At 39.2% G+C, this 242,096-nt stretch overlaps 5 protein-coding genes across 5 annotated transcripts; 2 read left to right on the plus strand and 3 right to left on the minus strand.

Annotated features, from left to right (window-relative positions):
• Positions 1-5,363: 5,363 nt before the first annotated feature.
• On the plus strand, positions 5,364-7,026 carry MAP1LC3C (microtubule associated protein 1 light chain 3 gamma; the record flags this gene model as incomplete). The annotated part of the gene is made up of 4 exons (XM_082305993.1): positions 5,364-5,421; positions 5,505-5,560; positions 5,697-5,803; positions 6,816-7,026. 4 exons carry the CDS (start codon positions 5,364-5,366, stop codon positions 7,024-7,026), a joined length of 432 nt encoding a protein of 143 aa, XP_082162119.1.
• A 34,322-nt stretch (positions 7,027-41,348) lies between these two features.
• Positions 41,349-60,017, minus strand: EXO1 (exonuclease 1; the record flags this gene model as incomplete). Its single annotated transcript, XM_082307348.1, has 13 exons — positions 41,349-41,490; positions 43,348-43,541; positions 47,707-47,808; positions 48,356-48,845; positions 50,113-50,368; positions 51,394-51,610; positions 52,228-52,324; positions 53,180-53,367; positions 55,133-55,345; positions 55,566-55,703; positions 56,491-56,614; positions 57,533-57,652; positions 59,857-60,017. 13 exons carry the CDS (start codon positions 60,015-60,017, stop codon positions 41,349-41,351), a joined length of 2,442 nt encoding a protein of 813 aa, XP_082163474.1.
• Positions 60,018-74,331: 14,314 nt separating this feature from the next.
• On the minus strand, positions 74,332-156,730 carry WDR64 (WD repeat domain 64; the record flags this gene model as incomplete). Its single annotated transcript, XM_082305459.1, has 27 exons — positions 74,332-74,352; positions 76,843-76,923; positions 80,208-80,307; positions 82,547-82,732; positions 83,519-83,628; positions 84,049-84,110; positions 85,807-85,912; positions 87,299-87,432; positions 88,722-88,761; positions 90,142-90,229; positions 91,935-92,027; positions 93,314-93,444; positions 94,935-95,111; positions 97,427-97,596; positions 98,862-98,985; positions 100,937-101,085; positions 103,283-103,409; positions 120,972-121,111; positions 128,011-128,090; positions 131,263-131,397; positions 131,910-132,124; positions 133,771-133,878; positions 142,048-142,077; positions 145,665-145,768; positions 146,281-146,383; positions 155,736-155,866; positions 156,580-156,730. 27 exons carry the CDS (start codon positions 156,728-156,730, stop codon positions 74,332-74,334), a joined length of 3,096 nt encoding a protein of 1,031 aa, XP_082161585.1.
• A 10,646-nt stretch (positions 156,731-167,376) lies between these two features.
• OPN3 (opsin 3) lies at positions 167,377-188,899 on the plus strand (the record flags this gene model as incomplete). The annotated part of the gene is made up of 4 exons (XM_082305672.1): positions 167,377-167,728; positions 183,419-183,738; positions 184,856-185,107; positions 188,636-188,899. The coding sequence occupies 4 exons, from the start codon at positions 167,377-167,379 to the stop codon at positions 188,897-188,899; spliced, it is 1,188 nt and encodes a 395-aa protein (XP_082161798.1).
• Positions 188,900-235,599: 46,700 nt separating this feature from the next.
• PIGM (phosphatidylinositol glycan anchor biosynthesis class M) lies at positions 235,600-236,865 on the minus strand (the record flags this gene model as incomplete). Its single annotated transcript, XM_082305246.1, has 1 exon — positions 235,600-236,865. The coding sequence occupies one exon, from the start codon at positions 236,863-236,865 to the stop codon at positions 235,600-235,602; it is 1,266 nt and encodes a 421-aa protein (XP_082161372.1).
• Between the last annotated feature and the right edge of the window lie 5,231 nt (positions 236,866-242,096).

A 242,096-nucleotide genomic window follows, 5' to 3' on the forward strand; every position in this document is an offset into this window, starting at 1 on the left:
CACAACAAATAAGCCTTCATTTTGCCAAGTCACATTTTTTCCCTAGAACATCATGCTGCAGTTTCTCTTCGTATTCAGTTAGGCTGCTTAAATAAATAAATCACAGTCCCTCTAGCGCTGTATCATTCATATTTAAATTGTTAGTCTACACATAACTGTTTTGTGCCTTCTGCACTTAATCCCTTAGCCTCTTTTGCTTACATATTCACTTGTGTTCAGGATTATTAAGGGCTGGTTGGAATTTACAGCCAGAGTGAAGCCCTGTTTGTCATCCAAGTTTTGCTACACTGCAATGAACTCAGTAGCACCTGCATACTGATTTACAAAGAAAAGCTAATCTCAGTTTATGGCATACTAGAGTGCTTTTCACCATGTAGCAGTGGAGCAAATCTCTTCTACTGGACCACGAATTGCTCCTAATACTGTTCACATTTTTACCTTTGTTGAGTTTTTCTCTTGACTGAGTCTGAACCTTGGGTTTGCCTTCCCTAGGCGTTACACCATTCAGCTAGCTTGGCAGAACAGACTAACAAGCTTCAGTCCGGCTTCAGGCTGGGAGCCCTGCCTGCTGAGCTCTGGCAGATAAAGCTTTGGCCATTTAAAACGTCCCCACCCTACCGATGCGCTGGATGTTACTGCCCTGGTGGCAGGAGTGGCAGGCGTGGACGGGCACTGAAGCTTTGCTTGCTCTTGGCCACCGTACTGCGCATTAACCAAGCAGGGGATTAGCTCTTGGGTGCTGGCACAAGCTGCGCCTGCTGGGGAGGCAGCCTCCAGCTATGAGGAGGGGCAGGCAGGCGGGTGGTTAGTTTTAAACTACCACAGCTTAAATTCCCTAGCCTCGGGAGCCGGAGCGCTCTGATCACTCCTGTTCCTTAAACCTCACAGGGCTTTTAACCATGAGGGTACGGGAGCACCAGAGAGCACCAGGGAGGCTTCTGAAGGCAGAATGCAGTGCAGTTACCGGATTTTAGCTGTATGCTTCCTACAACAAACAAAATCTTGGATAGACCCTCATAGTACTCGCACATGTTACTTGAGCAGTCTGATCAGAGCATCTTGATCCTCTGGTTAACGTAGGCAGCTCTTGATCCTCAGCTCCACAATAGCTCACCGATCCACCTGAAAGCAGTGCTGTTCATCTCACAGCCCTTGGACAAAAGTAGACGCCTGCTTTTGAGTATGTCATTGTGCCTCAGCGACACATCTGAGTGTTCAAAAGCCCTTGCGGAGGGGAGGAAGAGACTCTAATACACTGATGCAAAAACCTCATTGTCTTTTACACCTTGTTCTTGCTGTTGTTGTTACAGAGCTTACTATAACCAGCCTAAGCCATAGCAGAGCACAGATAATGTCATTCAAACTTTCATACATGCTACACAATTGTAATTCAAAACTTCTGTGTAGAGCAGGAAAGAACAGAGGAGAATTCACAAAGCTCAAGGAGAATTCGCCATTCAAAGAGGTGTTTAGCATTTCTCTCTAAGGAAATACTAAGTTACAGATCCACAAGATGGCAACTGGACATACATTCACAGCCGCACCTGACAGGTTAACGTTATGGAGTTATCCTGTCTTTGTGATGTGTCAGGGCTAGACCCTTTCAGAAGCAACTTGTCCCTCTCTGCTCAAGCACTCTGTGCACTTCATATCTCTTTTTTCTTCTTGTAGCAGTTACTGGAATGCTTTGGAAGTGTGATTTTAGCATGCAGCATTCAGCTGTGTAAAGGCAGCTAGTCAGGGATTCTATAGTTTTTAAATACAATCACATATAAAATATTGATGTTTATTTGTCAGTTTGTTTTTTTTTTTTTAAATTCTGTAAGAGGCAGAGTGGTCCTGTGATCAGCTCAATGCATTTGTGCTCCAAAAATGTGGAACCAGTTATCATTTGTACTATAGCCTTCCTCATGAAATTGTGTTCAAAATGATGCACACACTCTTTGCATCTTGGATTGTTGCAGCTGCTGTAATTATTTCTGCCTCATTTTATCTTGCCTGGGAAATTCAGATTTCAAGTTCTTCAGAGCAGATTTGTTTTTTTCTGAGCTGCTTATATTTTGCTTAGCACAGGGAGACTTGCATATCCAACAGATCTATATGATTTGAATGACGAATAACTACCAAACAAGAACAATTTGAGGAAATGTACTTTTTCTAACTCTTCAGGCCTTTTCTCCAACATCAATAAAGACCTTTTTCTGAGCAACATGAGCATGAAGGAAACAGAACAGTCTAAGAAAAAGGCCTTACATTAGAGCCCATTCATCACTCTCCCCCTGCTTCCCTACCCAGCTTCCAAAAAATGCAGGAATTTGGGATGAAAAAGTACAAGAAACAAGGTAAGCAGTGAAAACTCCTGAAAGCGTAAAATGAACTGGCAGGCAAAGCAGTCAAATTCTAGGATGGACAACTCACATATGCTAGAAAGTCTATGAAAGAAGCACGCCCTCACTTGGTCAGGAAGCAAAGCCCTCAGTCCTTTGATCAGTCATTAGCTGACTCACTTCTCTCCTGTCCTGCAGCAGTATCATGTATTCAGACTTAAGCCATACTTCTGGGACAAACCAGTTTGTCCTTTCCCAAAAAGCTCCTACCAGCTTATTTCAGACTCTCTTCATGTACTGTAATTCTGTCTTTCACAGGAGCTCCCTCATTTCTGCTGAAACTAAAACTCTACACTATTCTCAAATTTTGGACACCCTGCACCCTCCTGTACAGGGAAAATAATTTCCTGACTAAAACACCTTGAGGCTATGAGACAAGTTTTTTAATGTCTTCAGGTGGAATGGGCCAATGTGAAGGACATGCTGTTTCTCTGCTGCTTTTATGCTAACTTCATTTGAGCCAGACTCTGTACATGATTAGGTCCACAAAGCTGGGATCACTTCAGCATAGAGACTACGGATCTATCAGAGTTCAGCTACACAGCTGCAAACCTGGGACTGTGGGAGAAGCTATGAGCGTGACAATGAAACTGGACTAGATAAGATATGCAACTCCAAGCTGGTGCATTAATGTTCAGGGACTTACAGGACTCCTATGAGGGTTGTCTTTGGACATTCAGGCAGGTAAAAATAGAGTAATGATTCCCTTTGGTCCTTCTGTGTCTGTTTCAGTAGGGTCCTCCGAGTACTCCATTCTCTACACAAAATTGCTCTAACAGTTCATTAATTGTGTGTACGCAAGAAAAACATACAAGGAAAAGGAGAGAAGAAGGGATAAATGCCACATTTGGGTCTGAAACTGGGTATTTCAATGCAAGAGTGAGTGCAGGTGCCATGTAGTCACATGCTAGACCTCCCATTCTCTCTGCCTGCAGATAGTGAAACATATTACATTATCAGTTAGCATGTGTTAACTGAAGCCTGGGTCTGTGCCTACTCTTAACTCTCACAAAAGTTCGAGCTGTAAGTGATCACCAGGGAATTCTTCTTCTCTGGCTCCCCTTCTTACCAGGTATTCAGTTTTTTTACTAGCAGCTGCTGTAGGAGCTTACGGTTATGAAAAGGAATCACCTGTCTCTGGAAGGTGGGCCGCTGTTTTCTGTACAGAGCCACACTTTCGTACTTTGTATGCAGTGAGAGGTGACGTAGAAAGCAGAGCCCTGGTGTGGCAGGTTCCCTCTTGTCTGCACACAGTGGATCATCGATCTTTCTACTGAATCTACTGGGCAGAAACCAGCAGGGGTGTGTGGAAGAACTGGTCCACTTCCTGAACAGCTTTGGGAAGCCCCACAGTGACCACAACTCCAAAGACACACTCTGTTATCTCCACACATCCTTCTGCCTCCCACAGGCTTTGTTCCTGTGCTCTATGTAGGTCTATGCTGTTTCTTTACCCTTCTAGTTATTCTTCTGTTCCTTCATCTTCTTAAATACATGTATCACCAGACTGATTTATGGCATCGTGACACTTCTGTGGCACACGTCCTCCTCCACTCACGCTTCCCCAGTCTGTCACCCCCCCTTTACTCAAAAGAAGTGAAGTTAGACCCAGCTCTGTAAGCAAACCCCTGAGCTTACCTGCCCTGATGCAGAGCTCTGCTCATGAGGAGGAGCTGTATCCAAACCATTCCAGCATAGGCTCAAGTCCTCTCTCCGAGCTCTTGCTCATGAACTCCTCAAAGCAAAAATCTTTTCTCTGAGCAATTAAATTCGTAGTGCCACATGGGGGAGCTTGTGCTGTGACTAAAGCTGATCACTTCCAGATCAAAAGGACAGCTCAGCAGCACTAAGGACTTCAGCCACTGGAAACTGTGTTCTGGAAAGGCTGGTTGAAAATCGTGACATATGCATACCTGGTGCACACACACTATAATAAAGGTGTTCCTTTTCAAAATTGTCTTAGGTGACAGTCATTGATTTTGCTTTGAAAAAGCAGCCAAACCCATAACTCATAAACCGTAACTCATAAACCTTAGAAACTTCCAATTGCCCTTAGCCTGGTAGATCAAATAAAATGAAAATGACTATATTTTAAAGGCATAAGCAAAGCAAATGAGTAATGGGGATCAATTCCAGCCATCCATTAAGATGACTTTTATGCATAACAACCAGCCTTGAGTTAACTTTACTCCTTGCTGAGCCATGTCTGGCTGTGAAGCCATCTTGACAGCTGAAGTAAAAGCCGGTGAACAAGCAATCCAAAAGGCAGGGAATCTGTCTCATCCTATTTGGCAAATAGATGGACCTGAAGTCTGCTTGGAAACCCTTAAAATCACGACCATGCCTTAGAGACAAAAACAGGGTTAAAACTCACCTCCCAAGTCATTCAGAAAATAAGCAATCTGGTAGGCTGAGGATATGAAAAATGTCAGTTGTTTTTTTTTTTTCCTAAAACCAAAGAAATGGTTTGATAGCATTTTGTAAGTACGAAGAAGGTAACTGACTTTCTGGACTGGCCATCTGGAAAGGGAAGACAGATGGAGACAGTCCAGCCTTGAGCTGCACCCTTCAACCACCCCATAGGGTAGTCAAAGACCTCGCACGGTGTTCTGTTGCCTTGTACGCAGCATATCTGGCAGTTTGGGTAGCTTACACCACAGGAAGCAAAGAAGAGAAAGGATGCTGCCAGGGCAGGCGAGCGAGGCGGGCTCACCCGCGGCACATCTCACGTCCCCTTTGCGCCCCCTCGGCGGCGGGGCGGGGAGAGGAAGACGTGCGAGGGGGGACAGGGCCGCCCGGGAGCGCCGGGGGGGGCCGCCGCTCGGCCGCCGGGCGGGGCGGGCTCTGCCCGCAGCTGCGGGCACGCCGGGGCGGGGCGGGGCGGGGCCTGCGCCGGCCCCCATAAGAGGCGCGGGGCGGCAGCGGCAGCATCAGGAGCGGGGCCGGGGCCGGGATTGCGATCGGGGCGGCGGGAGGATGCAGGCGATGCCCGGGGCGCAGGCGGCCAGGCCGTTCAAGCTGAGGAAGAGCTTCGGTAGGGGCGGCGGGTGCGCGGCGGGGCTGCGCGGCGGCGGCGGGCTGCGCGCGCGCGTAACGCTTCTCCTCTCTCCCGCGCAGCCACCCGGCTGGAAGAAGTGGCAGGAATCCGGGCGAAGTTCCCAACAAAAATCCCGGTAAATCTCTGTTTTGTTATCGGAGGTTATTGCTGCTATTCAAAAGGAAGTGTTGGGGACCTCTCTCTACGGTGTGGGATGGGGGAAGGGACCTGGATGTTCTGGCTTTTGCTAAGTGTGGCTCCAATTGAAACAGGTAATTGTTGAGAGATACCATAAAGAGAAATACCTTCCTCTCCTGGACAAAACCAAGTTTCTTGTTCCCGAGGAGCTGACCATGACACAGTTCATTACCATCATCAGGTAGGTAGCAAGCACCTGTGGGTCTGTGCTGCAGCTGGGGCTTGCTGCTGCTCTCTGAGCAGGTATCTTCTAGTGCTGGCCTGGAACCTCTTGCTTGCTCTGGTGGGGAGGAGGATGAAGGTCTTAGCAATGGCTTCGCCCTCTTGCAAGTGTTTAAAGAAAATCAATAGATGTTTTCTCAGGTGCATTTGGGGAAAAAAAATGTGGTCTATGCTTTTCAGAGTCATAAAGTCTTTTCTTTCCCCCCTAACTGTAGTGGGTAAGGATTATATCAGACTCCTGTTCTGCTCGTTTCTTGCTTGATGAACTTGGTACTGGGGCTCTGTGATTCTGTTCTGCTTGTAGCTGTTACTGCCTTGCTCTCTTACTACACCTTGCTGAATTTGCTCAAGTTCAAAGCAACTCTTAGGCGTGAGTGGCATGAAATGTGCTTTTAAATTATTCTTTATAAAACACTACAGGGAAGAAGTCTCCCAAGGTATTTAGTGATGTTCTCTGACAAAGTATGAAAGCTATGTGCTTTGCAGCACACTTTTAATGTATGGAAAAGATCTTTCTAGATGTTAACATCTGTAAAAGATGCTTTTGGCTCTTGGACAGCTTAGGTCCTGATCCTTATAGGTAATGCCTCTGAGAAGGACTCGTCTTTTGAAGGTAGACTTTAAAATAAGTGTAACAGACCATGCTGGAATCCTTTACTACAGCTGTACTGCAGAAGCTTTTGGTTTCTACTCAGCACTTCTCTCTGGTAATTGGGGACTCAAAGCCCAGGCTCAGGAGCACTCATGGTCTAACAATGTAAGCCTTTCCTCAGAGCACAAGCCTTTCGGCTTCTGAGCATACGGTTAACTTCCTGCTGATGAAGACGTTAAACCACATAATGACTTTACACAGCATTTCTTGTACATAGTTCATGCAACTGCTCTGCTTAATGTATTTCATAGGCTAAAGTTGAAACCTTCTTACATTTGCTAATGCTTAATCCTCTATTCTTCCTCCCTTCTTCAATTAGAAGCAGGATGGCTCTAACTGCTACACAAGCTTTCTACCTGCTGGTGAACAACAAAAGCCTAGCCAGTATGTCCTTGACAATGGCAGAAGTGTACAGGGACTACAAAGATGAAGACGGCTTTGTGTATATGACATATGCTTCCCAGGAGATGTTTGGATGCTTTTTACCCACCGGTCAAGGGAAAGCTATGGAATGTCTTCAAAAAACTTAAGGTTGGGTCCAGCCCAAGTGCTGCAGCAAAGCGGTTTGCTATGAATCATGCCTGTGACATGAACCTTGGAGATGCTCCTTCCAATATGAGCTCTTGAGCTCTGGAGTGGGGAGTTATGACCCAAAAGCTGGCAGGACCAGCTTAAGGCAGAAATGGTGGCACACTTTTCTTAGATAATAATTTGGATATATATTTTTATATTTGAAGGCACTGGGGTTTTTTGGAACTGCACCTCTACTTTTTTGCAATATCAATCTTCATGTAACCGATTTTTAAGGTGTCCTTAAAGCCTAAGTCTAAGAGTAAAATAAAGAAGCTTTTAAATATTGAGTTGAATGTTAGTTTTAATGTGGGGAAAGACTAAAAGTCTGTCTAGGAGAAGGTCCTAGAATAATTCTGGGAATTTGAGCTCAATGCCTCTTAAATGAAGCATTGCTTGCACAGCCACTTTGAATTTTTGAATGGAATAAAAAAGCCTAAGTCAGGTCACACAGGAGCAAAACTGTACCTAAAATGGTTCATAAGCTAGATATCTGAGCTGCAAGATTAAGCAGACTGTACTAGTGCTAGAGCAGGGTTCAAATGCAGTGTTAACACCTGGATAAACTGCTGTCAGCTGTTACAGAAAACACTGTATCTGCTATAGAGTACTTGTTTAAATAAGCAAAATTGATTGCTAGTCAGCATAACCTAAATGCAGATAGCATGACTTGAACTGTGGTTTAATCAAGTGTTGAAGAGTCTGTTCTTACTACTGAATTCTGCTAGTCTGGTCTCTGTAGATAGACAGTCATAGCCATCCACTACAGGCACCTGCTTGTCTGTTCCCCTCAAGGATGCCAGTGTGCCCTCTTTCAAGTGTGGATAGAGCTATGTGATGTACCTTGCGATTAAGAGGTATACCGATGTCTCTAGAAAATGTCAAAACTGTCATATAGTGAGATGCTGATTCATCTAGCACACAGACTTGGTTCCTAAACATGTATTAAAGGAACACTTGACATGAGGCTTAGTCTAAAGTTTAGCTCAAGCTAGCTTTCCTGGTCCTCTCATATGTGAGGAATGTATTGGAAAGTTGTAAATGTTCTGATCGTGCATAATCAACCTAAAACACCAGGTCATTTAAAAATCTGTCACAATGTGCAGTTAATTAATCATTCTGCAAATCAGTTTGGTACTGAACAGAAGAATTGCATCATATTGTAACAATTTGACCATCCTAAGCTGAGGCTGCCAGAGGTTGATTAATGTAGGACCTACTAGACTGCAAAGAAAGTGTTGACAGTATTTAAATTATGCATAAGGAAGGAATGTGTGTGTAAGCTTTTTGCAGTGGTTCTTTTGCACTAATAATGTCTTGAACTTAAAGCTCTGAGCAGACCTGGGTTCAGGCCTCTAAACCAGGGGGGTTAGAGGTGTACCTGCCTTATTGAAGGTGGTGTTTGCCAACTCATGTTTCATGAGCTGAGGAACAAAGAAATCATTGACCTGACCAACTCGGTGGAAAGGCTAAGGCTATGTCAGTATAGGTTATGAAAACATGCGGGCTTTGGGATCCCAGAATCTGTTGCTTGGGTAGATTTCACTTATGCTTGTAATGGAAACAGTTTCCATTGCACAAATTGAACTCAAACAGTCATTTGTTACCAGCCCTCAGGGAGGCAGAGACACCTGTTTGGCAGGAGCACCACACAGCAATGTTGAACAGCTGTGGGAACCTTGGGGTGCGGGCAGCAAGGGGAAGTCTTGCTATGTTCAAGCTCTCTAAGAGCTGGGCTAATATTTTGCTTCTTTGGCTCCTCTGTTTGTCTTCCTGTCTTGTGTGATACTTGGTACATGAAGAGAAAAGCACTACAGATTCTTGGCTGGAGCAATTTTATGTCTGACAGCCAACTTTCTTTGGTTTTTAATGTAGTGGCTGAGGTATGAGTGTTGATCCCTCCAGCATTTATTGACATTAAGCTATGGTGTATAACAGGCTGAGTCACAGGTCCAGCCAAAAGTTACACAAGGAGAAGGTCAGTTGCAGGTAAAGAATATCATTATAAACCTGTTTAAACTGGCCTGCTGAATCTAGAGAGAAGTCCTGTGAGCTGGGAAAGATGCTTCATTGGGTGATAGTAATAGACTTGCCCTTCTACCAGGTGTTAAAGCAGATAGGATTAACCATCAAAGACAGTCTTCAAAAAGTCTTAAAATAATAAACTAGGAGTTAAATGCCCAAATAAATCAGTCATCCTGCTGGTGGAGTTGCTTTGGTGTGACTAGAAGCTTTGGATTCAACCTATTGTCTCTTGAGGTGCAAGGAACAAGGATTAGAAAAGAAGCAAACAGAAAAACTTTGCTCTGACATAAGCAACTGAGATAACTGCAGCTGCTTCCAATGTAGCTGCTGTTTGAAGAGCTAATATTTGCTTGAGCAAATACCTATTGATCAGACACAGGTACTTTTTTTTTTTTTTTTTGCAATGGAGGACACCATGCTGTGGTAAGTAAATTTTATGGTTCTTTCCAATGTACCCCCAATGTAAAAAGGGAAGGTGGAGATGCCACTTTTTTGTAAAAGTATCTTCATTTCTGAATTACAATATGGACTTCTGTTCTTTAATATCCAAAATATCCACCAGAGAAAAGAAAATATTCTGAGGATACTTCTGTTTCTGCCATAGACTACCAACTAAATCTTAGAATCTTGGGAGGTGCTTGGAGCTCTGGCTTCAAAGCATTTATGTATGTGCGTGCTCTGCTGAAGTAACTTGTTAGGTTAGCTTCGCAGCACTTGGCCCCTTGTGAGATCAAGCACTGTGTCCCATCTTCAAACACAAAACCAATCAAACTGAAAGGACATTGAATGTACGTGTGGGATGAGGGCCAAAATTGCCCTTGCTGTTGAGGTCCTTTTTTTGAGTACTGTGCAAAATAGAGTACCTGGGGAGTTGTGACTTTAACATAGCCAAGTGGAATCATACAGGAAAAAAACCCATTAAGCTCTGTTTTTAATAACTTCACCAAGGTACTAAAAAAGCTCTCATGTTAATAACCACAGATACTGATGAAGGTATTGAAAGGGAAATAAAGCAGCTAAAATCTGAGGCTGAAACCTTGCTGCACAAAAATGATATTTTAATGAAACATGCCATTCATGTCTGTAATGTCTGCCTGCACAGTGACTGCTCTGGCAACAGGATAGTTTTCTTGTTTTCAGAAGACTTAAGCAAACTGCGCTCCTGAGGTGCATGCTGTGGGCTGCGTGCACTCTGAATGCTCATAAGGGCAACTGGAGAAGAACACAGTAGCAATTCAAAAAAACCCTCACCCATAAGCTCTTGGGTTTGGTCAAAAGAAAAAAAAAAAGTCTTACCGATGCATTTGAATTTCAAGTGGGTAGAAATCAATTTTTTTTCTGTGCCTGCTAAGACTGGAGATTCAGCTGTCTGTACTTTCCTTGCCACAGCTGATGTCCTACAGCCATCTACAAACACAGCTACAAACTGTGTACAATGCTTTATGGAGTGCAAATTGTCATTTGTTGCTGCAAGGCAAACATGATAACCTCAACTTGGGCTTTAGCACATAAGCAACAGCAGGAGCTTTCCAAACTGTTTGGATTTAAAAATTACTTAACATTGTGTGTGGGTAGAATAAATAAATGAATGAATGGGAATGCTAATCTTCTCGCTCAAGTACTACAGGCAACAAGTCTTGTGAACTTAGATGGGGTTTTTTATTGTTTTCCTCTGCTAACTACTTCCAGATGGTGGTAGCTTCAGGGTAAAAATATTAAAGATACACTGTTAAACACACTAAATGACAGACTGTATCTTCCCCTTCAAATGAGGTTTTTCGTTTTGTTTATGTAAGATACAGTAAATTAAGATGGTCAAATCAATTAATAGGACAGAATATAAACTTCAGTGTCAAATTGCACTGTTGTATTCCCCTTTCAAGAAAACACCTATAGAAACTATGAGGAGGAAACAAAAAAGACCTAATCAGGAGAGAAACTATTTTTAGAACACTGGTTTTTAACTTGTGGACTATGAAGTGGAGGTGGAGAGAGGGAGGGTTTCTGTGGAAAACTTCCAAAGGATTCCTGAAAGGTGGTTGCAAAATGCAATTTCATATATGTTACAGTACAACCTATGTACAAAAAACTTCTAATGGCACGCATGCTTCCCTTAAGGTTCAATGTTCCAGAAAGATTTCTAGACAACTTTCCTGAATTTTAAAATATCCCATTCTTTTTTGTACAGTTTTGAATCTCTGTCAAATTTTAGAAATAAAAAAAAAGAATTCTCCCTATGGATATGTACATAGTTTCTTTAGCTTTCCTAAGATGCTTTGTAATGGTAGCAGTACCCACTTTTTTTTCCCTGATGTTTTTAGGTTGCTTCTTAAGAGCACAGGTTTCTTAGGTATCTGTTACTTGTTCCTATACAGTCTACAACATGCAAAGGCAGTTAGGTCCTATAATAAATAACAGTCTGACCCTAGTTTAGAGGAACATGAATGTAATTTTAATTAAGGTGGCTGATGCCATTAAGGCTCCTCTCCAGAAAGTCATAATCATATCACTCCCTGCTGCTTATTTTCTGCCTGATGCCTCTCTTGTGACTGTAATGTTCCTATGGCACACAACTGTAGCAGCATAGTCCAGGTGGGTTTTGAAGAACACACGGCAAGTATTGATGCCAGAGTTTGAAAAGCAGCGCTGTCCCTTCCCCCTGCCAGCAACAGACCCTGGGGAGGGAGGGAGTGTGCCCGACTGGGTGCACATGGAGTTTCCAGAGCAGGCAAGGACTGATGAGAGGCTGCTCAGGCCACTCAACACTTACATCATGTCCAGCAGGGACTGTAAAGCGCCTTTATGAGAGGCTGCTTATGATTTGTTGCAGGGTGGGCTTGGCTGTTGGTGTTTATTTTTGCAAATGCTCCAAGATCCTGGCTTCACTTTCTTTCTGTGTGTAACAGCATGGTCTGGATCCTAATCAGACCTTCAGCCCAAGCCTGTTATATGTCGGAAAGATGAGAAGGCTATCAATTGCATGGTCGTTGAGATGATGCAAAAAGAACCAGGTTTATCTGCCACTGATCAAGAGATTCCTGGTAGACCCAAAGCTTATCTCCCATTCTCAAGAACAGAGCCAAGACCTTATAGCCTGCCAGATGGATTTGCAGGGAAATCTTTAGGTCAGCCAACCAGTGGGTGAGGAGAGGGGATGGAGTGGGGCAGGGGGTTAAGCATGTGTATCAGTGCTTCCACCCAAAGCAGCTGCAGCCATGTATTCTTCACAAGCCTGCCTGTGGCTGACTGGAAAGCCTGAGCCTCAGTATGACCTCACTAAGGCAACTTTTACACCCATTAGCTCACAAAGAGAAGTTATGAGAAAGAAAACATGCACACACATGTTCACAGATGGAGGGTGGATATATCCGTTTCCTGAATAAAAAGCGAACTCTGTCAATGGAAAAAAACACACAGGAGGGTGCTGAAAGGAAGACATGGCAGTAAAGAAATTCTGTTCTTGGAGCTGGCACTACTTCACAAGGCAACTTGGCCCTTACTCTGAGAACTTAAAAACTTAATGTCAAGTGATAGATATGGTCTGTGTCTGACCCTCCTCCCCTAAAATGCTGCATCTGTGGTCAAAAATTAAAAGTCAGATAGTGATAGGAGCTGCATATTTGAATGCTGACTGGCTGATGAAGAGTAACTCATTTTCCAGCAGCTTGATGCATTAGTCATCAACAAAATAAAGGAGCCATCAATAGGAAAAACAGCTGCTGTGCTACAGGTGAGGGCAGGATCACCAGCATAGTGCAGACACATCTGTGCTGTCTAGACTGTCAGGGTAACCCAAGCATTGCAGGGGTTATGAAGATAATTTTGCTGTTCAAAACTATATTGGCTCTGTTATAAACCTGTCAAAATTGTCAAGAGAGGCCACGGGAGAAATACCGCATTTTCCTAGGAGGCAGCTGGATTTGGTTTAACCCTCAGCTCTTCCCAGGAATCCTCATGCTCACTGACTTTTGTTCCCATTCTTTTTTTGGAAAGGGACCAGGCCTTCTGTGTTTGCAGAACCTGGGTACAGATTCCAAGATTGCTGAAAACTATAAATAATATGCCCTTAGTTGCCATGTAACAAACTTGTATGAGAATTCACAGCTGTTCTGTTATTGTAATTCAGCCTATGTTGGAGCCACAAAATTTGGCTATGCCTTGGTCTCTCTCAGGCTTCTAAGCCTCTGTCAGGTCTGGAGCAGCAGTTTAAACGGGATGGCTGAGGCTGTTACTGCTGTTTAGGTAGCTCCCCCCTTCCAGTGAATTTGGTTGAGACAGAAAAGGTGTCACATCCCTCCTTGAAACAGCTGAAGAACAGCCACGTGTTTTAGCCTTCCACATCAGTGTGAATTATTTTTGCTATAGGCACAAGGTAGGTTAATGTAGCAGCTTCATTTTGTGCCCCAGCTCATCCAGCTGATTTTGCCACGAAAGGGGGAAGATGCCTCACATGACCTCTTCCAGTGGCAGGCTGGTGAGAGGTGACAATCTCCAGGAAGGGGCTGGTGCAGAGCGGGGTTGGTACAAGAAACTGAGGGTGGGTATAGGTATAGATATAGGTAGATCTTGAGGATTGTATGGATCTGCAGGCTAGGCCATGTCAGGACCTTAAAGGAAGGTTTCCTTTGGCTCCGACATCCAAGGCAGCTGGCCCATTAGGCAAGTGTTGAGCAAGAGTACTGTCATGTGCTTCACAGAGGAGCATCCTTTATAACTCAGTGGATAAAGAGTGGGGGAGACCCTTTTCTCCCTGAAGAGGCTGAGCCACACACTCCACACTGTGCACTCCCAGTAGCTCCTGTTTCCCTGGACCCAGCATAGTAATATAACTTTCTGCAGCTAGAAGCTAGGGCCTTTGTAGGTAAAGCCCAGAGTGACAGCGGAGGTGTGTGACTAAGGGGCTTGAACCCAGCTCCTGGTCTAGACCCCCAGCCCACCTTTCCTTTCTGAAAATAACTATCCAACTGCAAGATCCGTGAGAGGCTTCAGTTTTACTAGTGGAAAATTTAGGCAAAACCCTATAAAGTAAATGAGGCAATTCCAGTAGAAGCTGGAGCATGCACTAAAATTACTGCCTGGAGCCATAAAGGCTGCAGAGCTAAAGCTACCATGTTACAGTTCATGGGAGGAAGCACTTATCCACAGGAGGTGGAAAGAAGAAGGAAAGGTCAAGCACTGTAGCAGACATGAAAGGTTTTATGTTTAATTTTCTGGAAAGTTTTTCTTCAAAATATGGTTTTGCCAAGTATCTTGTTTCCCAATTCAAACTGCTGCATTTTTTTCCCATCAAATTAATTTTACTTATGCTAGTTTGTCAGGAGGGAAAATCCAAATCTCAACTTATTTTTATATGAAGGAAAAGATGAATTAAAGAAAATGCTTGTTGACTATACAGTTACACCTGTGTGACTGCCATGAAAATTTGCAATAGGTATGGAAACGGGCACTCGGGTAACACCGAAAACCAAAACAGGGGTTATTCTATTCTAGATATGTCTCCTCATTTTAAAATGAGATGGAGCTTTCTGCTAATTCTCAGCATAGGAAGTTTTGTGCTTTGTGCGGTTTTTTGGATGTGTTTTGGTTACATATAAATGAGATCCACACACTTTTGGTCAGGCTATGTTTTATGATCTTTTACTAGTGAATGATTTGTTAACTGCAGTACCGCATAACAAGCTATAGTGGAGTACCTATACGTCATGTTACAAAAAACAGTGCATGGAGGTGCAGCAGGGAGCAGTTTGCCAGCACATGGAGGAAATAAATCTATAATAATTCATAATATTTTGCATGCATAAGATCCAGAGCTGGCCAGCAGTAATTTGCAGAGTGGACACCCTACATGTATTTTCATCAAAGAGAACAAGAAAAGAGAAACTGAAGAAGGTGAGCAGTTAGAAAAGATGTATTTTATCAAAATGTCTCTCCAAAAGTGCTATAAACAAGTCAGCAGAGTTCCTGCAGGCTGAGGCTGTGATGCCTTTTTTAGAGCTTTCTCTACCCATAAAGCATGTCTTGAAACAGTAGTGGCTTTAGGATTGTGGCTTAGTACTCACACAGAGCTGAAGAAATATGTTTGGGTTCTCATTTGGAGGAATAAGCCCATCTTAAAGTTAGTCTTGACTTCCTGCATTTCCTGTCTCACTTGTCTATTGAGTGATTAGAGGACTACCTCCTTTGGTGATTCAGGAAAAACTCTGGAAGGAGATTCTAGTGGTAAGCTCCCCTGCTCCTTCCATAACTGTTTCCAAAGCACTTAGTTTATGAAACACACGAAACCTACACACACACACACACACACACACACACACACACACACACACTATATACTGCTGAAACACAGCCTCAGGTGAGGAGGGGAATAGCCAAAAGTACAGAGTTTCTAAAACAAAGGGAGAAAAAGGGAAGAATGTTATACATGGCAATGGAGTGAAGCTCTTGTTATCGAAAGTGCCACGAGACTGCGCTTCAAGGTATCCTTCAACACTTATCACGAGGTGGGACAAAGGAGAATGAGGATGAACGGTTGAAACACAGTTACAGGAAAAATCCATCCCAATGTCTGTGTGCAGCAGAAACCACACATCCTGACTGCTTGTTGATAATTTTCTTGATGCAGCAGTCCACTGTTTGGTAGCTAAATCGAATACTTCTTTAATAAGTAATTACCTCTTAGGTCTCCTTGTATTTATACAGAGAAACAGAAACTGTATCCTGCTCCATTTTTTCTATGTAACTAGAGCCAATGCTTAAATTGCAGTATTAGGGAAGATTTGAATAGTTTCTTTGAAAGCACTTTGACAAATGCAAACTAGGAAAAGCCACAGCACCAAGCAATTAGCCAATTTTGTAGATTCACAAAAAATAGTTTTGAGAATTACTTTGCCCATCAGCAGATTTATCTATGAATCTCAGCAGAATTTTACTGACATAAGAAAACACTAAATCAAGGTTGCCTTCAATATGTTTGTAAACAGAGGAGCAAGAGTACAACATAACTTGTCTATGCATGGACTGTGAAGCTCAATACATTATTGTTGGTAAACTCTTTGGAGGATGATTACAGTTAAATTGAAGTTGAGAAAGACAGTCATGCTGCAAATTGAATCTTTTAGGCTGCATGTGTATATCTTCTCATTTCGATGTAGGGCCTACACTCCTGGAAATCTATTAACAAACCTTTGGGTTTTGTGAATTTAATACTATAAGGAGTACAGATAGCAGGGGCAGCACCTATGTTCAGGACATTTGAAAATAAAATCCTTTGGACAGGCCAGAATTTTTCTCTGCACTTGTATTTTCCGACCCTTCGACTAGGCCCAAGAGTACTGTTTGTTGTATTTGTGTAGTTATCAAAGTTAATGCCACACTGAAGTCTGCAACACAACCTTAATCAATAACTGTTTGAGATTTTTTGAGCAATGCTAGATTATGCAAACAATAAAAACAGGTGCTTCAAAGTTATTCTTGGTCTAGTTCTGGGACACTAGAGGAAATAAATCAGATGATTAACAAAAAAACATCTACAGCAGGCCAGAATTCAAGGCTCAGACAGATCTCAGTGCTCAAAATATAAGTGTCTTTCCAATTAATGAATCTGGCCCAGTTTCTGTTTTACTAATTTTAAACAGAGAATAGTTGAACAGCGATTCCAAAACTGTAGAAGTGAGGTCAGAACAAATCCTGGTGCTTTGTGGGGTTTGAGGCAAACATGCTAAATTTAATCAGCTTAGCATCTTATATCATAGTTGCTACTACACCTGAATACTTATATCTACCAGTAAAAGAATTAGTGATATAAAAAAATGTGCTCAGAATCACACTTAATTATACTTTTATTTATATACATTTTCTTATTTCTGTCATATTCTCAGCAGTGTTCAGCACCAGTTTTGCCTTCAGAATAAATTGCTGAAGATCTGTTTATTTAATTTTGATTATTAAGTGTGAGCTAAGCACTTTATAAAGACCTATTTTTACAAAATATTGGAAAGAGATGTTTTCTTTGTAACTAACTCCTTGATTACTTTGCACCAGAAGTCATGATTGCGTTGCAAGAGAACACAAAGGAAATCTATACATGCTGGAGATCTTTCTCCTGACTAAAATTTTAATCATCTGCTTGACGTCACGGAACTTTACAAAGGTTTAATCAATGTCAGCTCCTGCCTTTTCCTTCTTAAAGTTGTTTGCTTCACATCTGGGTTTAATCTCTGGTTAAACAAATCAGAATTTATGGAGTTTACCACACAAATTGAGAAGTTTCTTCTCTTATCTCATTGTCCGCATATGAAGTATTTGCTAATAGAGTTGGTGCTCATCTAACACCTTTATTCCCTATGCCTTCTAAACAAATAAAGACATAAATCAAAAGGCAAAAAAATTCCATGTAGTAGCTAGTCCTGTGTATCATCTTGTGGGTTTTGCACTAAGAAACATAGAAAAATGTTGGCAAAGATTTTACAGGAGGAGTGAAGAGGGGTCTCACCACTGCCTGGGCACTGTTCAAGAGCAATAAATGCAGAATACTACATTTGGACAGGAATAATCAGCTGCACAAATACAGGATGGAAAACAAGTGGCTGATGGCATTTCTTCTTAAAAGAGTCCATGGGATATACTGAATCACAAGCTAAGCATGAGTTAACACTATCATGCTGTTGTGAAAAAGGCAAACACCGCACTGGGGTTTCTAAACAGGAGTAGAGCCTGCAAGACGTGTTTAATAAGCCTTCTGCTGTACTCAACAATGGTAGGGATTTAGCTGAAATGTGTGTAGTTTAGGCACTGCACTCCAAGAAGAATATGAACTACCTGAGAATTCAGAGTAATGATGATGAGCAGAGATTTAGACTGTGTCCTATAACGAAAGATGCAGGAACAGAGGTGGTTTAGCCTCAAGAAGAAAAGGCTGGAAAAGGGACGTGATATTCCTCACAAATAAAAGGCTTTTTGAAAAGGATGGGGAAGAATCTTTTTCTCTTGTTTACATTGGCTATTACAAGAGGTAATGGGTTTAAACTGCAGCAAGGAAATCTAGGAAAGGTTCATAATTAAAAAGGTGGTGAAATGCTATGATGACTTGCATGGAAAGTCGTGGAGTGTCCATCTCTGGAAGATGAATCTAAATTAATCCTGCCATGAGGCAAGGGGAGGATTTCTGGAGGCCTTTTCCCAGTCCTTGTTTCCTTTGATTCTATGTTTTCTATTAAAACATCCTTGTTCCTTAGACATGAAAACATTTTTCTTGGTAGTGAAAGTTCTTAGATTATACTGCTGAACGACACACACTTATTTAATCACAATGAAGGGGATGCAGAGCTGTGGAGGGCATATGGGATCTTCTTATACTGTTTTTTTCTCTGAAGAAAAAGATAAGCTCATCAGATCACTGTAGCACAAGGGAAAATTTGTTCCCGGAGAGCTTCTTGAATACTGACAGGCATCAATCAAGCCCCACCACGTTGAGGACAGAGGGGCTTAGCTGCCCTAGCCCCACTGTTTCTCCCTTCCTTCCTCTGTGTTACGCTTTCTATTTCACTGGCATGACCGTGTGCAGTGACACTATATTTTTCATTTGCAGCAGTGCCCCAATCAAGGTTGCCACTCAAATACTTCTGCATGTGTGTATGAGTGGAGCAAAGGTCGAGAGGGGTGCCTGAGGAAAGGCTTGTGACATCATGAACTCAACTCCTACTGTCATGTCCAGTCCTTCTATGCCAAACTGACAAAACATCTTTAAAACAGTATGTTAATGCCCATGTGCCACAGATTACTTACATATTAGAAAGGGGCTTTCTAGACCCTGCCCACCTCCCCATACTGTGCTTCATCTGAAATATGGAACCTCTCTATCTGGATTCTAAAAATATTTAGAAAGAAACAAAACAACACAACTGCAGAGTAACAATGGTTGAGATGAACCAGACTGTTAATATTTTACAGGGCAACAGACAGGGAGTGAATTAATGAGCCGTGCAGATTATCTAAATGGTTTTCAGCAGTTTCATCAGGAAAGCAACCTCCCTCACTGTCCCCCTAGACCTCTACAACTCTTTCTCTGGTCTCTGGTTTGGTATCAACTCAGTACCTCAACTACATTATATATCATTGTAACATTTTTTCACCACTTTTCTGTTTCTAAGAGGAATTTCATCCTCTGTCACTTGTCATAAAGTAGAGACACTGTGAGTCAAGTTTTATTGCCATGTGTATTTGCCTGTGTGTGCATCTCTCTGATGCCTAAAATCTCTTTACAATCACTAGACTGAAAACACATAGGTTAACCAAAACCAGTTTTTCTTTACACACCACCTACTTACCACACACAAAAGATGTACAGGCTACATTACTTTCATGCAGTTACTTTTATAGGTCTCCTTTCAAAAAGTTTATACTGATGCAAGTGTATTAGTGTGGGTTCAAAACAGTATGAGGTGATTTAAATCCATGCTGCAGCTTTAAGTGTTAATGCTTGAAACTAACCTGACAAACTCCAGGTCCATGATCCAGCTGTCCTCATGAGGTCAGCAGAGCCCCTACAACTGGGGAAACGTCTTTGATCACTTGGCCACTCATGCAAGTGGATCCTACGATTAAGGCAAGTATTATATCCCTATTAAAGAAGTAAAGTTGAAGAATGAAGTCTGACTCTGACTTTCCAAGAGTCAAATGGCAATTACAATTGCTGGACCATAAAAGAGTCGATATCACTTAAGACACTTGAAAACTCAGACTAACTGAAAGCTAATATTGTGGCAGTATTTTGAAAGAGTAAATGAATTAGCAAAGGTAAAAACACACCTTCCAGCCTGACATCAGTAATGGTAGGGCATATCAAGGACTTGATTAACTGAGAGTTTAAAAGGAGATGAATATTGATGTGCTTACTGGAAGTATATCTTGTCTGTCAGAGTATTCAATAAGATTACAGTTTAGGATTAAACAAGTGTTAGTATTGACATGTTAAGACTTCCACTTAATCTGTCAGATGCCTGCCTTGGTATTACGCAGAATTTTGACTAAAGGAGCTAGAAAAATGCACTAGCTTATAAGCAGATCTCAAAAAGCTCTTGAAAATTGGGAAATCATCACCAAGTGATCGTACTTCTAATTCAGTTCTGTATAGCCATGTTTCAAGGCCTGTGCTGTTTTTAGCACAGCATTTTAACCAATAATCCAGAAGAAAACCAAATCAATCTTCCCCACCATAAATTTATCACTGATAAAGCCTGCAGATGTCTCAAAGAATAGTGATAAAAAGTGAAGGGCAGGTCACTGCTACTGGGTGATGTGAAGGTGAGCACATATAGTGGTAACAGAACAGCCACATAAAAAGTCCAACTAGAGCTATAATTACAGGAGATGATACTGGGCCTTGTCTTGTAGAAGTACATGAGAATAATCATGTTATGTGATCATATTATATTATCAACCATGTGTTGCCAATCATCAAAAAAGGCTAATACAATCATTGGACATGTGTACAAGGAAAAGAATTTTAATCTTACTTCTGCACCTGGCACTGGAATGATTGCTGCTACATCCAGTCTAATGCGTGCAATTCAGGACTGATGTTACAACTTGGAGAAAGTTCAAAGAATTGCCAAGAGAATGATTCAAGTGTTGGGAAAAAACAAAACAAAACATAAACAGAGGGAGATTCCAAGAACTCAGCTTATTTACCTTACCTGGGACATCGATAATAGATGGCTAAACTATTCTTTTTAAATCGTTAATGATTTAGGCAGGAAGCATTGATAATGGGTTCTTCAGTCCAGCAGATAAACATATGACAAAGCCCAGTTGGTAGGCATTGGAACTAACTAACTGAAGGAAGACTATACGCAGAGAGACTTTTTTGTTTGGTGAAGGTAATGAACACAGGAACAATCTATTAAAAGTATCAGTGGATTTTCTCTCTCTAGGAATTTTTAAATCAAGATTGGATGTTTCTTGAAAAATGATCTTTAGTTCAAACCCTCAGTGTTAATGAAGTCTTACAGCTGTTCTATGGTAAGATAACATGACTGTTGAAGACCTTGTATTATGTTTACATCTATGTGAAAACTAGCAAGAAGAAAATGGAAGTAGGAGATGGAAGAAGGGAGAAAAAAATGGAAAAATGAAAATAAATACAGAGTTTTGTTGCATTTTATTTAGATTCTTTAAGTTGAATCTTGAATGCTTGTTTTGATAAAAGTCTCTCTATCCACTACAGTTTTAATGGTATTTTTCATTCCCTTTCTTGAGCCAACATGCAACATTATTATACGATGTCAAAGAGCAGAAAGGGTTCAAGCACACAGCTAGCTGCATCAGGTGGGTCCACCACTTATGTCCTGTTGGTATATTCTGAGGTATGACTTGGCATTCTCTTCCAGTCATGGCCCCAGAGGGAGACTGTCACTCTCCTACTATCCAGATACACCCACATCTGAAAGCTAAGAGAGGAAATACAGAATGGTTTGCCCTCGTGTGTTAAGATGACCTTGGGGTCATCCAGAACTGGGCATATGTCATTTGACACTTCTGTTTTCCCATGCCAGCTCCAGAGACCGGGACTGACATGGCATGGAGAAATACATGGGTTGGACAGACAAATTGAAGGCAGATGTTCTATGTTTTTCCTACTTAATAGCCTGTGGCTACTCAAATGTGAAAGGTGGTACAAGTGTTGATTTCATACAAAAAGCAAAACATGTTACTTTTGTGTAAGAGTTCTCTTTCAGACAAAACCAGCAAATATAAACTGTTCAAGGGAAAAAGTAGTCTTTTTCCATTCATGACAATCCTGTCTCCATGGTCTTATCACTGCCATGCTCATTATCACCTTTTAAACATACAAGTCCACACATAGCCACAGCCACATGCTCTGTTCCTTTTTCTCTGACAGTTTCAGTGTGGCTGAGTCTTAGAGCTGCATTGTGTGAACTCCTCAGAAGCCACAGTACCGTCAGCTGAAATAGAGAAGCATTAACCTCATCCTTTCACAGAAGGAAGACTAAGAAAGGGATTAAAAGACAGGTACTATGCTTTGATGCTCATGATGCAAGAGTGTCTCTTGCATCCCTAGAAAAGTCCACTCAACTAGGCTGGTTATTTCACAGATTCTATCATTTAGAAGATACACAAAATGGAATAATATAGTGAGAATTTTCACCTTAAGCAAGTGGAACCAGAAAAAAAAATTGCCTCTGAAACAGCTTTTCCCTTGAATATCTGGTCCATCATGCTCAGATATAAACTCTCTTCAACTAAATCTGTAATCCCTCACATGTTCACCTTAACATCTGTTTTTTTCCTACCTACAGATTTGTCTTTATAATATTCCTGCTACTTTCAAACACATACCCCTCCCTGATGGCACTGGATTCCCCAAAGTGGAGTGAGGGGCACAAAAACTTGGAGTAGCTAGAGTGGAACAAACACAAGTCTCGCCTGCTCTGACTTCCAACCTAAGCCCCAGCAATGAATTAGCAGAACCCCCTCTGCCCCTCTGAGTCCTGAAGCTGATCTGCTGTCACACACCTCAGCTCCTCCCTGCCAGCTTTCCTCTTTTCTGAATCTTCCAGATAATTCCCAGATGTCTCTGCCTGCCTACACACAGAAACTTTGCCCTACTTAGAAAGCAAAATGTTTTAATGGAGCCATGGTAGAAAAGACAAGTCACTTTTAACCTAAAAGTAGTATATGCTTTGTAGCCCTGAATTTTTTAAGTAGTCTGTAAACTCAAAGATTCTTGGAGATTAAAGTTTGCTTTGGTTTGCCCTCTATGAGACATCACATCTCACTATACTGTATTAGCGACAGCTGCTATTCCTGGCCTTATTCCACTCTCAAAATGTTTTCTGTCTCGAACCATATGTTTCACATATAGTTATTTAAAGAGTTTCACTAGCTAAGCCTGTTGAGATGAACCATCCCTCCTGCAAAGGTGTCGTGGGATATGCAGCAGAGTAACAAGAACATTAACTTGGATACATAGCATAAATAAAATCATACATGTCAGTTGTGCGTTGCTGCGATAGAAAAAGTGACTCAAATTAAAAGAAATCCTAACTGATGTGGAATGAGCTTTCCCAGCCTAGATTACCTAAGAGGCAGGGAAGACATATCTTTATAACAGAATTAAGCTGGGTTTGTGCATATTAATTGCAGGGGCAGCGTCAAACACCTCTCTGGATTTAACTGTTGATGTCTACAAGATTTTGACCTATTGTTGTTTTGCTTCATGCTCCAATGCCAATTTTGCTGTTGTAGAAGGGAATTATGATAAAAACATCTGTCCCTCATCCCACATTCAAGATGGCTGTCTGTTTTTCCTTAAGTTATCTTATTGAGTTTAAATGTTATCTACAAAGGATTTTAGAATGTTTCAGGTGCAGTTTGCAGTGAGAAAGCTTTTATGCACACTTGGCCTTTGGCAGTATGAACTTAAACAGGTTTCTATTATTTTCTTCAGCTCTACTGTTTACTCTTGCTCTCACCACATCCTATTTACTATGAAGCATGTAAACTTTATGCCACAGCAGAACTCCAGCCTCTCTTCCCAGGTAAGCATCCAAATTAGCTGACAAGAGCATCATGCTACTTCTCACACCCAGGTCTGTCCCAGGCAATCTGGAATGCTTTCCTTCATGGGGTTATTGCACCTTCAGCCACAATGGAAGGACTTCCCTACATCAACGGCAGGACGGTCTCTTGGCTGGTGGCAAAAGCATTTTCAACAAAGATGGCAGATGTGTATCCTGATCTTTTTTTATTGGCTCTGGTTACTGATGTACCATATATGGTAGGTATCCATCTCCACCTTGAACTGTGAAATGTTGAAAGAGAGATCATAAGTGATCTTCATGCAGAACTTGGGATTTATGATAGCTCCTCCCATTTCCTGATAAGCTGGTCTCTCTTCAGCTCTAGGTGCTATTTTCTCTTGTATCCCTGAGAGTGCGGTTATGTGGTCACTTCAGTTCGGTATAGGTCTACAATGCTCCATAAAGGGGCAGTCCTACCGGCCTTTGCACCCTTGGACATTCCTGCTTCCTTGTAAGAGCACTGACTTTTTTTTTGTTTCCTTGATATTAGTTTTCAGACAGATAATGTTCTTTGGCCTGATTCAAAGAGTTGCTCTGTGCACACTAGAGGTAGGACATGGAAAGCAGCAGAGAAAAGGCAGTGCAGTTATTGGAGAGGAGGAGAAGAGACAAGACCAATCTTTTCTGGCAGCAGTGCAGACCTCTGCTTAATTAAAGTAACCACATAACAATGGTCTAGGATACCTTCTTATGCAATATAGGGAGTTTAGAACAAAGGCTAACCTAGCATTCTGGATTAATGAGGCCAGACATTTACAATCTGGTCAAGCTGAGGCAAAAGATCCTCTTCTAGATCTCTCCTTCATATGTCATGAGTGCTAGATAACATTGCTAGAATGCATTGGTTTGAGCATTTACCTGCCTTGTTATCCAAGAGATGTCACCTTTCCTGAATATTTTTTAAATGTCCAGCTTTAATATTACTTGTTCAAAGCAAATTTTCTTATGAATTTCAAACATGGAACAATTAAAAATAATAAGGTTTTGTTTGAAAAAATGCAGTGACTAAGGGGAAAAAAAAAAAAAAAAGATATATTTCTGACTGAAAACAAAACTGCCAGATTTAACCATTTTCTAACCCCCAAAGTGGGTCCACTTTCAGTGGGCCACATGCATGCAAATAAAAAAGACACCCCACCCCCCCACCCCCCCACCCAATAATCTATCATTCTTACCATGCTTTTCATGGATTGTTTTGCCTCACACTAGCTGTAACAGACACTTCATGAGCCAGAATCTCTGGTCCAGTCGAGCCAGGTTCTAGGCAAGCCTGATGGGTAGAGCTAAGGTAGGTTTGAACGATATTCAAAGTCCCCAGGTGCTGCAACTGCTCAGGATACAGGCCAATCCCAGGATTAAAGAACAGCTGGCTGCTCTAACTGATGCCTGTTTTCCCACAGTCCTGAAGTCCAAACATTTAATCTGTCCAGAAGAAAAAAAAAAAAAGTGTGTTTTTTCAGAAGAGATGTATGATAAGTAATGGCTTCTCCTGCAGCACAACTGGAATAGACCTCTTAATGCACAAGTCCACATTTATTTTTGGAAAAGCACAAATAGAGCCAATTGAATGATCTCACTGGCTAGTAATTTCTTTGAAATAGTTTATCACATACATGAAAATACACTGCATTACATCACTTCAGAAGTCATCTTTGTTTTCTTTTTAATTAAGTTATAGTATTTTCCTTGATGTTTCAAATTCAGTATGTGCAACTTCAGTGGCATTATAGAAACCACTGGAAATCAACTTTTTTTGTACCTACATACCCATGTAGTTGTCCAGGAATGCAGAACTGGAGAAGTTAATTATACATATGCAATATTTAGAGGTTGACCTACAGGTATTTAAGAATTATAGAAGACTCCTAAGGCTATTTCAGCCTCTTCATCTCCAACACACAGACAGACATACACACATTCACATCTGAAATCCGTATCACATATGGGAGACCAAAGTTTTCCAAACTTAAATTAGTGGCATTTAAATAAGAAACCCACAAAACCAAATCAAGTATTAATGCTGATTGCTAGAGCGTGCCAGCATTTCATAACAGATATAAATGTGGGAGATTTAACATTTTTGTGCTCATTCTCCTGCAGGCGCAGCTGAGGAATGTTCAGACAATCTCAACCACAGCCATATTAGGATAGCATTAGGTACGCATCTTGAGTGCAGAAGCAGTTTTGTAAGTTATACTCCAGACAGTGGAGGCTTAGACATATAACTCACTGGACTGATGCATTCTTGTGTGTCGTCCATTCATTTAGCATTGTGCAGAATAAACATGTATCTTTGGCCTCCTGCTGAAATGCAACTGTTTTCCAAGAATATTGTTTCATCACCCAAAGTTACATGCTAGCAGAACTTTCAGGGCCTGGAGACAGGGGTCATGAGATGAATGTTTGCTCCTGGTATCAGGGCTGGGGTGAGTTCTAATTGGTTGGACATCCCTCCTGCTTGCTTTTACACATCTCTATTATTCAATCCCTCTCTTTTTTTAGAGTTTCTGGTGCAGAACCTAAAACACATCAAGAGAGGCAATGGTGTTCCCAGACCTCCTGAATGGTGAGTAATGTTGAGTTTATAGTCATCCTTATGAATCAAAGTTTTTGAGCTTATATGTTTATACCATCGCTTTCTGACCATCTGTGACCCACTGCAGAGGGTCCCATTAATAGTCCTATAGCCACATTTCTTCGCTGATATAATTTTCAAGGTGTTTTCAGGTGATTTCAGGAATGCTGTCTCCTTGTTACAGTGCAGGATTGGGATTCAACGTACCTAAGTGCTATTTTTAACTCTGTCACTGGTTAACAGGAGAACAGTGGCTAATCCTCCCAGCCCTAATCTTAGAGTTTCTGTTTTGTTTTTTTTTTTTTTTTTTAAATGAGGACAGTACTGCTGACCTCTGTTGCTTTGAGATCTGCTGCTGAAAACTATAAAAGCTAGAACTGACTGCAAGTCAGAAGTTACTCTTGCTACAATTGTATGTGCCACAGTTATATTCTGTCAAGCAGGTAAATACTCCAGAAAACTTGCATCCTTAAGGAGATAAGAAGCTATGGCACAATATAACATAATAGGTAAAATACGATTGTGACGGAGTAGCTTCATCTACCTGCCACGTCTGATGATTTCTAGTAGCACTCTGAGTAGGGAAGCCCAGATTGTTCATCTTTTCTGACTAAGTGTATTTGTGAATCACTGGTAAATGGTCTCTTCCTAGATATCAGGTCTCTAGAAGCACAAAGTGAATGTGAGTAATACAAATACTATGAACTCCTTTCCATGTGGGAAATTTAAAGTTCCAAGCTTCAGTTCAGAAGGATATAAGTCTAAAATGTCCTTTAATTTTTATGCACTTTTAATGTGCATAGCTACACATAATGTCCTGGATTGCTTATAGCTTGTTTGTAGCTACAGTGGGTACTCTTCAGTGAATTTATTATTTAGATCTCTAGAAAGGAGTAGGAATGGAGCAGGAAGATGGGGCTTAAAATTCAGCTTCAAAACATTCAAAATTACTTAAAGAAGATTGATATAAAAAGGAAAAATCAGTTTCCTCATTAAGCATAGAAAGATTCAGAACAACTGGTTTGAAAGTCTCTAAAGCCACATTTCAATTCTGGAAATATTAATAGACTAGGAATAGAAAGACACCCAGATTTTACACAGAATTAACAACTTCGACTGTGAGCAAAACTCATGCTTCTGTTCAGTGGCCCACAAAAAGACAAAATTCAATGAAAAATTGGGATTGAACAATTACCACCCTATGAGATTTTCTTGCCGGTCTGAAAAATGAAAATGAAATGAAAATAGAGTGCTGCTTCTTATAATGTTGACACTAATTATGTTCAGCTTCAACTCAGTTGCATTCAGCAGCTAGCATCCTATCATGCCAAGTGAGCATGACCTACTGCAGACATTTGTTTAATATAAAATCAAGATATCTTACAGAATTTATTGTTTTCAGAATGAGCCTAGAAATTACAACCTATATACAGAGTTCACTTGCGCTTCACATCTTTGCCAGATATTGGCATTTAATTTTTAAACTGAAAATGAAATTTAGCCAGAAAACTTTACTAAGCCCTTAACCAAGCTATTCAAGGAAAGTTACTTTTAGCAATGATAATGAATCTTCCCTGCTGCAGTTTTTTTATTACTTCTTTCCCCACCTATAGTTCATATTTTCTTCTTTGCAGAAACATTGTTCATGGTTATGGGCTGACATCCCATCTTTCCTTAGTCTTCTCTTCTCTAGACTAAACAATGCCAATTCCTTCCACCCTCGCTCATGCTCCCTCTAGACTGTTGCTCATTCTTTTTACTCCTTTCTGGATTGTCTCCAGTGTGTCTACATTTTTCTTGAGGTATAGTGCCCAAAACAGTACTCCTTCACACTCTCCAGTGTCAAGGAGAGTGGAAGAATTGCTTCACATAGCTTGCATAGAACATTTGTACTCCAGGATCACTTTATTTTGCTTAAATTTGGTAATACTTGGTAGGTGCAGAGAGCTTCTTTATTTATTGATCTGAAAATGTATGTTTGGAGAGAATCTTTCCCTGTGAAAGCTGGGTTCAGGTATAGTTTTGTGATCAGTGTCTTAAGGCCAGAAAGTCGTAAACATTTGTTTTACTTTATTACAGGGAATACCAGTAAACCAGGAGTTAGGTCTGATTTACTGTACAAAATGGTCCCTATTTACAGATCCTCTGGCAGGCACACATGGTTTTCAGAGATGGATGGCAACTGTCCTATTTTGTGTTTTATTAAAATAGAAACAAATATTACCTAGCTTTCTAGACACAGTTGAATTTGAGAAGAGCTTTGCCTACAAGGAACATCAGAGCACTCATACCTTCCGAGATATGCGCACTTGTTACAAAGTATAAAGCCTTGTTACCTTTATGTACTCTTAAGCTGAAACACTGTTTCACTAAAGTAAATTGCGTTATTGTTAACTTGGATTTCACCATTACCTCTAAGACTCTATAGGTAGCAATTTGTTGTTTACTGTTTATAATTGGTCTGCCAAAATAGTCTTAGTTAACGCTCTATAGAGACTAATGTAACGTAAATATCTGTTCTGATAATTGATACCCACCTCCATCACCACTATTACTTCATTGTGTTGCCTTAAATTGCATAATATTTTATAAAGAAGATTTGGGACAGATCTTAGTAGGATTTGCTACTATTTGAGGATTAAGGTAGGAAGGATATAGAACAGTGATAAAAATGTCCTAATCATAAATAACTTACTCCTTATTCTTCCACAGATTTCTTGCATGGCATGAGCAAGTGACTTACTTAAACTATCATGTGTCTCCTTGTCTCTCATGAGCTATTTCAGAAAAACATTCTTATATTCTTTCCAAAGCAAATAATATCTTATTTTTTTCCATTTATTGTTAGACAAATTTCTGTCCTACAAAAGAGAAAAACCAAGAGACTTTGTCAGTTATCTTCATGTTAGAGTGGATTATAGCCACTTTGATTTCAAGACATTATTAACTTCAGGAGTGCGATAGCATTACGCTCCTATGTTCTGTTCAGTATTTTTAAGCCAAATTTCAATTTGCTTTAAAGAAGAAGAAAAAACAATTAAAATAAAAGCACACCCACTGTCAGTGCTTAGCTGAATCAACAAAAACCACAGGTAAATACCACCATATTTGTATCAATACAACTTTTGCATACTCTCAGTTTCTTTTTTTAAACCATCATTTAAAACACATAAAAGCATCAGGTAACAGATAAATTATGGTGGTCAAAGTTTTCAGACAAGTATAGATACATTTTTTTGATTTGGTTGCCATTCTAGTATTTTCTCAGCACAAATAACAGGGAATGTTTCCCTTCTTTGCCCTGGCCCCTATTTTAATTTATTTATATATTAAAACATCAAAATTTCTTTTGCTTCTTATCTGCTTTTTAAGCCAGCAGTGACAAGTGGAGAGAAGGAATTTTGTGAATTTTCTGGAGAAGTTACAATAGTCTGCGGTAGCAATTGCCCTGAAATGAATGATTGTTTGGTATGTCTTCAATACAGTCCACAGAAGATTTCTGTATTTCCTAGGGTATAGGTTATTATTATAATCTTATTTACCCAACCTTGAAGTTAGTTCACTGATGTCATTGTTTGTCTTCAAGGCAAAAACCACTGCCTATTGAACCTTGCAGCTATTAATTTCTGTTTTCATTCACTCTTTTCTTTCAAGTTGTAGACTTGCTTAGTAGTGCTGGTATAAAAGTGGAATAATAATTTCAAATATACTTATTCTAGCTTTCCCCTGCTATAGCAAAGAACAAGATTTGACCTGCAGTCCCACTTTTATTTTCCCATGCAAAGTCATACAGCTATAATAAGCACTAAGAGACTGTGAGACTAAATGCCTGAGAAAGTTCCATTTTACTCAAGACTCACTGACTTCTGTGAATCAACATAGGTGTTTAAAAACACCAGCCCAACTTGCTGAATTTTTTTCTCGTTTGCCCAGTACCAAGTGTAATAGATCTTTGACCTCTGGATAATATTTGAGCAACAGCAATAAATATTATTAACTATTCTGTGTTAAATGTGACATGCAACCTTTCAAGAACAGAAAAGTTAACAATAAAAGTTTTTATTCACATCTATTTCCTTATTTGTATTTGAAACACTTTAGACTTGTGCATTTGAATACCACAGAGCTAGAGGCAATCAGTGGAAGTCACTCGGAATACGTCTATATCTGCTAACAGCTTCTGGAGGATGCTCACCGAGAAAGCTCGTGGATTCTCAAACATCTTTTTCTATTGCCTAATGCAAATTCCTCTTGTTGCAGCTTAAAACCATTGCTTTTTATTTTATGCCCATGGACATCAGCAATAGGTTATTCCCTACTTTGTTGCTAACCTTTATGCACCTGAATAGGACAAGGGATAGAGGGCCTTAGTCCTCAACAGACATGGCTGGCCAGACAGGATTTCCATTAAGCCAGCCTCCTATGTCCCCACAAATCCATTTGCAGGTATGGAGTCTTAATGTGGACTTAGGTTAATTTTTTTTTTTTTCATTTAACTCCAACTATTTTCTGTTATATAATAAGATAATATTGGGCTGCTGCAAAAAATAATGTAGTTTTAGGCAAATTGAGACCATCTGTCATTAAAGTACAAAAAATGGGACTAAACCTCAAGAAACTCAATGTAGTAAGCATTAGATAATGTGAGGAGTATGGAGTGCTGTAAAGGTCTGACACAATCTTTGTGAAGAACCCTATTTATTCACAGGGTAAAAATTAGCTTCAGATCCACAGACATTCGGTTTTCTAAAATTGTAGGTAGAACTTTTCCATTTTCTGCCATGGAACAGTCTCTTCACAATGGTGCTGTTTATTGCTTTCTTTCACCTATTTCCCAACCTGCCTCATCCTCGACTAGATAAGGGCAGCCCAGAAGAAAATGAGTCATGATACCATTGCAAGGATTGCATGATTTGATCCACTGAAGTTACCCCTGGCCTCCTCTTCCTTCCTGCATCTTGACAGTGCTTAAAAATTTGGGGGAAAAACCTACTGAGTTGCTGGTGATAAGGTGGCCTGATCAGAAAGACTGAAGAGGACAGACAGTCTTAATGGAGGAGCCAGACCCATGTCACCATCTGCCATCTTATGGTTTGAGAATATAAAACATTTTTTAAAAAAAACTTTTTCTTAATGTGGTCATTGTACAGTGGATTGGTGGCAGAGGAGCAGAGTATAAGAATCAGATTTTACTTCCCCTCTCAACACACCCTGGTGGCAGGCAGCTCTGATAGTCCCTGAAAGACAGAAGCTATGATTCTGAATTTTTTTTTTTTTTTTTTTTTTTTTCCCCTAGCCATACCCCAGTTTTATCTGTTACTATACTGAAATTAATGTAAATGTTACTTAGTTGCAATGTACACTGGTGGATGTAAATGTACTTAACTGCAATCCAAGAATCCATAAACCTGGAACATTCCCTTACTGGCATATTTCTGAAAGACTGAAAACATCCTCTGCTTTAAATTCCAGTTTAATATAAGCCTCTCTCTCTCTCTCTCTCTCTCTCTCTCTCTCTCTGTCTTAAAAACAGAAGTTGCAATTGTCCCACCAAGAACACGTTCTGCTCTTAGATCTGCAAGAAGTCTGTCAGAAAGTGGCAACAGAGAAGACAGAGTTCAGCTTCCTGTGAGCACACATCTTCCGGTGGTAAGTTATGGGTGGTATCATTTCAGGACTCTGGCATTGGCAAAATGTGCGTGCCAGACACAGGAAACCAAGAAAAATAAGACAAATCACAGAAGCCTCCAAAATGGTATCATTTTTATAGTTTTGTGAGAAGATGGATGTTCTCACTGTGACTGACCTCCAAGAACTAGGTTTTTAAGCCAATACAAATATTAGCTTATTTTTTTAAGTCTCTGAACATTCATGTAATATTAGACACAGGACAATCCAGCTTAGTTTTGATCAGCTTTTTAGACTATTAACCAGTCTCTACTTTGCTTAGCAACTCCAGATCAGGAGAACAGTTTTTTTTTTTTTAATTTATTTTTTTTATACTGATTGCCTTGTAAAAAAACCAAACCAAACCAAAAAAATGTTCAATGGTTTCTTATACTTAGCAACCATAATCTCAGAAGTCAGTATTCTCTATATTTACTCTAGAAGTGATTTATAAATCAATACTTATGTTATTTAGTTCTAGCTAAAAAGTTTTTTAAAATGTCCATTGTAATTCAGGTGAACATTGAAGGTCATTGTATTTGCTAATAAAAACCAGTTTTAATATCCTAAAGTTAGCATTAACTAATTTTAAATGGTCTTGATCGGAGAAAAAAGTTGAGAGGTCAACTAACTGAAATTGTTTTTAGTTTAGCCAAATTAGCTAATTGTTAAAAAAAATTATGCTAATGATGTAAACATGACTGCTAATTGACCTCAAAACATCCACATTCACATGCATTCACTGAATGCCTTGAATGAACAATTATCTGCTGAAAGCCTGTTTGCCAACTATTCTACTTAAAACTATTTACATTTGTGTCACATGAATGGTTTCTGTGACAGGCATTTTTCCCAGTTTGGTCACAAATTCTAAACAAGAGAATAATGAACAAGACGGCTATGGTCTGAATTTTCACTAACATTACCTTCTGTACCAGAATTTAATATTGTTTTTAGCCAGTATTACTAGCCCCTATATAGCAACAACTGTTTCAGCACTTCCAGGTGTGACAACAATGCCAATTAACCAAATTAAGAAGTCAGTTCTGCATTCACAATTCCCAGAATCTTCCCATGTCAAGGTACTACAACTCTACACAGAACAAGTGTATTTATTCAGGTTGAGAGGTTACCTCTTTTTCTGATGAGTATAAATACAAATATGATAAAAATATCTGGGTTTTTTTCCTTGACTATAAAGAATCACAATCACTAATTAAATTATTATTACACAATAAATGTATGTGCAATTTTCAACTGAATGAATTGTGGGGAATCAATACTAGAAGATGCTGAACCTCCCCAAGATGCCGGTTCTTGGCTTTCTGAGTAGCAGTATTCCAAATTCCTTATGCCTGAGCACTTGCATGCAGAAATGAGCAGGAGAATTAAGTGTCAATCCAAGTACAATAGAGCAGAATCTCCCCTGTCTACCATTTGACTTTGCACCAACTAGGAAATACTAAACAAGTATTTAAGCAAGTCCTTAAGTATTGTAAAAATACAATGGTATCAAAAGGCTCCATATATCAGCCTTTTTTCTTTTAAAGAAGAGAATAATCAGTTTACTACAAGTGGGGTCTCAACTCATGAGCTGATGAGAAGGCAAAAATAGTGAGAGAAGTGAATCATCCCTGTCCTGAGATTTGTGGTGAACCATAACAGGACCTCTTGAAATGTGGGCCTCTCCATTAAGTGACCACAATGAGTTGTCTCGTGTGTTCTGCTGTATCCTATATGAATTTAGATGTATTAATTCTCTTCATATACTTCAACATAACTCACAGCAACATAAAATCATGCCACTAAATGTATAATTTTAAATTTTTCTTTGTTTTTTTTTTAAGTCTGGAACTAGTACTCTGCCAGTTGCATGATTGTATTTCAGTAAATTTCATATGTATTTATCTTAATCCTTGCAGCTTCTCTTTGAGCTGGATACATCAGAAAGATCACGTGGACAACGACAATTTCAATTCTGTTTTTTGCATCCCTTCAACTCAATTGCTTGTAGTAATAAACAAGGATAACTCACCTATCAGAATAACACTTCATTGCAGTTTAAAACTGGGTCACTTTTGGATAAAAAGTTTAGGCTCCATATATAAAAAGTTACAAACAAGTAACTAAGTAATCAGGCTAGGATTTGGAATATGCCTCAAAACCTTTCTCTCTGCCTCTAGACACAAACACTCTTCAAATCTCTGCAAACTTATCCTTAGAGAGTAGGACTGGAACAGTTCTTATTCTCATTACACAAACTGCAAAGTGAAGCGTGGGAAATTAAGAAGTTTGCCCAAGGTGACTTAGGTGATGGCAGCAAAGCAGGGATTCAATGGACTTCTACAGACATGAGCAACTTAAATAGGCTGGTATACAAAACTGTTCCAATTTATCCAGCTTGAAGAGAAGCAGTAAACAGCTGGAGTAAACATCTGAAAAATGCCCTAGCCAATGCTATTATTGATAACAGTATTTCATAGTTAGTTAACTAAGTTAAGATGTAATTTATTTTGTTTACTACTTGCAATTCCCTCACTTTAGAGTATAAGAAAAAAACCCCACTTTTGCATACCTCCTCTAAAAGCAAGATTAAACAAGAAGACTTTTCAAATACAGGGGGCAGGAAGGGTAATTGTTTCTTAAAAATACTACCATAATTTTATAACAGTTAACTGCAAGCACTGCAAGAATTAAAAATGTATCATCTGGATTTTTAAGTTTCTAGGAAGCAGTCTTATTAGGCTTAAGTTTAAAAGCTCTGTTAAACAAAATAACGCATCACATGCATTTTCAAGTGCAATCCAACTCCTTGTTTTCCTCTCACTTGACAGCACTTTAAAATTATTGTTTGGAGAGTGCTAATTAGTAAGAATGTGGTAACATTTTTTTTTTAATTATTTGAAAGTTTAGTTTAAAAACGAGAAAGTAGGAAACTTCTCTGCTGTTGACAGCCAAAAAGTTTAGTGGTCTGTGTAAAATTAATTGATTCATTAATCTCATTTGTAACCAGCTCTGAATTGGCATAAATATGTTCACAGTGGGAGTAGGGGGCAAGCTGCACAGTTTTTTTTGTTACTACCGAGATAAGTAGCTTATTTTAAAGAAACAAATACCAACCAATTAAAACTAACACCACCACCACCCCCCAAATATTTTAAGATCTAAGCCATGTTTCTTTCCTTTGCTACTACGGAGGTACTGACACCTTCTGGCAGTGAGCAAGGTGGCCAGACAAGAGCTTCTGGTCCACTTCCAGCTGTAAAGAGCTGACAAAAATAAAATTCATTTGGCTTCAAAAAGTGGTAAGCACCACTATATTTCCGGAAGCTCTCTCACTCAGAGTTTAATAGTGAGTGCTGCTGAATACTAACAGAAATTGCTAATGAGGAAAGAAAATAATCATTTCAGAGAAATCAATAACATAATTAAATCCAACTAGTATGAGCTTAGAAGAAATACATTTGGTCACTCCCTTGATTTGTTTTTCTAAAATGAGGTAACTAACAGATAAATGTTGTTGAACTGACCTCCTTTAACACAGCAGCCAAAAGTAACACAAGCCAATGGATGAAACTAAAAAGCAAATCCATCATTTTACTGCTTGTGCTATTACAAGTGTTGCAATGATTTCTCCTTCACTGCAAGTACTTAAACAAGATGTTTTCTAAAAAAAAAAAAAAAAACAAAACCACAAAACAAAAAAACCACAAACCCAAAACTTGGTGCTCCCTGAGATACTGAACTTGAAACAAGCTAAACAAAATCCTAAAGTCCTGTTTGACACAGGCTCTGGAGTAGTTCATATTAACTGTTGTTTTTAAAGTAATGCAAAGAATAAAACTTGTAATCTTGCCAAACTCAGTCTTGTCTGTCTTATTGGTATGCCCTCTATGTACCTCAAACATTTATAGAGTGCCTTGCTGCAGGTCATATGTACATTTGTAACACTAAACACAGTTACTTCGAAGTCATTAAAGAATCCCTCCCAAAACAGGACCTCACACAGGTATATGCCATGTTCCAAATCCAGAATTTTACATCTGTTAAAAGTAAGATTTTGCCTGGAGCACAGGAGTCTGGGGAGAATGAGAGCTATTGGAACAGAAACCAATCCTTCACACAAGGCAAGTCTCCCTGACAAGCATTTTAGTCCTACTGACCTAATGTTTCCTACAAACTTCTATAAGAAAGAAGAAAATGTGTAGTCCCACTTTCCACAGAGAAGAACTGGAGATCAACAGTACTCTCGGATGGTGCATTTTGGGATGCATAAGCTGAACTCAGCAATGAAAACAAGGAAGAAGGTCCTACTCCAGATGGGGCAGTAACGCATGTAATTTACCACAGACCATTGCTCTTCAGTCTAAAGTGAAGGTGAATATTTAGTTTTAAGAAGTGATCACAGATGATAAAAAAAAATAGAATTAATTTAGATGCAGCATATACATAAAGCATCAGATTTTAAACTGATGAAATGGTATATTTTATTGCATTACATAAGCTATACAGGACACAGTAGAGGTGTCCCTATCTGTTTCTTACAGAAGTCATTAATTGTACCTCAATTTAAACTTATGTTCTTGTAAAATCTGACAAAATTCACTGCATACCTAGAATACTCATTCTGCAGACACAAAGAGGATGTAAACAGTTTTAAATACATGCTTTAAACATGGAGCTTCTTAGTCTCTACTAGAATGTTCTTGAATTGAAAAGACTGTTATACAGGATTTGCAGTATGAAGAAAAATACCTACTTACTACCTCTCCTGCAGTAGTACCAGAGGAATCTCCCCTATACTTAATACTTTGCTGTGCAAATACATCAGCAGAGGCAACCTTTTCTCAAGTTTGTCTTTCATTCAAAGCAAATATTACCACATCAGCCAAAAAGAATCATCTTAAACCTCTGAATACTTCTGAAAAGTTGCTTTTCTACCTGAGCTTGAAGGAGACAAGTTTTAAATGTCTATAGAGATATGCAGAGATATATATGCGCATTTCTCCAGCACAGTTACCTCCTGCTGCAAGTATTCTCCACCTCTTCTGATTTCCAACACCCCCTCAATCCTGTTCCCTAGAAGGGTTGTTTTGTTATTAACTCTCCCTGCTCTTTTTCATTTTTATGCTAAATTTTGTTATACCATTTTTCCTTACCTCTTCCCTGGCACCTTTAAGTTTTCATCATCCAGTACAACTTTTTCTTGTGTGCAGAATTCATTCTATTTCTGGCACAGTGCAGACACATAGTCTCTGTAGAGTCATAGTCTCTCTGTCTTGTACTCTCTCTGCCTGCTCTATTTTATGTATTCAAATGGCTCTTTGCCATATGGGCTATCCTGAGGATATGGAAGCTGGTGTGACTTACCAAATACCACCAAAAAAGTAGATGAAGGCCTCACCAGTCCCAGCGCCTCATCATCTAGAGCCCTTTCTAATATTCTTGATATGATTTGCTTTTGCCATCCGTAATTCCTTAGATACGTCATCAGTATTTTACAACAGAGAGGCTTGAAGCCTGTATTTGTGACAGTTATTCTTTAAGGGTACTTGAATCTATGCACTCCAGTGAGAAATAATAATTTGACAGTAGCTCATCCTATAACTATAGCTGTATAGCACTTTTGAGCTAATGAATTCAGGAATTGTTTTTAGTCTTGCCTTTTCCTCCCCATACCTTCTCTCTCCTGTCCTCTTGCTATCAGCTTAAAGGTCTTCCTGACTCTGCTCTTGAAACTACATTGCCTGGTTTCTGCATTACCTACCCAGCTGGCATAAATATTCAGACAACCTGTCATTTCACCGCCAAACTCAAAGGTATGTAATAGCACAAGAAAGCCATAGGAGCAACAAGTATATTCATTTCTAGACTGTTACAACCAAATCCTGCATTGCTGCGGCCAGATTCAGGCCTGTTATCAGTATAAAATGACCTCTACTGTTCAGAAAGTAATTCCTCCCTTTTTCTTCCCTCCCATGTTGATAATTTTAGTTTGGTACCACATACTTCCTAGACTAAGACGTTGCTGAAACAATCAGCTGGTAGTTATTTTTTGATGCAAGCAGTAAAAGCAAAGAATTGTCTCTTAGCTTCACCACCTCAGAATTGTAACCTTTTTTGTTACCAACAAAATTAACATACACTAATTGATACATAGAATCTGAATACTGTGAGCTTCTAGTACTTAATAAAGTAACAGTATGTCAATAATATACAAAAAATGCCACAGTGTTGCAAATTGTATTAAAGTACTATTATTTAAATGTAACAATGGTTTTTACAATGTGTTTGCAAAGCCCTATGGTCTTTCAATATTCTTCAGTCCTATAAAAATGACTAACTACTGTATTGATCTATGTGAGAGAGAACATGTGGTTAATACCAACTGTTGTAATTAGAAGAAAAAGATTTAAGCAGAAAGACTCAGCTGAATTTGGACAAGTCACTTACCTACAGTTTCAAAACCATTACTTGATTTGGATGACCACAGACTCTCATATTAATTCTCTGTGATACTGAATATTTGCAGTTCATATGACCATCCTGCTGAAGGAATGGCTAGTCAGCACTTTCAAGAGTGAAGCTTGATTAGACCACCATTCGTAAATTTAGTTTTTCTGGGCCAGATTCACCCTTTTAATAGGATATAGCAATGCCATCCACTTTGTAAGAATACTTTGAAGTTCTGCTGGTAAAATTAGAGAACATTAGTTATAGAAACTGAAAAAGTAAAAAGAATATTAGATTAAAAAGCAAACAACACACAAAGACATATGCCTCCAAATTGCCATCTGCTTTCATTTCTTCCTACTCATTTCTTGTTTTCCAACCACCCTCATATCCTCCAATTTTCAAATGCCTGCTTTCTAAAACAACCAAACTCTCCCTCCTCCTCCTCTCCAAGTTTTTCTTTTCTTTCTTATTTTTTCATTAGGGCATGTTTTATTTTATCTCCCCCCTCATCATAACCTGTAACAGTTTCTCCTATTTTGATACTGAATAATTTTTACTATGGAGTATTACCCAACCCAGGGTAAATTTTAATTCAGGAATAAAGTCTTGCACAAATTCATTTGCATATATGTTATCGTATCTTTCATAACACAAACACCAACCCAAGAACTCCGCACTTAACTATAAAACTTACATGCTATTATATGCTTACATGAATTATATACTTACATGCAATGTAATAGAGGCCTCTACTCTAGTAGCTGCTTTCTGAAAAGAATCCCCTATAATGTGAAGTCAGAACCCAAGACCTCCAAAGCACAAACCAGAAATTAAACGGAAGTATTTTTAAGAAATCTACTTTAAGACCATACGATGGAATGCAATCAAGAAGCACTTTTGCATGAATAATTCCTCTAGCACCTACCATTGAAATAGCACTGCAGCAAGTTATTACATGCCCTATGCCTTTTAAGGCATCATCAATTATATTTTTACTCTTCTGTCCATACAGGATGATAAAGGAAAAAAAAAAAAATCAGGGCACCCATTTGTGACAAAATAGTGTCAATGTGGATGTATGTATCACACTTGCTTTATTTCCTCTGATTCTTCCTTCAAAGAAGCTAGAGTAAAACAAGTGATAGTATTTTCAATAAATGAACTACAAGAACAGGTAAGGCAGTATTTGCAAGCAACAGAATTAAGAGTCGGCACTGCTTTCACACATGTAGCTTGCAGGTAAGATGTCCTATACTACCTTAAAGTTACCTGTCCTTGAAAATACAAACACAAGTAGTTTGTCTCTTCTGATGATCCACTAAAGCAGGAACAAGTGGCTCTTTGACTGAAGAGGCAGGCAACAGGCAAGGATGGACTGTACACAGTAACCTTGCAACTCCCACACTGATAAATAAGCAATGGAAGAAAACAAATTATTTTTGTTTTCCCTTCAAAAATTCATTCTGTCATTATTAATATATCAGTAGCAACACATAAAAATTCGTTCTAGGCAATAGTTCTACGACTGAAAACACAAAACCAGTTATCCCTGGCCTTTATTTGTCACATCATACCAGAGAGACAAATTCTTGTTGAAGATCAATGTTAAAAACCTCTGCTTTTCAGGAGTAGGGATTTTCTAGTGGTGCACATATGAAAAGTCTGTCCTAGAGCATCATTGCTTCAATTCCTTATATCCCATACCTTCAACACAAATGTGGAAATAAGAGGACTGCTCCCACAAACGTACACATAACGTACTCTTGTAAGCAGCTTCTTTGTAATTTAATGCAGCTGGTGATCTTAGCTACATAGATGCAGATTCTCTTTAAGAGAAAAAAGTACAGTGCAATTAAAAAAAAAAAACACCTGCCTCTCATAGGTCAATTTCAAACTTTAAATTTTTGTGAAAAGCTCAAAGATGGAGAGAAAGTATTCATCTCAGGAATGGAAAGGATACATTTCACAGGTTAAGATATCCTTTTCTACCTTTATCTGCTGCAGAGATACTATCCTTTCCTAAAAAAAGAAAAAAAAAAAATTTAGACATATCTTTACATTGATTCAAATTCCGATTTTAAAGGTAGAAATCCCACCGTATTATTTCATGATAATTCAGTCATCCAAAGCAAGGACCCTAGTCTCCTAGATTCTTTCCCTTTAGTTGATTGGTTGTTGAAGACTGAAGTTTGGTTTGTTGTGAGGACAATGCTTTTTTGTAACCCTTAGCTCTGAGGACCGATATTTTGTGTGTCTGTTGTTGGATAAGACTACAAACGTGGAAAGAGCAGGTAAAACAGAGGAACACACTGTATTTCTTCAGAGATCATTCTATTAATCTGAGAATTTGGGGACCAAGTATTTGTGATATTCCTTTCTGCAGTCCCCAAGTTATTCCCACCAATAACATGACTGTATCAAAGAAAAAGCTAACTGTTGAGAGAGCAGATTTTACCTTACAGGGAAAAGAATTAGTTATCAGTGTTGGAAGTATAGTGAAGGCTGTTATGAACACTGAACAGCAGTTTTACTCCTGTCTTGGAGCCAGATTAGGCTCAAGAGGAAAGATGGAAGAGGCAAAAAAAAATTATCAACTATGAAAAATTAAGACACAAACTTGTTCTGTTGCTGTTGTGCAAAGGCAAAGCCATAGCTGTTGTAGAAACTTGGATTGCATATGTGACCTACATAAAATGCCCAGGGGCAGCTGAAAAAGGTTTGGAGAAGAGTTTAGTGTGGGACTTTAAATAAGAGAACACAGGCATCTGAAGGATTTTATTCCAGTCAGTACAGAACTGTACCTTTCAATTCACGCTTTTATAAAAAAAAGATGACAAATCACTAGTCAGACTAAAATATATAGTTGGTGTTCAAAGCATCTTTTCTATATTGATGAAATATCCAGAAGGTAAATGTTGACAATGATTAAAAATGCATCTTATTGTGCACAGCATACAGTTCATGGGAATATAGCTCTCTGAACATGACTACGGTCCAGATGATTAAAGATTTCTTCTTCTGTTTCTGGAGTAAGCTGTATATTATCTTTGATTGGAGACAATGGATCTGACTTTTTACAAGAAGGAAGTTTTTCGTACTCTCTGCACAAAAAGAAGATGAAACAAGACCCAAGAATGTTATGATAGTATATGTTTCTAACCACAGGCCTGTAAGAACATGCGGGTTAAAACAAAGCAAGACCCCTCAACTAACTACCCACACATCTGTGAATAAGCCCAAAATAAAAAGTTATGAGGGAAAGTTTTAATTTCAATTTCACTACAACCGAACAACTTCACTAAAAGTGATTTCAACTGTTCCAGTTATCCTGTGACAGAATGATAGCTATTAGCTTTATATCTGAAAGACTGTATGTACCCCATCCTACTCGGTGTTGTACATGCTTCCTTAACATTTAAGTCTTCTGAATAACTGTAGTTTCATATATATATATATCCCATGAGTCTTGACATTAGGACAGAACAGATTAGTGTCCCACATGATTTATTTGCCATCAGACAATATAATTCTTAAGACATAAGGCTAAATTAGAAACATTTTAAAATCTAAAACCAATAAACAATGCTCAGAGCTAAGTAAGTCCTGGCAGTGAAAAAACCCACCTTTTTGTTAAATAAATTAAGAAAAGAATCCCCTAAAAGCTAATAAAGAAGTACTTTATGTACATAGAAGTAAGTAATATATACAAAAATATATATCCCCAGTATATACCCAGAAGGTACAGATCAACCAGAACTGGATGGATAAAATGTGGATATTGGGAGCTAAGTCTTGCAACCATCAGCAGAGAAAAGGAATGGAGTGCCATCTAGGTTCACTCTGTTCTATCTGCCTGTATTCTGATAAATCAAAATATATGAATTTTCTCCCTGTGAACAAGCCTGGTCAGACACTCCCAATTAGAGGTCAAGCAATACATACACACATTTTCACTTCCTCTTTGAAACTGTCATTCTTAATCCGCATCAAGAGGATAATAAAAAGTAATATTTCTAAAAATGTTAATACCGTAATTTTTTTTTAAACAGAAATTAGTCGTATGTTTATAATAGCCTACCATAAGGCCCAAACTTACTAAAATATATTCATCTGACTTAACACATGGTCACCAATGTCACATTTATTACTCAGTGCAAAGAGAATACTTTTGTCCTACTCACATTTTGTTTCAGGTTAATGAGAATAATAATTTTATTTAAATAAGACTTATTTATTCTAAGCTGAGATTGCTACTTGGAGCTGGGAAAGCTTTGCTACCAGGAGTTTTTACCTGAGCCCATGGAAATAGTGGAAGTTAGGATACCTACACTTTTTTTTTTTTTTAAATAATCATTATCCTTCAAGTTCAAACCTTGAAGATATTTGCAGAAACTTCAAGTTAGCCAAGTCATCTGCACAAGGGAAAACAATAGCATTTTATAATGTACAAAAATGTCTCTTGTAACCAGAGACTTTAGCTAACAGAAATATTCCACGAATTCACCATCATCTTGAAAGCAGAACAGTCCTGACAATCAGCCATCTCAAAATGTGAAAGGCACAAAGTTAAATAGAAACAACCTTGAATTCAATTAAGTTCAGCAAGTTTTATGCAGCTTTTGCATTTAGACTAAGAAATGCCTTTTTGGTATTTGATGTCAAACAATGGTAATGATTTTCATATAAATTATGTTAAACTAAATGTACTACTTCAATAAATGAATTTTAGGTGAGAGTTTTTCCTGGTTAGAAAGAAAAAAGTAATTAAAAGAGCATATTTACCACAATTCATGGTTATATCAAGCTTAGGACATTAAAAAAAAGTATGTAGAAAATATCTATCTTAAGCTATTATCTTTATTGAATTGTGTGGAGGACACATTTAGAGTATGCTTTGAAAATTGTTTCTTTGGAAAAAAAGTATACAGGGTGCTAAGTAAAGAGTTAAAGCAACTCACCTTTTAAATTGGAAATTTTTCCGGAGTTCACTAATGGTGGCTTGCAGTCCCAGCTTATTTTCAGCATCACAGTGATTTCTCTTCTGCACAGGTGACAGTTTCCTGCTTAATCCGCTGACTTTAGCTGGTATCAATGGCTTGAGCTTTGTTACAATACGCGATCCTATACAACTGGATTTATGTAAACCAGGAACCTGTGAGATTTTAAAATTACAGCACAAATTATTAAAATGACAACTTGTAAGCAACAGATATTATGCTGCAAAGCTTATAATCAAAAATAAAGTGCTTTACATTGTGTTGAGATAATGCAATCTGAATTGCCACAACAAGGTATATTTCGATAGCTTCTATAATCTAAAAAACGGCATCTGAAATACATTAGATGGAACGCAGCCGTAAGAACTGGCAAACCAGTTTCCATAGGTCTTTGTATTCTAAGAGGTTGCAAATACACATTTGTTTTGAATGCAGTTTTAAAAGTCTATTGAACATTTATTTTCTCATCCGTTTACATGAGAGCACAACAAAAACTCTTCAATGTCAACTTTCAGAATTTTAAGAGAACCTACTCTGGTATCACTCTATGTGATATCTATGACTCCATTTTTCACAAAAATCTAAGCAGGGCACAGATATCAGTATGATTACCCCAAGGATCATTAGACCTCTAGTCAGACCTTCTTATCCAGTTTCTGTACCTGGAACTCAAAAGAGCTGTGCTTGGCCAGAATATCTCTCTCAAATGCAACCAGTTCTAAGTTTGAACACATCAATTAAAAGAAAAATACATGGCTTCATTATATAATTTATTCTAGCTATTCACCACCCATATCATTAAAAAATGTGTGCCTCATTTTCAATTCACTTACCAGTTTCCAAACACTTAATCTGTTTTTTCACATTTACAAGTACATGAAACTCATTTTGACATGACCTAATTCCTATAATTATGTCAGTTAGTGTGATTTTTACATTTCATATTCTCATCCCTTACCACTATCTCTTATATTCTTGTCATTTTTTCTGGGGTTAATACCAGGCTAACTGGCTGATAGCTACTCAGACTGCTGCTATCACACTTTCTAATACTGATACAACATTGTTGATAATTTTTGCCTTCTGGAACTTCATGCACAAAAAGTAACGAGTTTATTTTAACAATAGAAGAAACACACTAAAGCCTGATCTGCAGGACTTCTTTTTCTGTGAGTAGCTTACCACATTTCGTAAATTAAAAGTTATACCTATTGCTATCTATTTAATCACTCTGCCCTTTTGTACTATACATGCATAATCATACATGTAATGTACTTTTAGACAAAGTTAAAACTTTCTTTGCCAAATAAGTTCACAAGTGGCAAAAGGTCACAAATAGCTTATTCACATTTTCCATCATTTTTGTCTGCCTTACATATGCTTATCGTTTTCCCCAATTTTTTTGGAAATCACCATTTAGAAGCACTGGAACTTTTTACTGTTTGAGCCATTCTGCCATTTTGTTGTAGAATACGAACTACTCACAATTACTAGCTTCTAAGTGATCACTCAGTTCCAGCCTGCTAGTTTAGCTTTTGTCTGTCATTATGAGAATCAAAACATAATTATCAAAATATAATACCTACAAAAGAGATGGTGACTGTCTACAGTTGTAAGAAGCTCTTTTTTACAGTTGGGTACATAAGATTAGTTTAGGACACCTAGGTTGTAAACAATGCTCATATTTCCCATTTGGATAATGTTAAGAATAAAGCATTTTGCTCTAAATGAATCATCTTTTCTGTTTTGCTGGATCATCTTTAGAAGATGGCACAGCTCTGCCTACTTCAGGTGCTTCACTTAACTAATGCAAATAGCTCTTCCTCATCCATGTATATGCTATTGATCACCTAACTTTTTTTTTCTTAAAATAAAAGGTGTTGGTTGGCAGCCTTTTCTTCGAAGAGAACTCATACCCCATTTCTTTCCAAAATGACACTGCATTTTGTCATCCCCACCACCACACACACTTGTTATATAGGTTTTTTTATTGAAATGTTTCTACTTGAATAGACCAAGCAGATCTTGGAATCCCAAATAAAATTTGGAAAAAAAAAAAAAAAAAGTTTAAAATGTAGGGTAAAAATTGGAAGAAGAATACTAGGAAGAATAAAAATAAAATCCTTAAACTCCATTTCATAGTATTTTGCTGTTTATCTATCAATCACCTCAGCCATTTTGCAACACATGTGAAGCCACCCATAATCCTACATTTACATTTGTGGTACTGAATTACATCAGAACTATAACTTAACTAACCCAAAAGCAGGCAAAGCTTCATGTCAAACACCCACTAAGAAACTTAAAACCAGAGTAGATTGCTCTCTTTTCTTTTGTCAATATTAGCCCCTTTGCTGGGCTCATAGCAATTGTGGAAAATAATTAGCAGTAAAAGCCACAGCTGGAACACCATCACAGAAAAATCTACAAGGTCCTAAAGAGCTCACTATCTTACAGGGATCTGTTAGAGAAAAGCTTCTATTAGTTTTGATATTAGAATTGACCAGCTAGGCACTTCACATTTTGGATTGGAACCTTGATAAGAGTTGACAACTTCCCCAGATTGCCTCCCCCAATTATTAAATTTCTCTATAGATCAGCTATATTATTCAGCTTACCAAAATCAGAATAATTTATGTTTTAAATGACTGACTGCTGCTTCTCTAAATCTGGAACTCATTATTACCTTTGGTATCTTTTATTGTACTTAACATCAGCAGAGATTTCCCTTGTTTTTACACTTGCAGTAAGCAATCCTAAGGGAAAAACTGAGCCAAAAGTGGTGCTCCTTATCTCTACCTCCCCTCTCTTCAATTCTGACTACTTGTTCCAATGGTCTCACTGGTGCTACAACTCACACAAGCCTGAGAGTCTGGGTGGGCCCAAGTTCCAATATGATTGACCTTTTAGTTGTTATTGTCAAGATAGTTTTCAGTCAGGTCAGTTTTCTGGTCCAACTCAATTTAACTATTATTTCCAGCACATAAAGGAAGCAGAAGAAATGCACGGCCAAGGAAATAAGTGGGAAAAATCCTCCTACTAGCCACTTGCTTTAAACTAACCCTACTGTCCTCATGGATTTTCAGCAGATTCCTAAAGTCTGAAGAGGTCCAAGCATCCTGAAAAATTGTTTATATATGATGTTTATATTACCTCACTACTTCCATACTGTGTATTCCCCAATATTTAGTATATTCATTCTCCCAATATACTTTTAAGGTGAGCAAAACATTAAGCAAAACATATTAAAGACATTCTTAAAAACAAAGTAGCAAAATGCTGAATTGCAGGATGATTACATTTCATTGCTCAGTCTTGTTGAGGAGAAGTGGGCAAAATGTTAATCTAATGAATTTTTGTAATCAGGTGTTCAGGAATAAAGATGTAAATTCCAGCTTAACACAGAAGTTACTAACAAAAACCACAAGATGTCACTATTATACAAAACACACAATATTCTTGTTTGGCAGAGAGAAGCTTGTGATTTTTAGTCTGTCTATGAGAAAGAAGTTAGTAAGGGTATATATGAAAGGATGAAAGCATCTTCCTTTGACTTATGAATCTTTTGGCCAATTCTAATGACAATGCCTAAGGAGTTAGAGCACTTTTAGGTGTTAAGGTCAAAGAAGTTTTGTAAACTAGACAAATGAGTGAAGCTTTTAGAAAAGTCACAAAGACAAGGGATATAAGTTTATTCTTAGACATCTAAGAAACCACACAGAAGTCAAATTACAGGTGTCCAACCAATAGGAAAAATAAATGAAATGCAGGCTCTGAAGGAAAATTGACTGTCCTTCTATACTGATTCGTTAGTGTCTAACAAGGCTTTTAACTAAAACATTTAAACAAGAAAGGCTGACTAAAACCTTTCCAGATTTTGAAATTTAAACATGCTTTTTCTAGTCAAAGAGGAAGGAGACTGCTAAACTAGCAGATTTATCAAGACAAGCAATGAAATCAAGTCGTGTCTTGTGACTGTATCTGGATTATGAACACGACTGCAATTTGCATCATAAAACCTGTGTATTTAGCATGCCTGAGGAAAATTAAGAAGTGGTTTATAGCCTTAGCTTGGCTTCTTATTTTACACCTGAGTGTTTAAAATCCCCAAACAAGTTGCAACTCTGATATCAATCACAGGTGGCCTGGTTACAGTTCATCTCAGCTCTGATATAGATGAACAAGAATATAGTTTTCTCTTGCCAACATGTGCATTGCTTAAGATTCTTTCATTAAAGAGTTCTAGAATGAACTAGTAGAAAGCAAAAACTGATTTTCAGAGTTTATTAGAGCTCACAGTAAAGTTAAAAGAATTCTTACCTTGGTCTTTATGATCCTATTTTTTCTGTCGGTTTGAACAGCAGAAAATACTGGAGACTGAGTACATTGATCATCAGTCAGTTTTGAATTGGACCCAGATTCCTTCAAGAGAAAATTAATTTGGTTTTAAAACAGGTTGGTTTGTGTGTTTGTTTTTTTTTTTTCCACAATGTATATTTTTACACCTACACATATGTACTTTATCTACATACATGTACTTTATATACACAATGTATATTTTTACATCTACACATATGTACTTTATAAGGTATAATGTTTTCAGCAATTCTAAGAACTTATACAAAAACCTGGGCTTATTTTCCGCAAGCAACACTACAGTGACACACATACGCTTTCCGAAAGGACTTCTTCAGGGACTAACAAAAGCAGAGAAGAGCTAGCCTACAAGGTTTTTTTATGACCCACTGTAGTGATAGCAGCAGAAAGACTGGAGACAAACTAAAACCAGAGAACAGACTTGATTTAAGCTAGTACGTCATTCTACACAACTATGTTAAGCATTGACAAGTTTCACTAGCACAAGCTACATAATCTGCAGGGTATCATTTTGACGAGAAGACTTTGCTGCCTAATTTCTTTTATAATTTAAAGTGAGAGCAAATGCTGAAACAACATCTAGTTTTCTTACTTCTGCATCTGAACTGTTGTTAGACACTTGTAGTATTTCAGAAGACTCCAAACTACATTCTGATGGCTCACAAGACCTTTGAGACTGTGATGGCTGTTCCAGTTCTGTTAAGTGGGAGGATTCTTCCACCAGTTCACCACACACTGCCCCACTCTCTATTTGTACCCCATTAATCTGATCTTCCTGGGATACCACGCAGTTGCTTGTCTGTTGGTGAAACTGCTGTGAAAATACAGTACAAGATGGACCAGGATTTTCTGAATTATTTACAAGGCTGCTAAACCACCGGAAGCAATTTTTCTGTGTTTCTCCAAGAGGCGTAAAGACAGTCCTTGTTGTTTTTTCTGTTTCTGAAAACTGAGAAACATCTTCTGCTACTTCTTTTACTTCCTGTTTCTGGCAATCCTGCTCGACATCTTGAGTGAGATCACTGTCGTCCTTTGCTCTACCACAATTACGCTCAAACATAATTGCATCATTGCAGAAAAACCTAAAAAAGTGAAAAAAGGTGAAGGCAAGGGAGAAGAAAGTTATTACAAATAAGTATGTCATCTCCAAAATCCAGTAGTTGTCTCTATTCATCAATTTTATTTTTGAAGTGCACTTGCAGACAGAAATTATTTCGACAATGGGCAAAGTCTTAGTCCCTCAGGGAGGCATTTAACAGATACCAGTAAAAAAAAAAAAAAGAGAGAGGGAAAAAAGCATCTGTAAACGTGTCATTCACTGACTGAAATATTAATAAGGTTCTTCATGTGAAAAAGAAACATCTAGGAATCCTACAAAATTTAAGAATATATTCATTAATTATCATAAAGCTAAACAGTAGTGAAACACTTCAGCACCTCTTATCAAGGAAACTAGAACCTATCTAGTTCTTTTCCATGCTATAGCAGCAGCATCTAAGACTCAGTACAAGTCAGAGCTTTTTAAGAAACTGAGCATTGCTTTAGAGAAGAACCTACCATCACTGCCAAGTTTTAATTTTTGATGCCACATAACAAAACTTTCAGCTCAGGAAGGTGTGCGTTAAAGCTAAAGAACATCAATATTAAGACTGTTCTGTAAAATTACATTGCTCAAAAATATTCAAATTATTTAAGATAAAAATTACACAATAAGACACAATTGTGATAATGCTTTGTAAAACCAATTCAAGTAGCTGTGGCCAAATGCTACCAAAAAACCCATAACACACAGCCAATTAAAAAAAACCCAAACTAACAAGCCCAAAGTCCTCCTTCTCAAAGTGCTGGCGCGAAGATCAGAAGCATCAACTGAATGGGATGGGATAAGAATAGGTATTTGTCATGCAGTTGACCAGGTTTGGCTTTAATAAAACAAACAAAAAACCCTGTCAACATAAGTCAATGTAGTCACTCATTTCTTACATATTTGGCACAAAACAGCTACTTTTTTTTTTTTTTTTTTTTGAGTTATGTCATATGACTTCTACCTGGAAAAGAAGTATGGCCAATTCCTAATTAATTTTGATACCCAGAGGCTAGACTGTATTGAATAGTCTCACACAGTCTTCATTTCTGCAGTAAAAAATTGATATTATTTACCTCACACATAGACAGCGTGCCTAGCACAAAGCGTTCTCCATCTCAGCTCAGGATTACAGGTGCATTAATACAGTTGAATAAAAAAGGTCTGAGGTAGCATTTTTCTCATTTTCAGTATTCAGGTTATTTCAGCAACCAGAACAGCAAATAATACTTTGCTACTTATTGAGACATGTGATGTAAGCATACCTGCTTTTTGTTCCTGGAACAATTACAGCATCCTTCTCTTTGTTTTTCCTTTGTAGAAAGGAAGCAAATTTATTTCTAACTCTGGGCAGGGAGTTAGAGCTTTCTTGAGTGACAGAATTCCCTGAAGAATCAAGGCTTTGTATTGCTGAGACACTCTTTTGTGCTTGACCATCATGATCACTCTCCTTTTTGAATTTTTTTGCTTTTGAAAAGGAATATTGGTTCAAGAGATCTCCATCTGAGATTTCTTCTAAATCTAAAAACAATTTAAGCATCATTGTAGAAGCATGTTCTATAATTATCCAGTTACAAGGGAATTGAGCATAACATACTTACTCTCACAGGCTTAAAAATATTAGTAAGGTCTGGTAGGAACATTCTTGACATTACAGTTTAGAAGGCTCTAACACAGTTGTTTTCTAGTACATAGCCTTAAAAGTAACTTTCTATGAAAAAGTAGATGGAGTGAAGGCAGAACAGCTGAAGTGAAACATGTTTGTTTGTTTGGTTTGTTTTGAACACTTTGAAAGCAAAACTAAATTTGACTTAAAGGCAGGTTGCTAAACTAACAACACATTTTGATAAACCAGGGAGTAGGAAGATATCAGGTGTAACAAAGGCAAAAAAGGAGACCTAGTAGCATAATCAGAAAACAAAGGAAACGGAGGAAGAGAAAATACTTAGCATATCAGATAGAGCACAATGGGAACAAAGAAGCGTCCCTTCCATTACAAGCCCACAGTTTATTTTGGCACATATAACTTAGGTGGTGTAGAAGACAAGATAGCACAGATTTACTACAGAAAGTGAGAAAGTTGGAGTAAAGAATACCTCTACAGGAGATACAGGCAACACAGTGTTAGAAGAGTACAGAAAATATTCTTTAAATTTTCTGTCTGGCCAAATGTCAGCTCTAGGAAAAATAGGTTATTTTCATTTCTTCATAAGCTATTATAGGATGGAAATTAAAACCAAAAATATCTAAAAATAGAACAGATAGTATTAAACATGACAACTTAAAATTGAAAACAACAAAGTTTTATAGCAAATTAAAGAAAGTTAAAATCAAGTGCTGCTGAAAGTTTGCTGCCACCCTTAATCGTTACATAGGCTTTAATATTATGGCTTGTTAGTCTTGCAGTTTGTTGAAAACAGAGAACACAGAGGCCTAACTCTAACTTTTATTGTCTAAAATCTCATGCTATCAAGTCAAAGATAGAATTCTTTCTCTCCTCACAGTCTTCTACTGTTATTTATATATTTATTTTAATAAAAACATACCACTCCTTGGCCTTTTTGCTAAGAGCTCTTTCCCTGGAAGTTTTAGCCCTTTAACACTAATTATCTTCTCCATGCCTTTGGTTGTTGGTTTCTCTAGCAAATGCATTTTATGAGGAACAGTATCTGCATTAGGGCCAAGCTTGTAGTCTCTGCTCCAAATGCTATTTACATGATTAGTATGTCTGTCGTTCCAGCCACAACTTCTCTGCTGCACAGGCTACAAAAAAAAAATTAAAAAACAAGACATAGGTTCATAATTTTGCCTTCTACTTATGATTTCCTGATTTAGCATATAAGGACATTTTGACATTTGCACAATGAGTAGTGACATACTCTACGCAAATGTTTTCTTTTTTGTTCCCACATTTCTCATGTTTTTCATATAAATTCTTTTTCTTTTGTGTTGCCATGACTTCTTCATTCCAATATGGCCCAAGCGACTAACTGCTCATCTCAGACAAAATTAAAAGTTTGCTTTTTATTTCTATTCAGAAAACCTAATCTGGGAAAATACTTTCCTCAGAGTTATATACTTGGAAGAAATCCAAATCTCTTGAGAATTTTCCTTTTAAATCAGTTACTTCTGTCAATAGTATTAAGGACTTATCAAAAAAGTCTGAAAGTAAAACAAACATTAAAAGTCAAATGCCAAGAAAAGTAAGATTTTACTTGTAGAAAAAATGAGAAATACATGTGTGGGAGCATACAGTTTCTCTAATAGCAGAATAGCTTTCACTGCCACGTCAGTTGCAGATAATATTCAATCATATTTTTCCATGAATGTTCAGACCCACATCAAAATCTTAATATATAACTTCAGAACAAAGAGGTTACCTGTGCAGTGTCAGGGTTATAATTATCAATTTGTTCCATTGTATCGATATCAATGTTGCCAATGGCAATTTGAAAAGCAGTACCATCACCAAAATGTCTGTTCCCATCATATTAAAGGAAAATATCTGAATATTACATTAAATTTCAAGAACCATAGCATGAAAGTTAGACTAGCTGTTTCCCATTTTTGTGCCAAAAAGCATTGCTAGAATATTAATCAAAAGCATTAATACTGCTACACATGGCTCAATCTTGATGCAACAGCAATTGTAATAGATCTGCAGTGCATGGCAAATCAAGGAAGTCAAAAGGAAAACCTTATATCATCAGCAGGAAAGTTACCATCTTTCTTAATTTCTCGAATTAGGTACCTTGAAGAACATATAAAGATAGTAACTACTTCAACAGCCCCCTCTCTTTCTTCATTTTCCTAATCATCCATGCTGAAATTTATGCTGCACAAATGTGGCAAAATGCTACTTGTTCTATAGGAAGAGGTATCTGGTAAGACAGGAAATGCTTAGATTAGGGAATAAGTTGAACACAGATTGCAAGAACTAAACTGGCAGAGATTATAACACACTTAACACAGGCAGAAATTAAAGACAGTTGTAAAGTGACTTAAACAGTTTAAATATAACTTGTATTTAACAAGTTGTTTTCTAAAAAGAAAAAAAAAATTCCATAACTTCTACCTAAAACGATATGTCAATGATAGGTCACTGAGTTACCTCCTGTACTTTTCTTTTATTAATTAAAATCAGAGTAAAAGAGAAAAGAAGAAGAAGAAAAAAAAAACCAAAACTTTCTAAGATTGCAGAAAAGCCAGGCTTTAGTCAAGAGCAGAGATGCAATGAAAAATATAAGTACACCACAAATACAATGAAAAGTGTAAGATACCACATCTGCTCACCCTTATTTCCCCACTCTGCTGTTTCAACATAAAGGATACCGTCCTGCATAAATTAGTGTTTCTGGATCAATGTCATCCCCATATGCATTCAGAGGAACTAATTTTCTGTTGACAGGATCAAAAACTAACTGATAAAGGAACGTATTATTGGCTCGTGTAAAACCCTGTATGTATTCTTCTGATACTGTTATATTCATCTTCAAGTACTGCCCCATTTTCTTAATAACCTGTCAAAGAAAAAAATTGCTTAGCTGTTTCATTTAAACAGGTTACATGAAAGGTTAAATACATTTCAATTATTAAGTATTTTTGCTTGTAATTAAATATAGAATGTGTGTCCTGTTACAACAATCAGATTCAACTTGAACAGGGGAAAGAAAAAAGAAGTTTTGTACATTATTTTCCCACATTCCAGTTGTTTACAATCACATCAATAACACAGTTCAACTCTTTATAAAATACTTCTTGTCCAATAAATAAATACAAAATCTGAATAAAAATACAAGAGCATCTCCTTAAGGTATATTTGTTATAACCAATGCATATCAAATTTTATCATTCGTATTATCAGAACACATAAGCAATATGTGGGTGTTTTTAGGGTAGAAAAAAGCAAAACTACTCAGATTTCTCCCCCCCTCGGTTACTCATCACAGAAGACTACATATTGATCTGGTAGCTCCTCCTATATATTGTTACTGCACCGCTCTAAAAGAAGTTCCTAATAATTCATCGACCTCTACATTTTCCAGTTTCACAGAAGGCAGATTATGTTCTTTTGAAGATCAAGTTTATCATATTGCTAGAGGCAAAAGTTTCTCCTCCTCTCCAAACAAAACATCAGCTGTGTTTTGGCCACGCATCCTAAATACAGGCAAATTTACTCATGTCATTAAGAAGCAAGAGTTTGAACAGGCACTGTTGGACTACTTTCTATCTTTTGACTCACTCATGACTTTCCAACACTGTCAGATAATAGCAGTGATGAATCACATGACAAATTACTAAAGCAAAAAGTTTTTCAAATGATTAAATCCTGATATTTTGCACAAAAAGAGATACATTAAAGGAAATCATGATTTATATGGGAAAAGTTCAAAGTTTGCTTTTTACTTCTACAAGCGCCAACCAAACCAGTTGCTTTGATACCTGCTTTACATAATACAAAACACATTTTAAAACTAAAATTCATAGTTCTTTGTGTACAGCCTGTGAGAGAAAAAAACACTAAAGCATACAAGTAACTTAAGAAAGAAGTTAGACTAGATTTAAATGATTTTCTGGATTAGATTTACCTGCCTCCAGGACAGCCGCATAAGGTATTTTTCTTATTAGCTCTTAAAAACCTCTCTTCTCCCTTACTATCTATACAGATGTTATACCCACTCTCTCAGCCTCTGTATCTCCTAGTACTAGATTTGTTTTCATTTCATACGCTGGATAAGAAAAAAACCTGCTACCTTACTTTTTGTTTTGCACCATACCAAACTTTTCTTTCATAATGTTTTTAATATATAAATGTCTGTATCCATGTCATTAAATGCAGAAAGAGAATTACATAAGATTCCCAAATCCTGCCTCTCTCCCACACAGATAAAAGTGTACTTATGCAAAAGTAACAGATTTCAATTAACAGTTCTAATAACTTATCTACAAAACCAGAAGAAAGAGCAGGTAATGAGGGGGAAAAAAAAAATCCAGAGCCTTACAAAAAATTAAGTCTCTCCTCAAATAGAATATGGCCTGGAAGAATTAGAACAATTCTTTATTTAAGTTTACTTTGGTGTATTTCATTAAATACCTAATAGCTTCAACACTTGACTAAGTCTAGCTCAGCATCTTTCTAAAGCACAGGTAAAAAAATATTTCTTCTAGCATTTTCCTCAAAATGGAGGAGGTCAAGAACCCCTCATATTTTCAATTCAGTGTTAATTTCATGTATACTGATATAGGCTCCCAAAAAGCCAACACACAAAGCGAAACCAAGTTTACCTTTATAATATCTGGATTGTTGGCTAATTTTAGTAACTTGCACGCTTTAGCTAACCCAATTCCATGAATTGACGAGAGGTAGTCACAACCAGAAAGAATACACATGTAGCGGAATTTCTCTTCTGTAAATACATTTCCAAGCTGCTTGCAGTTCCCTAGTCGAGCTTGATCTATCTCTAGTCCATTTCCAAACTTGTCAATTTTCAGAAACACCTGGAAAATAAGAGGAAGTGAAAACAATAATTTTCACCCATATAAGCTAGTTTGTTGCACCCAGTGGAAACAACAGAGGCTGAGTGCTATTCTCATCTTTTCTGTTTCCGTCATTTACTGTAGAAGAGTAAATCCATACAACAAGCACATTTGGCAACTTCAAACTCTGCTTTTAAGATATCAGTGAAAGGTAAAAGGCTATTAGTATTTCCTTCCATACCTTTTTACATCCAAAAGCTAAAAGATCAGAGTCTTCTGTAATTATAGCTTGAACCATGCCAATCTTATTAAGATAAGCCAACTGAGCATCAGCTTCATAAGGAGCAACAATACAATCAACTCCCCGGGCTCGTGCAGCCTGTACATAAACAAGAAGCATACAAGTACTTTGCATCAATTTTCAGTAATTAAGACATCTGAAAGCATAAGAACCTCTACCTTAAAAAACTGAAACTGTGATCTTTTTAAATCACACACCCATCCACCCCATTAGAGCCCAATATTTCATATTCAAAAATCAAGTTTGAAGCAGTTTAGACCTATATAGACTAGTTTACAAAACCAACCTTTCCTGTGTTGGCCTGTAACATTATGCTCACTACACCTGACCACAGGTCCCAGGTTCAAACTCATGCAAGTTATATTTTGGACAAAGGAAAGCAGCACCAGAACCAAAGTAGTACTATTTTGATAAAGATCCTATGAGTGCAGTGGAATGATAGCAAAAAGCTACTAGAAAGGTTTTTAAGCAGCCGAAACTTGTTCTGTGGTCTATTCCCAGGAACTAGTTAAGGGGGGGGAAAAAAAAAAAAAACCAACCAACCAAAGCTGTTGAGTTTTTGTGCGGCAAATGTAAAACTGTTGATGTTAAGTCAGTTTGTAGCAGTAAGAAAAGATGTATTTCAGTTGACACGTCATCATTATTTATACAACTGGGCATAATAAACTTGAAGTGAAGTTAAAGTTTGTTAACCGTGCCTAACACAATCCAATGTATGCAGGACAATTAGAGGCTAAGAAGAAGGGAATATTTTTCTTGCCTACATAGAAGAGGTAGTAATGCAGCCATACAAAAGCAGAGTAAAACATGCTACCTGCCACGCAGATTTTTTTAAAACTTGCAGTATCAAGCACTGACAACTTACTTTAATAACTTCATGAGCCATAACATGGGTAACATTTACACTGCGTCCAAAACATTCCCTAGCTTCTGACAGCCTCCCTTCCTGCAACAATTGTTTCCCCTTCAGAAGACTGGCTTGACGCTTCCTGCAAGATAAACAAAAGTATCCACCAACCTCAGGTTACTTTTCACTTAAAAGAACAAGTAGCGGGAAGGACTAAGAGACACAGGTAGAAGAGTGGGGAAAAAAGTTGTTTTGCAGATGAACACTTCCCAAATCTGTTCTACTGCATAATTTTTTAAAACATAAGAATAACTAAGTTATTGTATTGACAAGGACGATTAGACTGGCATGTTGAAATTTACAATGTTTTCTCAGAAAACAGTGACAACTCAGGAACTGAAATCAGCAGTGTAAAAAAAGAGATGCACCCACTCTCAGGTTGCAGTAAAATAGATTTAATGGAATTTGGGAGTATCTGATACTAGATACTTATTGGTTTAAAGGACAGAAGGCATCATTTACTTCATTTCAAATATCGGAAATTGTTCTCTCCACGCTGAAGGAAGCATATGTCCCATGAGAATTTATAAATAAAAACCGCTAGTGAAAAATTCTCACCACTTCAGCAAGAAATCCCATTATATAGGGACCTGAATCCAAACCTGAAACAAGTTTACCTGACTATTTGTAGAGAAAGATGAGGAAGGTAGTGTTATTTTAAAATAAAATTATATTGGGAAGAGATATTTTTGTCCAGAGATCACGAGGGCGGGTAAACTAAAAGCCTTTAATACATTACAGGAACTAACGCTCAGAGGTTTACTTCCTTCCTCTATAAAAGTGCTTTCATTTATGAAGTACATTTCTATTTTTGGAATAAAACCTCTAAGAAGAGGTTTGTATGATTTTTAAATGTAATTTAAATGAAATAACACTACATTGCAGGGAAGTTTACCAGAGATTACTACCTAGCTGAAGTTTGAGGTTTCTCAACTTCAAAAATGAATTGTAGCATTAAACATGCTGCTTTGCTTGCAAATCAATACAGTTCAGTACTTACTCTCGTCGGGCCTTTTCCACTTCCTTCTTAGAAGGCAGGGTGCAGCCATCAAATACCAAAATTGGTTTAATTCCAAATGACAGGAGCATATCAACAAGTTTCATACAGAAAGCGACGTAACTGTATCAACAATAACAGAAGTAAGAAAAGAAAGATAAACTTTACTATTAAGCACAAGTCTATTGCGTGTTTTCTGTTTGCAGGAAAGGAGAACTGTAAGTTTAGGACTAAATATTGTTCAAGAATCTTAATGGGCCATATATTTCCCCAGCACCACAAAAAGAGTAAGAACACTTGAATGCTGTTTTTTTCGCAAGAGAAATGCTCCACCTCCCAACTCAGAACTGGACTGACTGCTCCCTACTCCTACACAAAATGAAATAAGAAGTCAAGTACAATTCAGTTTCATTTTGCTACATTAGGATTCAACGCTGCCAAAAACTTTACAAGTTAAACCATGGATCATCTTTTTAGTTTCAGCAACACAATTCATAATGGCCAGGGAAAGAGGAGGCAGACGAGCACAGCACATTATCTTTCCCTGAAGCCTTATGAGAGGCAGACTAAATGCACTTTTGTAGAGCTGGAGGAGTGATAGGGTATTAAACCTCTCTCTGTGGAACTACCCACACTTCTCTCCAGATGGTAGATACATGCTATGGACAGACGTGCAAACTTATTTTCCCATACTAACACAGGCACAGTCCTGAATATATTCCAAAAGACAGGAGAGTTCCCCAAACTGTACTAACAGTGAAGACGGTGAATGGACCAGAAGGCAATCCTCCACTGCCTTCCAAGCCTGTCCCTTAGTAAAATATTCGTGGGGAATTCCAGACTTTACGTATTTCCTTAGACCTCTGATCTCCTTACCTGTTATTTTTACAGATCTGTATGAGATCACTTAATCAGCAGCACAGAACTAAAATCTAATAACTGCTGTCAACACTAAGTGCATTAAAATGATGCTCAATGAAAAAAAAAAAAAAATCGTTTGTTTTTTCTTTTAAGCACACTGTTTAAAACAGCAAAAGCAACCGTTCCAGCAGGGGGCAGGGAGGGGAGGGAGACTGGGACTTCGGAGCACTTAGAATCTAAGTATTTAAGCAGTGAAGAAACTGGATTTAGTGCTACAAAACATAAACCAAAAAATAACTATGATTTTTGAAAGACAGGAGCAAATACGACTGTAGCTATACAATACCTCAATTCATATGAATTTTGAAGTGTGAAAAGACTTTCTACACCATAGTTAAAGTGCTAGTCTAAGATCAGCGATCATACGTGCATGGAAACAAGATTTGGTCATAAAATATTCGTGTAGTTATTCCAAAGTTTCCTATGACTCTTAATGTTTCTTCTGTCAGTCAATTTCTTTCTCAACTGAAGTGTATCCTGTTCAGGACTCTGAGGGATCTCCACTACCTTCAAAGGCAGGTAGCAGGATTGGATGAAACTCTACAGTTCTTATCAACAGAAGCAGGAGTTAAAGATTTGAACCTATTTGAAAACCACCAACTCTTTCTTGCCTCCAGTCAAACATTTAATCAAAATTGCATAAGTGAAGTTTGATCTAGACTAATCAGTGTAGCTTTATTTCTTAAAAGACAAAGATTAATCTTCATTTAAAACTATATTCAATCTAAAACAAGAGTTCAACCCAGTTTACCAGAGATGGGCAAGAACTCATGCATATCTGATCTAAGCTCCAAAGCTGAACTTGAAATACAACCACAATTTCTGTTCATTTCCTTCCTTAGAAATAACTGTGTAAGTGAAAAATCCATGTTACATTAGAAAAGTTACTCTTACTAAAAATAAAGTATGTTAAGCAAAAAAACCTTACACCTTATTCAGAGTACACCACATCTATCAGAATTCCTTAGTATCATTACAACTTTTGTCACAGCAGTATTTAAAAACTTATCACTTCATAAAAATAAGGTTCCTGAAAATAATACTGAATTTGAAACATACGAGTTACATCTATAGAATCTCATCAGAGAGACCAGATTATAACTGAGAGCGAGACATGCTGAAAAAAAAGAACAAACTCACTCACCTAACCGTTGGTGTTTTAATAGAAAATATTTTACAGAGTTTCCCCCCCCCCAATACATACTTCAATATTTATTTTGCACAGTTGGAAAGCTATTTACTTATAGCTAACAATTCCATTTCCAAAAAGTACAACTGGGACTGAGAATTCAGAAGCAACAGTAAGAAGTGAAGCTGCTTTAACTTAGATTTTAGCTCAAGAAATGTCAAGCTAGCAAAACTTTAATTTGTAAGAGGGCCGAGTCCGAAACGTAACAAAGACTTACAGATCTGTTGGCTCTCCTCGGGCCAGCTTTTCAGCACAAGCGTAAGCGCCTTTGTGCAGCCAACAGTAGGTGTCCACAGCTACCGTCTGCCCTTTGTATTTCTTCACGTGGGTAGGTTCAGCAGCCTCCTTGATAAACTGGAGCAGGCCCTGAATCCCCATGATGTTGCTTAAACTGCAGTCGGGAAAATGAAAAGCGTGAGCACAAGGCTGAGTCTCGATCTTTGCACAAGGAACGTCAGGTCAGGTTGCAGACAGGGTGCTGGGCTGCAGCACAGCCACCAGAAGCTCCTGCGAGTGCCACCGTGCACCTCGCGCAGCCGAAGCTCCTTCCCGCCGTCCGAAGAGATGCAAAACCTTTAAGCCAGCGATGCCCGCAGCCTGCGGGGACGGGGCTCCCCGCCGCCGGCGGACCCGCAGCAGCCGGGGGGGGGGGGGCAGCAGGCCCCGCGCACGCCCCCCGACAGACAGCGGGGCCGGGAGGGGGCACAGGGAGCGCCAGGCACGGCCCCCCCACCCCGCGTCAGTCAGGGGCCCAGGGGCCTCAGCGACGACCACCGCGCCGTCCTTCCCAGCCTCCCCGCGGGCGGCACGCATAAACCGTCACCGGGAACCGTACCTGTCCGGGGCCGAGAGGGCCTGAGGCAGCTCTCCCGCCTCGGGGCCGCCTTCCCCATGGCGCCGCCGGCGCCTCTACCTCGGCGCGGGGAGGGGAGGGGTGGGGGAGAGGGGGGCTGGGGGAGGGTGGGGGGCGCGATCGCCAACCGCCGCGGAGGGCCGCGCGCCAGTACCTCGCCGGGGGAGGAAGAGGAGGGGAGGCCCGCGCGCCGGCAGATCCGCTCCGCTCCGCTCGGCCGTGGCGCGCGGCAGCCGCTCAGAGCTTTCAAGCAGCGCGCGCTCAGGGCACTGGCCCCGCCCCGGCGGCGGGACTACAGCCCCCAGCATGCTCCGCGCGGGAGGGGAGGGCGGGGAGGCCGTTAGGGCGCGAGCGCCACCCCCCTCAGGCGGCCAGGCCCGGCCCGGCCCGGCCGCGGGGGTCGGTGCGGTGGCGAGGGAGGAGAACGGCGGGGCTGGGGCGGTTGGCTGCGGGGCCGAACTGACTGGGAGATCCTGGTCGTGTCGGAATCGCGCTCATGTTGGGTACCGGGCGTTTTCCGGAACCTTCTCCAGCCGCAAATGCTGGGGAAAGGCCTTCTGAGGGGGCGGGACATCAAAGGCTAAACCATGAAATTCGCTGCTAGTAAAGGAAGCACAGCTAGTTCAAGCATCTGCAAATATATTAAAATACATTCAATATACTGAAATAGATTCAGTGCTGTAGCATTGAGTCAGCACGTCCCATGCCAAATTCACTTCTGCTGTCTCTCAGTAAGGTGTAGAAAAATGGGAAAACGTTGCTTCCTTACGTTGGGAGTAACGTGTGTGTGTGAAAGCGTAGTGTGGGCAATACTTCCTAAGGAAAATTTTCTATAACCACTAAGTGGCTAGTGGAGAAAATTATGGTCAATGTTGCGGAAAGATTGTGTCATCATAGTATTTAGCATTTATTTTCAGTTCGTTCTTTTTATCCTTGCTGTCTGGTCACAGCTGTACCCTGGGATATAGAAGTTTTTCAGATAGCTATCAACTAAAAGAAACCCAACAATACTGTCAGAGAAACCATCATAGGAGTAAGAATGTATTTGTGTCTGTTGCTTTCTTACAATATTTATATGTAACGAAGCTAAACACCAGTAAGTAAAAGTTACTGGTCTAAGTAGAGATACAGATAAGGAATTTCAATACAGTAACTGTCAGTTTGTACTATTGCTGTAGCCTGTATTCGGAATGAGTCATTTTGAGATGACAGTCACACCGAACGATCCATTTCTGACAATATCCTTCACAGTGATTTCTCCAGATTGGTTCAATTACAGCAAAGGATCCGTGACATGCAGCTGAAGACAGCACATGGATAACAACAGCGAACATGAAAATTATAAACGTTAAGAATACTGGAATCAACCAAATCACAGAATTTTGGCAGGACAAAGGACTGAGTCCTGTAGTTAACCCAGTGAGTGGGGAGGGAGAGAGTGGAAGCAGTTCACTGACTGCAAAGGAAGAGGTGAGGGACAGATGTTACAGCAGTGAAACCATGGGGTTAATTTAAGAATTGATGGTCAAAGTTAGAAGTTTAAAATCTCTATTTACATACTACTATAACTGCTTTCATTTAAAAAATCCCTGAACATCCATATCACATACTGAAATTTGAAGTGGTGCACAAGGGAGTTTTACAAGGATAGTCCAGCTACACACAAAAAGGCATACAAGTAACATTTTTGTTTCACGGGTCTAGTTAATGTTTTGGGGCATCTCATGCACGGGATTGAGTTCCTATTTAACCATCTTTTGCACTTTCTCATTCTGCCTGTTTGACACATTAAACACAGTAAACCACAGTCTGATAGCCAACACGTGGCCTAGCGCATACCACAGACTAGGATGACAAGGGACTCTACAGTGCCGGCCTTAATTTCTTCCTACTGGCAACACACGTGCTGGAACCTAAGACCAGTCTCAGATTGATCTTACTCCTGATGTTTCTTGTCCTCAGGAAATAGGTCTTATTATGTGGCTAAAGAGAACAAATGCAGTCTAGAAACTCAGTAGAGAGTGGGGAGAGAATTAGAACAAAAGAGAGACTATGCATGCAATACTGAATTATGCAAATTTTCTCTGCACTCATAAAAACTTGAATGTCTGCTTCATTTGTTGAGCTAGTACTCGGATAAGACTGGAACAGTCTCTGAAGAGAGTTTGAGAAATCATGATACTGTCTTGGAATGGAGGAAAAGTGATAGAGATTAAGAGGAATCAAATGTAGTGCTTTGCTTGAAACGTCACAGAGTTTGAATATCTGGTATGTTTGTAACTACAAACAGGAAATGACTTATTTCTATGTGTAAAGCTTTCCATTCCTGAACAACATGATTGTACATGTCCCTCCAGGCCTCCTGTAATAGCATAAATGCCACAAATAGCATAAATAAATACATATTGCATAAATGCAATAACTAGTATAAATGCAATAGCATAAATTCACTTCAGAGTCCCTTGAAGAGCTTGCTTCCCACCCCACCCCACCCCCCGCCTCCATTTCCTACACAGGTAGGAACTATCAGATGGGCTTATCCTTGTATGATGCATCTGATGGGTCCTGATGAGATCCTGCTCTCACTCCAGAAGGCCCAGCCAGAGGGGGAAATGAAGAAAACAGCCCTGTAGCAATGGGCTGGCCAGAGCAGACCGTTACATTTCCCATGGCAGGGCCAGCGCCAGCCACCTTAGCCACAACACAAGCCATCTGAGATGTTAGTACTGCAGTTCCACTGCAAAGGTTTCAAGTTACAAGTGAAAAATAGAGTGTCTGGAGTAAAATGGTCAACAATTGACGAGTTTTGAGTTTGAAATACATAATAAAGCTTCTTTTTCTTGTTAGTTAACATAAAGATATGCTTGCTTAAATTAAAACAAAATTTGTAGTGAGAAATATATCTAGGCTGATATCTACCAGGTAACAGTTTATTCTTCTGCTTGCTGTTTTGAGGGCTGTATAGTTCTTTTGATATTTTGACTCCATTACATGGATGACTCAGTCACCAGGGCAGAAAAGCCGTGTTTCCAGACAGTGGACAGCAAGGCTTCAATACAATGCATTTTGAAAAGAGCACATGTGAATTATAACTTCATAAGAATATTGTCTGTGCACTGTGAAATGCATAGAAATAATTTGGCCGCGGTGACAGCATAAGATGTTGCAAAGCTGAAAATATTGATTGAATTCCTCTTTACTGATTCTTTTTTCACTGCATGATTCTGACTATATTTGACACGCTCCAGAAGTTTTAAATTCAATTGCAATTAGAATTCTGTTTGGATTAGGGTCACTTCTCTTAAGAATATGTTCTTATATCAATTCTGATATTTCTTTTTCCCTCAAACTGCTGTGTTCATGGGAAGACCAATAATCAGGGTAGACAATATAATATATCCATATCATTCAAAATGTCATGTGCAATTCAATTAAATCTACTTTTGACTATTTTCTGTAGATTACATTAAAACTAGTCATAAGGTGAACCTCAGAGGCAGAAGCACTGGAGCCGAGGAACTTGCATTGAAGGAAGCCAGAGCTACAGAATTCTTGCCCAGCTCAGATTTTCCTCTTCGATTCCTTAATCTGAAAGGCTGGATACCTTGGGGCTGAAGAGTTAGCGTGATACGCATTAACATTCAGTTTGTTACAAATGTCTTCAGCCTGATTGTCCAACACTCACCTTCATTATGTCTCATAACTTCTCTAAAATAGTGGAAGTTTTGTACAATGAGTCAAAGGCTTTGTTGGTTTCAGTAGAGCTATCTTGACTTAAACACGCTAAAGATACTGCTCTTTAAGCTCAACAGTGTCTCTTGGAAGGAAGTAGTCAGATGATAGCACTTTGGTGGGTTATTCCTTTAAAGAATACAATATATAAATATATATATAATATATACATAATATATATACAATATATAAATAATATTGCGGTTTTACTTCCCATAGATACCAGATGAAACTGGGAAGTAGCACTGTGGTGTAGTTAGGTATAAGACTTATAATAACTTATACAATCCTTTCCTCTGACAAGTAGCTCATGTATCTGGAGAATTTACTAAGACTAAAAATTACTGTGCCAAATCCCTGTTGTATGCTTTTAATTTGCTTGGACAGTTTTGTAATAGCGACTGGCAGAATACATTACAATTAGACCTGGAAATAGAAAGTATAGCAGAAACATTTTGTTTCCTTTACAATTGTTTTGCATCATGTAATAAAAGAGAAGAGCTAAACTGAGTATAACCCTGTTGATGCGTAATGGAAATTTAAGATAGGTGCCCAAGATAAGTGTGCTGGAGTACCTCTAGAACTGCTTCTTACCCAACACTGACTATAGAGAGGAAGTGGGATCACTAGGTCTGCTGTAGACAACTAACCTTTACTCAGCCAAGGTAGAGCAAAATTAATTTTGTCCTCACTATGTGCTACAATGGACAAGGACATCTTACAGGTTTTTAGTAAGATTAATATCAGATTAATAGACCCATGCGTTGCCTATTTGATCTTTAAGAAAATATTGAAAAGGACAGACAATACATCCAGTTATCACAGCCAACAGACAATGAGTTAGGTACCTGTTGTTTTGAACTCCTTACTGAAAATAATGTGAAGTGATACATAATGAGAAGCAGAATGGGATCCTGTCGGTCAGCAACATGTAGCTGTGAGCTGCTGCACATCAGTACCAAAGTAAGAGAGAACACCAGGAAAAGAGATCATACCATGCTGGGTCATGGATGTAAAACTGAATAAGTGTCATGGAAGACCATGGATTGTGTTTGACTCTTGCATTTAACTCTACTTTGTTGATTCACTGTGAAAAAAAACCCAAACAGTAGCCTGCCCGATCTTTCTCTACCCTTCTTTCATGCCTCTGTGCCTTGTTATTAGAAATTGCCAAAATTTCCTCCATTCTTCACGTTGAGATCCTTCACCTCCTTCCTGTATTCCAAAGAACACCGCTGACCTCACCCTTCCAATCTGTCCTTTTGCCTTTATTTTTAAACTCGGAGGTCTTTTCAGTCTGCCATCTCCAGTTGTTTCAGTCCTTTTCTCTGCCAGGCATACCTTGGAATGATTCTGAGTGGAGAGAATGTATTTTCTCAGCCGGAAAGAGATAATGGACGACTTCAAATGCATAGATGAGTGTGCACGCAAACAGACGTATCCTATCACCTTTCCTACAGTGAAGTCTCCGAAAAATTCCTAGACTTCCCCCAGGAGACCCCAAAAACCAAAACCAGAATTAGGGTCCCCATTTTTGCATTACACCTCAAAACTCTCTGCATTACCAGTTTTGCCACCTTTACTGATTATAATAACTATTCTGAGCTTACCTTTGGTGTGGCTGTGCTGCTTGTGGCAAGTTTTTTTGATCTCGAGAAACATGTCAGTATAGAGAACTATACTAGTTCTAGAACTTGTATAGAGAACCATGCTAAGCTTCTAGTATACCAGTGCATGTGTTTTTCCCTTTTTGTGATCCTTCATTGTGAAATGATGTGTCCAGGTGCAGATGGAGCCTCTGTGCCACGTGGCTGCACGCTCAGCCCGGCCTCTAGAGACCTCTGGGACAGAGGGAGCCCCTGCTGAAGCCAAGTGCAATGGTCAGTTCAGTTTCGCTTTTGAAGGTGCAGAGTCAGGAGCAACTCTCTCTCCCTTTCTTTACAGGTAAATCTTCAAACTAGTCCTGCAGTGATTACTACCGGTTTAAAATATCGTGGATTTTTTTTAGTTTTTTAACTTCACGATCATGTAAGTTTACCTATGATCAACAAAGCACTTGGAGCCTGTTACAGTTACTTGGTTCCTTATGCACATGGATCTCACCCTTGTGCTGAAGAAGATAAACAGGTAAATTTTCTAGTATATTCCCTAGCTGCGGGTGCTTCTGTGCTTCTCTGAACACCATCCCTTTGAGTTAAAATCCTTTGGAGAGGTGTGTGTTTTGCTATGATGAAGTCCAGAATAGCAGTTCTAGCCTGTATTACTGTGACTTAATGTTTTTCCTCTGCATCCGCTGTATGTTGTCCAGAAAACTCTTTAAACCAGTCTGGGGTCATTGAGTTCCTCTGGACTCTCCAAGTCTGCCCAGAGCCTGAGCTGTGCTGAGGCGACTTTCTTTCAGTTTGGGAATTATACAGAGCTCTCTCTCCATGTAACTTTAAGGCATGACCTAGTAGTGTTAACAGCTTGATTCAATCATTAACAAGAAATTGCAAAAAGACAAGCAAACTACCACAAATGACAACAAACAGTTTGGCAGGTGGTGGGACAGGATCAGCTGTGTCATCGCATTTAAGGTGAGAGCCTGAGGCAAAGGAATCCTGAGTCCTTCTCAGGCAGGTGAGCAGCACCTGGGAGTTGTTGCAGTTGATTTATTTAACTCGGCGCTTGGCCCCACTGCACCTGAGGTGAGCTGTTCCTAGACTTACACACTCTGCATGTGCAGCCTATTTTTCTGAGAAAAGGGATTTTGAATAATGCTTGAAAATATTCCTTTCACCAACATGTCTGATAATGCAAACAGTGAACTAGCAGGTGAAGGTCTGTGTCTCAGGGAAATCTAGAGAAGTGTGAACTATACAAGGACTTGGATAAAAGCTTGTTTTAAGCCAGTAGCTCAAGTCAAAGGACCTTTTAACTAAAAGGTTAAAAAGAAACTAAAAAAGCTGTTAATCATGCTCTGCAGGAAAACTGTGGATTAGATGCTCGGGGATCTGGTTCCAGCTCACAGACTTTTATGGGACTTTCAGCCCAGAAAGAAGAGAGGAAGATAGATGTTTGCTTTTCATGTACAGGCTCCTCAGTGTGGATCAGCTCAGTGGGCAGTGGAGGTTGTCTTTAAAAAGCCAGCAGGATTCCCTCATAGCAGGAAAAGAATATTTTGCTACATTACTTGGGTGAAATTGCCCTCTCCTTTTCTTAGAGTAGGCAGCTGATGGGAGGGTGCTTCCATACTGCACCCTGCCCTCTCAGTATTGCTGGCTGCTCTCATACATGCTCTCAGGCCAGACGTTATGGACAGATTCTTGCAGATCTTCTTTCTTACTCTCTCCCTTGTCTGCTCCTCTCATCCTCTGCATTTCTGCAGGTGATGTAATGATAGGGGCAGGACAGACAACAGGGCAGCCTGCCTCATCTCTAAATGCATCCGTTTACATACTCCTCATCTGGCCTATATTGAGGGGGTTTTTTATTCATGGAAGTGAAAAGTATCCTTTTTTATTCTGCTCTTCACTGACTTTACTCACTCATTTTACATCTGTCCAACACAGTTACATTCAAGACTCTGATCTTTCTAGAGATGTAGTGCCTTCAAACCAGCAAGCACTGTCAGCATCTTGCTGAATTCCAGCTTTCCAAAAAAAGTCAGAGTTAGTGAGGGCTTAAAAATATCTTAGCTCCCTTGAAGAGAATGGAGATTTGAAAACTAAAGAGAATAGAGTCACTCCTTAATGCACTCACGGGTACCTATCTCTAATGCTATCAAATTAACTCAGCCTGGAGCATAGCTAGAGATAAAGCTTGGTAGCACTCAATTTTTATCAGTCTGCTTATTTTAAACAAGCCCAGTGCTGGTCTGAGCTGACATAGCCTCTAGTTTTGGTAACCATGTGGATAATGGAAAGATATTTCACACAGGTCAACGAGATACAGATGTTCTATCAAATTTTGTTAGAATTTTCTTACATTTCAGAGGTGAAAAAAAAGTGAGGCTTTGGTGGAAAAAAATTATTTCAAATATTTTGCTGGGATCTACTGATTCTGTGGGATCAGATAGGATGACCAAACAGTGTTTGTGCTTTCTGGGGAAATGAAGGAGACCCAGTAACCTACCATTTCCCTTGCCCTGTTAGTTTGGGAGAATCCGCTCTTTTAGAAACACTGCATCAGTTACATATAGCCACACTAAGTGCCCTGTTCATTTTTGTTTCTCATATAAGTATCTTCTTCGTGCTACATGAAATAAAATTAAAATAGGTTAATCAGTAACTAATTATTCCAGCAGCAGCTGAACAGTCTCTTGTGTGTTCCCAGCTGTAAGTAATCTAAAATCTGTCTTTTGCTTTTATGTAGGTACTGATACATTCCATATTGCTGAGTCTTCCAGCAGCAAATGAAGAATATGTATCTGTTCCTCCTTTCCATTTCATTTTTGCTTTTGAAAGCCACTGGCACCAAAGAGGTTATATTTGGTCATAATCGTTTCACAGAATATCAGGTGGGCAATATGAACCTGATTCTCTCTGTCCCACACGGTGGGTCAATGGAACCCAAAGACATCCCTGATCGAGAGGCTGGCTGTTGGGATGCAAAGACGTCCTCTTGTATTTTCTCTCATGAGTGTCCTCCTGGAAGTATTCAAAATTATAAGAAATGCAAAGTGTCTACCAACCAAGACAGGTATACCATAGAGGTGGCTCAGACTCTTGCTGAAGAAATCAACAAAAGTACCGATGGCTTCTTCCCACATATCATTATAAACCACCTACAGCGGTTCAAGATGGATGCTAACAGGGAAAAGGAAGAAGCCTCCTTTGGAATCCCCCAAGCAGAACAAGCCTGGGAGGAGTATATGGGATTTTTGACCACTGCAAAGTCACAGATGACGGGGGGCCTGATTCTGGATATCCATGGACAAGCACATCCTGAACAGTGGATAGAACTAGGTTACACACTTTCAAAAACTGCCCTTAACTCAGGTGTCTTTTCTCCATTGTGTTCCTCAATTAGCCATCTGGCCAGTCAGCTAGTCAATGTGTCTTCTGAGACTTTGGTTGCAGGGAACAGAAGTCTGGGTAAATATATTGAAGAACAAAATAACAGTTATGTTTGTGTGCCTTCTCCATCCAATCCTAGCCCAAATAATGGGAGCTATTATAGTGGTGGATACATAACAAAGACTTTTGGTTCCCGTAGCTCTGGCACTGTTGATGCCATTCAGCTTGAACTACCCCAGTGGGTGAGGGCAGCTGAAGAACGTCCCAGATTTTGTAAAGCACTGGCAAGGGCTGTAATGAAATTCTGGCAAACTAACTACTGCAGCCAGTACAACCATGAGTTTCTGCCATGCTGAAAGAGGCAGTCTTGTTAAGATACCTTTCCATAACACAGTAATGATCTGGAACAACAGAACAACTGATACACCTGGAACAATGAAGCCTGCAATATGATTGTGGATGCTGGTGGGAAGAAACTAACCTGCAAAGGAATACAGAGACATCGACATAGAGAAAATCCACAGCTAACACCAACAAGTCTGCACCGCTACAGGCTAGGGGAGGAGTGGGGGGAGAGCTGCCTGGCAGAAAAGGACCCGGGGGTGGTGGTTGACAGCCGCCTGAACATGAGCCAGCAGTGTGCTCAGGTGGCCAAGAGGGCCAATGGCATCCTGGCTTGTATCAGAAATAGTGTGGCCAGCAGGACCAGGGAGGTGATCGTGCCCCTGTACTCAGCATTGGTGAGGCCGCACCTCGAATACTGTGTTCAGTTTTGGGCCCCTCACTGCAAGAAGGACATCGAGGTGCTGGAGCGTGTCCAAAAGAGGGCAACGAAGCAGGTGAAGGGTCTAGAGCACAAGTCTTATGAGGAGCGGCTGAGGGAGCTGGGGTTGTTTAGCCTGGAGAAGAGGAGGCTGAGGGGAGACCTTATTGCTCTCTACAACTACCTGCAAGGAGGTTGTAGCAAGGTGGGGGTCAGTCTCTTCTGCCAAGTAACAAGCGATAGGACGAGAGGAAACAGCCTCAAGCTGTGCCAGGGGAAGTTTAGGTTGGATATTAGGAAAAACTTCTTCACCGAAAGGGTAGTCAAGCATTGGAACAGGCTGCCCAGGGAAGTGGTTGCATCTCCATCCCTGGAGGTATTTAAAAGACGGGTAGACGTGGTGCTTAGGGACATGGTTTAGTGGTGGACTTGGCAGTGATAGGTTAACGGTTGGACTCGATGATCTGAAGGGTCTTTTCCAACCTTAACGATTCTGTGATTCTATAAGTCCATTAACACACAGCTTTGTGCTAGATCCAGCATTGAAAAGACTGCTTGAAGATGAGAGGGTATATTTGGAAGTATCACTTGCCTGGTATGCTTTTCTGTGCTTAATTTCTTTCCAGTAGCATCCTCTGTTTTGTAGCACACAATAAACAACTATTCTTCTTCTAATGAATTCTGTGTAGTGCAGTGCCTTGTTAGATTATCTGTTCAAAGAAATGAAGTGTCTCTGCTTTTCTTGTGACACTTAAGAAAGGCAATAGGATGATATCATTGTGTAAAATGTTTGGGGCCAGGACCAGTTTCCATTTGGTGTTTATAAAGCCCTAGGTGTTGGAACTCTTCAAGTAAAGAGTAATGCTGAGCAATGACACAGAGTCTGAACTACTTCAGGTTTTGTTAATTTAATGAATTATGAAAAAAAAGTCTGGGAGCATTATAGTGCTGTAGTTTTGTCACAGTTTAAATAGCACAACAGTAAGGTAGTAACTGGATTGAGGACCGCTAAAGATTACATATCATGCATTTTTGACATTTTTCCTTACAGCATGGTTCCCTCCTGAGAGCTGGTCCATTGATTTCATTCAGCATAGGATTAAACACTTGATTGTTACTGGGAATAGTATTACATTATGGATGGGCTCGTCTGGATAGTGGAGGATATAGTGGCATGAGTAGGCATGAGTACAAATCAGGTCTTGGAAAACATGGGCAATTATAAGGAAAACTAAAGGGAGCAGTCAGCAAGTCTGAAAAGCGTACAATTCAAAAATTAAGAACCTATGAAATCCTAGCAGTGCTAAAGGTTTGGTAAAAAGAAAAGAATGAGTAAATAGTCAGTTCTGAGTAAGTAGTCAGTTCTGAGGAAGTAAATAGTCAGTTAATAAACCGAAGAGAAGGGGGATATCTGCATCTTGCAACCACAGTAGAATACTTTAGTTCTAACTATAAATAGGGACAATACCAAAGAGAAAATCTTACACAATTATAAAAAATAACACATATGAGCATCAAAAGAAATGGGTAAGGAGCTCTCTGAACCTGAACTGTTCATTTTTAATAATCTTTAAAGACTAGGTAATTTTCAGGTAACCGGAAGAGAGCTGATGTAGCTGTCTTTCAAAGGCAAATAGGACTCAGGGAACTGCAGGGGTGTTACCGTTCATACGCTAACTGCTAAATCATGGGGCAGATGAAGGGCACACAAATAGTAAATGGCAGATTACACTTTATCTGGTGCCACTTAGTTTGTCAGACAAGCTTGATTTTAGTTTTAATCACAAGGTTGGTTAATGTAGTGGGTTGACCCTGGCAGACACTAAGCGCCCACCCAGTTGCTTGCTGACTTCTCCCAGTGGGATGGGGGAGAGATTTGGAAAAGCAAAAGCAAGAAAACTCATGGGTCAAGATAAAGACAGTTTAATAGGTGAAGCAAAGCTGCATATGCAAGCAAAGCAAAATAAGGAATCCATCCACTACTTCCCATCAGCAGGCAGATATTTAGCCACTTCCTGGGAAGCAGGGCCTCAGCACACATAATGGTTACTTGGGAAGACAAACACCATAACCATGAACATCTTGCTTTCCTCCTCCATTACATGAGCTCTTACTGCTGAGCAGGACATTATATGGTATGGAATATCTCTTGTCCCTTCAGGTCAACTGTCCTCGCTGTGTCCCCTCCCAGCTTCTTGTGCACCCCCAGGCTACTCACTGGGGGTGGGAAAAAAACACCTTTATGTTGTGCAGGCACTGCTCAGCAATAGCCAAAACACTGGTATGTTATCAACACTGTTTTAGTCAGCAGTCCAGAACACAGCACCATACAGGCTGCTATGAAGAAAATTAGGTTCATCCCAGCCAGACCCAGTACAGTTGTTCATAATATTTTTAAATATACTCCCACAAGATAGTTTGCTAAAAAAAAAGCAGTATTACCCCAAAATCCATCATAGCCCTATAACGAGTTGAAGGCACACAAATCATTGCAAGTCATTGTATTTTCAGCTGATCAGAAGACAGTCTTTCCAAGAAGGCCAGCAGATCAAACACCGTTCATTACCAGTAATGTAGAAAACCTGCTATTTCCCCCAAAATAGCAGGTAATAATGGCCCTAGTTACATAGATTATCGTAAATACTCAATGTGGTGACACACTTGGTAAGGATATATAACTTTAGCCTGACAAAGGATGATAGAATATGTATTCTGTGACCTGTGTCATGTCGTGACACTGTCCTGGAATGCTGAAATGCCAGGAAGGATTCAGGGAATTATGACAGATAATTAATTGAATATGAGCTCAGCGTGCATTCTTCTGGCTTAAGAGGATGAACATGCTCTTTGAAAGCATAAGCAAGGAACTAACAGGCGGAAACAGCAGGGCATATTAACTCCTCGTTGCATATCTGATGCTTGTAAGATTGTGAGTATGAAATGGAGTTCTGAGTCAGACAAAAAAAAGGATAACCACTGTAATGGAAAGAGATAAAAAGGCTACAGAAATCTGCATTGTAGTGAGAGAGTCACAAAGCTCAAATTACAGTTAACTTTGCTATCAAGAGTAATTGGAGGCTGATAGAACCTAGGTAAACAAGAACACTGTTTGTGTTTTGCTTCTGCCTTCAAAACTGCTGACAGAGCATGAGGTGTAATTTCTCTGTATTACACTCCCCTTAGTTTCTGTTTCATAGGGCCTTTTTGGGAGAACAGAACCAGAGGCCCTGGGGAGCATCTGTAGGGATACTGGAGTCAGACCTGTGCAGGACCTCTTGGAGCTGACTGGGCTTGTTAGTTCAAACTGAGTGCCATGTTAGTGCAACACACTGCTCCCAGACCTGAGCTGGCTCCTGAAGCTGCAGTGCGCTGCCCCTCAGCTAAAATGCCCAGCCTGCTCCTTACTGTCAGCTCAGACAAGTTGACTGGATCATGGAGAGCAGACACTGACTTCTTTGGTTAAGAAGAATAATCTCTGGAAAGGATTTTTTATGGCTGATGAAGCTTAATCTGGCAGAAAAAAAGGCAGCATAATATCCGAGTCCAAGGTGGACAACTTTGGAGCAGAGGGGAAACCTGTGGTTTTGACACGGAGAATAACTGGCAGCAAATGTACGTTAAGAACCCTAGGATGCTCCCTTCAACTGGAAACCAAAATAGTAACACAAACAGGCATTTGGCCATGGAAGATGTTCATGATGGGTTCTCTGCCTTGTGCCACTCAGAAGGTTAGACTGGATGAACAGCCAATGTCCTTTGGCACTAAAATTCATACATCTTTCTGTCAGAGTGTAAAACCAATTTTAACCATTCCTGATTATTGAAGCTCCTGCAGCATCTTCCCTAAGGAAGTTGATGTCTAATCTGAGATCTCAGGCGAGAGTGCTTTCTTTTACATAATGTATACTACACTAGCCCTGGTTAAGATCTTTGTCTCAGGGCCATAATGAATTCTTAGATGTTGAATGGGCTATCCACTGATTTCAACAGGAGTGATTTTTACATAAACCCAAGATCCCTTCCCCTTTTGCTATGTGCTTTCCCAAGCAGAAGGGCAGCTCATATGCAGCATAGGATGAAAGATGCTGTTCAATATGATACTATTATTACCTGTGCTAGTTAAAGATTTGGATTTCCTATTAAGATGAAAATAGTCAGTGAAGCATAAGAAGAGCAAAGCTTTCTGACATTACTATGCCATGGAAGAAGGGACAAACCTATGTATTGGTTTCTTAAATGTTGATGAGGAGATCAGTTTCCAACATTTGACAGTTCTCTTCCAGTGCTATCCAAAGGTTCAGTTTTACATTAAGGGTTCAGGGTCCAATCATAAAAATAGGGAAGATGTTAAGTAGGTTTTAGCACATCCTAGAGGAGAATAGTTTAAGACTTTCAATTAACGCAGAATCCACCACAATCACATTGTTACTAGCCTCTCATTAAGTAAGCAGCCACTGGCAACTGCTGAAAAGGAGTATATGATCTCTGATCACCCTAAAATATGCTAAGTAACTTTTACAAATTTTGGTCTTGTTTACAACAGCTCAGTGTAAAGAGTTCATATTGAATCACAATAATGATAAAATAATGCTATTATACTTTCACCTTCATTACATTGTGAAATCATACATTGACCTTCCTTTAAACACATCTACCATGCCCTAGGCTTGGTTTGTACTATATAATAAAAATGATGAAAATAATTGGGGTCAATTGAGTTGACCTATAGTGTTTTTTACTGTTTTAAATCTGCATAGCTAAGACTTAAATTCGTGCAACAAGAGATCAGGATTTTACCCATAAGCCTGAACTGACAGGCAGTAAATTGATCAGAAAAACTAACTTAAAAAAATCTTAGCAAAACAGATTTTCCCTACCATGACATGTTAGTGCATTTCTAAAACAAAGCAGCATAAAGCAGAAGGAATCTGAGCTGTTGAAAATTATTTTTTGGGGTAATATGGCCATTTGATTCTGTTAATAGTTCTGGTCAAGGCATTTTCTGAACAAACAAAAATATTGGCACTAAAAGGTATTAGAATGATAATTCTGAAGACTCGTCTGCATAGCATTAACAAAACAATTACAAGGAACTTTGCTTGGTTTTTGCTTTTTCTGTTTCTGTAATATGTTTAATTAATATAAAGTTAGCTCAGCTGAAAACAGTGCAGTTAAAGATGGCGTGTTCTATGATGCTGCGACCTAAATCCAGGTATTTTTAAATAGGGCTGTCTCTCATTATTTGAACCTAGTTCTCAGTCTTCCTTCTGTCTTGTCTCCACATGATTGACAAGGAAATCTAAATGTTTCTGCAAGAAGACATTTGACTAGGATACTGTGGCATATGTGTGCTACCTATGGAACATCCCATTAACTGTTTGCTTATCCAAGGGCACCAAAGCTCCTGAAACATGAGAGAAAGGTTAGAGCAGTACCTCTGGAATAACATTTCATGTTCGTCAGAGAAGTCTGTATGGCTAGCAAAATAAGAATTTTTGCAGATTTATGGCTCTGAGTCTTTAAGCAGTTAATCATAGTAAGGTGCTTTTCGTTCTTAACCATCAAAAAGTGGAGGGAGGTGGGCTTTTCTGTGAGTGTCTCATTATAATCATACACTGGCTTTATTAGAATTTTTTCTCTGCATGAGGGACCGGAATAGAAGTAAAGATTTGATTTCTGTATGTTCTACTTAATAATGAAGTGTATTTAAATATAACAGAAAAAAAAAAACAGAGGAAAAAAATTGGAATAAGGAACCTGCTAATCCACTTTGCTGAAGATGGGTGCTGTGTTTATTTGTTTTGACCCTGTTCTCCACTAAAACCCGTCTCCGTTGTCCATCCAGTGGGACTGGACACCTCAGCTTTGTTCCACTGAAGACCTTTAAAAAATGAATTGCAAAATTTCAAGAACTAATTAATATATTCAGGTGAACAGACCACTTTGATAACATTTTGTAACAGCACAGACAAAAAATTATTTGTTGTGCATGTAGCTCAGAAAAAGTCTGATCTCATTTTATTGTAAATCCATTGTGGTGCCGTTGGCTTAGTGTAGTTGCTCCTAACTTGCCAAGGCACAAGACCCCCTGTATTTTATTTTCGTCTTCTGGAAGAAAACAAAACATAGATTTCCAAGGCACATTAATGGTCAGAAGAATAACATATGTGCCAACTATTTGAACATCGTGCTCCCAAGGTTTCCATTTTCTGAGATACTCTGTAACACTGCGTGCACAAGCATTGTCATATATATTTGAATGCAGAGTACCCTATTCATTCCACCTAACTAGCCATGTAGATGTTCGGAGTCTCATCCAAGCTAGTTCTCTAGGTACCCTGTATAGAAAAAGATCAGCACCTCTGCTAGGAGCAATTCTTTCCATCCTATGATATGTGGGATAGACAAGGCTGTGGACATTCTGGTCTTTCTCCATAGAAGGAACAACCTAGGAAGTCTTGCTAGACAGCTTGCAATAAATCAAATCAATGGTTCCTATAAAACGGTATTAACTTACAACAGCCAAAGCTTTGTGCAGATAAGAATCAATAGTTTTTGGGCTGGCTAAAAGAGTCAAGTCTGAGCAAAAAGTTAATGACATGAGGTTGAACAGGAGAAGTAAATGTCTGGAATACTCACTTTGTGGCATGCTCTCTTCAACTGGCTTTCCAAGCTTCCGCCAAATGGAGAATGGAGTTGGATAGGTAGTAATGCAAACCGTGTTGGAAAATTAAATCGAGAAGCAGACAGTTAACAATAGAATGTCAGAGTACATGGTTGTAATAATTTACTAGTGCTAATGGCTTGTGCTGTGTGAATGCCACCACAGAAGGTAGAAAAGAAAACACTTGTGCTTACCTCATATATAGGAAGAGACCCAAATACTGCACCAGCCTCTCTGTTTCCAGACTCAAAAGTTTCCAAAGGTAGTCTGTGGATCTGACCAAGGGAAGCCAAAGTCAGTGCATTACTAGCTGAAGACAACAGGTAATGAAAACATTACTTCTGTTATTGAATTGCATGGTAACGTTCATGCTATCTGAAGAAATATGTATCATTACTATGTAGAGAGATTACTGTTTATGCACAGGTTGTCTTTGTACCATGTAAAGGCTGCCTTGAACTTTTTTTTTTTTTTTTTTAATTAGGAGGGGATCATTCTTCTGCTATAGAAAATGCATAACCAGCAAAAATTCCAGCTTCCCAAGGGACACAAAATCAAGACAGTTAACAGCAAAATGCTTTTTATCACCTAAGTTTAAGCTAGTTTTAAACACTTAGTTCTCTCACCTATTAACACCTTGGATAAGCTCAATAAAGGAATCATTTTCAGGGCACTTGTCAGGTTTGGTGGATGGATGCTATCAGAGGACAGTGGAAGTCTAGCCAAGAGCTAATGGAGTAAGAACTCAGTCTGGCTATCCTTCCTTTGGGCTTTGCAAAGCACAAACACTTCAGCAGCAGTTGGGAAAGATGCAGATGAACAAGACATTTCTGCTGTTAACTGTTGAAAGCTTTGAATTTGTGAAAATACCTCAGGTGCCTTGACAGTTCATCCACACCCACATGAATCCTGACTTGATATAGCCGTGATTTCACCCTATGAGGCCAATTTATGGTACTCCAAAAAAGAAAAAAAATGCACCTACAGCTTGAAATATTACAAAGAATGCATATTTCCATCAAATTTGAAAACATGAGTTTAATTTGAAATGGTACATTATGCAAAGATTTTCTACTTCCATTTTTTCATGGTCTTACTAATACGTTACTGAGCGTGCTGCAGTAGTAACAGTTCAAGAGATACCACATCTTCAACAGTGTAAAACATTCCTAAAGGAATCTGTTCCAGTGTCTGTCTGTCAATTCTAATTGTTACTCATGTGCATTAATTACTCATTTCAGAAAGACCAGACAACTGAATTATGGTGAGCTAAGCATATACTCTAGATGTTTGCACAGCCACGGAATAGCACCCCTCTGGTCTGAAGTGCAAACTGAAGTCCACTGGCTTGTTCTGCTCTAAGGTAAATGATAGGAAATCAAACCTTTTTCTCATCAAAAGCTCAATCAGAAGGGGACTCCAGTGCTAACGTGTATCAAGTATCTTCTGCTATAAGACCTCCATTTAGTCCTCTTTTCAAATAACTAGGTAAAATCCAAAGCAGAACCCACCTCTACTGACTTGTCCCACAATGTACTCAACCACTGACTTTACTGCAGTAAATTTCATGTTTTATACCCAGCATCAACATATTTTTCCCACTAACACAGTTCTCTATTACACAGTGCTGTATCTACAGCTGTTGAACAGCAGGGGACCAATGATCAACTGCTGTTACTTTGTAGTGCGTGCTCCAATGGCACAAAAGCAGCTACATCAGTTTCCCCATGATTTAAACACGAGCCACTGTGGAGATTGTGCAGCATCTGTGACTGGTATAACTGTGACTTACGGGAGCTCATCAACGTGTTGCTGCCTTGGGGTGAAATGACATAATGCCTCAAAACTGCATGCTTGACTACCTTTGCTTAGCAGCAAGTAATCCAGTAGCTTCAAATAGTCAAGCACCCAGACAAGATGAGGGCTGATCTTGTATATTTGGTGTCCCAGTCAGCAAGGACAAGTGAGAAAGGAAGAACATTGAGAGCAGCCCTGTGGAGAAGGACTTGGGGGTCCTAGTGGATGAAAAGCTGGACATGAGCCAACAATGTGTGCTCGCAGCCCAGAAAGCCAACTGTGTCCTGGGCTGCATCAAAAGAAGCATGGCCAGCAGGTTGAGGGAGATGATTCTGCCCCTCTACTCCGCTCTGGTGAGACCCCACCAGGAGTATTGCATCCAGCTCTGGAGTCCTCAGGACAAGAAAGACATGTTGGAATGGGTCCAGAGGAGGGCCACAAAAATGATCAGAGAGATGGAACACCTCTGCTATGAGGAAAGGCTGAGAGAGTTGGGGTTGTTCAGCCTGGAGAAGAGAAGGCTCCAGGGAGACGTTATTGCAGCCTTTCAGTACTTAAAGGGGGCCTATAAGAAAGATGGGGACAAACTTTTTAGTAGGGCCTGTAGCAATAGGACAAGGGGTAATGGTTTTAAACTGAAAGAGGGTAGATTTAGACTAGATATAAGGAAGACATTTTTTACAATGATGAGGGTGGTGAAACACTGGAACAGGTTGCCCAGAGAGGTGGTAGATGCCCCATCCCTGGCAACATTCAAGGTCAGGTTGGATGGGGCTCTGAGCAACCTGATCTAGTTGAAGATGTCCTTGCTCATTGCAGGGGGGCTGGACTAGATGACCTTGAAAGGTCCCTTCCAACCCAAACTATTCTATGATTCTGTGATTCTATGATTCTATGATTCTGTGGACTGGCTGGCAAGATGGGGCAATAAACAGTGGAGAAGCGTTTTCCACTCACCGTGTCATCCTTTCACCTAAGGTACACAGAGAAAAGTAGCTGGCCACATGGAGTAACATTGTCTTTTACTGACTACTGTTTGGACCTCAGCTGGCCGCATTAGGATATCAGACTGTGGTACATAGGAGACTCATGGTACCACAGATTTTAGGAGATGTTAAGAGTTCATACCCCTCGCTAGCTGTTGGCCACTAACCTTTGGGGAAGAATGGTAGGAAAGGTGTTAATGGAAGCTTTTTTGGCAAGTGGACATAGGATTTGTATCTTTTTCCTTTTCTACTACAACTGCAAGAGATGTTTTATCTCTTCCCATGACTTTCAAGGACTAAGCCCGGTAAAGGTGGAGGAGCTCCACCATTATTCAGTTAGAGTTGTAGAAAGTATTTATAATGATATCTAAACCCAGAACTCTCATTTTTCTGATTTCATGGGAACCCTGGAAGAACTATTGTGTATAACCAGGAATTCACTGTTCTAATATTTTCACATTTCCTTCAAGTAAACTTAAGATATTTAGGACTTCTGTTGGAGCATGTGAAAATTTTAGGGTTTTTTAATGCTGTTAAACCAAACAAGTTACTCAGTGTGTGCTACCTTCTAAATTGGAATTTTGAAGTGTGAAACAATGAGAATGAAAACCAGAGAGCTTTTTTGACCCCTCTGTTTATGCATTTTTGTTCTAGCTTGTCGATTGAATGAGAAGGATATGTAGGGTTATTTATGGCTAATTTATAAATGAGAAATACAATTGCATTTCTTATATGTTGCACAGAACAGAAACAAATTTGTCATGTACATTAGCTACCTTTGGAGAAACCAGAGCTTTGAAAAACTTGAAGTCCTGAATAATATCTGCATGTTTAGGCTTTTTTAAAACGGAAGGTGATCTGGTCAGAGACTTCCACCTGTACACACAAGACAGAAAAAATCTGATGCTCGTATCAAAATGGCAATTTTGAATGCAACATTCTTAGCTGGCTCCAAAATAAAATTATTTTGAAGTATAAATTATTCCACATATCTTCAAAATATAATTTGTATTAGGACCTTCATAGGTGTAATGAAGTGCTTCACTAACACTTTGTCAATCCAGATACTGGCTTGTCATCTTTAGGAGGCTGGAAATGTTAATATAAAAAACACTGGTTACCACAACTGTGTGCTAACTCGCTGTCTGATAATGGCTTTTCAGCATTTCTGTCAGTTCTGACTACAATTCCTGTATGCCACTTTCATAACAAAGAAGGTTTCCTCTGCTCATATATCTGGTTTCCAAAGTTAATCACAAGAAGAAATGATCTAGAGTAGAGTGTCTGTTAGTGTAGATTAACACAGTTTCATTTGTAATCAGAAAAATTAAGTCAGATCACACAAGCTAAGAATTATAAACTACAGAGAGAAACAGACTGTTCTTCTGTATGGGTCCATCTACCTGCTGACATTTTTCAATAGATCACCTGAACCACTTGTTTAAACTGTAAGCACCTACGCTATTCAGCTTGGTTTGTACCTTTTCAGGTACATGCACATTTGGAGAATATCTGTTAATAGCATTTATAACTTGATTTGTTAATTGAAATTCTAAAATATTACCTTAGTGACTCGTATGACAGCTTTCCAATAAGTAAGTTGTAGTAGCATTGTGAAGATAATTGACTTGACCCAAGAGAAGCTCCTGTATCTTGTAAAGAACAAAACCTAGTGTCCATAAGTAGCACAGCCTTTTGGCTGGCAGTTGGCTAGCTATCCATTACACTATTTGGTACAATTAATCCAGAGGAATCAAGTTATCTTGAGGTGACAGCACACAGAGTATATAGAATGGTAAGGCTGAAACTTTCTATGGTGCCGCATGTGGCCCCCTTTTTTTTTCAGTTCTCTGCACAGTTAAGCGGGCTTCTCATTTGCTTCCACTCTGTTTAATTAATGCCTTTTTAATGTATGAATGATAGCCGTTCTCCTTTACTGAAATATTTGAAAGGTCCTCAAAAAGTAGTCACAGTTTGCCACAGGCATGTCATTTATGGGAAGTTTCTTTAAGGTTAGCTGGCTTAATTTTAGTATCTTTGATTCCAGAGGTTTCAAACTAGCTGCTGACTATTCAAAAGGACTACAGGGGTTAGTCCTTCAGACACAGCCAAGCACTTCTCTACGTTGATGAGTTACTGTTCTGACTTCAGTGAGACTACTCACGTTAGTAAGAACCCTATGGACTAATAAGTGTTAGCAGGATACTGACCTAAATGGGGTAACAGTAAAGCACCTTAGAGATTTCCCATTGTCCCAAAGTGCTTTGGTTAAAAGGCAGCCTAAGAAAGCACATGGTATATGAAACCTTACCACTAAAGCATGCATGAGTTTTTAAGCCCTGGAATAGTTTTTCCCAGATTTGGACTGCTTTGTTACTAAAGGTAATGTTCATGTTGCCTCTGAAGTTTCCTGCTTCAGTATTTATGTTCATTTGGTCAACTCACTAATAAATGAACCAGGGAGCTCCAGGACTAGAAATATGACTTTTAAGTTAGAGGGCCAAGGCATTCTGGCTTGACTTGTAACTAACCCATGTCCCTTGAGAACTCTGCCTAGAAGGAGAGAAGTCCAACAGTGCTATTGAACACACAACATTTATGCCAGTGTCAGAACGTCATGATCAGAGGTATGTGAATGTATTCATAACATCCCAGCAAATTTAAGAAGACCATTTTTTAAACTGAAAGATTAAATTGGGTTTATTCTTACAGAAGGATTTGGGTTTGGGTTGAAACTATTCACATTAAGCTTTTTCAATAAATTTTTTTTGGATCCCAGAAGTATATCAGCTTGTGGAACTGAAAAAGAAACAGGCTGCTAACCTGAATAGTGTACATAACATACAGACTAAATAGGCTGAAATCTGAGACAGTTATCTAGTCATCACTATTACTGAATTCAAATCCTGAACATCACCTAATCCTGACTGTCACCTAGTCATAACAATTAAGAGATTATCCATGCTGTGTAAAAACATTTTTAAACAGGATTTTTCTAAATAACTCATAGGAAATACTGATATTTTTTCTGACCTTCAGGTGAAAGGTGCTTTTAAAGTATATTTTCAGAACTGTTCCCCCAATCATACATATATATAAATATACGAGATCTTACTTGTCCCTGTCCAGCACTAGAGGATATTCAAACTTCTTCTTCTCCATATGCTTGATTTCCTCTTTAATTACAGTAGGGAAGTTATTAACATCACAAGGCAAAATCAACCGACTGATATCAGATAATTCAAACTTCCTAGGTTGTCCAAAGTAACCAAGATAGTATCCGTTCATGGCATGCCAGAGCCTACAGACATAGTAGAAGCAGTGCCAAAAGATAGAAAGGAAGAATGGATACTTTTAGAAGTGGAAGAAAAGTGACAAAATATGTGTCTACATTATCAAATTCTGCAGCACTTTTCTAAAGTTCAGTATGCTAGTCATAAAAAAAAATCAATGAAGTTCACTGTTTATAATATTACTTGAGAGTAAAAAAATCTCAGAAGTATGTTGTAAAAATAAGAAAACAAACAAACAGTGCATCTTTATAATTATAAAACTGAGGAGTAAAGGCATCAATATCCTGAATTGCTCCTACAGTAAGGTGCTGCCACCAGAGCAGGATCTACACAAAATTTCCTCATTGATACCACCAAAAAACCAAAAAAAACCCCTTTCAAATGTACTTGTTAGAAGGAATTACAGTTGTCTATAACGCATCTTCAGACTGCAATGGTTTAATTGCATAAGTATTGGTTAGATGCAATGCTTAGGACCCATGTCAATTTAACAAGTATTGAAAGTTAAAACAGGATTAGAACAGAAGGTCATTTCTAAAATGATGGGGCTGTTACCTGTGCATTCAAGGTCACCTTGCTGAAAGAAAATGACTGTCTGCAAAAAGTCTGACTTCCTGAGAAAACTGGAAGTGTTACATTAAAAAATTAGTTCTTTCAGGTGCAGAACAGAAAATGCACCCAATGTTGTATTTTATTTAAGTTCTAGCCTATATACAAGTCCAGCAAGAAGAGGAACTTTGGAGACAGTTCAACTGATTGGCCATAGCAGTAAGAGGTATTAGTCATTTTTGTACCTGACTGAACCATCAATGGATGCTGTCACTATCACATTTTTTTCTTCTTCATGAAATAAGTCAACCACTTCATTAGAGTGGGCCCTCCAGCAGACCTCCTCCTTTATTTGCTGAGGGAAAAAAGCAACATAACCACATTTCAGGCAGTTCTGTATGCCACCATGGTTGATAGCTTAGTGGATTTATCAGCGTGGATTTATCAGCATGTCTTTCCGAAAATTAAAAGAGGTGAAAAAGTAATCCCTCCATGAAACAGCCTGCAAATGGCATATGGTAGAAACATCTCTCAGGGGATATGGCTAAATTAATTCTTAACATAGCATCTTTGAACTCAATGGAATAATGCTAACAGCATTTTACTTTGTTTTTCTTGTTTTTCACAGCATCAAGTTATTATTTCAAGCAAAAGACAGGACCTTTATGTGCAGGAAACATTTTTAGTCCCCATAGAGCTCTGAATCCATTTTCCTCTGTTTGTCTTATCTAGGTATACTGTTGAAGTTAAGAAAATCTGTCAGATTTTTCCTTACATTTTTACTATTTTGTGGATCTTCCAAGAATGAGGCAATGCTCCAGCGCATAATGTGTCCCTCTGTTTAAGAAAGGAAGAAGCAAAACGTCAATAAATTTCATTAGTGCTGGACATTCACTAGTTGCTGCTATATGCTCTTGGTAAACATTGGGCAGAATGAAGCAGAGATTACAGGTCAGTGAAAGTTATTTTAAGGTGAATGTCACTATCTCATTGTCAAGCACAGAGCAGAAAATAATGGACCACTCATTAATATGCAAAGAAATATGTATACTCTTTGTGAGCAATGTGTCATTAACTGGATAGGTTTGAAATGGAAAGAACGTAATGCTTTTTCTTTAAATGACATGAGTAAAAAATAAGAGTCATCTTGTCAAGACAGTTATCTATTGCACAAACTAGGTAGGAGAGCTTTCTGGGTATTAAACTGCTTTTCAATCCTGGTAAAATGGACAAAGTTTGATTAATTGCATACATAATGAAAGCTTAAAGTTTTGCAACCTTTTAGTGCACCCATGTAAAGCTAGAATCAAAGAATCATTTTCCTTATGACCCACAACTGCTCAGTTTCCTGCCTAGGCTCCTTCTTTCCTGATGAAGTTGCCTCTTATCTCTCATTTCTACTACTAGATAGAGGAATCTTTTGTGTAATTCCAACCTTCATACTGGTCACATCTGGTTTCTAGGACTGTACATTTGCAAGCAAGCAAGGAGGCTGACAAAAGTTGACCTTTTCCTAACAAGGAAAAATCTGTAATGGGAACAAGAAATTGGTAGCAGCACTGCAGATAAAAGAGAAGGGTGCAGAAAGCATGAAAAGCAAATACACAGTGGCACAAACACAAAAGGACAAAGGGAGAGTATCAGATGAATAGGTAATAGGGTGGATACTTTTCCACAACTAATTAAAATCCTGTTCAGTGCATGCTGCTTTCCTGAACTTATTTACTGATTTGAATCAATGAGGAGTGGAAACTCCTCTTCATTTTCAGCATTAACGTCAAGCTACTGCCAAATTTTGAAAGAAATGGGAAAAAAACCCTTGCTCCATCCAACTTCTGACAGCGTAAGAGCAGGAAGCTGGCAGGAAACAGTTCTAATAGGTATTTTAGAAGAAAAGTGACACATTAAAGGACAAAAGTCTCATATGACAGATGCAGAAGAGGAAAATTGCCAGGGTGATTCTAAAAGTTTGGAGGAGAATCAGACAGCAGATAAACTCTTGGACTTTCTGCCAAATGAAAGCCAGATTTGGTGTGAAATTAAAAGTCTAACAATGAGCTGCTAACACAGATCACAAGTGCTTTCCTTCCTTATATAGCAACATACTGCTGAAGCCATTACTGTGCACTCCATATCAGTGTCCGAATCATGGCTCTTGGCACAGCCACAGCTGCAGTTTTTTATTTGGTTTTATTACCGTGGATGTGAAATTTTTGATTGTTTTTAGCAGTAATCTTTGCCCTTGGTATTAATACAGTAATTCAGATGAAAAGTACATGCAGGGTTTGTGAATAAAGAAAACTGTAAGGTCTTTTATGAAAACAATTCTGCTGATAATGCTATTAATGTAACACTAAGTTTTAATCTACCTTTCATACCAGAAAATACCTTTTTCAATTATTTAATTATAGCTTTGATGGAGAAAGTCTGGCAGCATTTGGACCTTCATTTCCACATTTCTGGCAAATTTATGACATGATATTTTGTGGTCCTACAAACTGTCCTGAACAGAATGACTAACATGTTTACTCACCCTTACTGCCTGCCAAAAGCATTTTAGTAGAGATGTCTGTATGTAGTGCTGTCAGAGGAGCTGAAGGATATTTTGAAAATGGTAAAAGTTCTTTCACTAAGTTTCCCTAAAATAAATAAATAAACAAACACATATTTCTCTTTATAATATCTACATGAAAAAAAAAATCAATTCATCAGAAGTTGAGCGCTATTGATTTGATCTATTCAGTGTTACTCAGCTCATATCTATTCAGAAAGCAGCTAAAAAGCTAGTTTCCTAATCTACTGAATGACCAAGATAGCTGGGATGTATTCTTCTGGTTGCCATCTCTTCTACACCAAAAGAACAAGCTATTTCTCTCTTCAGGCAATTCACAGTCTATCTGTACCTACCTACTCGTACTTTACCATTTAGCTCTCATTTGCTGTGGAATATCATCAGTATGCATTTTATCTGCTACTGAAACATTGTTCCTTGCTGCAAACGGACCCATGATGTCTCCTTCACCAACTTGTTATATTTTTCAAGTAAGCATTAGTAGACTTTCTCCCTTACCGTGTCTTCAGGTTTGAGAGGCGGTGAGGGATAAAGTCTTGCTGATAAGGAGAATCGTGACTGTGTCATCCATGTAACGATGATGACAATCATGTCAGTGATGACATCACCATCACCTGAACTTGGAGATTCCTACAGGAATCTAAGCACACTAATATATCAACTGTGAAGACAACAAAACCCAACAAAGCCCACACCTACTGTACTTGGGGACATTTACCATCATATTCTATTTTTGCATAAAACATCTGCAAAGATACCTCACCATCTTTCTCAGAAATTCTTGGTACAACTTGCCTTTGCTGGGATTCCTGTTAAAGCCTTACATGGCTGACATATTGTAATCACTGTCTGCCACAATGACCAATATCAGCCAGTCAAATGATGGTACTCCCCTTCTTTCTGCATTTACTTTTTATCTCTTGTTTACAGTAACATGTTTTCTGGAATAGAGTCTCATAGGTCTGAGGTGATATGACAACTAAGCCATTGGCATTCTGTTCTATGACAGGCTTTACAAGCTGATTATGGCTGTAGACACTATGTATTAGGATACTACTCTCTCCTGATTTGTAACCCTACTAGTGCTAACTGGCTCTTGCAGCGTTCCAGACATATTTCTCCTCTTCTGAGAGTAGGACACTCTGCCTTGCCCTTCATCCTTTCTTAGAAGGTAAATAATATGAGCAAAAAATCAACTTACAGACTTTCACATAACTTTACAGTCAGTTTTTGTTATAATTATTTCAAATCGTGTTTCTTCATTTCCCCCTTGCCCCTATCTGCTACAGTTATTAATGCAGAACTAATTTGTGTCTGTGGAAGAAACTATTAATCAAAAAATGCAATAAAACTGCTGCTGCTGCAATTGCTAGTTAAAAAACATGTTTCCAAAGATTAGTAGAATTACCTTCTCAATGGTCCAGTCCCATCCCAAAGACATTCAGATAGCTACCTGAATACTCCATAGGCAGATACAGCCATTTTCATGAGCAGAAGCCAGTATTGGTGAGTGTCCTGCTGCAGCTTTGGATGACTGTACATTCATCTTCAAGTATTGGATATTCTTATACCTAGCTGTGTCTTCTGCTTTGGAACACAAATGACCATACATTTTCTTAACAATTTTTAGTACTGCTTTTGAATGTACAGAAATTACATAACACTAGAATAAAAAAACCTGAAAATAAACTCCATCATCAGGATGGCATTACTCTGAAAACATTACAGATATGGATAAAAGACAACTGAAAAGAAATTAGAACAATCTTCATTATCTTATCTAAATCAGCCAGAACTATTTTTCCATGATGTGGGGGAACTTTATTTAGAGCACAGCAACAGATTTCACAGAACCTGCAAGCACCAGTGAGAGTGGAGGAGCTGTGAAAGACAGTGGTCATCAGGACAGCGGAGAGGCAGTTCTGCAGCCTCTGCATGAGGCTTCTAGAGATTACTGTCAATTCAGCAATGAAATGAGGTTTAATAACTAAATGATGCTTAACAATTCTGGAATCACAGATTTCAACACTTCTCGAGTTCAAAACTTTTGCTAAATGCAAAGTGGTGGTCACAGAGAACATTTCTTGAGTTCCTGCTGTGACTTCCCCAGAACTGGAGATGGTAGGGGGGTCCCATGAAGGTCCTCAGTGAAATGGACATTCAGTGGATACAGGACCTAACATGAGTGTTTATTTCATTGAACAGCTACCATGCTCAGGGATATTCTAGATTTCATGTTTTCTTTGCAAAATAAATTCAGCTTAAATCAACATTTCAGATGATCAAATTTCTTGTTATTGGGAAAGTCTGCTTTCTAGCAGAGGATGTCTAAAGGGTTCAGAAGAATCTAGAGGATTTGATTCTGGCAAATTCACCGACTCCATTTGCACAGCTTTAACTCTTAAGCACTTGGCTCTCTCTTGTTTCTGTTGTTTAAAGGATATATACTATACAGAAGATTTTTCCTTCTAAAATTCCATCTGCTTTTGAAGATTTTCTCTGTGAGGCCATTCACTCACACTTGACTCAAGTTGGCTCTTGCTATACCATTTCAATGATTCATTGCTCAAATATTTATGTGGAAGAGAAGTGGGTAGAGTTGACATTCCCAAATTCTGCAAGGTTTTTAGCATCATGTCTGTTTAGAAAAATCAGCCATTAAACCCTTGCATATTCTGCATCCTGGCTTGGCTTTTGGGAAATAACTGCAAATAAGGGGTGAGTAGAAGATGTTGAGGTGTGTCATCCACATACCAATAGTTTCCCAAGTATTCTAAACACAGTTTGCCAGACAAACTGACAAACTCAGTTTCTATGGTAATCTGGGCAGAACTTATGGATCAACAAGAATGAGAATGAAAAACATCTTTCCATACCTGTTATTTGAGTATTAATTTCATCACTTCTTGTACTTTCCTAAAAGCAAGGAATAAAATGTAATAGACTTAGAAAATGGAACTTGGGTGTAACTACAGAACAGTTCTCTAGTTTAAATTATTTTAAGAACTTAATTTTTTTTAATTGAAGGATTCAAATATTCCCCCAATTTCCGTTCAATCTGGGACAGCACTGAGTGAAAACATTTCATCTGAAGAGAATCAAAATTACAGATGCACAAATCATAGATGAAATTAGTTGGCATTTAGGAGCATGCTAAAGGTAAATTTGGCTGAATGGCATTGATTTCTTGGGACAAGCAAAGTTGATCATTTACAGTCTCTTACTTAGAGAGTTTAATTCAGAACGTGCATATAGTCTTGTTACTGCCTGCAGCGAAGATGAACAAAATGCATAAATAGCAGTAACATTTACTCCCATCTGCATCTTCAGTATGAGAATTATCACAGTCCTTCATTTGTGCTTTACTATATAGGCTGCTGAGGATCCCCAAGGCTGAGAGTAGTCAGTATACTGGCCTGAAAAATTGGGAAGTCAAATGAGGCAGGAAAAACTATACAGCCATGGGTGTCTGAGGTATCTTAGAAGACGAAAAGCCACTTCAGTCTCATCCTACCTATTGATCTGTAAGGCTTGATGTGTTGGGCTTTTGGGGATCTTTTTAAGAGCTACAAATGACTGTCCATTTTGTTATTCTAATGACTACATAGCACAAGATATTGTGTACTTTAGTTTGTGGATGACACTTAGGCCTGTGTCTACTTGGGAATCTATGAAAGTGCCATGCTCTGCCGAATCGATATGCTGGAAAGAATCTGAGAGGTAGCAAATTTCTCCTCTTTTTGCCTATTTGCTATTTGTTGCTCTGCAGATATGGCATGTTCTTCTGGCATAAAAGGACAAAAAGTGTCACAAAAATCATAACACTATCCTTAGCAAAAATACACAGATTGAGACACTGGCATCTCGATGGTAAATTAAAAAAAGTTCTCATACTGTCATTTGAAAGCAATGTATCCCAGCAAGTGTGGCTGCAGTGTAGCTGTGGTTCCACTTTTATTCAAGTACTTCATGATTTGTCTATTTACCTTCCCCTTTGAGTTCTTCTATACCCCCATTTGAAAGTCAGAATTGCTAGTGATAAGCATCTGACAAACACTTTGATAGTCGGCTATTCCATGTATCACAGAGCTAGCTGCCTGACAGAATGTATTCTTAATTCCCCACCTCATTCAGCTTAGGTGAACAAAGTTCATTTCTCTGTAATTCTTGATATTTAGTTTTGTGCATGGCTTTATGGAGGGATTTTAGTAAGCTACAGGATTTTAAAGCCAAAACCAAAATGAAAACAGAAATTTGTTTTGAATGCTACCGAATCCATGAAGCCATTATACCTACCTTATGTAGATTCAAAGAACTGCTCTTGCGCTCTGGAATGGCACTGATACCACTCCTTACAGTAGCAGAGGGCAGGGAACTAATTTTCCTGTGTGAAAGAAATTATTGGACATCACTAACATTCTTGAAGATACTGTTTGCTATCTGGAAATCAACATAAGCCAGTGTAATAACGCATAATAAAATAGTGCCTGAATTGATGAGACTGATTAGACTGAGGGTTGTTGGTGTTTTAGAAATTTGTCTAAGTAACTAAGCCATATTTATATATTGCACAGCCAACCTCTCCTGTCAAGAGTTTTGAGCAAATTAAATCCATAGTAAATAAAAATTATCATTGGTGTTCATCCTCAAGAAGTGAAGGGGAAAAATTCAGTGCATGCCAATGGCTTGCTGCCTTTCATTTTACACAGTGCTTTGCTCTGCAAATAGTTTTTAATTAATTATAGAAACTTATTTTTGATCTGTTAAGATAATGATCAGAAATGGGATTCTGTGGAAGAAACTCAGGAAAAAAATTTGGAGGTCATCTTCAACGTTTGTGTTTCTGAGTCAAGAAAAGTTCAACTGTGCTGGTGTGAGGTTCTGGCCACATAACTTACACCAATGTCACAGCTGCTGTTTTTGACAAGAGTATCTGAATAACTGGGATAATGTAAAACATATAGAAAGAATGCAGCTGGGGTAGCCCACTTAAATTTGGACAGGTGGCAATGACTTTGTAATTTTTCAGTGTTTGATTTTTACAAACTTGCTACCGTTCTTGAACATTGTGTGTGTATATATGATCACAGTCAAATTCATCCAGGTACCTTCCCAGTACGTACAAAACATCCTAAGCCTATATGATTCAAAGAAATAGTAGGATACTCCTGCTTAAGCATAATCAGAACTTTTCTTGATTTATAAAAAATTCTGTGGCTTGTAATCACGACATTTTAATTTAGCTAGGATTTATTAAATTAATAATTAAGCTATAATGTCAAAAAGCAAATTTATGTCCAATTAACTGGCACTGGTACATTTAGGGGTGTAGTAAATGCATAAGCTACTTGAAGGTTTTAAAGCAACATAAGACCCTAAACCATCCCTATGATTCAGGAGAGCAAAAAAGCTACGTAATTGCTTAAGTCCTTAAAGCTGCATAAGTATTTAAATCATACTGAGTCCTTTTGGCTACCATTGCCTTTGCATATCCATTGGAAGACAAGCACTTCTGAAGTTATGTACATATGCAATGCCTTTCTCTCAAAATGAGCATATTTGGCTAAAATTTTGTTCTCCATCCAACACTACCAACATATGCCAGCTTCTAGTTTGTTTTAAGATGAAACTTGAGGCTGCACACTTCAATGAGCTCGCCCCTCTGTTTGTTTGCTGAGAGTATCTAATACTGTGAGGATTGTATCAGGTTTAAAATAAAGAAAAAGCCTGCTGCCACACAGAGTTATCTCACAGAGATAAGAATCAAAGAAGGTACAGTACACAGGAAAACTAATACCTGACAAAAGCTGACTTCTGTTGAATTCTTCAACAGAATTGAGACATATGAGGTCATTTAGAGGACAAAAGGATAGCTTAGTGGAGTGGTAAAAAAAAGAATATATAATATGGATTGATAAGCATTACACAAGCTGAAGGATGAGAAAGCTACTTAACTGTTTGAACTTGATTAAATGCAAAGAAAATCAAAGTTTAAATCAGCTATCTTGGACAAACATTACATCTGTTTACTACAACAAAATTCCAAATGACTGAGCCTGTCCTGGGGAAGATAAAATGCGCACAGTTACCTGGAAAAGAAAGCTGTATGCACAAGGAATAACACCGCATTGACTCCAGATGCTTGAAGAACTGAAGCCTGGCTGTCTTCATTAATTTTACATCTGAAAATACAGATGTTTGTTCAGGATGTGTCAGGTTGCGTATTGTTCTCAGAAAAAGTTGCAGACTTTATTTGTAATCTAAAAAATTAAACATTTCATTTCACAGAATGCATGTCACCTAAAAGTTTTAGACAGTTTTTCACAATCAGTTAATCAGTTATGGATTAATGTCAGTGAAGAGTAGGTACAGAATGTCCCTGTACCAGGAAAAATAGGAACCTGACAGAATGATGAACATTTCATTCAGCTAAGTATTTTCTTGAGAATTAGTGTTTAAGAGAAAAGTAAAGTAACTTATGTTGAAGTTAACTAGCTAAGTTAATGTTAGAAAAGTACGTTGTTCTTGGCATTCAAACCAGTCATGTGAACCCTGGGTAAAATACTCTAGTTACAAAGCATTGACTTTCCTGTCTTCCATGCATCCACATGAATTGGCTCCCTCATATACGGGGAGGCAAAAGCAAAGGAAGAGACAGAGCCAGAACTGCAGTTAAGTTTTGATTATTTCCCATGGTAAAGAAAAACTCAGCTCGCTTTCTCACAAACATGCCAATTTTACATATGAAGCATGCTGTGAAACTATTGGGTAGGATAGTTAAATATCGACTTTATATGGTCTTGAAAGGCATGTATCCCATCACCAACACAGAAATACTGCCATGCTGCTCCACTCAGTCTAACAAGACATGTTGTCATTTTTCACTTTCCTGAGGTAGCAGCTCAATTCCAAAATATCTGGAACCATCCTACGCTCACTTTTTGTCACTTTCTATGGAAGATTTTTACTCCTAAACCTCCAAAATCACTTCAGATTCCTCCTTGTTGAATGTGACTTCTAGTCTTCTAGGTATAAACAATGATACTGATACTGATAATGTAGAACATCTGCCATTATCATCTGAAGTGGCATTATTTTCAGATGTCCTCCCAAACATGAAACTTCCAAAATAAGGATGTTTCTAGAGCTCAGTAGCAGCCTCTAGTCAATGACAGAGTGACTTACATAGTGAGAGTTTCCTTCAGTGGAAGTGCTGAGTTATGTTAAAACACTATTCTTAATTACATCATCCCTTCCCCAAATGACTCTCTCTCTTGATCAATTCTCCTACCTGCAATGTCAGGACTAGCTAGAAAAGTAATTTGAAGTGGAACCCACATAAATTGCGACTTTAACTCCTGTTTGTCCATCATCCTTTACAGCTGGGTATCAGAATTTCCAGTATGCCATTTGAAAAGTTTGTATGAAATACTGGAGATCAAAATGCCTCTATAAAAGCAATACTTACAGGCATCTCACAGAGGCAGATTCAAAATCCCACAAAATTATTGCACCATTTGCACTTCCTGTAGCTATCAAACTGCATCCTTCTACTTTTAAAACATCAAAACACTTCATTTCCACAGAAGGTACAAAATTCTGCAAAGAAAATAAAAAAAAAAAAAAAGAGTAGAAGCAATGTGGACACTAGAGAGTGAAATGTTTTAATTGTTAATTTAACAGGATGCCTAAATTGACAGTGTCTACAACAACTGCATATTCAATGCTATTCTAATACTATTGTATTTGAGCTACACAGAAGCACCAGAAGGAAGCAGGGAGTGATAGGACTGGGAGACACCCAGCTGCAGGGGACAGCAGCCTCCGTTTGCCAACCTGACCTGCTATCAATGGCACAGTTGCAATTAGAGCATGTGAAAACCTCTGTAAGAACTGAAGATTAATCAGAAGTAGCTATCTATGGAGATACTGTAGTCAGGTGAAAGGAATAAGTCATTGAACAGAGATATGATGACCTTTCCATAAATGTCATCCAGATCTGTTACAGAGTTGGTGAAGTTATACACAACAAAACTTAAGCCTCATGGACTATTCAAGTTAAATTGGTCAATAATTGGAACATAAATCTGACATCTTGTTTTACCAAAGCAATAACAAGAGACAATGGAATCGCTTTAACACCCAGCTTGATCTTTATGTGCCACTGTTACTGAAGGTCAATCTAGCTATAGTAATGAAAGGCATTTCAAAGAAGACTTTATACAAGAACCTTAACTTACTATTTTGTACAGGAATGTGAAGCATATGTTCAGAGCAGCTGCTCAATCATGGCAACAACCATGCAATGGATTATTAGGCAGATAGAGCCCTGTCCTGGTTTCAGCTGGGATAGAGTTAATTTTCTTCCTAGTAGCTGGTATAGTGCTGTGTTTGGGATTTAGGATGAGAATAATGTTGATAACACACTGATGTCTTGGGTGTTGCTGAGTAGTGTTTACACCATTTAAGGACTTTTCAGCTTCCCGTGCTCTGCCAGGTGCACAAGAAGCTGGGAGGGGGCACAGCCAGGACAGCTGACCCCGACTGGCCACAGGGCTGTTCCATACCGTATGACATCATGCTCAGTATATAAGCTGGGGGAAGAAGAAGGAAGGGGGAATGTTCGGAGTGATGGCGTTTGTCTTCCCAAGTAACCATTACGTGTGATGGAGCCCTGCTTTCCTGGGGATGGCTGAACACCTGCCTGCCGGTGGGAAGTAGTGAATTAATTCCTTGTTTTCTTTGCTTGTGTGAGTGGCTTTTGCTTTACCTATTAAAGTGTCTTTATCTCGACTCACAGGTTTTCTCACTTTTACTCTTCCTATTCTCTCCCCCATCCCACGGGGGGCGGGGAGAGTGAGCGAGCAGCTGTGTGGTGCTTAGTTGGCCGGCTGGGGTTAAACTACAACAAGGCCTTAGAAACAATCACTTTCTTACATGATTTATTTTAGACCTTCAGTGTACTGAAAAGTTTGGAATACTTACTTGGTTCTTATCCTGTTGCTAAAATATGAAATCCCTGAGGGCACAGTAAACCTTTTACTTTCTAATCTTCTGTAAACAGTGTGGAACTTTGAAGTGTTTCTCACCTCTGTATCATTCCTCAGAGAGCTGGTGTCAGACGGCAGCTGAATATCCGGAAAAAAATCATGTGTTTGTAAGGTGTCAGGCTTCAGTGACAGAGACACAACTGGATTCCTTCGTGGAAATGACACTGCTTCAGGAAGCACCCATGTGACATATAGATATGTTTGAACTGAGTTACCCTATTAAAATAACTGAATTAATGAAGGAAGAAGGAAAGGATTTCTCTATTCATAAGAAAATTATCAGCAAGTGTGTGTCAAAAGACTGTTTTCTGTGTCAAACTGCAAAAACTATTACAGGTATCACCTAGCATATGCCTACACTGCAAACTGAAGCACCAGCCAGAGATATTCCAGCTCACTTTAAATTACCTGCTGTTATATTAGAAGCTGTCCAGCTGTGGAGTTCAGAGCTTTTGATTTTATTCAGTTTAACTACCCCTTTAAAGTAAGTTGTCTCTTCAGTTATAGCACCTTATTTTATTAACATTGCTAGTCTCCAGTTCATATGTACTGTACCAGAAAAACTGGTGGTTGTTCCGATTGTGTGAGCAGAATAAGCTGTGGTTTAGCCATGGCCTCGAGTCGTTGATTCCTCCCCATTGTGCCTAGAGGCTACTGGGAGTAACCTTGACAGTTTTTCCAACCATAATAAAATCACTTCAGTATGTAGTTTCTGCTTGAACTTTGATATTTCTGTCCGTTTTGGGATTGAAATCAGCTCCTTAGGTTTTCTACTGTTTTCATAGATGTCTTGAACTCCAGAACGAAGCAATGATTAAGATTTTAGTAAATCTTATCATATTAAGTGTATCAAACAAGAAATACCTTGGGGGAAGGACTAAAAATTGAGAGATCTATAGTAGATTCCTGCAAAGGATGAACTGGTTTTGGGGCATTACTCAAGTTTACCTTGCTAACTACCATATTCAGAACCTCTTAAAAAGGTAATAATAATAACAACCTGTATTTCTCATTATCACTGAAACATTTGTATAAAAAAATATTTCTGCAATTATGTGAAACAGTATTAATGTACTTAGATTCATAAAGACTTGGAGGAGATTCAACTCCTCACCAACCTGTTTGTCAAGGGATAAATTTACATTGCATAAACGATTTTACAATTTCAGTAATAACACTGGGGGGCAATTGGTGTGATATAGTATTTAAGAAAAATCTGAATATCAAATGCAAGCCCTTCATAAAACAGCTTTTTATTAGCAGGAAGCTCAAAAGTAATAAATTATTTACCAAGATGAGAGCTTGTATGCTTTTTTCCTCCTAAATGTATCATCTGTTTAGTAAAACTTATTACTTCTCCCCACAGCCTTTGTTCCCTTGCACATAGCGGATTTAAAGTTTCAGGAGGAGAGTGTTTTTCCAAGTAAAATATTCCAGTTTGAAGAAGAAAATTCTACAGAAACATGTTTGTCTGAGACATGAAACCACAATTATTGTGAGCTCCAAATGCATCCTGTTAATTTTAGCTGAAGGGAACACTGAGTAGACTCTCAAAATCAAGACAAGCAAGTCAATCTATCTGATTTATTACTATCTAATTTCTTTGTATCAGTTCTAAAGCAGCCACTGTCTTAATCTAGTAATTTTATTAAAAAAAAAAAAAATCTTTTAGCCAAAATCTTTTCTGATATTGAGGTTTTTTTGCAGGATAATACCATGGTCACCTACTCTCCATAGAGGGAAAATATACCAAGAGGGATATTAGGCTACAGTTGAAGAGCTTCAAAGTGATATAAGTGTATGGGCCTGAGGCCTCTGAGGTTTGTGAAACTGAATCCTGAGTCATGGGAGCTTCCTATTAGTAAATATTAAATGGAGCCTTTATGGCATACAAATGACTGGGATGGGTCAGCAATATCTGAATCTGAGGGCTCAGCTGCTGAACTGCGACAGTGATCTCTACAAAGGACAGGTATCCAGAACCCAAGAAGGTGATGCTGTGTCTTCCGCTGCCCGAAGAGCACACTAAGGCTGAAAGGCAGCAGTGAAGGAGGAAAAGGTACAGCTGCCTCATGAGAACATGGCCCTAGGCCTGAGGTGCTGTTAAAAAGCAGGGCTCTGACCAGTGCAGTGGGGCTAAATACATAAACAGGATTTGCAGGAACAGTTCTAACCAGTCTCAGCTGCTGGTGAACTAGAAACTTTTTAAACAGGGTAAACACTATAACAATAACAACAATATTTTAAAGCTTTTACCTTAAAGGATCTATAACTACTGAAACCTCAATCACAAACAGAAAAGCAAATGCAAGGAAAGAAGTTATCAGAATGCTGAAAACCAGCAATGGACTAATGAACATATTAACACTTAGACAGAAAGGCAGAAAGCTAATTTGATGACATGCAGAAAGTGGATTTTTCCTTGACAGTTTCTAAAAGTTTATCTACTAATTAATGAAAAAGTCCTATTTTACCTCAAAAATTAAGAGCTACCAAATGGCATTAGGAAAAAAAAAATACATTTAAAAAACCTGAATAATTTTCATCTTCCCATTCTGCTGCAAAACAAGAAGTACATGTTGACTCTCATTAGCCTTCAGATAAACTGTCTTCAGCAGACGACAGTCATCTTTGCTGTGCTGGGCCGAAGGCAAGGCTTTAAGTTCCTGCCCACTTTCAAACTCCCAAATTTTCACTGTTCCTACACATGGATGAGAAAGATATACAAAAGGGAATGAACTTTCAGCAATAACCTGTGCCTCAAAGTCAGAAACTTGAACTAGATCAAACAGGGAAGGAGAAGAAAAAAGAAAATCCAATTGAAGGTTCAGAGCTAGGTCACTGGTTTTTCAAAAGCTGTAACAGTATGTGTATTTCTTAGGAAAGCACCCTTACGGACACAAAACTTACCAGAAAATATCTTTACCACTAGCCCCACCATTTTTCCATCTTTTTTCCATGTCTGTTTTATGCTGCAGCCCAGGATGAAAGACCACTGCCTATCTTACTTCTGTTTCTGGACTAACGTCATTAGAGAGCAAGCAGAATGTGGGCTGTCAGGGAGAAGACTTCAGGTTCTGAGCTACAGCAAGGAGCAGAGGGACCTGGTTGCTGGACTTGTCCCACGGAGCTAGTGGGGAGAAGGAGCTACAGCATTATCTTAAGTGAAGCAGTTATTACATATGACTTCACTTTTGTGAGACTTGATAGCATTCACCTTCTGTTGTGCTCTTAAGATCCATAAAGGGTGCAGTCTTTGCTCCCAAGTACAAACAAGAAACATTAGTCAGTATACCATTTGGAAAAGGCCATCTCCTCTTTATGTGAGGCAGCTTTCATATATTTCCTATATTTTAACTTCAGGTGTGTACTCTTGAACATTTGAATGTGAGAAGAATTATTCAGTCATGTTAACAGATTAAAAAATTATTAAAGTTTGCTGCAAGTTTGCCTCTTGGTCTTGTCACATTACCTAAAATTAATGCACCCTAAATAACACGTGAAAAATTCAGGAAACATGTAGATATATATATTCTAGTGTTCAGTGCTTGCAGACAGTACAAAATTGACCTTAGATACTATAAAACTGAAAAACTACTGTTCTCCATCTGCAGCCATTTAGTTACAGAGCTAGGTCCTAAGTCCTATGAGGAAACATCTTTTCAGGCCAAGAGCTTTGAAGATAGTATTCCAGAGAGCAATAGGCTAGCAAAGTACCAGAGCCCAAGCAGCCAAAAATCACCTTTCTATGAATCACCTATCAAATACCCACCCCGCCCCCCCGCCCTTTTCCCCAGACCGATAGCCGTGCATTCCTTTCTGTGCATACTTCCTCCCACCTTGGAAGAAAGCCAAAATTCGTTCTTCTGTCACTGATACAGTAAAGTCAAAGAGTTCTGTCTGCTCCTGTAACATGTCATTTTAAATAAATGTAATAAAAATGTGGTAATTATTTAATTGCTTTACCATCAATTGCCCCAGTAGCAAGATAAAAACCATTTCTTTCAATAGCTGCACAGGTCACTTCAGTATTCAGCCCATGCGCATCTTCAATCTGATATATTTGATATCCAGTTTCTAGGTCCCAGACCTGAAAAAATAAGATGGTAATTATTTGTACTACATCCTCTAAAACTCATCACACAATATGTTCTAGTGTAGACAGAGAAAGACGAATGCTTCCAAGAGCAAATTCTCACATCCCGTGAAATAGGTTCTCTGTCACAATAGCACACTACCACGCTCTTTTACTGAAATACTAGTGTGATTTCCCTGAAAATGTCCCTCTCCACAGAGAAGCCATTCTGGCAAGGGGAGGCTCTGTTTAGTATGCTATGAGAAAGACCCTTGTTAAATCAGAGAGGCTGTTGTTAAATATAATGAGTTTTTACAGTACAAAAGCAAAGAAATCTAACTAGAAAGAATGGTTTGAGCTATAATTTCTATGCTGAATATCAAAATGAGGCTTTTCATAAACATTTGGTCCAAAAATGTAGAAACACCTATATCTGATCATTATCTAATCCTTTTGGGAATTTAAGCAATGCTTTATAATGAACTACCAGTACAAAGTTTGGTCGCTGTAGTGGGGTAGCTCAGATTCAACTGGATTTATGAAGTAGCTACTCATGTCATATGCACTGTCTGGATCTGATTTTCTGCAGCACCAAGTGCCCAAAACTATCTTGTAACTGTAATGGTGTTGTAGCCATTGTGGTCTAAGGAAGGCAGGATTTACCGTGAGAAATAACATCTTTTCTGGGTGTATAAAATGACCAAACCTTTACACAAACAAGCCTTTTGCCACAGGAATGGCATGCATCACCAGCTGGCCCAATAAGAGACGCTACCTCTACCTACAAATCTTGCCATCTAACCCCATCAACAGTTGATGAAAACTGCAGGTCCTCGGACCTCTGATGATCAGTCACATTGTTAATGACACCAGTAATGATTAATTTTATTCGTCTGTGGGTTTTCTGACACTTGCATGGCAACTGTTTTTTAGTGGTTCAATTGTAAATGGTAGTTAGTAGGCAAGTGTAATCTTTTCATTAATGTTTCAACACAAACAGAGATGTGATAAAAAGTGATAAAAGTGATCTCCATCACTTCATTTTTCTTGTTAACTGGCTATTAGATTCAACACTTCTCCCTCACTGTATGGCTTGAAATCCTGAAGGCTCAGAACAACATGTTCTAGGAAATTATTTGAATGAGAAAAGGCTCTACAGAAGGTCACCAAATTGGTTTCAGAACTGCTAGTCAAATAGAAGCAGATCAGACAAAAGAATAAGAAGCAAAAGAGGATGATAAAAAGTCAGGTTTTATAGTTTAGGCACACTGTATGTGCCAATGAAACTTTTCAATTTTGGTGAAGGAATTTTTTTATCTGAGAGCAGCTTCTTTTACACAGTCCTGTTTTTACAAAGTGACTTTGTTCATGTTTTATACCAATCCATAGAATGTCTAAAGTTCACTTTTATATTCTACTAAGCTGACTGGGACTCAAGCACTGCCTAAACTTTAAAGAGAAGCTTATCAGATATACCTTTTGAATTAATGAATAATGTGTAATTGTGCTTGCATGAATTGTTGATTGGATGCACAGTTTGACATCATGGCAGTTAAAATTTTCCTTTGTAGCTACTAAATAGCCAATGGACTTCCACTATTATTGCTATACTTGCAAGAATCTATTGCAGGAACAGATGAAGTGTACCTGTTCAGCCAAAGGAAATAGAATTACAACTAAATTCAGTACCTCCAAAGCCTTGCTCAATCTGCTTGGTGCTTGCAGTGCAGTTATGTCAGTGTAGGTCAGGGAAGTAGTTATCTGAGAAAAGTGATGCTGCTGAAACCAAATAGTTTATTCATCATGGCAGCCACTTACCTGGAGAATTTGAGCACAAAAATAGCCACAAAACCAATACTTTGAATAACAAACACTAATCACTTATCTAATTGCCCAGTAACTTGTTTGTAATAAAAAAAGCTGAGACTTTTCTTTTTCAGTTTAAATGGTGACAGCTTACACTCACCTTCAGTATTGACTCAGAGCAGATAGTGAGAATCTGGTGAAAAGGCCTGTTGTAAACCAGAACATTGATGCTTTTCTCATGTGTCTGTGGCACCTGTCTGGTATCTTGTATCATATGAGTTAGGGGATAGATATCAATGACAGCTGAACCTGCACAGGGTGAGAGGAGTGAGAATATATACATTTTGTATATAGTACCAGTTACTTTCCCTGGATATAAAAAGATTTTATGTAAACCATAGGGTCCATTTGAGTTGTTCTGAAGAGCATAAAGAATATTGTCCATTTCTTGAGAATATCTCTTCTCTAAACCAGAAAACATTGACACATGCTCCCCACAAAGCACCAGTTAAACAATGGCTAAGTATTTACTTGCCTTAAATGACCATCTGCCCACCTTTGAAGGGATTGATACCTTGACTCCAAATCACGAGGAGCCATAAATCCCCCAGTCCCAGAGTGGGTTGGCATGGAATGGAATGGACCCAAATAAATAAAACTTTAATTGGCAGATATATCACTAAAATAAATTCTGGTATCCGCTTTCTTCGAGATAAAGCAATTCTGTCTTCAGGCAATGGTGATGTCTTTCCAGTACCTTCCTTCATACAGCACTGCAAGTCAGAATGGTATTTTCCAGACACCTTCCAGTGCTCGCGGATCAGAAGGGTTGCAAAGACAGAGAGGCAGATGGGGACAACAAGACAAAAGAGGACAAGGTTTTTACAATGCAGACTCACAAGCCAGGCTACACATGCAGCCTCCTATTGTGGTTCCAGTATTACTATGGTTCTACCAGCAGAGGAGCAGCAGTCAGCAGTGAGTATGCAGCAAAGGACAAAATTGCCTAATACTTGGCGTAAGTCCAGGCCTAGAGGCCAGTAGCTTGGAAAAAGGCACAGAAGGAAAGCTATGGCAATATTCAGATGAAGCATGAAGGTGAGCCGTGATTTATGGATGTTAGTGAACTAATAACTGAAAATCTCCTCTGTAAAGCCAAGTACATAGCAATGAGAATTAATTTGCCCACATATAGCCTCAATCTCTTGCCCTCTTCAGGGGCAAGGAGTCATTCACTTAGCCTTTTAATGGAATTATTAACAGAGTCCAGGACCAGATTTTTACAGATATTTAGGCACTGCTCCAGTCATTGTTTATAAGGGCAAAGTTACCTCATTTTGTCAAGGATTTATCCATGTAAAATCCCTACATTACTAAACCTTGAAAATCTCACTAACTTAAATTTGAACTGAAGATCATATCTGTATCCTTTAGTGATTAAAAATCCTTAAAAACTAGACTGATTAATATTCTGGGCATTTTTTAAATAAGACCTAGAAGCTGAAGTTTCTTAAGCTTTGCAGTGCTTACCAAATGCCTAAATATAACAATTTGTGGACTCCAGTGCAATGTATATATTTAGGCTTCTAAAACAAGTTTATTGGCACAAAGATTCAGCAGAAACTACCAGGTCACTGAAAACAAAATGTTTCACATTCATCTTCTCAGATTTGACAAGCTTTGCAAGCTTTGTGCCTTGTTCCTAATCCAAGGACAGAAAAAGCTGTCTCCAAAGACAATGACCTTATTTGCCTGGTGTCTCTCAGGCCTCTATAGCCCCAGAACAGGTTCAAAGCTGTTTTTTTTCCTCTGTCTCTGGGGCAGACAAACCCTGCCAGTTTCCAGAGTCTCTGCCTTAGATACAGAAGGCTAACATCCTTAGTGACACTAGCGAAGCTCTGGTCCCTCGGAGGTTCCAGGCTCCCTGCTACAGAGTCAGGAGACAATGCCCAGAAACCTTGGGATGAGTTCCCACAATATTTCATTCCTGATCAATCAGACAGTGCATCTGTTGACACCACAGATTGTGGGGCTTGTAGCTAACTGAGTTAAATAAGGAGTTTGAAGACACTTGTGAGGGCTCCACAGAGACTATACTTTGCTGCTTTGACCTCCAAATGGGAGGAGGGTGCTAGAGGAATAGTTAGGGGAAGATCATTAGCTTAGTAGCTTTCAAGAAATAACAAGGCTACAGAGCAATATCTGTAGTTTAATTTTTCTGAGGAAGGCTCACCTTGCCTTCAGAGAAGCCTTTCTCATTTCCTCTGGTTCCTGCTATTAATTCCCATGCTGCATATTTTCACGCATATTTCTATATTGAAATTAGTACCATGTATAACAAGACCCACTTTAAAATGGTCTTAATGTGCAAATACCCCTACGTCCCAGTATTCTGTACATCTCATATACCTTATTCCTGTACTCAGCTTCAGTTGTACGTAATCATAAAGCAAATCGCATTCTAGGAGAAGGGGGACACTCTCACGCATCAACTGTAGTAACATACCGGTGATAAGTGTGCCATGATCATTGTCAAATACCATGGCAGAGGTCTCCATCTCTCCAGGACTCCCTTGATTATCATGGAAGACCTGCAGCAGTGAAAGGGTCTGTATATCCCACACTCTAAAAATCTAGAGGGAGAGAGAGGGGAGAAAATCTAGTACTGTATCGTGATTGGATTTTCAACTACTTTTTGTTTCTATGACAGTAATATTATAGTCTCCAATGAAAATCACATCCCAAAATAAGCAAGGCAAATATCAAAGGTATGTTTATACCCATTTTACTAAGGATAAAAGGCACAGAAAGGCTGAGTTTTGTAATCTTGACCTGACAAGTCCGCAGTGGAACCAGATCTCCTGAGAACTGGTTCTACTCCTTAATGACAAGATGACTCCATTGTGTCATACTTTTCAGTCACGTACAGGTAAATGCTAATAGTTTAAAAGCTTGTATTTGAACTGGAATATCAAACATTGTGCAACAGTACAAAGATAAATTTCAGAAGGTTCCAGATAAAGGAATTCCTGAAATCTTTGACTGACAGCAGATGCTGGAGCAAATCAGGATCAGAACATACTGCAGAAGGAACATTTTTATGCATATATAGTTCTTGTGCTCTGCATACGCAAATGCTACTGATCACAGTTGGGGTACTATCCTGTAAGGACCACTAGATATATCAGATATATTTGTTCTCACTTTCACTTTCAATGGAAAACACAGCACTTTCTTTAAACTCTAGAATTACTCATCAATAGTTATATGTTAGCAGCACTTATTCATCCTACCTGATCAAAAGCTGTGTTGAATTTAGTGCTATCCCATGCAAACTGCTCTTAATCCTGCAAGAAATCATGATTTAATTTCTCAGATCCCATGGCTTTTATGGTGGTGTATTTCCCTGGAAGATAATCTTACTATGCTCTCAAAAGTTATCCTGTCATCACATCTGCCTTCAATTCTTATTCAGCTGCCAAAACCGTGGTGAGTTTTATACAGGCATTTATGCAAGTTATCTGTATTCATTCAATTGTGTTATTAAAAGAGGGGGCTGCATTTTTAATTGGGATTTTAACACAAAGATACATGTTGCTACAATGCTCCCATCAATACTGGGAGTGTCGTGGGCATTGACAAAAGTCATTGAATCTTTGGATTAAATGCTCCATAAAATGTAAGTCCATAAAACACATCAGCACAAACCCAGGAAACATTCAACTGAATTTGATAACTGAGCTGCATCTCAGACAGAACTATCACATGAATAATTCTGCTTCCTGTGCTACAGTCCCTGGAGGTCTTCCTCTCTCAGCTCTTCCTTATTCTTTGTCACTCAGTTGAGATCTCAGTGGCTTTTCTTAGGTGATCTTGATGCAGTTAGTCAAATTCTAACTTCATAGTCTTGGCCAGGAAGCAGGAAGCAGCCAGCCTGCCCTGACTGGGGCTGGGCTGCTATTTCTCTAACAGAGCAATAATTTTGGGAGATCTGATGAATGAAAAAAAAAAAAAAAAAATCCTAGGGAAATCCACTACCATTACTTTGATTCATCCCAGGATCTCCTGTATGGTGACAAACGTTATGGTAAAGGTAGGCCCAAGTCCAAAGATGTCTGTAGCAGCCAGCTTGGCTGAAGATTCTTGCATTATATTCCGGAAAACCCACAGGTAAAAGCAGGTGTGTTGGTACATTAGCTTGCCTCTTGTGGAAAGACAGTCCAGCAAGCCTCTTGAAAGCCACCTGAGCATCTGTCCATAGCAGATGGGCATTGTAACAGCAAAAGAAGCAAGGGGAATTGGGACAGCAAGACTGGAAGTTCGTTTTGAAATGACTTGTTTTTCTTTCTGACTAATATATTAGGTAGCACAATGACTGACACCTTAGAAAAACTGAAAAGAGATTAGACAGAACAAAGAACATAGAGCTCTGTTTAGCACTTTCATATAATTTCATAAAAGTTTTAATGACATAAGCTACTTGCTAAGGCCATTAACAAGTTATGCCCCAGGAAATGACTTACAGCCAGTCTTGTATCAAAAGTGCTAGAAACTACTATCCGATGCGTAACTCAAATTCAGCACAGTCTGGGTGCTACTAACCTAGAAATGCTGGTGATTGGTAGAAGAAAGATGGATTAAATTATCATTAAAGAAATTTGATTTGCAAAGTAATTGCTTTTAGCTCATCTTGCCTAACACCAAGCTAGGAATCTGACAGGAAGAACTCTGAGGAAAAAACAAGAACATGACATCTGTCAGCCTCATAAAGAAAACAGCTACAATCAAATTCACTGCTGAAAACTAAGAAAATTCACTTCCATAATGTTACTTACCTTTTAGTACAAAGATCTTTGAAAACCTGGAACAGCCCTGAGAAATATTTCTCTGCAAATCTGGGATTATATAATTTTACTTCTGCAGAGTACCACTTTTATCTGTCCATTTGATCACATAAAAGCTTAAACTTTTTTTTTATATAAATGCTTCTGGAAAATTTTTTGTTTTACACCTATAAACAGAGAAAGTAAGTGGTTTCCCAAAAGACACACAGCAAATCATAGTCTGAAATATAACCCACAAGTTTTGACTCTTGCAGCTTTCCTCACCATAGCCTATTCCCTTCTTCATTTTGAAATCTATTTATTCTTCTGTTGAACAGAGCATGTGCCCATTATAATTCATAGGCAGTATGTTGTGTCCTTAAAAATGCTTTTGATAATGAGGAAGACTTCACTTGTGCATATGTTCATGTTATGAAAAGTTCATTGCAATTGCCAGGAATGATTTCTTCCAAAGATACGCGTTATACAATTAAGAATGAATGTTTGTTACTCCGGATGTTATAAAATGTTGAAGTATCTCTCTTTTTTCACTTAAAAGAGGATCTCAGCACAGAAAAAACACCATTGCTAAAAAAACCACCACACCCAAATAGAATACTGTTCACTGTTTGTAAAATAAAAATAAGGGAGACAGTAATGGATGGAAGTCATTCAGGTAGATATACAGATTTTTGGAATTTTCATCAGTAACCTGATTTTAAAGGAAGTTACAGAGGATCTAGCAAAATTCAGAAAAGGAAGGGAAGAAAAGAAACAGATACATCAATCAGTGTTTAAACAGATCACCTCTGGCACCAGAGAGAAGTTCATACATGAGTGTTTCATGATTTTAAGTAGAAAGAAAATTTCTCCTGAATATTTTGTTTGTTTCCAGGAAAACTCAAAAAGAAAAGGCTCTAAAGAACTTCTTACTGAGATTAAATTTTCTCTGAGACACTAGTGAGTCAGAAGAACCATGTCCATCATATTCCTCTGATAGACTTCTGATTACATTTCAGGAGTTTACTCGGACATGCAATTTCTAAAGCATACAAAAAGAAAGAGCCTTAAGGAGAAATAGGCAGTGAGAAGGCTTGAAAAAGGATATCCGGTTGAGTAGAACGAATGATTAAGCTGTTCATCCAGCTGACAGTAGACCAGCAAAACCAGAGACAAATATTGATGACGAAAGTCAAGTTAGGGCAATGTTGCAGGTAGACCTCCAAGCTCAATTCTGGCACAGTCACAATTAGAGCACATAAAAACAGCTGTAAGAACTGAAGATTAATCAGAAGTAGGTATCTATAGAGATACTCTAATCAGGTCAAAGGAATAAGTCATTGAACAGAAATATAATGACCTTTCCGTAAACATCACCCAGATCTGTTACAAAGTTAGTAAAATTATACAAAACAAAACTGAAGACAGACAATTCCAATAATCTCATGGACTATTCAAGTTAAATTGGTCAACAATTAAAACGTAAATTTGACAGCTTATTTTATCAAAGCAATAAGAAGAGAAAATGATTTTACAGCACAAGTGAATATGAGTAAGAGCCTCTTGCACTATTTCTTGCTGCTTGTTCAGCTATTAGTGCTGGTACTGCATTAAGAAAATGCAGTCACTTAAAGTGATAGCAAAAACGTGGACACATCATAGCATTCATAAATCTCTTCCCTTCCTTCTGTCCTTCTTCCTTTCCCAGCCCATGGGCAGGAATGAGGAGATTACATAAACCACTCTTCCACATGAGTAACTGCCACACAAGGCATCACCAGCGTGGCTGCAAGATATAATGTCACTGCTGTTCATCTGCATCAGCACACATGACCGTGCATGAATTCATGCACAAAGAGTGGCAATGAAAGGCATGCCCATTTGGAAATTAGGAGGTGACTAGGGGGAGTTGCCTTAGGACCATTTTGTTAATAGTAACTTTACTGTTCTGCTTATTTATTGAAGAACAACTCACAGCAGCCTGACAAATGCCAGACACCGCTGAAGCCCTCTGAAAACATATTCTGTACAGCAAAATGCTTCTAGACTGTGTCTTCTGAAATCACAGAATACAGACTATATTCAAGCAAACAAAACACATTAGGGAGGAGGGAGAGTGTGGAGAGAAGGAGCTGCAACTCTTTTTGTAAACAACTTCTTTCCTTCTTCCCGCTGTTTCCACCTTACAGGAAAAGATGAGCTATACTTACAGCAACATCATATCTACAACACTGGCTCACATTAAATGTGTATATTTGCATAAATAAACACTTCTCTCTCAAGCATCACCTTCCTTCAAGCCCTAAAACTCAGAACATCATAGAAGAAAGCCTGAACTGTGTTTTCCATCTTGTCTAAAGCCTGTGTTTTATGAGCATATAAAAACAGCAACACCCCTCTCTTCTATTTTTCTTAATACACACACACAGACAGACAAAGAGCAAAAGATTCATCTTACTAACTAAAATGGGAACAGCAGAGGGAGACAGAAAAAAGATGGGAAATAGGGCAAGACAAAATTGGCAAATAAATATTTGACTGACATGCTCTCAGTACAATAAAGTTCAAGCTCAGGAACACTTATGTCCTGTTGGGTTGTTATGAGGAGGCCACTGTGGAAACATGTTTTGACTTTGGAAGAAGTGAATCCTCTTCTATACCTTTCCGTCTGTAATTAACTGAGATAAGAAAAGGACTAAAGAAGTCCACAATTTGCTGACACCTTCTCGCCCCCTGACAAAAGATAATCCCTTCAAATTACTGCTACTTAAGAATAAGAAAGTGACCTTAAAACACTGCTCTAAAGAAAATATCTGAACAACTCTCAAGAGAAAACAGTAACTTCCTTTTAGTGCTTCCAAACCCTCACATCCTTACTTTCTGTAAGTTAAGGAAAATTTGTTTTTTGAAAAAGACAGACAGCTTTCCTCAGTTTTACAGAATGGTGATGCTGCAAGTCTTTAAAACAACTTATGAAAAAAACCCTTGTGCAGGAAAATCCAAAATCCAAGCACTCTTGGGGCAGAAAGAAGTTGCACTAGCCACAGCATTCGCTGTAGGCATAGACAGGAAGAGTAAGCAACAATTAAACCTGATTTTCTGCTGAAGTGCTGAGTTTATCTGCCCCTATTTGCTACACTGTTCAACTGTTTCACAGGGTCATTGAAGTGAAAAAATTTACAAATTCATACAGAACATCTGAGCCCTCAAAGACAAAAATCACCAGGCATGAAGGAGAGGTCAAACTGCAGTTTTTCTTGCCATGTTATTTAACAGAGCAAGTTATCTGCAGAGAGTGCTGTTGTGTGTTTTGTGATCCCTGAAGGTGATCTTGCAAAGTACTACAACTCCCTGTAGTTATTAGAAGACTTAAGAACAAATTGATGTCAATGGGATTACTTGTGAGGCTAAGGCAAGGAGGATTTAGCTCTAAGCACATTAATGCAATGTGGTGCAGCAGATGGTACTATAACTAGTGCCTTATTGAGACAGTAATTTGGTGAAGTTCAAAATTGTGAACATTTCAAATCACTTCCTCAAATAGTATCATTAACCTGGTAATATATACGGTTACTTTCCTTTTCGCAAACATGGAGGAATGCTGGAAAGAAATCAAACTGGGTTATATGCAATAGAGAGTCTAATTGTATAGTAATGACCCTACTGGATATTTACTGAGAGCTATGCAGTGACTGAGAGCGTGTAAAGGCTCTGTATGTCTGTCTCTGTACTGTGTGCTCGGTGTGCTGGCAATAGACCTGCCTGACCCCTAATACAAAGATGAAATAACCCTCAACACTTCTGGAGAACAGTTTCAGTGGACATTTAGATGGTGTGTGGGTCAGAAACAGGAGGCTAGAGGTGTAGTACAGAGGTGACTGCCCATGAACACCTAGATCAGAAGAGCTCAAAAACCAGTCAGGTTCCTCCTATCAATCTTCAGCCAATCTTAGAATGATGCTCTCACCTTAGACAGAGTGTTTGAAGTAATTTTCAGGTATACAACACTTCATTTACATTTTTAAGATCTCCTTTTTCTTTATTCCTCCATAGAAAAATAAGCAACCAGAAAACCACAGGTCTGGAAATTTATTTTTAATATAGCTTAAATCCTAGATCTGTTTTCTGGTAGAAGAACTATAGAAATCAGCACAGACTGAATTTAGATTTCACTCTGTTTTCGTCTGCAGCAAATACGGATTATTTAATACTTTAACCAAAAAATACTTGCCCAGAAACAGAACGTCTAATGGATCATTTCCTTTGTGTATGCTGAGAATACATGAGGACAATCCATTCATGAAGGAAATTTGTGCATTCTTAGAGATACTAAGAAACAAAACATCATTTTGCAAAGATAAAACCATAGCTAGGACAGATATTTTCCTCAAACAGTCCAGCTGCATGCTGGTTGTAAGCATACATGTATGTTAGGCACCATGTAAGTCTAAGAACTAGAGAAAGAAAAATGTAAGTATGAGCCAAAAAAGTACATTTAAAATTAGTTCTAATCCCTTTTACTTTTTCACAGAATCACAGAATGGCTGAGGTTGGAAGGGACCTCTGGAGGTCAATTTGTCTAATTCCACTGTTCAAGTGGAGTCACCTAGAGCCAGTTGCCAGGAACATGTCCAGACGGCTTTTGAATGTCTCCAAGGATGGAGACTTCACAGCCTCTCTGGACAACTTGTGCCAGTGCTCAGTCTCCCTCACAGTAAAAGAAGTATTTCCTGATGTTCAGACGGAACCTCCTGTGTTTCAGTTTTCATTGCCTCTGGCCCTGTCACTGCCACCACTGAAAAGAGCCTGGCTCCATCTTCTTTACACCCTCCCTTCTGATATTTATATACATTGATGAGATCCCCCTTGAATCTTCTCTTCTGTAGGCTAATTTTGTAGGGGTTTTTTGCAGACTACCCAAGAGACAAAGTAATTTGAATAATGGAAAATGGGACAGGAAATAACAGAAAATTGGGTAAGTTACATGAAAAGTCCAAAGAAGAATATTCAATGTCCTTGAAGGATTATGCAATATGAGAGGAGAATAAAATTCTTAGTATCTGGGAGGAGCAAATAAACCAAAGAGAATAAAAGCACAGCAGCAAGGGAAGGATTAACTTTGACTTTCAAAGCAGTATACAAAAAATGTATCTGATATAGATGTGGCCACATAACTTCTGTGAAGGATGACTGGAGCAGATTTCCCAAATGCCTCTTTTTCAAATTATCTAGGTTAAATTTAATATTGTTGATATACAGTACATTTCAGTAACAGCCATGATTAGCAATGGTTTGACATAAATTAGACATTGTGCTTCCAGCTCAGCTGCTCTTGTTTTTCGGGAAGAGAAATTACTGTATTATAAATATATCCTTAAACCGATGTCGTGTGCTTTCAAAATAGGTTAGATAAACATCCACACTAACCTACACAGGCATTGATACAATCACCTGCTGAGTTCCAGACAGGCAAAAGACATTTATGACTTCCCACTGAGATATCGCACAGCCAGTTTGCCATTAAGCAGATCTGGACGGAGAGGACTAGAGACTGATAACATTAAGGTTGGAGTAAATTTGCAAAAGTCAGAAAATACAAAAATTGATAAAATATCTTACCTCTCTTTATTCTCCCTGAAACACTAAAAATCTGTCCTTGGGTTCTGTAAGAATAAAACTAACATATATATAACAGAGTTAATTTAGTATGGGCAAATTTCAGCAAGGAAGTGTTTACGTGCTTGTGTCAAGCTGGCTGCATCAGATTTTGAAGAAATTATGAATGGAATGAAACTCTGCCATGCCCCAGAATGTTGATGCATGAAATCACCCTCTTTATTGCTTTACTCTCCTGCCACGTGTAAATGTGTGCATTGCTCTTTCGGTATTAGATGCCAAAAATGAAACTACTTTTAAAGAGAAAGAGGCCAAAGAACATTCCCTTCACTGATTTAAAACAAAGGTTTTGTGTTGTTTACAAGCGATACTGTACAGTGGTATAAAGGCTGGGAATATACTCCTTACCCTGGCCCTACCCTATCAAAAAAACCCTGAGATTGTTTTTATGAATTGAAGCCTGCCGGCTCAAATTTTGCCCACCTGGCTCACTTATGTGGTCTAATTCAGCGAAACCCACCACTGGAAGTGTTCTAGTAAAATCAATGGAACAACTGATGTAGCAAATTTTGGCTTACTGACTTCCGTTGACAACTCAAGTAGGCAAGACATGAAGTTGTAGCCTCCACCATTCTAGCTGTGAATCCCCACTCCGCACTAAGTGATAGAGAGCAGCTGTCACTGCTTCACAGCCTTTCAGTACCAGGGCTATGCAGTCTGGCCTCGTCTCTGCCATTGGCCTTAATCTTCTTGTTTCCGCAGAGCTTTATGAGTGTAAGATCACCTTTCAGATAATGACCTGCTTCCTGCCACACCTCCAGGTTTAGTAGCCCGTGTCCCTGTGAGTGTTTTTTTTTTCCTCGATGCTTCCTGAATGCATTCAAAGAGTTCTATAATATGAAAAAATGAAGTAATAAATGTTTCAGGCTGCAGGATGAGAATAAGAATGGGCAAAATAACTATAGAGGGGAAGGGGCAATGAAGGGCTGAGTGACATGAAGGAGAGGAAAAAAATAAACACAGCAGAGATTTCCTATGCAGTGTTCATCTATCTAGGCTGGAGTGTCAGGTCAGTTTTCCATTATTTCTGTACCCCACAGATGATTGCTCTCATATTACCATACACTCTGTAGAACTAATTCTTCAGCTAATTGGGCCCATTTTAAAAAAAGGCTAGCAATTTCTATTAAATTGCATATTGGTATTTGTAGAAAAATGCTGTAGTGCCAATGTAGTAACCAGGCAGATCAAGTACCTTTATACGGGACAGTCTTGCCTTGCCGGGCTTGAAACGTCCAACTCCTGTCATGGTTCAGTGTCTATATCTAGTGTATCCTGAAGCATCCGAGGATGCTGCTTAGCTGTAATTCCAAGTCCAAAGACAGCACTTTTTAAAGGACTTACATATTTTACCAACATTTCTTTTCAATAAAAAAGATATTGCTTCAGTGCTTGAATAAGTCATATTATTTTACTTTGTACTCCCTCAGACCTAAGAGAAAAAGCGTAAAACAGGTGTAGCAATGGGAAATATATCACTCATTCCTCTTTTTATAACTCCCAAATGATACATATCAATGAAATTACAGCCATAAATCAAGAGAATAGGCTGTTGCAGCCATTTCGGAAAAAAATGTTTCCTGAAAACAGGGTTAGTGGCTTCTGCAGAATAATTCCAGTCAGAGAGTTATATACATTTGTATTTACAGTTAAATATATACACTTTCACTTTCATGCCAATAACCTAATCTATGACTGCAATGTGCTGACACTTTAGCAAAGAGTCCACATATTATGTGAAAACCTGAGTCTGTGTTTTGGTGCAATGACACAAAGGACAAGTTAATACCTTCAGACAAATTTAACAGTATTTCCTTTTTGGAAATATTTTCAACAAAAACATAAGTCAAGTTAGACACACTGTAAGTATAGTTGTGATGAATGTGGTTCCTGTTGGTCTGTGGTATATAATTTAACACAGAGAATAGTTTCTGTTTGTCGGAAATCTCAACACAAGATTTGGATCATGTTCCTATGATTAGGAACAAATAGATCACATCGATGTTTCAGATCTCCTAGTAAATTCACTTAACTGGACAACTGAAGAAAAAGACATGGCTGTGGACTACAACTGTAATTGCACCTATGCACACTGTTACGTTTAAGGTCTTCACAACCTGGAAGATCAGGAACAGATTTATTTCCAGGAATGTTATATTCTGAAGCAAGTCCAGCAGCACAGAATTATGACAATCCCTGCCTATGCCCTCCCCTCTTCCTCAGTGTCACTACTATGGAAATACACATTCATATGACTAAAGGACATACAGAAATTATTTACAAATCGATGGCTCTGCCTAATTTGTAGATATTCTTATGTTAAAAAAACAAGAAAGTAAGTTTAACTTTTGTGATAAGAGAATTATATATATATATATATATTTTAATAGCTGCCTGACAGCAGTTTACTAATAATTTTTTCCATCAAGAAATCCTTATAATATTGGAGCAAAGTGCTCACGTGCTGAACTAGTTTAAGGAATCTTCATTTTCTTAAATGGAACCATCATTTGAATTCAGATTCCAAAATAGTTTCTTAATTGTTGTCATAATAATAAGTTTGTTTTATTATTACTGGCTCAGGGCAATCTGTTTTCAGTTAAGTTAAATATCACAGAAAGTTTCTTCAGTGTTTTCCAGAAAGCTGTATTGCACACTGGCCAAAATGCCCCACTGTAAATAAAGAAGTCTGCTCAAAACAGTTCACATGAATTCCAAGTTTCAGTGCAATGTGTCCTGGGCTTGTCTGCCACCAAATACAGTACTGATTTTTGACACCCAAGTTGAGTGTGCTCTCTCTGCAGATCTATTGAGGTCTACAACAACAAAAAACAAACAAACAAACAAAAAACCCCAAAAACCAAAAAACCAACCAAAGTGCTGCAAGAAGACAGCACTGCTCAGGCAGCAGATGTTTCCCACGCTGACAAGCAGAACTGATCTAGGGAAGAATAAGGAAAACCTTTGATATTATTTGTCTTTCACTGGATGTATTTGACTGATGCTCGTTTTACATCATCTCATGATGAAAGACATGAGAGCTAGTGACTAATTCACTACTGGCAGTGCCTATTTTTCTCCTTGCAAACCAAGAAGCCATGCATATACATTTCAGATTTTGGCACCAGCACTCCTTTTAGAAGAGACTGTAGAAAGATCCAGACTTACCTCCAGCTGTCTATGGATTAGATTGCATACCACCACTTTGACCGGTTAAGAATGAAGGAGAGCCAAAATGATCTTGTTTCTTGAAGAATATCTATATCAAGATCATCCAGATTACTTTAATTTTATTGTAGTAGAGACATACTTCTGAATTTTATACTTAGTTTGCAGCACTAGATATATAATTAGTATTTCCTTTAAGATTACCTTATATACAGGGGAACTGACGGAAACAAGACTAATCGATTTCAAATGTGTGAGCCTCAGATTTTTTTTGTTTTACCACAGGCAGTGCTGAGAGCACAATGTCTGTAGCTAGCCTCGACCAGAGTACTCAAGTCAAGTGCCACAATGGTACATGTAGATTTTACCGTTATGTCTGAACTGTACAGTACACTGAAACAATAGTGTGCTGCAGTTCACCCCAGAGTCCCTGCTCCCTGATAATCTGGATGGGAACCTGGACAAAGAGTGCTGTGAATCTCTGTTTTGTTCGTTTCAGTGGAGATGACTGTGCTGGGATGTAGGGTGCAAGAGAATGGTGTACACATTGGTCCTTATGCTAACGCTAAGTGGGGATGCAGCCAAGTTTTGCACCAGGATGAGAGAGCTGGACAGAATTCTTGAAATTCACAGTTTAGACACAGCCTGAAATTATGAGCTACCATAATGAAGGCTGTGGTGCATAAGAATCTGATTTAAAGAAAATAATCCACATCATAGTACTCGCATTTTAGTTTTCAGCAAAGTAATGTCAACACAGAGTGTAGCAAGGCCTATGTTAAAATAATTGCCAGTCAAATTCTCCAGCTCATTCAGGAGACGGATTGCACATTTATCATAATAAATAAAAGATAAACTATACTCTGTGGAATGAATGTAACTAACTCATGTAGTTCCTGCAGTATTTTTAATCGTTGTTTATGTGATTACTAATTTACAGAATTAGAGATTTTCAGCTTGTGTATCATTTAGTGGGACTGAGCATGGGTTCACTGCAAATAGAGATTAGTCTTCTACTTAGAAAGATGGGGTTTTTAAGTAGACTGTCTGAGACAGTAAGCCTCTTTATACTGTGATCTGCATTTACTAAGGGCTGCCTAAACCTAACACTTTCAGAGCTCTGCTCCACCCTTTTCTTCCCTCCCTCTGTCCCTCCCTCCTTCCTTCTCCTACCACATGCACATGGGACTTCTCTGTAGACACAAGTGACCTGCTGAGTAATCTGCACTTTCAGAATCATCTGTCTAACACACAAAGTTAAGTCATGTGAGCAGGCTTGGGCAGTGTCAGAAGAGGTCAACTGAAATCCAGTCAGACCATCCAGCAACAGACGAAAAGCAAGTAGAACAGTCATCTAAAATAAAGCACATGCATCTTAAAAATAACTTGAATCCAACAAGCATTGTGTAGGTCTAATTGATCCTTGGCATATTCAACAACTGGACTTCCAGATAACCAGACTGCCTTTTTTTTTTTTAAATATTGCAAGTCATCACAGATCAAAAAGATTAAACAACTGTTGTGTAGTCATATTTCATAATAAAACCACTAAAAGTCATGGAACTGAAATTAAAAGCAGACTTCAGAAGCAAAAATTGCAGCTACAGAAAACACCTGAAATACTTGCAGTGATCAAACCAATTGCTTGCACACAGTGCAAATAAAACATACACTAAAAGGCCTTACACCAAAAAGGCAGCAATGTACTTCCTCATTTAAGTTATGTCACTGGGATGATCTCCCTCAGTGCATAATACTGACCCTTATGTTAAAAATCTTTCACTTATTTCTATTTACAATTTTTGACATATGGTTAAAGAGAAGGTCTTAAAAATGAGCATAATACAAAATAGTTTATTTATGTCAGCTTTCCTAAACTTCTTGGATAATTTCAATATTGCCTTTAATCTAGCATGCAGTTACCAGTAAGTTACTAGTTCTGAAGAACGCTTGCACTTCAGTAACAAAGGCAACCCTTTTCCTTTTTGAAGTTTTACTTTTTGATTTCAGGTCTGCACGATCATACTGTTCTCTTCACAGAGACATATGTTTTGTATCCTGGCCATTGTGTTGCGTGGGATGTTTCTTTTGATGCTTGCTTAACACACTGATGCTTCCCTCCCCTTCTCCTGGGCTCCACTCTGTTTTCTATGCTCTGGGATATTAAGACTGTTAGAGCTAATAACCCTGTAAACTATCTCTTCCACTGTAATACAAATCCCCTGTGATGTCTATTTTTTTGCACTACTGCTGTGAAACCATGATGTAGATTGGTTTACTTTTACATTTCTGTATAAAAGACAGCATACATTAATTTTCTATAGTACGGAACTAAGGCTAATACCATCAACTGAATCCCCCAGTACTCTTGTAAAAGATATGTAACATTTGTGGTATCTTTAAAACCATTCACCAGAGTTTTTGAACCCCCTAACTCAGTCATTACTTCTTCAGACTGCAAACCTTTGCTGCAGCACAAGTCTGAAACCAAAAGCCAATGTGATTCCTTAGTTTTGAACTCTGTGCTATAAATAATTATATATTGGCTGTGGAGATATTCTTGTGAGTACATTTGTGTATGGCTTTTCAGTCTTAAAAGTCCTTTGAAGTCAAATGAGGGCAAAGCAAGGTAGTAAAATTCTTTGTTTAAATCCTTGTTTTAAAACCTTTTTAAACTTCGTTAATATAGAAAGTTAATAGTGCGTACAAAATGTACCAAAGAAAACTGACTACCAAAAGACTGACTATTTGATTTTCTTAAATACAGTCAGAGAGAATATGCTTTCTAGCTTTCTGCCTCCATGGATATTAGTCCCCGGGAATGTAGCTCAAATATAATATCTTAAAAGCCATCTATCCAACATTAACTCTTGTTGTTCTTCATAAAGTAATATGCAACAGATCATAGGAAATTACGTGTTACTGTTCTAGGCAGTGAGAGCTGGAAGTTAAGTGCAATATATGCAATCTAACCCAAACAAGAAAACGGTTTGGGATTTTTTTTCTCTAAAAGGCTCCTAAATATATTTTACAGGAATACTCCCTATTCCCACTGTCCAGCCCTTCTCATTGTCTGACCCATGAGCCAGCAACAAAGGCAAGGACTTTTAACATATTACCCTAATCTCAAAACATTTTAAGAATTTCTTTTAAAAGATATAATCTATCTCTTTAGCAATTAAAGTCTCTGCTTGCAGCAGAAAAGATGTGGGATGCCCACTGGATCCACTGAGCCCACAGTACTGAACATCATCAGCATGTGTCTGCTTACAAGGGAAGTGATGGAGGTAGAGAAGGACAGATACAAAATAGTTTCTTAATTCTGACATGCATATAATTCCACAAAATACAGTAGTGGCTCATGCCAAGGCCAGGTCTCGTGAGTACAAAGTTCAAATATAGTGAAAGTTTAATAAATCATTTGTGTATCATCTCTTTCTCAAGTCCTTTAAAGAACAGCTAAAAACAGTGAGAAGTTTATCTACTGTAATGTATAAGGTTTTTTTGTATTCTTCTTGTATGATGTATAAAAAATTCCCATCTTTCTTTAACTTCCCCTGGTTCTGTGACAGAAGCTATGATTGTCCACCTGTGAAAGTATAACTTGCTCACTACAGTCACTTATGTCAGAAAATAAGGACTATCAATGCCTGGTAAGAATTAAGAAACCAAAGTTGACTGGGAAGATGATGCTGTTGTCATTCACATATCACTTCTTGAAGGAAATGGAAACAAACAATACACAGAATATGTAGAAATTTACTGCATTTCTGATTGAGGCCTTGATGGTATAAAGAATACCCCAGTCTGTGAATACACATCTACCTGAAGAACATAGTGTTTAATCCGACAGTGACAGGAGAAATACTACAATCTTCTTTCAGGTTCTGTCATTAGAGGAAAATATTTCCCTAGTGCATTAGAATTCTGTTTACCTTTATGATGCTGTTTTGAAACTTAGTAATTTATATAGCATAAAAATATCTTTACAATAAGTCAAGAAAATATTCAGTATAGTTCAAGAAAAATAGCCATAAAGTATAAAATCAGTCTGAGCCTTCAAATATGTTAATATAACAATTACAAATCTTAATTAAAAAGAAAATATTCCCTACTTTTTACCTTGTTCTGTATTTTTAGCTGAAAAATGGCAGGATAACAAAGCTTTTATTTTAGTATGAATATCTGACATGTTTTAGGTTAAATTGAATTTTAGGAATATGCAGAAAAAGTATTAATTTAAATTTCCTAAGCTTTTCCCTAGTTCTGCTATTCTGTCAAACAGCTGGTGCAAATCTGTTGAATATAAGGACATTTTGTTTCCCTTGGTTGGAATGCTTCCAGGAGATCATTGATATATCTCTAACTTATTTTCAGTGAAGATATATAGGCTTTCCTTATTTTGCTTCAGTGGCCTCCTATATCACAGTCACTGAAAGATGAAAACAAAATAGAAGAAAGTGTTTTGATTTTTCTTACACTAGGCAGATTGGAAAGCAAATTGGTCTTTGTTTTTTAGGTGGAAACAAATTATGTATTTAACATAACTTTAAAAGTTCCCTGGGAAGTTGCACATTTTTGTATAATACCTGGTTCTTGTTTATACAAATACAAATGTGCTTTAGCTGGGTTGGAAGCAATCCTGTCATAGCTGACCTTCCTCCGCTATTGTGTATACCATGTACCATCTACAGATTGTAAATTCTTTGAGGCACAGAGTGATCGTCACTTTATGTGTAAAGTCCTTTAGACTTCTCTGTGAGGGATCCCTTCTACCACAAGATCTACCTGACTTTTGAAAGCCTAGGAATTTAACTCTATTTCTTCTTATTTTTGAGAAGTGTAATTTCTGCCTTATAACTCACAGTGCTGTTTAAAGACACATAGCTTTTAATTAAAACATACTTTCACATATTCATTTTCATGTACATCTTACTGATGTCATTGGCACAACTCAGCTACATTTAGTTAAGATCAGGTGTCCACATACTTGGAGACTGGTAAAATAGACTTTGCTTCCCTCTAAGTCATCATATTGTATTGCAGAAAGGCCCACAAGGGACCTCAGGAGATGATCTAGTCATTTACTGTCCCAGGGGCCTCATTCTTAGTTGCTTTTCTATAAATATCTTCATGTACATTCATTCCCTTTAAGTCATGTCTTATGTCTTATTCCATTTTTCCTGCATGTATATCTAGGCTATCTGTCAAAACCCTCCTTAATTTGGCAGTAATGTATGCCTGTAGTAAATGTACAGAGTTGCCTACCGAACAGACAGGTATAGATGTATAGGAGTGAGGAAGGGGGAATGGTTATGGCTCCAGGATGATGTGAAGATGGGAGATTTCTGATGACTTATTTTCAGCTAGTAGTACTTTTAGAAGGGTGTGGGTTATTTTAAGAATAGGATTAAAGACATGAAAATGTGGTATTTACTGGCACCTCAATGAGCAGTGGTAAGCAATTATGACAGAGGAGGGGCATGGGCAGAATAAATAGCTCAGTAATGTTTCCTACATAACCCAACAAAAAGCTGCAAACCTTTGAGATAGATGGATATCTCAGTAGACTAACTATATTAGGTCCTTCTTGCTTTATAGGAGGTATTTTCCACAGATAATATCTTCAATTTTTATGACGGTTCTAAACTCTAATACTTCTGCCCAGGGCCTGCAGCCTTAACCACTCTGGGACAACTGGTTAATTTAGTATGTATGCTCTCTATTCCATCATTGCAGATGTTAATGCAAATATTGAATACTGCTGAATATTGAAAACATTGCATAGGATGACTCTTGAAAAAGCTCCATAGCCATTCATAACTACTCCTTCAGGGGCTTCTCATTTATTTTTGCACATATTTTTAGAAGATTTTATTCTCTCCTGAACAGTCTCATTTTGACAAATGAAATAAACCACTGCTGCCATGACTGCACCAATAACTTAAAGGAAACTCATCCACTTCCTGCAGAATCTTGCAATATTTGGTTGAAGTTTTAGCATTGATTTTATTAGTATTCTGGTTCATGGACAATGTTTTGGATCAGTAAGCCTTGTAAAAGACACTCTTCAGAAAGAGGTCAATAGTTGAACATGATGTATAGAGTCACCAGGGTAAGAAAAACTTCACCTATGGATTTAGTAGGCTGACAGGCAGAGAGAAGGGTAAATGAGGCTGTAGGAAGTTTTTGCAGGTGATCACTGCTGAATGAAGCATTCAGATACAGGTTATAATTCTGGAAGTTGCCAAAGTAATACAGAAATTACCAGAATGTTGATATCTACTATTGTAAGTATTCTTTTGTCACATTCAGAAAGAAAATATGTCAAATAGTTCCATTCTAGTCTTACTTCTCCATATAAAATAATTTTGAAATTTTAAGCTAAAACTCCACCTTTTTATTAAAATAAATGAAGTGATAAGCAATGAGATTAGGACTAGATACTATCAGAAGTACTTGCTCAAAACCAGATTCCTGCTTGCATTTATAGCATTGTTTTCCGTGAAATTAAGAAAAGTGTTCTACCTTTGCAGAGGAAAGGCTGATGACATGTTGATCTTTTTCATTTGTCACAATTTCCACAACACTATGTTGGTGTCCTGATAGCTTCCCTGTAGGCCTACTATTAATAGCAGGATGCCACAAACGAAGCAGTTTGTCATGGCCTGAAAGAAAAAAAAAATATATACAGTCAGAAAGACTGAATAGTCACTGGTATTACAAATAAGCTTCGTAATGGAGAGCTTAGTGTTGATAAGTCTCTGCTTTCACCATGTAGGCAACTCCCACATAAGGATGCAAATTTTTCATTCTAAGGGCTGGATTCCAGCTTATGTCCAAACTTGTATTAAAACCACATGACTGATTTGCCTTTCAAAGCCTTTTTATTTTGCTAGAGGAATGTCAGGGACACTGGATGTGACTACATGCGCTAGTCCTATAGGAGCAAAATACTTTATTAGAAATAGAACTGGGGCTCAGATTTTTTTTCCTTCAAAGATCTAATTTACAAAAATGTCAAAAAAATATTTGTGTCCACTTAGCCAGGAAATGAAGGGTTGACCACCTCTATGGAAGAGGGTGGGCGTGCAGAACAGGAAGGGGAGCAGACATGGAAGTTGAGGGCAGATAGGAAACAATAACTGCTGATGAGTGATTTTGTGTCTTGAAGTAAATGAGAATTAGGTCTTTCATATTTATTTGTATGTTCAAACATTAAATTTACCTACAGTTTTGGGAACAGTCCTTGACTGCATTATAGATTAATCTTTTGCTACTATTTTCATAATAGTTTCCATAAATATTTAAAAACACAAAGATGTTAAAAATGTATTAGTAAACTCCTGGGTTTACATACTGATGTAAACACAACTGTACCTAGTGCTCTGAAATATTTCATATTTTTCACATGAATTTCAAGAGAACATGAGTCCAGTTTAAATTTGACATTAATTAATTTATATTTTAACTTTCAGTCCCTGGCAAATATTGCAATTATATGAATTGTGTGCAATTAACTAAACACTCTGTTTTGACACACAATAAATGAAACAGCCACATTTCATCTAAACTTCAGTTTGAGTTTTAGTTTTCTCTTGGCTTAAAGTGAAGTGCAGAAAGCCAAAGAACCATGGACTAGGAAGTACATGCCCCAAAAGAACATTCATGAAACCTCAAGACTGTGAAGGTCAGCTCAGTTTTGTTAACAAAGAGAAGAGTTAAAGGTCAGCTCTTGCAGTCTGCTCTCCAGGGATCTTCCTTAAGCTTGTTCAACCTACTGTCATTGGTCAGTCCCTCCCTCTCTCTCTACAGAGATTTATTCCTTTCCTTCTTAATAGAGATGTATTCCTTTCCTTCTTAATACAGCAATGCGCGATTCATTTAGGAGCACCCCATGTCCCTTTTCCTCCATTAAACATTATTGTCCTCTCATTTAAATTGATTGTGCTGTTTATGTAGCCCCTCTAAATGAGAGAGGCTCATTGGAGAAATGATCTACTCTTAAACTAGCTACAACAGAAAGTAATTTTAGTTTATGCCAGGTCATTTGACAAGTGTGACTGAGAATGCAACCATGCAAACCGCTGTACTGGCACAATGGAGGGATAACGTCTCCATAGGAAAGGGGAGCCCTGGATAAGTAGCTGACCAGCAGTAACTTCAATGGGAACCAGTGTCTTTTCAGGAGCACTTTCAGGCAAAACTATTCTAGACTGGCTGGCTATGCTGTAAGCATGGCAGGAAGTAGCTTAAAAAGGCTGTAATTTCACAAGAGGTCTGTGAAGCCCTTTTGGATGGGGAAACTGCAGAACATGCTGGGCCCCTGCATCCTTCCCCACGTGTTGTGCTAGGCAGTCGTAGACATGTCCCTTAAGTTAGCAGAACCCTTGTGACCAGGCCAGTATACATTACTGAGAAACAAGACCATGGGAGTAAAACTCAGCTTGCAGACCTTCCATGAGGTCAACAGGAGGACACGAAATATGGTAGGCAGGAGCCTCCTGTGAGATTGGTGAGATCAGCTGTAATCAGAGGGAATAGACACTGCTTCAACAACATACCCTTTAGGAGCTGCAAATGAAAACTGTCATGTCTTAAAATGACAGTGAGCTAGGCAGAAGCTGTTGATAGTATCTGACCAGCTCAGGTACCTACTTGCTGCTCTTTTGAGGAACAGGATCTTTCTTAGACTTCCTAATTGCTTTGTTCTTTATATTCCTGAGGTGGTGGCAGATGAATGGCAGGGAGGATAGTGCTCTTTAATTGTGGCACAGAGACTTTCTTTTAAGAATAGAATCACTAATACATGTTCTTTAGATAAGACATTAACAGGAAGAACAAGTGTAATTAGGAAAGAAAACCTTTCCCTACATTAAAAATGTGATTTGCTTCTTATGTGAAATAGTGGATTCGTTTTTGTTCCTTTTACTGATGTTGAGATAATGGTGGATTTGGTTATAGTAGACGTGCTCTCTCCCCTCCTTCTGGACTGATGCCAGACTGGCCCTAACATTCGCTGCTTCACTGCTTCACTGGAACATTTGCTGGAACATTTATTCTCTCTGTGCTCCAAATATGCCTCCAGGATTCAGAATCCTGACACAGAAGGCATGGGTACTAAGCATATACAAGAAAAGCTTGAAGAAGATGAATTATCTGTCTACATATCAGACACAAATTTTTAAGATTCTGTGAAATCAATGATTTGAATCATAATGGGCTCAGTTCGGTGTTCTCCGTTCCAAGATAAATAATTGTGAAAGCATGTGTTTAGGGTTTTTTAAAAAGTCAGATTCTATGACCACAGCTCTATTCTAGCTAGATGTTATAGATTCCAGTGCATTCTTTGAACATGTGATCCTTTGTCAAATTGTCTCCCTTGCTCACGCGGTTTTGCAATTTGTGTGGTATTACAAGTCTCCTGAGATGTCTGCGTTTCAGTGGTGTTGAAACCCCCTTGAGAACAATAGCATTTTTGAATGGAAAAAATTCTAGGCTTAGCTTGACATCCTCTGATAAACTAGAAAAGAAAAATATAACTCCTGGTTTCTGTCTATGCTGCTCCTCACACACAGAAGGACCCCTTATTCTTTAAAACAACTCATCATTCCTTCAAGCCTGCCTTTTAAATAATCTTGGGTTATAAAGTCTGCAAACCCTCTGCAGAACAGTTAGACATCTGGTAAACTAACACAAATTCATATGTGTATCATATTGACCAACATCTCTCTTTTTTTGTGCTGCTGTGTCTGTCTTCATATGTTCTTCTTAAATTTAGACTGCACCAGAGAAAAGAGTCTGCTTATGCTTGTGAGGGCTAGTATTGATGGAGTCCTGGGATATGATTTCTATAACTAGGATTCCTGAGAATTCCTGAAAATGTCAATACCAAGGTATAGTACCAGTAAAAAAAAAAAAAAAAAAAAAAAAAATTAGATGTTACCAGTTACTTCACTTGTGCCAGGAATACACAAAGGATACTGGGCAAGAACAGGGGACTTCTTTTTATCAGTCTTAAGCTGCTACTGCAAGATTTGGAAATCGATAATAGTTTTTCTTCTACTTTATTGCTCACAGGAGAACAATAGCTGAATTTGAAGATATAATAGGGTTAGAAGTTGATGTATCATGTAATTTAAAACTGATCATCTCCAGCTTTTATATGCATACATAATTTGATTTTAACCGTAGCTGTTCCCTGAGGTGATGTTTAAGACATATTTGGAATTCAAATGGATACAGAATAAGAGGAAAATCATATCACTCTACCATTCAACATAGTAGTAATGCAAAATGCTACACAGAAAAGTTATTCTAAATTACTATGGGCTCCATATTTTAGGCCACTATCAGGCTTTTATAATTTTATTAGTTGAAGGAGTCTAGCTTTTAGCATGAAAAGTGAACTCTGTAGCAGGTTTCCTTGTGTCTTTCTTATTCATTATTATAAATGTCAAATATCTGGAAGACGAAATTAGGTTGTGTCAAAGTACTGGCAAACTCATGAGCCTATTCAAATACAACAAATAAATTATGGAAGAGGAAGGGCGTTAAAACATGACTTTTTTAATAGTCGCTTCCTAGTGTAATAATACTTTGTGGTATTTTGCATACCATTTGTGCTATAAACACGTGGCTAAATAACAATAGATTGGGGCTTAGTAAAGTGGTTAGCAGATTTATCCCAACTGAATACTTTAGAAGCTAGTCTGCAATCAAAGGTTGGGTTTTCTTTTTCTTTTAATTGCTGAATGTGACATATAAACATAGTTTTTACAAATGTTTGCACATGTCACCAAGAATACTATATATTATGATTCCTGAATTATTTAACTGCTCTGGTCTTTGATTTTTAGGGTATATTACAGGTAAAATTGCAGGCTTGCTAATCAACAAGACTAGCCTGTGTTCATTTGAAACTGTTTAATTCTCTCATTAACTGAATCATCAACATATGTTTCTCAGCCAGACAAGAGAGAGGGATGGCTTTTAAGATACAGAGGCAAACATAGTGTGCTCTAGTGTGCCTGATTGCTGTGCCATTGTGAGCAGTGTATTTTATTAATAGAGCACTGAATCCTAAAGCTCAACTTTTGAAGACTTTAGTAGATGGATCTCTCAAGTGCTGAAGGATTATTCTTAAGTCTGGGTGCAGCTTCATAGTAGCCCCTGGCTGATCTAAACTTCACAGTGAAACTGAAAGAGATGACCCTACCCTGTCATTGTCTTTGGCCATGCATTCCCACTCTCTTCTGTGACTCTTAGTAAACTATCTCAGGAATAATTTCCTTTTGTATTCAAGGCAAGCAGCAGGGCTAAGCACTGGGAATGAGGGTGAGAGGCAGGAGGATGCCTTTTAATATCAAGATGAAGGCCAGTGGGTGAACAAGCAACACAGGATTCCAAATCAAGGGTATGTAAATGTCATGATCAAGGAATAGACTGGAAGATTGTTCAAAGTAAGTACAATTTTTGTACTTTTTCAAAATCATCATTACAGAGTCCTTGAACACAATATTATTAAACTTTTGTCATGTTGCCCATGCTTTCTGTACCTTTGTGCAGTGAAAGTCAAGACAAATTAAAATGCAGTGTTGAGAAAGCGCATCTTCTAAAATATTCTGATTAGGTAGCAGTTTAGATGGAATAGGAGGTCCTGCATTCCAAGTCTAGCCTCCAACCATCACAGGTAAATATGCAATCTATCCTTTTCAAAAATGTCAAGCTCCATTTTAAATTGAGGCAGATATTTCTTTCTGCAACTGTCACTATTCAGAAGACTCTTCCAGAACATCACTGCTGTAATTTTTGCTCTAATATTTGTTCTCCTGATATTTGTGTAGATAGCAATGGTATTCCTTGTTAGTTGTCATTTTGCTAGGATATAGAAAATACACTTTTTAGTCTCCGTGTGATAGGTTTAGGCTCTACGTGATAGGTCTTCCCCACCCTTTTCCCATATTCAACTAATCTTTCTCAAACGTGGTTCATATCAACCATACGGTGGATTCCCGTACAACATGAGGTTTTACTAGTGTCAAATTCAGAGAAGTTGCTGCTTTGTTACCTGCAGAACAGGTATTTCAACTAACACAGGTACCTAGGGCAAGTATTGCTGCATGATGGCCCTATTCCTGTACTCTGCCATAGGCGTTTATTGCTGGCCACTGTCAGTGAGGGGATAGTGGGCTAGGCAGACTTTTGGTCTGGCCTACCATAGCTATTTTTATTTTCTTAGTAAGTTTATCCAGATTTTTCTCTTCTTCTCCTATTTCTATAAGAATTTTCAGTGTGTAGCAGAAACTTTTATTAGTTCCTGTGTAATTGACCTTCTGTCCTATTCAGACACTTCACCCTGTTTTTATTACTACAGTAAAATCCTCCAGTTCTACCTGTAGGAAATACTAATGACATTCTGTTTTATAGGGCCTCCCTACTTTATGTAATCAGTAAATTTCTCCAGACTACTTTTTGTGACAAAGTAATCAATGTAAATAAGATCTTCTCCAAGGCTGAACTTCAGAATTTTCACTAATAACTTTCCTATAGCCCTATTGCTTTCTCTTTAAATCTCATGTCTAGAAAATCAATAGAACTGTCTGATATTTATTTTGATATCTGTCACAGTTTTCCCTTTCGTAAACTGCTACAATTCAACTTGAATTGCATTATTTTCCATGTCTAGGTCTTTTATTTTTTTTTTCCCAATTTATTTAACTGTCTTGCATATTATCAAGGCAGGACCGGAGAGCCTTGGGCATTTTTTTTTCTTGATAAATGTAGACATAAGAATTGTTATGTGATACAGTGTTCAAAACAATTTTTAACAAAGTTTAAAGCAAGACTCTTGTACTGAAGACTTGGAGATAGGCAGCATTGATGTCACGCCAGGGCACCACCCTGTCAGACAGAATATACAAACAAGACTGCTGCCATACTCCAGCCACTTTTCTGCAGCATGAAATATGACCACTGCAATAGAAAGGCTCATAAAATTATTGGATAACAGGGAAGAAATGGATGTAAGAGTGCTATTTCTGCAGTCTGCTTTGGGAGAAAGAGCGAACAGTAAAGCTTTGGGGAAACGTGATCAGAGAGAAGAGCAACAGAAGGTATTAAGATGGGCCAATGTGATTGCTTAAGACAGGAGAGGATGGCCAAAGAGTAATAGGAAAGGATGGCCAAAGAGTAATAGGAAAGGATGGGAGCCCTTCTGATTCTGCAAGGAGTAATGTGTATAACCTGGCCAAGACAGTAGCCACTGTGACTTGGAAAGGTGCCTTAGAGTAGTTCAACATACTGTTTCTCCTGTTGCATTATATAAATAACATGATACTTGAATCAAACCGAGGCTGAGCCTTTGATAGATTCCTGTCAGGAACTGTATCCTTTCAGAGTGGGGCTCCCAGGAATTAAAAGCAAGACCTCTGTTTCCTATCATTTAAGACAGAAGCCGTTATTTAAATTCTTAAGATACTAAATCAGCTTTATTTGATCTTAATTTACTTAACTGGGAAAAAAATTCACAACAGAACAATCTCTTGGAAAAAATCCTAGTACTTACCCCCAGTGACAATGACTTTTGCTTTTCCACAGTATGTGAAGGCATTGACCCCTCTAGGGACAGAAAATTCCTTTACCGGTCTGTAATCATTAATAAAACAGTTAATCAGGTAAGAAACATTAGGAAAATACAGACTACAGTCATTCCACTTTTCTGTAGTATATAGAACAGCTGCTTGCATAATGTATACAATCTCTTGTTAAAAGCAAATTGATTTGTAACAGTGACTCAGATACTAGCATCAATAACATGAGACAGGGTACACTTTCCATTAAAGTAATAAATCTCTGATTTGAACACCTGAATCCTTTATCAGCCATACTCTAAACAGAATCCTAAAATGGTAGCTATTGCCAAAGTAAGCCTTCACACCTGTCTGTGTGCTTAAAGCAGTTCATCACTGAGGAAAAGTATCAAACCAACTGCCTTTGCCTGTTTTGGACATGGAGGTCTATTGTGGCTTCTATTTTGCATAAAGTGCTGTTACTTTTCTGCTGCTTACATATAATATATTGTATAATGCATAGTCTCTGTTTTATCTATTTTGTGTTGTATAATAACATGAAGAGACTGCAAATTTCTGAAACTCAACTGAATCATTCTGTTGCATTCATTGCAAAAGCAAAGGAATTCAAAAAACCAACACAGACTGAGATTGACTTAGTGTCCCTTCTAAACCCATCCTTTGAGCAATTTCTGCTTGTCTCTCCGTCTTTCATACATTGCTGCTAATAAGTAAATATTTTCTTGATTTTTGGAGTCAGGGATAGCATGGCTAACACCCATCTCTCCTGGGAGACAATAAATGATGGTGTAATTAAGCTATACAGAATTAAATGAGTACACATTTAAATTTTTTCTTTGATATCCAGACAAGCAGGTAGTTCATTTATTCTGGGCTAGAGAGTAACCATGGATATTGAGAACCATAACTGGGGATGACAGTAAATTTGACAAAAGACTGTGAAAACTTTGAGGATTAATGAAAGAGCTTGCTCTTTCTAGGCAGGTGTAAATAAAAGGCTGTTCACTCCCTATTCCTTCGGCTGGGGCTGCACGGCTAGAAGGCGCGTCCCCTGGGTGGTGGATAGGGGATCCCTCTCTGGAGGGTGCACCGGATAAAATTGAGGAAGGTGCCGCGAACCAACGCAGCCTAAGGGAAGGCCACCCTGACAGAGAAACCACTGGCCCTCCAAGTCATGGGGGTTGGGCAGGAGGCCAACTACCTCCTCCCAGAAGAAAAAATAAAAAGTTGCAGAAACGACGAGCATCAACTCGGAGATGGAGAAAATCAGTAATGAAGTGAGGAGGAGGAGATGGAACTGGATCGGTCATGTCTTGAGGAAAAAACCAACAGAAGACTGCGCTGTGGCCCTTGACTCCAGAGCACGCAGCCGCAGACCGATCGAAGTGGAAGAACGATGTTCGCGCCTTGTGTGCCTCCTGGCACTGAGAGAATTCAGATCAGATCAGATCACTCCCTATTACTTAGAGGGAGCAAAGCTTTTTTTCCAGTGCTCTAACAGAGGAGTCTTAATTCTCTTGATGGTATAAAATAGCAAGTAATTGATTTAAATGTGTGATTGTCAGTTTCCTCAGGATTTTTCATCTTTTTCCTTTATTTCTTAAATTTAATACTTGAATATAACTGTCTATTGGCTCTTTAATGAATGGTCTTGATACTCTTCTAACATCAGTGTGAATAAGAGGTTTCAGCAGTGTGAAATCCTTCCCAAGTCATGGCCTTGCAACACAAGCACCCGGTAATGCCATCCACACCTCCCTTTTTTTAGATACTTTACAAGAAAAGATTATAACTGCTCATCAGCCATTATCCACAAAGAAACGTAACAGTCACATAGGAGACAAGATACATTGCATTCCTCTTCAAGCACAACAACAATTGCTTACTGCAAAGTTAATTGGGGAAATTTATTTTGCTAGCACTAGTAAATCATATATTTCAACCATAATTACTTATGGAATGGGCATTTCAAAGTGATTTGATCCATAGCTATTTTTAGGGCTATTAATTTCATTTTAACAGCTGTGTAATTTTTCAGTTGTCTAAATATAATTTCATTTAGCTGCTGCATGAATCTGCTTAGAGAAATGTATTTATTGGAACTGGAGACACAATTATAGTCAGTGTTAAATGAAAAAGACCTACCAAGATATTTGCAGTTAATGTTCTGTATAACAAACGGTGTATGGTGGTATCATGTACTCTTCTGACTATATTTTTGGCTCTAAAGTCTTTTTTTTCCTTTCTACTCAAATTAATTCTATTTTTCCAAAACTCCCAGCAAAATCAAATAGGATTTCTCAGCTTTTCTCATGACACAGTGTGTGACCTTGAACAAGCTATAATTATTTCATGTCACTTTTCGCATCCACAACAGACATGTAATACTCATAAAACCTAAGGTTATTGGATTGATTCAATAATTACTATGTGAATATTTATGGCCTGTGTTATACAGGAGAGAATACAGATGATCATAATTGTTGCTACTAGCCTTAAAAATCTATTAATCTCTGGATGTACCTCACAGAGGAATTGTGAAGCTGATCTAACGTTTACAATGCTTTGAGATATGTGAATGCAAAGTTCTATCTATGTTATTTATAGTTCCTTTTTACATCAAATTGTGTTTGTATTATTTATTTTTTAATTGGGCTATAAACTCTTGTAAAATCACAGGCTCGTAAGGCTTGGAATCAGCTATAGCACTGATGGGTCTTATGAAGGATATGGCACAAATAAGAGGCCACAACCCCTTTTTTGCTGCGTAGTAAATCCATTTCACAGCCCTCAGAATAAATTGCTTTCTTGGTTTAAGCTTGTGTAACTGAAACTTGTGAAACTGAAACTGTAAATGAAAATTAGCTGAATATATTTTTGGGTGGATATAAATTTTAAATGAATGGATACATGATATACATGTAACAAAGCAATCAATTTTCTAACTAAAATTTGCCTGCTGAGGAGAATTTGGAGCAGACAACACTGCCAAAGTAATTTATTTTTAAGGGTTGTGAGTAATGAACATATATGGACAGTCCTCTCCTACATCCAAAGCTAACAAACAAAAATGCTCAAGTATTTAAGTAGTTGTATTTTTGTTTGTATTAACAATGCTTACAGAAAAGACAGCTTCAGTACAACAGGATGGCATCTTGCAAGGCACTGATCTCATGCAGAGTTATAAAGCAAAAGGTCTATTTTTTCAGAAGATGTCATATACTTACAAGTTGTCCTCTAGTCGCTTTGTGTCACCCAAAACAAATGAATGAATGCTGTCTGAGGAGCAGGATCCAAAACAATTTAGGTCAGAAATATACTTAACTTTCACAACCCAGTCATCATGTAGCTTGCGTTTAACACTAGGGATATAAATTGAGATGTCATTAGGATATACTAGCATCTACTGTAATATGCCCATAGGTGGATAGGGATTTTGTCAGTGAGATTATACACAATAAATGCTAGCATTTAATATCCAGGGCAGATACAGAACCACTCTTCCAGCTCAAAAGCAAGCAGAGCTAAAGTTAGGGTTGAATCATGCACTTCTCTAGTAGCAATTATGCTTCCATCTAATTGGGCACAATAAAGCTGTGTCTATGTCAAACTGGATAACGACAGTTGTGAATTCTTCCCTGGAATTTTACTCTGCAGCCTCTCTGATGTAAGATCTCTTGTAAGATCTCCTACTGAAAATGATGACATTTCCTTCACACGATAACAAGCAAATCATACTTACTGCAGTGTGAAAATGTTTGTTTGTTAGGTGGGGTTAATTTATACACAAAAGCTAATCCTCCATTTAGGCCAGAGAAAACCCAAATTAAAAAAAAATTGCCAGACTGATAATATTTTATCATAAGCAACTTACATGTTAAAAGTTTTGGAGTCCAAGACCTGAAGTTGTGATTCTTTTTTGCCTTTACATTGTTTTAATCCAAAGTGATCACTGGTCACAGTAAGCAGGTGAACATAACCCTTATCATCTCCCATTAGGATATTATCCTTAGCCGGGTGATCTGACATCGTCACCGTGCAAACACAGAGCAGACCATTTTCCATTGGTTTGATGATAAAGCAATTATTCTGTGAAATATGGTAGACGGTTTATTAGATATTGCACATGAGCCCTTAAGTTGACTGAACATATGCTTATCTACTTACATCAGTATTCAATTCTTGACTTTGTTTTTTCAAACTCCCCCTGTGACAGCAATTTCCTAGTATTAGAAACTCATGGAAGATCATCACCAAGTGAAGTTAAATGCAAATGTTAAGGATTTCAGTGAGGCTTTATTTCACAGGTAGCCTTTTCCACTTCAGTGAGGAAATATTAATTATATATTCTAGGGAGGCTCTCACCATGCTAAGTGGGATGGTATATTTGCTAAGACTGTATATGGTTTCCTGTTCAAAAATAAGATGCTGTCTACAGGAAAATGGGAAATAGCCAAATTAAAGAATTATTCAAACCACAAAATGCCACAGTAACACACAGAGCAAAATTATATCAGAGTCCTAATTATTAATACTGCCTGGGAGTACCAAATGTTCTTATATGGGCAGGTGTTTGAATTTTCAGGAATTGAGATAGTGGGAATGAATACAGCTGCAAGCCATTGTGGTATTTTGCTAGACTGAGAAGTCCTGGGAATGGGATTTTGGGTCATCTGCATTATACAGTTTATTGGTTCTACTGCCTGACTCCATCTGTTATTTGATTAAAGCATCCTTGCCAACCTAAACTGGCAACTGTTCACATGCCATAGGAATTAACTGCTTCAATGTTGTCTGTGTAGCACAGGAACATTAAAGAGGCATAACACGGATATAGAACTGTCTATATATTATTCCTGTGGTCTCGATAAAGAACTGCTCCTATTCAGCCATAGGACAGTTTTAACTCTCACTGATGTAATGACTGGAAGAAACCTGGAGAATAATGACTGGAGAATACATTTTTGAGCCTTCCTTCCCAGGAGTCCAATTGGATTGACAGAAAGACTTCCATTGACCTGTCTGAGCTTGGGGAGAGGCCTTTTAATATTGAGAACAACAAAAAAAAAAATCCTAAGGCTTGATCTTATCATAAAATATTTACTTTGCTTCCTCTAATCTTCTCAGCCAACTCAGAATTGCTGAGAAAAGCCCCAGAAACAGGAGGAAAAATCTAAGGTGTGGGTCAGAAATCCTTGCAAAAAATGTAATTTGCAATAAGACATTCAAGAAAACTTTAACTGTTTGGACATGCACTGTTAACATCAAGATGCTTTTGCTCTTGGAAAGTCCTGAACAAAATGTGGGGTATGAAGAAATATTTTCTTTAAACCAGGAAGTTACCTCAAAGGAGTTTATGTTAAATTCCTTGGGAAACCTGTCCCTTGATTCTTAATAGATTCCAAGATATACATATGCACATGCACACATATTAGCTATACATGTGCACACATATGCACACATATACATAGAAAATAAATTCTTTGGGGGTTTGTTTGCAAAATAGTACAAAATTTTCCTCTTTCTTGCAAGTTTTGAAGACAGTCTAATAATCCCATTTGGTGTGGAAAGGATATTCCTTCTTTAGTATAAACTCTGCTGTTTCACTGAGTTCATACAAAGACAAAGTTAATGCCTTCATCCTGTTAGACAAAAGGAATGTGAATGTACATTGCAAACAAAGACTGATCTTTTTCAGGCTTCTTCTGTAACATTTGCCTGATCCCACATACTACCTGACTCCCTTTTGATTTATAGTCCCAGATGATGACTGTCCTTTCAGTTACAGCCACGACACATTTCAGGTGAGGTAGGAAATCACATCCAGTGATCCAAGCAGTATCCTGATGAAAATAAAAAGGGTAGCTGAAGAAGGATTTTCTTTGTAAATTTATAACCTTCTTTGTTATTTAAGTACATATTTTAAACCATCTCCACATAAATTCCATATACTGTGCTGTAGTGGCTGCTAGATCCAGCCCCAGCTAACACGACTGAGAGTTCTAACTCAAGGAATAGCTCATACGTGAAGTTACAGAGGTGCCAGGCTCAACCTCTGTTGTCAGTGACTCACCTCAGATGCACAGATGTTGCACATGAGAGGACACAATACATCTATACTGTTAGCTGAACTGTGATGACACTGAAAAAATCACTTTGAGCAGAGGAAGTTTAAGCTACAACATCCATGGTAAAGCAGATATTAAAATTATTTTTGGATATGGGTTAGTTCAAAACAAAAGTTAAAAGGCAGTAAAAATTTCAGCTATAATAGCACAAAGCCTACTGAGATGAACGTTTATGAAAATAAGTAACTTGTATTAAATAATTTTAATTCTCCCAGCAGGTAGATCAAAAATTTACAAAGATTTACAGTACCTCTGCCCATATTAAGCCATCTTTCAGGTATACCTGCAATTATACAGGTCAATGTAAAATAATTTCTCTTGCAAAGTGTAAGATTAGGGACTCAAATTCAGTACAATACTGGCCAGAATTTGGGTCTTTTGTTTTTGTTTTGTTTTGGGGTTTTTTTGAAACATTAATAGCTGTTTGATTTTTTTTTCCCAAAAATGTTTTTGACCTTCCTAAATGAGAGTGGGATTCAAATGCAATATGCTACATTTCATTTGCCTTTCAGTAAGTTTTAAAAATCTTATTTCAGCAATCTTATTTCACAGTTTATTATATAGGCTTTTATATTTATTTCACTTCTGTATTAAGCTCATGTATTGAAATACAGGGTGTTTATTGTTATGTCTGCAATGGCACAATTATCTATTATTTTAAAATAATTTAGAAGCTCTATAAAATAACACTGACTGAATCATATTACTTTCTTTTCTAGATTAAAGTGACAAAGAAACATTTGACACAGACTTAAACAACACTTTTTTGGCAGTTCTTCAAGTAAGTTATTCCTATCTGTAACCTGCTAAAACCAGTTCCAGTGGACGTACTTGATAAACAGCTAAAACAGGGTCCTGTGTTGCTAAAGATACAGTTTACATACACAAAGTGAGTTAAGAAGCAAAAAGCACAAGACTAAACCCATGAAGAACTCAAGGCAGCTGCTGATGCTTCGACTTTTATTTCCATTATTGTACACAATATTGATTTTGCTATTAGTATAAAGGGTCCAAAATCCTGACAGAGTGATGTCAACACTCTGTTGAAGGAGAAAGCTTCTTTCCTTCCTAATGGCCTGTGGGCAAGTGATAATACATTTACAAGGATGTCTTGTGTTGCTTTCTACAGTAAACACATGGAAAATGTCAGTCCTGCAGGGACCTTATGGATTGCTTGGTAATTCTTACAGAAGATTTTATTATCTGTGGCTTTTTGGAGTCCTTACAATAGTGTCAGATAACAATGACTAGCTGGTATGAAAAAGCTGGCTTTACATTTGCAATTAAGCTACTATTTTGTAGTGCTGGTGTGTGATGATGCAGTCAAAGTAACAGAGCTGCATCTTGCAAAGGTTTTGCAGGCTATCACATGTAGTGAGATGGTATAGAGACAAAAGGAAGATCAAAAGCAAGCAGTAAGGAGAATCTTTGCACTTGACTGCTTAGAGAGAAAGTCTAAGGGATAGATGTCCCTTTGCTTTCTTTTTTGTATTGCAGTTGAATTTTAGGCAATGAAACAAGCCCTGATGAAAGGACTTAAAACATTGATACCAAAAACTTTATTTCATATGCTTGCCTAGAAATACAACCAAGAATCTCTGATATTACTTTGAAACAATTGAACAAAACAAATCACATTACAGGACAGTGATCTGAGAAGGCATGACTAATCCTTATTTACAGATCAAATGCCCCCCTCCCATGAAAAGTTCTATCATCTCCCATATATGCTATCCTGGTAACTGAATCTTTCCAGGTCAGTCAGTATATGCCTTCAGAGGGGACTTATCCCACTTGAACACCAAGTATTTCTCACCTAGTTGGGAGAAACAACTCAGTTATATCTGTGAGGATAATCTTGGAAGATGGAAGAAAGTCAGTTGTCTGATAACAGTTAAGGAAGAATGAGTAGGAAAGGCTAGAGATAAGCTTGGCAAATCAAGGGAAACGTCTTCATCATACTTAAACACCTTTTAGGCATATTAGCTTAAATGTACTGTTCTGTTTTCCTTATTGATGGTCAAATTCCAATACTTTGAGAACATAGGACAGAGTGAAAATGGGTGTTGTCATTTGGGCTGGCAGGCGATATTATTCTCTCGGGGCACAATTTACTAATTCTAACAGAGGAATTAAGCAAAATATTAGAACAATGGTGTTCACATGTCCAGCAGTGAGGTACAGTTTCCAGACAAGTTTCTTTAAATGTTTCAAAGAGCAAATGTTTTCCTTTAACCTCTCTGCCTCAAGGCCTGCTATCAAAGTCTAATCTCCTGAAGCTTTTTTCTAGAGGAGCTATAGGTCACCTCTTCGACATTCTATGAAGTCTTGTCTTTTTCTTCTTATCCCATGTCTACCTGCAGGTAAAAATGCACTGGGTATTTACTGGGTGCTGGCACCTGACAATGAGACTTTTAAGTTTTTCTTTCAGCCAAGGTCAGAGTCCTTTCCAGAGGACAGAATAACTGTAGAGAGGAAGCTAGATCCTTTCTCATTGATCATAGAAACAGATGCCAGGGACCCTTTTTCTGTTTGAAAATCTGATATAGCCACTGGAGTCAATTAGTTTATTTTAGATTTTCATACGCACAGGTGAGTGAGATTCGTCCTTTCACATCCAGGAAAAATGAGAAACATTTAACTTTCCACAACTAAGCAACTAAACTTTACAAAATTTAGTTAGTTTCTTAATTACATTGGAGTCTAAGTTAGTCTGTATACTTACACTCTACAGGGCCTTAATAGTCTCTGCTTCCCACCAATCTACAGAATAACTTTGGTTCCAGTTTTATTAGGCAATTCTGGATACCCATTTCTCCCTCACTATTCTCTCCATGTAGCTAATGATGCTGAGCCACCAAACAGGGGTATAAGCATGGGCTTCACCTTCCCTCTCGTGTCACAATATCTGCGACTAGAAAATCAGACTGTCAAGCAGGGCAGTTGGTCCCTAGGCAAATGAAACAAGGAACACATGCCCATGCATTCCTATGTAAAGGTACCTTAATGCTTAGCATGTTCTCAGGGAAAATCCTTCTCTCATAGGGTTGAGGACTATTACTCCCCTAAAAAATTAGCAGTGAAAGGGAAACAAATGTTGGAATATCATATGCCTTCTGCTCTGACTGTTTTTACTCCAAATAGGAACAGCTCTATGCTCTAATTCATCAAGGGAAAGGTCTGCTTGCAGTTAAGTAAACATTTAAAAACCAGTCAAGTAAAATTGATCTTGATCTATCTTTTACAGTGAAGCATCCTAGCCACTGTATTGTGGCATCCACTGGCTTAGAGACATGATTATCATTAAGATACTATTTCACTAAAAAGGAGAGAAAAACTGACAGAATTTACAACCTAAGATGCATTAAAACCACTTCTGGCTTGAAGAGTAAATAAGAACACGTGTTCATATGAAGATTTTTTTTACAAGATCTATACGACAGCTACATACATCAACTTATGTCTAATACACATACAAATAAAAACATATGGTGTACACATTCAAATTTTCCTTACAGTGTCTGAACTGCAATGAACTTTAGTGAAAGGAGAAAGACACAGGTAGAGAAGCAATGAACACTCCAACAGGAGAAAAATTTTGGCCAAACACTTCAACCAAGACAGAGTTTCTCTTGTAAGATTCTCCTCTCGATAGAAGATAAATATTTCTAATTATTGACTGGCAGTCTAAAAAAAAATCAGGTTTCAACACATGCCGTGCAATTTGTATATGCCAGCAGAAAGCAAGAATTAGCAAAACGTACTCCAGATTTATCCTTTTCTTTCCTTTTGCATTATTTATGGGCACAGTCATATTTGATAATATAACAGCAAAAGTAGAAAAAAAATGTGTTTATTGCACCAGTTTATTAGAAGTTGCCAGTCAGGGAAAGATCCAGCATAGAGAAATTGAGGTATCCTGGAACAGGCAGCAAGAGAAGTGTTTTCATGTGTATAACTGAGAGAGTCTCATCTTAAGAAAAATTGCACTAAATTTGTCTCTAACAATTACAGTGAAATTACTTAAATTGCACCAAAGATCAGTGGATATAAAGGCCTGGAGAGACCACTATAATAACTGAGTTTGACTTCCTGCATAGCATGGTCCAGAGAACATCCACTGAGAAGTTTAGAGCCTAATAGAGACAGAGTGATTGTTCCAAGTTAGCTAGCATTGCCTTCCATGCCAGTTCTTGTTCAAGACCTCAGCCTGTGGAATAAACAGGCTGTGTAAACAGAAGAGCTTGGTGCTCTGTCATTAAGATCCAAAATGAAAGTCCTTGACCAAAATAGGCTCCTAGTGTGGCTTGACACTACTCAGAAACTAATAGTATGAAAGTCCTGAAGAAAGCAATGCACAAATTAATAGATTAATTTGATACACTGAGAAATGGCTGATAGAATAGTCTGCCAGAGACTATAAGCAAAATGTTCCAGCTTTAGAGCAAAGGCTATAAGAATTTCTCTGCTTAGCACTGCAGTACTTGACAGACAAACTAGGCAGCTGCACCAGACCAACCTTTTCATTATTTCCTTGTTCCATCCTGTCACTCAAGGGCTCTATCTTCACTCCTTCATTTCCAATACAGCTGTTTCAGCTGTTTCTGTTTCAGCTTGTCTGGCTCATCCACTGGGTCTGTTTATGCTTTTCCATGCCATATTTAAAAGTCATTTCATTTCCATTCTTCAAGAGAAGTGACTTGTTCACTACCAGTATTCCCATCATCGTTCAATGATGTTTCTATGCTAACTACTATTTTTGGAACCTGTCAGATGGACAATTCTTAATCCATTTAACATGCACTCTAGTGTTTTTTTCAGTGGCTGTATTTTAAAACAGAAAGTTGTATGGTACTAAGTTGAATACTGTACAGAGTTTTAAGTGTATTATATTTATGCCTCTATTCTCTTCACTCAGTCACGTAATCTCATTAAGAAATGAAATCAGGTTTTCTTGAACCGACCTGTTCTCCATAACATCCCTGGAACAAAACAGTAAATGATCTGTGCTCATAGTTCATATTCCACTTATATCATCATGATGCTGGGAAAGTTCTGATGGTTGCAATCCACTGGATTTTATTCCTAGAACTACTGTGTTTCACAGCCTTTCTGGCTCAATATCCTCAGGGCCAAAACTGCTGTTGCTCTGATTGAGTAAGTCCCTGTTCTGACACACCTTAAGAGTGAGAATACTGAATGGTAGAGGGTAGAGGAACCTAAGGATTGTTCTGCAATGTTAGCCACCCTCTACATGCATCATTGTTTATCAGTGGAGAGTAGGTTTCGAGTCTAATAACTTATCTCTGAATTCAGTACCTTACTTCATTTGCACAAAGATGCCTACAAATATATAGCTTGATCAATTATCTTGTGCCAGTACTGATGATGATGTTAAAGCAGATGAAAATGGCATAATAATTGCAGTGAGAAAAGAATGGACTGTTATTTCTGCAGATCTGAAAAAGAAAAATGTAAGCCCTGCAAGGCAAAGGCAGCTTTCTCTCTTTAGCTATTCAGAAATTAATCATGAGGTATTATTCATAGTTGTACATTAAAATCATTTGGTGCTGAGGTCTTCAACTAGTATAGTTCACTGTATCTTTAATAAGTAAGTGGTGGGTAATGACTTACACTCACATAGATATTGGCCTTTGATTTTTAATAAGTGTTTAGATAACAGCTATTAAAATGCAAAGCTTCAGTTTTAATAAGTATACTTCAAAATAAAAAACCTCAACCAATTTGAGAGATATATCTCTCAAAGAATTCCCAAGTTAATAAATTTAATAACATCATACATTTCAACTGCCTGGAAAGTGGAATTTATTCTCTCAAAACAATCCAGAATTTTATTTCATTGTGATTTGGGATAAGGATATAGAATTTCCATTTTAAGAACAAAATAGCTTAAAATCTTATGTTTGGCAAACATGAGAATCTTTTAAAAAGTATCAAAAAGTTCAACCTCAAGCCCAGTAATAGCCATTTTAATTCCATTTTCAGTGTAGTGGTTAGAGGAAGGGTGAGAAGAAGGTAAATTGGCTAAGGACAGGATTGTTCAGTGCAAACACTTAAATAAGAATGTTAAATAAGATCGCCTATTCCCTAAGACAAGGCAGAGCAGGAAGCAGAAGAAGGTTGTTTTTAACTAGACCACCTGAAAATTTCATAATTCTGATGATACCAAAAAAGTGAATATAACAACAACAACAACAAAGTAACATGACATCACCAAATACCATTAAATCTTTCGGACACAGAGCCAGGAGGATTTCATAAGGTTGTGGGCATGGGTATCTCTCTTCTCTTCACTAACTGCCAGCTCCCCAGTCAATAAATGTCCCTGGGAAGCCACAGATTTTCCCCTGAAAGACTTTACACCCTATGGTAGAGACTGCCATGTTCAGCAGTAATGATCCCAACTGATCCAGTGGTCCCCAGCAGCAATGATCCTCCCTCCCAAGGGGGAGGAATCCAAACTATTTCTAACGTACTTCTTCCTTTTTCTAGGGAAGGCTGAAAAAGTGGAAACATCTCAGCTGGGAAAGGATGGGAGAGTGGCACATGACAACAGAGAGCAGATCAGGCTAGGGCACACAGATCTGGTGCAGAGCTGAACAGAAGTGGGTGCTCACAGATACTAAACAGTGTTATCTGTTGATACTAGACAAGTTTTGGTATTGTATGTTTGGAATCACAATCCTAACAATTATGGTATTACGCCATAATACTGAGAGAGACTTTTAGGTTAAACATATCCTCCTTTCACATTTTTTATGGCAGAAATGTCCTTCAACAGTGCCTAATTCTGCCATGGCTGCCAAGTTTTGTCCTCTGCCATAGCAAAAAGACTTCCACATCCACTGAGGAATCATTAGTGCTCAGAGAGGAAGACGACCCTGCAGCCACATCTGCCCACTGCAGCATCAGGCTGGCACTCCAGCTTCTTCCCCTTGGCATCTCCAAGGACAAGAACCAAACATTGTTCTCATCCTACCTTGGCGTATTTGGACTGGGGAAGTTGTTCCTACAATCAAAGCGGGAACAAACTACTAAAATTCACTCCTGTAACACAGCTGTAGGAGAAGTTCTAAGCTGATTCTAGTCAAAGTTTCCAAAAGTCAATAGGTCCCAAGAGTGTTTCTCACAGTTTACCTCTCTGCATTGATTCCACAGGTTAGATTAGTCCTTGTGACAAATTAAATGCAACCCAGGCCCAGAGCTCTTTTCTGAGTTGGAGTAGTACGGCCTGTGGTCTGGAGTATTTCTATTGCATTTTAGAACATCCACAATATGTGACAGGTAATCAACAAAATGCACTGCCCCCTGGCACGAGGTACCTACAAGGACTTTTAGGGCAAGGAGTCATGTAACTTTGTTAAGACTGATGACAGTTCTCTTGTCTGCAGGTCATGTGAAGGAAGCTCATTACTTAAAGTCTGCAGTGATACTCCCAGGGTAAAAATGAGCTTTTAAAGTATACCCCATGTAGCCAACCAATCTACCTAGCAAGATGTAGCACTGGTTTTCACTAATGAACTTATAATTTTTCCTATTAAAATTTTACAGTGACAGCTTAAGTGTTGGAACTTAGAAGAAAAAATTCTGGAAAGGTAGTGGGTAAGGAACATTTTGGTAGAAAAAACAGCATTTATCTGAGGTTTCTTTTTATCAGAGGAAAGAAATCAAGTTACCCAATTGTTTCTATAACTGAAAGAAATGAATTGAATCTGTTTGACCTATGGCACTCTATGCCAAATTATGCACAAGTCTCAAGGTTCGAAGTAGCATTAGAATAATGCTCAGTTTCTAATTATTTCACTTTAGTACCTGCTGATTTTTAATTCAAATGATTTAACAGAAGGGGGAAAATTAACTTACTTCAACACTGGTTGTTGCCAGAACCCTCATCTGAAAAAAGAAAAATATGTTGTCACAATAACAATTTAGCAATTAAATTAAAAGTCTGAATACAGTCAGCTCTCCTGTATCACAGGCAGACTAGAACAATAAGCCAACAGAAAGAGTTCATGGTTAAGATCTTCTGAGAAAGATCTTTAACCTACCTACTGTTGGTTCCCCTATATGTAGTGAGGAATTTAAACCCCCTCTTTCTCTCACAGTTGTTTCATGGTTTGTTTGTTGGTTTATTTTTTTTTAAATTGAGATGTTGGAGTGAGCAAAATAAGTAAAATAATGCCCATTTTTTACAGTGGAGTACAGATGAGCTGTTCTTCTCATGGAATTGTGCTTCTAATGGTCCTTCACAGCTAGAACAGCTTCAGCTCCTGTAGGAGGTAGGATGTGGCATACAGAAACCCAGGCTAATGCTGGCCCAGATGACAGGTCAACTAGTGCCAGCAAAATACCAGGTAGAGGTAGCATCTTAGGCTGCAAATAGGAACACCCATATTGGTACAGCATCTTTCAGTAAAGTTAACTATTGGTGGACAGCGTAGCATGTGACTCAAAAACTACAGTGTTTAAAGTCACAGAATGGTAGGCATACCTGTCACCATCATCCAGTAGAGACAGAGTCACCTTCTTTGTCCTTTAACAAAACCACTATTCAGTTTTCAAAAGCAGTTTCAACCTTTTCCCTTCTGAAACACGCACAGCTGCTTTTTCACCTCCTCTTGTCACGGCTCATCTTCAGTAATAAATCAGTGATGCCTCATTCTCATCCCAGCAATTCCACATTTCATAAACCAAGAAGCTAGGATCAATGTCTCTCTTCCCATAGAAGTGTGATGCCCAGTGTCATCATGGACAGTCTTTGAGCAGAGTTTAAAACTATTGTTAAGCAAGAGTTTAATATCCACGCACTGTTATCAGTTTTGGCTTTATCTACAGTAACATTGACTAGAACATACACAGAGAATTTTCCTTAAGGCTGCCTACTCCTACAGGTCTTCTGTGCTGATCAAGGCAGCATCCATGTCTGAGATCCTGAGAAGGGTAACTATCTGTCTCATGTTCCAGAGTAAGCAGGAAATGGCTAATAATGCAGAGCTGCATACAGGTGTTGAAGCATATTAGGTCCACATTTGTTGCGGAAAACAATGCTTAGCCCTCAAATAGAGAACCTGCTGGTCTACAAATGAATATTTCTTTGCCTTCACTTCAATTTCCGATAGCTGCAGATATGTAAGACAACATGGAATTTCTTATCACAGCAACCAGGGTTAACAAAAGTCTCCAAGCCCTCTTTTAAACAATAATTAGATTCACTAGCAATTTACATAGTGGATGATGGAAGCCTGTTACTGGTGAAATAGGAGATGATTTTGAAAGCTATCCTGATGTATACAGACTAAATTTAGCATTCTTAATGCCATTTAACATGACTGACATTACTTATTTGCTGATAAAAAATCAGATTAATTCTTATTTAACTGAAGTTTAATAGATTGACAAGCTGTGTGATGGTTTGCTACCTCTTTATTGTTCCTATTCTTATTTGTAAATTAGGATTTTTTTTTTTAAGTTTTTAACTATTCACAGTCTACTCAGTATCAAGTAAAAACTTATCTAGATTGCCAATTGACTCCAAGGGTATAACACAACCATTAAGGAAATTGTCAAGTTATATTTGCTTTCCAAAGAGCAAAGAGAATAATACTAAGCTGATATTGTGGAAAGCTTGGTTGCACTGGACATCAATTTACACCAGGGTGAATGTGTAGAATATGGCCCTGTCTCTTCCCCCACATGTATGTTTCTTCCTAGTCAAATGCCCCAGAAGTGGCACAGTTAAATTCTGTATTATATTAGATACGTTAATTATATCAGACAAAATATTATTCATTCATGTACATGGAACACATTGAGTTCTGTGGGATATATGTGCATCCAAGAACACCATATGTTTAATAACCTGCACTTTAAAAATGCAACAATTATACAGAAATAAACCTCTCTGTCTATTTGTCAATGCACTGCTCATGAACTCTTATTTTGGCCCCTCCACCAAGAGCACAAGTCCCACCAAGCAGCATCTTCAGGGCAAGCATCTTCATATTCCCTTACCAATATGTCGCAAAGACAAACTGGACAAAACAACTCACTAGCTGAGATTTTAAGACAGGTCTCTTTAAATCCTTGGTCTCTGAGAGAAGAAGAATGATGCAAAAGTTGCCAACTCTATATTCGCCTTTGTGATGTGAAGTGACATTCTAGCAACAGGTCTCAAATGACTGCAATGCTAAAGAACTAGAGTTTTCCTTGTATCAAGATTTATCAGAACAATTCTAATGAAGTCAGAATTCATTTGCTCAGATCAACTGAGATCAGAGATCATATCATTAGTAAACGACTGCTGTCGTAATGCCTTAGTCATTTTCAGAACGTAGTTTTATAAGTGAGATTTCAGGTCCCTAATTCACTGTGTTAAGCAGCTGGGTGTAAAATCATTTATGCTGCACTCACTGATGTCAGAGTGACATCAGTCCAGTCTATGAGGAGGCAGCAATTGAACTTGAAAACAGCATGGGGAGGTGGGGGGTGGGGAAGAGAGCTATTTTTAACATCATACTTTGTGAAATTATTTTTTGTAGGTACGTAAGAGGGATAATGCTCTGGAGGAGAGAGAACTAGGCTTTCAAATAAATTATTTCAGTATTTACCAAAGCTGCAGTATTGCTTTGTTGTTTAATCATCCACAGGAGTCCTTTCTTGCTTTACGTGCTCCTGTCATAAGCATTATGCAGTAATTAGCTGAACCCCCTAGAAAGCATTAGTGCTGCTTTAAAGCTTTACTGCATTGTCTGAAACATTTTTTTTAATAAACTGGTCGTATTAAAACTGTACAAATGTAAAGCGCTGATGAGCATAGATGTGTGATGTACCTCATAGCATCTAGAAGTGCATACCTCTAAATAGTAATATAATCATCTAGGAGACTCATTTACAAATTCTACTTTAACAGCATCTTGAGCCTGAAGTTCTACTTCAAATGGTACAGATCTCCTTATGCTTTGTTGATGAGGGGAGTAACTGTGAAGCAGTGTCATGCAGACTGTCAGAAAATTTGACTTTCAAGCTTCTAGATGTTGCTGTATTGAATAAGTCTTCTTTGCAAACAACTGATAAATGTTTCTGTCCATTCTAGATATTCTCAATAGCTGTAGAAAGTAGTTAGTTCTCTGGTTTCTACTGTATATGCAAAAGTTAATTCCAATAGCATATTTTGTATTAAGGGAAGCTTTTTCTAAAAAGAAACACAGATTATTTTCTATTAAACTAACTTCTGTTAAGAATGTGTTTTATTAGCCATCTCTACTTTCTATCAACTTCTGTGGACTATTCAGTAGGTTTATAATTGAAAATAACAATGTATATTTCCTACTGTACTTAAAAACATAGAAAAAGTTAACTTTAATAAAAAAGATATCTAGCTCTTTTTTATGGGTAAGTTTGCATGCTAGATCACACTTCACTTGGTTCCCATATATACTGCCTAATGGAATAATAAAAAAGTTTGTTTGAGTCAGAATTACCTGGTTGTTAAAAATAGTTAGCACTCCTTTCTGAGAGGATGTTACTGTGAAATCCAGATGGGGCACTTTCACTATACCCTTTATCACATCTTGTCTCTTGACAACTGTCAATGACAAAATATTACTCTTTATCTTACAGACACAGAAAATCTAAACAAATAGAACCATAATATCAAGACTATTTTTTGTCTTCCTGAAATGCATATTTGTACCAACTCCAAGGCAGTAATGCATTATATCATAGATTATCCTATACTTGATTTAAAAAATCATGTTGCATTTTTAAATATCATTAATGCATTATGGATGTGCTAGTTCTTTCTACATTATTTAAAAAATACAGAAAAGCAAAGAATAACTGCATAAATAAATAGCCTGAGTAAGACAAATTCATAATTTCAAAACAATTTAGGAAAATGGAGAACTGGGCAAGACAGCAGTGGAGTGTTCAGACACAAAGACTTTAGTAAAAAACCATATATTCTGGAACACAGAAGAAGAAGAAGCATGAATAATAAGCAAAAACAGACATGAGCTCTTATTACTGTACTTTCAATAAAGTGTGCAACACACAGCATTAAAAAAATAGTTTTGGATACAAGATTAAGTATGTCACCTGCATGAGTAATCTGCTTTTTTTCAGATACAAGGAAAACCATGTTTTCTTCTTTCATCTGGGAAGACATGGCATCACTTTCTCCTATGAAATAGCCAAAAATCTAAACAAAACAAAATAGAAAAAACCAAGCAATTTATAACAAACCTACTTCTGGAATATATGTTTATATAGAGAGAGTCAAATATTTATCTGACTTAGTTTTATATTTATATTTATATTTATATTTATATTTATATTTATATTTATATTTATATTTATATTTATATTACAAATTATATTACAAATATTTATATTACCATTTAATATTATTTTAGTAAGTTTCCTAGTGTTATTTGCCTTAACGATTAGCTGTCAGTATGACTTTATATTGCTGAGATCTGCTACTCAGGCATAGTCTTTCTTCAGTGTTTGGAAAGAAGCCAGCATACACAGGGCTTCTAAGAATAAAAACCGTCTAATTGATAAAGCTGTTAATACAGCTTTGCCTTTTAACGATTGTTTGCAAAGTCATCTTCAATTTCCTTCAGTTTCCAGTTTTACCTACTTGTGCTTCCTCAGCTAGACCTCAGCTAGAAGAAAAAACAGTAAAAGGCAGACAAAACAGATTTCTCTGTATTTATAAACTGAGAGATTCAAAGTAGCATAATGTTTAGCCTACACAGAAGAAGAGCTTTTCCATAAAGATATGTTGATTCCCATTTGCCTGGAAAAAATGGAATATAAAGTCAATTTTTAAAATTATTTTTCAGCCATGTCCCTAAGCCTGGCAATGTTCCATTTGTACTGATCATGATGGAGATCCCCAGACAGGATATTCAGGTAAGTAGCTCATTTCTGTTCCAGGTTGTGACAATGCTTCAGCTGAAATGCTCTCCAAACCTCAAGCTCCATACCCAAGAGTAGATTAGTCATTTCCTCAGGAAATTAGTTCAGCTCCACTCAGCTGTACAGATATTTTTTAATCTTCTTTCTCATATTATGAACATTATATATACTCACTTTCTTCCACGAATTCTAAAAGCAATGCCCCTTTGGATGCAAGACAAGACTTTGCATGTTTTTCTGGTTCAACATTTTTCATGGTATACAACAAGAACTCATGTTTTTCTTCTTTGAGAGATTCAGATGTACATCTTTAAAAACAAATATTCTTACACAACATTACTCCCCATCTTTCACTACACAGCTCCCTCCATACCATGCACGCAATTATTATCTATCATACAACATCAGTCAGTACATCGCCTGTCTATTATAGCCCCTTACATTCCTCTTTCTAGTTTCTTGTAATATCACCTTGTCTTTCCATCCTGTATCCAAACAGGAGACAGGATTTAATATCCTAAATTCCAGGTGTATGCTCCTTCTGCAAAGTTATAATAACATAATCTTCACAATCTCCGGTGTGCTAATAATTCATACATGTGGACTGTTTTTCATATTATGGCATTTTCACAGTTGATTCTCACTGTTTTAAGTTCCATCTGAATCCCCCAATTGTTTAGTATTAAATAGAAAGGTTCTGAAACAATCAGTGTGTCTAGAACATTATAATGGAGTGTTTCCCCCCAAAATTAAAGATGTACTTTTTCCACTATCATCAGTTAATATTCTTGTAGCAGGTCTCCACCTATAATATGTGTAAAGACAGTGTTACAGAATCGCAGCATCACAAAGTCATGAGGTTGAAAAGGACCTCTTGGGATCATTTAGTCTAACCCCCCTTTCCAAGGGGGTCAGCTACACCAAGTTGCCCAGGACTCTGTCCAGTTGGGTTTTGAATATCCCTAAGGATGGAGACTCCACAAACTCACCTGTTCCAGTGTTTGATCACCTTCATGGTAAAAAAGTGTTTTCTTGTGTTCAAATTAAATTTCATGTGTTTCAATTTGTGCCCATTGCCTCTTGTCCTGTCAGTGGGCACTATGGAGGAGAGTCTGTCTTTCTCTTCTTCATTCCCCCCCACATTAGGTATTTACACACAATGTTAAGAATCTTCCCTTCTCCAGACTAAAAAGTCTCAGCTGTCCCAGCCTTTCCTCATATGAGTGGTGCTCCAGCCACTTAATCATCTTCATAGCCCTTCACTGGACTCGCTCCAGTAGCTCCATATCTCTCTTGTACTGGGGAGTCCAGACCTGGACACTATACCCCAGGTGTGGTCTCAAGTCCTGAATAGAGAGGATCACCACATTTGATCTGCTGGCAACTGTTTTCTTAAGCCAGCCCAGGGTGCTGTTGGCCTTCTTTGCTACAAGGACACATTGCTGGCTCATGTTCAAAGGACCAAGGGTCTTTTGTGCAGAGCTGCTTCTCAACTGGTCTGTCACCAATGTGTACTGGTGCATGGGATTATTCATCCCCAGGTGCAGGACTTTGCACTTCCCTTGTTGAACCTCATGAGGTTCCTGTCACCCCATTTCTCCAGCCTGTTGGCAGGCCTCTGTTGGCAGCAGCACAACCCTCTGGCATATCAGCCACTCCTCCCAGTTTTGTATATGCAAATTTGCTGAGGGTACACTCTCTCCCATTGTCCAGGTCATTAATGAAGATGTTAAATGGTATTGGCTCCAGTACTGATGCCTGGCATACACCACTAGTGACTTGCCTCCAGCTGGGTTTTGTATCACTTAGGGGTTCAGCCAATATTCTTTCCACCTCACTGCCCACTTATTTAACCCATATTTTGTCAGCATGTCTATGAGTATGCTATGGGAGACATTTTCAAAAACATTACTAAAGTCAAGGTAGACAACATCCATTGCTCTCCCCTTACCCACCAAGCTAGTCACCTCATTGTAGAATCCTGTCAGGTTGGTTAAGCGTGATTTCTGTGGTTGCCCCTTTGTAAATCCATGCTGACTACACCTGATCACCTTCTTGTCATACACATGTTTGGAAATGGTTTCCAGAATTAGTTGCTCCATCACCTTCACCAAGAATTGAGGCAAGGCTAGTTGTCCTGTACTTCCATGGATTGTTTTTCTCACCCTTATTGAAGATAGGAGTGATGTTTTACTTTCTTAAGTATATATTCCCATTTTCCAAGCAGTGGAGAAGAGGCCCTTCACCTTTCTGGGGACTAAGAAAGATTTCGGTGGGAGGACTTTTTCTTTAATGATAGACTGACTTGGTATCAGGTCACCCCTGAGTCCTGACAGGGTGCTGGATGCAGTGGTTGGGCTAGGCCAGTAGCTGCCCTAAAGCCAACAGAGGTGGAAGTTCTCAGTGAGACACCCAGGTGTGTCCTGTCACACTTCCTGTAGACATGAGGTGGTGCCACATCTGATCTTTTGCTTCTGCCCAGCAGGCAGAACACTGCCCAAAGAAAGGGCATCTTAGAAATCCCTTACAGCTGCATAAATGGCTTCTGCTGACTCCAACATGGAGACAGGAGATCCCAACAAGCCCCACCCCATAATGTCTACCAGAGGTCGACAAAGAGCATAAAACATGAAGCAAAATGTAATTTACACAACTTTCAGATGTTGTTGTTAGATGCCACTAAAAAAATAGAGCTTTCAAAGTGCAAACTGCATTCGGGAAAGAGATGCAGAGGTCAGTTTCCCAAGTCATGGATAAATGACAGCTGTTAGACTCTCTAGGATAGGTCTTTTATATTTTGAAGCCAGTAAATGACTAAGGGTAGATCCTAATTTAACTAAAGAGAAGATTTAAAATTAATTTTTTTTTAATAAAAAATTGTCCTTTGAGTATAGGCATATTGTTGTGGAGACTGCTGGAAACTTAGGAAACCCTTGAACATGGAGGTACGTGAAAAAGAGAAACATCAGGAAGACAAAGAAATAAGAACACTCATACAAGGCCATGATCTTTTAGGTCATGGAAATATATTTGGAAGATTTTGTCAAGCTAAAGAGAAGCCAGATATGGAGAGGTAAATTTGGAAAAAAATAGATCTGTGAGAGTAGGAAGAGATAACAAAGGGTCAGGGATAGAGTTCTGGGAAAGGGCAGCAGGGGAGAGACAGAGATGATAAAAGAGAAATATCAAAGGAACAAAGTGACGTGTATCCCTCTTCCTTGACTTTCAAGACTGAGGGCAAGCTCAGCAGTGCCAAAAGTAGCAGGAGAACTCAGAAGAACAGGGATAAAATATAGTCCTTTTATAAAAAAATCATTAGAAAACTGGAGCACAGACAGCAGAAACCATGATGGTTATTTAGGATGTTACAGAAAGTAACTGTTATCAATGATACATTTGAACAATTAAGTGATAAAAAGGAAGCTGAAGCAAGATCATTGTTCACAGGGGGTAATTAATGATATATACAAGTTGCAGTTTATAAATGTGATTCGTCTAATATAACTAGTAGGCTAATGAACATAATAAGAATGAATGTATCAGGTAAGGGAGGAATATCTGTCTCTTTCACCATCTCTCTCAAACAACAGCTGGTCTCAACTAGAATACCCAGAATACTTTCCAGTCTTAAGAGGCTAATTACCATTTCAATAGAGTTTTCAAGCATGTAAAGGAGCAGATTTGCTCTGCCCTCCCCCGCTCGCCCCCCCCCCCCCCCCCCAAAAAAAAAAGTAAACTTTCACTTTAAAGGAATGAAAAGGCTAAGGAGGATGAGAAAAGCAAGTGGGACATAAGCTGGTCAAGTGTTCACTACAGTCAACTTAAAAATTAAAAAAAAAAAATTTAAAAAAGGAAGAGCTACAGATATGGGTGGAAGAAAAAAAAAAAGTCTGTGATCCTCACCAGTAAGTAAATGTGTACATCTTTGAATGGCAATAAGTGAAAAAATGGGTGAGGAGACTTCAGAGCTGTAGTGCAGTTACACTTATAAGCCTGTGGCATAGTCAGAAGAACAAAGAACACTGCCTTCATTCCTGACATTAGTAACTCTCCAGGATAACCTGGACCATTTTGAAACTGTAGAGTTTGTCAGAGTAAAAAAATTTAAAAAGACCACCACCACATAATATGTAGGATACAAATCAATCCCATTTTATTTTATTAGAACCCATTCAAATAAGCCTCGAAAGATCTGTTTCGGTCCAATCATTACAGATAGGATGTTACCACAATTACAGTAGATCAAAAGCTGATGCTGAAGCTATGGTTGATGTAAATTGGGCTTAGACAACAATCAGCTGATCAATGCAACAATTATTCTGTTTCAGTGTAAGCTAAATCTGGAGAATTCCAGGAGTCAGTAGTTTTCTTAATTCATTTTTCACCTCTTTCTCTATACCCAGCCTACCTGTAAAACAAATCTTATCCTTTTTGTCCTGAAAGAAGCTTAGATTTATGTTCCATAGTGTATAGATAGCTTGTAATATATATCACCATCAGATTTCCCGCTAAACAGAAAAAAAACCCAAAAAAGTGAAAAACTCACTGCAGCTTTTCAATGCAGTATTATATTTCAAACTGTACTCGATAAGGCTGTGTCAAGGTAAAGAAATTAATGTCAGACTGAAGCTGATTCAAATAGTCTGATCTTTGTCTATTCCATAACTGAATTGCCACTTCCATCACGGATGAATTTGCAGTTACTTTGCATTAAATATTTCTCCCCACAAGAGAAAATAAAAAAAAAAGCACATTAATACTTTAATCAGGAGTCTTCTGAACAGAGAAATAACAAATATTTGTACTTCACACCCTACAGCAGTCAATATAGTCTCACTGATATCCATCTTCTACGTGAAATGTATGGTTTTTTCAAGAAAGTTTATACACAGGGCATTTTAAAAGGCTGTCATCAGTCAGCTCACACTTGGTAAAATTTGAGGAATGCTCATAGAAAGGGTTCTGGGGAATTTTATCCCAGGCAAATCCCACACAGATTTCATAAGGAAACTAAAGGGACTTCACCTCTTTTATTAGACCCCATATTGTCCTTGCTGGTGTAATTAGGTAACCCAGGTAACTACTCTGATTGCATCGGAAACTCAAGTAAGGTTTTGGAGTAAAAGATACTCACTCCAGTAAACAAACAGAGCTTCCTTCAGTTGTCTTATAAACTAATGAGCCTGAACATAATTTGCTACTCTTCTGCTTCCCTAAACAAAGGACTGTCAGTTTGACAGTCACCATGAATTCAGAAGTACTTTTCTCAACTGGTCCCTGTTTCACACCCATAGAGCATATTTTACTCTGTATAGGATATGTGTCTAGCTTGCCACATCTACACAAGAGATTATGTCACCTCTCTCCAATCCCATACAAAGAGCAGTAAGAAGTTTGAAATGAGGTACAGAATTTTGAATAGTACAAGAATTTGCCTAGTGCTGTAATGACATAGTACTTCAGCCTGTCTGATGGCGGCCAGCCATTTCAAGAACTTAGCTTGTATATCATGTACCAGCAAATCCAGAAATGTCTTTCCCCCCCTTCCCCTATTTTTAGAGAGTTTCAAAGAAATGCTGAGCAAAGCCAGGACTTCACCTTTAAGTATGCTCTCATGTTGAAAGGGGAAGTAATGAAGAAGGGTAACATGCAAACAGGAGACATGCAAAGATAAAAGATTTCAAATTTACCTCTTACCAGTTGACTTTAATAATAGAGCAATTGAATGTGGGCTAAAGTTCTGATCTGATCTGATAAAGAGGGCTTGTAGGCAAATTCACTAGAAGGCAGTTACATGATGTTTGATACCCTCTACAGCTGACTATTTCACAGATTTCCTCCTAGCCCTCCTTGAAGAAAGTCTGTAATGCCTGACATAAGCAAAATTTGTAAGTAATGTGACATTATATGTAAAAACAATGTTAAGAGAGGTATTAACCAGAAATGTTCCCATATAGGAGCTTATTAAATTGAAAGGACCGAATACACTGTTTTTAGGATGATATTAAGAAAATACTTGATAGAAATTGTTGATAACTTGTAAAGAACAGGTGTTGGGTATCTTCAAGGTTCAAATAATAATGTGATGTTCCAGTGTAACATAAAATGGAAACATGCTAATAAATTTGTACTTTATGCCACTTGCTAATGCCTTGCCTTATGGCTTTAAGTCCAGCAAGGACTTGCCATATATGCAGTGCCACCTATGCTATCACAGGAAAGTTATGGTGTGCTGGAAGTTATGACCCATCTGTACAATTCTGTCTTCAGGTAGAAAACAAACAAACAAAATCTTGTAGTAACGTATGATTATGGATGCTCTTGATACAGATTGGCTCTAACAATGTAAAAATCAGTCGTTTTTTATAGAACAATTGCTTGAAACACTATCCATGGGAAATACCTTACTAAAAGATACTTTTCTAGAGCAAGTGTTCATAATTTCTCATAACGCATACAAAAAAGGGCACCATGTTTAAAAGAAACAAAACAAAGTACTTTTTCACAAAATGTGTAAAATTGTGGATGCTACGGAAGTATCCTTTTTAGGTAGGTTCAGAAGTAATTTACAAACAGATAGATTACAAGTCCATCAAGGGATACTAAACACAGAGTGCAATTGCAACTCTGCCACAGAAAATCCTTAAGCTGTATGCAGCCAGAAGCGAGAAGGATAAACCAGATCTACTATTTCATAGTTACCTCATTCTTACATGAAGATTTGCTATTTACCGCCATTAGAGACAGAAAAAGGAATTACATCTCACCCATCTACAGATTCAAATAATACATACAGAATTCTCTGATTAAAAAAGTCTCTGCGAAAATGCTGCCATACCTCTAATGCTTTACGTTTAAAGTAAAGGGTAGATTTATCCCTATGAAAAGGAGAAGAGGAAGGAGAGGAAGCAGAGGAAAGAGAGAAAAGAGCAGAAAGAAAAGGAAGAGAGGAAGCGTTTCTGATGGTTTAGACTTATCCTCAGAGCACAAATTGCATACTGTAGTCATAAGAGATTTTGCATTTTGTCAAGAAACTTCAGGCCAATGCGTATCAGTGAAGTAGTTCAGGAGAAGACCTGGACATACTCAGGCTCCATGCTGCCTTATCAGGAATCTAGTATATCAAACTTTGCTTGAGGATAAGCAGTTCTTGTAGACTACTCAGTGCTCTTTCACAAAACAAGCAGGAAAAACGTTTTTATTCAGTTAGGTCATGCTTTAACATGTATTCATGTGTATCTACATAATAGGCTCAAGGATCTTGGTTCAGAGAGAACAGGGGCCAACTTCCTCAACTCGTATAAACCAGTGTAACATAATTAATGTTTAATAAGAATTTTGATTTGCAAGTTCAGCTGGTGTACCAAACACATAGGGGTAGGAAAGAAAAGTAGTTCACCTACAAATAAAAATGTAACCTACCCAGGCTTTATTGAATTCATTCTAATTAACCTTTCTTATCAGACCTCCAATGGCATGCCTTTATAAGGACAGATACCTCTCAGAGTTGGAAAGAGTGGAATAAGAAAAATCATACATATTTGGAACAAAAAATAGTCTTGCTTGCTGAAATTACTTGACTGATTTTGTAACCAGCACGGTATGAGCAAATCTTGCTCTTAAAAATTTGCTAGAATTAGCAGCATGGACTCTCCCATGTGTTAAGCTGTTTTGCATGATATATTTAGAAGTCTGAAATTAGCCAGAGATAGTCAGCAGAAAATCCAATACAGGGAATCTCTTAGCAAAAAGCTTGTAGAGACAACCTTGTCATTTGCAAAATACCCACCTGTTTACCCACATGAAAAGGGGGGTAAAGGCAGGGCTCAGCAAAGGTCTTCCATACTTAATCTTTCACTGACATGATGGCCTGAAAGAACTAGTCCTCACTCTAGTGAAATAGGTTAGGGATGCCTTTAGTGATTATTTTCATATTTACAACTTCCACTTACACGGAATACTATCTTCTGATGCTCAAGCTTCACATTTCAGGTTTTGTCATGAGGAGCATAGGATTTTTCTTACCTAAACTAAAGATATAATAGCATAGGACACAGAATAACACAAGCTAGAAAGAGCTGAATTTTACAATAATACAAACTCCTTCAGTTCTCAAGGCACATACCCGAATGGATATCACCACTCAAATTTGGCAAGAGAAATTCCAAAGACAGATTTTACCCTCCTATCTTCCAATGTCTTCTCTGGAAATTTGCATTTAATCAACAAATGGGCACATGCAAATTTCTAAATTGTTTACTATCAAACTGAACATGGAGCCTCTTTCTTTCTCAACTTGTTAAAATTAAACATCACTTCTTAAATAGGATAACATAGCAACAAGTCAAGTACTCTAAGCAAATCCTTCAATTTAGCTTTTGTCTAGATCAACCAAAACAATACATTTTATCTAATTTTCTAGCTTCAGAGGCATATCTGTTTTCCAAATAATTTTTTTTAGGAAATGAATGGCAGCCAGGATAAATAACAACATGAAAGTGCCCCATTATGCCATATTGCTCATGAACAACAGACCTATGAACAACACATAATCAACAGCTTAATACTGCTACCTTTTAAGATTTCAATTAGTTGTTTATATTTAATAAAGGTTTAGAAATCCTTACCTCACACCATTCTGTCCTTGCATCAAGGTTGTTACTAATCTTCCTGAAAAAGGCCTTAACATTATGATCCTTGACTTCTGGACCGAAAAGTGTCTGTGTGGTTGTATAGAACTTAGCATAGTCTATCACATCTGTTTGGGAGGAACAATAGCCACAGAGTTAAAAACTGGCATGGTACAGCTTCCTTCCTTATACCCCCTTCCTCCTGTTTTATTTCTCCTTCAATATCAATAGCATGCAAGTTCCAGCTCCTCAAACTGTATTCACTAAAGCATTTTGCAACAACACCAAGAAAAATTCAGTCTTCATGTTCAGTCTTTTCAAAACCACCTGATTTGCAATACATGACAGGAAACAGGTAGATAAAAGAATAGGTGAAAAATTCTCACCTCTTCTTTCTTTCCTTACTCTGCCACAATTCTGCTTTATTGATCTGAACCTGAATGGTGTCCTGGGTTAAAGTTTATCCTTTCATGCAACAATAGCCACTTGCATTGAGAAAAGCAAAGCTTTGCCCTGATTATTTACAATTAAGCAACTGGATTTACATAATTCATTGGGTTCATGCTTTTACAGATGACTAGAAACGTCGCATCGTGCTGACTTGAATATGTGGCAACTCTGCCAATTATATTTTGTGAGCAATCACCATAGCATTATTATTTGACCAGAAGTCCTAACAGGAGGATAAAAGCACTATCATAGCACAATCTGCCTATTTCCTGTAAAAATCAAGAAGTCAGAGTTTGAACATTAATTTGAAGTCTTTCTTATAGTCTTGTCTCTATGACACCTCCTCTCCATATGAAAATTACAGTTTTCCATCAGAAAGAGTATCTCTTACCATCATCTTCAATATACAAGCCTAATCTCTCCTTTGTCTTCTGGGTTACTGTTTTTTCAACTAGTTTCTGGAACTGCTTCAAAGCATTCTTGAAATCCGGCACTTCGAGAGCAGAGCAACTCTCTTTATCACAATCCTTCTTTTCAGACATCCTTTATTAACAGAGGACAAGGTAAGAGGGAGAGCTTTTCTTACAGCCTGGTCCAAGCCTTGTTTTGCCCCTTAAATCTTAAACTCCCACATGAGTTCATAGGAAATGCAGCTTCATGACAGGTATACCAAGCACTACATAATAAAAAAGAGGTGACTCTGGCTTGGCATCTCAAGCTGGCAAACATACTAGTGAACTGTTGATGTCACAACACCCCATTACATCACAGAATCCTACTCGCTGAGTCGCCCTAGGTCACAGACCAGGATCACTAGTAATCTGGTATGTGAGATTATTTCATGGTATCTCGTGCAATTGGTGATTGAACAGGCATGAACTTTCTCACTTCCAGAGCCAGACAAGGATTTCATCAGGGTGCAATTCTGCTATAGCTGGCACCGGTTTAGCAATATGAGATCACTTTCTCCAGTAAGAATACACCTTTGAGACTAGCTGTTGCAAGTTTATCACATCTTTCAGACTTTTGTACTGAGTGAGGAGGAAGAAAGATTATACCAGTTATCTCTAAGTTTCATGTTATCTTCTTACTCTTTGGATTATTTTCAAGTTTTCTGCCAAACGCCGCATACCAACTAACAGTTAGGAACAGCTGCAATTGTGGATTCCCTTGGATCCATACATCATCTGGTGAAGAATGACAGAGCCAGTTCTCCGTTTATATTTGCTCTGTGACAGGAGAACTGAGACCAGCCTGATGATATCCTAGCATGTGCTACTGCTGCAAGGCTTGGCCAGGGATCTCAATCTAGGTGGGGATGCCTTGTTTTACAGTAGCAAGAAGAGCATTTTACCAGGGATGTTAAGTTATGAATCATTATTCACATAGTACAAAGAGGCCAAAGACATCCACTCCAATCCGAAAAGAACTAGAAAAGCACTTTTTGACAGTTAGTTCTTGGGAGTAACATTGAATGTTTGCTTCCTTAGTAAATTTGTCTCCATTTCTTGAATATATGACTTGTTGTCCTCTTCATTGTATTCAAAATGCCTACTCAGTGAAACAGAACTTCCAACCTAGAAACCCAATTACCCTGCAGAAATATTTTTTTTTAATTGCATATATGACTATGATTGAGATTGCAAGAAAGAGTTAGTTATTTTCAGCTGTTCAATTGCCTCTCCCTTAATCTCTTACAGCCATTCAAACTCCCTTTACTTGTCTTACTTCCAGTCAAGTTACTGTTTCTTTCTCCTAACATGCAACTAATGAGCCCAGAGATTAAGTGTTGGCTCTTAACATATGCTTGGCCAAAGCTCAGCTATATGTCTTAAATGGCTACTGTTTTGAAAAGGGTCTGCATTTAACTTGCACCTAAGTTCAGTCAGGATCTTAAAGTTAGAATAATTCTATACCAAGGTACCCCAAGGACCTTCCTGTTTTTTGTTCTCAAGGCCTACTTAAACAGAAGCTGGATGGGGTTATTCAGAAAGCAAAGTTGCACCTATCACTTTCTTTTGAGAGTGGCAGCCCAGAGCACTCACTGACTAATCAAAATTGTTAGATATGCTACCCAGTGCCTTGAGATCTGAGAGAATTTTTGCCCTACAAGAGCACCAGTCCTTGTATTATATCTGTGTTGTCTTTCTAACCAGCCACATGTCAAATTCTTTACTGAATAGTGAAACCCTCGGGTATCTTACTGGAGTGGTGGAAAAGTGAATTTATTTTTCCTCTAGCTGAAAGAGAATTAAGTCCAAAACTATCCCTTGAATGAGTAATGCAGTGACTACTGAAGAAAGGGAAAATACCAGTTCTTGTGGGAATATTCTAAACAATCAAGCTTCATTCATTCTTTGGAAAGGAATGATGTAAAAAAATGTCTCCAAAGAATGGTTCATTGCAGTGAATTTTAAGAAGGAAACATTTTCCTGAAAAACAAGGTGCTTGAGAAAGGAGTTTTATGATTTGCACCTGTGACCATTACTGTTATTCTATTGAGTAAACAGTCATAGTTTAACAAAAAAAGGCTGTAAGTATCAGTAATTAATATGTTAATTACTTTGGATCATGTAATGATCACAGATTCTCTGCATATGGAAGCTATTTATTTTGCTTGGGGTTCTGGATTCTATGCTATACCTCGGATGATCAACTTTCAGTTCCTACAACCCTTTACTGAATCTGACCCCTTATGCTTGATAACATTTTGCAAATTTTAAAGGCTTACCATTTTTTGACACTGCCATGTGAGGCAGTGTGTTCTACTGTGAAGTCAGAAGAATTGTGTTCTTGTCATGGCTTTGCCATTTCTTCTTTCTTGGTAACCCTGTCAGGTTGCTAAAATCTACCTGTAAAACAGGAACAACAACCTAACTCTGAATTAGTTCCTTTAAAGTATTACTAATCCTTATAAGTTAATGATGTCCACATTTTATGTACGCGATATCTGCGGTTCCTTTTGTATCACTACACTATGCTGACATTAAATTCTGGCACCTTTCTGTTTATCAAACTACTCCCATGTCCGCTGCACATTTACGTGAATATTATTAGCATAATAAATATTAACTGAACTGTAATTGAAGGTGAACAAAACTGTTCATGGCACCAGCTATGCTTAAGCAAACATGCATTTACATTTGTTCACTGATATTCCAGTTAGTGAAGTCATTAATTGACATTCATTAACACAATCACATATTTCTGTGATCAACAAAATTCTAAAGTGCTTCAGAGAAGCACATCAATGATGATAAATAGAGGCTCGTATCTTCTGCCATTCAAAAAAAAAATGGAGCTCATGAGGAAATAATGAGAAAAGTTGTTGTCTCTCTTTTTGTTCCACTCACTAAGGTTACTTACATGATCCTAGATTATTTTTGGTTTTATACCAGTGCAGATGTTACTGCTTTATTAAGCAGATGATTAAGTTTCAAGAAAATTTAACTAGAACAAGCAGGCCAAAATATCCGTTTTAACCCTAACTAGTGTCCTTCCTCCTAAATTTAAGAGGCATCATGAATTCATAAAGTTTAAATCCAGAAGAGACCTTGAGATCTTCTACTTTCACCTCCTCTATGTTACAGATCATTAAATATCAGCCATTTATCACTATAATGAGCCCAACAACTTTGTTCTAAAGCATAACTTGCGGAAAGGTATCAAGTTTTAATCTGCAGACACTATGAGATGGAGAATCCATCATGTTTGTTCCAAAGGTTAATTGCTCACATTGTTAAAATTTAAGCCTCCTATTTGAATTTGTGTAGCTTTAGCTTCCATTCAGCAATGGAATGTCTTCACTGATTTAGAGTAATAGTTGGTATATTCTCCTACTAGGGGCCTTTGTACATGAATTACTTCTCCATTTTTTTCTCTTGTTAATTAAAGCAGATTGAACTCTCTGCCTGCTACTGCAACATTTTCCTTCAAGCCTCAAAATAATGTTTGTGATTCTTTTCCACATTTTCCAGCTCTTCAGTATCTATAAAGGATGCTGATGCCATGTTGCTGTGCTATATACCATAATAAAGAGATTAGTACTCTGGTCAAATAATGAATTTCAGTCTATTTGTTAAACTCACTTTTCACTAGACCATATTGATCAATTTCTTTGTATTGTTCTTTAGCTATTGATCTCAAGATCAGCTTTTCTATTACTTCACCCAAGGCTTATGACAGGTTCATTGGTCAAGGTTTTCTTGAATTTCTGTACATGGAATCTCTGCTCCATTGAGATTCTGTAGTTGAAAGGAAAGGAGAAATTATGTTTTATATTTTTTTGTGGCTATCTAAAGGATTGACATCAATCAGGCATGTTTCAAGAATATCAAAATCACTTCTTCAAAAAAACAGATAAAAACCATAGTCTTCACACACACTTGGGAAAATCAGCTGAACAACAGTTTTGAAACACAAAGGGAAGACAAAAATTTGATATTAAACAAATTTACTAAAAGTAATGCATGTAAGTGTCTCTGCATGAAATAGCTAACTCTTCAGGGAAAGTGGTGTTTCAAGATATGCTACCTAACTTTCTAACATGAGCAATGCAACTGCTTGAAGTTCTATCATTTCCACTGGGAAGAGCACAAAAGTTTCTTGGTACTCCTGCTCAACAGCAATGAGCATGTCTTTCAATTAGAATAAGGAATAGAGTTTGGCAGAGAAAAGCAGCACTGATTCCTGGAAAAGGGAGCAATAGCTCGAGGATGCATTTTTGCTAGTTCCAACAGCCATTCTCCAGGAAAATGTTCCCCTTATGTGTCAAGGTACTCAGTGGCGGGTCAGATACTGTATCTTGGTCAGAGTTACAGTGTATTTGATATATTGCTTCCAGCTGAATCCTTGTTAAGCAGTGTTTCCGGTTGATGAATTTTGCCAGTCAGTGTCCTCTAAGCTTGTGTGGCATGAGTTTATATTCTCATTTCTCAATTAATAACAGTGGTTTAAGGTTTATTAAAGATATTAACATCCATCCTTGGAATGGAAAGGTTAAGAATAGAAAGCTATGTTTTGTTCTCTTGCAATCGCCCATGAAGAAACTTCATGTTATAATGAAAATACATGGAAACAACAAATGAGGAACCATTGCTTTCAGTACTGGCTGATTCTGTTGTCTTTGACGTTCAAACTAAAAAAAAATGTACAGTAAAATTTTAAAAGAAGATGTGATGATTGAGTGGACTGACAAACAAAAGTGGAGAAGATAGGAACTACATTAGAAGATAAGCAAAGTCTAAAAGGGAAATTCAATATTAAATTGATGAGTAACAGGAAGTCCTTGCATTAGTAAGTCTACAGTAGCATTAACTGAATGAAAAGCATTTTCTTTCCTGTCTCCCTGACTGATACTGTGGAAAGCATTGGATATGGAATATGGCAGAGTTAATGTTTATTCAGAAGGCAAACCTCTCAACAAACCTCTTCTTACTACATAATCACATTGGTCTCAATTATTGGATATTCTCAGACCGGTACAATGTTAATGATACTCTGTAAAGGTACAAATAACAGCTACAGCAAGGTCATTGCAGGATTGGCAGCTCATTTGAAAAAACAATAATTGTCAATCTTAATCTCAAGAACTATCAGAAGTCTATGAAATTCTATGCTAGTTTTACAATTCTGACCATGTTGTTTGACAGCACATAACAAATAACCCAAAGCTACTGCAGAAGATAAACCAGCAAAACGTGATAGGTCTTTCCTGCCTCTAGCGGGTTGCCAGTCACCCTTTCTGGTAGTCTCATTCAAAGACAAATTGTCCTCAAGTGAAATGATGGTTCAGAATAGCCCAAAGAAAACACAGTAGATCTAAAATGGCCTTAGTAGTCCTTAAAGATGCTCTGGCACATAAGAGACTTTGGTTCTGACTCTGATTTTGGTCCAGATCAAGCCCAGCCATTAAAAAAAACCTCAGTCCCTGAAGCTGCCTTCTTTTGAAGAACTAAGCTACCTTTCCTTTGCTATTTCATCCTTTTAAATATTCCCTTAAGCCTGGCTGTGTTTGCAGATGAATCAGGATAGAGCTGCTGGAGTTCAGAGCAGCTGAACTCTCTGACTGATATGGGGCTGGGCAAGTCAACCCTTCATTAATTTTAGCAATGTAAAAATTAAAGTTCTCCTATGAAACAGTGTTGAAGGGGTGCTATCAAGTTCACATTTACATGAGCTCACTCTCTTTTCTGCTGACTTCATTCTTCACTTTGCTTTTGCCATATTATCATCCCACAAACAGTATCACACTCCTTACTATAAAGTGCATTTGCTCTTCTGTGTTACTAACAACAGCTGAAATGACTAAGTGATAACTTTAAAAATTATATTTCCTATTCACTATTTATTGATTGGTATGTTGGACTCTGGAAAATGACAACAGGCCAGTGAGTTTGTAATCGCTTTCGCTTCATGTTTGCCACACTAACAAGAAGCTGCAGCATAGTGATGAAGTCCTATCAAAGGTTATTCGTTTAAAATAAACAATTTATATCACAACCGAATTTCACAGGGTTATTGTTGCAAAACCTGGTGTTACTGGTCTTACATTGGTTTTACAATGTTAGTGTTTAGGGTTCAAGCTGCCCTAACAGCTGTGTTTATACATCCAAGGGAGGTATGACGTCAGCAGGTATAAGTATATATCACCACTTGTTTTAATCTACTTAGCAAGAAAGAGGTGCCACAGAGGCATCAATATGCATCTGCCACCTGAGCATGTACCACAGCCCCACACAGGTTCGTATAGCCAAGATGAAGTTCCTCTCACCTAACATAACCATCTAAAAGTTAATCATTCAACTGACCTTATATGTCAGTCAATAATAATAAACAACTTCAGAGAGTGATTCATCTTACTGGTCTTACGTGCTTAACTTTTAAATATGTTATTTAGGTGAGATAAATCACACTTGCAGCTAGTACAGCTATTTGTACGCGTGCCAGGTATACTAGAGCTCAGATGTCATGGTACATGCTGCAGCCAACTTCCAGCTCTAGCACAGATGTTCTGACAGCATCCTGTCACCTCCCAGGATTGTCCATTTGGGTCCTCTCCCTGCTGCAAACACTTGTGTTTGCTTCAGTGAATCATGTTTGAGCCAAACACTTTTCTCAGTCCAGAATATTCTCAGATTCTTGCAACTTTTCCACTTAGCCTGCTTTATGATTTAAAGCTCACATCCCAATATGGGCTAGATTATATAGCTAGGATTACAAATTCTGCAAGATCAAGCCCTAATTTTGAACTTTTGCCATTAGACTTGTGCATTTTTTTCCTTATGTATTGCATTATCAACAGGTGTAGATCTATATTAAAAGCCCTGTTTTAAAGTGAAGTGCTTGGGAAAAGATGAAAGGTTTCTTCTGTCCATAAACTCTCCCTTGCTCTATAGATATACGCTGCAGCTATATATAGATACAGTGAATAATCACTTGGCTTTCATCTGCCTTTAAGGCTAAAGAATAGCAAAGAGAACATGTAAGAAAACAAATGCCAGGAGAAGGCTGTAAAAATCCAAATTAAAAAGCTGAAGCCAGGTAGCTAGATTTTTTTGGGGGGTGGTGGTGTTTTGTTTTGTTTTCTTTTCTTTTCTTTTAGAGGAATGCAGTCTGGCTGTCTACCATGGCCTTTGAAATAATAAGTTTACAAAGTTCAAAACAGGAAGCAAAACCCCAGCATCATCTGATTCCAGAAACAAATGTACTGAGTACGGACAAAAGGTTCTCTTCTCTTTTCTGCTCACTCTCTGCTTGTCAGGAAAGAGCCTGTGACTTGAAAGGCATGCTAGCAAAATATAGAGAAGAAAGAAGAGAGGAAATGAGTGAAAACAACATATAAGTGAATGAACAAATGGGAAATGAAACAGGTCTCTTAAATGCCTTAAAACACTCTTTTTCCACCCCACAATGTTCTCACTGCAAAAGCCCTGACATTTTTGATGGCATGGTTAGAACTGGGGGTCATGGTTTGTGGTTTGTATTTCTAGACAAGGTTAGAGAGTAGCAGAGACTTTGACACTTTATTTACTCTGCTTCAGATTCCTCAGCTCTAACATGTGAGTGACACTTGATGCTCTGATGTCCTGAAACATTTCAAATTACTAAATACAGCAAAGGCAAGGAACCTTTAAAGGGAGTCCCAGACATCTGCAGACTTTCCAGTTGTGAATTATTATTTCCATAGCTAGATTTAAGGTTTTTCTTATACATCTGTAAGCATATATCTACACACATATACATGTCGGTCACCTGAAAATTTACAGCCAATGCATTCCATGTAAATACAATACCATGTAAATTGTGCATAACAGACAACACATTAAAAGGACTGTTGCAGAAGTGATCTAGGAGTTTCAAGGACTGTTTTTATTGTACAGGACTGGGGACCTTGTATTCCAGCTTCTTGTTCTACTGGTTTAGTCCCATGAGCTCAGCTACATATATATTTAGTACTTCGAGTTGAGATACGCTTCCAGTAAGCCACACGCGTACACTTCCAGAAATGCAAATACTGGGTTGTGGTTTCTCCTTTCATGCAATGGTAAAAGTAAAGGTAAAATCCTTTTTGCAGCACTTCCATTAATACGCATGCATGTTTGATGACCAGGGTATGGTTCAAATATAAAATAGTGCAAACATGAAGCATTGCAAAGCACATGTCTGGGTTTCTTAAATGTTTCAGCTTTTTAATTGTGTGAAAAGTTAGAAAAGGATTGGCCAATGAATTAATTAGATTATCAAAACCATAGCTGCATTGGCTCTATAAAACGGGTGCCAAACTAGAATTAGAAGTCAGGGTTCTCTTCCCAGCTTTGCCTTTGACCTGATGATACAATAACACAACATTTCTTTTTGTTGTGCCTCATATGAATAATTACAGCGCATGGAAGACAAATGGAACTCTGCTCATGAAATATTCAAGATCATTTGAATAATGTTAGCAATTTGACAATATTAATAATGTGATCATCATCAAATCAAGCATTGAAGAGACCGCATATTTATGTGTCTATTTAATTTTGCTATGAAAAATCCCAAACCAGGAATTCTGAGATATGATCTTTGTAAAATGTAATTTATGGGTTATCTTTCTCTTATTTTCTAGAACTTCAAAAGACATCTAGGGGGAGTATTTTTGACAGGTGCTGTAGTGAAAAACTACTTAGAAACCCTGAGTATATAATGGAATCTGCCAATGGAGAGTATGTTGGATGGACATGTACTACTCACTAAATTACAATTCTCCCCTGGTCCTCCTTACCAGCTTTTCACTCCTTTCATTTTGCAGGGATAAAAAATGTACACAATTAAGATTTTCCTTTAAAGGCAGAAGATAGAGATGTCTTCTTCTCAGTGAGGTGTACCATTAATTTGGCCCAGCCATGTCTTATTGTTAGACTTTCACCATGCAGCAAGTGGTCCTAAACCAACCCATGACTGCATATTGACATAATATTTTTGCAGATGGTCTGTCATACACAGGTAAATCTCTCTTACAGACAAGGAAAGCTAAAAAATTATGTCTTCCCTAAAGCCCAAGCTGAAGTACTAGTAGTCTGTTACGGGAAATTTTGGAAGGTCATGTGCTCTATTAATCCAGCTTTTAGGGGGAAAAAATATAATTGATTTGAGAAGGGGAGCTGCTCCTGCTGCCTTTGTAATGAGAAAAAAATAGAAGACCAGTGATGAAGAAACAGATTGAACTAGCTTTTTAAAGTTCGTTTCAGTTATGAATTAAATCATACTTGATGGATTTGAAAACATGGATTGTAAATAAAGTTAACATTTATAACACTAGTTACTTTAGCTGGTGTTTTATTCTTCTGACCCGTGACTTTCCCTATTCCTAACCCTTGTGTTACAGCAGTAGTTTGTCATATAAAATTGCCATGACAAGCCCATAATTTGTATATAGATATATGTTTTGAAAGACAACAAGTCAACCTCAGCTACCCACGTTTTCAGTCCCAGTCTACAAGGAATCACACCCTCAGTCTAACCCTTTTAATACCACTATGTGTATAAGAAGAGGGGAAAAAAAACAGGTATTGTTTGCCAAGACACATTTCCATGAAAATTCTGTTGCTTCCACAGCTGACATTTATTTTTTTTTTTTTATCTAAACTAAGAATAGATCTAAACTGAAAGTTTTATTTGGGTCCTTGTGAAGGCTGTCACACATCAGCACATATGTGGGTCAGCTAGTAAAGCTAACAAACTAGAGGTCTTCCTGTGAGGAAGACTGATGTTTGGTCTGGCCAGGTGTCTTAGGCCCAAAGCCATGCTGAACCAAAATCACTGTGATACATTCAGGGATAGATTGGATTTGGAGACAGTACAGCTGCCCTAGCACAGCTGGAGGTCAGTACAACACCCTGACTAAAACCAGCTAGAGCTGTACACAGGCAGCCTGGGCATTCCTGTACTGTTTTCACAAAACACACACTGGAGACAAAGGTATAAAAACAGGTGACTTCATGGTGTGAACTTTGGTATCTTACTTGCTCCGTGGCTGGCAAAAAGGTGCTCACTTGCACAATGAGTTTGCCTGGGTCATTACGCTGCCGGTCGCTTTGTGAGGATGCAACTACTAGAGCCACCCCTGAGCACTGTGGGGAAGCGCCTTAGAAGAAACTATCGCCATAGCAGGAGGTTTCATTGGCAGGATATCTGGATAAGAAGTCTAAATATCAGTTCAGCAGTTTCTACCTCTTCCTCGAGCAGGGCGCTGAGGCGGCCTGCCCGAACGCGGCTCCCCAGAGGGAAGCGCAGCTGAAGGCAGCCGTACCGAGCCAAAACGCACGGAGGATTTTAATGAGAATGAGGAGGAGGAGGAGGAGGAGACAGCCGCGTCCCAGTCATGACCAGGCTGCTCACCGCAGCAAGTGAGCGGGCGAGGTGAGGTATTTGTTGAGAAGGAGCTATGCAGCACTCACACAGGCGTTGCGTGGCGGCAAGGAGGCGTTCGCAGGGTTTATGCCGCCGGGAGCAACGCCCTGACCGCCCGGCCCGGGCAGGGCCCGCCCTAGGGCAGGCAAGGGCGAGGGCGCGCCCTCCGTGGGCGGGAAGGCGGAGGGGGCTCCTCCTCCTCCTTCCCCTGCCCTCATTAGCGGTCCGCCGTGGGGCTAGGGATGGGCGGAAAGGCTTAGCCCTGCTCCGGCCGGGCCCCGGCAGGCTATGAGCCATGCACTCGGGGAACAGCACGGGCACGACGAGCCGCCCGGAGCCCGCGGCGGCGGAGCAGGAGGTGCCGGGCGAGCGGCCCCTCTTCAGCGCCGGCACCTACGAGCTGCTGGCGCTGCTCGTCGCCACCATCGGCATGCTGGGCTTGTGCAACAACTTGCTGGTGCTGGTGCTCTACTACAAGTTCAAGCGGCTCCGCACGCCCACCAACCTCTTCCTCGTCAACATCAGCCTCAGCGACCTGCTGGTGTCCGTCTTCGGCGTCAGCCTTACCTTCATGTCCTGCCTGAGGAGCCGCTGGGTGTGGGACGCCGCCGGCTGCGTCTGGGACGGCTTCAGCAACAGCCTCTTCGGTGGGTGACGGGGCCACGGTCGCCTCACGTCCCCTCCCTGTCCCGCCGGGTCCCTCCTCTCGGCTGCCGTCGCCCTCCTCGCCCGCTCCTCCTCGGGGCTCCCGCGCCCGGTCCCCCCTCCCCACCTGTCCCCAGCGGTCACGCACCCCTGCCCCAACCGTCGTCTCCTGCCCTCCCTCAAGCGACCGCCGCGTCCCTCGCAGCGTCCTCCCGGGAGTTTCTTCCCTTGATCGGCGCTTCGTCGCATTTCGGTTACCGCCGCCCGCCCTCCCTGGCGGGGCGGGAGGAGGCCCTTTCCCCGCCGGGGGAACCGGTGCGGCGGGCGAGGGGGAGCCGGTGCGGCGGCTCGCAGGGCCCGGGGTCCCCCTCCCGGCGGTGCCGCACGGCAGAGTTCTGGTAAGAAAGTCGACAGTGCTGAGCAAAACGATCCGGAGCAAACAGTAAATTCGTCGGGAATCTGTTTCTCGGCCTCCCGCACTTACCGGCGTGACGGGAAACTTATGGAAACAGACAGCAGTCTTGTTAAAGGGGGTCTCCGAGTTGACCGAGTGCCGCGCAGGCTTCATGAGCATAAAAGATTGTGTTTTATACGGGGAAGCGCTGCGGTCCGTGGGTGAGAGGCAGGTACGGCCCTGGCTGTAGGGTCAGCGGCGTCCCGCCTCGGTGGAAGAGGTGGAAACCTGGCCGCGCCCTGTGGCAGTGCCCCCCGCCCCGAGGGCTGCAGCCTCCCCGTGCCCGGGCCTGTCTGTCTATAGAGCTACCCGGCCTGTGGCAATGCCTTGAGTTTCTTTAGCCGTATGTGGCATTCAAGTACTATCTTTCAGTCATAACGGTGTCACAGGTGGTGTTTGGGAAACCACTGATTCTAGTGAAACGGTATTTTTAATGCTGCAGAATTGGAATATTATTTCTATTTCTAAAAGCTGTAAGCTCTTTACTGTTTTCTTGAAATTCATACCTAACCTTTACAGAAGTCTGCAAACAAATAGGATGCAGTCCAGCTATGTACGTGCAGTCTGTTAGAAGAAATATAGCTTTGCTTTTACTGACAAAGGATGCTGTAAAAGAACAGGATTGTGTTTCTAATGGGGAAAGTAAGTGTTTGGCTAATCAGTAACCAAACTTAAAGCTCACATCAGATTCTCTTTTCTGGCAGAGGTGTATAAATTGGAGATGGATCACTGCACACACGCATGCACAGCGTGTGTGCGCTGGAAATTTGCTTTAATAAGTCAAATTGAAGTCTCTCGTAAGCTTTGCACCTTTCCTGCCTAAATCTTTGTTTCACATGGTGCTACAGTATGCCTTTGGTGGGCTGCTGGGATGAGGGTGCGTGGTTCCTCATGATTGATTTGACTGCTGCTGCATAGTACAATAAGAATCTTGTGTCTTGGAAGCTGTAGTGGATGCAGGATGTAGTTAGACATTTGTGCATGGTTTGGTATTGCATGATTTCTGCAGTGCACAGCTCTCAGACACTTGTTTCCTAGTGTTATCAGGCAAAGTACTAAAGAACACAGCTAAAATAAGGCTGTCCATATCACTTAGCTGGTTCAAACACTTGAGAAACTCAAGGGTCTGTCAACCAGGTTCTGCTGGGCAGCTGAACACTAAGCTTGCACAGGAGAAGTGAAGAATAGTTAGTTTTATGTATTATACTTACTATTTTTGATGAAGGCATTTTGCTTATGGGGTCAAAAAATAGGATGAGTAGTACAGGTAGTATAAAAAACAGACTATAATCATCTCTTACCATCTTCCAAAGATGGAACAAATAGGAACAATGAGCCATAAACTGGCAAGCAAAATGCTTGATCACATGTAATTTTTTTTTTCATTTCTATTCTTTTGAGGTGTGCTACATAATTTGTCGCTATAAATGTATTCAGTGTTGATGCTTTCCTGCATGCCTTTATTAAATAAACTTGTTCATAAGGAAAGGTAGGCAAATTCATGGGCCTTATCTACAGAGTGGTTCAGCTAGCATCACTAGCTTGCAAAATTACATCTTCCTGTGCTTGATCATATTATTTTCCTCTTTCGTAGTGTGTTTCAGTAGGAAGGATTTTTTTCAATGATGTATTAGAAAAGTGTGTGTTTGTGTGTAGTCTGTTATATAGAAGTAGAGAGTAAATGCACAACTTGTAAATTCAGGCATTGAATATTCCTGAATACTTTTGTTCAGCTGCTATGTAAAGTAATAGAAAGTATTTAACTTGACTATTATAATTTGACACTAACCAAATAAGGTTATATCTAATCTTAAGCTTTCCTTTTGTATATAGTATTGTTTTCATATTCTCGGCTGGAAACAGAAAGATTGTTCTTTTGTGTTTGTGAAGATAAGTGGTTCCCCACATAATTGAGTAGGATAGCAGGGGCATGTCAATACTGAGGGGAAAAAAAAGAATTATGCCCTGCAGGTAGCATCACACTTTGTTTTCCATCTGGACTATTGCCACCACAGCTTCTATTTTCATTTTGTAATACGTCCATGAAGAGAGCAGTGATTTGAAGGTTTTTTGATATTTTTTCATCTTTTTTTTTTCTTTCCTGGTGGTGGTGAAGATACTGATCACAGATTTCATTCAGAGTAACCAGGTATTATATTTATAAAGACACTTCTCTAGTGTGTATAAAACCCCAAGTCAGCTATTATCTTGGGGTGGTGGTGGTGGGGAAGGTGATGTAATGAAGTCTTGTATGCGTATTACTTAGCAGTGATTCTTCAAAGTGTAACATTTCTTCCCCTGCCTGCCCCCCTGAACTTTGGGAATAAAAAGTACATTCATTGATCAGAAGATATACAAAATTGGCAACTTTTAAAAAGTGAGATCCTCATTAACTAAGTGGAGTAGTTACAACTTTGCAGTTTTCAATTGCTCACTAAACCAGAGTGACCTAATAAAGACATTTCTAGAATAAAGTGAGGGTAGTTCTGGTACCATGGATGTAGAGTCTATTAAATCATAACAGATACTGTGAGGTTACTGTTGTATTTGCTGGATTGGACCCAGCCCAGCTCATTTTACATTAGACAACCAAAACCTGTTTGTTTAAAGATATGTCATTACATTCTTGAGTATGAACTTGGACATTCCGATGTGAGCTTTCTGTACCAGCCCTTCAGGTCCAACGGCTGTTCAATTTTAAGTTCAAATAAGAGAATCCTTATGTAATTTTTTTTTTTTTTTTTTTCTTGGAAGAACAGCCTCTAAGCCCCAATACTTAGTGTAAGCTGTCTTCTGCATTTGTTGACCTATAAATGAGAGGTTGTCCTGACCATAAACAAGTTTGGGACACATGATTAAAGCTGCTTTTTTAAAAAAAAATATGATTTTTGCTTTAAATTCGGAGTTAATTCTCAACAAATTTTGAAAATCAGATTTTTCAAATTACTGTAGTTAATAATCAAGAATCACTTTCAGAATCATGATCATGCAGCTTTATTTTAAATTGTCACATGTGTTGTTACGAGGTTTTGTTCATACTCTTTTGAAAGCCAAGATCAAAGTATTTCTGTTTTCCTCTTAAGAATGTCAATACGATTAAATACACGGGTGGAATGTGTGCTTAAAATAAACTGGTAGCATCTGCATTTTCAGAAATATTTGTTATGTAATCATGACGACATCCCCCCCCCCCCAAAAAAAAAAAAAAAAAAGAGCCCTCTCTACACTTCTCCTAGGAATTTTGGGTTGGAGAATCTGAAAATTTCCTATGTAAAAGTGCTTCTCATTTTATCAGCCAGTCTAGCAGTTTGGAGGCACATGAGGTCCAGAACTTAGACACTGTAAGCACACTTCTATGTTCTGAAAGCTGTCGGTTGAGAAGGCGGCAACAGAACTACAGATTGTCTGTCTAGGGATAAATGGCTATTTTTTGTGTTCCTTACAGTAGTCTGTTTTTTCATTATCATAACTGTATCATTAGGCAAGCCCGCGTAGTAATATCTGCTTCTTGTGTTGTACAGCTCATACTTGCTGTTTGTGCTACTGCTGGCTATTTTTTCTGGGTCTTGAAAGCTTTTCATTGAGCCTTTAGAATGTGCAGAGGTTTGCTTGCTAGAGTGCAAAACTGATTATTTTGACTGCTGAACATCTGTCCTTGTCACACAAGTAACAATCCCAATTTTCTTTTACTTACTAGATTCTGAAGTCAAGATACAGTTTAGGTATGTATGTCTTCAACAGAGGCCATGAAAAGAGCTTCTCTTTACCACTACAAAGCCATTCTCAGCGCTCCATATACTAGTGTGGGGAAAACAACATAGCTCAGATGACTAACTGACAAGTCTTAGTCTAAGCTTTGATGATGTGCTTGTCCGTCTTAGACAGTAATCCCCATTTAATTTAGTTATACTGAGTTCCAGTATTTATTTTTTAACAGGTGGTGTATCCTGATGGAATATGACAGCTACTTCAATTAAGTGATGTATTTAAACCGTGACGGTTACCTTTCCATGTAGATGTGCAGTCAGCTCGATACTGGTACTACTGAGCCTGCCACCCTCTCCTTATATAAAAGCTTGTAACTTTTTCCCTGTCAGTAGTCAACCAAGTTGCAAGTAGTAGAGATCTGCGTAATCCCTTTATCCGATTTAGTAGTACCACTCATACCTGGGAGGTTTACTGTCTACCACTGAGAGCATAGGTTTTTGGGTATAATTGCTAGAGAAGCCACCTGGCAGCTAAACATACCCAAATGTCTTCGCTAACGGACATGGATATCCTCTTACCTGAAGCAAGAATTTGTTTGTAGAATACAGGCTCAGGGCATAATAATCTTGATGGGCATTGGCTGGCTTTTCACGAACAGACAAACAAGATTTTTTTTTTTTAAATGACAGTGACTGTTGCAGTACTTGATATGCACAAGAGAAGTTTGTATCCTGCCCATCCACAGGCAGTGGATGTTGGCTTTAATGCCTTCTGTACATGAGATTAGGCCCTGAGGGTTCAGAATTAAGCTAGTCTGATCATGTGGAACGTACATACGTACCTGTCAAGCATATATCACTTCAGCTACAAGTAATGGCAACTAAACCATCTGCCAGTAGTGTTGTTCTAACACTTTCTGATATGTTTAATTGAGCAAGGGAAGAAAGGAGTGGAAAAAACTGATTGATAACAGGAATCATCTTGAGGAAAAGGAACCAAAATTGTGTATCTGAGGCCATCTCTTGACAGAAGATTACATAGTAAAGGTGTACTCTGGAGTAGGTGTTATATTATTAAACCTTATCTGTTTGTGATTGAAAGGCAAGCATTAGTAAAGTGTGATTAGAGACCTCTGTCTTTCCTAACTGTAAGCTGTTCTTGTAAGGGTAAAAATGACACTGCCAGCTTTTAATGTCAGATTAATAGAAAGTAATAGGAGCCTTCTGGACAAGTCACCATTGGTATAGAGCAGCTAGATTTTGATGAGCTACCAAGCAAATGTTGAGATCCAGGTGCATATTCTGTTCCAGTAATGTGAACTGGAGGACGGGAAAATTGGTAAGCAGTTTTACAGACTGTACTTTCCTGTGAAAAGCAGCAGAGTGTACAACTGAGGGAGAATCTCTTTGCTGAGAAAGAAAGGATACAATTATGAAAGGTTATGTTATGTATTTGTTTTAAGGCAAGCTGATTGCTCCCCTCCCTATTTGCATCCCCCTTCAATACTGAGGTAAGGATTAATTGCCCAAGAATGTCCTGTGGACGTCGCTTCAGTTACAGCCTATTTTAAAACAAAACAAAAACATTTATCTGTATATAATTATTAGCTACTTCATCTAAGGCTCTTCTCTGCACACTGGAAGAATGATGCCCTGTGCTACCCTCTTGCATTACCAATGTAGGTTATATGCACTGATTTAATCTCACTAAAAGCGTTTTCTATGGTTACTCGTCAGACGGTTTTAGGATCTTGTGTTACAGACAGCTGGAGACTCAGTCAGCATGCTTTCAGCTTTAGCAATTTTTAGGTGAATTAATCACTTGCAGGACTGAACATGGAAGAGGTGATTAATTCCACTGTAGTTTTATAGGAGAAGTGTATATAAAACATACTTGAAGTCTGTTGTGTCTAGGAGAAAGATTTTCATCTACCTAGATTTGATTGTGGATGCTAAAATTTGTTGAAAGATTAGAAGTGATACATAGCTGTCACCTAAAACATATTATAACATCTAATCGCTGAATTCAAATAGGTATGTATTAAGTAATGCAAAACTACAGAGTGCAGTGTCTTGCCATGGACAAGAAGTTGCTTCTACTCAATTGCTGCTGTTTACCTTTTCAAATGTGAAGGAGGTGAGGAGGGATTGCAGAAGAGTGGCTTTCCCCTCTGATTAGGTATGCAAAATAGTAATTCAGCACTTGCATATAGGTCAAGGATTAATTGATATGGAAAATAATATGCCCTTCAACAGAAGTCTTGATCTGTCTCAGAGTTGAATGTAATTTGCTACATCATGCTGTAGTTGCTCTGTAGAGATGCACAGTCTTCAGGAATATGTATCTGATACCCCCTCCGTCCAAATTACAAGCCAAGTTTGCAGGGAGTGGTGCAGTGTAGCAAGCAATGCAAGTTAAGTTTTATTTTGCATGGAGAGGGCTGAAGCAATTGTGGTTGTTGGAACTATTTGAAACTAACACTTTTGTTCTGAGGGGCACTGCATTATTTTGTTCTAATTGGGGATTATAAAGGCAGAATACACACATAGTATGGGACAACACACTGCAGATGTGGTTTGCATTCTTCTCCCTGATGATCAATACTGCAGCTTGAAGTATTTCATGATGTGTCAAGACTAAAATGACTCCTGGAAAACCCAGAGTACAGAAGAAAAAGAATATCACGAGACATAATCAAACCAACACCAAATGTAGTATTTCACTAGGAAAATAATAAGAGAGAGGCAAAAATAAGAATATTATTTCAAAAAAACCCAAACAACAAGAAATAGCTTATCATTTCTCTCTGATTCTGAGTGGCTGGCTACTGGAGAAGAGCTGCAACGTAGGAATTGCATGCTACTGGCTTAAACAAGAAGACACTTTTGCTACTTTTGACCTATGCAGTTTAAATGAGAATGACCCCATTCATGCTAGCGTAATTGGCCAGATTTAATTGGAGCTAAAACTAGCATCTGTAGTTCCTCAACACAAAGACTGTTTATAATCAGTACTCATGGGTAGGAGTATTCTCTGAGATGAAAAACTACAGATCAGACAAGCATTATTTGTAAACGTTGAGCAGTCAAGTCTTTCAGAAAGTTAGAAAGACTGATTTGCTATTAAAGTAAATCAACCCTCAGAATTGGGCCTTAATCTTGAATCAAAATACATAAATCTCAAGTATCTCAAGAAGCTTTAAGCATAATAAAATTTGTTTCAGGTAAAAACTAAAGTTGTTTTGAAATGCATATTTTTTTGAAGGGAGTAAAAGTAATGAATTCCCATATTTGCCTCTCCCTTGCTTGAAGAAAAGTGCAGGTTCTCGTTTCAGGGGGATAATATCCAAACAATAGCCGCAATGGCTTTCTGTAACACACTTTTTTAATCGGCACATATTTCATCATATCAAAATATGCAGCTCACTCAGAATGAAATATAAATCATTTCCAGAAAAGCTGCTTGGGGGGTGTGGAGGAAGTAAAATTCAGTGCTTTCCTCTGTGCTAGGCCACAAAAAGTCAATTGTACATGGGAGATGAATGGAGCCGTCCACATGCATAAAAAACATATAAGGTAGTCGGAAGCAGTGCAAGAACATGGATGATGTGAATACAGACAAAAAAGGTGAGGTTCTTCCAGGTGAGAACTGCCACCAAAGTGTATGGCATTATGCAAAGCACTGCATTTCTGTGGGGAGAGCACAAGCAGCCTTGCATCTGTGTGCTTTTGGCAAATCTCTGCCAAGAGTTGGCTTAAATCAAGTAACACTGTTATGTTCTGTAGTTACCATGGACATTATAACCTGCTGTTTACCAGCCAACCAAAAGTGACCCAAAAATCAATGTATTTTGATTGGTGGGGATGGGAGGGAGAAGATGGAGTCCTCTGTACCTTAAAATTGCTTGAAACCGAAGATTCATGATTGCTTCATAGGGGCTGTAATAGACAAATTTATTGAAAAACTGGCACCAGAAAGAGGCATGTAGAAGTAATGACAGACATATCTCAATCAGCATATGTATTAGATGTTTCAGCCCATTTGTCCAAGGATAATGAAACCTGTATTCTCACTTCTTTAGTGGTAGCTGTGACTTGAGATCCTTTGTGGTCATAGACTTGCCTTTCAGTTTGATTTCTGAGCACACAAAGAAGAAAATAAGTGGTTGTACTTGCTACTGCCGTGTATTCCCATCCTTTCCCACTAAAATGTGTGATATGAAAGAAGGTGTTCATAGGCAGCAGGATTGAAAAAGAAATAGCGAAGATGGAGAAATATAGAGGACAAGCCAGGCTTAGGTAAGTGGGGAGATATGACAGGAATGCCTTTGAAAACAGACTTCAGAGACTCTTTGAGAAAGTGACAGACGTTCTACTTATGTGAGATTTTTTTTCTGTGTGTGTATGTTTACTTTAGGTAATGCCATGTGTAGGGTTCCTTTCTTTCCCTGTTGTATCAGCTAAAAATTTTGAGAGTCAGCTCCTGCTGCCCCACAAGGGTATGGCACCATGCAGAAAGTGCCAGCTCAGTGCTGTGGGGGAGTTGTGGCATCAGGCCAAACATTACATACCTGAAGGATATTCCATCTGCTTAACATGTGAAATACCCAGGACCTAGCATTGCAAAGAGATGATCCATACTAGAGTATCTCATATGAAAGAGAATCTGTGAAGTCTGCTGACTTAGCCAGCATAAAGCTCAATATCAGATGTATGCAACCATTCATCATGAGATAACATTGAGGACAACATGCAACCACCATCTTCTCCCTCTTCCCCTTCCTCAGAGAGCTTCAACCTCACAGGATATGGAATCTCATAAATTGCTTAATTTCATAGCATGATACCATCAATACTAAGGATAGTTACTACAGTGTCACCAGGTACATGCTTACCAGCCTCTGTGCTTTATTTAGCATATGAGTAGTTAAAGAACGTTTACACCTGTTCTTTAGTGTTAAAAGTTCTGGGATTGTTTTGAAGCTTGATACCACAGTTAGTCAACACTGAGAAATCAATGTTAAGAATTAATCCATATGGGGGAGAGGGGGAGAAACAGCTGTATTTTGCTGCGCGAAATCCATAACAAGAAGGTTATGTTTTTCACTCTTGTTAGCAAGTTGTTTTCAACTCTTGTCTATAGTGTAGAATTCCAGTTGCTAGTACAAATTAAAACCTTGGTTTTACTTCTGTTTTAACATGAATTAACTAACTGAGGTTAGCAACATGTATTTATTTTTACAGTAGAAACAAACTTTCAAGTTTCTTTGTAATTTTTGATCTGAATATGCAACTATGACTGGAAGAAGATAAATTAATATGTACCATTACTGCTCAAATTTCCCTAGAAGTTCGATGAGTAGACGAAAGTAGGGTATAGCAAGCAAGACCATTTTTTCCTCTAATTTAAAAATGAATCTGTCATCCAAACTAAATTAAGATCTTTATGGAGGCTTGCATAGTGTTTGAAAATCAAGGTAGCTACAGGTGTATGTTATCCATAATTGTTTTTAAATATAGGTTATGCCAAGAAGGCTTAATGACCACATAAAAAGCAGAGGATCTTTAATGCCCAGCATAGATATCCCATCACCTCCAGCAAATGGACTGTTAACAGGTGGTTCAACCAGTTCAGCATCATATTTCAGATGCACGTCTTATTGAGATGAATTTAATATGTTTATCCAAACCACAAATAGCCAGTGCTTTTCATTGCTTTGTATGCAATCCTGCACTTAAGTCCCTTAACTGTCATCATCTTACCATTCCCTCCATCCTTCCTGATATAAGGATTTAGTGTTAATATTGGGCAAAGATATGGAACTGTGAACTGGCCATAAAGAGTGACCCGTTAGGATGCAAGATAAACATTATGATAAAACAATGTTTCAAAAGAAGAAATCACTAACAGTGGAAAGATGATTAAAAGACGCTGAAGTGGAGCATAATATAGAAAACGAAGATCTCTAGAATGAAATAAATCTGAAAATTTTAGGTTAAAATCCAAAGTGAATAATGGATGAAGTCCTTATGTACAGAGGCTTCATTAGTGTTTAATATGAATTTTGCTTGCATGAAGACTTCAGGATTCCCTCGTGAACTCTTTGCAGTGAACCATAATAAACTTCACTCAGCCTTCTCTATAGCATCATTGACACTTGCTGGGAAAAATGTGGACAACAAGCAAATACACACTACATCTAATGAAACTATGATGCAAAGGTGGATTTTTCTGTACTTATTTCAAGTTTTAACTGCGTATCTGAAACTAGTTTTATGCTTCTACTCGTGATCATAGAATCTCAAGGTTGGAAAAGACCCTCAAGATCATCAATTCCAACCGTTAACCTATCACTGCCAAGTCCACCACTAAACCATGTCCTCGAGCACCACGTCTACCCGTCTTTTAAATACCTCCAGGGATGGAGACTCAACCACTTCCCTGGGCAGCCTGTTCCAGTGCCTGACTGCCCTTTCAGTGAAGAAGTTTTTCCTAATATCCAACCTAAACTTCCCCTGGCGCAGCTTGAGGCTGTTTCCTCTTGTCCTATCACTTGTTACTAGGGAGAAGAGACCGACCCGCACCTCGCTACAACCTCCTTTCAGGTAGTTGTAGAGAGCAATAAGGTCTCCCCTCAGCCTCCTCTTCTCCAGGCTAAACAACCCCAGCTCCCTCAGCCGCTCCTCATAAGACTTGTGCTCTAGAGCCTTCACCAGCTTCATTGCTCTTCCTTGCAGAACAAAACACATCAATCTAGAGGATTAGCTTTTATGGAAATTATTTTGGTATAACAGCTTTGGTTTCAAGGGCAAACTGATAAGCATGTACATTACAAGCTTATTTGCTCTTGATTCAAAAACTGTTTTCTTTCAAAAACTATTTTCTTTAAAGATGGAAAATCTGATTAAAAACTGACTTCTAGACCTCTGCAGATAAGTCTGCTAGGGACAGGAATTTATTAGAAGCAGGATCTTTAAAAAATGAGCCCTTAAATCCATTTGTGGGTGACTTCAAAATGAATGACTTCTTCCTGAACCCTGTGAACTATACATCCAGATAACCCTTGTGAAAAGCTCTGGCTTACTTCGTGAAAACTATGACTTTAGCTGTAGGTTTAACAATTACTCTGTAGATGCATCTTTAGATGTCTTTTTTTCTTTTTTCTATCTTGTAATTGGCATTAATAGGTTAATAGAGTGGATTTAATAGAATCCTTGATTACCATGAGGAAAAAAGTAACTAAATCTCAGAAGGAAATGTAACTCTTTCATTAATCATAACCAAGAGCTGTAAAGTTCCAGCAGTACTCTCTAGGATGTTGAACATATCGCAACTGCTGCTTGAAACCATCCCTTGACATCAGAGCTAATCTGCAGCTGAATTAATTTCACCTACCAAAAATGTATAAATTCTCCCTTCCCTACTTCTTATTTAATTATAATTTCCTCATTTGAGAAGAATTTTTCCATCTTTGGGATCAGTGCAGAGGAGGTACAGGTAATTACCCAAATAAGATAAAAGTAACTCATTAGATACTTTTATTATTTTGTCTTTTGCAGAAATTTGGTTGGAACTTGACAGTGCTATTAGCATATGAAAAAAAACCTGCAGACTATCAAAATGCATGTTGCACACTGACTGTGGCACGTTGAGTTTGAACAGACTTTTTTCCAAGACTTTTGCTGCTGTGAGTGTTATTAGTTCTTATCATTAAGTGTGGAGTTGGCAGGCCACATATTCCAGCTCTCGCTCCTTAGAGTTGTACAAGACCCTTGGGCATTTTCTGGTTTTATGGCTTTGCAGCTTCATAATGGAATTTGTTGCCACAAAGTGTGCACACAGAATAGCTGAAATTCCCTATAGTTGGGAAACTCAAATAACATATAAGGTTTCTAGTTGTTGCTGCAGATCATTCACAGATAATGGAAGTCAGTTCATACTTCAGTGGTCTATCCATGAGTTCTAGTTATACACGCTAATCTGTGCTGCTTCTTTCTCAAAGTTTTTGTTAGAAATATCAAATGTGCTTTGGTTGCATATTGATGCAGAATAGAAAAGATGCATAACAGGGGGGGCAAAAATTGAAATTGTTTTCTGTTCTAGTCTTGCCCTTGCCAGTACTGAAGTCCTATTGAAAAAAACGTCTGAATGCTGAGAGATGCTGTTTGTCGTTCAATTTAGCTCATTCGGTAAAAGTAGTTTATTGGTAATCCCTCATTTGAGAGTTAAAAGGTGCTTATCTGGCCATTTAAAAACATGTTTACTTAGATATGATGCACACTAGCAAGGTAGCTTCTACCTGTTGGGGACACAGAAATCTTGTTTTCTTATGAATTCCTCTGTCAGGTAGCCCACTGCAGAAGTAACAAGAACAAAACCGAAATAACTCTCTAATAGCATTATCTACAGCATCCTCCACCAGAATTAATGTGTCTCCCCGCCCCGTTATGGAATTTATGTTTCTAATACACCTTTTAAAACTCCTCTCCTTAGGGCAGGTCTCGGTATTCCTGTTCTTGTAAGTAGTTCTGCATGACATCTACCACAAATACACAGGCAGCCATGGCTCCACAGCACATGAGGGGCTTTTTGGGACAAAATTCCCTGCATTTTGTATTATCCTGCAGGGACATTTTGTTTCAAATTTCTATTTTTGTGGTTAACTACTTCAACCTCTGCTCTTACAGCTATGACCTTGTTACAGTAGAGATCCTGCATCAGAGAAGAATTTACTGTAACATGCTGTGACCTGCGTTTCTTGCCTCATGCCTACAAGCTACCACACACTTCCTGAATACCAACAGAACAGAGATTTGCATTTCAGTACATGCTGCCCAACAGGCTAATCAAGCTCCCTTTTATGGTTTGGGTAGAAAACTCAAGTATCCATTTAAAGAGCACTGGTTTCAGACTGGAAGGGGCTTGAGCTAAAACTGTTCAAAGATCTATGTGTAAGTACAAAGTTCTAGAGATATTGAGCTTCCAATGACTTCCTTGAAAATGTCAAGGACTCAGTAAATTATTGCTCCTGAACACCTGTACTTTCAACCAAGCGTGTGTGCTTTCGATTACTTTGTCATGGCCAGAATTCAGTTCTCATGTATAAAAACTGATGGGAAATATCAAGAGTACACAGGGATGTTAGTCATTGAATACCATTGTAGGTACCTTATTTATCCATCTGGTTTCCCTGAGCTTCTAGTGGGAGAGAAGGAAGGTGGTAAGGAGCAAGGGGTTAATTGAGGAATTTTGACTAATCATCCTGAGGAGCTGTTCTTTCTATCCACTGATCACAAACAAAGCCTCAGTGCACTATGTAAGCAAACTGAGCCTACAGTTGAATGATGTAAATTTCCTCCATAAACATGTCTGTGGATGATTTTAATAACCATCAGGTAAAATTTTGTAATTCCTAGTCTTTGGGCATAGAGAAATGGCAGGTGAATTTCTTGTCTTTACCTTGTGTTCAGTAAGTAGACTCCATTTCATTGTATAAAGCATTTACCTGAGCTAGTATAAGTGTACAATAGTACCTATATAATTCTGTAATTATTTTCCTGTTAAGATCTTGTTTAGATCTACATTCTTCAATCTATTTTCAGCATGTTAGGTCCTTAAAAAGGACAGGAAGGACTTCCTATCAACTTCATTTAAAAAAACCCCAACCAACGAAACCTTAAGTGTTGTGGAAACCCTCTGGTCCACATTTGCTAGTCTAATTTCTCTTTCAAGCCATAGAAACAAAATTCCTATAGCAATGACTTATACAAGAATAAAACCCACAAAACTAACTGTGAAAGTAGTCTGCCTTGCCTTCTGCATGTCCAGCAATACCTAGTTCTTTGTGATGAAGGTTTAAATATAACACTGGAAAAAAATGCATGTTTGGGGGGGAAAAAAAGAAAAGTTCATGGTTGCATTTCAGAGAGCTATGACAAGAATGTGGCATGTTTTCCTTCAGAGTGGGAAATCCTCTCTGTTAATCAAGAAAGCTCTCTAAACTCATCACCTATAAAAAGGGATCCTCTAAAACTTGCAGGATAAAGTAACTTTCTTAGAGAAATCTTAAAGCACATCCTTCTGTGAGATACTCAGTTAATAATATGCTGGTTTTGCTGATGAATGCTTTGACACAGAGTCTATGTGTTTTTCTGGATTTTGTTATTCTCAGTTGCCTTCCTAAACTCCATGTTGCTGGCGATTGAGCATGCTGTTGTTGTCTTCCTTGAATGCTTATCCTTTTTTAAAAGTGAGATCAGATATCTGTGATATCCTTTGAATGATTCTGCTGGATATAATGGTTATTCTCTTTTTGGCAGTGAAATCTGCGTGTTTAACCTTCTCACAGCTGTATAAATGCATGTTATGCCAAGTATGAACGTACTTGAAGAAATGAAACACTGTGTATGCATGACAAAATACCTGTGCTTCTTATTAGATAAAATGTACACAAATTTAGAGACAGGTACTCGTATAACCTCAGAGTACTGTGAAATACACCCTTTTGTGTTGTTTAAGAGGCTGTGTATACGAGTTTGACTGAATTGTAACAGATTTCAGGTGATTGACACATGCATGATGAGCAGATTGGTTCTTGATCATTAGATTTCACAGACCATTGAAACAGAAATCCTTATATTCTAATCAAGAAAGAATTGCCTTGACTTCATCAAATTATAAAAGTGTCTAGATAGGGTAATGCTGAGAGCTGAAAATAATCTGTGGTTTCTGTCACACATTAATAAATGTGTAGTGGGGTTGAGGTGGACAGAAAAGGAAGAGAGTACAAAAATAATTGAAATGAAGACTATGATGTTTTTATGATAGCAGCAAGACAGGAGAGGCCACTCAATATAACCCAACGTCTTCCAGATGGGACTCCTTCAGCAATGTAATACTCTGCTTCCCTAAATGTTCTGTGGAACGCAAAGACTTACGGGAAATCTCAAAAGAAGCTGGAATTCTCATAGTCATTTTGTTCACATTAAAGGTGCATTGCTATGCTTTCAGTTGTTGAAGGCTTTCTTTGACTTCAGTCTCAACTCTGAATTCCCTAGGTTTCTAACACATTTTGCTATTGCTAATTATATAATTTTTATATAGCAGCCTTTTCTTAAAAAAAAAAAAAAATTAACACCCCCCATCAAACCGCAAACAACCAAAAAACCCACAACAATTGCCAACAAAAAAAGCCCCCTTGTAGCACAATCTCTTGCTTAATGAAATAATGTTTAGGAAAAAATATTAGCTTGGTTTCTCCCCCCCCCCCCCCTTGTCCTACTTCTTGGCCATCATACATCATGGGTCAGATTCTAGCACCTTACTCTGAGTAGTTCTGAAGTTAGTGATCCTGTTTGAGTTAGTGAGTAGAGGGGTGTCACCCAAAAAGCTTATTGGTGTTAGATTCAGAATATGAGCTAGCTAATTTTGAGTTAACCTGCTAGCAAAGGAAACATTTATCAAGAGGACTTTCATCCAATTTGCAATGTTTGTGAATGATTTCATTGTTTTTCTTTTATTTTTCTTACAGGAATTGTTTCAATTATGACTCTCACTGTTCTTGCCTATGAACGCTACATTCGAGTAGTCCATGCAAAAGTGATTGACTTCTCTTGGTCTTGGCGGGCTATCACATATATCTGGCTCTATTCATTAGCCTGGACTGGAGCACCTCTTTTGGGCTGGAACAGATACACACTGGAAATTCATGGATTAGGTTGTTCAGTAGACTGGAAGTCAAAAGACCCCAATGATGCCTCCTTTGTGCTCCTTTTTTTCCTCAGCTGTCTAGTAGCACCTGTTGGGATCATGGCCTATTGCTATGGCCATATTCTATATGCAGTAAGAATGGTAAGTTGATTCAAATAAAAGACTTCTCTTAATGTAATATTTTCAGTGAAAATTGCTGATGCTGTATATTAAGCTTGGATCAGAGCCTAAATTTGCACTCTCACTTCCTAATCAAACTTTTGAATGTTTAATGTTCATCCACATCAGGGACCATTAGAAAGGATGTAAGGCTGAAGGAGAACCAACCTGGAGCTACCAAGATCTATTTGTTGTGTAGTTTTGCTGGGAGGCAGGTTAGGGAGCTGCTCATGCTCACTAATCCAGATCAGGTCCTCCCTTGAAACAGGGGGAAAAGAAGACTCTGTTTGCAGTGCTCCTGATTAAGGAACTTCCTCTCTCCTCTTTGCAACTCTTGGAGATAACCCTGTAAAACTCTTCCAAGTGGAGATTAAGCCCTGTTAAACGAGTTTTCCATGTTAAGGCAAACCCATTTTAATTCAGATCTTTAGTGGCAGAAAGTGTTAATGTTTCGTATTCTGTGGGTAACTAGTCTGGCCCGTTCAAGTTTGTGGTCAACAATACTGGCAAAACTGATAACTGTTACGGAGAACACTCACGTACATATCCCATCTTTTCCTCATTTTATGACTCACTCAGATGACACTGGGAAGCTGTTGCCTAATATTCTGCTTTAAATAGAATTTTCATAATTTCAGGATAACAAACTAAGTGGCAGAGCAGTACAGAAATCTATTAATGAAATTTTCTTCTCTCTAAATATTGATGAGACAAATCTGCAGGATTGTCTAACTAGTCAGACAAAGGACCACTAAATGTGAACTGAACTTGCTTATGCCAGTGGATGAGGGAAAGTTGGTTTTCTAAAATACTTGTAAGTGCAGCATGTTTTATTACATCACTGGATTCGTTGTTTTCCAGTAGATTTACTATTCTATTTCTCCTCAGATCGTATTTTTACAGATAATATAAGCAGGAAAAGTTTGTGAAGCATCATGCAAACTTCCAGAAGAATTATGGTTCACAAGATAAGGTGTATAGTGTCTGTGCCTAAAACTGAATTGGTGAATTAGTTATTTATAAATAAATTTGGAACTATTCAGTTTCAAGTAAAACATAGAACTATTTTACTTTATTGTTTTATCTCTTTCTTCTACAGCTTCACTGTGTGGAAGATTTCCAGACTGTTCAAGTGATCAAACTTCTAAAATATGAAAAGAAGGTGGCTAAAATGTGTTTCTTAATGATCTCCACATTCCTTATTTGTTGGATGCCCTATGCAGTGGTCTCCCTCCTGGTAACATATGGCTATAGCAACCTTGTAACTCCAACAGTAGCTATCATCCCATCTTTCTTTGCCAAGTCAAGCACTGCTTATAATCCAGTCATCTATATCTTCATGAGTAGAAAGGTAGGTACATTAAAGATTTTCTTATTTGAATAATAGTAGCCTGTGCCACAGTTGTAAAGGTTAGATCTGATTTACTTTAATATGTAAAGCCTAGATTTTTTTTTTTATTTGAACAGCTGGGGTAAATGGTAAAGATCTAGTAGAATTAAAATCCCTGATGGTACTTAAAGTACTACCCTATCAGAAATTAGATTTTAAATGTCTGAATTCACACATGAGCACTTGCATGAAAGGGAGGGGAAGCAGTGTCAAAATTTAAGTGTCTAGTTCTGTCAATTTACCTATGAAATGAATTACAACTAGAAAACTTCATCTAAATCACTCCCTTACCACAACAGAACTCCATCAGACAAAATTCAGAATATCTGGTGTTTGTTTTTTAGGAAGAAAAGTTGCCTCTGACTTTTTCCATTATGGTAGCACAAGGATTGAACAACTCGGCATACTATTTCAAATAAGTATGCTCTCAAAAAAATGAGTGACAGCCTGTTTAGGATTTTAGACAGGGCTTTGCTAAGCAAATATGTCAGTAAGATGATTCAATAATGTTAAAATACCAGGGAGCGAAACAGTTGTCTATATTCCAGTTCTGCTTAAGCCTAGAAAAGCTTCGGGAACACATGTTCCTGATATGTTACTTCTCAGGAGCTCAGCCATGAAAAACAAAGAACATTGCAAGCAAAAGTAGCTATCTATTCAGTTGGCACCTGGAAGAAAAATTTGAAAAAGAGACATATTAAAATTTTGTTTAATCTCAAGTGGCAACAAAAAGTTGTAATTTGTTATGAATTTAAAAATTTCTAAGTGTACAATATGAAAAAATTAATTTTAAAGTAGGACAATGAAACACTGTATTCTTAAAACATTTCCATTAAGTTTTTTAAGTGAACATTTGTACAAAAATTGTCACAGTCTTGCATTATTTCAGTCTTGATAAATTGGTGATTTTGGTGGAAATATGTTACACCAGTAATATTTCTCAGAGCTTTGTTGTATTCAAAGCCAGACTCTCATGTGGATGCCAGTGAAATGCTTTTTGGAGATAAATTATATACTGTAAAGAAGATATACTTACCTACGAGAAAAACAAGTTTTTATTTTTCTCTACTTCTGTAGTCCTCATTATGAAAAGTAGATGCTGATTTAATGGTGGCAACCAGCTCATTTCAGTGCTTTACAGAGCAAAGAGAGAATGGAAGTATTTGGAGTTATTAGTGGTATGTCAAATATGCGGAAACTAGAAAACTATACATCTTTCTGAATATCATCAGTATTATGAAGATAAACACTGAATGCAGTTAAGCGGTGTTGGTGAATTTATTTAGACATTAAAATAGCGTCACTATAACCCTGAACATTAAGCGTAACATGCATGTTGTCAACTTCCAAAACCAAGGTTGTATAGAGTTAAAGATATCTGGAGTTTAATAGAATCACTTGACAAAGGGTAAAGAAATACAAATGATTGCTGGAAGGATTTCCCTGGGTTTTCATTACCTTATTATAGAGATGGAATTTTCTGTGATTTCCTACACTGGTTTGCAATTGCCAGGCAGCAGCCTGGGCCAGCCAGCAGTCTGCAGGGACAAGGCAGCCAGGTTAGTGGGTCTGACCAGCCAGATGGGCAGCCAGGCAAAGGCTGCAGTGCAGGGCAAGGGTAAGTTTAAATGTTGTTCCTGTGTAAAGGCAGGAGGCCCCCAACGTGGCATCTCACAGCTCTTCCCCCACAGCTCATTTCACAGCAGGCTGATTCAAGGTTACACAGCTGCACGATATCAGAGCTGGCCTGGGTATGGGGAGCTAACAAGAATCATGTTCAAAAAGAGTATCAAAAAGAGTATGTTTCAACAGAGTGATTTTTTTTTTTTTTTAACATAGTAAGTATATAAAAGTTTATAAACTGAGTAGTTTAACCTGAAAAATATTTAGTAGGTTCTGATACCCAGAAGCAAATCAAACTGATACCAGACACAATGTCAGTAAAGTCATAGACAGGATAAAACAAATCAGCTGAACACACTTATTGGAGATGCATTGTGAAGTGCTTCTCACTCACCTCAAATTGTAGATTAAGACCAACACAATAATTTTTTTGCTCATCTTCTGGGTTATTTTGCCCTCAGAAGGAATCCTAAAACCAGTTGTTTTCTATAATATCCTTTCTCTATCTGACCTGTTCTGACATGCTTGTGCCTTCTCACTTCCATGCTACTCAGAGGTACCACATTGTCTCTCCAGTCTTCAAGGCCTCCACATGACTGTTCTCTTGTGTTTTCACATAGCACCAGGTTACCTTTCTCTATCATCTTGTAACTTTCTAGGTCCCCTTCCCAACAGGACCCATTGCCTCCCCTGTGTCAGAGTAGGATTAATTTCCTACAATAAAACCTTGTTCCAAACTGGCATGTCGGAGAGCTTCTTGCGTAATAGCTGGAAAAGCAAAGTCATTGGCCATGCAGGATAATACAGAATAATCCTGAACACAGCTAAATGGAAGGCTGTTGAGAAACATGTCCTGCTCCCTTTTCAGAGAAAAGGTGGGTTGTTTCCTCCCCTGCCCCATTTGTTGTTGGGGGGGGGTCTGTTTGTTTGTTTAGGTTTTTTAAGTCCTCTTCATACATTCCAGGCATGTCTTGCTATGGGTTATTAAAAGAAGAGGAAGCTGCCCACTTTTTTCCTGTAAAACCAGAGAATTTCCCCAAAGGATCATATCCGAGCTTTAGACAGGTGCAGACATGAACCACTGAATGAGTGCATCCTTTAACCCCCATACCTAAATGCTTTACTTTGTGAAGGGGAGACCATAATTGGAGCATTTAAAACAGCACTACTAGTGGACTTGTCATTCTGTATACTGATGTGAGCTTTCACTGAATACTTTGCATTATTTAATCACAAGGTAGAACAGACTCCCTGTATCATAAATGGCTTCTAATCAGCTGAAAGACTTCTGTTCCTTCCATATTCAATGGGAACATTTTAGTTCTGTGTTACCAACCTTTTGAAATTTTATTTTCTATCTGTGACATTCAATGCTTTTGTTAAAATTCCAGACCCTTGAGTTAGAAAGTGAAGTTTTCCTTTTAAGTATCCCTTTCCTCCCTTTGTTCCTTCCCTCTACATGCTCCTGTGAAGTGTTTCTGAGAATATTCTTTCCCTGCTAGATCAAATGTGTGATTTTTTTTGAATACTCAAAGATGGGAACAATACCTATAACACATTTCGGAGCCTAGTCCTCTTGTTTGCAGATTGTCGATTGCAGATCTTGCTGCCAGTAAAATATTAAATTGCATTTCAGTGCCCTCTACTGGCTAGGCGATCCTATTCAGCTCTTTGGTGGAGGGGGAAAAAAAGTACCCACTAAAAAGCCACCGTGTTTATTACAGCACTGAAACTAACTCATAACAAGGTGGAGATATGCAGAAATGTTATTTTGAGTCATTTACTTTACTGCTGACTTCACTGGATTGTACATGATAGTGAATGCTTAGGAAGTTGTAACTTCATTCTATTTATTCCCTCTTGCAGTTTCGACGATGCCTCTTGCAACTCCTGTGCTTTCGCCTGATGAGATTCCAGAGGACCATGAAGGAGACACCAGCAACGGGGAATGACAAACCAATACGACCAATAGTTATGTCTCAGAAAGCAGGGGACAGGCCAAAGAAGAAAGTGACTTTCAGCTCTTCCTCTATCATTTTTATTATCACCAGTGATGACACTCAGCAAATAGATGGCAACAGTAAACACAATGGGACTAAAGTAAATGTCATCCAAGTAAAGCCACTATAGGGATGGGCTAAAGAGACATGAGAATGAGATGGACTTCAGCCAGTAGACTGTTTAGGTTGGAGACCGGTTTCAGTGGTGGTGTCTGTGGGCTGCCAAAGGAAACCACATTCTCAAGCTGTGAAATACTGAAGGGATTCTGCATCTGAAGCTCTGCAGGCAGTTCAGTTTTGGTCACAGTACTGAAATCTCTGCATCTGTGCCAAAATTGCTGATGGATGTCTTTATTCTGAATTTTCTTAAAGCATACTGTAGGATTGCCGTTAAGGAGAACTTGGTCAGGCTGGAGGAATGTGCTGACAGAAATGTTACAAAGTTCAGCAAGGGCAAACGCAAAGTCCTGAACTTGGGAAAGAAGAACGATGCTGCAGCACAGCAGGCTGGGCTCTGGCTGCCTGGGCCACAGCGCTGTAGAAAAGGGTGCGGGGTCCTGTTGCTCAGTGAAGCAGGGCATAAGCCTGCAGTGTGCCCTGGCAGCAAGGAAGGGCACCAGCATCCCAGGCTGTACTGACAGGATTGGAGCCAGTAGTCTGAAGTGATTATACCCTTGGCTCAGCCCTCATCAGACCACATCTAGATACTTCATCCAGTTTTGGGACCCCAATACAAGAAAGACATCTGTAAACTGGGTTGAGTTCAGTGGAGTCCCCCAAGATTGTCAGGGGTTGGAGTACTTGGCCAGTGAGGAGAGGCTGGGGGAGCTGCATTTGACCAGCCTGGAGATGAGGCATCTTCAGGGGAACCTAACAGCAGCCTTCCAATAGAGATGGGGAGGTTTTCAAAGAGACAGAGCCAGGCTCTTCAGGGTGAGGCATAGTGGAAGAATCAGAAATAACGAGCATGAACTGAAATGAGATTTGCATGGGATATAAGGAAAAGCTTTTTTTTACCCTGAGGACAGCCAAGCAGTGGAACAGGTCAGACTAGAGACTTCTTGAGGTTCCTACCAGCTTGAGTCATCCTGTGATCCCTGAACTGCTAGCACTCCCAGCACGCAGAGTTACCAGGGAAGAGGGAGGAATGTTTGAAGTTGGCTGCAGTTCAGCTGGTCTGAATTGGCGCTTTGCTGGGCAGGGGTTGGGAGAAATGATGTCAACAATGACTGCAGCTATGGTTAAACCAGAAGCCACCAGAAAGCTGTCCCTGTGTACTCAGCAAGCCATTCTCTTGGTGCTAGCTGGTGGCATTCCTGAGGTACATAGTGAAGAAAATCATGCAAATCAAAGCACCAATGAAAAAAGGTCAGTGAAAAGGGAGAACTGGATTTGTTTTTTTTTATTACAATACATGCTTTATGCATCTTTATCTTGCATCCATTTATTCTGTACGTGGACCAGGAGTGTCATCTCATACTAATCTTCAACCTGCTCTGGCACTTTGGTAAAAGTAACAGTTAGAGAAGAGCAGTGGAACTTTAGCCAAAGTTGTAGTGTGAGTAATGATTCTCCTACTTGGAGCTCACTAAACAGGACAGATAGATTTTTATTTCTTTTCCCTCACCTTTGTAAGTGTTGTTGGTACAAAATGGTGACAGGATTCTGCCCCAGACACGGCTGCCTGTCAGCATCAGATGAATAAGTTAGAGAACTAATTCTGAATTATGGCGGCCGATTCTCTACCACATTCATTGCACTGGTGTAATTTCTCTGCCTCAGTCTGCTAAATGGGCAGTGTGGATCTGCAACGTGCAGCTTTCCATCTCTGCAAAAGCTGTAAGAAAAGCAATTAAGAAACAATTTGCTTCCTCTGGGGACAAATCTTTGGAGAGGTATAAAGGGAACGTGCTGAATAACTGTTGGTACCAGCAGCCATTGGTCCTGCAGTCAAGAATAAAACTTAAAAATTAAATAGCAAAAAATCAGGGTCTAAATGTAGAAGCTTTCAGCTAGTTCCTGGGAGTAGAGTGTGACCTTAATGGAGAAAAAGTGTCCGACTTTGTGCTTGTGCCTGTACTTTTGAGGAGGCAAATTCCTTATATGTGTACCCCTCTAGAGCTTTAGCACTGGTAATCTGTCTCTGTGTCATGTTTAAAAGTGCATCCAGAGTCCACTCTGGTTTCCAGACTAAATCATATAATCTGAGAGAAAACAGATGGTAAATACTTGTCTTTGTTTCTTTCATATTTGTTATTTTTGTTTTGCTACAAATGTATAGATACATTGTCTTACCATGTCAAAATTCTTCCCGTACTAAAGCATGTGTGTTGCAATGTCAAGAACTATGTTTTCAGCCAATGATCACTACATCTATGCACGTTTGTATTTACAAAGGGAGAAAGATGCACATTAGCATTCCATGTAATGATTCCATCCTTTTAACAAAATGTTTGGTATTTTAGTATTTTCTGTATATTGAGCCTTCAATGAGTGATTAAATGTACCTTATTTATATCAATGTGTTCTCAGTGAAATATTCTTTCCCCACTGAGAGGGAGATGGTTTGGTATCATCACTTGTTGGATACAGCTTGAAGGGTATCATTAGGCATTGAAAAAACAATAGCACTTCAGAATTCCAGTTGATCTTTTTGTAAAGAACAAGTATAGAGTCTGTAAGGAGAAACTATCCACTGTTCAGATTTATAAAGGTAAAATTTGAGTAATTAACAATAACAGTATATGATTTTTAATAATTGATGTGCAACATATTTACTACTACAATACATAGAACACTAAAAATTATGAAAATATATGAATATGTGAAAATGAAACATAACAAATTTACAAAAATTTTTAATCTTGGCTACTTTTTGTAAATTGGTGGCCTAAAATGCCAAATTTTGCTAAATGTTTGAGGTAACTTGTTCTTATAGCCTGTAAAGTGTCACTTAGCTTTATGAGTGTGGCCATGTGAAGTTAGCATGACACAGTCTTATTTGTGCATCTTTTAAACACAACTATTTTCTGTGGGTAACTGCAGCACTGATGCAAAATTCACACCCTGCTATAGAATGTAAGTATTGTAACAGTATCACCAGGTTATTTACAGATTTGTTTTTTGTTTTTTTTTTTTTGTTTTTTTTTTTTTAATTTTAATTCTGTCTTTGGACTATTCTGGGGATGTCAGAACTGGCTAGTTTGATACAGTGGAGATGCAGAGACTTATGCGGGACCTTTCTCTCCCATTGCAGGGAATGGAAGAGGAAGATGCTTAGCATTAATATTTGGACTATTAGCTGTTCCTAAAGTAACAGAAATGCAGACTAAGAAAGAGGAAAAGGAGAAGGAGAAAGTGTGAAGGACAGAAGGATAAGAAGAAATAAGAAGGGTACATTATTTATGGAGATTTTAAATAAACTAGTTGGTAAGAACTTTCATGATGCTGTCATGCAAAGGGAAGCGGCAGGTGTGGTGAGTACCATGATAGCTTCAGAGCCAATTCATTTCTTTTAACGATGTTTCATTGATTTCATGTATCACTGTAAAAATACATGAGACAATTTAGCTAGAATGCCATTTGTAACCTGCAAATGCAGGAGCCTTGGTTAAATTGCCTCCCAGCAGCTGGTGCGTCAGGACTCTGTTGGGAGGCACTTCTGCTTCTCCTTCATGCTGTGGAAAGGATGCCCTCTCACCCTGTGTTTTGAGGCAGTCGTGAATCTTGAGGCTGTGTCCGCTGACCTGCCAGTGCAGGGGCTTCTGCTGCTGCCCCGGATCCCATGGAGGCAAGAATCTGCAGGATGCGTGGTGCAGATCTGCTCCACAGCCTTGTGACCTTCCTCCTCTTTCAGCTCAGAAGCAGCTAGATTTATGCTGAATGTATCTGACTGCCTGCAGAAGAGTTGGGTCTTACACTACTAAGACATTATCTTTTATCACAATGACTACATCAGTCAGGACATCAGTATTCACAAGCATTATCCTTTTTGCTTCTGTCCTTTGCATAATAGCAGTATCCTGCTGCTGTTTCCTGCTAGAATACTGCAACAGCTAAGTGAAATAGATATTCAAGCACTATATCGTTCTAAACCATCCAGAAGGAACAGCCTTTAAGAACACATTTATCCTTGGCTTATATAAACAACCTTCAGCTCAAGAACAGAATTCGACTGTATAATATTCAGAGGTAAGAATGAGAGAAAACCGATGATGATCGTGGGGGATTTCACAAACTTGTATTTGACCCACATATAAACATCTCTGTTTGAAAATAGCTGTTGTCAGGTATTTCTTTTGTCAGTTCATTTCACCACAGTTAAGGAGCCTTATTTTTTTGTCTCTTGTAAAGGAAAAGTGGAGGAGGGTATGAGGCTGGAACAGTCCCAGAGGGTGGGGATGCCTGTTCCTGCTGCTATTAAAGGTTGGCTGTAGGTGCCCCTTTTGAGTTGGGCTGGTAGTTGCACATGGCCCAGGCCCTCCCTGGGTGGCAGCAATAGCAGGATGAAAAGCAGGAAAGAAGTGTACAACTGATCTCCCTGCAAGTGCTGCAGCCTTTTAGTCCCACTTGTTTAACACCCAAGGCTGCTTTGCCTGCTGCTCTGACCTGGCTCTGCATTTCATTTATCCAGCTCAAGCTGAACATTACGAATGGCTGACTTTCTCTCTCCCCTTACCAGATTAGTATTGAAGAATTACTTGTAACGCATTAAAGCTGAAGAGGAAATTAAATTGATTTTCAGTACAAATTAGAATGCAGGTTATTAACAACAGACTTGGCATCAAATGCTGCCTTGGCCTGGCTTTTCTGCCTCATTTCGTTGTATTTTCAACAGTGTTTGCACTCCCTCTTGTGGCTTGCTCAGCCCGGTGCCTGCTGATAAAAGAATGAGTCTGGCCTCTTAAAAACTTGTTTTCATTACACATTTCCCCTGCATATGGGAAGACTCACTGTTTCATGCCTATTATATTTTGTTTATATTGCATATACTTCTGTCTTTGAAAAATTATGGGGAATAGATATCTGTAAATAATAGGAAATCTGGCCTGTCACAATGATAATTTGAGAAGCTTATGTCTTTGCACATTCTGGAGAATGCAGCTAGATAGGAGGCTGGTTGTATAGATTTGTAGGCATTGTGCTGGAGCAGCATATTCAAGTGCTACTAAATCCATTTTTTGCCTTGCTGAAACTTTCTCCAAGTGAAGGTAAAATTCCATCTGTTACTTCTCAAAGCAGCCTGACATATGCTCTGAGGGAGAATGAAGTGTATGCATACTGGTTAGCCATGCTAGTTTTCACCAGTCTATCGTTATAGATAGATGGTTGAGACTGAGACCAGGATATAGTGTAGAATTATTAAACCTTACTTAATAGGCTTGCTGCCACCCTCTCCTTTTATTTACATTAACTGAATTTCTATTATATTAGTGAGCTTCCAGGTGTAGCTAAAATGGGATTTTGTTTCTATGGTGGATGGACCTGACACCAGAAATGAGAAAATACTCTTCATCTTCATGTATCCTGTTGTCTTCATAATTTATCTAATTGACTTGCATCAATACGCCCTCAATACACTAAGCGTCTCATTCGGTTTGCTCTGCTGTGGTGTGAGGTGTGTGCTGAGTACATGGGATGGGTTGTGGCTGATATCTTGAACAGTGTTTGAGCAAATTCCATCTGCAACTACTTTTTTTTCTAAGGCATGCTGAAGGCTTCAGAAAGAGATACTAACACAATTGGGCAATATTTTCTTTCCTTATGCCAAATATGCATTTATTTTAGCACCCTTTCAGTAAAATGTCTGCCATTTGGGTCCTAAGTATGCTTGATGGGCTGTTAAACATGAATTCTAATTATCCTTCTAGAGGTAAAATACAGAAGAGGATTTTTGTCCACTTCTGAACCCTCTTTCAGCACTGAGCTTAAAAGATCTTTTGGGCAGATAGTGTTAGTACAGCATCTATGTACATCACACAATACCGGTCTACGCCTCCCTTTGACATGATGGCTTCTATTAATCACGACTTGTGGCTTTGTAGAGATAGTCGTAAAATAAGCATTTTCTTTGAACCTGTCAGGACAAAATGAAAGTTTACAGATCACAGTACTATGTAAATTTTTCAGTTGCCTGAAATCTGCGAAATGAGGGGATAGTAGGACAGAAGGGGGGGGGGGGGGGAAGATATGTAGATGTAGGAAGACCACCTTTTCTTTTCAAAAATACTAGAACAATGTCTGATGTTTCTTCTAATGTGAGGAGATGATGGTAGCCATATGACTAGTACACACTTAAGATGTTTAAGAGTATATAACAGCGTCTAGAGATGCTCAGGAAATAGTTAAAGTAACATAGCTATTTATAGCTACACAAAATAGTCCAACTCATGAATATTAGATGTATTTAAAATTTTAAGTAAAAGCTTAGATATAGCTGTCTCTCTCCTGCCCTGAAGCTACTTCTATTAAAGTTAATAGCATGTCTGGTTTCCAGAGAATTGCTATGAAGTGTACTGACAGTGGGGAGCATTTGCTTCGATAACTGTATTAGAATAGTTTATGGGTACCTATTGCTGCAATAATGTGCGATAGAATAATAATCATATTTACTTTGAGTTTTCTCTGACTACATGTTATACATCCAGATCAGGGTATTGTTGTAAAAGACACTCCACTTTTAAAAGAAATTTGGGAGATCGTACGCTGCCAATTTCCAAGGTGAAATGAGAAATCAGTGATTAGAAATGGACATGTCGCTGCCTGAAGCAGACAGAATGTTTCCCAGGAACAGCACATCCCAAGGCTTACCTTTTGAACATCATCTCCTAATAACTGGTCCTTGGAACATTACAAAGAGGCATATAAATGATCATGTCTTTCTCGGAAAGATAATGAACAACAGAAATTATGTCTAAAATGTCAAATATAGAAATATTTGGTAACCATGTCTTCTTTTCTTTATCTAGGCATTTATTCTTCTTTGAAATTGAATTTTTAGGTTAACAAAGCATTGCTTTTTCTGAGTGAAGGCTCTTCCATGTTCCTCTTTTTTTCTATTTTTCAACCAGTTGTAACATTCTTTCCTCAAGATTGTGTTCTTTTCTAACAGAAAGGCTCAAATGTGTGGGTTCTGGTGAGTAAAGATGGAAGCACAACATACTTGAGATGTCTACCTTATTGCAAGGAGCCTTGTGAAGATAGCATCAACTTGGCAGTGGGGAAAGGGGCTGAATTGATATCTACAGAAATTTTTAAGAGAATGATGTAAACTGAGACAGCATTGGCATGTACTTTAAATCTAATATAGCCATACATTTATTTTACACATAATACACGGTTATATCTGAACATAAGAGATTCATTGGTCCTAAGAATACGTCAACTTTCATTAGAAACAGTTTGAGATGCGCATCAATTACACAGCAAGACCATTTTTTTATCCAAATAAGGTGTCACCCTGCAGAGGGAGCCGTTGGGTTATCAAGCCAAACATTACTATTGTATTTTTATTGCTGGAATTTGACTTTTTTTGTGTTCTTGGTTTGTTGTGTGGTTGTCGTTTCATTGTTTGGGTTTGTTTTGGTTTTTGTTTTTTTATAGTGAGCTTGCATGAATGCTTACAGATTTAGTTTTCTTCAGGCTTTGCTATATTGTGCAGTAGCTCATCTCTTAAACTGTCCTTCCTAGAGGTGACAATTACATGCTTAGTGCTTTCTTTACAAATGAAACAAGATAGGAAAAGACGTCCATCCTGTTCCAGAGTACCAAGGACAATGCTTAATTTGTATGAAATGCAGCAGATCTCACAAGGGTACAAACTGTCCAAGCGTCATATCTGGATACAGAGTGCTCTGGGCAGATGGGAGAAGCATTCTGCTGTGACTGAGGAAAGAATTGAGTTACTTCCATGGGAAAGAAGACTTACCACCAGAGACATGCACAGAGAAGAGACGGTCTTTACTTGACAGAATTTTATTTGTTGCTGTTTCTAGTTTTAATTATACTGTATACCACCATTGCTAGACTTCCCCAAAACCAGAAAGCTGCTTTCCTGGTTGTTCTTGGCCAGCCTACTGAGGTGACTGTGTCTGGCATTGCCTCAGATATTGGCAGTAGACACATGCTGAATTGTTATTATGTCAGACTGACAATTCCTCTTGGGAAGCTAAAGCTGTTCCACTTGTTGTGGACTCAACTGGAAGACATAGACCTATTCTAAGAGATTTTTAATTGCAAATAGAACTTCCAGAGATTTTTTTGTGCTACAGTGTCATACCGCTTGTAAGTGAACATCCTACATCTTACTGTCAGATATTCTCTGTTGAGTTAAGGTAGTTATTTTTCTTTCTTCATAAGTAAATGTGCCACCAAATTAGCAACTCCACTCACTTCAGAACAGTACAAGTCTGAAGAACATAACAAGTAATTTTCACCAAACCATGTCAGTCCATTTCCTACTGTTTGTGACGCTTTTCTGTTGATTTTTGGAGCCATTTAGCATATATGAGCAAGGATGTATCTGTGCTCTGCAGGACTTTCTGTGTTACGACAGAGGCTCACAGTGTCTTTCTTGGTGTCAGTGTGAGTCCAAGGAGAGCTGCTGTTCTTCATAGGTCCAAACCTTAGTTGTTTTAGTCAACTGTAAATTTGTGTTTCACAGAAAGCGTTTCCCTATATTTTCTGGCTTATCCTTATCCTCCTAAAGTTGTCTCTATATCCTTTCTGAAATAGGTCTCCTCTGGCTCTTCTACATCCCAGTTTAGATAGTGAGGAGATAACTCTCCAATATTACATTTTTTTCCTTCTAAAGGAGAGTGGAGCATGCTTTAATTTTAAAACCTGCTAGTTTTTCCCTAGCAGGTTGTATTTTCAGTCCCAAGTTCTCAAATGTGGCTAAACTTTGGTCAAGTCATAATGAGACTTACTAACTCATCTTGTCTTTCCCCTAGTCAACTAACTTAACTTGTCTTTCCCAGTGACATTTTCCCAAACCTAACTTGCTTAAAATTAAGGACAAGGATTGTTACAGTTTTCTCAAGCTGAGGAATATACATCAAAGGTCTGAAAAATATGCTGGGGGAGGAGAAAATAGCAGTGGGATGGGGAGGCCAGGAAGTGATGTCACTGCTGCTACAAATTGTTCTCCCTATTCCCTTCCCACCCAGTGAAACATATGCTTCTCCTGCTTCCCCTTCTCCACTGAGTCACTTTCTCTCCCAGTTAAAATTAATAACTCATAAAGGCAGGGTAAACTTTTTTTCCCCATGCCCAATGGATTCAATACAGTACATGCTCCTTGGACTGTACTTCAATTTGCTGTGTAAACATGGACATCTTTCACAGCAATTTCACACTCCTGTAAAACTTTAGTTAGGTTTTGGCTTTATTTTTTCGCTAGTCTACGTATGTCTAGCTCAGTCATCTCATTGCTACCGTAGATGGCCTTGGAAAAGATACGGCCATGCAAGCTAAGTCTCTTGTCTTGGGGACTTCCATATGAGTCCATAATGATGCTCATTTCCGCTGCATGTCCAGAAGCCCTGAAAATAACAGCAATATTTTTCCTGACAGATCTGATTGATAGATAGAGACAGCTTGTTGCAATCCCTGATTTGAGTGATGTTACACTGTTGTTCAGGTAAACCTGTGTGGTACAGACAATCATTTTACTCAATCCACTGTTTCCCAGGGGGCTGGCAGCAAGAACCTGCAAAGTTCTGGTGACTCTTAGTTCCCACCTGAAGACTCAAGTATTGACCATCTACACTGTATTCTTGTAAAGCAGCAATATTACTAAACAAAAGTATTGGCTCAATTTGTTTCTACAATGTCATTCTAAAAAAAAAAAAAAGCGTAATCCTCTCTAAAGTTACATCTACCATCATATCAGCACAATGGATGGCTGATTCCTCAGTTGCAAATGTGATCTCTGTGGTACAGCATGACAAAAGTCTAGAGAGCCAGGATCCTGCTGATTGTGATTGTTAATAGGCTTCAGAGTTTCTCTGAAGTAGCTGAAACAGAAGCTCATGACTTCTGCCAAGTAAACCAGTCACCCTCTCTAAAGGACAGGCACTGGCTATTACAGCTGGGATTCAAAGGTACATTCTGCAACATACTATGGAAAGATGGTTTAGTATTATGCCTGTAGCATGACTGTCCAAAAGCACTGACCAAGCACTGGGTTCAGGTTTTACAGTGATCTCTATAGACTCTTCTCTGGTCTCTTCCAGACAAATGGGTAAATATAGGTGGTATAGATGTACATAACATTCATATTACATTTTATCATGTTTATCTTCTCATTGTACCAGAGGTACTGCAGGATAAAAAGATGAACTGCTTTTGGTTGGTCTTTATTCTTTTCTGCCTTGTTATTTTATTTTGTAGTTAGCATGTATGTATACATATATATATTTATAAATACATTTATACTGACATTACTAAGTACCTATTTCATAGCTGCCCTTAGTCAATCACTTGAGACACAACTGAGATTGCAGAATAAACATTCATCCTCTTTTCTGACTTAGAAAGTTAAAACCATGATTTTAGCATCGCACTAAAATGCGGACAGAATGAAACAAGGCAAAACCCACAGGAATGACTGGAAGGAGCCAGCCTGCTGGTTAGGTAATGCCCAACCAAACAAGAGGTCCACAATCACCACAGAACAGCATGGGGAAGACGCAGCAGGCATGAGATAGACTTGGGGTCTTTGGCAAAGGAGAGTCAGGCTAGACATGGTAACTTTGGTGCACTTTGCAAAGAAAAGTCACCAAGACCTGGTCTTATGAAGCTGAGTGGGGCTGAGGAGCCAAGGGGACAGCTTGTTCTTCATGAGTAGTCTGTGAACAAGGGGTTAGTGCAGCTGGGTCCTGAAACACTGGCCAGGGAGTCCGAAAACCAGCATCTGACTGACCCTTAGGGATAGACTGTCTGGAGTAAGTATCATTAGTTGTAAGCTGGAAGAAGCATGTCTTTGTGCTCTTATATGAAGCTGCTCAGAGAAAGCAAGAGGGGAGAAGGAATTATTACCTCTTCCTACCCTTCAGTATCCCTGAAGGTCTGCATTTGAACACTGGTGCGCAGGAGCTCCATGGTTACAAGTCTGGATTATTTTGTGGACAGCAGTGTCCTCAGGGTTACGTGTAAGCTTGTACAGGGCCTTTGGATCTGATAAGCTTTTGAGGTCTAAGAGTGAAAATAGACCCATCTATCTTCAGTTCCTTCACCGAAATCAAGAACTGTAACTATAGGATTATGTAAAAATGGAGAACAAGAATAGCTTGGGGGCCTACCTCAACACCATGCGTCAAAGACATTGTTGCCATAAAGTGGGTAATAAACATTTTTATATCTCCAGATGACTGGTTGCTTAGATCTTATACCTCATGGCAGAGAGATTACTAACTGGTGAGTGCTGAAAAAGATGAGATGCAGAAGCCCCTTGCTAAAATGGGCATCCATTCCTCCAGCCTCACATGCGTAATGCTGAGTGAAGAGACTTGCAAATTTCTGAGAGAGGAATGCTTCTTAAAACAGTAACTAAGGCTGCTTTGGTCATCCGTAAGTGGATAGCTATGTGTGTGCATGGATCTACCCTAACTTAAAGAGTAAGCTTTGGGTTTTGGAATCTAGAGAGTTATTCAGTTTATCTTGAAGCAGATACATGTGTTTGATCAAATGCCAAGTTCTGTGGATTCCACTCCCTGTATCGACTGAAAACTGTATTGCAGTGATGCCTACTCATCACAACTGCATGGCCTCTAGTTTCTGCTCCACAAGGGTGCAGGTCTCCTGCTGGTCCTATATCAAATTTATCAGCCACCTGTGGATGTCTTGAATAGCCTAGGGTATCTCAGGTGGCAACAGGCACCTACATGGGTGCAAAAGTATGGAGGCTTAGATCTCCATTGGCTACAATGGAAGCCTATACATTTAGTTCACATCCAAGCATTTAAATTTTATACACCCAAATATGGATGTCTGAATGTGGGCTTGAATCTTCCCTCTCTTGGCTCTTTAACACAGTGACTCTGTCACTTCACTTTGTAAATGAGTTTTGTTGAGGACTCCTGTTTCTTTCCTCTTTCTGTCTTTCTGTCTGTCTTTCTTTCTTTCCTTCTTTCTTTCTTTCTTTCTTTCTTTCTTTCTTTCTTTCTTTCTTTCTTTCTTTCTTTCTTTCTTTCTTTCTTTCTTTCTTTATTTCTTTATTTCTGTCTTGAGCAGAGTACTATGAACTTTACCTGGACAGCGTAGTTCCCTGGCAGGTAATCACCTAGCATCCAGGCTGTCAGATGTAATAATGCTTTATCTGGATGCATGATCTGGCCCAGTTTTGTCAGGTGGCTGACAGTTGGAGGCAAGCTGTTGTCTGGACTGTACTCTGTGTATCATGATCGTTGCTAATTTCTCATATGAGTTTGATACTAATGAATGCAATTCCACTAAATGGCGTAATTTCCTTGGAATCATGTTTTCTGACTGAAAAGCATTGCATTGAAATATTTTTGGCTAGCACCACTTGGGAAGAATGAGATAAACAAAAGTCTTTCAGTCTTTTCTATAAATAAAAAGTCTTTAAACATATTTATGCCATCCCAAGTCTGTAGGGTTTTTTGTCATTTTGAAGTGAGCAGCTGCTGAAGTATTATGGACTTGAACCAGAGATAGTTAATGGTACTATAAAAGTAGCAGAAGAGATGGAGAAAAACTGTTGAGAATATTACCCATGAAAACCACGTTCTAACTGAAATAGCTTTCCTTAGGAACAGATCATTAGCCTGAAAAAGACAATTTTGACTTCTCCACAAAGAGTGAAGCACCATCAATTGACAAATTTACTGTTCCTGAGAATCTTCCAAGTCCAGTGCTGCTTGTTCCTTCAAACTTGTGGCAGTGATCTGAATCCAAAATACTTTTCAACTTGTTTTTACCAGTTTGTTGGCAACCAGTGGAAAGGAGATGCAAAATGCTGCCAAATCAAGATTACAGGGATTTCCATGCATTTAGCATTCTGAGGAAACTAACTGCATGAGATACAAGGCAAAAGGGACCCCAACATAAAGCTTCTTCAGTAGAATATACTTTGCGTCCTGAAACAGTGGGTATCTCCATGTGGCTCCTCCATCACTGTACTGCCTGATCACCCCATATTATCCTTATTTCCCTACAGTGGGACAGTACGATATCTCACATAAGTAACGAAGCTGAAGACAAGCCCCACAGGAAAGTCTGTGGCAGCAGAAGGAATATTTTCCTGTAGTTTAGTGCTCTGTGAACTCTCCAACTCTTGAAAAGACAACACTTGCAACAGAGATTTGAACCACTTTTCTTGCCAGGCAAGAAGATGTATTTACTGCTGCTAACAAGGAAGGAGAAGAAAGCAGTTCCTGCACAGAGAGCCACAGGGGGGTGATTTTTCTGATGGTGGAAAGTAATTGTCTTTCATGAAATAACTTGCAATCCCAAACTTCAACACTGCTTTCCTTAGCAGCTATTTTGGGATTCAAGAACATTTGAAAGTTACATTTAATTCCAGTGTCTAATTATTTTTTTAATCTTCATTTCAAAAGGTTGTTGAAATAAAGGTCACAAAATGCTAACTATGAATTTCTCAGGTCACTGCCTTTCAGTGGCTGTTGCTAGAATGAGCAAAAATGTTATGACTATAATATGGACTAAATATCCTAAAATATGTTTTTACTCCTGCTATCCTAGCAAACATGAAGATCAAAAGGCATAATGATTTAGCAGACATTTTTCCATGGCTCGATCAACCACTGAGTTGATATAAGAATCCCTTTCAAATACAGTCTTCATCACTAATAGCAATGCTAGACATTTCTTTTTATCAGCTAATGACTTAGCTTCAGGGGACACTGGTAGACATCACGGCTATCTTCTTCCATAGTGCAGCACAAAACAAGTCATTACCAGAAGTTCAAACCCTGAAAATGCTGAACAGATAAAAGTTGGCTTGTCTGTCTTGGAGGCAGACATTCCCTTAATCTTGTGAAAACAGAGCACAGGGGTTGAGTGCCTTCCCAGCTTGTTGTCTTAGTCAGACTTCATCATCTGTCAGATTTCCCTACAGTCACTCTCACACTTGGCTCTTGGTATTACACTGCACCCCTAACAGCAATAAGATTTGGAAAATTATTAGCAAGAGAACAAGTGTCAATTCTTTGGGGATAAACTTTTTGTTTTGTTTTCACATTGTGCCTGTTCTGGTTAATATTGACCCTAAGTATTTGACAGCTTACATTACAAACCATGATGTCTCATATGGAACGGAACAGTATTCGCACTCTCATTCATTATGCAGGAAATCTAGCTGCAGGAAATTTTGGCACATGGAGTCATAGCTCCAAATGGACAAGACAGATCCCCACAGAGACTGTTCAGATGGCCAAAGACTGACCTTGGGTAATAAAATACCATTTCATGTTCATGGACATGAATCCATCGTGGAATGCCTTGTTGGCAATTCTAGGAGCAGTGCTTCAGCCCATGCAGGGTAGATAAGCAAGCACGTAGTTAAGCAGGAAAATAAGTGTAGCTTGAAACAATGTGTTGCAAGCACTTGGATGAAGCAACACGCAGATAAAATAGGACATGAGAGCAAAATGTGTTTGTAGCTGTAAAAAAGGTTTTCGCCTGGGCAAGGCCACTGGTTAGCAGTGAATTATGAAGCACCAGTGCCATAGCTATGGCAGGGCAGAGGGACACAGCAATAAAGGTGCTACTCAGGAACTGGGGAGGCAGGTCTACGGCAGAGAGCTGGACAGGAGGTGAGAGCAGAGGAAGCTTAAAGAATCTGGAAGGAATCTGATACCCATAGAAATAGCTGTGGTCTTCTCCCTCAGGCTATCCGTCTGAAAATAGGAGAGTTGCTGATAGTGTAGCTCCTTTGTTGATGATATACAGAAGCTGTGTTTTAGCTGCTGATTTGCCAGAGATGTCACTCAAAAAAACCTGAAATCTGTACCAAAAATAAATAAGAAACTCTATTTAACATGGGCTGAATGACAGTTTTTACAGTTGAGTTTGCTGAGTCAGAGGAGAATACATCTCACAGGTCAGTTGGTTGATACCAACAGTGCTTACTCACCACAGAAGAGGTTGAAGTCAGTGGGAGCTGGGTGTAGGCAGTGCTCTTCAGAGTTAAACACAGTTGTTTAACAGAGTAAATTGCCTTGACTATCTGTGGATTTTTTTTTTATGAAGTTATACCATTCCTCCTCCCTCTCTTCACATTGGTTTTGACAGCTGCTGTTGTTTACAGGAAGCATTAGGAGAGAAGCTAAGCTACAGACCCAGCAGAGTTCCTCAAGGTCAGCTGTTATGTAGCTGTTGTCTATAAACAGCATTGTGCATATGCTGTCAAGGTCCATGGGCTTTTCATTCCCAGCAACTGCCATTTTCTGTTAGCGGTAATTGGGAGGTAAATCAGGGCATTATGATATATCAAGCCACTGAATCAGAGCTTCACTTCTCCTACTCCCTTTGGTTTGCATGAGCACTGAGAAACAGTTAGTATGAGTTTCATATTAATGCTTAAGGATGCTTGGATATCACAAAGGAGCACTGGAATCACAAAGGGCAGAAAAACTACAGTGCAGACAAAGGAACACATGTATTTTGAGGCTTTGAACACAATAACAATGAAACCCAATAAGAGACAGCTGTATGGAATACTGTGGGCTGTCTGTGACCCTCTCAGTAGAACAAATTAAACTAAGGTTAAACTCCTCAAAGCCATCTGTAACAGCAAGCTCAGACCCATGCTGGTATCATTTTATGTTAACATTAAGGAGAAGTAGGGCTGCCCTTTCCTGTACCCTCTAGTGCTGAGCAGATCTGGCCACAGGGCAACCCCAGGCCTAGTTTTGAAGCAACAATCTCACTTGGAAATTCTAAATTGGTGCTAGACTATGATGACACAGGAGACAGAAGAAAAACTGCAAGTGTCAACACGTGTCCATCTGTCTGGGTCTCTAAGCATCCTTAGCGCATGTGTAATTCACCCACAAGGAAAAGCTAAGCTATCAGTGCTCTGTGTTAGCTTCTGGCTCTGCACATGGGCATTTCCTTTCCTTTCCTTTCCTTTCATGGTTACACTCCTTTGGCAGTAATGAACCTGGCAAAGTTTGGTTTGGTTGGTTTTTTTTCCTATGAAGAAACCAGCAGTTTTGTGCACAGGCATCTTGGGCCCATGGTGTTGCCTGTGAACAAAGTAATATATTTGCATGACTGAGCCTGCAGCATCTGAGATCTGAAGGATCTTAAATCTCTTTGATAACCCTAAACCAAATTTTGTCCAGTTCCAGGTCTCCATTTCTTTAAGAGACTACTGGTGTGTTGCTTATGGCTGCAGGGTCTCTAGTGCCAGCCTGTGTCCTGTCTCTTCTCATCCCATGCCTGCACTCTATCCTGCATCTGGTGTTACTGTTGCTCAAGTCCTCTCCTGTCATATTGGACCTGTATTTCTCTATGCTACATCATTATGTTAAAGTCATAAATATCTTATTCTACATAAAATGCTCTTTTTTACTTGTAGCTATTATAAATATAAAAACTGGTTATGCCATGCAAAGAAAAGCAAAAGCAAAAGCAAAAGCAAAAGCAAACCAAATTAACCACAGTGACCTGGTAACTGGAAAAATTCAAGTGAACCAAGTGAAAACAAAGCTTCAGGCAGGTCAAGACAAGTTCAGACAGAGCAAGCCTGACATTCCTCAGTTGTGAGGCCATGCAGACACTATAAAGTGTGTGGCCTGTAACTAGCAATGGCAACACTTTCCTGGCCTATGCTGTTTGTAACACACAAGGGAAGATGCATGTTTGTTTTTTAGCTTTTGGGTGCAATGCTCCCAGCTCATTCCAGTACCTCCATTCCTGTCTGGATTTATATCCGTGTCAATGCTTTCTCTTTGGCACTAGCAGTAGTATATGCTGTCCTGGATTTCTTTCCCAAACTGAAAAATGTCAGGAAATACTTTACTCTCAAACCACAGCTACTCTGGGCAGAGAAAAAACATAGAAGGTTTAAGCTGAAAAGGAATATAATAAGTAAGGAGTGTCTTCAGTTAGAAAACTTAAATAACTTCTTGCAATCTTGCTTGCCTCTTGCTACCTGCAAAAGCCATAAAGAAACATCTTGTCTTTAAAGCCAGACTTGCCTTCTGGGCTCATGGTGGGAGTTCAGCTTGTTAGATATGAGAAGATATTCTTCCAAGTGGAATACAGATTTTGCAGAAGTAAAAATTGGGGCAGGCTCATACCTGATGTCATTCTTTCTTTAAAGACACATCAGTGCTGAACCCAGTGTTTAAAAAATGACTGCTAGAAGATCAATCAAAACATCTAATTCTTCAAGTCTGAGGGAATGATATGTTCTATTTCATCTCAATGACAACCTACAGCCAGTCTGCATTGTGCTCTATAGGGTCATCTTCAGCTACAAAAGACTAATGAAGATGCTAGCATTTACATCAGGGAATGCACCCTTCAGTTTCAGTGACAAAACTACTGGAAGTTTAACCTGTTTCTTCACTCCCAACTGTGAAAGTATCCTATGGGGAGAAAATGCTGCCTGACTTGGGGTTACAGTATTAAGAAACTGTGTTTTTTCCACTTTTTAATGTTTTAAATCTGTGGTAGAGTGGTATTCCCTCAACTATTTTCTGTCAAGCAGATGTGGCAGCTAAACCGAGACGAAAGGGCTGGCAACTGTCAGTGGAGAGATGTTATAAAGCCTTCACAGGTAGCATTTTGCTGTCAGCTGCATCAGAGGTGTCATGAATTGAAGTGGCCTGTGGAGTGAGTTTTTCTCACTGAACTAACTCGGTGCTGCTCAGCAGCATGGCTAAAACCTAATTTTGAAATCCTAAGCATGAAGTATTGTAAGCAAAGACCTGATTGCTCATGTCATAAGAAGTGAAGGCAGCAGAAGGGACAGAGATAGGATCCAGAGCAGAAAGAAGGGTGTGGAGAGACCATTTTGCCTCTCCTGCCACTGCTGGGTGATCAGGAGGTGAGTCAACAGCAACTGGTGGGTCTTGGGCTCCCTCTTTTTCTCCTTCTCCACCTCTTCCTTTCCCCGTCCTCCCCCTGTCCCCTTCAATACCTCCCATCCTACATTACCCTTTGGTAGCAAGTGGCACGTGCCCTCGATGGCTTTCCAGGACTTCTGCAAGGCAAAATAGGCACTAGGTCCACAGGCATTTCAGTGCCTACAAGCAATTCCGCTATTTTCCACATCCCGTTTTGCCTCGACCCAGAATGGTGCTGCTGATGTAGGGGACTTACTTGCTCTGCTCCACTGGAGAAAGAGCCTGTTAGTGCCTTTGTAGTGCCTCCCATGTGATACATGGTTAAAAATAGACAGGTCTTCCAAAATGTCCAACACCTTGCAGCCTGTCCCAGGGTAGTGACCTCCTCTGCAGCATTTGTGCATCAGTTGGTGACTGCCTTGATGTTACAAAGGTTTACTCAGAAATGTCACCTTGGGGATAGAGACACTAAGCTTATTGCAATCAGGTCCTAACTCATTTTGTCACTTTGTGTGGCTGAGGTAACATAAACCCACCTGAGACCTGTAGTGAAAGGATCCCCCTTCATTAATGAATTCTTAGGTGAAAGAAAGCTAATATAGTCTTCAGGGCATTGGAAGTCCCTAATGCCATCCTCAGTATAATAGCATTTGCAAACATGCTTTAAAGCGTGGCTTCTCAGTCACCTCCACACTTTGCCCTCTTCTTTCCTCTGAATCAGAGGAAAGTTTTCCTCTGAATCAGAGGAAAGTTCTACAAAAACTGGTTTTATGGTCACTTTTGCGGGCAATCTTGGTGTGTTAGGAAAACATGTTTCAGTAAAAACAGCTAGAAAAAGAGAGGTTTGGGGCACATTTGCCCTCTGTAATTAAGTGTGGTGGGAGGCACAGAGCTGTCCAGGACATGAGAGGTAGATTTCAGTGACAGATTTTGAAAGGTTTCTCTTAGCGTAAAAGCTTCCAGTTTAATTATCAAAAAAGCTCCTCCTCTTAGAAATACTAAACTCCATGATAGCTGCAAGCTTACAAGTGCAAGGGAAAGGAAGAGGAGAATAGGAAATGTTGCTTGAAGGTTTCATTAATGTGCAGAGCTGTTTAATAAATCACTGCTCGTATCTATTTATCAACCTGACAGCTGCTTCCCTCGTCTCCATCCCACTGTTTGTTGACATCACGTTTACTTCTTCATTTTGGAGAATGGAACATTAAGGCAATAAAAACTGGTGTAAAAAGTGACTGGTATGGGGAATAATGGAGCTAGTGAAAACGAAATCTTTCATTGATTTTTCTTGAAAGGGAAGGTGACCTTACTCGGTGTGAAGCTGTAACCATGGCAGCAAATCTAGTCACTGAGAAAAAAAATGATGCTGCTTTTACAGTAGGAGGTGGAAATGGACACTCTGAGCAGAACGTTTTCAAGCCCATGATTGGGAGCTTGAGACGTGTTCATTTAATAGGCTTTGACTTTGAAGATGGATTGTGCTACTGTATTTCTCACAGAAAAGATGTCAGTGGGAAGAGACCACATTTGGTAATTGGGCCACACCAACACAGAGAGCTGAGGGATGCTTGCATTAGAAGAAAGCCAAATCCTCGATGATGATAGTTGCCAATAACAGGTGTCAGGGATACAACAGAGCGTCCCAGATACATGGGGACCAACTGTTACTTAGATAAAGGACCTTTACATCATTGGCTGCATGAAGGGGCCTTGAAGCATTGAAAAAGGGCCTGGGTGTAACCAGGAATTCAGGCCGTGACACTTATGGGGCACCGTAAAACTCTCAAGTTCTTTACAAAGAGCTAATTCTCATTATTGCCTAGGAAAGAGGGCAGCACAGATACTGAGCCACAAGGTCAGCTTGCTTGCCTAAAGCCAGAGAGAAAAATCTATGTCAAAGCTAGTGCTGGAGAGCATGATTTTCAGCTCCATGCTCAGAGCATTCCTGATCAGTTGCCTGATTCCTTACCAGTTGCCCCCACAGCTCCCATAGTGCCCTCCCAAGCTGTGCAGGCATGACCACTTTGATCGCTGATGCACATTGCCCTAAAACATGTGTTGCTGCTTCTTAGAGGTTGGAGGGACTCCCAGACATGGAGAGAGCTGAGGGGTCCCGATCCAGCAGCTGGCAGCTTACTCTGGTTTGTGCCACAGGCAAGCATAGCATAACTCAGTGCTTGTGGGTACACTCTCTCCTTTGCACCCACAGTGGGACCTGATCGAGGGCTGATGATACCCATGAAAACCTCAGCTCCCGGGGCTCTCCTCAGGCTTGCTTCAGTCAGCTTGCAAAGGCTTTGCTGAGCACTAATGCATAAACAAAGAGGGCTGGAGTGCGCATTCTCCATTTTACAGAAAAGAAAGGTATGTGGTATGCCCATATTTATGAGGTTGCAATCTGCATCGTGTAACTGATCCCTTCTTGTGCTTAAGATAAGCACTCTTGAAGGCCATAGCTGTTTGGTACACTGGGATGGTTACTGGAAAATGAGAGACATCGAGCCAAACTATTCTTTGGATTTTTTTTAATTAAGATTAATGTACCTCAAAGTGTCTATCAATGATAGCACCATATACTGGTGTACAGTCCTGCAATCCATAAGAAATGTTCATTGTTATATTAAAATATTACATCCATTGGGCACTGTGTGCTTAATTTGGGACCTCCGTCCCTCTTTGAAATTACATCAAGAAAAGTTGACTTGGACTCCAGAAACAGAAAGCTTGTTTCATAGCAGCACTTTGATTCAAAAACCATTTTGTAATTCCTGCTGTGCTAAATAACCACAGTAAAATTAAAACCACTTGTCCTTGTAATGCCAGGTAAGAGAGTGACATATATACAAGCTCTGGTTCTGCTTGTTTTTGCTGGAGGTTGCCCTGTAGAAGTAATCTCTGCAGCAATGAACATCCAATTGGAATTCACAGGAAATAAGAGAAAGCAATGTGCAACTTCAAATGTAGCCTTCAAAATCTAGCAACACCAGGAATTCTGCTCACTGCCACAGCTGGGCATGCTGCATGCTCCTCCCAGTGGGATGCATGCTTTTTGTACGCACTATCAAAAGGTTCCCTTTTTAAATCCAAGCATCTGATCCCAGACTTCCTTATTGGTTTTACAAAAGGCTGTGGCCTTGTTTGTACATCCTGGAGACACAACCGGCATAAGATTTGCTGCAGAGAGGCCAGTCACATTTCCAGTGTAGCCGTTAAGAAATCTGTTTCTCAGCAGGCGACTCTTCTTGCTCCAATAGAGACATCCACTGGGGTTTATATCTACAATGCTGTCCCCTGGCATAGCCCAATCTCAGTGGGAAAGTGACTTTCAGCAGGCAGTAAGGGGAAAGGGAATTTGCTTCAATAGGCACAGAGGAATGAGAGTCTTGAAAAAGATTGGTTCGAGGATAATGATCAAAGGAGAGAAGCAGAGGTCAGAGACAAAGGCAAGTGTGAAAGCTAGAGAATCAGAGGATGGGAGAAAAAGAAATTAAAAAAGTATGGCAAACACTTTCATGATCTCGCTTGTGGATTTCAAAGGAGGAGAAGGATCAGGCTTCCTTCAGTGCTGGGTCATTGCTGGAAGACTTCACTCAGATCCTCCGAAGATGCATTTTCCATCTTGACAACTAAGAAATGATTGTGCAGGCTGACTGACAAACCTCTTTTTCAATAGACTAATCTGCTATTGGGATTTTTCTGGAACCATTTTTTTGAGTAGAAGTTGGAAGAGAAACACAAAGAGACAATAAAAGCAGATCTCTCTGCATCCCCACTTCCCTTTCATATGAAACTCTGCTTTTCCCACCTCATAACTAATTCTGGTGCTGTGTAGGGAATATATATATCCGTAATAGTAAATGGGAATGGGGAAAGGGAGGACTGGCCACAGAAGGCCAGGAAAAGAGAAAATAATAGATGAGAACATTCAATGGCAGGAGAGCATTCACACAATAGTGGACATGAGAAAAAATTAAAGCAATGTGGTTTTTAAGGGAAAATTCTGATGCAGATGGACAGATTTAGGATAGAAAATAGCAGATAGAGATATGAACAGTTAGGGGATGCAGAAGGTTAAGCAAGATTTTGTCCCAAACTTGTATTCAGGCAATAGATAATACTTCCAATACTGTTTCAGTTTTAGCAGATTGTTTAAAAAAACCCTGCAACAAATACCTTTCAAGTAAAAGTTTTAATGAACCTGTATTGGTTGTTTTTGCATAACCTAAGCAGAATTAGCAAGGCATATTTCTAAATGACTGAAGAAGCTTGTTAAAAGCCTTTGGCAAGATTAACTTTGTGTGAGTCAGATTAGCATATTGAAAAAGCATAATCATATTCCCAACAGGAGATGAAAATGTCCAGTTTTGAAGAAATATTTGATTTTTGCTGTATATTGTAGCCACGTTGTACTAGTTTATTAATTATAAAGCCACATAATATTAAATACCTTCTAGTGGCATATGTTACCTGCATATCATTCATAAAACCCTCATTTTGCTTAGTGAAGGTGATACTAGTAACACACCGAAGGAGTGTTTCTATGCTGAGAGCTCAGAATAGTCCACAAAATGCTCTAATGTGCACTGATCTGAATAGCCATACTATTAAAAAGTTCTTCAGGCTTTGATATGTCTCAGTTTCCCAGTGGATGGTAAATATCAGTGAGTATGTGCATCTGAATGTGTGTGTATGTATGTGCAGAACAAAAGGAAAAAACACAGGTACACACAGAGAAGGCAAAGGAAAAGTGCTGGTGTAGAACATGGGCCTTAGTTAAGGAGTTGTATCTGTTGACTTACTGTACTATATTAGATATTTTATATAAGAATGCATGTTTTGGATCCTGAAAATGCTAATCACTGCTTCTGATAACATACATGTGTTCTTTCTTTAGATCAAAAATGCATTAAACTAAAAGCTCTTAGGAGATGCCTGCATCTCCCTCACTGACAGCTGTGTGGTCAGAACCTGAGCCAACATGGGATCAACAAACTAATGAGAAAGTCTTTTGACAGAGGTGACAGAGCTGAACGCCCACATAGGCAGAAGCCTGAGGCAGGTGCCTGTTAGTCTGAGCATACAGAACACATCTACTTCAAAGCCAAGGCATACCATGAGTGAGCTAAATCATAAATTGCTTCAAAACTGGCCTTTGTTACAAACCTTTTCTCCTTGCCTCCTTTCTTCTCCTCTCCGCTCCCCCATGTGTTGCATTTATTTGGATAAGGGATTCATGTCAGTATCTGACCAGTGGTTAGCGTCACCATTTTAAGAAAGAAGTTAGATCACAAAGGGAATGGTGACTTTCTCTAATTTTAATTAACAGGCTAACTACTTCCATACTTTTGATTCATGTTGAAGATCTCAAATGCTAACTTAGAGTACAGAAAAAAAAATCCTGCTCTGTACAAACTAGAGGGTGAAGAATACCATCAGTATGGGTAGGAGCTTGAAGAGAGCTGTGGGTCCAGCTTTTTCAGGGTGTGAGCCACCTATTCACCAGTTAGGCTAATGGAATTAAACTAGAGGAATATTAAACTATGACGGTCAGGATAATGAATAACATTCCATATCAAAATCATACAGATCACAGTTTTGCTTTCTTGTTAGGTATCTGCTTGTTCTCCCATACAACTCAACTAGGGTGCTCTTTGCCAAGGTTGTATTGTATCAAACACACTGTTGTACTCATCATTTTGGCTCATGAATAATAATTCCTCAGGGAAACCTTTTTCAGTCACCGCTTTGCTTGCACAAACATGTGGCTTGAATGCTAACCATCCTTTCTTGTCCAGTTACCTTTATTCTTGTTCAGAGTGGAAATGCAGGCAAATGTCAAAGATGTAAAAGCACTTCCAAATAAGAAGGTAAGCAGTGAGTATTGTTCAGGGTCTGCTGGTTTCCTTCAGCAATGTCCTTCACCTGACAGCAAAGTGAAGTCTTTCTCAGACAGAGGGCTACTCCTAGAGATATCATGCAGAGGAAGAGGAACACTTCACTTCGTGATGGGGTGAGGATAAAAATACCCAGATTGACATACTGCAACATGTATTTCTAAAATGCTGAGGAAGTCTAGTTCATGTTTTTCTTATGCTTTATAACTCCTGCCTGCTGACCGGTCCGTTATTTGTAGTGTGTTAAATATCACTCTATCACTAGTAAACATATCAAACATTGCACGGGGGCTAGATCTGACAGTAATGATGCCTTTTTTTCTGTATATCTTTAAAAGTGAATTGTGCAGTTTTTCAGTATTTCTGTTCTGAGAGCATGGCTTCAGTGTCTTGCTTTCAGGCTACATAATCAATTGCATTGTATTGTTTCATGGGGGCAAGAAGAGGATGTAATTGAATAAATATTCTCAAACTAGGATTTGTGTCCATCAGAATGTATTTAAAATTACATGGTTATAGTAAGCCTGTACCTGTGCAGGGAGGTCCACAAGTGGACCCCATGTCTGCCCTTCTGGCCAGCTGCCACCATCCTCTCTGGCCACAGAGAGAGCAAAGAAGATGGAAAAGCTCAAGAAGAGGGCTGAAGAACACACTCCCATTGATTTTCCATTCTTGCATCTTCTTCAGCAGTCTGATCAATTTACGTGTACATGAGTTTAAATTCTAGCCCTGGAGGAAGGAAATTTGGAATTAGCCTTTGTGAAGAAAGAGCTTCCCTGTATCTGAGAGCTAACATGATGCCAGGCTCGCAGTGTAACCCTCCAGGATGTCACTTGTGCAGAGACTGGACTCTTCCAGACAGTGACTCCTCCAGCGCAGCATGTGGAGTGCTGGCATCACCAACCACCTTCTCCCTCATTTAGGGAGAAATTCTCCCTCCTCTCTAATTTAGGGTGCCTTGCAGCTTTGGCACAGAACTGCACTCTCCCCACTCCTTGGCTGACAGAAGGGCAGGACCATGCAGAAAGCCAATGTCATTCAGAAACACCCTCAGATTTCTCTCTAAATTCAGCTGTTCTGGACCCCCTGAACCAGCGGGCATGAAAGCCACCCAGCACCCAAGTCAGGAGGTTACTTACTGCTCTCTTTGAGAACATCGATGCAGCTGAAAATCTGTCCCCTCCCCCCTTAATCCTGCCTCCCCCTTTCTTTCCTGATTCAGTGTCAGGGAATCAAAATGCCAGGCAGAATATTCAGCAGCTAATAGGTGGAAGGATCAGCAAAATAAAATAACTAGGATCAGTGGGAGCAAGCTAACCTTATTCTGTGAGGAAACATGTGAGTAGATGTATTAGTAGACAAAATAATGTTTGGTTTTGGATTAGGTGTACTGTCCTGAACTCACTGCAGTCATTTAGGTGGAAAACAGTATAGAATTTAAAAAACAGGATGGTGGCAGGAGGGACATTTTATTTTCTCCCAGGGAAAACTAGAAAAACCACATGTACCTTCCTATATATAACTTCCTTTCTGTGACTGGGAGAGTAGCCAAATGAAAATGCTTTCATGGCAAGTATAATAAAAAAGTGGCAACTACCTAAATTTCACCAGATGCCAGTGGGTACCAATGGAGATCAATCAACAAAAATTACTTGTTCAAAGAAAATCATAAATTAATTAGATAATTCTCCTGGATGCCTGTCATTCTTGATTAAATGAGTACACCCCTCAAGATGTCACAAGTGAAAAGTGGGAGTCAGACACGCAAAAAGCCTTACTTCACCATGTAACAAAATACCTTGGGATCCATTGTATGAGGTAAATAAAAAGGCAATGATCTCATGAATCTCCTTTTGAAGTAAGTATGTATTTCAACCATTAAATTGAAGGAATAAAAAAGTTGCATAGACTATTGCTAATATGACCAGTGAAATTATGAAGGTCTGGAAGAGGAAAGGAGAGCTGCTTTTCCCATGGACAGACATCTCTAGTTCTGTTGCCCCAGAAAGGCTGTTTGCTTTCAAACAGGGCCTGCCTGCATCTGGCCTCCTACACCAGCCGAGATAGAAGACCACAGTGTATAAGCTTTTTTCCGCCCCAGTTTCTGAAACAGCTTGGGATCTCTAGACGTGATGCACATTGGGATTCAGTGGAGCTGCCCAACAGATGGCTTGGGAGACTTCATGGCAGTTCTTAAAAGCAACTTAGGAATTAAGGAGCTGGTGGGACTTGGGTTTACTTGGGAAATGGGATTTGAAATCTCCTGAATGACCATGCTGCTTCCAAATGTTTGGCTCAAACCTAGTTCTGTCGAGGATACAGGGTGAGCTAAAAAACATTCAGTTTAACTATGTAGGTATAAAACCATTTCTAGTTTGCACAGCTATTTAGTTTACCGGGGAAGGTGCTATATGTTTGACTGTTTGCTTTGTACGTAGAGCTTATGGATCTGAAGTCAAGTACAGCATTTTGAGGTCAGAGCTGCTGAACCAGAAAAGCAGAAGGACTTAGTGACAGATAAAGCCTGTAAAGACATTTGAAAGCAAGCTAATTTGGCAAAGATACAGAGAGGGTTTAGAAGAAAATCTGCAGAAGTGGAGTTTTCAGATTACTCTGAAAAGGCATCAGCTGGAACACAGATTACTTTTATTTGGAATTTTATTTCCATGCATAAAGCTAGGAACAGTAGAATACTGGAAGACGACATTAAAAAGTGAACTCTGAGGAAGACAGGTAGGATCCATCTGAACCAAAGTGAAACAACTAAACCAAAAAGCTGACAGTGATTAGTTGTCATTCAGCTGGGGACAAGGCAAATGCTACCCACGGCTACTTGACATTGATAAAAAGAAATCTCCTAGAGATATATTTTAGAAAAGTATCTTTCTGTCCTGGAAAGTCTATGATAAGATTTATCACTGAACTGGAACAGCGTCAGATGAACAGCTCAGATAATTTTCAGAAAATGCCTCAGTGGAAAGATACTCTGAGGAAGAACACACACAGGAGGAACACAGCAACAACAGCCACAAATGTCCATGCACTACAGTAGAAAGTTTCATAGCAAAAATGCATGAAAGAAAATGGCTGGGTTTTGAAAAGAGTCACTGTTATAAGAGATGTTCCTGAAAACATGGGCTCATAAATGAGTGGGGCCCCAGGAACAAGGCTGAGGACAGCCCCTCCCTGGTGGGGAGCAGCACCATGCCAGAGGCATCCACAGAAACATTACCAGGGCCAGCACACAGACAAACCTGCCTGGAAATGCCACAGGGGCAGCAGTACCCTGCTGCTGAACAGCCCAGCCAGGGGAAAGATGCTGAGGACACACTGCTGGGGAGTTGCGGCTACTCTGAAGAGGAACAGGCAGCTTGTGCTAGTCTGTTATTCTGGGGATGCCTGAGGAAGTGCTGCTGCTGCTGGGGATGGAGAGTGAGTCCCGAGTTCACGTGGCAAAGGCTACACAGGTCAGGGATCAGACAGCTCCTCTGCAGTGTTGTCTGGCTTATCTTCCCATCCTGGAAGGGAAGCACTTTCATTTTGAGCAGAATTTGTGCCTACAGCAGAGAGTCTTGCTTAGGTGTTGACCCCACATTAATAAAACAATGGTCTGGAGGACACAAAGATAGGTAGCCTGAAGTATTATCAGCAAGAAGCTTCCTTGAATCACACTAAGCACATCTTTCTGTAAATTATTAAGCATTAAAGAAACATAACCCACTCACTTTCATCATCCATTTTTCCACTACTCTGAATCTAGGCAATAAAAATCAGTGGAAGGAGTTTTCACTTTCCATTACTGCAGGTTATACTGTATCTGTTTGAAAACAGTTCTGTCTAATTTATGCATAAGCTCTTTTACACAGTGTAAAGGGGCCTTAAAGGGTGTCATTTACATTCACAGACACTTCAGGGGCCCTTTATATTGCTAGAGTACCAAACAGACACGGCAGCCTCCATGAAAGTGGAAATCAGGAATGGTTCCTATAAAAATGAACTTCATTTGGGCAGATCTGCATCCAGTGTTGGGAGGGACAGGGGCACCTGGGCAGCCGAGGATGAGAAGTACTGTATAGAGCGGTGCCCATGAGGCTGTGTCCTTTAGCACACACCCGTCCTCTCTTTCCCTCTTTCCCCTCCTGCTCATACATCTGTTGCAGCACAGAGCTCTCGCCTCTGAATAACAGAAAGAGAGGGAGGAAAAATGATTTCATCATGATTTCATGTGATTCGCTGGGTAGGTAAAAATAAAGTTGTTAAACTGGTGACCATGCATGAATCTCATAGAAGTGACAGCACCAACTCCTCTGTGCTTTTCTTATATAGCAGAGCTAAAAATACCCAATATGCTGCTGGCCTGAGATTTTATAAGACTGTCTGTGTTCCCCTGATGACAAAGAAATGACCTGGCAACATCCATGCCAGTGCCAGATCAGGATATGTCATGGAAGAAATTACATCAGGAACAACTAGAAATGATAGGGAGCTTTTCAACAAAGTCTTCTGAGGAGATTTCACGGGGGAGAGCAGGAGACTGTTGGGTCTCAGAGTGGTTGGTGTGATGCTAGGACCAGAAGGAGGTGGTATGCAATCAATGTCCCATAGTGAGAGCAGGCACGTCCCCTTCTTCCCTCCCATATGCAAGAGCTAAGTTATTTTTTTAATTCTGAATTCTGAATCTGATATCCAAGAGACTTCTCTGGTTTCAACGTCAATGAATATCCTCAGATAGAAGTAATCATCACTCTCACTACCTTGCCTGTCTTCCCGCTCCCCCACAGTACTGCAAACATATCTCCAGACATATCTTTTCTTTGGTTTCACTTTAAGATCAAAATCTCTGCATTTGTCATGAAACAGAATTATTGCACTCTGGCCAATGCTAGTGAGAATGCAAATGTGGTGAACAAGAGATCTGGGTAACCTTAATGTAAAATTATTTTTCAAAGCACACTTCAGTAGTATAAGGACTGAGGGAGGGCGTAAAAAACACTCACAGCCAAGAAAGATTGTGCCCAGAATCACATCTCTGCACACTTTTTGTCTTCAGAAGAGTTTCACAAGACTGCTGGGAGAAGACCTGACCCAAGCAGACTTTCAATCAAGTGAAATCTGCTAACAGAAGTATCTAATAGATTGATCATGCAAAAGCACTTTGCGATTGCTATTGCTTTTCTAGCCCACAGTCATGAGTAATCCCTCGTTTCCTTCCTTCTTTCTTCCACAGGATATTACAAGGCAGAGCAGATTGCCAAGAGAGCAAATGAAGGGATGGGACCAAAAGCAGCTGTCAAGTTTGGATTCCTTAGCTAGGAACAGTCTGATCAGCAGCAAAGCCCAAAGAAATATTTGGCTTTGAGTCATTTTCTCAAGCACCATGGGGAACAGAAAACGGGAGGGGGAGAGCAGTGAGAGAGCGCTATAGATTATTTTGCTGCCTGTTTAATTTTGCTCTACATAGCCATCTATTTAATTGTGGAGGAGTTTTTCCATGTCCATCACATAAAGTAGATGCCCAATATGGTAAACAGGAATCAGATCTTTACCAAATGCTCAAAGGATATCGCTCACATTGAGAAGACTACTACCTCATGACAAAGCCATGAGTATCTTTTATAGTTTCAATGCACAGCTAACTGAAAAGGAGAATTATTCCCATGCCAGATGCAAGCAGGGACATGTAAAGACTCGATCGGCCTCTTCATTATGGAAATTTTGCCACTTGGTTCAGGACTGGACTTCCTAATATATCTGGGCGAGTTTCACTTAAATGATTTTTTCATTCCTTTCAGTTTTTACCTTTGATTTCTATTTTGTATTTCTAAAGGGTCTCGAGGGATTAGTGTGGTCTTGTTGTTGCCTAAGGTCTTGGTGGTCTTGTACACGGTTAAATACAGACAGAAGAGACACTTTCAATGATCTTTCTAACAGCAATATAAGTTGTTTCAATGCTTGTATGACACTAAGCGTGTGGAGTGGCAACCTTCCAGTTTTTGCAGGAGTTGGCAGCTAGTATAGCTCCTTAATAGAACAGCAACATATTTCTCTTTCAGATTTGCAGTTTCTAAATGTCACTCTTTTATTGTTGATTTATAGAGATCTTTTCTTGCCAGACCCAACCAGAGCAATATATATACATGAAATAGATATTCTACACTCCAAAAATAATGCTTTTTCCCTTGATTGAATCAAAAATTATGGTAAAGCATTGTAAATTTTGTCTCCTTTAAACCATTTTATAAAGTAAATCAAATGGTTGGATCTCTCTGAAAGAGAAGTCTTCTAATTTTATGCAGAACATTGCACAGTGCACTGAAGAATAAGGATGAATGGCTGCTAATTTACAGATGCTCTTGACCATATATTTAATTTCTGTAAAAGATTGTCATCTCATGGTCTAATTTGATACATTTGAATGAATAATGCACCTGTACCATTTACTGAAATATATGCTTCAGATTTATCTTCTAACATTTTACTTGAACACTCTAATACCCCAAAAACCTACATAAAATGGAAAAAAAAAATCTAGTAATAATAGTACCACAAATGAGATTTTAATTGGACAGAGGCAAGAAAGACAGTCAGTCACTCAGCAGTCTTGCCCCTGTTATTTCTTTTGAAGAAAGAGGCAGTGTTTGGTGGTCACCCTGAAAAAATCAATATTAGAGGGACAAAGGTCAAAATTTAGGGAAAAGCGATATTGTGTTTTCTGCATATTTAGCACAGAAGTGGCCCCTTGTGTTGATACAAATGTGAGGGAGTTTTGGAGTCTTCCCAGGCTCCTGGGCTGCAGGTGAGAAGCCCCCAGGGCTGCATGAGTCACTGTGGTCAGCGCCATGCAATTTGCACTGGGCTCCGTTATAAATAACTCCCACTTCTCTAGTCGGCTTTTGCAGTTAAAATAGCTGCCAGTGATGCTCAGCAGATTTGTAGATTTCATGATTTTTCAGGTCCCAACTGAGCTGACAGCTTCACCTTTGCCCCAACAGATATCAACACCATCTATTTTTCCAGATGGAGGAATGTTGCGGTTGCATCATGCATTGCTCACCCTGCCTGCTCGCAGGGTTTCAGCTCCTCCAGGTGAATGGGAGGCTGTCTGTCGCAGTTGGCTTTCTGCTGCCTCCTGCTTTGCCCTACATGGAAAATGGAGAAATAAATATCCCTTAGTGCAGGTGTAAAGACTAAGCCATGGGGATTGCAGCAGCATCTGAACTTTGCTGCCTTGACAGATGCATGCCCAGAGAGGCTGTGAGGATGCCTCAGCCTTTGATTTCTGGGAGAGTATTACATTTTTGGGAAGCTCTGGCATATTTTGAGGGGATCCATTTCCTGGAATATTGTCAGTATGTGGCTGAATGTTTTGAAGAATAATTCTTCTCTGTACAGCCATGCTGTTTACTTTTAGGGAGAGCATCAAGGAAGAACAACCTTTTACAGAAAGCCCTTGAACAGAGTAAATTAATGTTTTTAAACATCTACATAAAATCAACTACGAAAAAAAAAGTAGATGCCAGCTACTTAAAACATACCAGCTAAAGCTAATTTCATGTTTCAGGAATAGCCCAAGAGCTAGACCAGAGTATGAAGGGGCTTGAAAGAATGTACAGGAACTAGCATTTTCCAATAGCTTTATTTTTTCTATTTATTTATTTTTAAAAAGGCAGAAATTAGACAGTACTGAAATTTGAAGAAGGAGGTAGATATTTGCTAGCATCCTCCAGGGAGTTTTAAGGTGCTATAGATGGAGGTTTTATATTTATATTGTGTAAGTAATGTCTTGAGAATCATATGGGGGACGTGGTGAGAAAGTAGAAACCTGCTGGTTTAAACAGCACTACAAACATGGCCTTTTTTTTCTGAAATAAAAGAACAGAGCCCATAGCCAGCCACAGCAGAGAAGTTCGGGGCAGGACTACGCTGTTATCTAACAGGGACAACAGTCCTGCACACACGTAATTTGGTCATTCACAGACAGATATCATCTTCATGCAACGGGCAGGTTGGGCTGTAGTTTGAGATGATCTTTAGCTAACCAAAAAGAATTCTTTGCTCAAAGCTTTTGCTTTTCCCATCAAGCAAAGCTGATTTTTTTTTTTCTGTATTGAAGAAGAGGTTTGAGTTTTTCAGAGAAGAATCGTGTTGAAATAGCTGTGAAGTTGCTCAGCTTGGCTCAGTTGTCTTGCACTGTTACAGACATCAGCTATTTGTCTTAATGCACTGTGTGCTCATTCTCTGCACAGAAGCCTTGAGTGCAAGCAGAGAAAATGACCACTTAGACATTTGTGAACTTGGACTTTGTTCCATAGACAGAGATCTTGTCCGCAGCTGGGCCTGACTCCTTTCCAAGGAAATGAACTGGAGAAGACAGGGTTATAATCTCGTCCCTCCAGCTGAGTCTAAGAAGTAGTCTGGTTTCACATTCTACGCCTGTGCACGGTGACAGGGCAGAGACAAGGCTTTATTTATGTGCATTCTGCTCCCTATCCTCCACCTATGCACCCACAAATGACAGCGATTCCCATGGCTTTTGTGCTAGTGTCCAGGCTAGTGTTTGCTCCATCAGGTATTTCAAGAATGCCAGACCCTGTGGCTAATGTTTGCTCCCAGTGCTGGCACAGCACATCTCACCTGGGGGCACTGGTGCTCCCCAGTTACGCATGTGTCCTCGCATTCTCCCACATCAGGCTCTGCTAGCAGCATGCCATGCTGTGTAAGGCCAGAAAAAACATTTTTTACAAGTATTATACCTTTTAGCTACAATTTGGAGTATTGAACAATTCCTGGATAAAATTCTGTAGGTGGTATTGAAGTTTCACAATAAAGTAATCCAAATTAAAGGAAGCAGAATGGCTGCTGAGAGGCCTAAAGATGGTTAATTTAGATGCAGAGCTTAGTCTGAGTACAAGGTTGAATTTAAAGATGTAAACAGATTAATTGCCAATGTGACATAAACCAATATATAATAATGGCATATGATATTTTAAGATGTACTTTTGGATAATAAGTATGTTTTCAGAGAAGCAGTGATACAGAATAGCAGTGAATGTCTTTCCACTTGGGTGCACTACAATGCTGTTATCATTTCCTGCAGTTTTTTAATGAAGTTCAACTGCATTATCTACAGTAACTATTTATGTGTCTTTGATTAAATTTACAAATAGGCCATCAGAAAATAAAATTACAGGAAATAATGGGGAACACAACAAAAATGAAAAGATGAAGGACTTTCTAGGATGACTAAGGATGCATTGTAGTGGGTGAAGTAAAAATAAAAGTGAAAATGAGGAATTTGTAAAACTTCCTCAGAGGCACATTTCTCTTTCTGAATGGCTGCTGAGTAAAAGGCACAAGTGTTGGGTTTGCCATATCACTGGGTTTTTTTTTCCTCTGTATTCTAGTTAGTTGTAATTGTAATACTTGTAATCAAATTTATTCTGGCAATAAAAATGTATTAAGTGTTCTTTTTCGGATGGGAACCTCTAACTCTTGTTAGCTTTTGCAGTTATGTGGCCAACAGGCACCATGGGCACTGACATGACTACTGTATCATGGCAATCACAAAGGTGAGCTAGGAACTAATAAAAAATTGCTCCATCCCCAGTTCTTGCGAGAAACTATTTACTGTCTGTGTGGATTTTAAGCAGAACACCCAAATAGGAAGCCCTGAAACTTCTCCAAGATGTGAATAAGATGTAGCTCTGTGAAGAATTGAGACGAATTAAATTAAATTAAACAAAAGGAAAGTTAGCAGCTAAGATCATCAGAAGCAGATTGGATCAGATGTTTTGGTTTTACTCCAGAAAAAGAAGACTAAGATTGCTTGTTTTTCTATGATGTATGACGTTTTTCTTTTTTTTTCTTGCATAAATTTTTTCATGTCAAATGGCCAAACCAGGAAAGCCTCATCCAAAACTGAAAAGGAAACCTCGGAAAACATATTTTGTTCCAAGAAGGGGAAAGGAACTGAGATTTTGGACTGATGATTTTCAGAATGACTGTGTCTACTATTAATTTTGTTTTTTCTTTTTTTTAAATTGATAAAAATCCAGAGGCCCTGCATTAATTTCTGCTTAATTCTTGCAGTGATAGTTTTCATCCAGAAACATAAAGTTGTCAAAATGTAACTGTAGGAACTTCCTTGCCTCAGTTGCCTTTGGTCTAGACTTGAAATGCTGTGCTCCCTGCTACTGGGAGAAAGGAAGTTCCCCTTCACACTGACGCACAGCAAAAACATCCTGAAAAAGCTCCAATGTATTTGCTAAATTCTGCCCTTAATTACCCTTCTGTACCTGCACTAATTTCCACGGGGCTTGGAAAGCCGGTGTTTCGAATGCTGAAATGTTCACGTACGTTTCTTGTTCAATTAAATGGAATACATACCCAAAGATTTTTCAAAAAATAAAGCGCTTTCTGTCACTTCAGGCTACACCACCATTAGCATGCAGTGCAGTGTAATATGAACAGATAAGCAGGCTGGAGCAGTCAGAGCTGAGGCCCCAAACACACTGTGGGGGAGTTACTGAGGAGTAGATTTGGTTTTGCCCCCCTGTACTGTGTTACTGCTGTGTGTGTTGCAGAAAGTGTCTGAAGGGAAGCTGAAGGGACTGCCGTCACCAACAGGAAAGGCAATAGCTGGAAAGAGGGAGACAGTGAAAGAGAAGAGGGTGAGGCAAGCCCTTCAAAAGAGTTCATTAGCACAGGGACAGCAACAGAGCAGAAAGACAGGAAAAGATACTGATGAGGGGATGCCTCAATGGAATGAACGGGAGCCATTCTGAAAGAGCTGAGGTCTGGTAGCTGACAGCAAGTGTGAAGGTGCAGATGCCTTTACATATCACAAGGAGGATTCAGGGTTACCACAAGATGGCTCAACCTGGGTGAAGAGCACTATATGTTCCACACATGCCTTAAATTTCATGGCGGTGCATTCACCTGCTGGTTCGGAACCTCCTATTCCCATGAGGTCTTGGTGTTCATTAGGTGGGCATCTGGAGTGGGTCTTCATCCAAAAGAAATTCAGATTCTGTATATCGACAGCACACTGCGATGCAAACCAACACACAGTAAATGGGGACAGCTGGGGAAACTCACTTCACTACTGCTCTGAACTAAAACACAAATGTAGACACGCTTTAACAAGTTGACGGAGGTCTGGTCACACCTTGTCATGGAATTTCTGTGGGAGCTTGTTCTGGAGCCTTTATTAGGAGACAAACCACAAATACATTTATCATCTGGTTTGGGTGATATCCTATGTTGCTATCAGTTCTTTCTTACCTGCTCTAGCAATGTAAAAGGTATTTGTTTTAAGTAGCTGTAATGCTTTTGGAAGGCGTTTGCTCAGCAATGCTGGAGTCTGGGTTTTCTTAAGTCTCAGGAAGGTTTGCACAATACACACATGTTACCGATAAGTCCCTGAAGATGGAAGAATCACTTCTTGTGAAAAGGGATAATTCACATTGCTGGTGCATCAAATTTCGACTTGTCAGTACTGCACAAGAACAAGTATAATTTATGACAAGGATCTTACTATATATTTTTTCTGCTTGGGAAATAAATGCACACATTATTTGTGTTTTATATAAATTACTGAAAAACTATCAGATTAAAATTACTTTCTGTCCCATACAATGGACTGCTACTGATGATCTAGGTGTGACAGCTTCTACATACCAACCTCTTTGCCATCTGGTCTCTCAGAAGAGCTAAAACCCTGCGTTTGCTTTGAAAGCAGCTCTGCCATATGGCAGCATAGTACCTATTTAAATTCTCAAGGCCGAAGTATATCCTTTAGTTTTCATGAGTGTTCTTGAAACTGCCTTGCAGAAATCCGGCATTGGAATAATATCTGCATTGCCCATCTAAATGTGAGCCATGGGGTTTTTTTTAATATTCTGATCCTCCTCTTCTCTAACAGATACTTTCTTCATATTCATTCACCAAACATACATAAGATTACATGTTCTCATGAATATATTTGACCTTTAAGTTGCTGAACACTATGCATGTTCAGTGACTCATGCAGCATGATTCCTTTGTAAACAGTGTTTTGATTTGGCCTGCAGTCAAAGCACCTGAATTACTTCTAACATCTTGGCTTGACAAGAAGATGTAATTGTATTAGTTTCTCAGTTTTTCCAAATACGCTTTAATTTAGGTCCAAATAATGCTCAAATTTCAAGCAGCTAAGTCCCCAGCTGAGACCTCCTGTATCATCCTGAGGATTAATTTTAGACAGAATGTCAACTACTAATCAACACTAAGGATCAAATCACTTGTAATTTTTCGAGACTGCTAAATTAATATGGTGTTAGCCTTGATGAAATGCAACAAAAATATATTTTTATATGGTACTGTAAATTGTCTGTAAGGCCTCTGTAACAAAAGTTCACTTCTTTTTCTGCAGAGGCATAATCAAAGCCAGAAGTATGAAGTGTGAGTGTGAAGTGAAGAGACAAAGTGCAGCAAATGCCACTGATGACTAGTGGCTTTAAAGAAGGCATTTTCAAACATCTTGTGAGCCACAGTGTTTACCTCTGATATCTCTTGCTGGGCTTCTAACCTGCTTGCACAGAACCTGGGACGAGGCGGCTCTCAGAAGTGCAGAACAAACTCTGCTCCTGTTGTGATGAAAAAGTCAAGCGTGGCACCCAGATGCTGTCAGAGTTAGCCTGCCTGCAAGGAAATGCTAGGAAATGTGCTAGTATGAGAACAATTAAATGGATGAATCTGGTTTAGACAAAAGCAGAAACTTTCCCAACACTAATCTATTCCAGATTGCAAGGAAGCTTTCAATAGCTATCACTTTTTTTGAATTCTCAGGGGACCATTGTAAAATCAGAGTCAACGAATGACAGAGAAATACGGACAATATCTTTCACACTGGATTAAAATTAGCTGCCAGGTTCAAAGACCTCAGGACCACAACTACACGGAGCCATTGGATGCAAGACATGTCTATATGTCTACCTACATAGGACTTATATAGGAGTTGTATCACTGGCAAAGAACTGCCTTAGCGGCTGCAGTCACATGAGCAGCCTGTAATATATGAGCATATGGTATATGACCTATACCATGTGTAGTGAGCTTTCTTTTAACCTTACATTCAAAACACTGGAAACACAAGGGAATTCCTTTTGTCCCAAGTCACATTACAATGGCATGCTCGGCTGCTCTGACAGGGAAGCGATGGGGAGAAGCAGGCCAAAATCTGACTGCTGCTTTCCCTCTGAGACGGCAGGTGCCATGCCAGGGGTAGAGAGAGGGAAGGAGTGCAATGAGGCACCTGCACGACGCCTGGAGGAAATGTCTCTTTGAGGAGCCTGGACCTACCAAAGTCAGCTGCCACCAGCCCAGGTGTGACGAGACCTCCAGCCTCTCCAACACACCAGCTGTTTTCAGCCTGGCTTGAATTTCTCAGGTAAAATAATTTCTCAGCCTGGGTCAGTCCAGGCTGCTCATCACTGGCTATGCCTGGAATGTTGCCCATTCCTCTTTACTTACTTAAATAGTGTTTTAGACACAAAATCTGCCAAACCCTTTAACCTTGTGCCCTGTCAACTGCAGTAGTCTGTAGAAAGGGTTTGTTTTCTGACAAAAGATCACACTTGTTTTCTGCAGCTATCACTATTTTTTCTTACCTACAGACTAAGTTAACCATCCTAAGTGGCAGTATATATCATTCCAGAGCTAAAGGTAAACTTACAGAAGACTTTATTTCAGCTAAGGGCTGGATCTTTATTTTATTTTGCAATGACACAAGTCATTATCCGTACAGATAACTGGAGTTGTGCCAATTTATCTGGTTTTCCCCCCTCTCTTTCTTTCCTCCATCTCACTGAGAACATGTGAAGTCCCATAAGAAAGCTGTGGTTTACTTTCGGGAGAGAAGGCAGTCAAGCTCCAGGGACTTGGTATGCTTGAATTAACCTGGCCTAATAAGCTATCTGAATCTACCCGGTTTTTCATTGCCTAGCCAGCTAAAAACACCTCTCTTTCATCATACAGATATATTTTGTCAGCTTTGATTTCTCTTTTCTCCCCTTCTCACCTATCAATCTGTCAGAAGCTGCTAACTGTGATCTGTGAAATGCCAATGAAACACGTCGCAGTTGTGGTTTACTGGCACAATCCGCTCTGGAAAAAAAGAGCAAGCAGGTACACGGGCCCAGAACTGAAATGTTATCTGACATACAGCTTCAATTGGTGTAAAAGAAAGGGCATAACCAAGTAACCGAGCATACTTGGTTATGGGAATGCTCTGCTGGGGATGCTTGTATGGTTAACAACCTATGAACAACCATCATGGATTTCCCAGTATCCTTCTCCAAATGTGGCCAGGAACAAACGCATAGGAAAACTAGACAAACAGAGGACAGATTTCCCCAGAAGTACTTCCATAGTTTGCCATGATTTGCAGCTTGGTGAATTCCCAAGATCAGAGAAGATGTTTTTTGTATTTAATAGCCCTTGACAAATTTTTCTTCTATGTATTTGTCCAGCTGTTTTCATAGCCATGTAACTTAGCACCCTCAGTGCCCTGTGTCTCCAAAATTAGAACATTTGTTCACCATTTCCATTACTAAGGAATCTGCAAAGGCCCAGCTCTCTTTATGGGAGAGCTGAGGACTTTACCTCTTCCTTCCAGAGGGAGTTCAATCCAAAAACCTCAAGCCTTCAGCTGATACAAGATTATTCTGAGTGAAATGAAATTCACAAAGTACTTTATGTGTGAGCTTTTTCTCTGAACATATGTAACAAGAGAACTGGGGCTGGTGTCAAAGTTACTTCGTACTGAAGGATCAACCATTGTTCAGTCTTCACATCAGTTTTCTCTACTGCCACTTAATTTTAGACTTTCTAACCTTTCTAGACCTCACATTAGATATGAAGTAAATATAATGAAAATGACTTTTTGCTCTGAGTCATATTTATTTGCATGCTTCTCATTTTGCATATAGAGTCATGCCTGCCTCCACTCCTAAAAAGCAATTGGAATTCCACATCATAAAGTAACACATCGGTGGCCATCATCATACATTTTACTGAGAGACAAAACTATCCCCCCACTCTCAGGCTATTGATACATTCTGGTAAAGGGCCTGACATGGCCCTGTAACCCAAAAGGGGCCTCTTCCTATATCCTTAACAGATGCTTATCCAGTCGGGGTGGGCATGAAGTTCCTGCATTTGCTGCTGTACTATTATAGATCAGGCTATATATGGTTATATAGGATATATATGTATCTTTAAGATATGTATAGATATATGAGGGATATATATAGCTATTATAGTATAGATTAAGGCAACATCTGGGTGCCTTAAGAACCATGGAAAAATCTATTCTGGGCGCGCTATGGGGAAGTTTGCATCTGTGCATTCCCACCACCTACAGCCGCCAGCACTGAGCATGCACTTGTTCGAGAAGCTGAGAAGGCTGAAGCAAATTTAAAGCTCCCTGTAACTGCTTCTGGCACAGCACATCTGGTCTGGATTTCACTGGTCTGTGCATCTTTTAATGAAAGCTTTGGAAAAAGACCAAGGTGAAAGAATTCATTGCTTCACTTTTGTATCTGAACACAGAACTGTGATTTTCCTTCATTGTGCTGCATAACTAATAACTTTTTCTTGGATAACATCATAATATATAGGATGTTTTATGAATACACAGTAACAGTTCTTCAGCCTCTTCTCTCACATCTGAGGCAACAGTAACTATTTATACCAGCTGCAGAGCTGTCTGAGGTTTCATCTCCCTAATACATTTTCCATGTGAACTTCCAATACAATCTAAGCAGACCACTAATAATAAAACCTTATTTATTTGTGGTATCAAATACACTATAATTTTTCTAAATGTTTTTTCTTAATTGTCTAGGTTTTTACCATGAGTGCTGTTAATCTGCTTCCAGATCTTCATCTAGCCTCAGCAGTAGTCCACCCTCTCATACAAATGCAATGCTGGAATGCAGCTGAGAACGTAACATATCCTGCAGAAAAGGTTTAAATATATGCAAAAAAAAAGGATTTTGAGTATTTTTTTAAACAAAATGTCTTTAGTTAAGTGTTTACGGTTTACTAACAATCATCAGGCTTATAACTGTTTCAAACAAGACTGCAGTCACTTCACGGCAGCGTGTTACAGGAATGGATTAGGAGACACATCTTGGCTTGAATAAGTTGTCATTGAAATGGATCAAGCAATGAAAAGTGGCAGAGGCAGAGGCAAACAGCACAGCAAGCTGAAATCACTTGTTAATGACAAATCAGCAGCAGAGGCAAGACAATAGCCCAGGTCTCCGGGGCCTCACTTTTGCCCTTGTTTCTTGATCACTTTGCTCCATCCCGCACATGTAAATTTTGGCCCTAGCCATGCAGTATTTCTTTCCAGTGAACAAATAACATTTGGTTCACTTCCAGCAACAAACTTTTTTATACTTAATCAACCAGTTTATTAGAGCATGAAGGAAAATTGGTCATGACTTCAGTTCCTGTACTGCTGGAATTAACAAGCTGGCTGTTGCCAGCACTAAACTTGGAAGTGCTAATGGTAATTAAAATCTATTTTCAAATACATCTGACAGTTTTAAGGTGGAGAAGTACTTGTTACTCATGTGAATTTCCAGACTGTGTATAAAAAAAAAAAAAAAAAGGTGCTACTTTCTTCAGGAAGATGTCAGCTGTGGGAAAGAAATAATTATTGACGAATTATTAATGCTGTGTGACATAGCTTTTGTTCTCCTTGAACGAGTTGATGGCTATGTGTGTCCTCCAATCTCTTTGACTAAGAGAAGCTTGAAAGTAGAATTTACGAGTATTGCTATTTTGGTTAACTTTTTAGTTGTTATGTTGTTCTTGTAACAGAAAGATATGGCAAAATAGTACTAATATTGAAGCTGACATAAACTATCACTAGCTTTGCTATCATTTGACAAAAGTCCATGTAGCCCATTCAGTCAATTTTCCCTCAGGTGCATTTGGGTAAAATCCCTTATGTTAACAAAGTACTCTAACACCTAGCTCAAGAGGGACTGTGTTCCAAAAGGTATTATAGAACATATTCACACTATAGAGTGTGGAAAATAAAGGAAGGATAATCATACTTTGTTTTCCACTTCATTTTCTACGCCTGCTTCCTGGGTAATTCAATCTTTTGGATCAGTGGGAGGGACATGGCATAGATTAAAAAATGTTGACTGTCAGATCACCAGGGGATTTGAATTAATGTTCTTTTGCACAGAATGGAAGCATATGGGCCACAGAGTGCAGCTCTCCTTGGAAAATTACTGTCAAAACAGTACCATCTCTATTAACACAGCTGCTGACTTGTGAAGCAGAAATCAGATTTTACTTGAGTTAACCTTCAAAATCAGTTTCAGAGTGACTGCTCATTAATACTCTCTTGCTACACCGACAACATTGCCTATAAACAGCTTATACAGGTCACACCTGTACAACTCCACAAGTGCTACTGTAGGATGTAACATCCTATAGACCCCCTTATGAAAACGTGAAGGAAGCAAAGTTATGTTCATCCAGCCTGACAATTGTTATCAAGATCCCATTTTCCTCCTGTAAAAAGGGAAAGCACTCTTGGTAGAATACCCTTCATATAAATAATGTAGGTTTCACAGTATAGGCTTACTGCTCAATTTGTCTGCATTTCAGCTGAGGCTGAAGTTCTGTCTTCATATATAATCAGATACAGACATTTCCTTTAGATATTTCTTCCACAGATGTTCTAGCTTGCTTCCCCACCAATTTCCACAGGAAATAGTGAGGGTCTCTTATCTGTCATTTCTTTACGTGCAAGCTATGAAAAGTTTTATCTGAAGAGAATGTTAAAGGCTCAAAGTTAAGCTGTAAGAATAAGAGGCTGAAGCTAAAGCTTTATCTACGCATTAAGTCAGATTGCCTCCAATAAGCAACCTCTTGTTTCTGCAGAAGCCCATGCCTGCCTCAGCACGTGCCAGAAAGGAAAGTCAGGAGGAATTCTGCTGAAACAAGATACTGTTGACTTCCACCATTAAAAACTGATAAATTTTGGTCTTCTTTGAATATACTGGACATTGTCCAATGAAAAAGAGATTTAAAAGTCATTAAAAAAATGCATGGATTACATTGATTTATTGCATGGATTTATTAAGGTCCTTACAGAAAAGTAATGTAATTAAAAAAAAAAAAATAAAATAACAATGGTACTGCTTCATCAAGAGAAATTTTTAACTTTCTGATACTGTTACTAACACAGAATGTAGGTCTCTGACCTCATTCATCATGTATAAAGACTGAAGCAAGGCTGCTACACAAATGATGTCACCAATGCAGATTGTTGTAATGAAGAACATCGGGATACTGGTGGAATGTGCACCTTCAAATACAGTCAGAATTAGTTGGTTCTTGAATGTGTCTATTATAACTCAAGATCCCTGCTGCATATGCTGTTACTTTCCATATGCATCAAAATTTATGTGATTCAAGTTTTAGAGATTTTGACTGCTGAATATAAGAAACATTTAAGAAACCTGTTTTACAGAGGGCAGCTCCAAAAAATCATGTTGTTCAAAGGTGTCTTGACTGGGAGTTTTCTTTTTGCTTCTGTATGTGCAGGTAAATGTTTAGGTTTGTGCATATGGTGCACATAAATATTCCCTTAAGCAAGAAAGCTGCAGGAGCGGTTGGGTTTCAGTCTGAGAGTAAAGGATCTGTCCTAAATTCACAATAATCCTATTCCATAATGCTGCTATCATTAGGATATGCATTCTGCAGCTGTCTTTAGGAAATATATGAAGAATATACTTTTTGAGTTCCATGTGTTCACTATGTATTTCTGCAGCCCTTTTAAAATAGACGCCTCATTCTTCTCAGCTAAAAAAAGGAAACAATTTGCTCATAATTTACTGTCTTTTAACAGTAAATGTTAAAAAAGTCGGAGTTTCCTCTTGCTGTTAAATATAAAAGCTTCAAGGTTTATTTGAAAAAGAAAACTGATGAGCTCTGTTTAGAGCACATAATTGCTGCCTTTACTATTACAGGAGTCAATACAATGCTAGTAACACAGACAGGGCAGTTACTTAGCAAGGACAAAGTACATGGTTATTGTGTCAGAGATGGCAAAATAAACTTAATGAAACATTTTTTATTATATTTTTGTTTACCTTGTTATTTGAGGAATTCCATTTATAAATTTCACACCAAATCACTGTTTGTCCTGGTTTCAGCTGGGACAGAGTTAATTTTCTTCTTAGTAGCTGGTATAGTGCTGTGTTTTGGATTTAGGATGAGAATAATGTTGATAACACACTGATGTTTTAGTCATTGCTGAGTAGAGTTTACACCAGTCAAGGACTTTTCAGCTTCCCGTGCTCTGCCCGGTGCACAAGAAGCTGGGAGGGGGCACAGCCAGGACAGCTGACCCAGGCTGGCCACAGGGCTGTTCCATACCGTATGGCGTCATGCCCAGTACATAAACTGGGGGGAGTTGGCCAGGGGGCAGCAGTTGCTGCTCGGGAATGGGCTGGGCATCGGTCAGTGGGCGGTGAGCAACTGTGTCATGTATCACTTGCTTTGTATATTATTATTGTATTATATTATTATTATTATTATTACTACTACTACCATTCTATTTCATTTTATTTCAATTATTAAACTGTTCTTCTCTCAACCCACGAGTTTTCTGACTTTTACCCTTGCAATTCTCTCCCCCATCCCACTGGGGTGGGGGGAGTGAGCGAGCGGCTGTGTGGTGCTTAGTTGCTGGCTGGGGTTAAACCACAACACTGTTAAATGCTGAAGCTTTGACTAAAGACACCTGCGAATCCAGCCATGAGCCTACGGACTATAGGCTACGGTGTAAAAAGCAAGGCAAAAATGTTATTTGTCTTGATATTTCTTTTCTTCTTTTCACTTTGCCTTTCATATCTCGCACTTTGCACTTCAGGGCTAGTTTCAGTGCAATGTAAAAAATTTGTGCAAATGAGACACATTTCGTTGGGCACTTCAACATTTTTTTTTAAAAACAGACAGCATTACAATTTTGCAACCCGTGGTAGGGAAAGAAAGCTAGCATTCAGAGACTTCAGTCCCTAATTACGAGAAGATAAATTGACATAAAATTATTAAGCAAAAGAATTTGAACACCATCAAAAGCAATAAATGTTCCATAGGAAATGAATTTGGTAAATTTTAAGGGCATTATAATTAATCACCATGACTTGTTCATGAATTATAACTTGTTCTGCACTCAGCTACTATTATTTTGATTTAATGCCTTTTATCAGTGAATAAAGTTATTCAATTCCATTTAACTATCTATCTAAAGCGATTTGCAAGATCTAAACTCTCAAATACCTCTCCTGTTTGCCTCTTTCAGTTCATTTCTCCCATCCAGCTTTTTATGAGTCATTGAATTATTTCTAAATCCCAAACACATTTGGGTGACTAGCTTACTTACAAAACAACTGTAAAAAGAGGGACTCATACTGGATTATTAAATTGATGACTGTAAATCTAAGTTTGTATAAAAGCCTTTTTATAACTTATTTATGCACGACTTTCTCAAATTGTTGCTGAAGGGCTGGTACTGACCTGCAAAGGGAGGGTACTCTTCAGTCCCTGTTGCTGCAGAACTTGCCTCCTGAAGGTTTCAAAATGACTTAGCTATTAATGAATCGAGAATGTATTTGTCATAAGGAAATTACTTCTTACCTAAAAAACAACATTACATTTCTGTCACGAACACAGTAACTCAAAATGCCACCATTTTTTAAAGGTTTTTGAAGCTGGTAATGCCTTTTGGCTTTCATTTGCTTTCTTTGCCAACAGGAGGGAAAAAATAGGGGAGTGGAAAGGTCTGTGAACAGCATAATTAGGTCTGTTAGAAATAAAAAATATTGCTTTGGGGGAAGAAAACATGCTATTTGCAACAGAAAAATGTAGAGCAGGTAATAGAAGACCAGTTGCAAGGAAAAACAAGCTATCGCCTGCACGTTGGGATGGGGTGAATAGAGGTATTGGCGCAGAAGAGCCTCTTCGGTCCGGTGAAAACACTAACTGGGCATGTAAAACTACCTCAGAAAATAAAGTCACGTGGGACACTTTCTCTTCACACACCCATAGTACATCATACAAAAAAGCTGGGAGCCACTACAGTCCTGGGGAAGAGGGCTGCCTTGGGAGGCCGCAGGATTGAGAGAGGCAGCATGGAAAGCAGGAACCTGGAAGGCAAACCTGCTTGCCCACATCCTTTCCCACTGACAAGACTGGGAATCCCACTGACGAGACTGGGAATCCCACCGAGTGGTTGAAGCTATTTTGCCTTGAAGCTCTGCTCCACGTTACACACTAAGGGTTTCACTTTCCCGTAGGATGTAACTAAAAGCTGAGGCAGATAAGAAAATTCTTACATTTGGCACATGCCTATTTAAACTCAAGATTTTAATAAAAAAATACATCACCAGTTTCTACCTGTGTCAAGGGCTGGTACACCAGACCTCTCGTAGGATGTTCTTGAGGAGAGTATTGACCCCAAAATGGCTCTGAACTCCTCTTGCTTCCACTTGACACTTAATTCCACATCTCGTGTCTCATCTGGGAATAAATACCTAGTTTTAACAGGTCGTAGAGCTTCCTATTTTGAAACTTTTCTTTTCTTCTGGCAACTGCTCCACTTCCTCAACTCCTTTCACTTTCTTTTTCATTTATTTTTAATAGTAGAGATACTGAACTACTGAGAAACTACATTTCCAATTACTTTTTGGTATAAACACTAGTGCTTTTGGGACACAAGTGCCTTTCTAGCTGTACTTTGACTCTTTGCATTTGCTACTGTCAATATCCACAATAACTGTTAATTAACGGCAGTTTAAAGCAGTGGCCTCTTTTCTAGATCGTGGCAGCAAAGAACACCAATATTTTTGCTTTATGTGTATCTGTGATCCAAGACAGGTATTTGGAAAAAAAAATCCTCCATCTGTTCAAAAATTCAAACAAACAGCACTGAAAAGGCAAAAATAAGTATCTGAATGAGTGGGCATATCTGATGTCTAAAATAAATTAAAAGTTTCAAGGAGTTAATGACTCATATAAAATAACCACTTTTTTCCTGCTCCACTGAAGAAAGACAAGGTACAGGCCACAAACACTGTACAGCTAAAATGTTACGGTGAAAAGAAAAGAAAAAATAAATTCCACTGTACATATTAAGTGATTGCCCTATATTTATTCATCAGCTTAACCCTTGGAAAACAGCCCACCCACTTACTGGAATGTACAAGACTGTCAAAGTCCAACATCCTTTCATAATCTTCTGTGTTTTCCCAGACAGAGGCCACAGTCCTCAACAAGTAAAGGACAGACGGAAGTAACAATGACAAAAAAGGGTGTCAGGGAGTAAGAAGTTGGGGCTGCTCCATGCGGGGGTACGAGCGGGAGCGGAGGGTGACCCTGGCACAGGCCATACCCTCACTGACCAGCGCACAGTCACACTCTGTCTGGAGATGGCAGGCAGAGCTGGGTGCTGGTCCATTATAGCCCCAACCGTGGCAAGTGACGAACTGGTCCAGGGTCCTTCCAGGGAGTCCCATCGGGAGCAGCAGGAGTAAGGGCTGGAGACAGTGCTGGAAAGAAGGTTACAATGCAGCTTCAAGGTCCACGTGGGAGACAGGTACATCTGCAGGCACTGCTCAGGGCAGGACTGGGGTGGCTCAGGGCAATTAAGACCAATCAGTGCCCTCACAGCCCTGACAAAGTATCATTTACATACATGCTTTAGTACAATGTGCACGCATTTATATCAAACAAAGTGCTGGTGGTATGAAAAGCCTTGCTAAAGACAGTAGTGCTATTTCTGGATTTTGGCCTGCTTATTACTGTTGTTTGAGTTTTTTTGCAACCTGTGCTTCTTTTTGATAATGTGAAATAATCTGAACAATTATGAGGCTATTAATAAAAAGGAAAAGCAAGCCTGCCAGCCATATAAGTAAAAAAGTGTTATATCCTTTGAACTCCAGAAAGTACGCAGGAGCGAGCCACAGGCCTTGTCCAACAAACCACAGAAAGAGAAGCAGCACACCACGACCCCAGGACATCTTAATGCTAGGCATTACGATGGGCAAAAGGCAGAGGTACCAGACAAAGTACTGGGATGTGCATACTTTGTTAAAACTCACAAAAATAGCGGTGTGTAGGAAACAACAGAAGGCAAGGTCTCTGTAAAATGCTACGGATACAACCAGGAGCAAAAGCAGCTGGGGCAGGAAAGCTGCGAGCCCAAGGGCAAAACTCCATTTGCTCTCTGCGGTTAGGTACAACATGTAGAAATAGGGAGAGAAATTATGACGGATATCCCTCCTGGTCAGGTGGTAGAGGTAGGCATGCTCCAAAAACTCCCAGCCGTAGAGGTGATAAAATGCCACAGTCAAGGCAGCCAGCACAGATCCAGCAACCGTTCCAAAAAGCAGCACATCGCCGTTCAGCATCTTTACAAAAAGCTGCCAGAGGTACCCTACAAATGTAAACTTTGCTTTTTTGTCACTCCCCGCGTCCGCTGCCCCTTGCCCACCGCGCCGCCCGCTCTGCAGGTGGAGCGCAATGGGCAGCGCGTAGGTCAGCGGGTATATTTTCACGTGCACAGCCAGCCCGTAGCAGATGGCGGCCTTCCCCACGCTCCCCCCCTCCACGAAGTACAGGCTGGCGAGCACCAGCAGCGCGACCAGGGCCTCCGCGTTGCCCCGGCTGGAGACGGCCATGGGCAGAGGGTTGAGGAGCCAGGCGGCGGCACAGCACCCGCAGGCCTGGCCGGCGGCGGCCCCTCGGCGCCGCAGGGCCCGGTAGGCGACGACGGCAGCTGCCAGGTCCCCCGCCACGAAGAGCAGCTTCCCGAAGACCTCGGCGAGGTAGACGTTGGGCGTCAGGAGCCAGGCCAGCAGCGGGGTGTAGCGGTAGGTGGCCCGCCGGTAGGGCGACCGCCCCTCGGTCACCAGCCGCGCCGCGTCGGTGAAGACCCGGTAGTCGACGTCGGTGTACCGCACCCGCATGGCCCCGTCCTGGTGCAGGCCGTACAGCACCAGGCCCAGCCTCGCCAGCAGCGCCGCGCCCAGCGCCGCGCCCACCCCCGGCCGCCCCACCGCCATCCCGCCGCAGAGCCCCGCCGGCGCCGCTGGGCGCGGGCGGCGGGGAGCCGCCATCGCTCCCGGTTTCCGCCTGTGCGGGTGAGGGGGGAGCGGCGGCACCGCGCATGTGCGCGGCGGCGGCCGCTGCCGGGCGGCGGCGCATGCGTGCGGCGGGCGCTGACGCCGTTGCCCTGGCCGGGGCGGGCGCGGCTGCCCGAGGGGCGCGGGGGGCGTCCCCTCAGCGGCGGGCGGTCGCCTCAGAGCCTCCCGCCGGTCGGGGCTGCGGGACCGGGCGTCCTCCGCCCCGTGAGGCCGCGGGATGCGGGCAGGGGGAGCGCCCCCCCGCTGTCCCCCTGTCCCCCGCTGTCCCCCTGTCCCGCGCTGTCCCTGCGCGCCCGGGCTCGGCCCGGGCAACGCACCTGCGGGAAGGGGGAGGCGTGTGGAGCTGCGTGCCCTTCCCGCGTCGGAGCTGGGGCGCTGCGGTGGCGGTGGCGGTGGCGGTGGCCGTGTGTGTTTATTTTTGCTGCCGCAGTAAGCGCGGTCCCGCAGCGGCGGCCGGGAGGGCGGGCGCCTTTGCCGGGGGCGGCGGGGGGAGCGGCGGGGCCCCATCGCCCCGGCTGCGGCGGCGGCGGCAGCCTCTCACGGGCAGGGAGCGGCGCCGGTCTGTGAGGCGCTGCGGGCGGAGAGGCAGCATATGCAGGGGTAGTTGAGTAAGAAGAAGGAGGAAAAATAACATCTGTTATTTACCTTCTGCAAATGGCTGTTGTTTTGCCTAGACGTATGAGCTCTCTCTAAAGCAGTTAGGTGGGCTTCCTTCCACAGTAAATTTCTCATTTACTTAGATCAGGAACAGTACCATGAAAATCAGAGCTTAAGAGTTATTTACAACAAATAAATTAATTCCACTGTATTTTGAGCTTTTTTTGGTATGTTTTTCAAATAATCTTCCTGTCTGCATATTTGCTATAGATTGTATCTCACATTTGAATTGTGGCTGACGGAAAAAACAGGTATTTATTACTTACCAGTGTTAGGGGTTTCACATCAGAACTGAGTAGTGTTTTTCAGAGACACGTTATTCATCAAGAAGTGTGCATTTGCCCGTTAGTAGTTAATTGCAACTGCATTCTTTTTGCTGAATGGTTTCACTCGGGAACATTTTGGGAGCTGCAGCGCTGCTGGCTCACATCTCCCCAGAAAAGAATCTGCTTTTTCTCTGTTCTGGGGACTCTCAGCAAAGAACTGGGAGCAGAATTTTTGCATTTGGCACAGAAGTCTTGGAGGGTGTCCTAACTGGTAGGCTATTCTGGGGACAAAAGATACTTCTGTTTGTGTATACACAGCTATTCATTTTTATCTGTTAAGGCTGTTTTACTTTGCACAGTAATACAATGGCACATAGGCTGAGGTGTCCAATGGGAGAAGCATAGTAACTAACTAACCTGGAGAATCAGTTTTTCCTCTCTGTATAGGTCGCTGGATATTTACATATTATATACTAAACTGGACATCCTCAAGAGGAAAGCTCAAGAGACTTCTTCATTAACTCACCATATGACATCATTAAGTCCTAAAACTGATGGTTAGGGTATTTTTGGGATAGGGCGTGAGGGTGGTTGTTGCTCCTTCGTAAATCATTGCTTACTCACTATTGCTGTTCTGCTTTAGAACAGGAAAGATCGGTAACATCATTTTATCTCCTTCCTTCTTTTATATATATCTTGTACTATAATGGTTGGGATACTTTTACAGAAGGTGACATCAGCTTATCCTTTGTTGTACCCAAGATATCCCCTGGAAATGCTAGGCGATAGAAACTTAATAAAATCACTGGGACTGAAATCACTTGCTATTCTGTGGAACTACAAGTCTAAGCAAAAGTGTGCATGTAGATACTCCTAGATTTTTTGTGTCAGGAAGGTTATTGCTTACAAAGAACTGTTCTTGCCATCTGCCTACTTTGTCCCAGTTTGTTTGCAATTCTTCTGTTGCGTCTTTGGATGGAATATGTTATATTATTTCAGATTCTTTGAGGAAACTGCTTATTGTCAGAACAGAATGCATTGCAGTTTATTTTCTGAAGTGTCTAAGTTTAATGATATTAGTTAAATAATACTAGTTTAATAAATAGACTTAGGAGTTTGCAGGTCTCAAACGTTTTTTTGTCTGCTTCCGACAGTCTGTTCTCAGACAAATCTTTTATTCTCATCTGAAGTTAATAGAAGTTGTGAAGCTGTCCATAGTGACTGTTTATCTTGATTCTAAAGAGGAAAAGGTAGGTAATCTAATTCTAAAGGGTTGTGAAGTTAATAAAACAGAAAAGCTATCTTAGCTATTGTTGTATATGCTGTGACTGTACAACATTGCCTGAGCTGGAAAAAGAATTGATTTTCCTTATCAATAATTTAATGTCTTGAAAATAAGCTTGAAAATAAGCCCTTCAGAGAATTAAGGTTTGGCTCAAAAACGTGTTTGGCTTCAGATTTGATACCAGCTTGCTTAACCTGATTTGTCACGTACTATAGACTTTAATGCAGGAAGGAGGGCAGTCTTATTAAAGTTATAAATCTGTGGTTCCTGTAAAACACTGCTTTTATTTATACGAGCCACCAGGAGCCACTTTTAGAAAATGCTAGGAGGTAAAAACTAATAGAACTGCTGGGACTGAACCGGATTGATTCTGGTGCACATGACGATACAAACAGTATGAAGAAAAGTGTGGAGTCAGCCATAACCACGCATAAAATATTAACTAAATAGGAATGCATATATATATACACACACACATATATATACATATATGCACATTTGTATAAATAGTTTTTTTCCATTACCTACCATACATTTGGTTTACACAGTCTCAAAGATGGTACCATCAGATATTTTATAAACTAGGGTCACATCTGTATGTGCTTCTGCTGCATATTCATGAGGGGGGATGATAAGCCTGATCTCAGATGTTAACTTCTCACATCTTCATCTTCTGTAATAGAGACTACTTCAGCAGCACCGGGACATACGTTCCAGAAACTACCTCATGTGCCCTGTCATTACTTAAGATTTACACAGCAGTAGTAGCAATGCGAGGACAATGAAACCGGGGCCTTGCTCTGCAAAGTGCTCCACGGCCTAATGGAAGTTTTTACCATCTGAAAACCAAGGTACAACTGGAGGGTGACAGCTGGTGAGTGAGGAAGAGAGTGACAAGCTCGTTCCTTGTCAGTCAGGAGCAGTCATCACAGTGGGTCGTGTACTTGCCTTTCAGGGGTTTACTATCCATGCTACCGTAGGAGGTTAGTTTTGAGGAGGGGTAAGCTGAGGCTGCTTTCATTGACGAACAAAGATGAACGTATGGTTAAAAACTAGATCTGATGGATGCAATATGAATAAATATTGGAGGGACTAAGATTACATTTGAGAACTTGGAGGAGAATAAGGAGGTTAATGAAGGGGTAGGAAGAAGTTGACAATGAATTAGAAGATTATTCTGGTAGCAGTGCTTTAAAGTAACACAAGGGAGACATGGTGGTTGGTAGCAGTGCAAGGAAAGGGAGAACAAGTGTTGGGTTGCAGTGGTGAGAGCCTTACTAAGCTTCAGGTGGCTTAGGAGGCTAAATGAGCTTAAATATCTGAAAAGTTATGGAGGAAAGAGCGGTAAGAGGCTTCATAGGAGGAAGGCAGTCGGAGGACCCTTTCACATGCCATATTTTAGCTCATTCTACTGAGATCTCAGGGTGAGCTGCTTTTCTCATACAAATCTCTTCTGCAGTTACCTAATTGTTAATGGTTAGCTGTACTTTGAGATTTTGTTGTTGAGTTAGGAGATAAAATTCGATCATAATGACTAATAAATTTTTTAATGAATTGTCTTATTGTATGTGTATGGATGTGTCTTTTATGGACCTGTTGGAGCGGGTCTAGAGGCGGGCCACAAAAACGATCAGAGGGCTGGAACACCTCTGCTATGAGGAAAGGCTGAAAGAGCTGGGGTTGTTCAGCCTGGAGAAGAGAAGGTTGCGGGGAGACCTTATTGCTGCCTTTCAATACTTAAGGGGGGCCTACAAGAAAGATGGGGATAGTCTTTTTAGCAAGGCCTGCTGTGACAGGACAAGGCGTAATGGTTGTAAACTAAAAGAGGGTAGATTCAGACTAGATATAAGGAGGAAATTTTTTATGATGAGGGTGGTGAAACATTGGAACAGGTTGCCCAATAGAGGTGGTAGATGCCCCATCCTTGGAAACATTCAAGGGCAGGCTGGATGGGGCTCTGAGCACCCTGATCTAGTTGAAGATGTCCCTGTCCATTGCAGGGGGGCTGGACTAGATGACCTTTAAAGGTCCCTTCCATCCCAAAACATTCTATGATTCTCTGTGTGCTGTGACATAAGTCTATATGTGTAAAAGGTGAGTATTTAAGATATGTGGGCAGGAAGATCTTGGACAATAGCTGGTATATGGTCTTCAGACTTCTGAAAGGGTAGACTGCTGTGCTGTAGTTTATTAGAGTTCCCCTTTAATTTTCTTGGGTTTTGAACCCAGAATGTTTCCTTACATGAGAAAGACTCCTGCTTAATATATTTATAAACTGACAGTAAATTTTTGATAAGGGTGATTAGTACCATCTGTTTCTTGCAGCGCATGAAATTTGATAGAAAAAGTGACTAACACTTAGATATTATTGGGCTTGATAAAGTAAATTGTTTTTGCAAATATGATTGATGCCTTTCAATGTTTGTAGTGCATTGAACTTTAGATATTATTGGCAAAAGGCAAGTATGGTTAAGATTATGTAATGAAGTGTTCATTTCTGCTTTAATACTGGAATGAATAATACAGGAGGTTTTGAAAAAAATAAGATGAAAAAACACATTAGAACTTGTCACAGAAGAAAATCACTATTATAAATATAAGGCCACCACTATTCCCTTAAGCTTTTTCTGTTAGTGTGTTTACTTAACACTGCTTGATAAATCTATACCCTTATTCACACATTATGCTAAAAATGTGGCTATTCAGAGAATGTGATCTGACTTGTAAAGCATTTTTTTTTTTTTCCACCACATTATGGTTTTGCACAATATGCTTTAAGCAGTGTTTGCAGAGTTCTGCTCGCAGTGGGTTATGCTGATTGTATGTCAGTGTGCTAGGTAAAATGCAGCCCTTCAGGGAAAGTAAGTACTGGATAAAAATTAGTCTGCAGGGAAACCTGTTAAAAATTACTATTTCGGAAAAAAGACTACAGCTTAGAAAAC

This window comes from Platalea leucorodia (assembly GCF_965183815.1).
Source record: "Platalea leucorodia genome assembly, chromosome: 3".
NCBI classification, from domain to species: domain Eukaryota; kingdom Metazoa; phylum Chordata; class Aves; order Pelecaniformes; family Threskiornithidae; genus Platalea; species Platalea leucorodia.